Source organism: Chroicocephalus ridibundus, chromosome 9 (assembly GCF_963924245.1).
Source record: "Chroicocephalus ridibundus chromosome 9, bChrRid1.1, whole genome shotgun sequence".
Lineage (NCBI taxonomy): Eukaryota > Metazoa > Chordata > Aves > Charadriiformes > Laridae > Chroicocephalus > Chroicocephalus ridibundus.
Window position 1 is genome coordinate 32,425,737 of NC_086292.1, and position 254,999 is coordinate 32,680,735.

A 254,999-nucleotide genomic window follows, 5' to 3' on the forward strand; every position below is an offset into this window, starting at 1 on the left:
ACTGACATGCACCATTTGATTTAGCAGTCAGTATCAGTTGGGTTTTCTGTAGGAAAACCTGTGGTATTTTTGGCTATTGCTGTCCATAGCTGTCAGAAGAGTTGGACCGAGCAAAATGAGATGAAAAGGAAGACTATAATATGGAAGGGAAGTTTAAAAAAGCAAAGAATCTGCCTAATTATTTGTGGCCTACTTATATATTCATTAACTGCTATTATGAGTCAATCTTTCTCTCCTTCAGATTTCCATTTTGGAGGTATAAGATAGCAAAGCAACTGTTCTCCAGTCACTTCCTAATACTGTTTTACATTTTGTATCACATTTTTCTGCCTCTGATTTAAATAGTATAATACAATTTTAAGTGCTTAAGAAAAAAAATCTTATGGGAGAAATATGACTGGTATTTATACAAGAAGAGTAAGTGCTATAGTTGAGAATCGTGCAGTCATGATGACATGGACTCTCTGATCATGCTTTTAAATAAGCAACTATCCATTCATTATGAACTCCATTAGAAAATATTAGCACTAGAATTGTGTGTGTGCACGTGTGAGAAATAAGACTTGAAAAAATTCTGCAGACTTTCTTTTTAATTGAGAAATGCCATTTTAATTTTTTTCCCCAAATTTTGAAATAGTTGATTCTAAAAATTCTGCTCACTTTTTGCTGTTAAGGATGACCCTAAAAAAAAAAAAAAAAAAAAAAGAAAAGGTCTATCATTCTATCATGGATTGTGTCAGATGGAGTTAAATTTCAGATAGCATTTTAGCCTGTCCTTGCAAGTTGTACCACAAGCTTTTCACATGAAATAAGAAAAATACTATGTTAGTAACTTCCTTTGGATAAAGATCTCTCTTCTATCTTTTTTTTCTTCAAATGCAGTTGCTCTAGACAGTTTGTTGTGTTCTTACAAAACATGTTTAAGAAGCTAGCGTAGTATCCAGTAAAGGTCTATATTGTAAATTCCTTAAAGCTTTTCTTTTCTTTAGGATAGAATATAATTATTTTATGCTTTAAAAAAAATAATATGATAAAGTATCTGAGTAACAGAGGTCCCCCTCTTTCCAAGGAAGGCAGATCAAGTCTTTACTTTACTTCATGTAGTGCTGTGCACATGAAGCAGAGCAGGCCTATTGAAAGATCCACAAATGTAGAGGCATGAAGAAAACGTTTTGTCTGGGAAGGGCATTTGGGGCCCCAAACGTAGCACGTTTAGCAAATGTCAGGATCTTAAGTCAGTTCATACCAACACTGGCTGTAATCTTTTGGTTCTACAAAATGCAGCAATCGTGATCCTTCATTGTGAAAATAGTCACGAGCCATGTACCTTTTAAAATATTTCTCTTCAACACCAGTGGCTCTCTATTTGCTAGTGATAGGTTCCCTCATAGTGCTTTCAGCTGAACCATCCTTAGAAATGACACAGGACTCTCCCTCACTGTTGAATATGCAGTTGTTGGCTTGTTACAGAACAGCATGTGCCAAACTGGCAGAGCACCTTTCTACTTTTCTTTCTTGTGCTTCGTGGAAGTCCTTGATTCTGGCAGAGAGTTGTATTTCTGATCACTCATTCTCAAAGCTCTAGTGGCTGCCCCTGGTGAGCATGAAATGACCTGGACATTGTTGTCTACTGAGCAAAATCAGCTTCTGCCTATGTGAACTTCCCTCTCAGTTTGTTAAATACCTCTTCTTTCTTTCCTCAGCTGCAGCGTTGTTGGCTACCTAACTACTGTTTTTGACTTAAGAGGTGTTTGCATGTGGTACTGAGAACATATGGGTAGGTACGATATGATGGTCCCCATCCAGTTGTCTGCATAGGAATAACTTTCTTCCTAAACTCTTTCCTGTTGTGTCTTTGTATTATCCTGTGCAAGGTACCAGCAGCTTAAAAAAAAATGGTGGGAAATGTATTTCAAGCTAGAATAATGGATATGCTAAGGGACTGCAGGCACATCACTGAACAGAAATGACTGAATGGAGACTTAAATAGTATTATTTCCTTTGTAGCTTTTGTCTAGACTTACAGAAAAATAAATTTAAAATAAACCAAAGAATGACACACACTCTTTTTTCTTTTTTTTTTTTTCACTGAGGCAAGCTAAACAACATGGCAGGTATCTAGGCTGTGACTGAGAATGGGATTGAGGTGAAAGATTGCCCCTTTTCTCAAACACACAGAAGTCATGAAAATGGCTTTCTTTTTTCTGTATTAAAAAGCAAACTATTTTTAATCAACATCATTGCCTCATGAAATGCATGGTATTTCTAGTAAATCTGCTGGAAGCCTATGAAATACTAGGTTGAGACACTGATAATCTGCAGGTCATATAAGGCTGGGTTGGAGTTGTGGTGGTGGAGGGTCAGGGAAAGAGCTTGACAATACCAAATCCAGGTCTTTCGCAAACACCCAGAAAACAAAGCTCAGGGCTGTGCAGGTCAAGAGACCTGGGTGTCCCCCCCCTCCAAGGGGCAAAAATAAAAACATAAACATCAGAAAATTGTATATCCTAGGAAGAGTAGGGAGATCATGGAATCATAGAATCATAGGGTTGGAAGGGACCTCTGGAGATCATCTAGTCCAACCCCCCTGCCAGAGCAGGGTCACCCAGAGCAGGTTGCACAGGAACGCGTCCAGGCGGGTTTGGAATGTCTCCAGAGAAGGAGACTCCACCCAGGAGACTCTCTGGGCAGACTGTGCCAGGGCTCTGCCACCCTCAAAGGAAAGGAGTTCCTCCTCATGTTTAGGTGGAACTTCCTATGCTCAAGCTTGTGCCCATTACCTCTTGTCCTGTCCCCGGGCACCACTGAAAAGAGCCCGGCCCCATCCTCCTGACACCCACGCTTTAAGTATTTGTAAGCGTTGATAAGATCCCCCCCTCAGTCATCATTTTTCCAGACTGAAGAGACCCAATTCCCTCGGTCTTTCTTCATAAGAGAGGTGTTCCAGTCCCCTAATCATCTTGGTAGCCCTTTGCTGTCCCTTCTCCAGCAGTTCCCTGTCCTTCTTGAACTGGGGAGCCCAGAACTGGACACAGTACTCCAGGTGCGGCCTCACCAAGGCAGAGTAGAGGGGGAGGATGACCTCTCTCGACCTGCTGGCCACACTCTTCTTGATGCACCCCAGGATGCCATTGGCCTTCCTGGCCATGAGGACACATTGCTGGCTTATGGTCATCCTGTTGTCCACCCGGACTCCCAGGTCTCTTTCCACAGAGCTGCTCTCCAGCAGGTCAGCCCCCAACCTGTGCTGGTGCATGGGGTTATTCCTCCCCAGGTACAGCACCCTACACTTGCCCTTATTGAATTTCATAAGGTTCCTTTTTGCCCAACTCTCCAGCCTGTCCAGGTCTCTCTGTATGGCAGCACAGCCTTCTCGTATGTCAGCCACTCCCCCCAGCTTTGTGTCATCAGCAAACTTGCTGAGGGTGCACTCTATCCCCTCTATCTGAAGATTTGCCATTTGTTTGTATTAATAACCTAGTAAAGAGGCTGAAGAAATAGGAAAATAATTTAGAAAAAAAAAGGGTGCGTGGAAGTCTGATCCTTTTAAAATGAGTTCCAGGCAGTTCAATTTATCAGGCTTCATCTGAGCCCATATTACTTCTAGAATGTTTCCAAGGGTTGTCATGCTATTGTATATCTTTCTTCTTGGTGATATTTATAACAAGGTTTACCCTGAAGTTGTTGCTTTGAAATGTGATCTGAATTGCCTGGTATTGGCAGAGTTCTGTCTTTCTAATGATCATATATACGGTCTAATTACCTGCTTTAAAACTCAAACCTTACTTTGGTGAAGTAGCTTTATGTTTTGTTCTATGCCTCTCTAGTTTAAACACCAAGAGGTGACCAACCTTGCTGATAATGTGGAATAGGCTAAGTATGTTCTGAGTTGGTGTTTCTTACCTATATTAAAATTTTAAGATCACTGAGTCACATGGATATATATACAAATCATATATTCTGTACAATTCTAGCAAAATTATTACCTTTGGTTTAACAGTGGGTTTATTGCATACCAGATATACATATGTAGATTAATGAGGTTTCTTTTCTATTTGAATCTTCACAACAGTAAAAAAGAAAGACATTGCAGCATGTGAAGGCCTAATTCTTACCTTGATATAATCTGTAGTTTTTAGCAGTTCACACGGTGCAAAGGTAGGCCTGTTGCAGTACCACAATTTGAATATCTCACTAGGAATTTGTGTCTAAAAATATAAAAATACCGTAAATTGCTGCAATAAATTCATTATCAGGACCTATTTCAGATTGGAATAGTGGTGAAAAGAGCTATTATCAAAATTTTACTCCTTAACAATTAACTGCAGCAAACAAACTCCCCGTAGGGATATTGCGCCACTTCTGGTTTAAGGGCATGAGATACACAGAGAATGGAAGCTTCTTATAGGAAGCTCACAGGGGATGTGCTGGAGATAATTAGTACATCTGTTTTCTCTTCCCAAGTACATCTGTGGTACAAAACTAGTTGACAGTTCCATCTTGCTTGATAATTGTAAGTGAAGTAGGTTATTTGACTAATGAAAAAGTTCAATCTTTCTCATTCAGAAAGGTAAATTCATGTTACATAGAGAAATGTAATGTGGACAGTAGGAAACAGATTGCTATAAAATATTATTGCTTCCTAATGCTTTGCTTTGAATGAAGTCTTATAAAATGTGTGAGATGGAGTTATCAGTGATGATCCCTGTGGGCGCAGAGGGAGGTTCTTGAGAAACAGTGCAGCTGCCATTCCCAGGATGTTGCAATTTTTTTGAAATGATGAGCTGTAATCGGTGAACACTGTTTCATTGACTCGTAAAAAGCTTCATTTAATGAGTCAGAATAAATTCTGTGCAAGTCTGATTTCTCTCTTGCTCTTTTAGTAACTGTCAGAATGAGGAGGCAGAACACATTTTATAATATTTTGCTTTGAGAGTAGAATTTCAGATAAGTTACATAATATCCATCAAAACTGAGAGTGAAATGTACTGTTTTGACCTTTACAGTCATCTGGTAAGTGTTTTGCATCCGTTCCAATTTTCTGTTCTTCTCAGTATCATTAAATTGCAGAGAACTAAGTCTGCCCACTAAATTAATTTTAAATGTAGTTTTGGAAAAACTTTGGATGTTTTAATACTGCATTTATTGTCCCATTTATTATCAGGGTAGGGAAGATTTGTAGCTCTATTTCCCCTCCCAAAGGATATACTCTTTAAGACTCTCTTCCTTGAGAGGGCATTCCCTTGGATGCCTATCATAAACTACTCTACCTTTTGTAAATAATACTTGGTTTTGATTTTATCTTGATCATGGCATTCCTGAAAGTGAGTATCATTTCATTTGTAAGGTTCTCATTGCTAACTGGTTTCAAAGAAACAACTTGAAGACCTTTTAGCAATTTGCTAGTCTATTAATTTACTTCTTTGCAATATTTTGGCAGGAGGCAAATGGTAAAATCAAGCATTTAGGGCTCTCTCTCACCTAGACTAGTTTCTAGCATTTTCAGCTAAGAAAACCAAGGTGTATCATCTGACATAACTAAGGCTAAAATACCCAAAATCAGTGGTGCATCCGTGAACGTAATTTCAACTCTTAGTATTGACCAGAGACAGATTTCTTCAATTCAGAACCCACAGCTATCAGCAGGGAATGTCTTGGATCGGGAAGGAAGGGGGAAGTATATAAGCGCTTTCCCGATCCCTGAAGTTAACTTATAAACTTCCATAGGAATTGCTAACAGTGAAACATCTCACTTCATGGTTTTGCGCAAGAAATGAAAAGCATGGGTGTAAGCACATGCTTTAGTTGCCTTAAGGTCTCTGGTAACTTTATTATAAAATAAAGCTATGTTATGCTAACTTGAAAATTAGACCTGCTTTGATCAGCAAACTGGACTAGCGACCTTCCTTCCAATCTACATTTTTCTGTGATTTCCAAAACACTGTCTGTGAGTTGGCATGTGTAAAATGGACTAAGGATAATAGAAGCAGTTATCTGTATTTATGTTCAGTTAGGCTTTCATTTTAGTGTCACAGAGGAATATAGTTTTTCGCAAAGATGGTTGTTGTGAAACTGCTATTAGAAGGGCCAATGCTTATCTGAAGCTGTGGGCCACTTCTTCTGTTAAGATATGCCTTCTCTCCTTAAGGAAATTCAAATCAAGAACTCGAGTAAAAGTATTGAAGGGAGATTTTACTCTACCATCAGTTTTTCTATTATTGAATAGCTATTACTCCACAGTGGAGGCCTGAGAGGTGCCTGGAAGCATCATATTTAACTTACCACAGGCTAAAAGTAGTATGGTCAAATACAGATTTTTTTTGGCTATTTACCAGCAGAGTTTTAAACCCATTAAAAAAACTAATAGAAGGACAGTGCACATTCATCTTTGAGTTTACAAATGTAGAGGCAATTTTTATTTTTTTAATGCTTTTTTAGAGGCAGAAGGAGGATGGAGAATCAATATGAGTCAACTCTAAGGAGTGTTGAGTTGGAAGGGTTAAGGGCTGTCATTTTAACCGAGATGGTTCACCCAAGCCAAATAACTTTCTCCTATTTAGTAAAATAGCTATTCTAAACTTGTTAAATTTTTTATTTTTTTTTATTTTCCTTTGTTTAAAAGTAAGATGAGAATGCCTCTGACCTGTCTACTAGAACAATGTGTAAGGTGTGTTTGGTTATTTCTCTTATGCTGTGTGTGTATTGCTCATCAGACTATGAGCAATGTGCTAGTAATTCTCGGAGGAGTATGGTAGCAATCCTAGAACCAGAAAAACCAAATTCAGGAAAGGCAAGCTATAAAGCAAGTTGATTTCATTCTATTCTTTTGTATGCTAACTGTAGCAGACTAATGATCTCGGAAAATAATTGTGTCCATGTGGATAGCTATTACCTAAATCTCAAGATCGGTGTTCGTGACAGTGGTATGTTTGGAACAGTTCTGCAACGTTGTGGCTGAGTACGTTGTGACATTTTGTTAGTATTCTGCTCTATGTTCTGGGATTTGTGTGATAGTCTCTGTAAGGCAATAGAATTTTAGGGTGTTTTAAACACCTGTGATTTATCTTGCATGGAGTCACTCTAGAAACCCGGATGTGCGTATGTGGAAGCCTGACTGGAGATGGAGCCTGCGTTGTGCCATGTTTAGCAGTATCGTACCTATCAAGTGTACATGTGCAAGTAAGGCCCACAGCTTTCAGAGCAGCGGCTCCAAGAAGCATCTAGCCTACTAAATATGTGCTTGGCAAAGTCCTGTACATTTCAAACTCTTAAGCTGCTGCATGGGAGCTTTTCCTCCTGTCGTTAAATCCTGGACTGATGTGTGGCATCTACCATCTGCCCAGGGAGTGCTGGTTCGCTCAGCACTGCCAGTGTAGCACAATTACTATGATGAGTCATAGCTAAGTGTCCTGGGGAAAATTCAAGCCCTACAGTGTACCCTGTGCTCCCTTCAAATTAAAAAAAAACAAAACAAAAAACAAAAAACAAAACAAAAAAAAAAAAAAAACAAAAAAAAAACAAAAAAAAACAAAAAAAAAAACCAAAAAAACAAAAAACAAACCACCGACCCAAAATCACTGCATAAATGGGTAACTGTTGAAAAGTCATTTCTTCAGAGGCTTTAGAGGATAAAATCTTATCTCAGATTCACAGACCCTCTAGTGCTCTTAGTTAAGAATGTCTGCATTATGGATATAAGCAAACTAGATGAATTCTATGGTGTTATCATTAAACATTCTTTCTATCAGCAAACCTCTGATGGGACCTAACTCAGCTCTTTGCCTGGAGAGAGAGGAAAAAAATAAATCAACTATTTAATTAGGTCTTCTGTAATGTCAGCCAAAGCTGGATTTTTTTTTCTAGCATTTTTGTCTAGGTAACACTTCCAGTAAATTCTGTTGGCAAAAGCTGCCCTCTTTTCATAGTCTGTACATGGGGGCCGAGTTCTGCTGGATATGGTTGTACAGGACAGCGTGGGAAACCAGCCTGACATAGGGGATATGGCCAATGCTGTAGAATCTTTAGATGAAATGTACTCTGAGGTTGCTTTTAGTCAGCATATAGACTGTTCCTGCTTGAGGAGAAGATGTAAGAAAAGCAATAAAGACTAAGGATTTTCCCACTTATTGCCCAGTTTCTGAATTCAGGCAGAGAACTGAGTATGAGGAGTAGTTAAATTTTCAGCCTTGAGTAAACCCTATAGTGAAGACTAGCATTAGAAAGCATCCTGCCCTTTTGTGTTTTGAGATGCCTGTCAGCATTTTTTTTTTTTGAAAAAGTTTTGCCTCCTTTGATATAAAGAACTTCCTGCGTGCTGTTTCTGTCCTTAAATTCTTCCTTTCCTCTCCAGGAGTGAGCAATAGCCCTGTGCTGAGTTGAAGGGGAAGGTGGTGTTTGGTAAAGCATGGAATCATAATCAAGGAGCTGTCAGGAACTGAATACTGGTGTATTAGCTGCCTGTTAGTACTGAGTAACTTGTTTGTAATTTTTTTTTAAAAAGGTCTGGGAGCAGCAGGGGAGTGATAATTTTTTTCTGTTCTATATTGGGGAGGGAATTGAGCAGGAATTTGGGTTGGGACAGTAACCCTTCCAATAGCCTGTAACTGGACACAAAGACAAACTAAAGCACCCACGACATCAGGTTATGCATTGCCAAATGGTAGTTCTCATGCCACTGCCTCTCTGGGCAGCAGGCAGGTAATAAACTTCTCCAGGTTTTTTTAGTGATAATTTTTGGTTGTCAGGGTATTTCAGCTCAATGTGATAATACAAAGGGAACAAAGAAGCAAAACAAGTGACCAGAGAGACACTTTATTCCTAATTCAGGAAATAAACTAAGATGATCCATTATTTTCTGTCAAACTGTGAAGAGGAAAAAGATGGAGGGAACCAGAAAGAACAGCCCCCTGGTTCTTTAGTCCCATATCCTGCTGAAGGCACAAGTATTGCTGGTCTAGATAGCAGCTGGATGTGGCACAGGACAGCAGCTCAGACGAAGAACAATACAGTGTCCTCGCATTGAAAAGGTTTTCTCATTAGATAGGCACATTTTAACCAAATCCAGCCATATCCAAAGAAAGCTAAACTTGAAAAGAAATACTTTACTATCACTAAGCTCGGAGCGTTAATGCTTGGATAAAAGCAATAGTAGCTGCCTGTTCCTTTTGACTGTTTTGGCAATTGGGATTTCCTTTGTTGTTTTTGTGGTTTGGTTTTTTTTTTTTTTCCCCAAAACCAACTTTGACTTTAATCGTTTCTTACCACAAATTACTGGATGCTTAATCAACCTACTGGACACAATTTAACCTTTCAACAATGCTGCATATTTTGTAACTAGATTTAACAGTAAAGGTCTCTCTGATTATTGGCTTTGTAGCTTGCCCTGAATAAAAAGTGAAGACAGAATTTGCAAAATACCTGTACGTAGTCTGTTGGTTCAACATAGCCAAATTGTGTATCAAGTAATACCTGGTCTCTTCTGTGAGTCACTAATGAGGAGCTTAATACTGAAAATCTGATCTATTTTTATTGCTCTGTTGTTACCACAGTATGGTCTGATCTTGCTTTGACAAACTCATTGGTTTGAATCAGAGTGCTAATGGCCATGATTATGACTTAACTGTTGGCTACAGAGATTCATCAAACTGGCACTGCTGTTGAACAGATAAGATAATGTAGCCCTAGTATCTAGTTTGGGTTGAATGTGTTTTGTTTTTTCAGTCTGGTTAATTGGCAACCTTTGATAATCCACTCATCAATCTGTAAACTGAGATACAGTAAAATCTGAGAACATGAAAAATAATTTGCTTGAAGATCCTCCGATTTTGAATCCCAGGTTTAAGTTTTCTCTTTTACTGTCTAAACCATTGTATATAGGAATCAGATTTTTTGCAGATAGCCTCGTGTGTTAATTAGCCCTTTAATTATTGTAGTGGGATTATAAATTTGGTTAGGTCCTTATTATCCAATTCATTATTATATCAGACTAGATGAACTATTACAACTAAATAATGAAGATAAAGACTGATTTAGGGACTGATTACCCCTGAACAGTGGTTTTACAGCATCTCTTATGTGAATTAGGGAAATATTATTTTTTGTGGTTTTGAGTTGCTACCTTTAATTGCCTTTAATGGGGAAAATTTATGTAAAATATGGGTTTTTTTCTATCCTTGCATTTTTATAGTTACTGTAAAAGTCACTGCTGTTCATGTGACATGGGACTGCGATATTTCATCATTGTTGAATGCACACAAGTTGGAAATTCTCAGTCACTACAGTTGTCACAAATCTGCATAGGACAGGTTTTCTATGCTGTTCCTTAGAAGGCTCTTTCAGAAATGCCATCCTCTTCCGTGCTCCACTGACACACTTGTATCACACACAGTGTACTGTACTTCTTGGGTTCTTCTGCCCTGCAATGCCGTGCTTCTAGAGGGTCACATTCTGCCTCTTAAAGGTGCCCATGGATGTTGATGAGATGTGTGGCAGATGCTCCAGGAAGGGAGAGTGCATATGTATGTCTTCTGGCATTCAGTCCTTCAGACTTCTCAATCTTATGACCTTACTTTAACTCTTTGCTACAAATTCTGGTGATGAGATATCCCTGCAGGTAATAATTTTTCTCATTTTCAGTTTTATTGACTAGGAAGGGTGACCCTGGGTAGCCTTGACATCTGTATGTACGGTGCTGTTGTGGCATTACGCAAATGAGAGGCATTCTGTGCTTTTTCATTTGATACTTCCTCAGTCCTTTTTCCTCCTGTAGTCTTGAAAAAATAGTCTGTATTTTACTGTTAGTGGAAATGTAACCATTTATATTTAAGCATCTGCAGCAGCAGTCTGGGCTTCTTTAACATTCAACAGAGAGCGGTAAAGTTAGGCTTACGGGTTCCTCTGAAGGCTCTATTGACTATACGAGGAGTGCAGGCTTTAATTTGGACACCTATATTAGGCGGCTCCTGTATTAGATGGCTGTAATCTTCCCTGAAGGGATTAAGTTGTGTGTGTGTGGTTAATCATACATGCATCCATGGCAGAAACCTGGATGAAGTCCATGTAGTCTCATTCCCAGACCTGTAGTTTGTCCAGACTCTGAAGGAGAGGATTCCTAGGATCTGGTGTTGATCTTAGTAGCCCCTTGTTTCCAAAGGAAGGCTTTCAGTCCTTTTCTGCGCCATGCATTCATTTAATAGCAGTGTGTGCTCTTATATTCTTCAGTGAATCAGTGTTGAAAACTTCCATTCCATCCATCTAGCATGAGAAATCAGTTAATCTTTTTCAACAATGTTCACATAATGGGGCCAGCTTTCCTCTCAATGTGTTTGGTAACCCCATTAATGTTAGTAGGAGTTACATGTGCACACAGGGAATAATGGTCTCCAACATCCCTATGACAACTGCTAATTCAGTGTGACCGATGTATAATTTCTGCTTCAAGCCTGAAGCAGTCTTTGGACCATTAAGTTAGTCTTACAGCCATGTTCAGGAATTGCTTTGTTGCCGATTCAAATAATGATGTAGGAATTTTAGCAGGATTGTGTTTAGTTGTTTAAGAATTTAAAAAATTAAGATAATAGTAATAAACTCTTCAGATTCATTTTCCATTTGTTACAATTGAATATGTGAGCTGAGTATGTTAATCTTAAATAAAATGACTAAAGACAGATCAAAATTTCAAGCTTTTATGACTAAAGGCTGATGAACACCTTTAAAGAATTCTTAGTGATGAAAACTTAGGTCTTTGTTCAAAACTGTATCATAGAGAAGACATCACCTTTTATTAGATGCTTAACTTTGGTGTGCGGCGAGATGGGAGCAAGAAACTTTTTCTTGGCAGGAATAACCACAACTAGTCTTTTAACAGTTCATAGTGTTTTTCTTTTATGGATTAGTGAAATAACTTCTCTTATGAGCCAATAGATGAAAATATTCCTTAATAATTTTCTTTCTATGTAGGTTTTGGGCACCTAATGTCATTAGGCAATTTTGAGAATTCCAGAGCTGCCTGGCTGCCCAGTCTTTGTTTTAATCTCTTGGTTTCAGATGTGTTGTGCATTTGAGTTCCAGTGGCAGTTAATGCATTGAAAGGAAGGGGAGTATTGTAGTTTCAATCACTGGGCCTCATTTTAATGGCATGTTCCTTTGGATTTCCACTGTGAGGGTAATAATAGAAGCCCACAGCTGTTTTCATACTCACTACATATCTTGTAGTGTCTCCTCACCTAGAAGTCTTTTTGTGTCTTTACATGTTTCTAAGTCTCTTCAGTTCCTGCTCTTCAATAGCATTCTAAGGCTGAATCATCCAGAAGAAAATTTAACTTTCTGTAGCAAAATATTTGACATTACCGTCACATTTGAAAGACAGTGTTTTGTTTGCTATTTCAAAGGCTCCCGCAAACTGAGCAGAATGTATCTCCCACTTTTAATTCCTATGACTTTGTAAAAGATTTTAGTTATTAAAAGTAGTGGTTTATTTCTTTTCAAGCCAGTTGAAAAGGCTCAAGTCTGCTAATTGGCTCTCTGTTTTTTGGAACAATATTGTTGTGCCTTTACATAGATGTGAAAAATATATTAGCAGCTTGCAGTTCAGTGGAAGTCAGGGATGCAGACAGGTATTCTTTCACTGCTGTTTCTTTATCTAGTAAATGAACAAGTCCCATGTCTCTCAGTAATAATGATAATGCAAGGGTAATTCCCCCTTAAAGAAAGCTGAGATGGCCCTTACCACTAGATTATTGCCCATGTCTAGATTTGACTGTTCCAGGTGCTCACTAGCATTGCATGTAGACAGTTATCTTCTTCCACAAATCCTAAATTTTGTACTGAAAGACTTTTCTCTGTTCATTGAGATCCCATAGACTAGGTAGGTTTGCCTTGGCATTTTTTTAAAAAAACCCCAAACATTTACTCTGCTAATCAGACAACTCTTCGAATGTCAGAAAAAAGTATGGTCACTATTGAAAAGCAAAACTTTCCCTCGAGTATTTTTAAATCAGGAACACTTAACTGTGTCCCCTAGGTATAATAGTGCTGACTCTTCAGCCATTCAAGTTGATTTAAAAAAAAAATAAAAAAAAAATAATTGGAAAGTCCTGTCACCTTCACCTGTCACAAACAACTTCTAGACCCTCTGCACATGCCAGGAGGGTTATTTAGATGTGGGATATTTTACTCCTCTTCACAACTCTGTAAATAGAGGTCTATGAAGTATGTGCAACTGTATTGGTAACACTATGTGCTTAATTACAGGTGTAGGCGTTTCATTAGCAGCATATACCTTTGCAGTATTCTGTAATGCCTAACCTTGTTAATACTAAGAGCATTTTGGTAGTGAAGTACAGCTGTAGGCATGTACTTGTGAAGTGTCCCAAGTCAGATATCCTGAGGGATATTTGAAGTGATCCTGTTTCTCACCAGGAAGCAGCAAAGGCATTGCAGACTTACTGTAGAGAAGTGTCATGCCTTAGTGCATTAGTGATTCTGTTCTGTGCCAGATTTTGCTGCAGAATTAACTCCAAAACATCTGTAGAACAAATCTTGTTGCTTGCTGTGTATTAAAGAAAAAAAAAAAAAAAGTGTTGCTAATTGTGTGGGTGGCATTTCTCAGTCTGCTTCAGAGTGCCAGGAACCATATTGTATTATTTTTAAAGCCTCTGAAGGCTGATAACAATCTGTCTGTAACTGTAAAATAATAATCTGATGTAATGACAGAACAAATAAACTTCCCAGCTGACTTGATAGAAAAATGTGTTCTTGTTGAGCAGATATCTCCAGAGCTAATAAGTAATAAAAGCAATTGGCTGGCAAGAAATGCTGCTAATTTCAGTGGCATTTAGTAATAAGAACAACTTTAAAATTCAAATTACTTAAGAAAGAGCTAACCTCTTCTGGGTCCGAGTCTCACAGGTCAGAAGGAGGAGGAGGTAGCCAGCCCGATTTCAGTTGCCCTGCTGTTCTGTCTTGGCCGGCAGCGTGTGTATTTCAAACAGCCTAGGGGTCAGCACTGAAAATGCTTATGTAGATCCGTACAAACACAAGGGGGAGAAGCAACAACTCACAGGAACACTAACTTTAAGTACTATTAGCTATGATTACTCAAAACACTTTAAAAATAGAAGCTATTTCCCCTCATTTCTAATTCAAGTTAAATCTTCTGAGGTATTCATAACTGAAGTATGTCCTCCTTGCTTTTTCAGCTGGCCTCTGTGTGTGTGGTTTTATTTCTTTCTTTTAAGCTTTCACTTATATCTAAAGTTAAAGAAGATTTTCCTAGGTCTTTGAGGAAATCGTTTTCTGTGGATCCTGTAGGTTAAGTTACTTTGTCCAGATACAATAACAAAAAGAGGTTTTTCATTGGAAACCCTTCCAGGTGCTACAGAGCTAGCATCAAGTATCGTTAAGGGCTATTGCTCATGTAGCAATCTTAAAAGACAACTAGAGCAGTTCTTCTTAGAGATAATTGACTGTGCCTTTACTTATTTTCCTAGACAGAGTTTCTGAAAAACTTTGATCTATAAGCATAAGTGTCTCATTACATTTGTATGCAAGATGTAACTCAGTATTGTCTGTCCCTTCATATCTAGTCTCTAGTGATCTTGCAGACTGATATTCGTAGTAATAAGAACACTGGAAGTTCTGCTTACCATTTATATTCAAGATCAGTCATAATTCATTTTATTCTAAATGACGTTTATTAGAAGGAACCCAGTTTGTGTTTCTGTTGTATATGGTTTAAGTTGTGGTATATGACTTGTTTTTACCAGCTTTGCCGCAGTTTCCATGTTTTCTGAAGTGGGAGTTTAAGGTGGATGCTTCATTGTATTAAAGATGAAAGACATGGAATAGAAATAAAGTTGTTTTATAAAGGTGATATATCTAACATAGACCAATGAAGGCTGATTAGATGTCTGTGGTCCACTAAGGAACTTCCTGCAATCAGTGAGGTGCAGAAATGTGGATAGGCTGAGGGGAAAAAGCATGACAGATGAAGAAAACATCAAATTAATCCAAGGAGAAGTACATACAGTAAATGTTGCACAGGAAACTATTCATTTCCAAAGTTAAGGTTTCAGCAGATTTTCATTTAGGCTCATTTTGTCCACTAAATTTTATGAATTATGTGTTTTGTTCATTCTCTATGCAATAGCTCTTTTCCACCAAAATTTGGAAGCGTGTTGTTTGGGATGGACTTACATGACCAGACATGAGACAGAACTGTGCATTATTCTGCACGTTGCACCCATAAAGAGATACTAGAGAAAACATCAGAAGAAATTGATTGCATGTGTGGTGGGGCTTCATTAGGAAGTTTAACCTAGAGCCTTCTTTTATTCAGCAATCACCAGCTCTTCAGACAACTAGAATGAAAATGCTTGGGAGTTTGTTGGACTTTGGTACATCATTCCTTTAATGGCTAATTAACTGCACCAGGTCCTTGCACCCTTCATGAGCTTCCGAAGGATGAGTTGGACTGCAAATTGTCTTGCAGAATTTATTTGCTGTTTAAATATGGTTGTCTTCTACAAGCTTTTCCTTATAGAGCTTTGAGGACCAAACTGAAGTTTGGAAACTTCAGATATCTCCACAAATTCATAGATGTAACATTTTATTTCTATGAATTTTTTCACCAAAGTGTTAAAAAAAAAAACCAAAAAAAAACAAAACCAAAAAACCCAAACCCAACCAACCCCCAAAACCAAAACAAAATGCCAACCAAACAAAAAACCCACCCCTACTATAGTCTGATGCTCTTCTATGGAGTTTCACAGAAGAGAATTTTCTGCATACTTACTGTATGGGAGAGAGAAATTATTAGAGTTTCATCTGCCAAAGTTGTTTATCTAGCCCTCTTAAAAAAGGTCCAGAAGGATAAAATCTAGTGTTCTTATCTTTTGGGGAATATAACTGCAAGCTCACCTTCACTTTCCCTAAGCTTTCCATCCAGAACTCACTACATATCCCCTGTGGAATCTCTGTAACTCATTGCAGGCTCAGGATGGATGGGAGTGGTAGAACTGCAATTGGAGAGGATAATATGCATTGTAGATGGCTACAGTATAGCATAAATAGCTTTGTGCCATAGGAAGCATGAGAGGATAGAAGCATGAGAGCTGGTGGAAGAGAAGGAAAGAAGGACTCGAGGTGGGCTGTGAGGCTGATGAGAAACACCCAAAGAGACTGGGTATCTGGGCAAGGAGACTTGGATTCATGCAGCTAATGTCTATAATGGCTGTAAGTGACTGAAGCAGGTGTTCGTAACTTCATCACTGACTTGTGTGGGTTTTTTTTGTTTGTTTGTTTTTTTTAAAAAACTCTAGGCAGATCACACTAACTGTGACAGATACTTTTTTGCCTGTCGGAACCAACAGAAGAATATCTTAGAGGTCACAAAATGCTTATGGTAGATAATGATACTTACTCGTTTGGATAAGATTTTTTTGAAAAACTTCTTAAGAATTGTGAGCAGGCCTGCACTTAGATTCCATCTCTCCTTCACACAGCCTGGTAATGAATCTCCTCTTGTGCAAATTATTTAACCTCTGTGTAATTGCTGCATTTGTAAAATGGGAATTATAGGGCTCTGCGGGATACAGTCTGCATACATATGGTTGCTGTTACTGTTGCAGTGCTGTGGGAAAGCAAAATGCTGCATTCTATAGAAGCCCTGCTGAGAAAAAGCAACCTGGAGGCTTGTTCAGTGGCATCCTACAAGGGGAAACAAACATCTTTCCCTCTTTATGGAACTCTGAATTTTGAGAGCCAAGGATACGTAGCCAAGGTGAAACAACTGTGCCTTGAACAAGGGAATAAAGCAAGGCAAGAGAATCTGGAACTAAACTAGTAAAATGAACTTTCTTTACAGCTGAACACTGGTGACTTTAGCCCTATTTCTAGTTCAAATGTCCCCTAGACTCTTTTTTTAAGTATATGCATAGTTCCTGAGTAATTATTAATTTTTTTTGTCCACAAACTTTTGTTTTCTTGGGTGGTGGAGGTAAAACCAGTGCTGTTACCATGCATATATAATACTTAAGTTCAAAGTATATACATAAAAGTACATATAGTATAAAAAGAAAAAAGGCAAACTTAGAAAAAGTGAAAAATATAGGGTTCATAAATTGTGTTGACTATTTATTTTATGACTGCTATATACTTCATAATAAATCCAAGTTTATGAATTGGAATATATAAAATGTTGTCAAATGGTTTGTAATGATTCATGTCAGCACATTTGTGTAGTAAATATTTGCTATTATATAGAGGCTGCTCGTTTTAAACTATTTCTCCTTCAGTTACTGTGATTATTTCAGTGTGTGTGTGTGCCTATTGGAAATACAATTTGTCATATCACTTTAATGATTAACAAAAATCTCTTTAGCAGTAATTTTGATCAATGTTAAATACATGTCATTATTGAACTGTATACTCGCTTTATTATTCCATAATGCCAGGGACAATGAAACTGAAAAGTAAATTAAATGCGCAACCCAAATATTGTTTCCATGGAAGAAAATGGAGTTTTCCTGCCTTAACATTAATGGAAACTGCATGTGTGGTTTCTGTGCTTTTTAGAGGATATTATGACAAAATGCCGTATCTGTGTAAACTCCATGCAACTCCTGGGAAAAACTGTCATTCTAGATACCAGCTTTTCAAAGTCCAGGGTCCTCAGAAGTATAGCGCAGCACTTCATTAAGAGTGTATGGATATTGAGGTTCCGCTCTGGCTATCCCTGTTAGGCAGATTAAAGCCAACTTGGGTATGTCTGCAAATGCTGCGATAGCCACAATTACTATAAACTTCCCATGAGAGAGTGAAAACAGCAGGAGAAAATATATTTTTGTTGCTTTGGATGTTTGTATCTGTGCAAGGTTGACATTTTAGTAGTATTTTGTTACCATCTTGAAAAGTTGTAATGATGCCAATCCTACCTCACCATTTATTTTTGAATTACAAAGACTACCCACAGGATTTGTTTTCTGCTTAGATTCAGCTAACCAAATCACAGCTCTCTTGCTCTTAGCTCTCCCTCTGTTTAGCCGAGTGTTCAATTTAGTATATACCTGGAAAGTTCAGCGTTCTTTCTAAGGTCTTGTGGACTCAAATCAGCTCTCACTATATTTTAGTAGCACGCATTTTGTGGAGCTGTATCTGGGTTTTCTCCCCTGCCCCCACCACTAACAGCTCCAACTGTTGGAATTCAAACCATGCTGTAGAATGCTCACTGCATTACTACTGCAGTCTGTTTTCTTCTGACAGAATTTCAATCAAAATCTATATTATTAGGAACACTTGTCTCTTCCTGCTACATGGAAGAGGAAAGGGAAGAGCCAGCCTTCCTTCTTGCTTTCCTCCTTTTTTATTTATTAACTACAAAAAGCTCCTTGTTGCTTCATTTCTGCCTCTCTACCCTGAGAGGCTTTTTGTTATAAATTCTTATTTAACTTGCAGTAGCTTTCAGTGCAGCTTTTAATGTCTGTGCAAGGTGAGAGTGTGGAATCTAGTTTCCGTAAATTTACGTTAGGTCCATGGGGGTGCTTTGAGCCTTCCAACCCCCAGTACAAGTATCTCCAAAGTGCACAGGACATGCCTGGAATGCTTACTAAGGTTATGACATGTCCAGTATGGATTTTTTCATTACAATTGTCAGTTGCAACAATTGGTGAAAAGCCTTCACCATCTGCCTTCTGATTACAGCAAAGTTCTCAAGGAATCAAGCTGACACAACAAGCTTATTTAGGGTTCTGTTCTTTATCAGATTATGAACAACAGCTCTTATTCCCTCCTTATACGTTCATTTAACTGGGGCTCAGTATAATTAAACAAGCATCCTTTTTCACGCCATCCCCAAAGACAGGGGTTTTGAAGACGTTTCCAAAGTGTACAAAACCATACTTGGGCACATCACATGAGATTATAAGTAATGTAAAGGGGTAGATCAACACAGCACTCCCTTGCATAGCCAGCAGGCAGCCGAAGGCCAAAGTACATCTTTTTCCAAACAAATGTCTAAAAGTGTTCACAGGGGAACATCACCAATGCGACATTTTGCCAGCGTTAAATGAGCAGAAGAAGAATCGCCACCACACTGGCAGAGATGTTCTGCTTCTGTCTTTGCCTGCCTATAAAGACAAGAGGATACCCGCTTTCATCCTTGGATGCTGAGAATACGGATGGTGAGTGCGGTGTTTTGGTTTGGTGGTAGTCAAGTAATGAGTTTGGTCTCTTACCAGGGTATTTTTGAGGTCAAAGCAATATGCTGCCTCTGACCCAGAGCGATGCAAGACAGGTGATGAGAGACACCACAGTGGCAATGCTTTATGCGAACAGACAGGGAGAAACTGGATCGTTTTCACCATGACAGGAACTTGTCTACTTATGGACTCGTGTTATGCTGACATCCACTCAACTGCCAGGATTAATGAACGATGTAGAACATCAGTTGTGAAGATACTTCTTTTCTTTCTTCCTGCTGCGGTCTTGTATGGTCACAGAAAAGATACGATAGATTCTGCAGGGAATGCCAGTCACATCCATGTTTCCCTTCTCTAAAAGCCTGGAGATTTCAGATTTCTGAATGGCTTTGTGATCTCTGGGTTCCTGATCTTTGTGGACTTGGCGTAGCTGCTTTCTAATTTGAAGAGGGGGAAGATGTTCAGATGGGAGATTGCAGTATTCATTGCATATCTTTGGACTAAAGAACTTTCATTTTTGAGTCTGTTAAGACTGATGTTAGTTGAGATACTACCACTTCCATGAAGGCGGGGGGGGGGTTGGGCTAGGTGACCTTTAAAGGTCCCTTACAACCCAACACATTCTATGATAGCATCCCCAAAGTATACAAACACTTCACCTAGATCCGGCCTCTCTGCATTTTCACAATTCACCTGGGACTTTGACTGTTTGAAACATATTTGCTTTCCTATAATGGTGGCATAAAAGAAAGTTTTGCTAGTGGCAAGAAAAGATGAAGAATGAGGAAACTTCAAACCTCAGTAGGAGAGCCTTTCCCTGCATGGCTCTAGGCACCCTTTCCTTTGCTAAGCCCTTCAGACTTCTGCGAAGATTCTGTATGAATCTTTTCTGCCACTTCTTTTGCAGCAGTGATCTAAATGAATCTCTGACTCTGTATCACCAGTTGGCCAATTAGAGCCTTCTCATCAACCTGGGCTTTGATGCTGGGGCCTATATAGCTTCTGTGAGGACTTCTAGATCATCTTCAGTGCTGAGAGCTCTGGAGTAGCCACCTGAGGGTCTTGTATTTTGCAAGGCAAATAAGCTAGAGCTCTTTTGGCAAAACTCTGCCAAACTGTTCCATCATTTCTAGAACTCTGACTATCTGGGAATCACCTGCAGGACAATCTGTACAGACGGTTGCCTCAAGGAGAAAAAGAAGTATCTCTTTCTGTAATTATGGTTCTTTTTGAGTGTGTACATTTCACAATTTATTTTTCTTTGCCACACTTAAAGAATGCTGGACTTTGCATTGGTGAAGAAACCAAGAAACTGTTTGGCTCATTACTTTTTTGCTTTTGGGAGGAACTTGAGACCACAGCAGAGCGCTCTGCTTGCTCAAGGAATCTTCAATCATGAGCGTAAAGAATTTCTCTAAGGAGAGCAGGGGATGGGAGAGGCAAACGACGAGAGTTCATTTTATGCAGGCCTAAAACAGTGTAGGACAAAGCTGTTGTGTTTTTTGCCTGTCGTGATTTGCCTGCCAGAAGCTAGTAGCTCATTGCATTTGCAGCAAAAGGTTATATATGGAACAGCTGGGAACTTTTTCAAATGTTTTCACTTCTGTCATTAGCTGCAAAAGGTAACATTTTTCAAAGGTAAAGTGAGATTCTTTTGGGGGTTTCGACAATATTCTAAATTCATGTTGGGGTTCTAGCAGAGAACTAGAATGTAAGTAACTGATCTGGTTTTATTCCCTCACTTGCTTGTGGTATGAAAATGCATATCTGCAAAACTGTCTTCACACATCACCAGATGTTCTTCAGATGTGCTCTGGTGGTGCAAAACATTATGACATTTTGTTTACATGGGGTGTTGGTGTATCTGTCACTAGCCGCGTGTCCATCTGTAGTAGGCTGATTTCAGGTGAGAATTCTCAGTGTTTCTAGATGAAGAAGCTTTTCTTGTACAGGTACTCCTGTACCTGTGATTATTTTATTTTTTCCTTCTCTCCCTCATCTATTTTTGCCTAGTTCTTGGTCTTGCGCGTTTCTATTTTTGTCATAGTCAGCGGAAAAAGGGAATGTTCAATTCTAGAGGTGTATTCCTCAATTCTTTCCCGGGCTGGCATGGACCCGGCGGCGGGGCCCGGCGGGGGCGGGCCGGGGGCGGGGCTGCCGGGGCGCTGCGGGCAGCCGGGGGGCGGGCCCTGCGGCCGGTGACTTCACGGGCGGGCGGCGGCGGGCGGCGGGTCTGTCTGTCCGTCTGCCGGTGCCGGCTGCGGGGCGGAGGGGCCGCGGTGACGGAAGGCGGCAGCTGCGGCGGGCGGGCGGACAGACGGACGGGCAGGCGGCGGCGGGGCTGGCTCCCCCTTCCCCGGCCAGAGGAAGATGGAGCTCGGTTAGCGAGGGCTGCGGGAGGAGCAGCGGGGGCAGGTAAGGGCTGCTTCTCCCTCCTCTTTCTCCTCTCCCTTCCCCTGACCGGGAGCACGGCGGGGCCGCGCCGGCCCGTGCGGCGGGTGGCCGGTGCCGTCCAGCGACCGGTGGCCCGGGGAGCCCGGCCCGCAGCGCTATCCTTGCCCGCTCCGCCCGGCGGCGGGGGCTGCGGGCAGTCGCGGGGCAGAGCCCGCAGGCGGTGCGGGCGAGGCCGGGCGGCGGGACCCCCCCCCGCTTTGCGGCGGGGATGCGGGCAGGGCCTCCGGCGCTGCCCCCGCCCGGCCCCGCGCCGGGCTCCGGGAAGGGCTCTGCATTGCGGGCGCTCGCCCCGCTCCGCGCCCGCGGCGCTCCCGGCTCGGAGGAGCCGGGCCCGGGGGAGCTGCTCGGGTGAGGGGGCCGCTTTGGGCAGGGGGACACCCCCCCACATCGGCGGCTCCCCCGGCGGGGGGCCGGGGGGACTGACCTCATTCCGAGAAATGTTAGATGTACCCGTGGTATTTGTTCTCGCTCTGAAAGAGGGATCTGTCAGGATCTGTGTGAATAACGATCATCTGGAGTTCACAGGGTGCTGTACAGTGCAGTGAGGTAAAACGTGCATATAAAACATAATGCAGTGAGGCACGCGACCTTACATAATCTAAATTTAAAAAGCTCCCTACCCTTACCCCGGAGATTGTAGGAATGTGTCTGTTGTAAGCTCTTTCTGGAGGCTCATTAAATACCTCGTTGGCATGAAGATGCAGAGCCCTTCGTGAGCCAGTACTGAAAATAAAAGAATAAATCGTTGACTACTTTTGCTGTAGTTCTGTCACAGTAAGTTCCTCATCCCTGGTCAGCCTCATGCACACACAGTGATACTCGTGGCTACCTGGGCATACGTCGCTCTGCACTGCAAGTCTTCTGCCGGCCCTTAGATGTGCCTTTAAATTGACAAGCTATAACACTGTCATATGTTAACAAACTCTGAGGTTTCTCTCCCTAGGCCTGAGTAGTGCTGCAGTTTCTAGCATACAGATATAAATTTAGTGTAAACAGGAAGAAACCTTTCACACTTTTCATTTGACCTTCAGCATCTCAAATACTTGAAACTGATGATCAGGGCAAGTATTTTGTAATGGACTGGTTTAAAATATGTTGCTGGATGCAACATATAAAACTCAAATCACATCTAGGATGACACATAGTGTTCTGAGCTCTGTATCCAAACGAAACTAACATCTGATAAATTTGGCCCACATTTTATTTTAACTCAGTCCTTACAGATGACATTGACTTTAAAAAAGGTTGCTATGGCACAGATTTAAAGCAAAGTATATTAAGATTCTGGAATTGAACGTGCTGTTAGTGGGAAAAGTGTTGTTTTGTTACTTATTAAAATATGAGTGTGATGGCTGTTGAGGCTGGATCTGGCTCTGTTTTCCGCTGTTGATGCGAATTGACTAAATGGTCTCCCTTCTATGGATGAAGGCCAGATTTTGCCCAGGTGTGTCTGTGCTGCTCGCACAGGGACAAGCTAGAGTTTCCCCACTTGAATCCGGAATATACCTGAATATCAATGCCTACCTTCATCTGTGATACTTTCTGTTACAAGCCTGTATGCTTTTGATAAAGCTGTAAGATTGATTGTGGTGTGGATTATAGAACCAACGTGGGCTGTGTATGCCCACACAGCAGAAATGATGGTATGACGTGGAATAGAAATGACGTTTTTGTGAACCTTGCTCTTTTGTGGTATTACATTTTTATGTTTGCACCTTACAAGAAGCTCAGTCATCTTCAGGACAGCTTAATTCATGTATAATATAAGAACTGTTAGGAGTATGAGGCTGGGTAGGAATCAGGTCTAATAGACGACTAATGTGCTATATTTATAGTGCAAAAATAACCAATTGTTTGCTTAATCATAACGTATCTATTTTTGAAAAGGGTAGGTTTTTGCAAATGGGTTCTAGAAGATTTTGGTCTTGGTTTACCATTACAAATTCAAATAAAGGTGATAATGGCTGGATGTCATAGACTCCAATTAAGTGTGGAATGAATCGATGGAAAGGTACTTATTCCTTCTGTAGTAAGCCTGCCTCTGCACCTTTCCTTGTCCCTGGCATATCTCCCTTATTGTCACGTTGGCAGGCTTGGCAAAAAGGCCACGGACTGAAGAGACTTTTGGTGAATGGGACTCCAGGTCAGGAATTCTGTAGAGCTGTACACGTGCAGGCCTATGAACGTTGACCAATGCAACCACTGTGCTAATCGTTGCCATAGCTGCCCTTCATGTTACTCATTAAAAACTTAGGGAATCTGTGTTTTAATCAGCTAAGCTACTATATGTAGAACATCTAATTTTAATTTAAAGCTATATGTTTTAAATCTAATCAATATGATGTTTTCATGTCATTTAGAGTCTTGTATGAGTTCATTGGTATCGTATCTGTGTTATTTGGGGGAAAATATGTTATTTTATTAAATTTTTTATTTACTGCATAGACACATAAGAACTTTAAAAACGTGTATGTCATCCTGTTGTCACATATTGCTATTTAGCTCATTATTGCCTTTAGATGCAGTAACTTCTGTAGTCTTAACAGGAGGAGAACAGCACTGGCAAGGCCTTCCCACATAGTTACATATTGCTGGAGAGCACGTTGGAGTTGAAAGAGGGAAAGGACTAAGGGAACCAGCAGAATAGTTGTCACAAGATAGTCTTGACCTCAGATCTTACAGTGTTTAATGCAGTCTCCTTCTGCTTAATATATTCTGCATTGCCCAAAACATTGTGAAATCTGAATTTCCTTTTGACTTGATTTTAATAAAAATCTTGGGACTCATATTAAGCAAAAATTAAACATAAACTTTTAACTAAGAAAATGGGAAGCCCTCTAAATATCAAGTGCAACTGTTATTAAATTGGGGACTGAAAGAAATAGAAAAGGCTTTGTTGTTATTGTCATTTGCTGAAGACTTTGTAGTCTACCGGTTCGTTTACAGTTGATAGGCCCTGTGCAACCATGCAAATGCATTTATAGATATTTAGACTGAAGCATGGAGCTAAATGGTATTTGGACCTTCTGAACAAATTAATTGGTGGGAGATTAACCTGACTGCTTAGATGGTCTGAAAATTCAGCAGTGTAAGTACTACTTAGCAAGAGTAGAACTTTACCAGGGCAAGTGCGATATAAATGTTGCATAGATGTTACACTGCATCTTCCTGTGTTTCTTTATTGTTGGCTTCCTAAGACAAAGTATGACACAAAACTGAGGAAGTTGAGTGTCCCCAGATAAGATGACAGAACTGCCCTCAAATCCTTGATGGTAATTAATTGGTTTTATTTTAAAGGCAGACTGATTAGTGTATGCATGTAAACGTAACAACATAACTATTTCACCATCAAATATTTTCCAGTCTTTTTGTTTAGCTGCCCTTTCCCAATTTCTGACCAAAGGAGGAAAAATTGGAGATTAAAAGCAGTGAGATACTGGACATAAGAAGGACTTGACTTACAGTCCTGTCTTTACATTGTTCTAGCATAACTGCTGCTTCTGTGATGGGTTTTTCTGATTTTAAGTAGTTTGAAGAGACAAAGCTAATTGTGATGCATTTCAAGTCTCATTCTCGGTTTGCTTCAGATTTTTGTTCTTCTCCTGTTTGAGGTCAATGCTGTCTATTTTAGGATACAGTTATACCAGTGATTTTTAGTCATAGTGCTTTGCTGTAGTGTTTTACTGCAGAATGTTATTGACATTATCTGTACTTATCTTATTTAATATCTCTTGGATGGACCCTTGGCAAAGCTTTGGACTTGAAATAAATTGTTGGATTTGCTTATTAGCTTTTATTAAGAGGGTTTATAAATCCATTTAGTATTTTAGAGTCCCTCAGCTTTATGAAATACACTTTAATTTGAAAAAAAAATAAATTAATCAGAAATCCCAGAACAAGATCATGAATTTGCTCTAAATAGTTTGAAAATGTAATTTCTCATGTAATTTATAGAAGAAATGGAGGAGTGCTATTGCTGAAAGTATTTTCGAATACTTCCAGTTTTTTTCAGAATTAGCATATCTGCAAATACTTCATGATATATTTAGTAAAATAGTATGTTTCACATTGTATGTTGAAAATTTCATTAGTCAGAACACCGAGTTATGCTCTCTGATCATGATTACAACCTTGTATGTGATGCTTCAATACCATTTAACCTGTAGAGAGAACAAAGTATGCTTTTTATTAATACAAGGGTAAAGTAGCCATTTTTATCTGTCAGTGTTTTGCAGATACTCAGTGCTCTACAGGGATTTTTTTTTTTTTCACTTGCACATTCTCTTAGGATCTGCTGAGTAATCGTATGCATTGACGAGTTAATCAAAGAAGGGGCAAAACCCCTGTAGAAACTGAGAGCTGTGAAAGAATTTTGATTCTCATTTTTGTCACAATGGTTATATTTCCACTATTGTTTTCAGAATTAGAGTAAGGAACACTGAGAACTTGTTCTTTAATTATAGGCTTGAAATATCACGTTTCTAATCCTGATGTCTGCTGCTGCCATTAGTGACCTCTGTCATATGGAAATTTACAAAGTTGTTACTGCTGCATATGGCCAGGAGATGTAATATATTTCTAAGCTATTGCTATGATGTTATCAGAAACGTGTTCTGATGCCTGTGATTAAAATGGCTAGCTGCCATGGTGATAGTTCCATAGAAACTGGTAAAATAATCATTATCTATTAGGAAATCTGAATGAAAAAAAAATCTCTATTTTTCTGTCACTTATGTTTCAGCACCTCAGCAGGTATGAAACTCTGCTGATGTTATATTCCCGATGGAAAAAATTATTGAACAAATTCCTTTGCTCAGAGTTACGCAGCAGAGCAGGCTAAGGTTCTTGTATTGATGCTGCTGAAACATTAAATGTGTGAGCGTCTGATAGCTCAGTCATTCCACGGACTGCTTCTAGTCTCAAGAACCAAGGGCATTGGAGTAGAGGCCTTTCCTACAGTACAGCATTGATCCTTTGTTATTAAGTCACTTTACTCTCTTCTACTGTTATTACTTTCTAAATAGTGCAGTCAGTATAATTTTCTTCAAAAGCACTCCTCCAGCACAGAAGGGCTATGGCTGTGTCCCACAGGCAGTGTCTGCATAGACACTCCAAGCACAGTAAAGACAGAACTTTAATCTGGGAGCCTGACTTTGTGCAGGGTTTTGTCTATCTCAAACTATGCAAATTGTGAACACAAGAATGCCAAAGAAGATCATATAGCAGGTAATCTACTTGATTAGCTTTTCCCATCTCTTTTGAGATCTATTACAAGAAACAAAGTGTGAGAAACAGTCCTCAACTTGGATTGCTGTGTCTCTTGGTTGGGATGAGTCATTTCTCTATTACTGGTAAGTGACTCTATCAGGTACTTATATCCAATTGGAAATGGTTAAGCAAGAACATGGAGGGAGTGATCCCACATGTATCTGTCTAGGTATATACTCATTAAATTTCTGGCCAAACACTTATGTTGCCTTCAAAGTTCCTGAGATACTGCAAAGGAGCTTTTATCCTATGTTAAATAGTTTTCCCTGTTAGCACTGAGATCAGTGTAAAGGACAGGTTCTTGGTGGTAAACTTGAGTTTATTAGTTAGATTCAGTCTATACTAAGCAGCAATCAGTAGAAATAAATGCAGGCTATCAAACTCTATGCTTAAATACAGATATGACAGCACACTTGCTCTAATCAGAATAACATACTTATCTGAGAACAGAAGCCCGACCAAGGTGTTGCAGGTGGGTATGTCAGGGACACTTGGTCTCAGATCCTTACCAGAATACCTCACCATCCCTTACCAGAAGCCTGCCCATATCTTACCTCAGAATATTTAATATCCTGTTAGATTCTATTTTAAGTCTTAGAGCTGTTACATTGTCAATTCCAGAGAAAAGGAGGACATACAGGTGCATTAAATAACATTGTGGTAATGGGAAAAGATTATTTTAGTGTAAAGAAAGCATTGATTTAGCAAACTATAATTAAGCGTGAAACAATGAAATCACCTCCCATGTCTGTCTAAATAACTCTTTATATCCTTGTCTTGGGAAGATACAGGTGAATCAAAGGAGAGTACAAAGGGAAGGCAGATTTATGTAATTCCAACAGAAATAATGACAGAATATACAACCTGTAGATAAAGTTCACATGTGGGAGAGAGTCAGGGAGTATCATGTGTTCATCAGTTCTACAAGTACAGCTGAGCAAGGGCTGGAGAGAAACTTCCTTTCAGCACAAATTACCAGTAACGTAGTAGTCTCCAAGAGAAGGCCACCAGGATAATATTAAATAAAGTCAGGTTGATACAGTGTCTGCTGTTTGATAAGTTGAGGCTGTTTGCTGTTAAGAAATTGCCATTGAAAAGCAGTAACCTTTTCATTAACCGTGAGTACTGGGATGCCCAAGCATTTACAAGCTGAGAATTAAATTCCGAGATTGTGATGTTAACCTGAAAATTTGGAATTTAAAACAAAAATCACAACAGCTGAACAGCTGAGATGCTTTATATCAATTTCAATTTTTCTCAGGAAGTGTTTCATGTTTGGTTTATAATAATAATAATAATCGTGAAAGCAAGGCTTGAAACAAAACCATGTGAGGACACATCAATGCCAAGTCATTTAGGGGAAGCTCCAGGTCTGAGTGAGAGTTTGCCACAAGGATCTGAGGTCCTATGAGTTATTCTCACAGCTCTTATCATGTATAGTTTTGATATCCTGGGAGGCAGGAAAGAAATCAGATATTCTAATATTGGGCTTTATACCATGTCTCTTCTGTGTTGAAAGACCTGCACGAAACAATGAATTTTTGAGCCATGTAGTTGGGGATGACTTTTAGTGGATGAGGCACACTTGGAATGACAGGTTCTGTAGAAGCTAACTGTTTCTTAGCAATAGAGAGTTTGTTCCTTCAGGCTTCTTTATATGAATGCAATATTTTAGAACCTCAGATATACAGAACTCGCATCTATCTGTTTATAATTGAAGTTTTCTTGCATGTCTGTTATGGTGGAGGTCCTGTGTTCTGTTCATTGCTAAATGCTTGGAGGCAGAGTTTCAAATAAGCTAAGAAAAGTTGTTTGCACTCATATAAATAAGCGTCTTCTTGGAGGCACCCAGGAGTGCATTAGTGATTTTGGTTCGTTTCTCATATTCTTCTCTGTCTATAGTCATATTTGTATCTCTCTCCTCTAACATTACCAACTGAGGATGCTTAATGGATAATTGGCCCATGTGAACCTCATGAAGTTGAACCAGGCCAAGTGCAAGGTCCTGCACCTGGGCCACAGCAATTCCAGGCACGAATACAGGAACTCCTGGTATCAATACAGGCTGGGGGATGAAGGGATGGAGAGCAGCCCTGAGGAGAAGGACTTGGGGGTGCTGGTGGATGAGAAGCTCAACATGAGCTGGCAATGAGTGCTTGCAGGCCAGAAAGCCAACCACATCCTGGGCTGCATCAAAAGAGTTACGGCATCAAAAAAGTTATGGCCAGCAGATTGAGGGAGGTAATTCTATCCTTCTACTCCGCTCTGGTGAGACCCCACCTGGAGTACTGCGTGCAGCTCTGGAGTCCTTAGCACAAGAAAGACATGGACCTGTTGGAATGGGTGCAGTGGAGGGCTGCAAAGATGATCATAGGGCTGGAGCACCTCTGCTATGAGGACAAGCTGAGAAAGTTGGGGTGGTTCAACCTGGAGAAGAGAAGGCTCTGGGAAGACCTTATAGCGGCTTTCCAGTACCTAAAGGGGGCCTACAGGATAGATGGGGAGGGACTCTTTATCAGGGCCTGTTCTGATAGGACGAGGGGTAATGGCTTTAAACTGAAAGAGGGTAGATTTAGATTAGATATTGGGAAGAAATTCTTTACTGCGAGGGTGGTTAGGCACTGGAACAGGTTGCCCAGGGAAGTTGTGGAAGCCCCATCCCTGGAAGTGTTAAAGACCAGGCTGGATGGGGCTTTGAGCAGCCTGGTCTAGTGGGAGGTGTCTCTGCCCAGGGCAGGGGGTTGGACTAGATGATCTTTAAGGTCCCTTCCAACCTGAACCACTCTATGATTCTATAAGGACTGTATAACAGTTTTTGGTCAGGAAATAAAAAGATAGATATTCATTAGTGTATAGGCAGACTGTAAATGCTAAAAGCAGAATTTAGAATCTTCCTTATATCTAGTCTAAATCCTCCCTCTTTTAGCTTAAAGCCACTACCCCTTGTCATATTGCAACAGGCCCTGCTAAAAAGTTTCTCCCTGCTTTTCCTGTAGGCCCCCCTTAGGTACTGGAAGGGGCTATAAGGTCTCCCTGGAGCCTCCTCTTCTGCAGGCTGAACAACCCCAACTCTATCAGCGTGTCCTCTCAGCAGAGGTGCTCCCGCCCTCTGATCAGCTTTGTGGCCCTCCTCAGCACTCGCTCCAACAGGTCCATGTCTTTCCTGTGCTGAGGACCCCAGAGCTGGATGCAGCACTGCAAGGGGGTCTGACCAGAATGGAGCAGAGGGGCACAATCACCTCCCTCGACCTGCTGGCCAGGCTGCTGGGGATGCAGCTCAGGATGCAGTTGGCTTTCTGGGCTGCCAGTGCACATTGCTGGCTCACATCCAGCTTTTCATCTACCAGAACTGTATGTCAGAAGATGACAGAAGTCCAGATAGATGATATCTATAGCTCTTCCCTTGTCCACTGATGTTGTCACTCCATCATAGAAGGCCACTAGGTTTAACAGGCAGGACTTGCCCTGTCCTCCATGTGCCTTAGCATATCTTCTAGGATGGTCTGTTCCACGATCTTCCCAGGCACAGAGGTGAGGCTGACAGGTCAATAGTTCCCAGGGTCCTCCAAAATACTGTTTTTAAAAATGGGTGCAATGTTTCCCTTTTTCCAGTCATTGGGAACTTCACCTGACTGCCATGACTTCTCAAATATCATAGAGAGTGGCTTGGCAACTACATCAGCCAATTCCCTCCACACTCTGGGATGCATCTCTCAGGTCCCATAGACTTCTATATGTTCAGGTTCCTCAGGTGCTCCTGATCTTCTCTTATGTGGGGAGGGACTTTGCTTCCCCAGTCCCTGCCTTATGGTCCATCCACTCAAGAGGTGTGGGAAATGAGGCTGCCAATGAAGACTGAGGCAAAAAATTGTTGAGTACCTCAGCCTTCTCCTTGTCCATTGTTACCAGTTTGCAAGTCTTGCTGATGTGGGGTGGGGTGGAGGGTGATACACTTTCTTTGACCTTCCTTTTCTGGCTGACGTACCTGTAGAAGCCCTTTTTACTACTCTTTGCATCCCTTGCCAAGATCAGCTCCAGCTGTACCTTGCCCTTCCTGACCCCATCCCTACACAACCGGGCAGTGTCCCTGTACTCTTCCCAGGACACCTGTCCCTGCTTCCAATGCCTATTCATCTCTTTCTTGCCCTTTAGTTTGACCAGCAGGTCTTGACTCAGCAGCGCTGGTCTCTTTCCCTCCTTTCCTAATTTCTTACACCTGGGGATCAAGAGCTCTTGCACTTTATGGAAAGTGTCCTTAAAGATCTGCCACCTCTGTTCTGTTCCCTTGTCCCTGAGGGCAGTTTCCCAGGGGGTCCTATTGGCCAACTGCTTGAAGAACTGGAAGTTTCCTTTCTTAAAATTCAGGGTCCTGACTTCACTCTTGCTTAACCATATCCCTCAGGAAATATTTAATCAGGATTAATAAAAGGATACCTATTCTTGGCGAGAATAGAAGGAAACTAAAGGCTGTGAAAATGCATGTTCTATGAAGGTTACATCTTTTTTTTTCGTCCTCCTTCAATAGAGAAGATTCTCTTGAAGAAGCTCCATGTAGAGGTCTGTAATGTCTTCTGGGCAACACAGTTTACATTTATCATTCTGCATCGTTCAAAATTTTGCCTGATACTGACAGATAAAAGCATGTGCAGAAGAAAGAGTAGCACCATAAAGTCCAGAGCGGTGTTGTTTGTAATAATAATCGCTATCATGTGGTCTCTCTCTGGTCTATGTCATCTTTGTAACAGGAAATACCCGTTTTCCATTGCTCAATCCATCCCAAATACTTTTCTCAGTTCCTTTACCCTTCAAAGGGAGAACCCCTGCAATTGGCAGAGGAGGATGGGTCAAACAGAGGCTAGTAGGTTGGAAATTGAATCTCAGGACTTGTGACTGGGAGAATTAACAACTTCACAATGAGGTCCAAGTCTGTTTGAACTGCCTTTGTTTGTGATTATAAACACATGCTACAAACTATTCATTACTTAAAGTAAGCCTGAAGGCGCTGATTTACTGGCAGACGCCTTACTGATATGATGTATTGCCTACCTGCAGGCCTGGTAGTCCTCTGACCGCACAGAGATGATACGCTTGTTTCAGCAGACGAGCAATACGCAGTCGTACTGGAAAACCTGATGAATGTGCAGCCAGCTGAGGTATTGCCAGCCTGGCTGCTCTCCCTCAGTGCTAATGCAGATCAGGTGCTTGAGAGAAGCTCCTAGGAGCACCAAATGTTGCACTAGTGAGGTGTAGACCTCAATTAACATGGAAATATAAATCATTGCCTTTTGCTACCACAGGAGATGAATATTCATGCCTGAGCAGCTCAGTTGTGAGTATCTGGAGTTGATGAGATGGTTGCATCTAGCTGATAATCTCTTGACTTTCTTTGATATGGAATTTGAGAAACAGAGCCATTATCATTTTCCTTCCTCCAATTTTGTCTCCTAAAATATGCTTTTCATGAAAACAGGAGAAATGGTTCATTCAGGAGCTATTCAGTTGTTAGCTTTCATTCACATGCCTCTCATACTTAATATAAAATATTTTCCTATCCAGTATAGAGGGATATGTACTCTTGAGAGAAGATATCTCTGAAGCCAGTTGGTTGTCATTAAATGTATGTTTACAGCTATCAAAGAAAAATATGAAATACCCTTATTTGGATTTCATAATAAAGTTTACCTCCATAAAAAGATGCTTTATTTTTGTGCGGAAAAGGTTGGAAGAGCACATAATTTTACTCTGAGTGTTCTGTGTCAGTGTGGGTAGAAATAACCCTATGACTGGTTTTACCCCAATTATTATCTTATAGAAATTATAGTAACATATGCATACATATGTTTTCTGTGAACCATTTTTCTTCTACAAATCTGAGACTTATAAATGGAGGAGAAATTTAATCTGTCACTAACAAATTCCTTGAGAGCCACGCTGCCATGGTCCTTGGGAACTGGAGAAAAAGAGGTCCAGAGCTTTAAAAATGCAAAACCAAACAATCCACCTCCCCCAAACCACAGAAATAAATCTTCTTTCCTAGTAAAATAATGCTAGAAAATAGCCTTTGACTTGTGGAGTTCTGAGTCTCTTTGGCGGAAGATGACCTTAGAGGGGATAGTCATGGCAGTAAAATACACTTTAAGCTGAAATGCTGCAACAGTAAATAGCCAACAGTTGGGTTTAGCTCACTACTATTACTGTTACTCTGTTCACACCTGGAAAACAGAGTCTTCTGCTGTTGGAGAGCTTCAGATTAAGTCCCAGATGTTTAGAATGCTTCTCATGACTGGTATCTATGGAAAAAAAATCTATTTTGTGCTGCTTGAAGTGATGCCATGTCAGCATATTCACTTTTAAAGTGGGGCAAAATGTAACTGTATAAAATAGTTTGCCAGATAGATGTGACTTCTTGGTGATGTTTTATCCACAAGCTGTAGCTTTCTTGGATATGGAAAAAAAAAAAGAGAAGAATAGATTTCCAGGAAACCTGTACCCTCCCAGTATTGTAGAGTATATTTCATGGTCTTAAGAGGAGGTAATTTTATAACCAATTCAATGCTGTGCAGTAAAATCCTGGGATCTAGATGAAAAAAGTCCCTAGTAAGTGAAACTCTAATTATAGTAGCTTGTGCTTATCTTATTTGTTTTTATCACCATACCATGAGAAATTTAATGTAGTGTTAATTATAATTGTGTAATTTGAGATAATGAGCACTACACACAATCCAATTCATTTTTTCTTCTTTAAATGCAACAGTGAGAAGGGGGTTTGCTAGTGTTATGAAGGTAAAAACGCCAAAGCAGAACTTAACTTTCTGTACAGATCTTTATGCAAAATGTGATCTTTACTTGATCTTGCATTTGCTTGCAAAGCAAATGAAATGCGGTACCTGTATATCTAAAACTATATATATGTATATAGTTATAAGGGGCTACCAGTTGTTTTTGAAACAAAAGAAAAAGGTTGTTGAAAACGTGGCAAAAGACTTAGAGGCACGTGTTTTAGAAGAATGTTATTGACAAATAGCAAAATTATTTATTAAAAAATCTGTAGAAATCTTTAAACCTCGTAGAGTTATTTTGAAGTAGGGAAGTAGCTAATCCTACAGTATTCTGCCAGAAAAGTTGGCTTTTTTTTTTTAAATTTTTGTAGGTTCCTGAGCAGCAAGGTAAGATAAAAGCTTATTGCCCATTTAATAAAATATCTGGATGGAGAGAGCTGCTAATAATATGCAGTGTTCCTTCTGTGTTGCTTCTGGATGTTCCCACTGTTTATTTGCCTGGAATGTAGAGATGTTATATATTTGTAGATCTAACAGCTCGTCTTTTCTTCAAGCCTGGCACTGTTAAATTGGGTCACTGCATATAATGCATGTTAAATAAGACAAGAGGGTTTTTGGTATTTACAGAACAAGTTAGTAGCAGGATTTCATAGTATTACGGGAAACATATATTACAGTTAAGAATTAAGCACATTTCCTTTGAATACATTACTATCAGTTCCCAAACAAAGTAATGTGTTCTTCAGTAGTGCATCTGCTTATGTATGTAAATTTGATAAACTTGACCAAACGTAACAGAAGGCAGACTGTGGCTCTGAGGTTCAATGGCTTGGTAGATCTTTGATTAGTGTTTTGCAACAGGACACTTAATTTTTGTGTTTTAATATTTGAGATAATTGTACCTTTTTTTGAGAGACAGAGAGAGAGGCTGAAGTGAATTATTTTATAGTATCAGTAGCCTCTGCAGAGAGAATTGTTTTAAAATTTTCCAAAGCTCCTTGACTCACTTGAAAAGCTGACTACAGGTCCTTAAGAGATCACAGAACTTCTGATAATGGGATTTAGGCTTCTAGGTCATATGAAGTATTTTTTAAAAGTTTATTCTTGTCCCGATGATTAAACTGACAGATAAAGTTGTAACTTCATTAATAGTCAATCTGTAAAACCCCAATTCAAAATATTGATTTTACACCTGAAAAAGTGGAGCTGTGTATCAGCCCAAACCCTTGTGCTTTCTCTGTTCTTCTGTAATTTGTAAAAATAAACAGTTTCCTAGTCCTTAGACAAGTCTCTTTAAAACCAAACCTGCAGTTATATAGTCTTTCCTAAACTATGGCAAATATGTTTCATACTGTCATGTCTCTGCTAGGCATTCCTTCTACTGCTTTTTTGCTGTAACAATAGGAATTGAGTATGTGAGAAAATACTTGTTGATTTTTAGGGCATTCAAGCAAACATTGCTGTTCATAAACACAATATTTTTGGAGAGAATTCATCAGTTGGAAGATAGTATTTCATGTCAGCTCAGATGGTAGCCTAAAAAGCATGGTTTTTTTTTAACTGAGAGCTCACACACTCTTTCTGCTTTTTTTTTTTCTGGGTATGTTTCTGTATGTCTTTACTAGCTTTGAAAACACAATTGGGGTTCTGCGGAAATCCACAAATGTCCTGAATCTGGCATTAGTTAATATTTTCATTACTGACTGGGATGAGAACACCTGCATTTTTTATCTGTGAAAACAAGATAAGGAGATATTGCAAGAACTTTAGAGGGTAGGAACAGAATGAAACATGGCCTTGACAATTTTTTCTGTGGGGAAAAAAAGTCTTTCTTAGCATCCTAAGCTAAGACAGTTGTTAAATGTCATGCTCAGCTTCAGAGCTTATATGCGATCACTGAAGATGAGCATCTGCCTTAAATAAAGGAGTAGGTCATTAATCTTTTGAGAGCTGTTCGTGCCATCTTTGCAAATAGAGAGGCCTTGAGGATAACATATTTCAACAGCAGAGCCTGCTAGGTGTTGTGTGTCAGTGTGTTGTTAATTGGAAGAGAATGATAGTATATTAATAAACATGTATGCTTGTGAGCTGAGTTGTCACCAATCTGTTTAAAATATTTTAGTTGCATTTCTCAAATCTTTACTGTTAATGAAATTACCTTGTAAGATCTTGTGTATCCGAAAAGATGCAGTAACAGTGCCAGAAACTAAATTAATATGCCATGGGAGCTTTCCTAATGAAATTAATATGGCATTTATAACCTTTTTAGAGAGGCTTTTCACCAATTACAGCATAAAATGAACTCCCAAGGGACTAAGATGCTCTTTTTTTGCCCAAGCTTTTATACTTCTGCCTGCTTCCTTTCACGGTATGTGAAATGGAAATTGTGAAACAAAATGTATTTCTTTGATACTGTTCCGTGGATTCATAACTTTTTAATTATTATTGTGAACTTCAATTTTAGATGAGCATTTAATTTTTTTAAACTTGGTAGGCTGTGTTTTTTCATGAGGTAGCAGCAACTAGCAGTATGACATTCATTTTTCTTTTGAAAGAATGTGTTTTCCACTTTCTACCAAAATGCTTCTATGATGGCAACGCAAAACTTCAACTTGAGGCCTGCAGTTATAAAGTTGAATTGTGTAAATATTTTTCCAGTTTGGGGGAGCTTGATTTTGTCTTTTCTTCATATGGCTTTTGTTTTATAAATGGTGAATAAAATGTGCTTAAACTTTTGTAAATGGATTGTTTTCTTCCTAAGGTAGGCCAGAGCGTGCTGAGGAGAACTAGCAGGAAACTGAGTATTACAGCTGTCCAAGGTGAGACAGGGCTAAAACCAGCCTGTAGTGGAGCTACGTACTGGGGTTTATTTAAGAACCAACAAGTTTTAAGCTTTTGCCACACTTGATTCCCTTTGCATACTCACCCGTTCTGCTGCCAGTGCTGCCTTCACTCAGTCTGGACGTCCCATCCCAGCCGGGCGATCATGGCTTGCTTGGGAAGGCTGGCTAGAAAGTTATGTTGGTTTATGCTGTGCATCTCCTTGTAGTTACTGATCCTGGACATGGCTGGCCAGAGTCCCTGGGCATCCCCAGCATTCGCTTGTCTTCATGCAACTCTGATTTCCGGGATTTTCCCTCGCTTCCAGAGTCTCCTGTCCAGTCACAATGTGTTGCCTTCTTTCCTCGCCCCTTCTTTCTGAGACTGCTGCTTGTTTCTGGGAACCCTTATTTTTGGCACCCAAACTCCTATTTTCCCCCAGTCTAAATAGTCAGTGTGCAGAACCGTGATGTGTGAGCAGCCTTTGAATTGCCCGTTCTGCCACTGTGTTAATTGGAGGATTCAGAATGTGACCTTTCGGTTTAGTCCAGGTGTTACCAAATTTACAAGCAGCCCGCACAGATGGCAAGTACCAGTCTTCTGCTTGAGAGTTCAAAATTCAGTTTCAGACATTCGCCCACAGATGCACATGTATGCCCAATTATCTGCTGCCTGTTAGCATTTGCAATCAAAGCTATTCTTTTCACTATGACAGCAGCTAATGTACTTGCACCAAAAGCTATGTTCGGTGCCACCAGCAAAACCTTCATTCACCTTGTCATAGTCTCTGATCTTGACTAACACGAATATCTAGCTTTTGCATCTTTCTTATAGGAACTGAGTTTCTGAGATCACTTGGTAGGGAAAGAATCCAAATGTGGACTGGTGCTGAAACAGGAGGGACAGCGTGTGACTGTCAGTTTACAATCTTGTATGACCATTTCAGGGTTTACTCTATTTGGAGGTCTTGTATAATACAAGAACTTTCACGTGCTGCAGTACTTCACGTGACAAATTCCAGGTAGCTTTACAGTCCTTCAATCATGCAAAAGACTCCCCTATTGACTACGTGTGTAGAAACATACAGGTAAAACATAAAAAAAGGAAAGTGGCCTAATAATAGCAAGAAAATGTTTTTGTTCTTAGTGTGAATTTTGTTTATTTCTTTTCAAATTTACATCTAACTTTTTGTTGATGACCTTTTCTTTGGTGCTTCCTGCCTAGTTAATGTGAGGGCGTTCCTTGCTGGGCTGGGGAAGGGTCAAGTTCCCCCTTGCTTCTCTGAGTCACCAGTCTAGCTGGCTGTCACGTCTGGAGGGAGCTGGCCTCAGAAAGCATTTTGGGGCGTTCAAGGTCCAGAAGTATTTCCAGTCCGATGTGCATCTCACTGTTAGCATTCCCAAAACTTTTTTCTATGATTAAAACACTGGTATATTTGAAATAAATGGACTAATGGACTTTCTTACATTGCCTTATAGAAGCAATACAGTTATTTCTGCATTTCAGGATATGTAGAGGAGAAAACATTTGGCATATGAAGAACAACTTCAGAGATGAGGAAACGTCTTCATTTTTCTCATGCCGTCCTCCATTTGAGGAGCAGATATTCATCTCTTGCTCTTCCCTTGCATTCTTTCTGCAGCTTTTGGTTCTGCTGATTTATTTGAGTCAGTGGTTTATCTACACCTTCAGTGTTCCCAAGACAAAACAATACGGAGTCTGGTTGTTTCTTCTGTTGGTTTAGCATCCTTTCTGCTGCTGAGTATCAAATTTTATTGAGAATGTTTTGGCCAGCTCCAAGACTTGTGCTACTGACTGAAACCAAAGGAATAGTTGCAGAATGTGTGCTGGTCAAAAGCACCTCTGCCATTCCATCTGGAAGGAAATCACAAAGTACTTCTCAGGCAGTATGCACTCCGTAAGAGAGATGTCTTCGTATTTTTTTACTTTTAATTTAATCAATTAGAGGAAAGGGGTCAGGAACCCTTGGAGAAGGAAAATACCACCCTTTGTGCAAAGATCAAACAAACATTCTAGACAATAAGCCTTCTCTGTATCTGTGTGTATATAGATATATATACACACACACATGTCTGTATATGCGTGTATTTATATGGACATGTGCACACCTCTGTGTGTGCATGTACATCTAGAACAGGGTAGCGTGCCATTCCTGGTGTTCAGTGTAAGCTTTGTCCACAGGCCCTTCCTTCCTCTCCCAGATGGTTTTTGTGTGTTTTTTTCCCCACAAAAGCATAATATACTCGTAGAACCACTGCAGTGTTTCTAGTATGAGTGCCATAATCCTCTTCCAGTTTCTCCCGAAAATCTCGAGCCATTTTTCATGTGAGATATTTTCAGTTTGGATTATCAGACAACCAAGGAATGTACGGGCTATTTATTGTTCCAAATGAACAGTATCATGACTGTTAGCAAAATGCAGCTTTAGCAGTTATTGTACATTGTTTGTCTTGGTTGTGGTGAAGCATCTAAAAGCCAGGGTTTTTAAAATTTTTTGGTGCCAGTGACTTTTTGCTTAGGATTCATGTACAATCTTAGAAATAAAGAAATAGCCAGCATCTGTCAAAAGTTACAGCTGTACCAAAATGTTTTATTGATTTGTTGTTCAGTCGCAGGAAATCTGAAAGCTGTGAGATACAGTAGTAGCTTGTCTGGACTACTTCCTCAGTTAAAATGAGAGAATGTGTTTACAGTAGCTACTTACTAATGGTGAGTTGAATGATTTCTAGATGTTTGTCATAATTTGTGCATTAAACAAAATGCTTGATGAAAATCAAGCCCCGTAATTTTACACTTTCAATAAAAGCTTCATTCTGTCATCCTGGAAAGACAAAGAAATTAGCCTACATGTAACTATATCCACTGTAAAACTACTTGCTTTTTCCTCAGGTGATGGGGAAGGGCCTTTGCATAATACAAGCATAGTGCTCTCGAGTTGCCTTTTTTTTTCTTTTCCTCTTTGAGGTTTTTTCCTCCCTGTGGGGGAAAGAAATTCCTTGAGAAGCAAGAAAGCTGTATTCTTACAAAGGTGAATTTTGCATTCTTTTGAATAGGGAAATATGCTGTTTGAGATAAAGATCATTAGCACCAAGGACTGGCAATTTAATTGACCAACCCCCCCCTCCCCCCTCATTATTTTGTTCATATGTATGACCTGGGCTGAAAACAACCTCACAGTTGCAAGATGCGATTGAATTGTAAGAGACAGTCTCTCTTTATACAGACGGTGAATGTCATATACAAAACTACATGACGTTTCTTGTAGCAAACCTGGCACTGGAAGGGGAATTAGGTTCCTGCTGAGTGGCTATGTGGTTATTGGCTTATCATCTAAGATCTCTTATTATTAAAATGTTTCCTGCCTCATAAAGAATATTTGTAAAATGATATTATGATAATCACCATCTTGACTGATACATGAGTGCTGAAGCGCAGACATGGAATACCAACAGCACGTCTCTCCTCCGCTTGAGCTACAGAGTCAGGTGCCATAGCCAGAATATGTAATAGCTCAGCATCTTCTAACAGCAGGTAAAACACACGGTGAGCCAGTGGATCATGTTTTGATGTGCGTAGCAGAGACGGGATAGAAATGAAGTCCCCAGTAGATTTCTCACCTAATCATGGATGTCATCTTTCTAATCTGTCTCTGAGGCTGTTTCTTGCTTGGGAAAGGCAAGAAAATGCTTTCTATTTTGTGGTTCTATTAAAAATTTCTCAAAAGACTGAGCAGAAAGAAGCGTTTGGTTTGTTTTATTTTGTTTTGTTTTTTTTTTAAAAAAAGATTCTTTAACATTTTCTTTAAAAACCCTTTGGAACTGGATGCTTTGTAAATGTCCACATCCTATTAACCTGTCTATGCACCTTCCAGCAGCGGCTGTTGCAACTTCCAGTCATTCTTAACTGTAGTTTACTGAATATTTGGAGGATTAACACTCGGATTCGGAATTGTACCTTATTCTTCCCTTGATAGATCACTTCACTGGGGAGTAAGGGAGCGCATAGGGGGTAATTGCCAAACTTACAAAAACTGGAAGGGAACAGCTACTTAATACGTGTGTTAATCAGCTGTACTACTGTCCATGATAAATGAAGAATCTAACTTGACTAGCCTGAACAAGCATGCCCTGTTATTTCTGGAAGAACATTTTTGATATTAAGAATACCATGAGCCAGGAGACCCCTGTGACCGAGGCAAAATTTTTAACTTTGGGAAAATGGATGCATGGAGTTCAGAAAATGATTATATGTTACATCTGTGCCCTTAAACTTAGGACACGAGTTCTGTACGTAAACAGTGATTTGTTTTTTCACACAACTGAGTAACTATACTGTCTGTTAAATTAACTGGGAGCTACAGATGGTTGACCCCTTAGATAGTCCACTTTAATTTTAGACACCTAAATTTAGACTTTGGACTCTCATTTATGGTATTGGGTTTGAAAGATTTGGCCTGGAACCCAAGAGCTTCACCCTGTCCCTACTTACATTATGGTCATCTCGCTGAGCCTCTCCCTCCCACTGACATTAATAGCACTTCTCTCTGTCTTGATATGTTCTTGAATTGCTTTATTCATTTTTCACTCACTTTGCTTCAGAAAGTACATATGTTGCAGTTCCTGTTATTAAAAGCAGAATCTGGATCAAATACGGAATGCAGAGAGTTTCCTCTTTTATAATCAGAAATTTACAACTGGCTGCCGTAGGTGAAGCTTACTGTGGGTCTCTTTATTTAGCTGTGCCAACATTTCTAATCCTAAAATGGATTAATAGATAAAGCTCATGGGGGAAATGGGAAAGGGAAAACAGGAATGGGACATTTTGAGTAAAAATGGAACTCTTAGTTCAGGTAAACTAAAGCAGCTTACTTTATTTGATTGTTTTAACTTAAAGAGTTACTCTTCCAAGTGAAGTGTTCTTTTTTTCGGAACTTGTTTATGAAATCTAATTCATGACTAACAGGTTTACTGTGTGATGACCATTGCCCAGTCTTGGAAGGAAATTGGTCAAAGTGCTGCAACTAGGTCTGAGGGGACACTGCATAAAAGCCATTAAAATCTTCAAAAATCAACCAAGCTGTAAAATTGAATGGATAAATCTCTTTAGATGGGGCAGTTTATTAGGTATATATCAAGCTGGATGTTACAGAAGGGATTTTGAGGTAAAAGTCTGAACAATGTATGATGCAGCAAGATGTGAAGATTTTTGTATCAAAAAGAACATGGTTAATAAAAATTAAAAATATATTGTTACATTCTCTATTGTTGATATTCTCCAAAATTTTGAAATTATGCAAAGAAAGGTTGCTTATTAGGTCTGTTTTGGAGTCAACTTGTGTGTTCCTATCATTGCCTGGATTGCAAGGTAAAAGTTACAGTATGTCGTGAATCTTTTCGATTTCATAATCAAGAAAACATCCTCAAATAAAAGAGGGAGTTTACTACATGTATCCAGAGTAGAGACTGACAGAGAGGGATACTTGTGTTGGAAGGAAAAATACTCTTTGATAGATTCATTTTTACCTGATTGCCTAGCACAATTGCATATTCAACCTGTTAACTGCAATTCCACACTGGACATCAGATGCAGCACGTTCTGTGCTGGACGGTGTTTAAATCGGACCAATGCAGCTTTATATGAAAGCAGTAGTCTTCAACTAGATAGACAAATGTAGACAACAGTCTGCCAGCCCGTTTCTGGGGTAGGGTATACTGCAGCCACATACTGGAATTCCAAAATACATCAGGGATGCTAATCTGTGACATTGTTCCTAGTATACCACAAAAATAGTGTTTGAAGTGGCACTGTATTCCTTTAATCACTGTCCTTTATTCTCAGCAGCTCAGTGGAATTAAGCTTTGGACCAGACAGTGACGGCTAGAAACCATTTGTATGAGCTTTGTGGAAAGCAGCTATCGTGACGCGTCCTTTTATTTTTATGTGTAATTTGGGAAGAGTTATTTTCCAGTGCTGTGGAGAAAGTAATATACGTTTCACGAACCATTGCTGTTTCATGTTTCAATGCTATCCAAGAGCAAATGTCAGCAAAACCTGTCATCCCTCGCCTCCCCGAAGCCATAAACAAGCTCAGGAGTCCTAGTCCTCTCAGAAATTCCTGTTACTAATACGGTCTTTTTTTTTATTGTACGTATCAAAGGCTGTACAGCAACTCTGCATAGTCATTAAGACCCAAAATACAAAGATCAAAGTATGTGACGTTTCACGAGCCTTCTCTTGGGCAAGGCCCCCAAATGGAGCAGCCGTCTTGTACCAGGAAAATGAAAGCATAAGCAAGCGTATCGCTGTGGGCCTGTAGGCATATTCTGATGAACACAGTCGCTATGCATTTCTCAAATCCGTAGAGAAGGTAGGCAGTAAAAAACATGCTAGCAGCTCATGAGGAATAAAAACTTTCTTTTTTGTTTTTTTTTTAATCACTGGTATAATTTTCATTTTTTCCAGAGTATGAGAAGGAGTAGAGTTGTTAAAAGTTCCAGCTGCTGCTTTTTTTTAATTTTTATTTTATCATAGTTCTGATGAATATTTTCTTTTTGGCAAGAATATTTCACTTTTCGACCTCTTGGAAAGTCCAAAGGAGCTGGACTTGCATGACTGGGTATAAGTGTTTATCTAAGGAATATGTACTTCTGTCTAATCAGAAATACCGGGAATGGCTACAGCTATTAGATGGCAGATGGAATATCCAATTTGGGGTTGTAGTTCAGATAACAGAATAAATAGATTATGTAGAAACTTGTTTAGGACAAGATAAACAAAGGTTCACGGTGTACGTTTCTTATGTACTTCACATTTTCTTATATACTTCACATTTTCAAAACCCGCCTGGACACGTTCTTGTGCAACCTGCTCTAGGTGACCCTGCTCTGGCAGGGGAGTTGGACTAGATGATCTCCAGAGGTCCCTTCTAACCCTACGATTCTGTGATTTTTTTTTTTGTGGGTACATTAAGACTCCGTTTGAATTGTTTATCTCTTTCAGTATTTCAGATTGTATATAAGGAATTCTTATATAAGGTAACCTTATATAAGAATATAAGGTTTTTTAATTGGTTGGTGTGGTTTTACTTTAGGAAGAGCTGTTGAGTTTGATGAGATGTCTTTCTGAAAAACAATCAACTTCAATATAGGGGATTCCATGTAATAGAGAACAAAATCTGATAGTTAAGGCTCAGATTTTGAAATGCTGTGGGCTAAAATAAGAGTCTAATTCAACAGATATCCAAGTGAAAAATCTCTAAAACAAAGCAACTACAAAATGTGAATCCAACTACGATATTTTGTACTGTAGCTTTCTGAAAGGATGCCATACAAAAGTAAAATGTATTCGTGACAAGGGGAAACAGATACTTCAAATCTAGAAGAGTCAATGTATGATTGAATACTTTACCATCTTTTTTTCTATAGGTTTCAAAAACTGTCATAGCTTTTGAAAATGAGTTCTTCCTTGGTATGTCATCCAGTTCGTTTTAAAATTAATTTTATTATTCAAACAAACATCATATTGTAATGTGACAGTCTAGGCTGGGAATTTGAGACTGAGTCTCCACTAAATTATATTTGGTGTCTATACAGCAATCTGTGCAACTGGGTAGTTAAAGATGGTGTACAAAACTGATAATTAAATGATAACAGACCTATTTTGCTAAAAAGATTGTTGTTCATCTGTCAGAAATTATTGTTTTATTATTCTCTTGGTACACACACATGCAATTTGCCCACAGTGTTTGGGGGTGGTTTTGCTGTGGGTGTCTAAGAATGTTTTCTTTTTTTTTATTGATGAGCTAAGCTGTTTCTTCAGGTACTGAAGCAAATAGCTGTTGATGCAATACTCTAGAAATTGCCGTTCCTGGAGAGGCAGGCAGGGAGAGATGGTGCTCCTGCTCTTTGACGGTGGGGTTTGCTTTTCCTTGGGAGCTGGTGTTGAAAAAAACATGTACGTCTTTTGGCTGCTGGGTCTGAACTTGGAATTGTCTCTCTACAAAAGCTGAGCTACAGCTGTGGTCAGTCAAAGATGTACCTAATGCAAAAGTAAAAGTATTGAGCTTTGGAGACTTTAAAATGGGATCTTTTAGCAGGGAAAGGAATTTAGCAACTTGCTACCTGGTGAAATATTTATATTACTGCAGTAGTTATTAATTTATTTTATTAAATTGATTTAAGTAGCTGCTGTGTTGCAGGAATTTTTTCTATTTGTTTTGAATGGAAGATTTCCCATAAATAATAGAGTTATTTCTGATAACTTTTCATGTAACTTGACATTTTCTTCTCTTCCCTGCTCTTTTGCTTCCTGTATCTCAGAAGGATTATCTGTCTTCTCAATAATTTGATTGATTGAAGAAAGGCCAAGAGGCTTTTGGGACTGTATGTTGTTAACTTGGTTTGCCAGCTGTCTTACAGTAATCTTTGCACCTCTGGCAATATATTCTCTGGCTGATTCTGTATGAATTACTGGTTCAGCAGGGCAGCAACTTTATTTCTTTCTCTAGCTGTTTTAGTGTTAATTTTAGAAGGTGTTTTCTTATCTTCAAGCTTGAAACATATTTTGGCAGCTAATACCTCTCTAAATGAAAAAGCAGGAACAATTAGAACATGGCAAAGAACACTGCTGTAGCCTGGTGTGTTATTTTGTGGAATATCGAAGTCCAAACAGCTTTTGACATGTTTGCTTCCTGAAGGGGAGGAAAAAAAGGCTTCTGTGGAGGGGTTAAATAACTAATGCTGTATGTTTCTAGGGTTTTGAACAAAGAATCAAATTAGGTATTTGAGTAGCTAGAAGAGTCCCTGTTAATTCCTTTCCCATCGTGCCATGTGTACCTGTACACAGCCTTCTTGGGCTACAGTCCACTTATTCTTTACTGGGCACTTCACTATTTATGCAAGTTTTATCAGAGCTAGTTTTCCTTGCAATCATTAACATGTTCATATTTGTGGAATATTTATCACTTGGTCCAATTATAATTTAAAGGAAAATAATTTAAATAATCCCTTTTATGAGCTACAATCATGGAATACTAAACCACAGGTTTCCCTCCAGGCTTAGTTAACTTTGCTGCTTTCCCAGCCGGCCTTGTCCACTGTTAGAGAAACAATTGATTCTGTCAGATACTGTGTGATATGCTAAATATTTTGTTATTGTTTAGACACTGGAAAAATCCTGTTGAACTGAAGTGCTTGGTTCACTAAGAGGTTGCTTACCTCTTAGTGCAAGAGTGCTTACCTCTAGAGCAAAAACTCTCATTGCTTCTACAGTGTCTGTGGCGTCACTCAGAATAGCAGTTATTTGCCCCATCAAAACCTTGCAGTAAGACAGACCTCTGCAAAAGAGGCGTAAGCTGCTATGCCTTTCATATTGTTGATGTCTAGAGCACTGTGGTTTTCTTTCCTCTTTAGCCTGTATCTCTGTTCTTGTCCTTTTTTTTGTCTTGTTTTGTTTGCTAGCAGTCTTGAGCTTCTCATTCTTTTCAGCCAGATACATCTTGAAAATCCGTGGGATAGATGATCAAAGTGTTTCTAGCTGAAGTTGAGATAATTGCTTTCACTAGTTACTTTAAAAAAAAAAAAAAAAAAAAAGGGTGCCGCAGTAAAGGGTAGCCAAGAATAGCTCATGGCTGCAGCCTGGTTTTCTGGAGTGAAGTCGGACCAGCTGTGATAGGGACTCCCTGTTAGGCATATACACAGTGTCAGTGTCTTCAGTGAGTGAAATTCTCCTTCTGTTCTTGTCATTCGTCAATATTTGAAAGCCAAGTAACTTGCAGAGCCATGATATCTTACTTACGCCTTCTGGGTGCCAAAGCCTTTCTTTGCAAGATCAGTGTTACAGCAACAGTGCAGTTGTCCAAAGACCTTTGCCTCTGACATTGAAGTATCTTCTAATGAGCTCTCAAATTCTTCCGAGAAGTGGCCAGGAGATATTACATTCTGTAGAGGGAATTAGTCATTATCTTCTTCTTTGCAGAAGGTGGTGGACAAAATACCTAGGCTGATTTTGTGAGATGGGAGGATGCGTGTCTGCTAGGATGCATCTGTGATGACAGCTAGCATAGAGCAGGTTTTGTTGTTGCTGCTTTGACTTCAGAGAGAGAAAACCACACTAGGATCCATTTAATTATTTGCTGGATGCCATGCCAATGAAGATACTAATCCTTTTGGGATTTAAAACCCATTAACTGTACCCCACTATTGGGTTACCTGCTATTATCAATAGTTCCTAAATACACCATTTGAAATAAGACAAACTTCTTAGGGGCTTGGTAGAATCCTTTGAGAGACCTAAATGTCAAGATATGGATTTTTTTCATGCAGTTTTCTTGGTGTTTATTCTAATAACACAATGAAAACTAGTTTATGTAGTTTCAGAACATGCTCAATAATGAAAATTCATCTTAGGTTTTGCAGCAGTTTGACTGAAAAAGGTGTTCCCTGTTACCCACACAAGACAGTAAAAACTGTTCTGTTCTGTAATGTATAGATGAAAGGCTGAAGTTTATATATTCTTACAATAAACAAACAGTACAAAAATCCATACTTTGATCTGTGTTAGCGGAAGATTATGGTTGGAAATCCAAGAACTGAGATGTTAGGGAGTCATAAAAGAAAATTTATAAGTAGTTTCATAGCTCAGTGCCTTGTGTGTACTTATTACCATGCAGTCTTTTGTAATAAAGTCACTTATTAGGTCCCAGTTTCAAGGTTCTAACTTGAGCATTTCTGACATCTCTGGAAAGAGCATCTGCAGAAGATTTTTCTATATCTAAAGTGTTTTTGAAGATTAATTGACTTTCTGTTTATCAGTTCCTCTTCCATTTCAGTAGACGTGTTTGTTTCTGTTTTGCAGATACTATTTGAAAGTTTTCCCTGTTGTACTGGGTTCAATAGGAAGCCCCTTCACAAAACTGTGGAGGGGTTTGTTTTGGAAAGGTATGTGTGAGATCTGAGACCTGGGAAGGCTCACACCTAAGAGCCATGCGAGCGTGAGGGACAATATTCTGCCGTTTGGACAAGTCCGTATTTCAAACTGAAATGCTTTCCCATCAGCCTCCGGCTGCCCTTTATGAATGAAAGAGAAATTGTGCCTTCTTATGAGATGTACTAACTACTTCGCAACAAAGAGAATGTCTTAAAATAAAAATCTCTTACTATGCCTGACAGTCCACAAGTTAAAACAGGCCAGGCGAACATGTAACTCTGTTTAATGACATCCCCAGCTGCCACTGCAAACTGCCATTGAGCACATTGGAAGGAGAAAGACCTTGTGGTGACTGTCAGATGTGACCACCAGGGTCCATGTGCCGGATGTCCAAATGCCCTGCACTGTCACGCATAATCCTGCTGGCTGCTTGCAGCATCAAGGTATGACTCTTATCAGGCTGTAAAAGTGTGTTTTTAAAACCTAAGGGCAAATCTTTTATTATTTATTTTTTGAGAGCAGTTTTTCAGTGCTGTAGGAGCATTGATCTGCATATATGTGAGATAAGAGCTGAAACAATGAGTTTCTATAATCCCTTCTTACAAGACAAGCTCTCCAAAACTCAAAATAAACTATTTACTTTATGTAAAAGAAGGAAAAGAGGAGATTTAATTATTGTCTAAAATTACCAGAACAGAGAGAAAGACTTCTGATAGAAGTATATTTTTAAGTCTAGCACAGGGATGGTATAATGAGATCCAGCACTTGGAAGCTGGAGCTAGATAAAACAGACTGGAAGCAAGGTCCCCAAATTTTCAGTGGCAGGTCTAATTAACCATCTGGAATCTGATGGGTTTTCCATCAGCTGAAGTCTTTAAATCAGTGCTGATTGTCTTCCTAAAATTAATTATGTAGCTCAAATGAAAGTCATGGACTTGATACAGAAATTTCAGAATGAACTTCTTTGGCTTGTTTTATACAGGATCTAGATGATCAGAGGGCCTGAATTACAATACTGTCCTCTGAATCACTTCTTGTGAATGACTCGAGTATTATTCTGAAATTTATAAGGGGATAAAATAGCAATTTTTATGATGATGATACAGGTTGGGAAAATGTAATTGGTTGAAACTCTGGCTCTAAAAATGCCGTGTTTAATTTTTCCCCTTAATTTGTTACAAAACTATGATAAATCTTTTATTAGTAATTTTCCCACAATTTTGACTTTTATGAAGGAATTTCAATAGAATTAAAAAAAAATATACTTTTGCTTGCCCACAGAATAACAGAAACTCCTCAGTTGTTGCAAGAGCAATGCCGTGACAGTAAACACCTGTTACATTTTTTTAACAGTCCAGGGAGCTGAAGAAACAGTAAATATTTGAGTGTATTTTTGATATGAGTTCAGCTGTAACTTTAATTTTTCTGGTTCATGTTCAGCGAAATTTCAAAATAAGAATTCATTGTCGGTTCAGGTTAAAAAAAACAATTATTTGACCAAGTTTTCAGTATGGATTCAGTGCTAAAATTCATAAGTAGGGAGCTGCATTACAGACCTTGAGAACTGAAAAAACAGTTTTGCCGGTTCATGGTAACTCAGTATTCCTGTGGTCTATGCATTTAATGAAAAAACAAGACTGACTAAGAACAAAAGCTTTCTCAGTATTCACATCATTCAGTGTGACTAATTGGGTGAATAAGGAAATTTGTGGACCTTTTTTTCAGAGGAAATATTTTATAGTGTGAGTCTGTACCTGATGTAAATCATAAGGGACTGTCCTTCAAGTCCGTCTTAATAAAAACCTGTGATCAGTGTAAGCCTGTCACAGGACATATTACAGGCTTTTGTTGTGTGCATCCCTGGTAATTGTTGACTCCCTTTCTTTCTTTTTTTTTTTCTTCATTTTTGTGTAGCATGGTATAAATACGTTTCACTGCTTACATGTTTCACCTTCCTTTATCAATATAGCAAATTATGGCTGTAATTGAAGTAGACAAAAGAAGAAAAATCTCTTCCCACATCATGCCTTAAAAAAATATATTATAAAAGCATGGGAATATACTAATACATGTTTGCTTTATACATACATGATTGTAAACATACTTGCTTTTCCTAGGATCTCATGGTTCTAGGATAATGTGAGCGGCTATTCCTAATTTCTTGATATAAATCTGGATACAATGGAAAAATATCCAAGTTCCTTATCATGCAGCTCATCCATGTCCATTACGTGTTTTGCACCTTGCTGCCATCTGTCCGCTGGCACACTGCATAGATATAATAATAGGGGAAAATTTCCAGTAAACTAGGAACAGCATACAGTAGATGATGGTGGTTTTCTGATGCACAGAACAGCATCAGGTGCTCCTAGACTTGCTAAAGATCTTTTGACCCCCCCTTTTTTCATTTGATAATGTATTAGTTCTTTAAATCTGTTGCAATAACTAAGCATTGTTTTAAACTGAGTTTAAGGAATCTAGAGGTTCTGGAGCATGTAGAAAGAAAACTTGAGAAATTAATATAAAAATACAGAGCATGTATTAGGTTACATATAGCTATATATAAAGTACCTGTATTATGCTAATTATCTGGTTTTGAAAAATAGTTCAAGGGTTCAGCTGAGATCATCGCTGAAAACCTTACTCCAGCAGGACTCTTCCATAGGAAATCTTACATGCTCGCAAGCAGCTGGCTCAACTTCACATTATGTGACTGAGGAACTTCACTATCCATTTAGATAAAAACTCCATCCTTTTTTGTTATGTTTTCATGGGGTGTGCGAAGCCAACAGAAGGAAGGAAATGCAGGGTTGAGGGAAATTCCATTCCAATGTTTTGTTTCTATGCTTTTCTACTTAGTTGTTCAAGACTTGTTTTCCTTGTTGCAGCATATGCATTTCTTTAATAATGGCTTTAGCTTAACCACCTAGTGATGGATCAGCGGTTGCCAGCAGGTCGCTCCGGGTGACCTGTCCCAGTCAGGCAGCCCTGCCTGTTTCTGGGTACCAGAGCTCGCAGCCTCCGCCGGGTCTGACCAGTGCCTGCACACTCAGGAGAAGCACCGCTCGGGTGGACCCTGGGTCTGCAAGCTGTTCTGCTTGGCTCCAGTTGTCTGCCCATTTGGAAGAGTCCATGGGGGACAGGATTACCAAGGGAGTAAATCCTGTCCGTCTCTGAGCACAAATATCTATGTAATTTATATTAATTCAGGGGAAGATGTCTTCATTGTGCTGCCAGACAATTCTTTGCCATTTTGTGTTTGGAAATAATTTTAAAACCTTTACTTGTTAGGAAAGCAAACAGTACATAAATGCACATAAATATACTGATTGTATGTAAAATGATGGAGGTGCACATGCTAGGGTGGCTCGTAAAAGCCTTGCTTAGACAGCTGCCCTGGTGGAAATCTGTAAGAATCACACAAATTCAGCAAAAATCTTGTTTCAGGTTAGGTTTTTAAAGTTTCTTTCTGGTCATCTGGAGACACTCATATATTCTAGGGAAGAACTGATTACAATTTCTTTAACTTTCTCCCCAGACATCTCTTCAATGTTTGTTTCCAAGATCAGACCTTTGTTTGAGTGACAACAGCATGAGTCGATGACTTGGTGTCTTTGCTTGGCTAGTATGATCCGTAATGTTTGTTTTGCCCCTATAAACAGGTCTTAGAATTGGATTTTTGTTTTCTTTTTGATGTCTTAGATGTAACACACTATTGTGGAAGCAGGATTTTCTTTTTACTGTGCCACTGCCAGTAATTATAAAGTCTGTGGTACACAGATATACACAAACACCTAAAGCTAATCTATGCAAGAAATTCCTTGGAAAAGATGGTAGAGATTAGTTGTTTTTTTTTTTCCCTCCTTCTCCAGCAACAAGTGCCTTCCTGTGGTTACGAAATGTTCTTATAAGGGAGATGGAGATAATCTGAACAGGGAGCTCACTCTTTCTTTGTTAGAATATATTGGTTAATATCTTCTTCAGCAATAAAAATATTTGTCTAGAGTGAGAATTTCCAAAGGATCCAGAGAATATTGGCTGCATGGCATCATCTATTTTTGAGGATGAAGCTATGCAAGAAGAGCTATTTTTATTTTCTGCTCATAGGTAGACACAGACAAAGGCTTTAAAGTTCCAGGTAAATTAAACGCCAATAAAAGCGGCATTATAATGTATCAAATTTTTCCACCTGTGTTCTGAAGACTTTGAAGTTCCTACAGAGACCATTCTTCCCTCCTGAAGCCAATGTCAGAATGATGAATTCTCATAAAGCTCAGCTTCTACCTAAAAAGGGCGTTCTGTCCCATTCCAGTGATTTGTCGTCTGGGATATTGTGTGTCGGACGGCTGGTGAGATTGGTTCTTGTCTGGGTGCTTTTGAGGCCTTTGGATGATTGCCTGGGAATTCCTGCAGTGGCTCCAGTCAGGCCATGGGACATTCAGTTGGAGTCATAGTTCTTCTGGAGCTACAGAGGCAAAGAAACCCTAGATGTTTTGACAGCACACGTTCAGATCAGATGTACCGTGTGTGTGTGATAGAGTAATTTGCACATGGCTGGTAAATCCAGTTTGCGTGAGACAGAGAACTTTGTGTCCCATCTGACCTAAATACCGGGTTTGATTTTATGCTGGGGAAAATCCAAAATGGCAATGTAAGACATAATTAAAGGTTTCTTCCCATCCTCAATTTCCAATGCAGCAGCTTCTAGACAACGTAACTAGAAATAATGGGTGTGGGAAGGGACAGTGTTGCAGTAGGCAGCATATGGACTAAGTGAGTCCAATGCTTGGTTCTGGCTGGAGCAGGACAGCAAACGTTAAAGAGATGATCAGGTAGCTGTGTGGATGTGCAAGGCAGCAGTGTGCCTGGATCTGCTTGCAGAGCCGTGTGATTATTGGTGGCCATCCCTACGTGCCACCCTGGACCAATGTCTGTTTTCAGCAAGACACTCCATTCTTCTAGTCTGTGAGGTTGTTTGAGTGGTGGCTTTTCAGGCTTTGAATTCTCATTTGGCTCATGCTAAACATCGTTGTTCTTATTTGCTTCCTTGAGCTTTTATAATGATTATTCTCCTTTTTTTAACTGTTTTGTAAACACAGGGTTTTGTACATTTGTCTAGTTGGGATTTTTAAAGCTTTAGGTGTGACAGTGTTCTGTGAAAACAATAGTGACTAGGAACTGATGAGGCAATGGGCATAAACTGAAACGCAGGAGATGCGCTCTGAACATGAGGAAACACTTTCTCACTGTGAGGGTGGCCGAGCACTGGCACAGGTTGCCCAGGGAGGTCGTGGAGTCTCTGTCCTTGGAGATACTCAAAAGCTGGATGTGGGCCTGGGCAACTGACTCTAGGTGGCCCTGCCTGAGCAGGGGCTTGGACAGGGCGACCTCCAGAGCTCCCTGCCAACCTTGACCATTTTGTGCTGCTGATTCTGTGAAATCATTTGAGTATGAGCCTTCTCCCTTTGCCCCTCCCCCCACCCCTCCAAACACTTCACCCTGTTAAGTGAGTAATTGCAGAGATTGCATTTCAGAGATGGAAAAATTACATATTAATCTAGAAACCTGTTTTCTCTGGAAAAACTTCCACAGATTCTTGAGAAGCACAGTGCAAATTGTGTGCCCAATTTGGGATTCCTGTTCTTGGGTTTTATTCTGAAATACTTTGTGCTGAGCAGCACCAGCCATGTGGAAAATCTGACTGTCCTACATGAAGTACGTCTCTCCTAGGGCTCTGCTGAAGCTACTTATGACTTTTGTATCCCAGTGATGATCTACGATGTGTCCTGAAGTCTGCTTGAGTGTTAAGTGGTTTATTGTTTGTGTAGTATATTAAAAGCTTTTCTGTCCAAAGTTTGGACTGTAATTCAATCCATGGGATGCCCCACATGTGAAGCGGGGTTACAAAGCAGGAGGTTGGGATGCAGTAGCCCTTTTCTGCTGTGTTGTTGCCCTGGCATGTTACCTGTTTCATTCCTTTGATAGATGGACATGTGAAAAAAGGGAGTGAAAGACAAGCAATTCTTCCGTATTAGGTATCTCATCCTCTTCTTATGCTGTATTTTTCTGTTTCAGTTTGTGTGTCAGCAGGAAATATTACCATTAACTTATGTCACAGATGTACCTAGCTGAAGATCAGGGCTCACTCTGCCAGGCATTGCTATTTTGTTATACAGGAAGTATTTTTAAAACAGCATTGCGGGCTCTTTTGTGCTATTCGGTATGATCGTACTGTAACTCTGTAATACTTGAAACTCTCTCTGTGGTCAATTAGACTGTTCTCCCTCCAGCCTATAGCTTAATTCACTTCCAGTTGCAAGCCCCATTATGTTTTGTGACTGCTAAAATTGGATCTGTGTTTTCCTGTGCTGCCCAGTGTCCTCTTCAGTACCACAGTTGCTCAGCTGGGGATTTTAGGCAGAGACTCTGGTCTATTCTTGAACAGCTTTTTACTTCTGCAGGATGACAGTCTCTGTTGAACATTTGGCTGTGTGCGCTCTGGATGCGTTTTCATTTTATTCACGTGTAAAGGTGCTCTGCCAGTATCATTATGGAACACCTTTGTCTTTTCTGGAAGGATGATAACATTTTGCTGAAGTGTATGAATGATAAGTTGCTGTACATGTGATTCTTCATTAGTCAACAGACGATGTAAAAGGTTAGTCTTCTAACTAATGTGCAAGATTAGCTTTCTTTCAATAAAAAAGTAGAGTTGATGAAGCTTTGCTAGGTAAACTTGGGGAATATTTTGTCCTTGAATAGAATTCAGTCACTTTTAGCCAGAGTAAAGATATTTTATTTTGCTCTAGATGATGATAATATCTATCTTATCAGGCAATAGTGGGTTTATATCATGCTTTCTATTATTTCTAAGCAGCCCATAACTCGTCATTCTCCAACTGTCTTGCTTACACCATGCATTTCAGACAGAAAGGATAAACAAAATGAAATCTTTAGCAAACTGAAATGCAATAAAAGCTTAAATACTTATATTTAAAACTAATACATGCCATCATACTCAATTTAGTTTCTGATAGATTTCTGCTATTGGCCAAGTTATGTTGAAAAGTGGAGCTTACTTAAATTGCATGTTTATTATATCTTCTCAATGTTTTTTAATCATTTTCATCTGCACTTCTACCAGTTTTCAGAGGTCTTTTGTTCTCTAATTTGGCCTTTGTACAGCAGTTTGTAGCTCACTGCTTTGTCTATCAATACAGCAGGTGACTCTGTTTTGAAATGTTGCATTTGGTTTTTCAGAAGACTTCATTGCTACAGCCTTGGGCACTTCAGAAGTCGTTCTGTCAATGTCTGGTTCACCTGATGGTAATAACACACATTTTGGGTGCAGCTGGCAAGGAGCAAACCTGAGTGGGATCAAGTTCAAGACACCTGGCAGAGTGGGATCTTTCTCCACGCTGCCAACGGGACATGTGATGGATTCCTCTGAACTCTGTGAAGAGCTGGGGAAAGTGTGACTTTGTTAGAAACTCTTGCCTTTTGCTGTCTCCACCTCTGTTGCAGGTTAAGTAAAGGCATGACATCAGTGGTGCTGGAAGGCTTTCGAAATGAAACAGAATTACCTTACAATATATTTTATGGATTATTGTAATTTTTTCAAGCTGCATTTTATTATATACTGCTTAATGCATGTGACATAAAACTAGAGATACATGTCTTCCTTTGTAATTTGACTTCTTTCTGCCAGAGAAAGAAGAGAAGAATTGGTAAGTTGGTCAGTGGGAAGAAGGCTTGATGACTAATGTGAAATGTCCTCTAGAAAATTTCTTACTGGTTTCTGCAACACATGGTACCTTAACATACACATTAAAAAAAAAAACTAAAAAGGCAAGGAAGATAATGAATCAAGAATGGTTTACGACTTAAGAAGATAATTTTTTTGTTTGTTTTAAATTAATGCCTCATAATTTTTTGGTAAAAATTAATAAAGCAAGGGCCATTTGTTATAAACAGGTTTCCCATCCCCCACGCTAAAACTGTGGAACTTCTTTTCTCTATCTTGTGCTAAAATGTCTGGGGCTCAGTGGAATAAGCCTATGGATAAGTTAAATGAGATGTTGCGTTTCTGCGTTGTCAGATGTCTGTCAGCTGCTAGTAAGAAGAATCTTAAATAAATCCTTTAGGCTCTAACTGCATGGCTTACAGTAGGGTTAATGACTAATGTATATCAAGTTCTGTATTTTGAATTGACAGCTTATCCCAAATTAAAAAAAAAAGTTATGTTAGTTAAGATATCTATATTACCTATACATAAAAGTATGTATATTTATATCTATATACCAATAATATACAGACATATAGATAACAGGTGCAGTATAGATATAATGTATCTATATATTACATATATTATATAAACATATGCCTATATACATTTCAACACGTACATAACGTTCTCTGTCCATAAAAATGCGTACTTGTATTTTTTATATTTATAATACCTCTTTTCTAATGCATTTGACTTCTAGTTATTAAAATGTTTGTTTGGTTCTTTGCATGTTATTTGGTAAGCTGCTCAACAGTAATGGCAGATATAGGGGGATTGTGCCCTTTTTATATTAATGTGAAGGACAACTGGCAAATCGAAATAATCAGTTTTAGGGATTGAAGCAGGCAATTCAGCTCTAGAGAATCATATTTTTCTTATTGTCTATATTATAAAAAATTGTATCTATGGAAAATATTTATCTGACTTCAGCTGAAGAATATATGAGATGGAAAATAGAAGAAATATGTGATAATCTTATGTACATAATTATCTAGCATGACATTTTTTTCAGTCTGTGGCAAGGTTACTTTTATTGTAGTTCAGGTGCTTCATAATTTTCCCTTCCTTAAGCGTTGCAAAAGATCTAATTCAGTGAAGAAGACAAAAAAAAAATCTAGAAAATGGAATATCTAACATACTGCTATTTTCTCTTTATTAATTTCTCCAAATAGTTTGAGACATGGAGGAAGAGGTGGGGATGGGGGGGTTGTTTGGTTAATAGGTTGCTTGGTTTGATGGTGGTTTTTTTTGTTCTTTTGTTTTTTTTTTTTTTTTAGGATGAGTTGTGATACCAGCTACTGTGCAGAGATATGTTTGTGTGCTATACAGCAGGGAACATTCAAGAAATCTCTTAGTGGGAGAACTTAAAAAATATACTGTGTGTATACTGATAGGTTTCAGTAACAGATTACATTTGTCATTAGGTTTTACAGTATTTTCCATGTGGAAATATATTTTCTTTAATATATTTGGCTGAAGTTTCTTTCTAGATGATAAGGCTGTGTAAGAACTCACTTAGTGGAGAAAATGTTTTTCCCCTAGTGGCAGAATATGAAAGTTGCTCACAAATGCTCTGCAGTACAAATGAGAACTGCAAAATATACTTTTTAGAGGTGTTGCAGTACCTTTGTGTGTTTTGGATTCTATGATAGCTATAGCTTATTTCAGAGCAGAATATAGATGTGTCTGGCCTAGAGATTGTGTCTGAGATGAGAGGATTAATTAGATGAGGAATTCCAGGGCTGGATTATGTGAACAGAAAGTGAATCAGCTTCTCTTCAGTTGATGTATTAAGTTCTTTTTAAGATTAGTATAATTATTCCCATTTTACAGGTGTAGAAACTGATACAGAAAAGTGAAGTTTCTTATCTAAATTTGTAGGAGCCTTTTGAAACACGCACAGGGGCCCATGCAAACCAGAAAGCGAAGGGCACCAAGCCTATTAACGTAAGTGCCGGTTGGGTGTCTGTGGGGCTGGAGAACCAGTTCAGCATCTCCCTGTTCTGCTAGGCAGACAAACAGCTTCATAGTCTTTCCAGGTCAGCTCTGTGCATGGATAAATATCTGATACACTTAAAATACAATCATTATTTGAACAGTGTGTGTTCCATTATGTAAATCCATGACCTGCTTTATAGTGTTAAGATGTGATTTGTTAAATCCCCGAGATTTCTCCTTCCCCCTTTCCACTTTCTAAAGTTTTGACTTTGCCTGCAGTAGCTGGAAACACTGAGAGAAAGGAGGAGGGGAGATAGAGGCAGAGATTTGAGGTGAATGTTGTTTCGTGTCCCACGGAATTGTGAGCTGACTCCTAATCTGTCAGGATGTGCTAGCAGGAGGAAAAGAATCGAGAAGAGTGTGAGCAGAGGTGGAGAATTGTTGTTGTCCTCCCCTGCTAAATAGGCAGAGTAATCTGATGTCATTGTGACCATAGGAACATAAAAACCCCACAGAGATGCTGGGCTTGATTACATCAGTTCATAAAATTGGCTTTGCTTTCCTCTCTGCACTAACAGCTTTGATGCAAAAGCTGATGTAATGCAAACACACTTAGTAAAAGTGCAAAACAACCATGTTGTATTTTTTTTTTTTTAGCCTCAGAAAGGATTCTTTATTATTGAAGGCAATGGTGATTTTGCTGCTGATTTCAGTAAGTACCTTTAGTAACAGTTAACTAGATGACATTCAGCTGGACTGGCAGAGACACATTTCCATCTTTTGATGCTGCTTCTAGCACAACCCGTAGCTGAAATGGAAAATTTTACTTCTTCATCCTCTTTTACATATAGACGGGAACTCAAATAGAGAAGAATGGAAGTCCTGCATTATTTTAATGCATTGAAATGTGCAAATACATTTCCTTTTTTCTTGTTGTTGAACTTCCTGCTTATTCTGCCAGCGTATATGAGAATTTGAATAGGTTGCATTAAGAATGCTCATTGAAGCAGGATACCCAGCTTGCTTCAGTCAGGGGCTTTGGCTCAGTTAGGGCACCTAGACTGGCCGATACTGAAACACCTGCTATTTATCTTTGCAATGTGTTTCAGGAACATAGGTAAAAGAAGGTGCATTCCTGCAGAGCTACTTGCAAAATGAGAGCTTGAATCTGTTTTGGTGTAGGTTAGTCATACATGAAAATATATATATATTTGTATATGTATAAAAAGTTATCTTGGGATTTACTAAACATTTGTGTTGCAAAATTTTTAGACTGTCTCTGTCAAATAGTAGCTATCAACGTAGGTTTGGTTATCCTGTACATTAAAGCTGAATTTCATACTTTACCAGCATAGTTTGGGAAATGTTGAGGAGAATGTGGGTTTGGAGAGTACTGAGGTGGTGTACACTGAGTAATGTTCGTAATAAACATGAACCATTAAGGATGTTGTGAAGAGAGTATACATTTAGCACATGAGAAATGGCAGTAACTATTCTCCATTATTGTAAGCTATTTGTTTAGTATAATGACAAATGTGGAGGAGGAGGGTCAGTCATGGAGAGGAATTAGCATTGTGAAGAAGTGAGTGCATGCTGGGTCATTTTGCCACCAAAAAGCTATAACCATAAAACATCAGATTGCAACACTTAACCTGAATTGTTGGGCATTTCTCCTTTAAAACTCTGTCTCACCTGCTTTTGAAAAAGTAGAGTTAAATGGTTTAAAATTTTGCTTCTTACGCTATAGAAACAGTTAAGAACCTTCTGTTAATACCATACTAAAATCATCAGACAGTTCTGTCATTTACAACAGGAAATAATTGTGTTGTAGTTCATTCTCAAATCAGGAAAAAAAAAAAAACACCAACAAAAACCCCAGCTGCCCACAAAAGGTGGTGGGGGATAGAAATTTACAGGTTTTTAAAGTATATAGGAAATTTATATTAAAAAAAAAAAAAGGGGGGGGGAGGAGGGGAGGAAGAAGCAAGCATTCAAATTCCCGTGGAAGCTGTGTTTGTGTCAGGCAGAGCAGCTGCGCTGCAGCCTCCCCTCTCTGGATGACCTCAGTCCCGAGCGAGACAGAGCGTTCCGGGTGCAGGTGTGACTGCTGAATTATTTGTTCTGTTTTAGTGTCAGTCAGTTACAGTGAGGTATTCTGGGTAAAATTTGTATCCACTGAATAAAGTGAATTGGTATATTTGGTATTCCACAGTTCACGATGTGCCTTCCTGCTGTTGCGGCAGTAGTTTATTTTATTCTGTTGAATTACATCAGTTAAATAGGACGGGCGAGGGGAAGTGACTCCAGCAACAACCTCTGAATGCATCAGGCAGGCGGACAGAAAGGCAGGATTGGACTGAAGATGGTGCAGGACATAAAAGATAGTTTTGACAGCTGACTTGTGATCTTTTTGACGAGGTTTGCATATGCTGTTTGAGTTGGGAATTTTAAGTTTCTTCTCCGTGTTCCATGAGAAATAGAGCTGTGAAAAATGCTCACTTCTAATGCATACATATCCAGTCAGCCTTGTTTGAATTTGTCTATTCCTGTGATGCTGTCAGTGTTAGTTAACCTGCCCTAGATCGCATCAGTCTTTGCCAGGTGTCAATACCTAGTTATGTTCTGTGTGTCTTCTATCTCTTACCAGTTTATGAAGCTTTATAGAAAGATCCTGTTCCTTCATTTGTGTTTGGTGTAGACTGCCAGTGAGTACAACTACATGTCCTGATACATGGCTACTTTTCTGATGCTTGTTTCCAACCAAACAAGTCTAGTCAGACTATGGGAAAGCCAGGCTCTCGATTATCTGATTATATTTTTTTTCCCCATGTTTGTAAGATGTAGGCTTTTCGGTGTCTTGGAAGAATCAGCACAGATCTAGAACCCACAAAAGCAAGTCCTTCTAGGAAGATGGGTGTAGTTTTCTCCAAATAATTAATAAGAAATTCAATGCCTGCTTTGGCAATCATTAAAGAGAGAGCTCCTTATTCACCACCAGATGTATGACTTCAGCAGCTAAGTCCACATAATGCTTTTAGGAGATTCTCCCTTTTATCACTTGAAGTGCAGTAGAGGGATATAGTGTTCCAGATGAGTTGTAATCCTATATGGGTTACAGAGAATGGTGGCAATAGTATTACTCTGCATTTGAGATCTCAGTCTTCTGTAGATCCATTATCCTGTTACTTCTCTGTACAAACATAGGAGTGGCATGACTGTTGGCTTCCTGTGAGGCACAAGAGTATTGGCATACAAATGTGTTTGAGAATTTGATAAAATTTATTTTAAAAGGAAAATGGATTAACATTAGGATTCCTATACAAATAGCAATGTACTCATAAACATTTTTTCGTTATGTTAAATGAGCCTGCTATTGCACTGTGTGCTTTATTAAGTAAGAAGTGGATGAAAAATGGAAGGGAGTTTGCTGAGACTGGCTGATTTTAAATACTGGTTCTTGTTTTTGATCCGGGGCAGTTTCTTTAAGTGATCTGACTCTAACTGAAGATATATAGCGAATAGATCAGATATCTCTGAGGATTTAAGACAGGTTTTCGGTGACTTATGAATGATAAGCTAGCTTCATTAGCTGGTACAAGTCACATGAACGTGTAATCCAGTGTATTCATAGCATAGTATGGTTCTCTTGAGCATAAGAATTGTCTGCTAGCTATTTTTCTTTTAAACCATCTGAAGCAGACAGATCTTCCGCATGAAATCAGTAACACATTCATGGTCGGACTTGGAAACTCATCAGTGTTTCTAATGGTGGGAAGTAGTTGAAGAGGGATTTGGTAGGGTCAAGAACAGCTCAACCACCACCCACTGCTGCTGGTGTTGGGAGTAGTGAGACACCGTGGTAAACAGCTGGTATTTCTGAGTCATTCCTTCTGCTGTTCCCACCTCATCCCTCTGTCTAGGGTGTGGGGGCGGCCAGGTACGTTTCTAGGCAGGGAAGTCATTAAAATTGATGTCACAAATCACAGTCATGTTATGGGGAGGAGGGGACATACGGTTACATGGTACCCCGTACCCCTTTTAAAGCCTTTATGCACTTATCTACCTATGATGTATGTAAAAAGGTTGAGGGAGCAACATGTAGAGGGCCAGTTATTGTGCCTCACAAGGATATGACAGCTTGTATCCTTAGTCTCACCTGTCTGTTGGTATGTCAAGCGCTAGACTACAGACCCATATTAAGGTGTAGGAAGGATCTTTCCCAGAAACATAACTATTAATGTATTTGTGTATTTATTTGCCTGTCTGCTTTCTGGGGGGTAGATGCTGGTTTTAGGTTAATGGAGGTTGATAGGATGCATTGAGAGCATAAAGGTTAGGTGTGATACATTAGGGGCATGGTGAATATAGCTCGTGATATAGCTTGTATATAGCAGGTAATATAGCCTGTGAATATAGCAGGTATTATAGCTTGTTCTGGAATCACTTCTGCCTCCCATTGAGAAAACCGGGGTGCAATAATATGGTATCTAGGTGGTATCTCTTGGAGCTTGATGAAGATCACAAGTTAGCTTAGAGTTCATGGTGTGCTATTCTGCACTAGTAGATTGCGTGTATGTTCTTAACACCAGCATTGGGCATTCTGCTTCAGAAAAGGCATCTCCATGTAGAAGCTTAGGGCAAGGTTGCTACCTTAGCATGAACTTAGAGTAACCTGGAATAGTGTTCTGAATACGTGTTCTTTTGTTAGATTGTGTAAGGTAGAGCAGAGAGTCATCCTGCTTATCTTAATAACAAAATCTGACACATCTGAGTCCATGGTGGCCCACTGAAAAAAGACATTGAAATACCCCAGTGAGTGGGGTAGTGCTGTTCAGACAAGTTGTGTATAACTTGAGACAAATAAGAATTGTTTCTTTATGAACTTTGAATTTGTTTGCGTGCCTGTCTTAATTATGTTCTTTCAGGTAAGACAGGGAAGTCTCTAACTGCTCCAGAAGGAAAGGGCCTGGAAAGAAAATCAACTCTGTCTTTGGCAAATAGGTATCAGGTAACAGTGGCAATCGGGGAGCTGCTTCTTTTTCATGATATTTATCTGAACCAGTCTTGATGAACTGAGTTACACCTGAATTGGGAGCTACAGTTTCAGAGGAAGGAAATTCTTTTCATGTCTTAAGCTCTTAGTCACTGAAACCAGAAAAGTGGCTGCTTTTCATTTTTGTGTAAAGTGCTGTTGCTTTTGATATGCAAATGATGCACTGTACCATATAACCTCAGTCTTCTAGAGAGCAAAAGGAAGGGCAGAGGAAAGTGTGTGTGGTGCAAGAATTCAAATGATATGGAAGCAGAGTTCCTGCTCTCTTTCACAATTCAGTCCTAAATTCCAAAAAACCAAAAAGAGATCAAATCAGTCTGGACTCTGAGGGCAAGGATTGCCCTGTGTGATAAGGGACACTTGGGAATTTCTGCATGTAATGAATATACACGGTAACTGAGCTGACTGAATGTTAAAGCAGCTGTAGTGAGCAGTAATAGAACTGAGTGGGCTGTAGCTGAGCGACAGCTCATCATATAATCATCATGTTTTCCACTTACAGCATTTCTGAAAAACAAGAAAGATGGTTTAATTCTTTTTTGTCTTCCTCTAACAAGAGATTTTGAGTAATTATTTTTTAGAAAACCTTCATTGACATCTGGGCCATAGATACATATTTTGAGTGATAGAAGAGTTATCGTGTGTGATTCAAAATACATTCTCCCTCCTCCATCTCATTAAATCAGACGGAGAATTTTCTGTAGTCGCTTTTCTTTTTCCTTAATCGTCTTCCCCTGTGCAGAGGTCAGATTTGCTCTGCTGGCATTTCATGATGCAGAAGCAACCACTTGGCAAAGCACAGACCTTTACTTGTTTCGGTGTCTCTGATGCTCTCTGTCGTTTCCCCACTGACCGCTGACCCTTGAAGCTGCCCATGAGACACGCAGTGGCGAACCGAGCAGCTCTGAACGCAGCCCGCTGCAATTAGCACAGCTTAGCCGTGCCACACCGATGGGGCAGGTCATTGTCTGCCTGTCTTCTCTCAGTCCTTGGTTCTAAGCGGCTGATTGTGCAGAAACAACACTCCTGTGATTAGACAGAGTAGGAGCAGGTTCCCTGTTTTTACAGGGAGGTCTCACTAACTGCCAAGTCAATCTTTTTTTTTTTTTTTTTTTTTTTTTTTTTTTTTTTTTTTTTTTTTTTTTTTTTTTTGCATTATGGGGAGAGTAGCAACTGGAGAATGGCTTTATTTGGTAAAGTAGGACTTAAAGGAAAATAGGTCTTATGAGATGAAGCTAAAACTAGTAGGAGACCATGCTTTATGCTATGAGTCTTTAGGCATCAGTGCGTACTGTGTGCTCTAGTTTTGCATCATATTTTCTCATCCAGTATTGACCGTAAAAGTCCTATCACACCTGGTCAGATACTTTCAGATATGGTATAGTGCTAATCTTCATTAGTGGGCTTTGGAGCTTGTCAGGTTTTGTATCTAGAGGTGTGTTTTATAGTTAATAAAGTATAATTATTTTAAAAGAAGTGAAATTTTCATTTATTATTTGTAAATTTGAAGCTGTCCCTATGAAGTTGATGAAGTGTTGTAAAGAAGACTTGGTGTCTATGGCTGCATTTTTCCTGCAAAGTTAGCAAACTGGGTGGTTGGAGTAGAGGGCAAGAAAGTAACTTCAATTGTTTGCATTTTATATTCTTTTAGAAGAAGGTAGCTTAGTTTGCAATTGTGATGCACTCCATTTATTTACTAAAGTTTGTACAGCTCTCTAGCAACAGGTTTTCCTAATGTAGGTCACCACTGAAGTGTCTGTATGTGTGTAAGTTGCTTTGCTGATAGCTTTCAGAGAAAGTTCATAATGTACCTTTTTTCAGTTACTGTTTTATGCATGTGTATAAAATTTAGAAATAGCTTTTTCTCAGAAATTTATTGCAGATAAGAATGAGAAATCATCAGAAATTAAGAAGATACATTTCAAGTAAAAGTCATTCATCATCTATCACCTAGGAATGAATAAGGACATACTTTTAGATTAGTAAAAGGTATAACTTTGTATATGCCCGTAATGGAGTATGACAGAAAAAAGTTATGATTAGAAACTTTGATTAGTGACTTTGATCAGTGAAAATAACTAGCGATTAGGCACTAGTTCAAGATCTGTCGTCTTGTACAAAGTATGAGGGGCTCATGGGAAATTATAATGAACAAGGAAGGCAGATTTTATATATGTATATATGTGCACATATATACACGTATATAAAAATCTATTTTATATATGTATTTTAAACTGAAACATACTCTAATATGAAAGGTATCAAACCACAAAAAATGAGAATACACAGTTAGTTAGAATCCGCAGTTACTGTTAGCATTGGTTAAAGATGAGACATATCGATTGATCTTCCCCTGAGATTTTTGTTTGTTTGCTTAGAGGTCACAGTATTTAAAGGATGTTTATGGGTGAAGTTCATGGAAAACTTTCTCTGGCTTTACTAAGTTAGGATTTCTTCCCATGTATTCCAAGAGATCTCAGATCACATTTGTGATTTAGGGTACAGTACAATTCTTGAGAGACTGTAAGAAAAAAGGGAATTCATGTGCTGCTAAAAAGCCAGGACACACCATACTAAATATTCTTTACAAGATTCGTATTTTAGTTTACAGACAATCTTTATTTGATCGCTTTATGTGGTTTTTGTTTCAATTTTCTGACTGTAAAAGGAGAAAAAAGTTATTTGGAAATCCGATGACTGGTTTACATAGGGAAAAATACTTAAGATTTTATTAACATGCCTCAGGGTTTTTGTATATGTGTATGTGTATATGTGGAAATGAGACATCATTTTTATTCCCCGAAACTTAGTCCTTCAATGAAAACAAGGCTGCAGGATGAGCTTTTATTGAGCTAAGAAGTGAAACCAGACAACTTTGTGTTTTAAAACCAGAACTACTTTCTTCATATAAAGTTAAACAGAAGTAGTATGAGTTTATTGGGCCAAGCATTTTAAGTATAAAATGTAATCCTTTTTTCAAAGGTATTTTCCTTATATTGGAGTTCCTCTGGTTCTTATTTCTTAAGATGTTTTAATGCAAGTATATAGATAGTTATGTAGTCAAGATCTACTTCTGGAGTTCAATTTAGATCCACGCTATTTTTAACTTACAAAAAAACCCTTAGAACTCGTTTAATTGAGAATTTTGAGCTTGCAATGGCCAGGAAAAAAAGAGCTGCTACTTTGATGGCATTTATTAAAAAAAAAAATAAAAAAAAAATGTACAATACAGTCTAGGTCTTCACAGTATTGGGGAGATTAAAATAAATTTTGTGATCTTGTATTTCTCAGTCCTGTTTATAGAGACGTGGTAAGAGTAGCTGGCTGCACTGCTGACAGCACAGAAGAGTCATATTAATTTGACCAGTCAAACAATGACTGTTTTCCATGACCTCATGCTGTTACTACAGGTGCTAAAAGTCAGCAGTAATAAACACAACCGAGAGGTTTATCATGTCTTAAATTAGAGCTTTGGGCAGAAAGACTGCTGCCTCAGTGACACATGCTAGTGAGAGCTAAAGGGAACATACAGAAAACTTTCCAAGATCATGGTGGTACTGTTTCTGTAAGTGTTCAAATAGAGTAACTTTTGCAAAATCTCCTTTAGAAGCCTAATCATGGCAAAACCTGAGGTCGGCTGTAAAGCTCGAACACGGGCACTGCAATACACCTGTGCTGTCCCGTTACAGCCTTTCCTGGTGGAACTGATGAGAATAAAATTGTTTACAAAGGTCCTTGTTTGCAGTTTGAAGTTGAAAATCTTCAGTACGTATGTTTCTTTGGGCTAATGAAAAAACACATGTAACTATCATCTGCGTGACTGGAAGTGCCTGTATTTTATTTTCAGAGATAGAATTATAAATCTGAGCTCAAGCAGTAATATAATCAATATATTGATACTAAGTATGACATAATCAAATGTGAGAACATGCAGTAGTTATCAGTAATCATATCAAGGTGTTACTACACCAAAACCTTCGTGAATCATTAGTGAGAGATTGTCACATTTCGGTTATGCCATAAACAAGACACAGTTTGAATTTTGAAAGCATTAATTATCTTTATAGGAACTTACTGGAAATGTTTGATGTTCTTTCCATAAAAACTTTCTTCTGATTGTTTCTGTTTTAATCTGCTGTCATTTGTTTTTCTTTCATTATGTATGAATCATTTTGATAGTCTCATCAAATTACTGAGTATAGAATTTAATACTGAGGTCAAATTAATTGCTTGTATTGGCAATTACAATTCCATTTTAATCCGTAGCTCACAATCATAGATAACCATGGTTTTGATACGGCCTCTGCATTGAAAGACAAGTTTTGTGTCTCCTTGTCTGTTGCCTGTGCTGTTGCATGAATTTCACCCAATTAAGATGAAACCAGTATACTTCCTCTCATCCTCCTAACCTCTGTTTTATTATCCAATGGATGCATGCAAGTGTCCAGGGATGGTGTTAGCAGGAGGCAAAGTAAGCAGGAGAGACTGTTCATGAGTAGAAAGGGACTAAATATACTGGATCAGCTGATAAATTTACTCAGTTCTGCCATTGACATGGAATGTACAGTGAAACTGGTGGAAAACCAACCCTCCAAACTGGATTTGAGGTGTATAGCCTTTGTTTCTCTGAACCAAACAATAAGGGGGGCTGCATTCCTAAGAAGACGTCTCATCTAAGCAAACTCAGTCTTAAGGCATACCAATTGGGTTTATTGAGTTACCTTTTAGAATCCTTATGTCTAGGTTAATGTGTGCCAGCGGTGAGACAGCATTTCCCTCCAGAAAGTTTCCTTTCTGTTTCTCTACTTGATAATGAATGTTTCTTTTGTTTAATCTGTATTGAATTGGGCTCTGTCTGAAGTTCTTGATGGAAAAGCTATTGTGATATCAACAGTGAGATACTCAAGTGCTTGTAGCAATCTTGGGAATGGTCAAAGGTGGAAGAAAGGAAGAAATTCTTTCTCCATAATAGTGCTGCAGATTCAGATTACAGGGCCAGGGTGTGTACTGGGAATGATAAATGTACTTTACAGAGTCGCTTTTGGAGTAAAACATGTTCTGGTCTCTCCATTCTCACAGGCACATGATACTACAGAGCTTCAAAAAATCAGAAGTAAAATCAGCTGGACAGTTGCCTCCTGCCTTCCTAAATAGGTAAACACATTACAAACACAACCAGGGTCCTTACCTACCTCATTCCTGTAAGTAGCTATAAACATCCCCTCCACCCCCCAAATTAGCATCTGTCACTTGGTTGTTTTGAAATGCTGAGCATAAGGGCCTTGCAAAGAAAACAAGAATTTAATTTGTTTTCTGGTTGACAACAATTAAGTGTAGCCAACCAAAGAAACCAACTAAAATTATTAACAAGCTAACAGCATGCCTATTGCCTGTGGCAACACAGAGCTGATGGATGATGCAGTGTTACTCATTAAATGAATCTTTATCTGTGCTTCCTAAAGCTTGGATGCTAAATAAGTTCCTAAAACCATCCATATCATTGCCATGTTAAACTGTTGCAGCAGTTGATCTGTCACTGCAGAAGCTCTGTTTTGGTCTCAGTTCTTTGCTTTTGTATTTATTATCAGTTCATTCTGTAATAACATGGTGCAACCCATTGTGAGACTTATACGTAAGATCACCATAGTAATAAACTTGGTAAGGCCGGTGAACTGAACAACACGTTTGCTCAGTAAGTGGGGTTCAGCTGATTATCAGCTGCTGTAAATTGCCATTTACTTGCTGATGACTTTGTCCTTTTTCTAGGGACAAAGTGGGTTTACTGGTGTGGATGCCTGCCTCATTGCTTCACCAAAATGAGATAGGGCATGCAGGAGAGAAGGGAGATTGTTGCAAGTAGAACCCACCATGGTGAGTTGGATTTTGTCCCTACTTCTGCTACAGAATATCCCAGTGACACTAAATACATTGCTTAAACCAAACTTTTCACACAAGTGTTTTTCCTTCTCTGGAAGTATATTATGCCTAACACTTGCTTGGCAGCAGTGCCGGATTGAGAAGTTCTTCCCTACTGTTTTTTCCTCCCATGCCACATGAGGTCCGCAGAACTGCTTGAGGGGACCTTCAATAAATTAAAGCAGCAAACTAAATGGAGCTGAAAATAATTACTTTCTATCGTGTACATGAGAAAAGTATGAGAAACTGTGGCTTGTATTCTTGATTTGACACCACAGAGTCTGTCTTGAACGTTATGCTGAAAAATAAGTACATAGAAAATAGATTTTTAATTTTGAATTGCTGAATACCCTCTAGAATTGTAATAAAGTGCAGGGATTCAAAATTAATAATACTTTTTAAACTAAACTGCCTTTCTTGGCTCTGTTTTTAAAATAGTATAGTAATTGCACACCTTACAGGCACATTCTTAACTAAGCTCATTAATGTTTTGTGAGACACGTATGTACTGAACAGATGAGCACAGAAGGAAAGAAAAAATCCTGAACCTCCCTTCAAGAGGTTCAAAAGGTTACAGTAAGGAAATTCCTGGGGCCATGCTTGCATGGTCATGTTCAACTGAACATCTGAAAAAATTGCTGATTAAGTAAGCCCTGTTGATTCTGCAAAATGTTTAAAAGTAGGGATCTTTAATGAAAATACCAGATTGAGGATATAATTAAAGACACTATTATAATGCTTACACACAAGAGAACTGAATGAAAATTCTGCATTCTTGCATTTACTGAATTTGACCTGCAGGGAGTTACAGACAGGATATTATTCTAGCACCTTTGGCTGTGCATGCTGTTGGGGAACCAAGGCCTTGAGGCCATGCAGGGTTCAAATTTTAAATCTGTCTACTTTTTGTGCTAGAATGAGCAATGTTTTATAATATCCTTATACAGAGATAGAAGACTTCTGTGCATATTTGTGACTTTGGAAGCCGTAGGGTTTTTTTGTGATTTGTTGTTATTATATTTGACATCCATGCAGTGTTTTATAACGTTTTCATAAAGAGCAGCAGTAATGCTATTGTGAGATTTACACACACACACACATACACACACACCCATGTTGGAGTCTGGGTCTTGTTTATTTCACTGCTATGAATCCTAATAATTTTTTGATCATAAAATGAAAGTTCAGTACTTAAGGATGTCAGGATAACAAAATACCTGGTAGAGATCAATTTTCCATTACTGCAAATGTGTGTTTCCTGTCATTGTTCCCTGTGGTGGTAAAGGAGTCCTAACAGAACTTCTGTCAGTCCACAGCACTGCAGCATGGAAAATGTATCTGCCTTGGTGTCTTCATTTAATGGATTTAATTTGTTTCTAATTTTGAAGCTTAACCTTGGGTTTGAAATTCACTGTGAACAACTCTTTCAACTGCAATGGGGACTAATGAAACCCATAGTTTGCTGTAGGTGTATCGCCTTTGTCCTCACTCCTCATGACCATAATCCCGTCTCCCTCATGGCTTCCCTTCTTTGTTGCCTTCACTTCTTCAGGTTTTCCTAGACTCCCGCTTGTATGTTATCCCAGTTCTGACACGTGTCTTCTCAGTGCCTTGTAAGGATGCACCAGGTCAAGCTGCTGAGCAGAGGCTTCCCACATATTGTGCACAGAGATAGGCCTGAGCACTTGTGCATCTACAAATACGACAGTTTTGAGTTAATTCAGAACTAATTTAAACAAAAGCAAATACGATATCTTCTTTTATTATTGTTGTAAATTCTAGGAGTGATTCTTGGAATTGTAAGGGAAATGCTTCTTAACCTGTATCAGTGTGAAATTTGATGACTTTACCAAGACGAAATTCCATGAAACATGTCAGCTTTTTCTATAGCAGTCTATAGCACCTTGTGAGATGATTTGGTCCTTATGACCTACTAATGTTATCCGTTGCAAACCCAAACCTATCCAGCATTTGCGAGCTTCTCAAAAGGTGTTCGTATAAACAAAGATTTGACTATATTTTTACCCATGTATTCCTTTAGCTGGAGCAATGAGGAAAGCCTTATTTAATATTAAGTGGACTCAGGCATGCTTCCTGCTCTAGTGTAAGCACCTAAATCAGCTGAAAGTTATGAAATACATGAGGTGGTTTAGAGCCAGCTAGAATCGGGCCTGGAGTGGAAGAAGGAGGAACAATTTTTAAAAATATCTAAATGTTTTTATTCATAAACTGGTTAGTTGTGATGAGGATCTAGGAAGCTGCGGGGAATATTATTGGAATGTGATGCTGTTCTGGAAACAAGGAAACACGTTGAGCAGAAGAGAGGGAGTGCCAAATCTATGAAAAGGTATGCAGTTCGATTTTTGTTAAAATCTACAGCATGGTAGGAGGCACGTGTTCTGAAGACACTCAGAGGAATAATGCTTGTTCCCCCAGTGTCTCTAATGACCAGCTGGTCATAGGGCCGGTCTGCAGAGCATCCTTCAAGAGTTACATGGATTTGTGATGGTCTGATGGTGGTCAAGGTGTGGCTGGGTGTTAATGCCCTTCAGAATGGCTTTAATAAGTGCTATGCAGATTTTTGCATAAATACTTTGTGATGTTAGATATAGATTATTAAAAGAAAGTGCAAGTGTGAGGAGAGGAGGTTTTTAGCTCACTCCAGTGTCAGGAATAGGGTTTGGAAGATGAGACAGGACTTCCTAATTAGGACTCTTCGCTTTAAAGTAGATGTACTTCAGTGTTTTTTTAGGTGTCTTCGTTAACATGATGCCTTATTGAGAGTTTCTCATAGCTATTTTTTCTACATCAGCCAGTATTGAAACTTCAGCCCTATAGATGTCAGGGAATTCAGCAGTGTTTCTCATGGTTAAATTCATAGCATCTGTTTTCTGGTTTGCTTTACAGAAGGACCTTTTCATTACTGGATAATAAAGAGATATGAACCTAGCCGCTTGCAGTGATATGAGAAAATAAATCTTTCCATTGGATTATTTCTATGTTTGTTTTTTTATTATTCATGATTATGTGAGCGTGAATCATGAGATAAGTTGACCATGAGGAATGGATGAATGAGGGAGGCAGAGCACAAAAGCTCTTCTAGCAAAACTTGGGGAACATAATGGTATTCGTGGTATTTTGAGTAGAAAGGAATCAGGAAAAAAAAAGTGAAATTCAAACAGAAGAACCCTCTAAGCTAGCTAACTCTAATTTAACCTTCTCTTGCTTGAAAAGAATTATTTTTAATACTTTTGATATTTCCCAATCTGTTCTAAATGTAAGAAATTTGTGTAGCAAAAACAGTGAATAGTCATCACTGATCATAGGGTTTAGGGCAGACTATTGGGTGGCAAATTGTACTGTCGTCTTGGAGGTGCCGGTTTTACCTGCCTCTGAAATACGGTGTATTTTTCTACTAGACTTTTCTGTTTAAATTGGAGATTGTGCTTTTGAAGTCCAAGGCATAACCTTGTAGTGACAAACCTTAAAACAGATTTTGAAAATAAGCTGGGTGGAAAAATGTCATTAACTTGCAGGTCGTGTGAAGCTTGGAAAAAAACATGAAAAAATAATAGTATACATGGATTTTATTTGGGTTAAAAATAAATAAATCAGTCTCTCAATTCCAGGCATTATAAAGTAAAGCCTGCACTGTTCTTTGCTGATGTATTTATTAAGTTATGCTATTGCAATTTCAAGGGAAACTCCTACAGAACTTAGTAAACCATGAGTGAAGTTATGTATTTCTTGATTTGCGTTTGGTCATCTTAACTGTCATCAAGCTTCAGGGAGGAATTTAAATCAACATTTTAATTGAATTAAGTATTTTTGAACAAAGGATGGGGATTCCTCAGTATTTCATTATTTTGAAGTATTTATAGTATCTCAATTATGAAGTTAGTTCAGCAATAGGTCTGGGGTAAAGGAAAAATACTTAAGTAATCAAATAACAAATTATACCAGTGCAGGTGTGCTTCTCTTTTGTAGAACAGAGTGCTGGAAAGACATGTGTTTTCTTTTTGTCTCCTTATAAGTCTTTTTGTAGCTCATTTGAAATGAGAGAAACATTGATTTGTTCAAGTTCATTGCAAAGCAATGATAAACATATTTGTGTTTAAAAAGGGTTGGAAGGTCTCTGGCAGAAGATGTCAGAAGAGCCATGGCACAAAAGAATATTGTCTTATAATATGGAGTTCTGAAATGAGAGAGAGCTAGCTGCTAGCAAGAAAATGCACGTTACCAAAAAAAAGGAGCACTTGTGAGCTAACCTGTTTATCCAACAATAGCCAATGCAAATGTTTGAAGTGATGTCAACTGTGAAATTTCTCTCAAAGAGATGAAAAAGGTATCCTTGACCAATACTGCTTTCCTTTTTCTGTCCTAAGTATAACAACTGAACAGTCTGAAGTACATTCTGCTGTTAGTGTCATGCTCTCCTGTTTTTTGGCATAGGCGGTCCTGTTCTGCTAAGCTGTTCTATGGAGTCAATACACAGTCATTCAGAAACAGCTGGATTTCTACATCTGATAGCTGTGAAGTTTGTTGAACATACTGTATTGATCTGGGGCCTGAAATTATTTTTGTCCGTTCTTCTGTTTTCTTTACTTGTTGACCTGTAATTATCCAAATATTATCTGATACAGTTTGAAGAGAAAATAATTTATTTCAGTACTTTCAGGGGATGGAGTAAGTACGTAAATGTAGACCTGGGTCATACCAAATACAAAATATAGACCTTGGTTCCATACCAAAGAGTGTTCTTTCTGTCCACACAGTCTAGAAAAAGGGAGATGACAAAAATGTTTCCTTACAAGCAAACCTTCATGCCAAATATATGTAAACAGACTGAATTGTGTGTGGATGAAGTCAAACAAAGAAGCAAAGTTAGAATTCACAAATCTTTCTTTCCTACTTTCAAGTCTGAATTGTGTCCAGATCCTGGTGGGGTTTTTTTTGTCTTTGACTACTAAAGGTCTCTTCTTGAATATAGATTCTTTGTCTCTCTTCCTTTCAGAAGTGGGACTTGATGTACCAAACTGTCTTAAGGCTCCTGGACTATTGCTGAGCTCATCAGTTCTCTCTATAGCTGATGCACAAATCTTTTCGGAACTCCACCCTCCCCTGTGGGAACTATTTTTTTATTTAAACTGTTGGGGATTAAGAATTATATCAGCGAAACCTCGGGGATTCTGGCTCAAAATTTTTTAAGTATGCAGTTTGATCACGGAGAAGAAGCTGTATACCCAAGTGTTGCATATCGAATGTTTCCTCTGGAACCATTGTCGCTTCAAAAGCCCTTGTGAGTCTGGATGCTGCACTCAGCATCCACAAGTCCCTGTCTTTCTACTCGGGTGTCAGACTAATTTTATTTGTCCTTGCCAGATCACCAGCGCTGAACAGATTGCATTGCTCTGTTCTGCTGGGGCAAAGTCAATCCCCGTTAATGGCTTCTTTAATCTTTTAAAAGTGATTATTTTATTTGGGGCAGTGCCTCCAGCCAATTCCAGTCTCTTGCTAGTGACAGTGGTCAAATAGAGATAAGCAGTGCCTGCATAAGACAGGTTAGACTCTAATCTTTCCACATTTTGGGCCTGATTTAACTGAAAAAAATTTCTAAACTTGGTTCTCAGGAGTCATAACATCGCATGGCTCACGTGGTTTACCTTCTCCAACCTTGATTTCAGGTAATACCAGTTATCACTCTATGTGCTATTAGCTGTTATGTATCTAATCTAAACCAAGTCTATCTGATGTGTCTCATCTATGCATCTGAAGTATCTAATTGTACAGTATACTTTTGTTAGATTTTGCCTTTCAAGGACTAGAAGAGCAGGAAATTAGAGTAGACCAGGGAACCTGCAGATCTGAGGAAAAAAGAGGAAAATAAATGTTCTATTATTCCGCCTTACATTGCCAATCTAAACATCTTGTGATGGCAAAATTCACTTCTAAGCATTTAGTAGTTTCTTGCAAAAATTGATCTGTCTTGAATATTAATTTTGCCGACTTTACAGAATTTATTTCTCTGTGTGTCCCCTGATGCATGACTTGGAAAAGAAAACCGTGGCTTAGATGGCTAAAGGTTAAAGTCACAGATGCTGTGGTGTTGCTGGCTTGAAGCCAGCACCTTGTGCTGTGTAAGCCCTTCAGTTCCTGGAAGAGCTACAGATGTCTTCTATCTGGAATTCTGTAAGGCTTTTGACATGGTCCCCCACAACATCCTTCTCTCTAAACCGAAGAGAGGTGGATTTGATGGGTGGACTGTTCGTTTGATGTGGAATTGGTTAGATAGTTGCATCCAGAGGGGTAGTGGTCAGTGGCTCAATGTCCAGATGGAGACTGGTGATGAGTGGTGTCCCTCAGGGGCCCGTACTGGGACCACTACTGTTCAATATCTTCATCAATGACACAGTGGGATTGAGTGCACCCTCAGCAAGTTTGTGGATGACACCAAGCTGAGTGGTGCGGTTGACACATCTGAGGGATGGGATGCCAACCAGAGGGACCTGGACAGGCTTGAGAAGTGGGCCTATATGAACCTCCTGAGGTTCAACAAAGCCAAGTACAGTGTCCTGCACCTAGGTTGGGGTAACCCCTGGTATCAGTACAGGCTGGGGGATGAAGGGATGGAGAGCAGCCCTGCCGAGAAGGACTTGGGGATATTGGTGGATGAAAATCTGGAAATGAGCTGGCATTCTGCCCTGGCAACCCAGAAAGCCAACTATATCCTGGGCTACATCCCCAGCAGCATGGCCAGCAGGTTGAGGGAGGTGATTCTGCCCCTCTACTCCACTCTGAGACTCCCCTGCAGTGCTGCATCCGGCTCTGAGGCCCCCAACATAAGAAGGACATGGACCTGTTGGAGCGAGTGCTGAGGAGGGCCACGAAGCTGATCAGAGGGTGGGAGCACCTCTGCTATGAGGACACGCTGATAGAGTTGGGGTTGTTCAGCCTGGAGAAGAGGAGGCTCGGGGGAGACCTTATTGTGACCTTTCAGTACCTAAAGGGGGCACACAGCAAAGATGGGGACAAAGTTTTTAGCAGGGCCTGTTGCAATATGACAAGGGGTAATGGCTTTAAACTAAAAGAGAGAAGATTTAGTCTAGATAAAAGGAAGAATTTTTTTACGCTGAGGGTGGTGAGACACTGGCCCAGGTTGCCTAGAGAGATGGTAGATGCCCCATCCCTGGAAACATTCCGGGTCACATTGGACGGGGCTCTGAGCAACCTGATTTAGTTGAAGGTGTCCCTGCTTATGGCTGGGGAGGTTGGACTAGATGGCCTTTAAAGGCCCTTCCAACCCAAACGATTCTATGTTTCCTACTAAGCTCAATGTCTGCTTTGGAAAGGGTGTTTTCCTGTTTGTAAATAAGTCCAAGTGTCTCTCACCCTCCCCCCAGTGCCTGCTCTGGGCTCGTCCTCTGCACAGAATTCTGATAACTTCTAGTTTGTTTTACACATCTTCATCAGACGTCTGTTGTCTCTCGCAGGGCTGGTGATGGCAACACCCCAAGTGTAGCAAACTACCGCTTACAGGTTTTTTAGGAAACTGCTTAGATCCCAGAACTTTCCTGTAATGAGAAGGTGGTTATCAACAGAAAACAGATCTCACTTTTAGTTTTCTGATGCAGTTAATATAACTTGTAGTCAGAGTGATAAGACAGAAATGTTATTCCGTTTTATTTAGGTGTCATCTTGGCTATTGCTGTGGCAGTATTTTTACAGAAGTATGTTGGCTTATTATAGAGCAGTGGCATTTGGTTTTGCAAAGAACTAGGGCACATTACCTGTCACTACAGGCAGCTTACTCTTGAATTCATCATTTGGCAGTTACTGCTAATTTTCAGCTAATTTAAGACTATGTACCGTTTGATTGTAGTCTGTTTGAATTTCAATATTGAATTTGTCTTAGGAATCCTCATTAAGATACAATTAATAAAGACTAACTGCTGTATTAGGATACTCAGGCTGCTTGGCCTAACGTGGGTTGATGTACAAGTGTGTTTTAATTACAGGCAATGCTCTGTCATTTTGAGATTTAATTGCTAGGTTGATTTGTTGTTTTAATAACTGTCTATTATGAGACAATTTTGTTACATTGTAACAACAATATTGTTGTATGAGGTACGTATTGTCAGTGAGTGCAAACATGTAGCTTTGCTTTTTCAAATATAGAAAACAAACGTTTTAGTTCGTGCTCTTTACCTCTGCTATATGCCTTTACAGGTTTCATTAATTATTTAACAGTGTGAACTAGACTAATTTTTTACTCAGTCCTCATGAAATGAAAATATTTTTGCTAACTGCCAGGAGTAAAATACTTCTAGGCCCTATTCCACAGTGAGAAATGAGGTTCATCCTCTTTTTTACAAACTTTATAAATCATGTTTTTCTCCACTGAAAGAAGTCATGTCTGTGAGGCACAGACTTCACACAGCTTTTCAGGCCAGTGTATCCAAAAAAAAAATTCATGTCTTGGTCAATTCTGTCCAAGGTAGGTTCTCATGGAATTCCAGGAAATTTTTGTTTGTCTTGAAGATTCCTTTTTGACAGTAAAGCTGTGTGTTTTCCAAGGTAGGTAGTTCTAGGCCTGGATGAAAAGAATTAAATGTATGCTTGTAAAAAAAAAAATAGTGTTCTCACTGGACAGTCCAACAATCAGGATGTATTTTTAAGGAAAAAATACCGACTGCTTCAGTTTAGAGCAAGAGTCTGTCACTCTAAAAAGAAATCCAAGAAGGCCTTAACGTATTGTAACATGAAAATAATCAATATAGAGCAGTAGAAGGATACAGTTTAAACCTTTCATGCAGTATAAATACTTCTATAGTACTTAAATGCTCCTTTTATAATTATTTAGCATGAAGTCCATGAGAATTTCTGTTCCATTGTTTTTACTGTTAATAATATGATGTGCACATTGGCATAGTGTCTACAGGCTAAGTTGGTAGACGGTGGCTACTTGATGAAAATATGATCTTTGTCTCTCTTGAAGTATTACCATTTTAGATAAGGTGATTAGAAACTCCAAATTTCCAATGTATAAACCTAAATATGTCATCTTTTCCAGGTGCTGCATGGGCTCTGTAATAAATTTTTAGCATTGCAAAACCAAACTATAGCCCAACCTAAGTTCATTCAGATTCACATACTTATAAGTAAATTAATGTAGTTTTGAATTGCCTCTCTTGTGAAGACAAAAAGAACGTCAGTAAAATTACCCAAAAACTATCGTTACCTGATCTCTCAGTTTTATTAATGTATATAAGGGCAGAGAGCATATGGGTGGAGAAGTTGGTACTGTTTGCATAGCTAAAGGAAGAAGCCAGTTGATACGCAGAGAAGACAGAAGTAACTCCTTTCCAAGTAAATCATCTCTCATATTTCTTCTTGAACTACCTCCATAAATTTCAAGCATGAAAAGCTGACACTGGTTTCACATGGGTGTTAAAAATCTGTGGAAACTTCATCTAGAGAGATTAAAATGCTTTTGAGTAACTAAAGTAAGTTTCAGTGTAAATTAGACCAGTAAGATTCTTAAAAAAATCTCTTTGTGGAGCTGTTCATTCTTTACAGAGGACTAGAGGATCTTTAATACACTTTTAAGCTGAAATGACATTTGGCAAACAGTAGATTTCTAGACTGAAAAGGGTCAAAAACACACTGCGTTTCAGTTCCAGACATTTATTTCCTGGTCATGTTTTGCTAAATTTGGGACTGAGTCAACATCCTTTGCAGAATGTGTACCACATGTAATTATGTTCCATATATTGTTTCACTGGAGGCTATGAGGTTTGGCTGTTTCATTTGTGTTCTTAAGTTATTTATTGTTGCTGTATCATAGAAATGAATTGTGCACTGGTGGTGTAATAAACTAAGAAATGTCTTATATGTCTTATTAAACAGGCAGGGATTAAAAGGATGTCTTATTAAAACATTTTGGTTGAAAGGTTGCCTAAGTAATTAGATAAATTCTTATGGTGACGTAGTTTATTTTGTGAGGGAATGATCTTTATGCAGAAATTAAGAAAGATTTGCACTCTTTTGAGTGGTGGTTGTTAACAGATATTTTAATACATACAAAGAAATCGTTTCAATAATTTTTTTTCACTGATTGTGAAAGCATCTGCTGAATTGCTCGATACTATGATGGAGCGAGACAGTTTGTTAAATAAACTGCTGATTCTTGTGATGATGAAAAGGGGAGATGCCACCCAAGAGGAAGCCAGTTGTCTCTTCTCTGTATCTCTTACAGGGTTAAGCCATGCTAGTCACTACCCCTGGTTCTCAAGAACAGATTTTGTCGTAGGAAATGGCAGGACCTTAACACTACTAAGGGATGCTTGTGTGTTCTTGAATGCCATCTGACTTATCTACTATACTTCTTGTGAAACAGGGATGCTCTGTAAGTTGCTGAGGTTGGGACCACTCATGAGAGCCATAAAAATAACGAAGTCGATGACTGTCTACTTACTTTATTTGTTGTATGAAATCTTTTGCAGTATAGGAAGGACAGGCACGGGGGGAATTCCCAGTGTGCCGTGTATTTTTCTGTTATTTTAAGTCTTATTCATTAGAAAGAAATAAGGGCATAACACATTCTAGTATTTATGCAGATGACGTTTATTTGAAAGCTGGAGCTAAGCAGAGCTGTATGCAAAATAGCTTTCTTCTCCCAAAAAAATCAGCTTCTAAAAGCCCAGCAATTAAAAAAAGGGATTATAAGTGATTAAATTGGTTTGATAAACAGTGTTATAGTGAAAATTGAAATGCACTGTGCCTCTTAATTTCCAGGCCATGTTCTTGGACCAGTGAGACAAAATCTTCCATTTCTCTTGCAGTTACTGATAAATAGGTATAATGGTCAGCTTCTTCAAAGAAAGGTATGTGATAAAATTACTTCTGCTGCACAGGAATAAAACCCTAAATATCTCCCTGTCCTGAAGTATAAGGAAACATGAATATATGTATATTTAGTATTTAATTGTTGGTACAGATACTTAAATATTACACTGCTATTTCTTGTAATGTCTGGATTCATCCAACGTTGAAAAACTGATTGCAATTTTTAAGTAATATATATAACAGAGTATTTATATGATGTGACTTTAACCATCTTCCTGGAATTAAGAACCTAGACTCCCAAAATAGTTAATGGGGACTCCAAAGCACAGCTAGAACACTTTAGTAGAGCCTGTCTACATCTATTAACTGTCCAGGGAGAACTTCACATCTCCATTTGTGGATTGACTTGTTGGCTACAGACTAGGGGTTCTGAAATTCTTGCACTGTGTTTTCCCCATCTCTTGGTAAGAAGAAAGGCCGATTAAATGGGTAAACCTTCAACTCTGCCATTAGGATCTACTAATTGGCGTTATGCTGAGCTGGAAATGAAGTTCTGAGCTCAGACATCACTGGATAATGTCATGCTAGCAAACTCACAGGCACGCGGTCCTGAACCGATATCAAGTGTCATGGAAAGGGGAATTCTTTTCTAACAGCCTCTCTAATGAGACTTATGCCCATCCATCTGTGTATCGTTCTTCCCAGTTCCCCTGAAACCATTGTACAATTTGAAAAATAGTTAGAATTGTCAAAGTTCATAAAATTCTTAAAAAAATTGTGAAAGTCTGTGGCTGGTGGAGAAGAAAGACAAACTAGATGCATACTGTTTTCTGCGCTGTTGGACAGCAGTTGTCTGGGCAGTCTAGCGCACACATGGTTCTGGACTGACTCTGGGGTGTGCTGATGGCTGCAGAAGTTTAGGCATTAAAGGACAGAAATCCAAAGAAAATGAGGCTTCATTCTTTCTGCTGCTCACAGAACAGTTTCCTGCAAAGCTGACAGGATTTTTCAAATAAGATTTTTACATGTGGAATTAATTTATTGATTCTGTGAATTCAGAGATGTCAACTGTGCCTCCAAGCATGCTGGTATTTGTGTGCTGTTATTAACTAAAGGTAGATGGATGGGTCCAGACAAAACTGAAGGGATTGGCATCTGCAGAGTTGAGAGGTGCCTCCTGTTTCTGAAAATGTTGGAGCTATTTGTAAATCCAGGAGGTCACAGGACTGTATGTTGCTTATCACGCTTATGCTTGTTAGTGCTGGTTGGTTTTATAGTCAGCTTAGTCACGTCCAGGAGAAAGTTGCCAAGCTTAGAAGTGAGAGCAAAAGTGCTGTAAAAACTAAACACCAAATTTCATCTTTACGCCTCTACATAAAGTAAGCAGGGTCGCTGAAAAAGATCTCAGTATTTTTTCAGACTGCTTGGAGTATAGATGCAGGAGAAGAGAAATGGCTGCCTTTCCTCCCTGCTTTTCCTCACCCCACTTAGCACTCTCTAGAGCAATACATACTCTGCATTTTTCCTGCGCTCAGCCAAGGTAAGGTGAGCCTGTTGACCTACCTGCAGTCGTTTCATTACGAACATTACTTAGTTACTGCTTTTCCATGTCAGGAAGCCAAAATGATATAATTCTAGCAGTTCAGGTTCTTTACTCAGCCAGGTTCTCCAGTAAGAAACTTAACGCACTTCAGCTATACTAATCCTTAATTTTTTGTCTCCCTATGGAAAAAAAGGCCCTTGCTGAAGTCTTGGCTTCCACAGATGCATGCGTCTTCATCTGAGTATTGTTTAATGGACAGATTAGTTCATGGAAAGAATAGAGAACAATGTAAGGAAATCTGTCACTGAGTAAATTCTTCTTGTGCTTTGGACAAGGACTGATAGGACAGGAAGACTTCCAAGGTCAGCTTTCGATGGTGACACCAACTGGGGTGATGTTCCATAAAGTGTCTGACTTTCAAGAGGTAAAGCATTATGGGAGAGTTTACTGCTTCTCTGTAAGTAGCAATGGCAATTGTAATGTAAGTTCTCTGAATGTCTTTCTGGTTGAGGGCATGCTACTCAGAGCTTTTAATTCTATCATTTGAGTTAGAGAGAAAATACAGAGCCACGTTTTCAACCTTCTGCTGGAGGCTGTTTACATAATTTTGGGCCTTTTGGCTATGGCTTTACTTGAGGAGACTGACAGTCTAATTTAATCAAGCAGATATGGATTTGTATATGAGGAGTACATAGTCAGTCACATGAAGCTGTGTTTAAAAAAAAAAAAAAAAAAATCACAGGTCAGGTTCAGGACTGTTTGAAGTTGCCTGAGATGTTCTTTGCAGCTAAATCTCTTTTGGATTAAATCTATTTGTGAAAGTGGTGTTTTTTCTTCCTTTAGTTAAAACCCCTAGTTTTAGAGATCATTGTCATAGAAAATATTGATGTTATACGTAAGAAACTAGTAGCTGCTGTGTAGTTTAAGTTGCATACATTATGTTGCATATAACCAGTTCCACTTCTATATTAATTAAAACACAAATACTGGTGGCATGAGCTTAGTTCAGATCCAAGTTTAAATATTTGACTAGTTGACGGGAGTGACCACCTTTTTTTCCTGACACCACCACTTTTACTTTGATACTAGTGCTTGAAAAAACAAATTATTATCAACTGGATAAAGTTCAGCTTCTACCTTCATACATTTTAAAGTATTATGAACTCCCCATAGATGGTTTGTTTTTTAATGTCTACCGACTGCAGCTCCAAGAAATTACCTCATTCTCTCTGTCATGAAATGGAGAGTACGGCTGGTTAATTGACTGGTTCAGCAAACTGTAAAGCAAGAGGTTTTTCAAAACACATGTAAATAAGAGAAAAGCTGACTCAAATGAGTAAATATTGCACGTATTCACTGTCTGGCAAACTGACTGATTTAGTGGAAAGTAACTGACATAAGCAATAAAAACATACTTTTTCAAATAGGTTTCTGCAAAACTGAACTGGGAGATCTGTTGTTGTGGGACCAGCTCCCTGCATCAAATAATTCTCTCTCATTCCCTCCCCTAGCCGTTTGTGTTTCATATAACACCTAACTGAAATTATAGATCACTGTTGAAATCATTCCTGCTTCACCTCCGGATCTTTTTATTTTGAACCAACAGCAGGATTCTTTCTTTCATCCTTGCTTTTCTGGCTAATAAGCAGATCTGCTAGTCAGGAGGAGCAATTTTCTGCCATGCTGCTTTGAAAAATTTCTAATAAATTGACAGTGTGCATTGTCCAAAGTGATGATACATATTTTCTAAAAATAATCAGCAACGACTCCCAGTCAGCTTTACTATGCATTTAGCTTCAGATCAGCAGCAAAGCAGCTGATCATTGCGTCTTTAAAATAAAGACAAAAAAATTAATTGTGTGAAAGAGCATGTCACTTTGGATATGTTCAAGGAATTTTTGTTTTATGGATCTGTCTCCTTCCAGTGCTTTTATTTTCATAAAAATCAGAGAAAAATACAGGTATTTCTGAAATCCATGTTTGAGATGTTTAAAAAAATACATAATTCCTTCTGTAGTAGATTGAACTGAAAGATATTTATGTGCTGAAGCTTGCAGTAAGCTCTGCAAAACATGTTCTAATTCCTTAGAGTGATGTTGTCATCGCGTTTGTCAACTAAGACTCAAGGAGAATACAAAACCTTTTGTATTTTCCCCTCTTTTTCCTGTCTAGTAGTCTATGATGAGCATCTTGTTTCAGAAGAGATGGTTCTTCATCTAGTTTACAGAGGCTGTCTTCATAGGTGAATTTGGTGTGTCATTTAAAAAAACCCAGGCACCGTTATTATTCTTTAGTTGTTGCCTGCAGACATTAATATTCAGTGTGGTGAAGGATTTTATTCCCCCACCCCCAGGCTTATTTTGCAATCAGTAGCAATTTCCATTTTTTTTCTGGCTTTCTAGATTTCCTGTTTTGCACACTGATATTTAACTCCAACTGTGTCCTGCTTTTCATAGAACGTAATAATAGATGATGACGACAGTGGCAATTAGAACTAATGGTCTATTTCTTGGAGAAGTTGAATATCCATTAATCCTGTTGAAGTTGGTCAGAACTGATCAAAAGCTCTCAAAAAATCAGACTGCACTATTTTAACATCAAACTTCAAATATCTGTTTGTTGCTAATGCTTTTTTGTGTGTGTACAATTCTTCTGTGTGTTTCCTTATAACACTTTCCTTGATTTGTCAGCTTCCAGTTCTCTTCCTTGAGCCTAGTGCCTGCTAATTATTATTACTGCCTGAATTATAGGAAAAACTATAAGTTTATAATTATAGATAAAAATTATAGATTATATATAACTTTATAATTATAAATGATAAAATCATATAGATTATAAATTTTTACAACTGTAGGGGTAGCTATAGCTTATTTGTGATGAGAGAAAATGTACAGATTGTTACCAAATTGATTTGACTAAATGAAGAAGGGATTTTCTTGCTGCTTAGGGCACCTTATATTTTCTTTAAGTTTTGATGAACTTAATACCAAATAATTTCACACTAGACATTTTGTTTGAAAAAGTTAAAGTTTGCTAATATGCATAAACATAAATCTGAAGAGGAGTTGACACACAAAACAGAAAAGATTCCAAGAAAACTGCAAAGAAATAGTACAGTACTACTTTTGCCTTTATTTTTAAAAATGATCTGCATGTTTTGTGTTGTTATTTGACAAAAAAAAAAAATAAACAAAAAACCCCCCAAAAAAAACCAAACCAAAAAACCCCAACTCTTTGATAAGCCAGGACAAAGGCACAAATGACCAAACTCGTTGTTTTGTTATTTCACTGAAGAAAATAGTTTTCACCTCTTCGTCCCCCCAGGATACCTCTAATTGGACTGTGAGAGGTCTCTCTCTGACAAGTTTTGAAAAATATAATTAGCATATGTCTTGTCTTCTCTAATCACTTCTATACTGGTAATTCACAGCAGCATATAAATTAATGTATGCTCCTCATCTGAACTGGACTAATACTGCCAACATCCTCAGGGGCTGCCACACCCCAATGGGGTGAGTTTCAGTCAGTTTTAGAACAGATCATAGTCAAATCAGCGACGTGGAAGTAACCCCAGATGTATGGCGTGAGATGGCCTGGCAGGGGGGGCTCCAGTCCCTCCTTCTGGCAAGACTGGTTCCACAACAGCACTTATAGCTGAAAAAAAACGGCCAGAATCAGTCAATCTGAAGCTTTGCCTCTGCTTGGAGTTTGCTGTCAGAGGTAGCTTCGCAAACCCACCTTCTGTAGGTCAACCCTGATTTGATTCTTTCAATTAGAGCACTCCTCCAAACAAATTAATTTATACCATCAGGCACACTTTTTATCCAGTGCAACTGTAGCTGCATGTGGTTGTTAGTCACGGAGAAATCCCCCCTCCTCTTTAAGAAACACATTGTGTATCAATAGAAGTCTCTCATGCAGACCAACCTGAGGTGTTCGGCCTATTGCAAAATGTTCTCAGATGTCGCTCCTCACTCTGTACAGATATCTATTATTTCTTTCCCTAGGACTCAAAAGAGAGACCTTGTCAACTGCAGTAGGATGTCTCTCAGCAATTTCTTCAGGACTTAATTCAGAGTTGGTACTTTTCTGCTTAGACAGTTGAAAAAAAACTTGCCACGTTTTCCGCCTTCCACCATGAAAAGTGATCTGTTGAGTTGGCATTGAAAATAATGTGCTTACACCTTCCTGTCCTCCCCTACAGAAAGTTTTAGAAATAACTCATAATTGAAAAAAACATGGTGTTTTTCCCTAACCCTGATACTAACTTGCAGATTTTTAACATAGGCAAAGATTCCAACAATTGAATGTGATTTAGAATTGTGCTTTAATCTTGCTGTGGTGACTGTAGAAATGAGTGTCTTCAGAGTACTTAAAGAGGTTAGTGGCCATTATAAGTGATTATAGTCATATTTCAGTTCTCTCTCAGTATGAAATGTGACGCATGACCTTCACTGCATGATCCCACAGCTTGGCACCCCAAGCTGAGGAGTTGTTCAAGTCTGAGGTTCTGACCCAGCTACATGACAAAGCTGTGGCTGCTCAGTTGCCAGCATCGCTATGGAGTTGTTCAATGGCCTTTAATGCTGCATCTGTGATATGTTGCTCCGTACTACTCGAATGGGAGGAGGAGTGCTTTCTCTCTAGATCTGTCTGATGCATGGGTTTCAGTTTTTCTAATGGGTTCTTCACAGACTATCAATTACTTACGTAGTTTAAATGAAACACATGGTTGCAATACTTAAATTATTCATCTTCAGAATGTTGTGAAATGAATCATTCCAGATTCCATGTCTCATACCTTTATTTTCTCCTTTGCTTCTCTAGTTCTAAAAATCTTGGAGGTGATGTTAAAGCATAGTTTTCAGTAAGAAAAAGAAATAAGCCTTCTATTCTTTTTGGTTAGTTTTCGAAACTAAATGCAATAACTGAGGAACTTCATGTTTCACAGAAATGAGGATGGCAGTCACAGGGTTGGGGGAAATTACCAGTTCTGCTTTGCTGAATAGCATGTGAGCTCTTTCCTCCTGCAGCTTATCTAGCTGCTGTCTACACTGAGCTGATGTGCTTACTGTGGAATTCCAGCATGTTATATGAATGCCTGGCAAGCTAGTGACTTGCTATCCTTTCTACATTATATACATCTAAGCACTTGCTTTTTGTACATAATCTGAATCTCAGAAGTTCAATTCTGCCATTATTTTTAGAGTACTTGCAAGAGAGGGAGCTTTCCGATCAGTCTGTCACTGCAGCTGTTGGATGAACCACTGCAGAGGGAGCTGGTGGGATCAGTATTTTTAAGGAGAATGTGGAAAAAATCACCATTTTGTGTTTTCCCTTGATGTGAGGAGCAATGCAAAGTGAAGAGTAACAGATAGTCAAGCCTTATTTTTTAAAATAGCAGCTGAATTGCCTACCTCAAGGCATGAATATGCTGAAGAGTCCTTTTTAAAAGACTATACTGAACTCTTAATGTGTTGATCGTGCACTTGACATACAAGTAAGCATTCAAACCTTTCTTTCATCTTTGTGTACAAGAAGATGAAGGATGCTTGGAGAATTGTATCTGTAAAACTATTTATAAAAAGCTCATAATGCTAACACTTTTGATGTCCTTTAAGCTTCTGCCTTCATGTCCCTGTCAGCTAAATCCACTGCACCTGTTTTCTGAGTCAAACTAGCATAAGCCAAGGAGGGGAAAAATGTGCTCACGTGGCAGAACCGCTGGTCAGGGTAAATAAGAATTCCTCTAGCTAGAGGACAAGTCTTTTCCTTCATCAGTAACTTGTGACAAGCTGTAGAGATTTAGGAAATAGATAAAGCGATAGATGTTTCTCGTACAGTGGTTACAAAGAGGTTTCACGTGATGAAGGTTCAGTACAAAGAGAAAGTCTGTTTGTGCTAGCACTTCAGACCGTGCTCCAAGAATGGGTCATTAAAAAGTTAGATCATCAAAGTGTTGCTTTACTCTGGGGAATAATGTAACTGTGAAAGGTGCCTGCAAGAATACGGAACATCAGCCAGTCCTAGACCTTCTGTAGGTGAGCTCTGGACCGATGCTGTGTGTCAAACGTCACAGCCTCCCCCAACAGCGTTCAACACGGACATCTGTAGGACACAGCAGAGCCACTAGCCATAGCTAATAATTTCTTCGATGCTTTTCACTTCTCTTTAAGAGGACCTACATACTGATAGTGGCCATCTTTAACATAAAAACCTCTTCCTTCAGGTGATCCTGTTATTACTTCTTAAATGTTACTGCTTGCTTATTATTAGAGACAGTTCTTCCTTCATATGTTGCTTGAGCTAAATGAATTCTTTGCAAAGAACCGCGGCGCAATGTAACCGTAGGTAAGGGCTTGTTCTGAATGTAGAATGCACTGAAGAAGCCTGGTTTTAACAGAAACTAAGCACAAAGCTGATGTTATACAAGATAATGCTTTTGTCTTGTCCTAGAACTACTTCAGGCTGCACGCATGAAACAAAAACCATGGAAGTGAGCACACACTTGAGATGTTGTGGGGAGATGCTGGTCCAGGTTCCACAGAACATCATCAGAGAAGGCTCTCAGTGCTGTGCGGCTGGTCCCAAGCTGCTGGAGAGATTGTAGGAGCTATTTCAGTCCTGTGTCAGAAGTGGAGGTGGAAAATGGGATCCCTTTGGAGTTCAGGATGAGGATTGCATGACAGTCTCGGGAGAGAATTGAGGTACTTCTAAAAACTGAGTAGAGGAAGCTTCTTCAGCTCCTTATCAGCGTTTACTTTGAAAGGTCAGACAAAAATAGGGAAAAACTGAGAAAGTTACTGTGAATATTCATTCTTAATGAAGAACTACTCTGGCATCTGGCCTCAGCTGACTTTCCTAAGACTCCTTCTTACTCTCAAGAGACCTGTTTGCTCTCAAGTTCTTTGTTTTTGAAATATATATGTAGCATCTTTAATCTGTGTTTCCTCATTTTCTTTGCTAACTTCACATCGAAGGTATTGCAGGGACCATGCAAATGTAAAAAGATAAATGCAAGATTTGTCCCCAGAATTATAAAGGAATTGCAGCTGACATTACTCTGCACGTTAATCTTTTGATACCTAATGTTAATTTTATGCTATATATTTACATCTCTGTATAATTTGTCATGCACCAAGTTGTGGTCGTATGGGGAGCATTCTTCAGTTCATTGTCCCACTGTTTAGGGGAACACAAGATTCCCAAGGTTGATCTTGAACTGGGTATTTGCAGCAGCTAACCTTAGCCTGAGCTTACACTGTGTTCAGGGGGTGAAGAGAAGGGACAAGGCTCCTTCAGAAGGACTATTCATAATAACAAAATCAAGTTCTTAAGATCTGAATTTAGCCTTAGTGTATCTCCCATACACTAGTCAGGTGTACAGCCGTTTGTGTGGAAGAACTTGCATTTCACGGTGACTGAAGAAATTATTGGCAGGGATAGCAGTAACTGCTGTAAACCTCTCTGCAAGTTATGTACAAGCTTGAGGTTTTGCATACTGTACTATCAAGTTAGTCTTCAGTAAACCAGATAAAAACTATAAAAAAGCTCCCAAACACCCAGAACACTAAATAAGTTCTTGAAGCTGCTGTGTGTGTGAGAGAGATGCCAAAAAGGGCTGAGCTACATGCATTTGCTGGTGCCCTAAAAATATAGTATCCATGGTAATCTTTCAGATCACTTGTTTACGACAGCAAACTAAATGGAATAATTTTTAGCATAGTTTACGTGGTACATTGTGATTTACTAAAAAAAAAAAAAGAATGTACTGGAAGCACATACATTAAGTCCTCTTTCGACTGAAGATGCAGGTTGAGTTTTGGATGGAAAGGGTTTATTTTTCTCTGCAGCTGATGCATTGAACAAAACTATAAAAATATTTCAATCGTTGTTTGTTAATACGTAGCTGAGAAAAGGGATATACATTTAATGCTTGTTTATTTCCTGCGCAGTGCTAAAAGATATGTCTCCTTAGCAGAAATACCGTCATTTGATTTTGAAGGCTGCATAACAGTCTTTAGTTATTTCCCCACAGCTAACAGGAGTTCCGTAGTGTAGCTATTTCAGTTTGTTAACATGGTATTCATGGACATGTTGAGGCTTATTCACGCTTGATGTTATTTCTATCCCTTGCAGTTGAAGTATCTTTGAAAGTGTTAGAGCTATTAAAAGTTACTTCTGTAAGTTGATGAGGGTTTTACAGTTTGGTTTTTTTTTTTTTTTTAAAGTTCTGTGAGAGTGATAATGATGAGGGTCATAGGCAGATGTGGTTTGACTGCTGCTTGTATTTCCTTGGCAGTGTATGAAATTATTCTTTTTATGTTATTCTGAACTTTAAAATAATCTACTCCTGTACAAGGATTTTTGTGATGTGGTTCATTCAAAAGTAAGTTCCAACAAAGGATTGAAGATAATTCTTTGGTCAGATGTACGATTCTTGCATGAAAATATATCATGGTGAAGAAAAAAAAAAAGCTAGGAATCTTATAAAATACTATATATTAGCTCACAAACCCTTCATGTCACAGTTGAGTTGTTATACAGACAACTGGCATGTTTTGCATGAGGGCTGTTATTAACTGAGATTTGGTTATTTCCATATGTATTCTAGGAATTAATGAGAAATAATATAATGTTCTGTTTTCCTATCAGAGTTCTCACAAATCCATAAAAATGGGGACCTTGTTATGTTTCTGCCTGGTTTAAAACTATTACTGGAAGGAATGTTTTCCATGATGAAGGGGGTTTGGGCAGGTATCTGTTAAATCCTGGGTCTGATAAAGCTGGGCTCAGTTACAAGTGTTTTCAGTTTTTTGAATGGATTAAAAAAACAGAAACAGTAAAACTGATTCTAACTGCCTTTTAAAATAATAATGTGAAGCTTATAGTAATTGGATTATGTGTTTGCAAGCAGCAGGACTTAGACTTAAGAGATAGGAGTAGATTATATATGAAGAGAAATGCTGTTTCTTTTAAAAATAAATAAAACCCATGAAATAAAGCAGCGTTCCTTCTTTCTTCATGTGTTTGTCCCTTTTTTCCATGAAAGAAAAGGGCTATCCTAATTGAGTCTTCTCCTGGTTAACTCTTCGTTAGTTCATTGCCTTAGATTTCGATAGCTTCTGAGAAGAAAAACTTCCAAAGGTGTATTTGATGAATCTTAAGAGAGAGAACTGTTAGAAGAATTTTTAAGCCTGAATTACCATTTTCATGTAGGATAGCCATAAGGATATTTTTGTACATTCATAATTCATATTTTCTTTCTTAATTGTCTGGGTTGTGCCTAAGTAATCTTAATGCAAATTGTTGTATATGGTAACTTAGCTGCACTGAGAGTAGCATCCATTAGTCTCCTAAGGTCAAAGGTAAAGTTGATTTTTGCCCCTTATTATTATTATTCAAATAGCATAGAGTAAGTACAATGATTAAAATACTACTTCTTCTTTTTCCAGATTTCTCAGGGGACAAAATTTTGCTTATTCATACCTTCTACTGTGGCAAAAATGGATTCTTTTCCTCAGCAAAAGCCAGCAGCATAACACCCATCTGACACATGCTCAAGGAACTCTTCTTTAAAGTCTGTTGTAAGTAAGTCGAATTAAAAACTTGCTTAGAGGCAGCTTTAATCAGCTGAGTATCTACTTACAGCTCAAGAATAAGCAGCCTTAGCAGGAGAACTAACCTTAGCAGTCTGGCTCTCCAGCAGTGGCTGTTTGTTCTGAAAGGAAAGCATAGGAGGACGGGGCAGAGCGGGGGCCATGGCACCTCCCACCGCTGGACACCAGGGCGTCCCACCCGCTGGCTCCAGCCAAAGCTGACCCCCATAGGGGGCAAACCAGAAGCTATGGGGCTGCGCAGGAATAGTGCGATCAGCAAGATTATCTGCATTGTAAATGAAGACGTAGGCTCCTGTTGCTATGACAATGAAATTTAGAATCCGCAGTGTCGAAATAGGGGGCTAAATAACTGGAAACGTAAGAAACGGCAAGTGGTTAAGCTGGTCTTTGCTGTGTTGGTGGCTGAGCTGCGTGCGTGTCATGGGGCCTGCAGGCTCAGGTGTTTCATTTTTAACACAACGCAAACTTGAAAAAATGAATGAAACTCCACGTTATATTTATCCAATAACGGTTACTCAGACATCTTGCTTTTAATGTACTGAAGTAAATTTTATGCACGGGGAGTATATGATATATATTTTTGTGAGAGAAAACTGTGTTAAGAGTAGAGTTTTGGCCAGCATACCTTCTTTATTTGAAAGAAGGATGGTGTTTGGAGGAATTTGTGCAACATTTGGAAACTATCTTCTTGCAGCATCAGAAAAAATCTATAAACGAGGAAAATGAGGGGAAAAAATAAGGAAAAAATTCTGAATGAGGAAAAACGATCTAGCTTGTTTATGTTTCTTCCATAGCAATATATTCTAGTGGAAGAGATGCACGTTACTTAATGAAACTCTGCATTTAATAAGAGGCCTCAGAGAAACATTTGAAACTCTAATTGTTATATTTCCAGTACAGTATAATACTACCTATGTCTTTATCACTCTCCCAGATAAGAGAATAATTGATACTTAAATTTGATTTAAAACAAAGATCTTTGTTTTAGAGAAAATGAATTTTATCGGTAGCATTACATTTATCTCTTGCAGTGCTGCTTTCTGCCAGAACACAATTAACACGCTCTGAGGGCCCTTGTGAATAAAAGGAGGGAAACACTTTAATTGCCTTACGTTCATTCTTTTTAACTGTTGTCCTGTATGAAAGCAAAAAGAGTATAGCAATGGTGGGGTTTTATCTGGAAAAAATACTGATGAAGGGATGTAGAGGATCCTTACCTGGAAAGGCTCTGTCTCCTGCTTGGCACTGTGTCTCAGTTCTGGACCCCTATTTCTGTGGGCTTCTACTTTATCTATGACATTTTCCCCTCTGAGAATGTAATAATTCTTGAGTAAGAACAATAGTGTTACAAAAACACTCTGAAGCTCCATGAAAATGCAGTTGTAAAAATGCTCTAGCAGAACATCTGGGCAGACGAACGAACCCCCCTGCGCACGTGTTCGAGGCACGGCTGGTGCCATGCTTTTCGCTGGGCTGCCGTCAGCGGTGGGGTGCGAGTGGGGGACACCTCGATTGTTATTGGTGACTGTGGGTGTTTCAGAACGTTTTATGGGGGCTTGGGTGTTTTCAAGTGTCTCTAGCTTTCCATAATGTTTCTCCAGTGGGAGTGTGCCATAGCTCTTAAACGCAGTGTGATCTTTTCAGTTTTTCTCTTCTACTTTCTTTTGTCTTAGCCTCTAATAATAGGTTATAACCTCTAATTCTTAATTAAATCGCCTCAAAAGATGATTTAGTAGTGTTCTCTATCGATAGTTCTAGCTTAAAATAATTCAAATAAAAAATCAAATAGTAGATGTTTTAAATAAATAGCACCTCTGCAGCATATCTGCATTTTTAAAATGCTTCTCAGTTGGTCTCTGAACTTTGGTGGTATTCTTCCTAGAACTGAACTTAAAATAGTTAAACAATTCTCTTCTCTTGGATAATAGCTCTTCTTCAGTGGTTCCCCCAGGGGTTTAGTGTGTTGACTGAGGATTCTCCAGCGTAGCTTCCCTCATTCTCTATTTTTTCAATTCTGTGTCTGATGTATCAGTTCAGGGCTTGTCTACACAGGCTACTGAGGAAAATTGATGCAAGTCAACTAAATGTAGTAATATAAAGAGGGCAGCTTAAATCCCCCCAAGTCTCTGTGCGTGCTCTCCCATTCATAATTGAAGTGCCTTCAGTGAATTTAGTTTAATTCACTTCGAAGCTAGACCAAATTAAGGCCACATTTTATTCCCAGATAGAAGTGTTTGCAGAGGAATTTAATGGACACGGACAAATCCAGTTAAATTAATTTGGGTTAATTTTCCTGAGTTCCATTGTGTAGACAAAACCTTAGTAATTACGCCTGATTGGGAGCTTTTATTTTTCTTCTTTCTTCTTCTTCTTCACCTTTTGTTCTTGTAACTCTGATGTTTTATACTTGGGAAGGTAGATGGCCCACAACTGTGCTGGTCACTAAATGTTGTCGTGCTATCTTACGTGTGTTTGAGAGTCCATGTTTTATAAATAACATATAAATACCCCACTTTGCCATCTGGTCTAGTGTGTGTTACCTTTTGTTAGGTAGTTATCGTCCTATCCATCCAGCAACTTCCTCAAGTTTCTAAACCCTGTACTGTCGGTGAGAGAGGACCGTTGTGATGATGTAGCAGAATCATTAGTCTTGATGAAACATGCTAGATTAAAGTGCATCAGACAACTTTGAAGTGTTAAGACAGTGTTATCTTCCATACTTCTGCATCTCTTTCGCTAGTGCGTGAGCCTAAGTGGTATTTTCTGGCTGAAGGGGGTCAGCAGTTACAAGTGAAACATGGAAGGCCAGGATTTGCAAGGTTCTCAAGCCTAAATATGTTCTAATGCTTCAAAAGAAGATAAGGTGACAGGACAGCTCTGGTCATCCATACCAAAAAATTTAACTCTGATAGATGGTACCAGCAAGATGTCATCCTAGTGCAAAATAAAGATAAATTACAAGCCAGATAGTAGTGTGTTGGAACATGCCTGTGCAGTTTATTGAGGTGTTAATTTAAGACCGTGGAATGGGGTTTTTTTGTTGTTGGGGTTTTTTTGCTTGTGTTTTTTTTATATTTGCATTTATGTATGGGGCATTGATATTACTAGTAGACCTGTCTTCTGCACCTTACTAACTAATAGAAATAAAATGTTCTTCTTATCTTCAACTGTCATTCTCTGAGCACAGCCTAAGAGGAAAAAGAATTGATTTATGCTATTCCATGTGAATCTGAGAGGAAAAAGTACATTTCAGATCAGTAAGCAAATCTTACAGTTAGCAAAAAATACCCTGTCTCCACTTTCTTAAATGACCATGCTGTGGTCTGTCAGCAGAACACTTCTACCCCCAGCTGTCCCCCTGTTGTGTAAGAGAAGTTTTGGTTTTTGAAAGTTTTGGGGGTTTTTTTTTGTAAGTCAAAATTGCAGAAAAGGCTCTAAAGACCAAGGATAATGCTAAGTACTATGGCAAACAAAGGAAAAATGATCATGTCACAAGCTGTATTGCTTCTACAAGTGAATGGCTACAATTGTCTTCCAGCAGTTGGCGATACTGCCCGAGTTGCAGAGAGCAGTTCTGCTGGGCCCCAGCTGTGGAATCCAGGTAGAAACTGGGACTGAATGGTAGTGATGCAGGCTGGGGCAGAACAGGGCTAGTTTAATTACTAGGGGGCAATAAAAACAAAAGAAAGAAACTCTTCAATCCTCTCCTAGGATACTTGGGACTTTTAAAATTCTTGGAGAAGTGCTAAGGCCAAAGTGGTTCGGGTCAGTCACAATTAGTCCGTGGTGCTGCCTGGCGCGCTGAAGCAGCATGGGCTTCTTATCTCTGATTTGGGTGGGATTTCTTCATGTGCTTAAAACTAAGTGCATGGTTCTGTGGGTTTTTGAACTGCTGCTACAATGATTTGTATAGAAGTGCTTTAAATGAATGTGACTCAACGTACACTTACAGTTTACACCATACTGTTACAATTTTATAAAACGTCAATGAAATTTTCTCATTGCACATACTTTGCTTAGCTCTTTGGGAATTCTTCCATTTTTCTTCAGTGTTTGGTATCTTGAACTGGTATTTCTGTTAGAATTTGGAGTCTAATATTTTAATGGTTATTCTTATCCCTGTAAAAACTATTACTTTTTCCTTTCCTGCCAAAAAATAATAGCAGTCTAGTTGACAGGGAACAAAACAAGACTGTTTTGTTCTGGAAAATAATATTGACTTGCCATTAAGATCTGTAGATGGAGACAATAATGTTACCTTTATGTGAGTTAACACTTTAACAGGTATGCAGTTGCAATACTTGCTCCACACCAAAAAACCTAAATGTGGTTACATTTTCAGCGACACAGTCATGTACTAGTGGTTGTTTTGGTTGTGTTTTGTTGTTTGGTTTTTTTTGTGTGTTTTTTTTTTTTTTTTAATTAAACCACCTATCAGCTGTATAGTTACCATCAGCTTAGTAAAGATGCATGACTTCCTATAGCTAGTGCTTACGTGTAAGTTTAAAAAAACAAAACGGGTCAAATTGTACAGAGGAAAAAACCTGTCAACTAAGGTTAGTATGTTGTTTAGGCAGTCGTGTATCTTTTTACCGATACAATGTATTTTATATATATAAATATTTACAACATAATCCATATTGTAATTTACGCTACATGTTTGTTTATTGGAATACCAGAAACTACAGAGAAGACTTTTTCCCAAAGCAACAATTTGTTCTTATGCCAATTCTTCATGTATAATCACTATGACCTTTGAAAAGGGGTTATAAAATACTGCTGTGAATTTAAAGTGTTGTTTTTTATCAATGCAAATTACTGTATGAACTCATTTTCTGGAAGAATCTCACTTTTAACCTGCTGATATTTTCTTTGCATTTGTATGTAAACGCCATCCATATGTGTACATCCTATTACAGAAGTAATCAAATTGTGTGTAGATTGCTTATATAGTTTTCCAGGTGGAAATTACAGAGAGAAAGGGAAAAGGTTGAATACAGATTGTTGTCATATAGAAACTGTTTTAATGTCGCAATGGGGACCATCTTATTCCATTGCCCGACAAGAATAATCCCTGAAAAAGTTTCCTAGAGAAACTCAGCTTATTCAGTAGTGTTAAAAAACAGGTCACAGTATTGCAAGAAAAGCACCTGTTTTTTTAAGTCTGGTTTCCTATCACTGCGGGATGTTGTATTGTACTTTACATGTACTTATGTAGCTCTGTTTTTTTAAAATAATTCAGTGTTTTCTCCCCGGCTTCTAAGGAAAGATTGTTCCCAGTACTTGTGTCACTGGGAGCCTTGTATTTTATTTCCAGACTATATTTACTGGTGACTTGGTGCATTTATGAAGAGCAGTCTCAGTCCAGTTCTCAGCCTTGTTTCATTGGCTCTGCAATCCAGGCTCTTATAGTGATTTGTCCAAAGATAAAATGCTGAACTTCTGATTATCTGTAGCCTTTCATTTCACCTGTTTCAGTCTGAGGTGATTTCTCTGAAACGTTGGTTATTGAACTGGCTCTCAGTATTCCAGAAAAGGCTTTGTCAACGTCTTTCTTCTGTTTTAACCTTCTAGATCCACTTTGAATACGGGAAAACAGAAACATGTTTGTAGAGCGATGTTTCTGTTTTTTCCAACTGTATCTTGGATGCAGACCTGACTATTTCTGTACAGAAATAAAAATACATGTATCTAATTGTAGAGACAAAAGTCCTCAGCTATTCAGGGGAACGCTGAAACAAAGCACGATTGAAGTGTTACTCCAAATACAAAGAGTTTACTGATTGAAGTTGTAGTGTGGTAAATAATATTGAAGTTAACCCAAATAAAGGGTAGGGAAAAGTTTCATGTTGGAAATGAGGTAGCCTTCCTGTAGGTGAACCACAGCATTCACAAGATTGTGTCTTCATTGGTGCAAAACCATTAGAAATTTTATGTCATTCCTTTCAGCTACTCTTGGCAGAGCGTTATCTTTCTAAATTGCAGATTGGTCCTGAATCTTAATATTTAATCACCTTTTAACCCAGGCAACAAATGCTCTGAACAATTAACTGCTCTCACATATACATGGTATTCCTACTAGGCAATCTGAAAAGCAGGGTGCCTACATTAACTACCATTTCCCTTAAAGCTGATGTTCCTCTCCGAAACAAATCTTCTCTAATGGACTTGACTGTCTAATTACAGTTTTTCCTTAATAGTTTTAATCTTGTATATGAACATTTGGCAAAGTGTTGTCTAATGAAGAGTGGAGCGGCTTTAGAAATGTAATAACTAAATAAAAACTCTTCGGCTTACTAAAAAATTAAAGTCTCTGTGAAACTGTAAGTAGATACATTTTACATGCAGAAAAGAATGAGAAATTGCAAAGCCTGAGCTCAAAAAATTTAAATGTTTCACTAGGATGAAATGGTCTTATTTGGTGCATTGGTTCAATTTCATTATATTGTCAAGACTGTAGAGTTATGATGCTCACCATCAAATATGGCATCTCAGAAAGAATGACTTTCAGAGTCTGGAGCTGTGCACAAACAGGGTCTTTCTGCCTTCCCCGCCAAAAATGCAAGCAGCATGAACGTTCCACACAGCAGTGGACTGCGCTTAGCCTCTGTATTGCCAAGGCAGCTGAGAGGAATCAGTGATGTTACCGGGCGTTTACGCTGCAGGGAAATCAAATAAAGTCTGGAGGGAACTGGTGTAATGCAGTTGGTGAGTGTCTGTCCACTGGCTTCCTAGAGCACTGAGACTGGGCATTCTGCCGATAGTGCTTATTTCATCCTTTCTTTGAAAATTATGAAAGATCAAAGTTGTGGTTTCATCACTGTGTCTTCCTGAGGGTTTGTCCTCCGTGCGCTGTTTGTGTGTGGTTTTCTTTCTGTTCTTCACTTCTGTTTTGTCAGCTGTTTGTATTCTGGAGGCATGGGATTTGTTATAACACACTTGCTTTTGCTTCATTAGTTAGCCCTATGCATCTCTTTCCGCCTATTTGGAAAAAAGTATCTTCATATTGTTTAACTGGATGAAGCCATTTGATTTTGAAGAAGTCAAATTTACATTCAGATGAAGAATGTTTACTTCTAAGTATGGCTCAGTTTTAAGAGACAGGTACTTAAAGGAGTAGAAAAGATCAAATATAACTGAGATTGTATTAAATTGATTTCAAGTCCTGTTAACCCATCTTAACATTTAGAAGCAATCAGTATCTCTTCTTTAAATACTTTAAACGTGCTTTTTCTTACAGTATACAACAAATAATCCCCTTTCACTGCCTCTTTTTGCATTGTATAAATGACAAATTATTTAGGGAAGAAATTTGGCTAGAAAGTGAGTGGAAACCAAGATCTTCATCGTGTTTTGAGGGTCAAGATGTTTCCACTTACATTCAGTTAAAAGTGCCATTTGTGTATCACGCGTGACGCATTTGAAAGGAAAACTGCAAGTATGCATGTGTGCCTATACTGTTAACCACAAGAGGAGCAATGCTTCTGGGCAGGTGGGTATAACGTGGATGATGGTGTTACATCTCCTCCAAGTCTGTATATTTAAAGTGTAAGTTGTGTTAATGCTTTGACTAGCCGTCAGAGCAGAGGTGGTGGTTTTGTAGTGAGGAGAGACTATGCTTATCTGGTGAGAACAGTAAGTCTGGTAGCCATATGGCTTCTGAGTCACTGCCTCCTCCTTTATAATTTATTTTCTTTTCTTGCTTAGTAGTTTTTACTATTTCATCCGGGTGAGTTTTCACAGTTAATAGTAGTTTTCTTGCAAATACATTGCTTTTTTAAAAAACATTTTTCTTTTTGTATTATTGTTGTTGGGTTTTGGTTTGTTTGGTTCTTTCCCCCCTCTAAATTCTAGAGAGCTGAGAAAACAACTCCCTCTGGGGAAAAAAATAGTGCTAGTTCAAATGTGTATACAGGGCGGTATACACGGTATCCTGGGGTGCGTTAAAAAGAGTGCGGCCAGCAAGGTGAGGGAGGTCATCCTCCCCCTCTACTCTGCCCCGGTGAGGCCACATCTGGAGTACTGTGTCCAGTTCTGGGCTTCCCAGTTCGAGACAGACAAGGAACTACTGGAGAGAGTCCAGCAGAGGGGACTGGAGCATCTCTTATGAGGAAAAGCTGAGAGACCTGGGGCTGTTTAGCCTGGAGAAGACTGAGAGGGGATCTTATCAATGCTTATCAATATTTAAAGGGCGGGTGGCAAGAGAATGGGAGAAGACTCTTTCCAGTGGTGCCTGGCAAGAGGCACAAACGAACACAGTACATTCCACCTGAACATGAGGAGGAACTTCTTTACTTTGAGGGTGGCAGAGCCCTGGCACAGGCTGCCCAGAGAGGTGGTGGAGTCTCCGTCTCTGGAGACATTCCAAACCTGCCTGGACGCATTCCTGTGCAGCCTGCTCTGGGTGACCCTGCTCTGGCAGGGGGTTGGACTAGATGATCTCCAGAGGTCCCTTCCAACCCCTGCCATTCTGTGATTGTGAGGATCCTACCAACTCTGCTCCTTGCTTTCAGAGTGCAGAGCGTGCATAGTTCAGGCTTTTTATAAAGGATTTTCTTCAGGGTGAGGTAATAGAAGTAACAGCCAGACCACCTGTGAGAATTAGGGTTATAAATTGGGGTAGAAAGGTGATGTTTGCTGTGTGAGTAAAAGAAAAATAGTTAGTACACGATTAGTAGTTAGTAAACAGTTAGTAAAATACTGTTATAGTAGGAAACCTAGTATTTGAGGTTTTGAGGGGGTTGGGGGGCGGTTCTTTGAGACGTTTTTGTGTTTTCTTGTTTGATTTGCTTTTTTACAAGAGCTGTTAATATTTGTGGGTTCGGTAGCACCACGTTCAGTTTATAAAGTTTTAGGGACTTCGTGAGGCCTTACCAATATATATGGAATGAGTTTCCACAGCAGCTCGCTCCTCAGCTGCGTGTGTAGCAGAGATTAGTTGCCTCTTACAGCACTGGATGAGCTTAATTCAGCACTGCTAAAATTTGGAGTTTGTGTGGAAACTGTGCAGGAGTCCTGCTCCAGTCAGCACAGTCCTGTAGATCTTGTTTCACTTTTAAGTAATCCAACACAGTGAACCAGTGTTACTCAGGTAATCACTGGTGGTTTTGTTCTGTTTGCTTTAATTTTTAACGTTCGTTAACATAGAATCATAGAAAGGTTCGGGTTGGAAGGGACCTTAAAGATCATCCAGTTTCAACCCCCTGCCCTGGGCAGGGACACCTCCCACTGGACCAGGCTGCTCAAAGCCTCATCCAGCCTGGCCTTGAACACCTCCAGGGATGGGGCAGCCACAACTTCCCTGTGCAGCATGTTTCATCATTGATTCTTCCATCTTTTCAGACACATCTGTCTGAATAAACGCTATTAATATATGTTGTCCTGTTAATTTAGGTCTGATGAGTACCAGGAAGAATGAAATGATGAGAGGCTCTGAGCAACCTGATCTAATTGAATAAGTCCCTGCTTACTGCAGGGGGGTTGGACTTGATGACCTTTAACAGTTCCTTCCAACCCAACATAGAATCATAGAATCATAGAATTGTTGAGGTTGGAAGGGACCTTTAAGATCATCGAGTCCAACCTTTAGCCTACCCTGACAAGAGCCACTTCTAAACCATGTCCCTCAGTGCCCCATCTACCCTTTTTTTTAAACACCTCCAGAGATGGTGAATCCACCACCTCCCTGGGCAGCCTATTCCAATGTTTAATAACCCTTTCAGTGAAAAAATGTCTCCTAATATTTAATCTAAACCTCCCCTGACATAACTTGAACCCGTTTCCCCTCGTCCTATCACTTGTCACCAGGGAGAAGAGGTCACTTGTCACCAGGGAGAAGAGGTCACTTGTCACCAGGGAGAAGAGGTCAGCCCCCATCTCTCTACACCCTCCTTTCAGGTAGTTGTAGAGGGTGATAAGGTCTCCCCTCAGCCTCCTCTTTTCCAGGCTAAACAACCCCAGCTCCCTCAGTCGTTCTTCATAAGGTTTGTCCTCCAGGCCCCTCACCAGCTTTGTAGCCCTTCTCTGGACACGCTCCAACACCTCAATGTCCCTCCTGTAGCGAGGGGCCCAAAACTGAACGCAGTACTCGAGGTGGGGCCTCACCAGTGCCGAGTACAGGGGGATGATCACTTCCCTAGTCCGGCTCACCACACTATTCCTGATACAAGCTAGGATGCTGTTGGCCTTCTTGGCCACCTGGGCACACTGCTGGCTCATATTCAGCCAGCTGTCAACCAACACTCCCAAGTCCTTTTCTGTCGGGCTGCTTTCAAGCCATTCTGCCCCAATCCTGTAGCACTGCATGGGGTTGTTGTGACCCAAGTGCAGGACCCGGCACTTGGCCTTGTTGAACCTCATACCGTTGGTCTCAGCCCATCGGTCCAGCCTGTCCAGATCCCTCTGCAGAGCTAACCTACCCTCAAGCAGATCAACACGCCCGCCCAGTTTAGTGTCATCTGCGAACTTACTGAGGGTGCATTCAATCCCTTCATCCAGATCATTGATAAAGATATTAAAGAGAACCGGCCCCAGCACCTGGGGGACACCACTTGTGACTGGACACCAACTGGATTTAACTCCATTTACCACCACTCTCTGGGCACGGCCATCCAGCCAGTTTTTTACCCAGCGAAGAGTACACCTGTCCAGGCCATGAGCAGCCAGTTTCTCCAGGAGAATGCTGTGGGAAACAGTGTCAAAAGCTTTGCAAAAATCCAAGTAGATAACATCCACAGCTTTTCCCTCATCCACTAAGTGGGTCACCTTATCATAGAAGGATATTAGGTTTGAAAGGCATGACCTGCCCTTCAAAAACCCATGCTGACTGGGCCTGATCACCCTGTTCTCCTGCATGTGCCGTGTAATGGCACTGAGGAGGATCTGTTCCATGACCTTCCCAGGCACCGAGGTCAGACTGACTGGCCTGTAGTTCCCCGGATCCTCCTTCCGGCCCTTCTTGTGGATGGGTGTCACATTTGCTAACCTCCAGTCAGCTGGGACCTCCCCGGTTGTCCAGGACTGCTCATAAATGATACCAAGTGGCCCGGCGAGCACCTCTGCCAGCTCTTTCAATACCCTTGGGTGGATCCCATCCGGCCCCATAGATTTGTTCACCTCCAGGTGCTGAAGCAGGTCCCTCACCATTTCCCTTTAGATTACGGGGGCTTCATTCTGCTCCCCATCCCTGTCTTCCAGTTCAGGGGTCTGGGTGCTCAGGGAACAACTGGTCCTACTGCTGAAGACTGAGGCAAAGACTTCATTAAGTACCTCAGCCTTTTCCTCATCCTTGGTCACTATGTTGCCGGCCCCATCTACTAGAGGACAGAGATAATCCTTAGTCCTCTTCCTATTGCTAATATATTTATAGAAGCTTTTTTTGTTGTCCTTGACAACAGAAGCCAGGTTTAGCTCCAGCTGGGCTTTGGCCCTCCTGATTTTTTCCCTACATAGCTTAACTACCTCTTTGTAGTCGTCTTGAGTGGCCTGCCCTTCCTTCCAGAGGCCATAGATCCTCTTTTTTTCCCGAAGTTGTAACACTAGCTCCCTGTTTAGCCAGGCCGGCCTTTTTCCCCGACGGCTTGTCTTCTGGCACATGGGGACAGCCTGCTCCTGCGCCTTTAAGACTTCCTTCTTGAAAATCATCCAGGCTTCCTGGGCTCCTTTGCCCTGGAGGACTGCCTCCCAGGGGACTTTGTCAACCAGGCTCCTGAAAAGCCCAAAGTCCGCCCTCCGGAAGTCCAAGGTAGCAGTTCTGCTGACCCCTCTCCTTGCTTCTCGCAGAATTGAAAACTCTATCATTTCATGGTCACTGTTCCCAAGACAGCCTCCAACCTTCACATCCCCCACAAGACCTTCCCTATTTACAAACAACAGATCCAGCAGGGCACCTTCCCTAGTTGGCTCTCTCACTAGCTGTGTCAGGAAGTTATCCCCAGCACATTCCAGGAACCTTCTAGACTGTTCCCTCCCTGCTGTATTGTATTCCCAGCAGATGTCCGGCAAATTGAAGTCCCCCACGAGGACAAGAGCTCGCGATCTTGAGACTTCTCCCAGCCGTTTATAGAATATTTCATCTGCCTCCTCATCCTGATTGGGCGGTCTATAACAGACTCCTACTACGATATCCGCCTTGTTAGCCCTGCCCCTGATTCTTACCCATAAACACTCAACCCCATTATCACCATCATTAAGTTCAAAGCATTCGTAACACTCCTTAACATACAGGGCCACACCCCCGCCTCTCCTTGCTTGCCTATCCTTCCTGAAGAGCCTATAGGCATCCATGGCAGCACTATAGCTATGTGAGTCATCCCACCATGTTTCTGTGATGGCGACTACATCATAGTTTCCCTGCTGCACGATGGCCTCCAGCTCGTCCTGCTTATTCCCCATGCTGCGTGCATTAGTGTAGATGCACTTCAGTTGGGTTAATTGTCCTGCCACTTTCTTGGGGGGACAGGCCCTGATTTGCACCTGGTCATTCTCGGACACTACCGTAGTTACCAAATTATCACTACTCCTTGCGTCTATGCTGCCACACAATTCACTATCCCCCACCATCGCTGAGGCAGGCTGCAAGACCTTGCTATCACTTATTCCCATGAGCACTGCTATGTTGCTCCCAGGCACCACTTTTGTGATCCTGGTTTCGTCCCCATCCCCCATCAAACCTAGTTTAAAGCCTTATGGATAAGCCCTGCTAATTCTTGTCCCAGTCTCTTTCTTCCCCTTCGGGTTAGGCTTCCCCCGCCTGATGCCAGCATGCCTGGTTTCCTGTAGATCAGCCCATGTTCAAAAAAGCCAAAGTCCTGCCGGACGCACCAGTCGCGGAGCCAGGAGTTAATTTGCTGGCTCCTCCTATTTATCCCCTCGTCTACCCCTGCAAATGATGGGATAGAGGAGAACACTATTTGTGCTCCCGATCCCTTAACCAGCAGTCCCAGGGCCCTAAAGTCATTCTTCATTGCCCTCAGACTTCTGGTACCTACTTCGTCACTGCCTACCTGAAATATCAGTAGCGGATAGTAATCTGATGACTGGACCAGGGAAGGGAGTTTCCTCCGTATGTCCTTAATTCTGGCCCCAGGGAGGCAGCTGACTTCCCTGTGGGATGGGTCCGGTCTACAGATAGGACCCTCTGTTCCTCTCAGAAGGGAGTCACCTACTACAATAACCCTTCTTTCTTTCTTTGTTGAGGACGTCCTGAGGCGTGGGGGTGAGTGACGAGCACTGTGCATTTCACTGGATGGATCAGCTCCTCCATCCTCAATCGCCTGGTCCTCAATTTCCAGAGCCTCATACCTATTACGTAAGGGCAGTTGGGATGGTGACGGGGGCCGTGAGAGGTTTCGCTTACCTCTCCGAGGAGGGATCTGACACCACTCCCCCTTATCCCTTGAGTCCTCTCCTTCTGCCTGGTGACAGGAGGGAAGTGGGTCATCCACTTCTGATAGAGCCTCTTCCTGCTGCCTTTGCCTCAGGGTATGGCTCCACCAATCTATTTCGTTTTCATAGTTCCTAATACTTCTTAACCTTTCTACCTCTTCCTTCAGTTCAACCACCTTCTTGAGCAGATCATTTACTTGATCGCACCGTATGCACACAGTGTCCCTGGAACCCTGTGGGAGCAGTGCCAGACTCAGGCATTCATTACAGCCCGAGACCTGCACAGCCACATGCTTGCAGAGGAGCTCAGTCTGAGTTCCCATGTTTTTCCTCGCAGAAGCTTTTGACTGTTCATATAATCATATTCTATGATTCTATGAAATAGCATGGATATTTTGTGCAGGTGTTCTAAGCACAACTGCAGGACCCAGAGCCTAGAGAATAATATAGGTGCAGAGATGCAGAGGGAGCATTGGACTAGAAAATGTTTCCCTCACACTACCCTGGATTTGGAGGGTCTGGATTGGTTGTTCTTCCTTGGCACGCAGCACAAGGTGGTGCTTTCTACCTGTAGAGCCATTTATCATTATATAATGGAACCTGGGTAATATTTCATTTTAAGTTACTGTTTTTCAGTAAAACAATGGCTAGCCTTATCTCTGGCTCTGTTGCACATGAGCTGTGTTTTCATCAGCTGTCAATGCACAGATACTACCAGTTTTATATATACAGACAGAAAACTTTCTGCATTACCAGAAGGAACCTCTTGTAGAAAAGATCTTCATTGGCAGCTTACGCAACCTTTGCTGGGATGAGTTAAGAATGAAATGTGTCTGTTGACATTGTTACTGTATGGTTCTGATGATCATGTAATCCAGAGGCAATTCTGAGGTGATGGTGGTCTTGTCTTCTGCTGTTAAAAGGGTATCTTTTCAATACCACTGTTAAAAATACTGAAGTAATGCTGATACTGAGACAACTCATGAATTGACTTCTTCAGACTGATATGCACTTCAGTTTTCTGAATTTATGAGCAGTCTAGCCCCCGCACATACTGACTGTACTTGAGTGCCCAGCTGGTGCATTTTAAATTAGCAGTCATTATACTACTGAGTCACTTCTGATTGTTATCTGAGATTCACTAATGCTTTGTATCATTCACCTGTGGCAGGTTCTTGTAGCTTGATCCATATGCTTCCATCCTGCTGGTTAAGATATATTTCATTATTTCTCCAACTCACTAAAGAAATGAATTGTATTCAGTTTCTTGTGATCTTTTTGTATGGATGTTAGTGCTGTTTAGTACAGTGTATGAGTGTTATTATCAAAAAAAAAAAAAACCCCAAGAATTTTTGTTCTGCATTTGCATTGAAACAGATTTAGTTGCTACAAAGCTTAGATGCCAAATTGGGCCATAATCCACTAAGGTAGCTCTCTTCCAGAAGTGTCTGCATTGCTTTTTTAACTAGCCTCCTCACTATTTCCAGCTTTCCTTCTGTTACTACATCTTTATTATGTTACATTTTAGAAGTGTTTCCCTTGTCTGACGGTGATGCAGATGGGCAGTTTGTGGTCCTTCAATGACTTGCCCCAGTGTGCCCATGTCTGTCCTGTGCTGGGGAGCCAGAAATGGACGTAACGCTCCAGATGAGCTTCACCAGGGCCGACCAGGGGGGAAAGGATCACCTCCCCTGCTATCCTAATGTGGCCTCAACATAATGATACAGTTGTATAAATAGTATAAAAGCATAAATGTAGAAGGGGTATAAAAGAGAAAGCAGTACAGCATAGGGGCCAGAAGGCTGTGAAGTGGGTAGGTTTAGCGTAATGTGCTTTGGCACTGAAAACCATGTAATTGTGTAACCATACCCCCCACACTTCCAATTTGTTGGAGTAAGTTGGGTTTTGCAGGCAGTGCTGGTGGATGAGGCTGGGAAGGAGCCCACCCTCCTGGGGCAGGAAGTAAGTGATGTTTGTGTGCGCGGAAAGAAGCAATTTCTAAGAAAGCAAAGGCATTCAATTTTTAAGGTTAAATATAACCAGGAGTAGGAAAGGACTGTGTACTGTCTTTCATTGGGGAACAGTGAAATCAACCGCTTTCCAATTTCTTTCACAGTTTATTTCTCTGTAGCTGTGGTACAAGCAAGAGCCAACGAATATCATCTGCAACCAGTAGGAGATCTCCATGCTAGTCCTTACCCTTGGCACATGCTGAAGTTGCAACTCAGCCTGTGAGGAGGAATTAACAGGAAAAATCTAATTCATGTTCAAAGGTAAACTTTGTTTGATACATGTTGTGTATCATTTAACTTCATCCTGTTTTCTTTGCTTTGCACTATTTCTGCAGCAGTGCAGGCAGGGTAGAAGTTTGGAGATACCTTAGCATAACTGTGTCTTGAATGCCACCCGTTTTATAGCTTGTCTAGCACCAACTACTCTTGAAATGCCTGCTTTAATTTTTATTTGATATTTGTAGAGAACATTGCCTAGAAGGATGGGTTACACTTTTTCAGGAATAAAAAAGTAAGTACAAAACGTAGTAATGCAGATGTATTTTTATTAGCCATGGATTTGGCAAGAAAAACTCCCATGCTGGACATTGTGTCATATTTCACTTGAGGCAAGAAAAATGTTGGTGCTTTTCTCTTATGGTTAGCTGGTATTACTTAATAACTACTTTGGAAAGCTCTGGAAAGATGGTTGGGTTGGGTGGGGTTTTGGGGGGACATGGGGAATTAGATATCAAAACAGAGACCTTTGCGTGCCCTGATTGTATTAGCCAGTGCTCTTATTGCATCTCTTGGAAGAACAATAGGGATGAAATCCTGCCCAACCCTTCCTTTCTGCCCCTCCAAGGTGGGCCTTGGTCGGTCCAAGTGTTTATACTGTATACTGGTGGCAGGTGCTCCTGATACTGTTTCTGGAGGTGGCTTCTTCACTGAACTATAGAAATACTGCAATAGAGGAAGCTACAAACATACCCAATACCCTGGATCCTCTGTACCTTTGGCTCCAAAACCTTAGAGCCTGAACTTGAGTCCGTCTGAGTGCTTTCTACCATAGGCTTTAGTTGAGGCCAAGGGCTCGACTGGCCCAAGGGCTACCACACATACTGTCTCCTGTTTGATCTGTTCAAAGGCTTATCAGTACTCAGGATCCCAGTTGAGATAGTTCTTCTTTCATGTCACTTGATACAGAGGACTTGCAATCTGACTGTAACCCGGAATATGTGTTCTCCAGAAAACCACAATTCCTAGGAAAGCTTGTCTTTCTCATTTGTTAACTGGTGGGAATATGGCTGTTCTATTACTGATCACATCCACTGGGATATGATGTCCATCTTACCATTCTATTCCCCCAAACTGGATCTCTTGTGCAGATCCTTTGACCTTGCTTTAACCTCAAAGTCCCATCCAACCTGGCCTTGAACACCTCCAGGAATGGGGCAGCCACAGCTTCCCCGTGCATCCTGTTCCAGTGCCTCACCACCCTCATAGTGAAAAATTTCTTCCTGATATCTGATCTAAATCTACCCTCTTCCAGTTTGAAGCTATTACTGTTTGTCCTATCACTACGTGCCCTTGTAAAAAGTCCCTCCCCAGCTTTCTTGTAGGCCCCCTTCAGATACTGGAAGGCTGCTATAAGGTCTCCCCGGAGCCTTCTCTTCTCCAGGCTGAACAACCCCAACTCTCTCAGCCTGCCCTCATAGCAGAGGTGCTCTGACCTCCTCTGGACCCGCTCCAACAGGTCCATATCCTTCTTGCGCTGAGGACTCCAAAGCTGAACTACTGCAGGTGATGTCTCACCAGCACAGAGTTGAAATGGTAGTGTTGTGTTTCCATACCTGGGGCAGTCAATTCCAGGTGTACTGGACACCCCTCCATGTGAAAGGGAGCTGTGGCTTGAAGTCTGCTGCCAAAGGAATCAAAACACACAGGTAGCATCATTTGTAGCGTGACATTTGATGACTGCCTTTGACTCCAGTTCATATCGGAGTTCTAGCATGGCCGGTACACCAGCACATAATGATGGCATGAGTGTTCAGACTGTGGTAGTCCACTGTTAGCCTCTACTCACCATCAGACTTTTGTGCTGGCCATGGGACGATTACAGGGTGAGTGAGTCTTGCTGATCACTTCTTGTCTCTCTCGTCAATTAATTAGCTCATGTGTGAGAACCAGGAGTTCTCAGCTGATGTGATACTGTTGACCATGCACCTTCATGGTAGCAATCAACGCCTGCTGTTCTTCAGCACACACTCCACAACAAAGGATCCTCTGAGAGGCAGGACAAGGTAGACAGCACAAGGTAGACACAGTCCCAAGGATCTGGGGAGGAAGAGAGATTCTCTTCAAACTGCAGGAGCTGACAGGCCAGTCTATCTATAGTTGGTACCTTGACCTGTTATCACCAGGGTGCTTCATGTAGTATTGGTCTGTTCCATACAAACTTCCGCCACATGGACCACATGCACTGGATTTTGGCCAGATCTTTGGAGGACTGGTTGTTGTCCAGGTTGCTGTAAATCACCCCCACCACCAATAATTCACTCAGATACAGGATACCTTCCTCAATGGTGGTCTCACTCGCCTGAGTAGCTTGCACATCTTCCTTGAGGGGATACCTTGCCTTCACACTCAACAGGAACTGCCTCTGGAGGCTGTGTATTGTTGCCCCTTTTCCAGTCCTTTTGCTGATTTCCTGGTCTCTTGTTAAGGATCCCAGCTTCCTTACCCTCTAATTTCTGACTATGGGCCTCAGTATCCCAGTGGCAGAGCAACCATGTGATAGTCTGCTTTCCTGGTTGACAGCTGTTATCTTTCCACATAGTGGGAGCATTCTGATTACGCAGGGAAGTTTGAGAAACTGAAGGGCCATTGCAACAAGGCAGGAAACATCTACCCTGGAGGAGGAGCTACCATTCTTAATTTCTCTACTGGAGGACAAGAGGAGAAAGGTGAAGTTGTTAATTGACTCCATGAGATGATTCCCAGAGTATTGGGATAGCAGCAATCCATGGGCCAGACACCAGATTAGGCTCAAGGCTAGTGCATTTTTCACAGCTCCCACAGGCAAAGAAGAAACAAGTGATAAACAAGACAGCAAACAGCAAAGGCTGAAAGTGGCCATTAACAAACCCTGGAGCTGGATGTACAAAGCCCTGGAGTTTGCTGACCCCAGCCAGCAACGAAGCACCTACCATCTGCTCACTCACTGTCCTCACCCCTCAGTGGGATGGGAGAAAGAATCGGAACAGCAAAGGCAAGAAAAAACCCTCGTGGATCAAGACAAAGACAGTTTCACTAAAGTGAAGGAAAAAGGGCGAAAAAAGCAAGTGACACGAAGACAATCACTCACCACCTCTCACAACTAGACTGATGCTCAGCCTGTCTCTGAGCGACAGCTACTTTGGAAAGATGCTATTCCAGTGTTACTGTTGAGCATGATGTTGGACAGTGTGGAAGATCCCTTCGGTCTGCTGGGTCAGCTGTCCTGGCTCTGTCCCCCCCAGCCTCCTGCCCTCCCCAGCCTGCTCGCTGCGGGGACAAACAGAGAAAGAAAGCCTTGATGCTGTGGAAGTGCTGCTTAGCAACAACTAAAATATTGATGCGTTAGCAACACTGGTTTAGCCACAATTCTAGAAAAATGAATGAAGAATCATAGAAAATTAACTTCATCCCAGCCAGACCCAGTACAGTGAAGAAACTATAAATTACAGAAGTGGTATTGACAAGGCAAATATAAGAACCAAATGCTAAGCTCTGTTGTATGTATGTTACTATTAGTAAGCAAGACAAAAGAGCTCCTGGCTAGTCAAACATTTAAATACTTGCTGAACTTCAGTGTATGGGCAGTGACACTGATATGATTACGCTTTGAATGAGCAGTGCCTGTGTTTGGCTGGATCGGAGTCTTCAAGTTGCAGAATTATTTACAAGATGCACATAAGAAAAATCAATAAAAAGATGAAATGTTAAGAAAGAGAAAACCTTCCAGTGTGAGTGATCAACAGCTTCTAGGCTAAGGCAGAGTTGGATGACAAATGCTGTTTATTTTAATATGTAACTTGGATGTTTTAGCATTTTTAATAGCCTTGTTTGGGGAAGAGAGGAAAAATGTGGTTTACATCACTTTGGAGTATATTCTAAAATCCTGTTTCTTTTTCTCCTTGGCAGATGGATGCCTTCTAGCCAAGCTGCGAGTCCTGCTGCTGCTGCATGTCTGGCAGCATCTCTGAATGATCTCATGACTCTTGATATGGATGCAGTCCTGTCAGACTTTGTTCGGTCCACGGGGGCAGAACCGGGTCTGGCAAGAGACTTACTGGAAGGTAAGCTTTCAAGATACCAATATTTCCTGTGTTCACTGCTTGCTTAAAGCAAGACCCAGTCATAAAAAGAGAATTCAGGTCTTTGGAAACAGACGTTTCTTAGTATTTTGACTAGTAAGTCAACTCTTGTAATAAGCTGACCACAGATTGTACTTAAGGTAGGCGTTGTCAGCAAAAGCCTTAAAAAGTAGATTGCTGTATTTTAGGTTATTAACAGTCATGCCTTAAAAGTATATATGCCAGGGGGAGAGTGGAGGGGGCTTTAGCTGAATTTTGTCATTTTCAGCTGCCTGAAAGTAGTTGTAAGTGTTTCGGCTCACTGTGCAAAGCAGCTAAGTTTAATCTGAAATGTCAGTCACTAAAAGCGATAGAGAAACTAGAGATATTTTTGGGGCCCAGCGACTAATTTGCATACCTGAACTTCATGGTATGGGAGTCAAATGGCTGGGCTGAAAAACATCTAAGAAGCAGTATCAGAAAAATAACCGGGTCTTTTTGCTTATTTTGTTGTAGTTGTTTTAAGTTTATAAGCTTAAAAGTGGAAAGACACCTTTGATATTCAAAGGCATTTTGTAAAAGTTGGGTTTGTTCACGTCTTCTGATGCGGGCTGGCAACAACCGTGAAGATGGGAAGTTAGAAATGAGTAGGTGAGATCTATGTAAATTGCAGGTGGTTCTGTGGGCTTGATACATGCACACTGGACTTTTTCCCTGAAAGTTTTTTTTAATCTTAATATTCTTTAAGAAATCGTGCGTTTTAATCGAAGTAACTACTGAACAGCCACAGCAGACTTAAAAGTATACATCAGGGTATATATCTCCCTTTTGCAAGAGCAATGTCACTTTATTGTATTTATGCTGGAAGTTTTAAATTTTGCTGTAAGTTCTTTTCTTATCCGTTTTTTTCAGTAATAAGGAATGATATATTATTAACACAGAGATGCACACAATTTTGCAGCATTTCCCAAGTCATCTGTGTTACACGTAATAAAACTTTAGAATACCTGCCTATGAATGTCATCATTGGCTTGCTATATTTGAGACTTCTGTTTTGTCTGACTGATGTGCACAACCTGTCATTCTAGCCTAGAATCTGTCTTGGTTTGTTGGTCTTTTTGAAAAAGAATACGAGAAGGTTTTTCTCAGCAATATCAGGACAGATTGTCACTTATTGTGGTGATAGAGCACTGCCAAAATTTGAAAAAGTGTTCTTACATATCATAGGTGATTCAGAAGAGTTACTTATCTTGTTTTCCTTGCCGTATGTTTCCCTTGCTATAAAGGATAATGCTTCCAAATAAATATAGAATAGTATTCTTTTGTGTTATACTTCTCATTTCTGTAGATAATAAATTCAAACCATACATATTAACAACGAAATAAGCAATAAACAATTTAATTATTTTGAACAGGCTAATAGACATATGCATTTAGCCCAAATTATTTCCTCCCGCACGGGAATTTTTCAAAGTAAAATGAACTGTTGCTACTCTGGACAAGATGTGCTCACAGGAACATTTCAGCACTTGTGGGTGCGTTTGGTCTAACGGTTTCTAGTGCTGTCCATATCTGGTGCTGGGGGACACTAATTGATCCAGTGGTTTCTCATTTGTTTAAAAAAAACCCTAGAAGGGATGCCACCCTTACACCATTATGACTGTCTTTCGTGGTTGCCACAGTGTGTAGATGCTCTGGGCTCTGTGAGCAGCACCGAAACCCGGGGAGTAACTTCTTACAGATAAGCAATATTCAGAAGAGCAGCCCCCCACACTGTGGTGCACAAGGCTATAGCAAATGTATGGCACCTGGTCTTGCAGTGATGATGTATGTATAATATTTTCAATTGAAAATTTGAAAACAGGTGTGCACAAGTATTTTTGAGAAATGTCAAGATTTGGTTGTAGTTTGTGGCTCCAAAATGACTGTCATGGAGAACTTTGAGGAAAAAAATCTTGCTTGTACAGACTCTCATTTCCATGTAATCACAAGTTTTGGTCAGTTCTTCTAGGGTCCCATTGTCCTTCTCTCTTTCTGATCTGCTCACAGTTTCTGTTGTTATAACTTACTCAGACTGAACATGCTTCTATGGAGTGTACACATCTTTTTCAGACACATTTCTAATACTGTTTCCTTTGTTCATCTTTTGGGGGAAATTTCTTTAATTTCACTATCCTGTAGACAATCAAGGATACCAAGGATGATGCTTGCTTATACAATTATTTTAATATATTAATTGTTTTGCTTTGATTGTACTGTGGATGCATCATGACAGTAGTGTGCACAATACGTGGTGTTCCCCCCAGCAACATATAGGCAAGTTAAATACACACTGACTGTTGTAAAAACAGCAAAAAATTCTATACATTACATATGGATTGCATATAGATTTTCTAAATTGCCAAAAGCCATCCTAAATATTGGCTCTGTTGATGTTTCTATACTCTGCCTGTCCTGCTGGTAAAATCCCTGCAGTTTCTTTCTGTTGAATTTTGTATTGAGCACAGCTACTGGTCTCACTAAAACATTCCACCTGTTGTGCTTGACGGGTGTCTCCCAGAAGGTGTCCATTCTTGATTTGATATGAAGATAGGAAGAGATTTAAAAATGTGTGTGTGTGTATATATGTACACACACACACACACTCACATATTGGTTCTAATTTATTTGTCTCTGGTTCTTTTTGTCAGCCATGAGCATCCTAAATAATACTATTAAACCAATTGCTTTTCCATCTAATTTTGGTAAGCTAAACATGCTGAGCTCCCAGTCTCACTTCCTGTCTCTATATCTTCTCTGTCATTCAAAAGAATGTATACAGAAATGGTTTGGCTATTTTGGTATATATCTTTCTAGTGCAAAGATTGCCTCTTTGCAATTACATCGCATATGCTGCTGTTTGTATCTTTGGCCAAGTTTGCTGTAGTATTGCACAGGGAGCTTGTGGTCAAGTCCATGCTCAGTTTGACATTTCAAAGTTAGCAGTTTTAGAGTTCTCTGCACTTGCTTAACTGTTAAGGAATTCAGATTTCACACACTTAAAATCTTAAAGGCATTATATCAATGGTATGAGAACTTTGTTGTGCACTTATGAAAATGGATGTGAGTGCAGACTTTTAAAGCTGCCTCAAAATTAAAAATGGGTTTGTTTTTCTTAGTTCTGCCTAAGAAATTACTTTTATTTCCATGACATTGTTATGTCTACATTTAGAAAAGCCTTATATCTGTCTAATCAGCCAATCATTGGTAGAAAAATATTGCTTTAGAAATTGCTTAGTTTATGTTTGTCCAATACACAATTTGTGTTTCATTCCTGCTTTTCAAACACTACTTATTGAGTCTGAAAGGCCAGTTGTAGGTTTCTCGCTATTTGCTATTTATGTGATACAGCTATGGGAATTTACATGTACAGACTTGGAGAAAGTAGAAGGAAAGGGATGTGCAGGCAGAAGGGGCTTAGCACATATACCTACACTATAGTAAGGCATCTGCCTCACTGTTTGAGTTTTCTTGAGGCTTTCTTGATTTTTCTTGAGTATTGTAAAGAACCTTTCTTCCATTACAGTTTATTCTGATAATTTGGTAGATTTTTGGTAGATAAACAGCCCATTTCTGCTGTTAAAGAAAACTTTTGAAACCTGAGATTACAATGTGATACATCATAGAGCTATGTGTTATGATTGATTCAGTGATTCTATTTTTTTTTTCATTTAACTGTATATAAATATTTCAAAACTAAGGCCTTTTCTCAACTGTTCATTGTAACAGTGGTGCTATTTCTGGCTGGATGTATACTGTAAATGTACACTATTTGTGTTAAATAATAACTAAGATAGCAAAGAATATTAGATTTATTGTCATGTAGAGTCCCATAACTGGCATATTGTCAAGGACAGATTATGCATTGTCTTCAAGCAGAGGTTTTGATAGCACAAGATTGTTTACCTTATTACTGATATGCATCTATTAAAGATACACAGTCAAATGAGTAATCAAAGTTTGTTCCGCTCTCTGATGTGCTATGGATGCTTAGTAACTCAGTTTGAGAGCTCAGAATGACTTTATAGCTTTAAAGTGTGAATACTCTTCTCTCCCCTTTCTGCTCTCAGGTTTTTAGTTTTTTGTTTCCTTGCTTTTGAGCATCCCAATAACGGCGTGCTCACTTCTGGGGTGAGAACCCAAGGTAGCCGAGATCATGAGAAAAATCCTTTTGTGGGGCTTATGTACAGCTAACCCAAACAGCATCTTCTCTCTCTCAGTTCTGGAGGCTTTCATCTACCCTTCGCTGCACTAGTATAAATTTTGTCGTGTGCCTGCATGCCTGAGCAATAGCTGAGTGGGCTATTTCTGGGCTGAATTCTCCAGATGATCTCTCTCCACATCAGAATCTGCCCTCTATCAGAAGCTGCAGTACTCTTTGTCTGCTCTGTTAGTTGCTGGCAGTGTCTTGTGCATAGAACACTTCATGCTTGGTTTTGGTTGCTTGTTCTTCTTGGTACCTCTCCATATGTTTTATACTGACGAGCTTTTTCTTCCTCTACTCCGCACTCCTTGCTTTCTCGTCTGAATGCTGTCCTGGACCACCCGGACTGCTTCCATCATTCTTTTCAGTTGAAAGAACAGCTCTCTACCAGCTCTGCCAAATTTCCTAGCTACTGTTATGGCTGAATTATTAAAATGGGAAGCACAGTTCTTTCAGCTTGGTTATGATTACAAGATTTTGCAATGTTCATCCTTGTTGCTTAGGACTCCAGGGAGGGCACTCGGTTCATAGCTGTTTACACCTTCGGCTTTAGTCTTGCAGAGACTTCAAAGTAAACGCCCAGCAGTAATTTTGAGCACCTTTTGAGAGCCTGCACATCTACAGATAAGTGTCCTCAAACTCATGGCTTCTCCAAGACATCATAAATCCTGATGGGTTTATGTTAATAATTAAGAGTCAACCAAATAATGATATGTCCCTATACAAATAAAAGGACACTAAAAGCTATTTGCTGACTGTACCAGATAATAAATAAAATCATGGGATGGGGAGAATATATGAGCACCACATATGTCAGCAAATTATAGCGTGGAGAGAGCGACTGTGACAGTTGCTTGGCTCTCTGAGTAGCATTTGACTCAGGAGACGTGGAAACTGGATCTGGTATTACACAGCGTTATGCTTCAGGAATCAGATATGCTTGTAGCAGATCCCTTTGTATCAAAAACATCTGCTGCAGACCTGAGATCTTGTCTCTGTGCACTTTCCTGAGATCTTGTCTCTGTGCACTTTCCTTCAGGACGAAGGAGGACTGTAGAACTTTGTTACAAAAAAACCCACAACAGATTTACTCAATCAGCCTGCCTGAAAACAAGAGCGTTCCCATCACTGTAAATCTTACTCCAACAGCCTTTCACGTAATTCCTTGAGACAAAGGCTTCATTTTGAACTAGCCGTATCCAAGTTTAAAAACATTTTTTAAAATTGCATTCAAATCTCACATTGAATCTTGTGCACCACAACAAGATTATTACTAATTCTTTTCCTCTCCATATTCTTCCAAAATATATTACCCCCTATTTTTAAACTTATGGTTGTTGGTGGTATTATCCTGTCTTTCATGAGGAACTTACTAGCTATAGGAAGCTAGGTGGTTGAAAGGCACTCAGATGCTTTAAAAAAAGGATGCAGTTTGGGGCATAGAAGGACACAGTTCATCCCGTGTTATTGTAAAAGAGTTTTTCCATTAAATGGAAACATTCTGTGTTTTCATTAGATGAGCCTGATTTTTGAAAACAGGAACTCCAGAAAAGCAGAAGACTCTATTAGAATCCACTTGTATGTTTAAGGTTGTAGCAAAACCCCATATCAGAAGGAGTTTGTTCAACTCAGTCTTCGCTACCTGGGAGATCTGCTTCTGACACTGTTTGATTTGTATAGGTCACCCGTACCACTGTTTCAGGTCTCTCTGCTTTTGATACTCATTTTCTTTCCCCTCCATTTTATTTTTCAGTGATTAATTTTCTAGCTCTTATTGCTGAAAATATATACTCAGTCTTTAATCTCATTCATAGATATGTTCTTCATAATAAATATTCATAAATTTCAATTATGTATCATTAGCTCTGCCAATGATATGTTAGTGCATTGTACACATTTGCTAAATCATTTGTTTCTTAGAAATGTTATTTTTCAGCTTCACTTTCATTTTTGGATTATTACTTCCTGAGCTTTTCATCTGTTTCATTTCATATCTCTGAGATATTGTTCACCACTTTCTCAGGTTTTTACCTTGTGTGCTTCCAAGAACCGAAAGCATACTTCTGTATGTGACACTATGTAGAGTAGGTATTACATTTTGTGAAACTCCATTTTAAGATTATTTTTCTTTTGCTAACCAGCTTTTCAGATTCCCTTTTGATCTTTTTCCTGTTCACTAATACATGTTCTTTCAAGTTTATTTACTTTTCCTAATAAGGTGATTATAGATGAAGATACTATTTCCAATATATTTTTTAAACTACTCCTTTACTGAAAAAGTTGGCACCTGTATCTCTCAACCTTCTCTGGTCTTTACTCCTGTTTTTCTTTAAATTTTTTTATTTCTTTGAATTGGTGTCTTATAAATCATCAAATGTCAAAAGAAGCTTAAAAAAACCTCAGTAGTTTTCCATTCCACAACTGAATCGCATCCACATAGTTAAGTCCAAGGGAGGTAGGCGCCTATTGTTTTGGCCGTGATTGCAAATTCTTGCGAGATCACTGGCTGGGACAGTTGTTTATCAGTCCCCTTGTGGAAATAAAGACAGCATGAACCTCTACAATTCTTCTGGAGTACTTGAAACTGTTACTTCATTTGCTCTTTGTGACCTGACCTCTTGAGTGCTGCATATGCCACTTGTATGGTTTTTGTAACTTCACTTTTATGCTATGCGTTCAGTAAATGCTTTTCCTGAAATTAGGTCTGATTGTTCTCGGAAGCATTTGTCATTATTCTCTTATTTGCTGATGTCAGTGCCTCAATTTTCAAAAAGGTGAAGAGATCATAGATTTCCAAATTTAACGCATTGAAAGGAGGTGAGTCTAAAATGAGCCCATTTACAAACTTTTAAAGATAATTTAATTTTTCACTTTAAAACTAACCTATCAATTGCTGTGCCGAAGAACTGAAAGAAGTGTGACGTGAGTACTGTCATTATAAATTATATACCAAACCCCAACCTTTTCCGCCCCCGACCTGTGGTAGAAAAACCGGAGATGTTTCAGACATGAGAACTAGGTGAACGTAGCAGAAGGTGGGGAGAGGTGAGTGGAAAGTTTAGTATTGCTTTTTGCCTTCCTTTTAGTTTGATGGAATGAAAATGTGCTAAGTTAGGGCCATCTAGATGCTACAAGATTTCCATTAATTACCCAGAGATTTGGATTTCAGCCCTCACTTAATTTTGAGGCTAAGAGGGGAAGAAAGAAGCAAACACACAAAAAATCCTAATTTTTTTGAAAACCAGGCTAAAACAAAAGCCCATGCTCAAGTGGTTAAAATTGACAAAGCAATTTCACAATAAATGTGACCCAGGTGAAAGAAACAACGATCTCAGCAAAATAGTTTGAAAAGCAGCCCGTGCCGGTCGGCGTGCGCACCGCTGCTTTGTGCGGGTGTACTAGATTAGCGTCACAGGAAAACATGAAATATGGGAAAATTCTTCAGCATATCTAGACAGTCTGCATGGAAGAGAATTGATTTCTCTTCAGCTGTGTTTGATCTCCAACTTCCTCGCTGTCCAGGAATGAAGAGGGCATGTCCGTTTCCCTCTGGATAGTCTAGGCTGGCACCTTCAGTCTGCCATGCATAGAGTAGCAGTAATGCTTGAGGTGTTGAGTATAACCTACTTAAAATGTGGCCTAAGGCCAAAAGAAAACTAGTAAAGACAATAGTTTAGCCTTTAAAACAAGTTACGCTGTATGTGTTTTACAGTGCCAGAGCTGTAGGTGTGGACGAACTTGGAGATTAGTAATAAATCAGAAAACAGCTTAGTTTTCAGGAAGCAGCAGGTGTGCGGGCAATGACCACTTGAATATAGAGGGAAGGCATAGGATGAAATATTTTAAAATGCCAACAGTATAGACAACCATCAGGAACTGCAGGATTTGTGAAATTCACTGGCAATAATAATAAATATTATAATAATTTAAAAATTAATAAAAAACATTAAAAATAATCCAAACTGCATCAAAAATAAAGGTATTTAACTGAAATCTCGCCCTTTTACTTGTATAAACAGCTTAATTTATTTATATAAATGATGTAGTATTTTGCCATTATATGAAAGTAATTGCTGCCTATTCCTAGCTTTATATAGCACTCAATCGAGGTACATGTAGTTCACCAGTAACTCGGAAATCAGGAGATTGGCTTTCCAGTCATGAAATGTATGCGGTAAAGGAGACGGACCCCGTGGAAAACGGCAGAGATGCCGTAGATAGACGTCTCCTCAAAGAATAGTGTACATAAGCGGAATTCAAAGAAAAGTATGTAATTAATGGAGAGGGAGAGAGAAATTTACAGTACTGTCATGTGACCGAGCGTACAAAGCTGACTCCCCAAAATAGTCTCTTATTCTCCTCTCCCTCAGACAGCTCCTTTTTTAGCTCTCTTGTGGCAAGCTTGGCAAAGGGAAGAGGAAGCTGAGCTGCTACCGATGTCTTGTTACACAGAGATCAAAATTGTCATTTCCAGCTGTCTGTTCAGCTTTGAGTGACTCTGCATTCTAGCAGAAATTGAGGCGAATGTTAACAAAATGTCCTTGCTACGTTACTTTCCTTTGAGAACATGGATGAAAATTAAAGCTTGTTTTAAAAACTGGGGTCTAATTTTATCCTAGTTTTGCATATAAGTTTTTCAGGCAGATAAAAGCCGGTCTTGAGTTCCTCTTCTTAACTTATGCCTGTTAGTATTTGTTAATCTACTTCATGCCAAATAGGAAGAAGTGACTGCATTTAAACTGAACTTGTGGGTTGCTTTATTAGCAATCCATATTAGGTTTGTAAGAAGAGACTTCCTTACATGGGAAAGAAGTTGATAATAGACTCCATACATTAACAGATTGTCAAGTTTGGGGGATTTAAAATCATATATACATATATATATATAAAAATAATAGTAATAATCATTGTGCACTGTCCTAGTGGCACAAAATGAGGATCATTTTATGTTGGTGAAAGCTAACAATCGATAGCCTTGAAAGACAGAAGCTGTTAATCATTTCTCCAAATTCGTGTGCCTGTTTAATTGATTCATTACTGATCCACAGGATAGTCTCACGTAAAATGCTGTTTCCACTAAAGGGGCTAAAAGGGGAGATGATGTGCCTCCCGCCTAACAGCTGATGCTCTGTATTCGTGGGACAGCTGCTGTGCCAAGAACACCTTTCCATACGCTGGCATGGGGTACTGGAGTCTCAGCGGCGTGTTCCCTGCAGTAGGTTTGAAGGCGTTCTAATGACTGGGATGGTATTGAGAACAAAAGTTTTGTCTGCCAGCAAGACTTTTACTGTTCTGTGGGCAGGGAACGCTTTGTTGAATTTTTAATTTTTTTTTTTTTTAATAAGGAAGTTTGGGTTTTTTTCCCTGTGGATGCTTTGCATTAGCCTTAGTAATAGTGAGATAGTAATATTTTTTTCCAATTCACTAGTAAAAAATGCAGACAATGATAGTAAAATATTTAAGAAATGGTGGCGAAAACCTGGAAAGTGACATTGCTGGTACTGGTTCTTTGGTAGTCTCCCTCTTTTTGAAAAAGGTGTTTTCTAAATGGTGTTTCATTACAAGAAAAATGGCATTAAATGTAAAGTAGACAGGCAGATATTGTACCCAATAAGAATGGTTAAGAATTCCAAAAGGTGTGTCTGTTGTAGTTTTACTGCCATCTCAACAAAATACCTTTTTTTACTTTCACGTATTTGTGGCATTGAAAGATGACATGCTCCCTTCCTTTCAGCTTAGTTTCTTGTTCAGTTTCATCATCTTTTTGTGCTTCTGTAGACCTCATTTTTATTTTCTGAAACACATCATTCTGTAATCTTGTCCAAGTTGCTTCTTCTGTGAGCTGCATAGCATTTTGGCTTCTTTTTTTCCTTTATTGTTTTGTGAAAGTTTCACCTTAATTCTTACTGGCTGCTTTTATTTCTTCTGCTTCTTAGATAAGTGCACCAGCAGTTCATGAACTGTCGTAAACACAGGCTGCATCGTAATTTGTTTGATTATGTCTAACATTTACCCTTCTGCATCCTTTTTGTTACATGTCTTTGGTCTTGTTCAGCTTTAGGCAGCATTTTCTGCCCCTTTTAACATTTTCTTTGCTGAAGTCTTGTGTATATGTTGTTGCTGCAAGTTGCCCTTCGTTCTGGTCCTTACTATTTAGATCTTTCCTGGTTCCTCATCTCAAATTGCACCCCTTCTAGCATTTTGTTTATCTTTAAATCAAGTATCGCTGGTGACCTTTCAAATGTTCTTTTTAACATATTGGAGTAGGTGGATATTTGAAAGCTTGGCGGGGGGGAGTGCTTTGTACTTGCATGCTTGTTATTCCTACTAATTAATGATAAATGTCCTCTAGTTTTATTATATCTGTTTTAAGAAGTGAAAGACAATAGATTTATTAACTGTTACAAACAAAAAAATGCAAAAAACTCAAAGACCGAATAATAGCATGTCGCTCGCGCCTTGCTGCCTGAATGTTATCTGCCTGAAATACGTAAAATCTAGTATCGGTACAACGAGCGTAGGCTGCTTCATGGGGGCTTCATTTTTGTTATTAGAGAGTGCGAGTTGTGATCTGACAAAGCACGTGCTTAACATGGAGCAAGCAAGGATTACTCATGTGCTGCAGGGCACGAAGAAGTCACTTTCTCCTCACAGCAAAATCAAGTTGAAGACCTGACTAGAGGGAGACTCGGTTAAAAAAAAGATGGACCCTTCTTCTCCAGAAAAACAAGGGTGAATGCTGCTGTCTAAGCACTGTGAAAACTGCTGTGAACCCTGAGTGGTGCAAACCGTACTGCCTTTATGAAGGCAGAGTGTATTTCTCATCTAAAAATATACAATATGTGATGGTCTTGAAGCAAATGGTTTAAAGCCAAAGTCCAAAGTTTCTAGTGCTCTTCTGCTTACAGATTTCAGGATTTTGTCAGGAGGTCTCTCTGAAACTTTTCCAAGAGAGCTTCTAATAGACAACACTATATAGCTGTATTGGTTTGGGTATTTTCAAACTGTGCGATATATTATTTTATGAATATTTATTTATTAGTTTATAAAACTCAACAAAGTGGTGATATTTTAAAATAATACCTGGGCAAACAAAACTCTTGGCTGTCTGATAGTACAACATTTCTGGTTTTGCTCAGGGAAAAGTAAATTACGTAAATGTTCTACATTTGTAGTGCTGTACCATGTATATGCACAGAGTGCATGGATCCAATGTGGTGGATGGTGCAGCCTTCATGCAGCTTGGGGCAGAACCTGATATGCCAAAAAAAACCAGCTACAGCGGTATTTTGTGTCCTGTGAAATTTACTCTGGTTTATTTGACCTCTTCATTGGCATACACTCAATTTCCTTGCTGCAGAGTCTTGAGGAAAATCACAGTCTTTCAGTCTAAATTTCTGACTAACCTTTTGGCTCAGTAGTTTGTCCATCTAATTCCCAGGGCTGGTTTTCTTGCTAGTGTGCCTCAAGAGGACAACAGTAGTAGTCAAGGGTAAATATAAAAATTTAGGCCTTGGTCTTTGGTTTCTTTTATCAAATGTTTTCTAAGGAGAGGAGGGTGTCCAGAGGTTGAGAGGACAAGAAGGCAGGGTGGAAGGGCTGGGAAAGGTGAAGGAATGAAGTGTCTTCTCTGATCGCATTGTGGTCAGTCCTAATGAGGTCACCTCAACCTTTCCTTCCCTCAAAAACTCGATTTAATAGCAAACAGTTTTCCCCAGCATTCGCTAAAGCTGTGATGCCCGACGAGCGGTGTGCCAGAGTGAGAACGTGCTCTCTGTGGATCCTGCAGTAGTACTCTTGCATGGAGAATGCTCTTGATCGCTGCCTCCTTTTCAGCTTCTTTCTAGCCTGGGATTTGGAGTCCAGTGACCTTACCATAGAAAGTACCACCTGGCACTAGACTCTCGGCTCTCATCCCTTGCCCCTTTCTTCTACTGTTGATGCTTTTGTGTTGTCCCTGGTTGAGGCGCCCTAAGGAAAGCTAGGCTTTTTGGATCCAGGACCAAGGCCTTTATATACCGAGCATGATGCCATATGGTCTGGAACATCCCTTTGGTCAGTTCGGGTCAGCTGTGCCGGCTCAGTCCCCTCCCAACTCTCTGTGCCCCCCCCCCCCAGCCCCTGCTGGTGGTGAGGCTGGGCGGGGGGGGATGTTGCAGAAAAGGTCTTGATTGCCCAGCAACAACCAAACCCGCCAGTGCGCTATCACACTATTCCCATCCCAAACCACAGCACTGTACCAGCTGCTAATAAGAAAGTTAACTCTATCCCAGCTGAATTCACAACATCAGGAAAAAACTGAATCATCTGGAATGCTTCCAAGGTGAGACCTACTCTTGCTGTTCTTTAGCATCTTTTATTAACTCTTTACTAACCCAGTTTAAGGTGGTAAGGCAAGAATGGGTAAGAGGCTGCTTAAATTAGATATAGTTTTGTCTAAGTTATTGTTTTTTCTTCAGTCTGACAATGCCTCCTGTTGTTATTCAAGCAACTATTATTTAGAACAGAAACTTCACAGTGTAACTGAGTTTATTTTTGGCTTTCCCTTTCATGTATGTGCCTGCTGTCTCTGACACTAAAGCATCAGCACCAGCCTTCTGTCAGAGCACATCTTCCATTGCTTGCTCAGCTGCACTTTTTTTGTGTGTTTTGTTGTTTTTCCTGCACACTAGAAACACTCGGTTTCAAAGCAGAGACCTTTCAGTCCTGTTACATTTTACACCTGCTGACTCACACAGCACATGCAGCTGTTATGGAAGTAATTGTTCAGTAAGAGTATTCTTTTTGTTGACTTAGTGAATTAATTTGATTCCAGCATCCTGATCATGATTCACTGTGTGTTTTCTATCCAGCTTTGTGCTGTTCCAGCTTTTTGCTGACTCATGTTCCCTGACTATTGGAAACTCAAAGCCTTTCATGCAAACCCACTGTGTCAGTGCTGCTCTGGAGCAATTCAGTTGCTCCAATATGGTGCTACCAGTGACTTGTCATCTGATGTGAGTGTGTGTACTGAAATAACGTTGTCATGCCTGTGAAATACTTTTTTAAATACAATAGTATGTCATAGAAACAAAGAAGTTAGCACTAAGTGAACAGTAGGGAACATCAGATAAGTAACAGAAAATAAAACAGCAGGCAATCTGAAAAATAGTCTTGTTTTGTTTTTATCCTTCAGATTACAACGAAAGGTTTTACTTGACTTAATTGAGTTTATGAAGCTATGCAAAATAAATGAATTACCTGTTGTTTCTCCTTCAGCCTTGCGATGGAGGGCATGTCAGTGCCTGTGTCAGGTGTAACCGCTGTGGGATAGGAAAGATTGTTCCTTTCTGTTGAGGGCCTGTGCAGGAGATGACAATTAAAGAAAATAAAAGGGCTGTGATAGAGTAGGGACTTGTGTGAGGAGCAGGGTCTAGGAGATTTCGGAGACGAACAGGGAACAGACATGCAAACTGAACTTAGGTAATAGGAAGAGTGAGTCTTTTCCCAGGGAGCCAGGGGGACTGTGTGCCATCTGCTCCAAAGCAGGAGGCTGCTGAAACTTGTTGGACAAGTGGCAAGACTGGAAGGAGGGACCTGCCCTCTGAGGCACTGGAGGAGATATGTTTGATTTCAGTGTTACATGAATTTATTTTTGTTGTTTCTGACCCAGCATACCTCAGGTTTTTTCCTTCTTTCAAAACTTAGTTTGGAATGTAATGAGATACAGGTTTAGAAATTCAGAAGCTTTTGGCATGCAAAGTTTAAAAGAGGAGAGCTAGGCAGAGTTAGCTCTATTCATCTCCACAGTCATAAGCCCCACTACTTTCTTCAGTAATTTCCAGCTGAAACTTTCTCACCTGCTGTGTCACACTGCTGGAAATCCTTGTTCAGATCATCTGCCTGCTCTGGACATCTCTGAATTTAATAACCTTTCTGATTTGTTCCAGCTTGTCCATTGCTTCTGCAGGCTGTTTCTGTGGTCCAAATCACATCACACTTTTTATTGGATATTTACTTTTTTTTTAATTTTACAATGCATTCATTAAGTTTTTGTACTTATTTTTATTTCTTCACACGGTGTCTTTTATAAATGTTTCAGGTTTTTTTTCCTCTCTTCCTTTCTCCTAATTCTCTTTGCTGCCCCCAGTTTCTGTATGATTTTTTTTCTTTAATCCTACCAAACTGATGAATTCTCCTTTCTTTTTTATAGGCAATGGGAAAAACAAAAGGTCTGTCATTATATTTACTTGTGAAAATATAAACCAAAACGAGAGGAGGCCTTGGCAATGGGGCAAGTTTACATGTTTCTGGCACAGAGAGTAGCTGCAAACACTTGTGCTGGTCAGTTAGGGTGCTAATATTCAAAACCACTATTTCACAGAGATGGGAAGGTGCTTAATATATTCTCTAATTTGGTTGAATTTTTTTCTTGCGTTCCTATGCTTGGAGGCTCCAGGAAATTTGGGGGAAGCAAGTCTAGTAATCATTTCCTGTGTTGGGTCTCTGAAGTTTAAGGCTTTGGTGCTGATTGATGCTTTTGTCCAGGAGATGGGAAACAACTCCAGGGGGATGGAGCGATTTGAAAATACAGTATTTCTATCTAAGTGTCCTGGTTTCCGCTACCTGGTTTCAACTTAAACGTGAATATATCTGGAGTGAGTGACCTGTAAGGAATGCCCTGACACTAGAGAAATGCTGTCTGTGTTCCATTAATGTGGATCTGTACTGAATAAACCCAGGTTGCTGCTGGGAGTCACGTAATGCTGGACTTGCAGCTGGACTTGTACCTCAAAACCTGAGATTGTTGAGCTCAACCCTGTAGGTAACAGCTGTTTGTGCTGTTTCTCCCCTGCTTCAGTTAAGTTTTTGTTCTTCACAGAAATGACTGTAACAATAAAAGACTTTCTTTTATCTGTTTAAAACTGCTTTGTACTATTTTTAGCTCATTCTGCTTTGTGTAAGCAAATAAGCTATATTTAACTGCTTCTCAAGTAATGTAGCTTCTCAGAGTACATGAAGTGACAACCTTTTATGGTGTAATAAATCATGTATTAGTCAGAATCAGGTTACTTTTGAATTCCCAGAAAAAGTGCTCATGGAACGCTGTGAAAGTCTCATGTAATTAGTGAGGTCTTTTTCTTGCTATTACATATTTGTAATTTTCAGATTAAAAACAAGTACTTGGAGAATGCTGGGACATCTATGTATTTTAACGTAGCAGGTTTGTTTTGAAAATAACATAGAAACATTTCAAGATTTTTCATTATTATTTTCTGAGAGTGACAAGAGCTTTCCTAAAGTCTTCGCCGATTATGATATAAAGAAAACTAAAATATAAATTTAAAAAAAAAAGGAAATAAAAACATTTCTCTCTTTGTCCTTGTAGTGTCTATCTTGCTGTGTACTAGCTTGCTATCTTGTCTATCTTGCTGGGTACTTTCCTGGTGTTTGTCAACTCTGCATTTTTGTTGAGGGAGGACTGGTTGTAAATGTTTCACCCAAAGAACCTCTGTTTCCTTGCTGATGCTTTAAGAGTGATTTCTCTATTTAAGTTTATATTTTAAGTGCATATGAAGATGTTTTCCAGGTTATCAATCTGGTCACATCCAGATGTGAGTGGAATATCTTTTTGCTCTTTGGCAGGCAAAAATTGGGACTTGACAGCAGCTTTGAGTGACTATGAGCAGCTCCGGCAGGTACACACCGCCAACCTGCCACAGGTCTTCAACGAGGGCAAATACTACAAGCAGCAGGAGCCAGAGCAGCCTCCCCAGGTGACAAAGGCTGAGCGGCCCTGCCTGCAAAGGCAGGATGACATTGCTCAAGGTAAGAGCTCTTCGCCAGGGTTTCCGTGGTCAAGCAGCTTTCTAGCTTGTCGTCTTGCAGGTTGTGCTTGTCTGCAGGGAGTGGGAGGTCATTTGCCGTCAGCCTGTGAACTGTACCATTGTGGTGGGGTTCACAGCTGCTGCTGGACTCTACCTGGCACGTGTTTCGGTAGCTGTGAGCTTTGCCTCAGTTCTGCAAATTATTTTTTCAATGTGTGATTAAAGTACAAAAATATGTTGCCCCCAAGCAGTCCTGTGGTACATCTAAAAGCAATTAATTAGAGGGTGTCACAGACCACTATTGTATGTAGCTTTCTATCCTTATTGAGACCAAAAAAAGATTAAAGAAAATCCATATTTCAGTCTTTGCATTCTTACTCACAGTATGTGATTAGGGAGTATGGAATCTATTAATAACTTTCAGCTTTAAAATATTGTTCTCTTCTGGTTCCACAGAAGAAAGGACAACCTCCTGTCCCCTGTCAAATAGAAATTGAAACCTGAAGAAAAATGAGTCAGCTACCTTTAGCAGTTGGCTTCCAGTACAGGATGATAAGCATTAGAATTGACTTTTTTTTATTTGCAGATCGTATGTTTTATTTCACGTCTCTCTCTGACTGTTGGAATCCTTTTTATATATATAATATGTATTTATCAAGGAACTGTAGCGTGCACCAAAATAAATCTACACGTCTGACAGCTTGTCAGGTGGAGAGGTAATAGCACTAGCGTGGTGATGGCTTTCTGTGCAATCATTAGAAGGAACAGAAGGTCTTCCCTTCTCCTGCTGGCGCTTCCCTCCTATTAAGCAGGAAATGGCATCGGTGCTTCTGAGTGTCAGTAACGCTTTTTGAAAATTGGTAACTTCCATCAGTAGAAAAGGAACTGTAGCGCTTGTTATGACTTCTTTAAAGCACTGACTACAAATAAAGGGAGGAAGAGTAGCACACTGTAGTTGATGAAACTGTGTCCCTTCATCGTCATTAGGATATAGCTCACACTAAAATTCCATGTTATTAAACCACCCAGTTTACACTGGATGTCCATTTGATATTTTAGAGGGTGTAGTAGGCAGTGGGGAGTAAGTCTGGCTTTAAATGCCTGGACTGACGGTAACTTTGCTATCAATTCAATGCATGATTGATTTCTTCATGATCCAAGAGCCATCTCTGACCAAACAGTGAGACTGGAGAGAGGAGGATGTTGAGGGAGGAGCAGAGAGGGGAAAGGAGGATCTCGTCATGGACCACATACTCAGAGCAGAGGATGCTGCCAACAGGACGGGGAGGGCTGTGGTGGGAAGGGGTGATGGAGTGGAGGCAAGAGGATATCAAATGGAGATACTGTCCTATACTTCAGTTCCCCTGTTTAAAGTGATTTAGCTGAGATGTACAGGGAGAAGAAAGAAATGCCGATGTAATCAAGCGTTCTCCCACTCCCACACACCCCCCACCCCTCCCGTTAAGGATTTTTTAGGGAGTGCAGTTTAGCTCTTAAAACTGAAAGATGTTGATCCATTAGAGAAACAAAAGTTCACGGACTCCAGGAAAATTAGTTTTTTAGTAGCCATTAGTCAGTTTGAGGTGTTTTAAAAACGCTATCATCTACGCTGTATTTAAGTGAGCTGCTTTGTTTATTTCTGAAGGTACAGGAACTTGTTTTATTTTGATATAGCATTGTACACGTTTGAGAGTTGATCAATAAAGACTACTTTATGGTAGTATTTATAGAGCTACAGAGGTGAAGTTGCACCAAATAGTTTTTTACAAAGGCTTCCAGTACAATAAGGTATCCCTTTCCAAGGAAAATCAATGAAAATATTATCTAATTAACATTATGTAAATCCCACCAGGAAGCTTTCTGCCTATTAAAAAAAGTTAAGACATTCCATAAACCTAATGTCAGCTCACTAATAAAACTCAGCAAAATGCCCAGGAGGCTTTCTAGTATTAATTTAAGATAATCCCCGTTGGGAAGGCTGGCTAGAGAGAGCGCAGCTCGGTCGAATACGCGAGGTCAGTCCATCTGTCTGAAGCCCAGAGCAGCAGTGGTACCGCGGCTCTGAGGAGGGCCACTGCGCGGGTGCAGAAAGAAACTTTATGCTGAATGTTAAACTTTTGAGGGAGGACTAATAACATTTGACGAGCATAAATTTTAAGCAGCTGCAAAAAACTCAACTCAGTTTTTAACAATATGAACAGTACAGGGCAGAAACTAAACAGGGGGAAAGCACCTCTGTCAGTTTTGACTGAACGATTCATGGTTTAAGCACTTGAAGAGTCTCTCTTACCCATTTGCTGATACCAGAAATGAGGCCAAACAGTGAAGTGAAATGATATGATAGTAATATTTTATCCCTTCCTTAACGTTCTAATGCTTTAATGACCCTTTACTGTTCCTTATACAACATTTGTCCACAGAGACATTCAATAAATTATATTAGCTCATAGTTGTTTTGATAAAACGATGCATTCTTTTGTACCAGGCTTGTTCACTTACATCATTGTTTTCGAACTATGTGTTGTTTCTTCTGTCAGGATTTTAGAAAACGTATGTGCATAAAAACTGAGTTCCTCTTAAATTCAGCATAATGACGTTAAAATTGCTTTCAGGTAGATTGTTCTGAGATTAAAACAGTATGACGTGTTCAATATGAAGTGATTGTAGAATGCTGGATTTTTTGATTCACAATAATCGATTTAAATTAAGAGTTCAAAATGTTAATTGATTATTATCTCTCTGCCAATAAATGTTTCTTCCAGTGCATATTTGGAAACTTAGGATACATTAAAAAATTTTTTATAGAAATACTTTTCTTTCGTATCTTGTTACTTGTACTGGTTGTCTATTTTGCTAGAAGTGAAGTGAAGTTCCTATGACTTGCAGTAGGGATCCATAGTAAGAAGTACGCAATCTTTTATGGCAGGGAAATAACCCAAGAAAGATAACAAACAAGAAGTGGCATAAATTCCTAAGTGAGATGAAGGGGCATTCGCCAGACATGGTGTTGATTCGCCTTTTATGTAGTGTTATAGGCTGCAATATGTCTTTGGTTTCTCCGCAGAAAAGCGTCTTTCCAGAGGTATTTCTCACGCCAGCTCTGCCATAGTCTCCCTTGCTCGATCACATGTAGCAAACGAGTGCAGCAATGAGCAGTTCCCTTTGGAGATGCCCATTTACACATTCCAGCTACCAGACCTCAGCGTGTACAGCGAAGATTTCCGAAGCTTCATTGAACGTGACTTAATTGAGCAGGCAACAATGGTTGCTTTGGAGCAAGCAGGTGGGTCAGTACTTTGGATGTCAGCAGCTGGGCAATCTGACATTTGGGTTGGCATCTCTCATCACGCTTCATTTCTGGAGCTTGCGCATCCTGCATGGGAGATAAATGCCAGAGAGTAAAAGCAAATACTGCGCTCTTTGCAAAATGACACATACCCCAATCCTCTTATTTGTTTTAAAACGTTATAGAGAAAACTGTCAAATTTACTTAATAAAACAAAGACATTGAAGGGAGGAAAGGAGGACTGATGGGGAGGTCAGGCAATAGAGAAGGACGTGAGTGTGGATAGTCAGAGGGAATTGGTACTTCCAGTTCTCATGAGGAAATTACATTGCAATGACTAACAAAGGAAACATCTTCAAGTTCAGTTGCAGCTTGAGAAAATAGTTTTTAAATATGTATTTTATGTATTGATTATTATTTTTTAATAAGAAACTAAATAATTTTAAAGTAATGCTTCTTTATTGCCATGGGGAAAAAAGTAAAGAAATTAAAAATTAGTTTCAATTAAGATTTATTAGTAGTTTGAAGTTTTAAGTCAGTTCTGAAAGATATGGAGAACTGTATCTGTGCCTTATGAAATAGTGTATTAATGAACTATGAAACAAACACATCTATATAGTGAAATGCCCAACTCTGATGGTATAAAGGAGTTATAAAATCAGATTTCATGCCTGCCTGTGGAATATCAAATAGCCAGTTGCTTTTTTCTGTTGATTGCTCTACTGGCTTGTGTAACGCTATGTATTCACCTGAGAGTTCAGCCTCAAAACTTGGTGTGTAGTCGTACCGTCTGTGTTCAAACTGCTTGTTATTGCTCAAAGAACTGCAGCATAGTATTTGGGCAGGACATCTGCTAATCTGGTGTTACAATTGAGTATTTTCATACGCGCATTTCTTGGCTTTGGTATTTGGAAATCAAGACATACTTAGACAATAGCATCAAACAGTAAATACTGAAGAAGAGGAAAAAAAACAACAAACCAGCCAAAAAACCCCTGCCCCCAAACCCAAACAGTATTCAGAAGGCCACCTTCTGGAAAAAAACAGCAGTATAAAATAACATGAAAACGCTACCAGGCAACTATGAATTATGAAAACTGTCAGTCACCCATCAGGAAAATATATCTAGTACCACGTAACACAAGAAGGATGGGGGGGAAAAAAGAGGATGGCCCTTCCTCTTCTCTTCCTCTGACAGCTCTGCCAAACACCTGAACTGCGTAGGGCTATCAGAAAATCCCTGCTGTAGTATCACTGTTGACCTGCCTACTGCAGTGGAATTGCAACCTTTAGAGCCAGTTAATGGAAGAGTACAAAATAGAGGATCACAGTGGTTTTCCAGCCTTAAAATCAGGGGATATGTGAATTTAGAGCTGAAATCTAATTCATACAGAGCTGGCTGGCTTTGAGCTTGAAACAGGGCTGCAAAAACTACTGGATTTTCTGCCTCAGCATTCCTCTCTCAAATCTCTCTGAAAATTAAAATAAATCATTTAGTCTTTTCTTCGTGTTCCTTTAATTAGGGCAATAACTTGACTCACACTGGAGAAGTCCCTTCCTCCCCAGAGCCCCTTGCCTGCTGGAAAGGAGGGCGTTTTGAGCATTTGAAGTGCTTGTGGTTGTGATGGCAGGTGTTCTTGTAGCCTCTGTAGACTTAGTTTACTTCTGTGAGCATTTCATTTAGATAAACTGGGACTTCCTGGGAAACAGTTCTTCAGTTCACCTTAAACAGTGAATGTTTAAGAAAACCTTGTAAGGCTTTGTGTAAACTGACCTTTTTGTCTCTATTTAAGACACAAAGATACTCAGTTTCCTTTTATTTCCTGCCTGTTTTATTTATTGTTGTCTGAAATGAAGAGTGAATCAATAGGGAAGTCCCTTAGCATTAGGCATTTTATTGTCTCCTACCAACAGAGGGCCCAGTTTGACTATGGTTTGGTCAATGACATGAAAAAAATTAACAGCTAAGGCACGTTCCCTGCAAAGGGCCAGAAATCTAGTTCAAAATAAAACCTACCCCACAAAGGACGGTAGCGTCTGTCCCTGAGGCTGGGGATATCATTTCAGGAGAGAGGGAGGTGTGTGCTGCCGTTTAAGGGTATGAATTTCAAGAGAAAGGAATGAAAAAAAAAAAAAAGCAGCTGGTTAGGCAAAGGAGGAGGAACTTTGTTAGGAGCACAGAGTAGCTTACTACTCTCAAAGCATAGATCGGGAGAGCAAAATCACTGTTAAGACTGTTGCAGGTGTTGTCTGAAGGGCCGTATGAGCTGGATGTCTATAACAGCCTGTAAGGTGTACTTATATTCTCTTTTTATACACTGAGGCAGTTGCTGCCGTTATATCTATATGTGAAAGGATGTTGGGGTTACATCCCACCCGTACAGGGACTCAGCACTGTCCGATTTGCTCGCAGTGCTGTGTGAGGGTAGGCAGGAAAGGCACGGACAACGGCAGTGTGACTCACTCACTCGCTGCCGCTGCGATCTGTCCTCTACTCTCTGTGTCCTTGCTGTCTGAATATTTCTCTTGGAGGATAGAATTCACCACATTGATAACAGCATTTTGTGGTTATTAACTCAGCTGTTCGTTATGGCCTAAATCGGAATGAGGTCGGCTTGTAAGTCATGTGCAGCCTGATCTCCCTGCTCCTGCGGCAATCAGTGTGGCTCTTCAGTGGGGGATGGCTCAGGTAGTGTAACATTAAATGAGGTCTATGTGAAAGGAATACTCTAATTTTAAATATTTTGCTGCAACAAGTTGGTTTTCATTATATACACGTGTTCCCTCGCGTGTTGTTATGTGTAGGCTGCTACAAAGAGAGAGAACATGAAAGCTGCTTCTGCAGTATCGATGAGTTCAAAAAACTCATATACATATATATATATATATATATATGTAGGGAGAAGAATGGTTGGTCTAACATTGTGTTTTTAATGAAAAGAAAAAAGTTTCCATTGCAGTGCTGAAATGTATTTCAATACAAAAAAAAAAAGTAAACTGTATGAACCTTCAAGAATATTGCTTTCCTACACTTTTCTTTCTGTGCTCAGGTCTTTGTTTTCTATGAAGCATTTCATACAGCTACAGGCAAAATAAACAGTAATATGTTGTTAAGCCTGAGTTTCACATCCCCCAAAACAAATCCACCAACATTCTGGAAGTGTTTGATTTCAGACTTTTAAAAATTAAGTTTTGTTAAAGAAAAATTGGTGCCTTTTCAGGTTGTAGAAACATTTTCTTATCCCAGAATTTTTAACAGATTTTTCACACAGTATATGCAGGGTGCTGGGATAGCAACCATCATAATCAAAAGAGAACTGTATTAATTTCCTGATTTCCAAGCTTTGAAATGCATGCTTGTGTAATTCAATTCTAATACGAATGACAAATACTGTATCACAGAGTAGGATGAAATGCAATAATGTCATAGAAAAATGTCTGTCTCGGGTTATGAAAGAAACAAATGAAGAAAACAGGTAATAGTGGCTCTGCAGTTCCCTGCAGATAACAGCTCGCTATCAGGTAGCAGCAGCCAGTTAGGCCTAGCCGTATATCTCTGTGCCATCTCATTTTAGGATCTTTGATTTGCATTCTGCTCTGTAGCGTCTGTGACAGCCTGTGTTGCTTAAGCATGAGGCTAAAAGAGAAGCATTTACTTGATTGCTCAGTTTTACTTACTTCTACATGCACAGCTCAACATGCATTTCAAGGACATCAGTAAATAAGAACAGCCTTGCAGATGCTACTGCGAAGCTGATTGCATCATCTAGACTAAAAGAGAGAGCTCCTACATGAAGGTCCTTTGTTTGAAGTACAGACAGCGTATTGGTAAATGCTTTATTTTTTCACTTGTTCAAAAACTAAGCAGTCACTGAATGAGTAATATAAACCCATGTAGAAAATCTGTTCTTGTAATTTTCTCCACACCAGTACTTTCACATATTCATTTACTGTATGGAAGGACTAAAACTAAAAAGAAACAAACAAATCCTCTTAGCTGGTCATGTAAGAAACACACAAAGCGTAGTAGCAGCTCTGCTGAAATCTGGATTTGAGGTTCCGCACCCATTGCGAACGGAGTGTTCTGGGCCGGCTGAGCAATCCTTTGCTGACTCGGCCCGCCGGTCCCGCGTGCCCCGGAGCGCGTATTGCTGGGGGGTTCCAGAGGGGAGCCGGGAGGGGCGTAGGGTGAGCCCTTACTTTTGAGAATACATGGGGTGTCAGAATTAGACTTGCTTTGGAAGTTGAAAATGCTATTTTGTGACTTGCTCGTCTTGGGGGATGGATTTCTGGAAAAACGATGTGCTGGAGAAATGAAAGAAAGGCCGGGTTTGGCCTAGTTTCTGAAGGGAGCTGAGCTTGTGTCAGCAAGCTGTCTCTTAAGATTGTACCACTGGTTATTTTTTAAATTTAACTCTGCCAATTTCAAACATGTTTGTGAGTAAGCTTTTACAAGTTTTATGAAAATAAGCTGCTAGCTTATTTTTAGTATTTCCATAGAAGAAAAACTTGCAACAAGAATATTTTTTATTAAATGCTACAGAATCCACATGGGAAAGACTCCCAGAATGCCCAACCCCAAACAAAAGAAAAGCATCAGAAGTTCACCTTTAGCCACACGTAGGACAAGGGCAGGAAACCAGAGATTGGGTCCCAGCGTGCACAGACCAGCTCACTTCACTCAGTGAGCCGTCTGCTCTGTCAGTGGATGGAGGAGCTGGCCCAACTGCTTTGCTAAGCTGTGGGGCAGGGAACTGCTCACAGCACAGTGAAGTGCGTTAAAAGACAATCGCACCCGATCTGAGGTATAATTGTACAAGCTGTGACATGACGCTTCACACTCGCTCCCATCTGTAACCATGCCTGTTCTTCTCTCAACGTGTATTCTATGTTTTCTGTAAGAATTCTGTCTTATTTTTGATACAATAAATGCACAGTGGCACTGCAGGCAAGAAAGTGACTGTTTGCCTTGGAGGCAGCGATACCCAACCTGGCTTTGCAGAGAAACTTCAGCCACGCTCAGAGCTCGTCCTGTGTGGCCTCTCCTTTTACTCTGTCGAGAGAGAGTTATTTTAAGTTGCTGTTTACTAAGTCCTTGGAACTTTTTGGTGCTTAATTCTACCAGAAAAATCCCAAGTCGGTAAAGCCATTTAATTTTTAGTAGCTTAAACCAGAAAAAAAAAGAAAAAAGAAAATACAGACGGGAGAAACTGCAGAGGAGCAAAGGATTTATGCAGAGTTTCTACAAAGGTTCTTTACTATTATATAAGCTCATGTTTGATTTGAATTTGGTTGGTTTGTATGTGTACCACCAGCCTTGTGCATGTCTGGGCAATGAACACTTTTTAATGGACCTTAGTAAACTGGAGGGCAGCTCTGTGTGAGCATCTTTATGGGATTGTCATAAACTACAATAATTTCTGTGGCATATTTTTATCTTCTTGTTTATACTGTTAATGGAGTTTTGCGTAGAGGACATCATGATGAATGCTTTCTTACCTTCTGTAGTAGCAGTACATAAGGCAGCAGGGGCTGATAGCGAAAGCCAAGCCTGGCCCCTGTCAAAATGCATTCTCTCTGTTCTGCTGCTTTCTTTTTGAGCCACTCGGGTCATGTAACCATCTAGAATCCTCTTTGGCAGTTTTCTCTTATAAATCCTGCAGCAAGAAACAATACACCTGTGGCTTCTAATACAATATAGAGGCTTATGAAAATAACACTTAACCCTTTCTAGTGTCTATTGATAATAATTCAACATTATGAATATTGTTGGGTAAAACCCATGTTTTAAAATATTTCTTATTTCCTTTTCCTCAAATACTGACTTTTTCAACAAAACAGTCACGTAAGATCAGCTTATATTCATGCCTACAGTTGTAGGGGGTTTACAGTAGGGTAGCTTTTGAAGTTTGCGTCTTGTCCTGGGAATCATCAGCTAGTAGATTTGAAGGTAGGAATATTGTCTGTTTTCTGAAGTTTACAAAACTTTCTCTGAGATTCAGCTTACCTTCTTTGCATGGAATACAAGATACATCTGGTTCTGTATTGGAATGATTGATTCTTGTTGGGGCCTGCAAATAAGGGAGCAGGAGGAGACAATATGTGCTTTGTGTGGTGTGCAGTGTGATACGCACTATGTAGTGCAGGACCAGGATAATATCAGAATACAGGAGTAGTTGGCAACCCTTGGGCAGGGGGGCATACTGGGTTCTGTTAACGTTTCTATTGAGTTTGCACCTGATGTCTTAAGTGTCATGCAAAGAATGAGCAGTATTGTCTGCTTGTGTCTGCCTCCCTGATGGTAAGTTGCTAGATCATAGACCTGGACAGGACTTTTAATCTTGATCTAAAATTAAAATCAAATTTTAATTTACTAGAATATGGCTATATTAATTCTCAGTATTTTTGCTGTAAAACAGATCGGTTTCTTGAAATTGTGTTTTTTAAGATTAAATTAATTTTGTGAGAAAGTAAGAAGCAAGATCAAGTAGGAGAACAACAGAGTGAGAAACGGGTCTAGTTTGTCCATAAATATTATCTTATCAAAGCAGACTGAAATATGCCTGAGGCAGGGCCGTTTCCAGTTTTTCTTTAAGCTCCACTTTCCTGTTGTTTCCCTAAGGAATCCACCAGAGCCACTAGATTTGAAAAATGAAAATGCACCACTTTTTTTTTTTTGTTATAATTCACTGCATTTCTGCTGATTTTTTTAGCCAGCCATAAGCTTTGTGATGTTAACCAAGCCCACAAATGTTTTTTGCATAATCTGCTTGAAAGCAGATCACTTTTATAGAAACCTCCTGTTATTTAAAAGATTCGTAAACACCAGACTTTGACATTTATTACCAATAGCTGCCAGTTAATTTGCAAAGCAATACCACTCGTGATTCCTTTACGTCCTAAGGTCTGCCTGTTTCAGGTCTTGTAACTGTGGTTTAAGCAGCACCTTGGTAGAACTCAGTTACTGAATATGATCCCACCAAAACAGTCTGCAAAAAACAGGTGGCAAGTTGTTATTTCACAGCCCACAGACACAGGAGTTGCTAAAAATTATAACTTGTTATTTCAGATTTGACTTTCCGAAAGGCTGTCCAATAGTGCTTTAAATTAAGCTTCTTTAATGCGTATTTAATTTAGAACTCAATAAGCCTAGTATGAGATGTTGGGCATTTACAAATTAGCTGCTAAAATCATACACACATTACCAAATATTCTCAGTTATTGGTCTGCTGTGCATCTTTACAGTATAGGAACTCTCAACCTATACTAACTGAAATTTAATTGCATAGTTCTTAGTACCCGGAACAAGTCATCAGGGGCACATGTTAAAACATTGTTATACTATTTTTTTGCACAATATGTATTACCTGCCATTACAAATAATCTTCGTACAATTTTGTAATGAAAACATATTAATGGAGAAAAGTTGGGTTTTTATTGCTTGAACTTATTTCTGTTTTGTGGATTTGACCTTAAATGCAAGGCTGACTGTACAAATATATAGACGCTATTTCCTCTCAGCTTGCAAGTAAAGGAATTGGAGGAGCAAGTGTCTGCAGAAGAGGACAAAGAAAGAAATGGGAGTCACCACAGGCTGCCTATTGTGTTATTCATTCAATTATTCAATATTGTGCATTACCCACAGACTTTCCAAAAGTCTTGGGAAATATAGCAGTGCTACTTATCGTTGTTAATCATCTGCTCTTCCTTATACCCAAAGATGTTATTCAATTAGTCACGTTCTCTTTATATTAGAAATGCTCACACGACCATTTAACCATTGACACTCCAGTGAGCTACTGTACGGCAGCCTGTGTGCCAGGAATGATGTTCTTCCAGTGTTGGCTTTGGCACTGATACTCTTCGTGGCTGTATTTGCTTCATCTAGATATATCAAATATCTGTCTTCTTGTTAGTCTTTTTCATCATCCATCTCTAGTTTATAATCTGTAAAACATGCTTTGTGTAGCAATGGTGGGTAAGTGGTTCTCCAAATGTCATCAGAGAGAAAAGCCATGTGCTGTCCTAGACCTTGGGCTATGCATTTGGTCTCATTGCAGTTCTCTGGTAGCGTAGCTGTTGATTTCAGTAGGTCTAATCATGATTTACACTATGGTAATTGAGAGGAGAATCAGCTGTTGAAACAATCCCCCTGATTGAAACAGTAGTACTTAATAAACTTAACAGTAACATATCTTGATTAGCACACATGTATTGCTTTTGTCTTTTGAGACTGTATTACTGTAACATAATCTGTCTTCTGTGATGGGAAGCCAATGTCGATTATGTTTGGGAACTGATACCAAGACTGATAATGGCATTTAGGCAATGAACTCATTGGAGATCCATCCCTGAATGCAGCGTATGAGAATGGAAGATGCAAATTAATTAAAGGTGCTCTGTTCTTATTCCAAATATATTTAGAGAATAGTTAAAGTTTATCTGCCTCTTATTTCTAATATTTCCAGTTTTCACATCTGACATTACGTTTGAGTTTATTTGGCAGAAAGGATGTTCATGATCAACCCTCAACATTACACATCGTCGTTGTACACAGTACGCATGCTCTTTTAGTATCCACTCCGCCGTTTTAACAGATGCTTTCTTTCCAGGACGACTAAATTGGTGGTCCACAGTCTGCACAAGCTGCAAACGTCTTCTTCCATTGGCTACAACAGGTGATGGAAACTGCCTCTTGCATGCTGCATCTTTAGGTAAGGGAGAGTCTGTACATGAAACCTTCTGCCAAAAATATTTACCATTTTTCTCTATCCCTAGCAAAAGTGCAGAAAGGCACAGGATGCAAAGACTTTAATTAAAAGCTTGGTTCTGGAGCAATATATTCTTCACATTTCACTTCGGCATTGTTTGCTTTAGGCATGCTTGAGGGATGAGGGTAAAAGTTTTATGAGGTTATAGAAGTAGTATAATTAGAAAAGTATCAAAACCCATATATCATAAACACCATTGATTTGCATTTTCCTTACAGAGCCCAAACTAACAGCTCTGGAACAGGCAAATTCCAGGTGCTTCTGCAGGATCATGGGCAAGGAATTGCATTAATTCGCTGTCTTTTGTTAAACAGTTCTCTTCCTGTATTCAAGAATCCAATATCTAGCTATTATCTCTGTTGGTTCCTTGTAGAGTTTAAGTATGTGGAAAAAAAGAGTTTGGGGTGAATTAAAATAATGCCCAATTGATTAATTAATCGTTAATACAAGATCTTTGAAGCCTTTCTTCAAATCAAATAAATAGAAACCTGTGAAGCTGAAAGTCTTTGATACACTTTCTATATCCTAACCTATTATGAGGAAACTTATATTTCCGTTGCAGTTGCTAAAATCTTCCACCTCCAAAAGGTGACTTTTTAAAACCGCTAGGATTTTCAATATTTTGAAGAGACTCTTCTTTTTGAAAGTATTAAGAAAAGAGCTTATGCTGTTTCCGAGGATCCTTTTATCTTCATCCATTTTTAATTAGGAGGAATTGTATATTATTTACAGCAAATGTTTGGAGTATTTTGACTTGCAAAGTCTTAAATAAACATATTTGATGCCAGCAGCTGACAATATGGTAATTGAAATGTGGCTGTCTATGGGCACATGTCTTGGTGAGAGCTCTGCTCTCTTTTGTTGTAGGTTATTATTCTCAACTACATGAAGACGTTTTATTATCTTTAAATGAGCTTGAAAGCCTGTGGCTGGCTGTATTTTTAGACTTCCAATCATCTTGAATGCTTGTCTCTTTATTTGGATGTTGAAGCCAAAGGAAATTTACCGTCATGCTGTGTAAAAGAGTTGGAGGCCTTTGGGTGTCTGTATCATCTGTCGAGTTACTCACAGAAGTACCTGCAGTTGTCATTAGCATTCCTGTGACTGCAGGCTCCGTTGGCAACTACAGCTAAAACCAACCTGAGCAGTGAATAGTCCGTCGCTTACAGCAAAGTTGAAGTTGCCTGCAAGCAAACACCGAAACAACTCAAATCCTTAGTCATTCCTTAATCAAAGTTTAAACTCTTAGAATTCCCTCTTGTTGTTCATTAGCTTATCTATATTGACTGTTTCTTTAGGAAACCTAAAAAATGATGAGTGAATTATTTGCCAAGGAGAACTTAAATAATGTAAAAGCTATGCTTTTGCTAATAGAGCAATATTAATTGTATTAATACTTACTATTTCTATTTCACTCTAACTTCTTTAAAAGTGAATGTTGTCTCGTGCTAGGGATGTGGGGATTCCATGACCGGGACCTTGTTTTACGTAAAGCACTCTATACCATGATGAGAAGCGGAGCTGAAAGGGAAGCACTGAAACGCAGATGGAGATGGCAACAGACCCAGCAGAATAAGGAGGTCTGTATGGCCTGAAGACAGCCTTGTTAATATAATTTAGGGTCAAAAGCACTCTTCTGAAGTTTGGTGTGAAAGTTTTAGCTGCTGTCAAATTCCTTGTGCTTCCATTTTTGCATGGGGAAAGGAATACTTGTATTTAGAATTTTTCTGTCAGAATGCCAATGTGTTTGTAGCTTTTTGTGCCTACAGAAGTCTGAGTTTGGAACCTGGAAAATTTTGGGCTGCAAAATTAAATGTATAATTTAGCTATCTCTAGCATTATAAAATGAGTGGATGAAATGCAGAAAAGAAAGAAAACTCCATTTAGGAAAGATTCACAAGAACGGCGAATTAGGATTCTTAGAGCTGTGACCAAATATTGAGAGATTGTTTCTTAACTAAAATCATCAGTTTGGTTTGACCGTTAATTAAAAGCTGTACTTCTGCATGTATTATTTTCTGAAGATGTGCCTAAACAGTGGCTAGAAAAGCCAATTTCAGGAGTAATCCTGAATGCAGTCAAGTAGATGTGCCTGAACGTTTCTGTCTGACTTGTAATCTGCTTTTTGCTGGCAGCAGTCAGTGAGAGTAGAGCTGAGCTGTGACTGACTCAGCTACTTCAGGCTACCTGAAAACACAGTGGGGCAGAAGCACTTGTATACCCTGCCTGCTTTTGAACGGAGGGAGAGCATCACCTGTCTGCCAAGGAGCGCGTTCCTAGTAGTTCCATGTACTGGGGAAGACAGCAAACCTCCAGAAATGGGCAGTAAAGCGTGCTAACCATGCTTGCAAGGAATTCACCTGGGTATGAATAACTGGATCTCCAGCGGTGGAGCACTGCATTAGCAGCAGTAGACACACATCTAGAAATGCAATCCAGTATACAGCTAGCAGTTTAGATAGCTTTTTAATAAGTTAATATTCTTTCACCTGAATAGAAATATTGAACCGATAATGGTCCAAGATATTAAACTGTATCATGTATGAAGCTCAAAATAAGTTAGTCGTAAATACTGCTACAGACTCTGCGTACGTTTTGTACCAGCCTAATGGTAAAGGTATTTCATTCTCTCCCATAGTCAGGTTTAGTGTATACAGAAGAGGAATGGGAACGGGAGTGGAATGAACTGCTTAAACTGGCGTCGAGTGAGCCGCGTACACATTTCAGCAAAAATGGAGGCACTGGTGGTGGGTAAGTCTAGAGCATGACAAAATCTTTTTGGTTTTGTTGTCATGAGGAAAACAATACAGTACAAATGAATGAAGATGTTTATAGGACCATCAGACTGCCTTTTCAACTGGTTGTGATTTTTTTTTACAAATTAGATACAATTATCTAAACGTCTTACTATAGTTAGCATTTTGATTAAGTTTCCTTGCACAGTTACCACACTAACCTGAGGTTACTTTGCATCCGAAAGAGTCTGGATTTTATAAATCCTAATTTCTTGGTTTCTGGAACAAGCATGTTGTCAGTAGCGTTTAGTTTCAAGGAGATAAGTGCCTCGTCTCACTGAAGATACATATCTTTTTGTTTAAGGAAGATGTAGCAGCAAGATAGCCGCTGCTCAGATATTTTCACTAAAACATGGAATGACAAAATAACATCACATCTTCTAATAGCATTCTAGTAGAAAGTAGTTTTTGCCCTGATATCACCTTTTCTGTGCTTTAGCAGAGCTTTAATGCCATCTTCTCACATTCATATATTTATTTCAGTCCTTTTTTGCTTTGTGGTTCAAACACAAAATCTTCAGAGATCTTTTCTGAGGGCAAGTCACCAAGTAACTCTTCACATTTTCTTCTTTTAAAATTCTGTTAACCCTAAACATATAGGAGAAAAAAAAAAAGTAATATTATTGGTATTAAGTATTTGGATACAGTGCCTTTTTAAACAGAAAGTGGAATATCAAGTCATACTTTGTACTCTCATTAAATCCTTCTGAAAAATTAATACGCTACTTCAATCTTTGAACAGTTATAAAAAACTTAAACTAAAAAATATGGTAATTAATATTGCACTAATAGGAACAGTTGCCCTTTCTTTGACTATTCAAGCTTTTATTAAGCCCATGTAACAAAAATAGTGCTCTCAAATGCAAGAATTATTTAAAGATTGTAGAGGTCTTTATTTCAAATTAAACTGAGTCACTGTCATCCTAGTAAAGTTTGATGTTGCTGGAAGGTTCTGCATAGGGTATGTCTATATTTCTAAGAACCACATCAAATTTTTTTCTTACCTAATTTCATATCTGCTTATTTAGATTGATTCCATAAGAGTATGGCTGATTGCAGCTACTTTGATTACACTCTGCAAAGTTGCAGTGTTTGCCAGTTCCTACCCAGTGCTAACAGGCAAACAAGAAAAGAGTGTCTTTTCTTGAAGACTGGCTTAGCATGTGTGTTTGATTTTTGTATAATACTCAATTAGTAGGATTTTAGTCAATTAGCTTATTATAAGCAGTACCAGAAAATTTGATGGTCGCAGGGAAAAACCCAGTACTGTCTACCTTGCTGCCAGCATGCATTTAGTTTAGATGTTTAGAAGCTATTGGAAAAAAAGGATGGAAAGATATTTGTGAAAGTTTGGGATGAAATAGCATCTTCAACATTTAAATACCCCCGATGAACATAAATAGCTGGTATGATAAACCATCCCTTGCTTTCAGCGTGGTTCTTCTCAAAGTATAGGATTATTGACCAGCCTTAAGAATGCAGAAGCTTTAGGGTTTGTGTCTAGTGTTTATCACTAAAAATACTTTGTGTTTGTTTGTTCGGTGCATGTTTTTCTCCAGCTACTGTTTTCCCTGGAGACAACTGCATGTGGTGATAAGTAAATTGACAAATTAGGGCATACAACACAATGAGAGTAATAAAATCTTGAGAAAATATTCTCTGAGCTTTGAAAGTATATTTTCCTTTTAACCCCGTGATGTCAAGGATAGATAATTCTACTAATACAGGAGGATATTGTTTAGAAAATTGTCAGCCATAATGTGTCTCGTTTCCTTCAATTTTGAGGCTAAAAAAAATAGATTTGTTTTCATTTTACTCTCTAGTTTGTTTCCTATGTTTGCAGATATTTTGCTGTTGACATGCTTTAGTCTTCTAATGCAGTTCAATTCACGTTTCTATTAAATTTGGCCATTCACCACTAATTTTCTCTGGCCTTATTCTGTCTGTTTCATGTACTGTGTAGTTTCAGTAGCTACCAGTCAGAGATGACCTCAAATGTTGCGTTTGCCAGTCGATCAACCATCTTTACCTTTAGTTCCCAGACACTTAAACACAGAGTATTACTATTATGTAAATAATTAATTTCAATTGGGTTTAGTGTTCTTATTGTGGTTTGCATTTATCTTTTTGCAAATCAAAATAAAGTAAGGATAAATAGACAACTGTTAATGTTTCCTTTAAAACAGTGAAAGAGGAATCAGGCAAGAAACTTAGCCTATTAAATATGTGAATATGTATTTCTCTTTATAATCATTCCAAAGGCAGAATGTGACAGAATGAATTATTTCCTCAGTTTAATGTACCCATGTTCAAAATAGAGCCCTCGAGAAGTAAAAGGAATATCAAAATAGTATTTTTGAGATGGGGTATATTACGTTCTCTAGTTAGGTGCTGTATTAAAAAAGCCTGCAAATTAGCCTTTGAATTGTAGATGAGACATTCTCCTTTGGTGTCAGAATTAGCTAAAGCATCAGAAGTTGTATCTGCTTCAAAAGAATTCAGTGACCAGCCTAAGTCGGGAATTGTGCTGCCTCATTCACCTGCAAGTTCCTTCTAGTTATTTTTCAGAGTGAGCTACGTGCAATGGAGATCAGCAATTGTCGCTAAATCTTCAAAGATTTCTTCTTTGAGAGCACTCTCATTCTGAGGCTTGGAAGTTGGAAAAAAAGAGAAAGATAAATGGAACACAGAAAAACCTTTTTCTTAAGTTCTTGTTTCCAGCACATAAAATCCTTCAAGCACTCAAGCAGGGCAAACTTATTAACTATGAAGCAGATTCTTGTTTTGAAACAGATTTGCACATCTTTCTGTAAATGTAAAAAATGAATTTCAGATTAACATAATTGTTTCATTTATCTTCATTTACAAGCCAAACCAGGGGTGCTGAATTGAAGCAACTGCTTTGAAAATGTCGTGTACCCTCTGTTTTTGTTAAGAACCGGACTATCACAATCCTGATAAACAGAAAATTCCAGCTCATTCCTTCATTTTGCAGACTGTTGTCAGTGAGAGATTTCCGATCCTGTTCTAGCGCTAGATTGACTATCACTGTTGTTATTCATGGCTTGAAAACCTAGTAGAGCTGAAAGCTAGACTTTGTGATGTGAGCTGATACAGGTTTTGAAAGGGGATGCTATTCTTATTTAGTATTAACTGTCACCTTATTAATAAAGTCAAGTGATTTTAAATGGGGAAGAAGGGAGGGAATATTGCTGTAGTCTTCCTCTGTGTCATTAGGGTTTTATTTAAGGCAGAAAACCAGACCATTTAGCTAGGAAGCGCCTCTCAAATGCGTGCGAGGTTTCGGGCTCGGTTAGGTATTCAGAGTATTTCAACATACAGTTCTTCATACAAAACTACTTCGTCCATCATACACCCTCATCTTGTAGAGAATTTAGTTTAGATCATTTAACAAAGACATTGCTTTAAAACTATTTTTATTTGATCAGTTCCTTTTTAACCGTTCAGTATATGCAGCAATTATAGGGTGCAGATAGAAAAAGGTTCATTATAGTAGTATATCTTTTGCTGATTAGCTGAAGTTTCCGATGGCTAATAAATCTTTTCATCTGGCCTGTTTTCAGTTGATGTAAATTGTACTTAAGCCAAACACAGGCTGGAATAATCAAATTGATGTGGTGATTCAAATATGCTAGTTCAGGCAGCCCTTCAGATGTGAAAACAGTGGCTATCCCACAGGCTCTAGGAAAGAGATAACACTCAAGGCAAAGGAAGGATCAGAATTATGGTATATTAAAATTAAGTACTAGCACCGATGTAGTGATTGGGTTTTCCCTTATTTAACAAGCTTTTGTTGAATTCAGGGTGTCCTATTTGACAGATGGTTGCATCTCACCCGGCACAAAGATGCTTTACACAAAAGCATGCGTTCCCACACAATTAAATACAAAATAACATTCAAACCAAAATAACCTAGGGAAAGGTGATGCAGGTTTTCTCTTTTATTATGTGCCTTGAAAACAGCTTACTATGTATTGGTTTTGCCTGAGAAAAAAAGTACTGATGTTTTTAAAGACTAAGAAATAAAAATTGGAATTTAAAACATTTACATTGTGTATCTCCTTTAGTCAAAGCAGTATATCATTTTATTTTTTTTCCCCTGAAGAAAAGAAGGGAAATGTCCCACTAATGTCCAATTTTTTATGTTTGAGTTGAAGCTCGTTGCTGAAATAGTGTGTGGGGAAATCAATGGATAGGTTCCTTCAGCTGCCTAACGGAGAAATTTGTACTTGCTAGTAAGCTGTGGCTGCATTGTATGTTCGTTTAAATTTTGGGATTCTTATGCAGGGAAAGAAGAGGTTTCAGGAATGGGATGGTGGCAGATCAAGATATGAACTCAGATTTCATTCTGGTCTCGTGCTTGTACCTAAGCACCAGGTTGAAGAACTTGATGCTTGTCATGTTGTTCCAGCACATCTCAGCTGTCCGCAGGCATTGGTCTCTTGCTCTGCGGGAATCCTGAAACGTTATCTAAACTCGGAATATCTGTTAGGAGTCTGTTAGACAAACTGGGAATCTGGAGCGTATGCATGAGAAAAACAGCTCCCTGTGGTAACCTTGCTTGTCTAGAAGGAAATCCAAGGACATGAAAACAGATCTTGCTCAGAGCTTACAGGCAGAAGAGAGGAGCAGACTGCAGAGGCCAGGTGGGACAGCAGGGTAGGTCGCTTTCCTGATTCAGCTTTTTGAGGTTTTTCTCATTACTGGCTGCAGTACAAATTAGTTTTTCCATAGGAAAGAAAATCTCTTTGGAGTAGATGTCCACTCTGTTTGGATTTGAGATATCAGTGGTCTTGTAGGACAGACTGAGATTCTTTAATTTTTTTTTCTTTCTTTGTTAATTTGTTCTTACAATCAAGACAAATCGATTAGTCAAAGTGCCCTGCTTGAGCAGGATTCTGCAATGCAGATTTATATGCTCCTATATATGTGGATTTCATTATTTAAAAATTAACTTTACATAAACAGAGGAATTAATTGCAGTTTCTTAAATTTCCTTTGCTTACATGTTATATTGACAAAATTATTTTGTCCACAGTTTTCATGGCCATGTAATGTAGTTAGCATAAAAAAGGTCCATGAAAAAAAGTGGAATGATAAGTGGATCAAAGGACATGCCAGGTTGCTATGGATACTGGTTAATGATGATTTTTCGTTCTCATTAATCTTTAGGAAAATTCGTACTGAATCCTCAGCAGTGGCACTGAAATCATACAAGGTGGCCCACGTGAATTACTAGCAATGATGAAATAAAATTGAACACTGAAAAGGTTTCCCAGAGAGGCTTTGAAGTCTTCCTGCCTGGAGATACTCAATAGCTGTCTGGACAGCCTCCTGGGGAACTGGCTGGAGGTGGTCCTGCTTGAATGGGGCGTTGGGCAAGGTGACCTCCTGAGGTCCCTGCCACCCTCAACCACTCCGTGATTCTGTGAAAATGAGCAATGGAAAACAGATGTGTAATATAGAAGAAGGATTTGAGATGTGTGAATATGATCATAAATATTTAATCATAAATAATTAAGCAACTTGGTGATGTCATATTGAAGAGTAAAAAAGCCCAGTGGAGTTTTCGACTTGGTGTGCAGTCAGGCTTGACATCAGCTGACCAAAGGGATAAAGGTCCTTTGGGTACAGCTGCATCTGGAATATGCCTTTTACTTCTAGGAGATGAGGAATAATTAGAGGATGTGAAGAAAAATTTTGGGACTGATAGTCTGGAAATGCTAATGTGAGAAAATAGCTGGAAATCTTTGTAGCGTATTGTCTTGCCAATAACATGGTTCTTCTAACTTCCTTTTGGCTAAAAAATTACTCTGAGGGTGACATAATGAACTGCAAATGCTGAAAAGTTGTCGCAGCCAACAACAGGGAAGAATTTAGTAAGGAATATGAGAGGAAATTGCAAGATGGGGAATTTAGTTTGAACATCAGGAAAAATTTCCTGATGAGTTTGAGTAACGGGAGGAGGGCTACAGGGAAGGAGAGGTGTCTCCCTGCTTGATCAGAGAATTGTACCCTGCATCAGCCTACTGCTAATAACTTCCATCGTGCTGTCATGGGCCGGATGCCATCAGACCTGTGCAAAGGTCATTTGTATTTGTCCCACGTGTTCTACAGCAGTGCCCATACGGTTGTGTTCAGTTACCATTTTCCCCATATAATGAAAATTAATGACAGTTAATTATGGAAGTTCTCTGCACACCCAACAATAAGAGGACAATCGCTGCCTTCATTTAAGAGTGTGTGTAGGCTCTGTTGCCCACCTTCATTTGTCGCGTCTCACAGAAGCAGTGCTCTGACTGTATTATATTTTTAAGTAGCACTCAGATGTAAAATATCTTTACTTTTGCCTGCTTCCCACAACGCTACCATTTTTCAGTTGTCTTCCATCTAGTGCGTTTCTTTCTGTCTTCTAGGCAGAGGCAAAGCTTTAAAATGTGATAGTGACATTAATGACATTAAACTAGGAAAAAAGGAAGGAAGATAACCAAAACCAAAAATTCTAAAAAACATGCTTACGAAGTCATAGAAAGGCTTGGAAGTGTTCAGCTGGACAAGTGGGGAATTTAACAAATTTATTCTTGCAGTCCAGATAAAAGCATGATCTGTTTCATAATTGATTGACTTTATAGGTTAGCTTTCCAAAGGTGTCGGGCATTTCCGTTTCCTGGAGGATTGTGGGGCTGATCCAAAGCATACTGATGCTAGTTGGAAAACCATTTTTATTAATTTTGTCACTCAATTTTGTCAGGTTTTCAGTCTTCCTTTTTTTGTGGAAAAGTACCCCATTGCATTTAGTGATCAGCTGCATATCCCTAGAAGTTAGTAGCACATGTTCTGTAACATAAAGTTTCTCTCTTCTTGCTGTCAAAAGTTTTGAGCCATGAAGCATGTAACTGCGCATTTTGTAAGCTTTTCAAAAAAAGAGAACATTTAAAACAAATTTAGCAATTGAATTTGTCCTTTCATATGTGAAGAAAATTTTTTTGAAAATTTTATAGGTTGAGCAAATAAGATTAATATCTTCAGATGAACAGAATAGCAGAGGTGTATTTTAAGCTGTGTTTTCTGAAGCACAGAACTCCACTGGCAAAGATACTTGCCTTGTCTCACCTGCCTGCATCTTGTTCTAGATTCCTTCCACATTCTGTAAAGAGAAATGAGAATTTTCATCTCACCTTTGGGCAAATGCTTAAGAGGCAAGGGATGATCCTACTTCCAGATGTGCTTATCTTTTTTTTGTTATCTGTAGAGGCGGTCAAGGTGAAATGCTTAGACTTCTGATTTTAGATGTCTGAAAGTAGTTGAAATTAATCTCTTTAGAAAACGTAACAGGAAAATGCATCTCCGGTTGCTTACACAGGTACCCCTCCCCATCTTAAAAAAGTACGTTTTGGTAATAACCAAAGAAAAAAAGCTGACAACTTTGTAAGTTAAATTCCTCCTGCTCAAGCTGATACCAACGTTTCTTATATCTCACCTGCATTTTGTTTAGAAGAACTAGAAAATCACCTTTCATTGTAGAGTCTATGTGCATGGGTGTCACATGAAATCATGATTTTTGTGACAAACACAGATTTACACCAGGAGTTTGGCTAAGAGTTACCTTTTTTTATTCCCATTAGGCTACGAAATAATATCAGAAAGTAATGAATTTTGCTGACTAAACTAGTGTGGAGTCTGCAAGTGAAAACATTTTCTCTGTTGCTATTATTTTATTTTTCCAAAAATATATTTTCCTTTCCAATTTCTTACACTACCTGTTTCAATAATTGGAATATGTGTTTCAGAAGAGCGTGAATATGAGCAACAAGGAAAAAGAAATAGCTACTGCAATGTGTTGGTTCACTAAAATGTCAATGGTTGGTTCAAGTTGTTTCAAAAAGTTTCCATGCCGTGTCTTACAGAGTCGATAATTCAGAAGATCCAGTGTATGAAAGCTTAGAAGAGTTCCATGTTTTTGTCTTAGCCCATATTTTGAGAAGACCAATTGTTGTAGTAGCAGACACCATGTTACGAGACTCAGGGGGAGAAGGTAAGAGTTTTTCATTAGAAATTTATGCACCTATGTAAATTGAATCAATCGTAAACTATCACAAACAAAAGTCCCAGCTGTAACATATCTGAGTCTTTATGGGATAAATGCTGCCTTTTTCTGAGAGGAAAAAAAAAAGAGCAAAATGATACTTAACCATTTCTATTAGATAAAAGTAAAAAATGCAGGATAATTATGTAAGTCTCGATGAAAATCTGTTTATCCTAGATATTTAGTATTAACTTAATAGCCACCAAATTACAGAACACATTACATTTCTTACTGGTTGTCCTGGTTTCAGCTGGGAAAGTTCATTTTCTTTCTAGTCATTGCTGTGAAAGGGATGTCACTAATGCATATTGGTTTTAGGTGTTGCTAAGTTATATTTATACTATTCAAGGCCTTTTTTCAGCTTCCCATAGAAGAATAGACAGATCAAGAGAATGGCATATTCCATACCACAGATGTCATGCTCTGTATAAATGGGAGTTGGCTGGGGGGGTGGGAATCCGCGATCACTGCTCGGGATGGTGCCAATTCCTGGGGCAGTGAGAGTGACCCATCTCATGGTTATTATTGTTATTTTTCCTTTTCTGTTATTGTTTCTATTAAACTGTCTTTATATCAAGCCATGAGGGTGGTTTTTTTTCTCCCTTTACCCTCCTTCCCCTCCCTCCCACCCTTTCCACCCCCACCCTTCTTGCCGGCGGGAAAGGGGAGAGGTGAGCGAGCGGCTGCCCGGTTCTAGTTGCCGGCCAGGGTAGCCACAACACTGCTCTAGGTTAACAAGGTTCTAATTTTGCTGTGTTATTTCTGTGACCCTTAAAACTCTGCATAAATCAATCTAATCTGACTTTGGAAAAACTGAATTTTGAATGTGCATACCTTGGCTTTTTGTTGTCGTGAGCTCCTTTGCAGCCTCTCACTCAAAAGTTTCCAGAATGTTTTATTCAGTTTGTATGTGTGAGCGCACAAATGTTAGACCCGTATGTGTAGCCAGCTGGACAGCTGTCTGAGCAGGACTTGAATGGTTAAATTAATCTCTCTCCCTTTTTACCGTGAACTGATAGAATACTAACTAATTGTAGTATGTTGCTTAACTAAAGGGGAATGCTTGGTTGATTAAAGGGGGATGTTAAACACATGATGCAATCTACAGAAATTTACTTCCACAGGAAAATGTTTCCATTCAAATTGTGAGCTACAAGTAACGGTTGTGTGAGAGCTATCTGCTCTGACAGACTCCATCATTATTGCTTCATTTCCTCATAACTTTTCCTATCCCAAATTGCTCTCCCCCCACATTATCTTCTCCTTGACCCGATCTGATTCTGTGACGATATCAGTGTTTTTCTCACTGCTGGCCTTATGGACCAGCATGATCAATTTACCCCAGTTTAAATGTTGCATGTAGAAACTAGAGGTTTTCAAAAAGACTAATAACTCATAAAATTTGGGTAGACTCACCAAAATGCAGATTTATGCCTCAAAACCAATCCTGTTCTCCGTCCCAAAGTCTGGATGCAGCATTCCTCTTCAAAGAAACAGCCTCTAGTAAAAACAGTGCATTCTTTGGATCTACTTTTTCCTTGTGCTCATTTTGGAAATATTTTAGCAATAAGGATTCATATTTTCACAGCAAAAGGAAAAATAATTGGTTGGAAACAAACATATTGAGAGAATTTTCCTGCCCAAACGTGCTGCTTCCCATAATTGTATATAAACAAGTGTAAAATCTTTCACGGAATCACGGAATCTTCAGAGTTGGAAGGGACCTCTAGAGATCATCTAGTCCAACTCCCCTGCTAGAGCAGGATTGCCCAGAGCACATTACCCAGGACTGCATCCAGGCGGGTCTTGAAAATCTCCAGAGAAGGGGACTCCACAACCTCCCTGGGCAGCCTGTTCCAGTGCTCTGTCACCCTCACTGTAAAGAAGTTTTTCCGTGTATTTGAACGGAACTTCCTATGTTCTGACTTGTGCCCATTGCCCCTTGTCCTGTCGCTGGGAACCATTGAAAAGAGCCTGGCTCCATCCTCCTTAAACCCACCCTTTAGGTACTTGTAAACATTAATCAGGTCCCCCCTCAACCTTCTCTTCTCCAGGCTAAAGAGTCCCAGCTCTTTCAGCCTTTCCTCATAAGGGAGATGCTCCAGTCCCATAATCATCTTGGTTGCCCTTCGCTGGACTCGCTCCAGTAGTTCCCTGTCCCTCTTGAACTGGGGAGCCCAAAACTGGACGCAGTATTCCAGTTGTGGCCTCACCAGTGCAGAGTAGAGGGGGAGAATGACCTCCCTCGACCTACTGGCCACAGTCTTCCCTATGCAGCCCAGGATGCCATTGGCCTTCTTGGCCACAAGGGCACATTGTTGGTTCATGGATAATTTGCTGTCTACCAGGACCCCCAGGTCCTTCTCCTCAGAGCTGCTTCCCAGCATGTCCGCCCCTAACATATACTGGTGTTTGGCATTCTTCCTTCCCAGGTGCAGGACCCTACACTTGCTTTTGTTGAACCTCATTAGGTTCTTCTCTGCCCAGCTCTCCAGCCTGTCCAGGTCACGCTGGATGGCAGCACGGCCCTCTGGAGTGTCGGCCACCCCTCCCAGCTTGGTATCATCAGCAAACTTGCTGAGGATACACTCTGTCCCCTCATCTAGGTCATTAATGAATATATTGAACAAAATCGGTCCAAGTATTGACCCCTGAGGGACACCACTCGTTACAGGCCTCCAACTGGACTCTATGCCGCTGATCACAACCCTCTGAGTTCTGTCACTCAGCCAGCTCTCGATCCACCTCACTGTCACCTCGTCTAGCCCATACTTCCTCAGCTTCCTAATGAGGATGTTATGGGCGACAGTGTCAAAAGCCTTGCTAAGGTCAAGGTAGATGACATCTACGGCTCTCCCCTCATCCAGCCAACCCGTTATAACATCATAGAAAGCTATCAGATTGGTCAGGCATGATTTGCCCTTGGTAAATCCATGCTGACCACTTCCAATAACTTCCTGTTCCTCTATGTGTTTGGAGACGACATCCAGAATGAGTCGCTCCATTACCTTCCCAGGGACAGAGGTGAGACTAACCGGCCTGTAGTTCCCTGGGTCCTCCTTCTTGCCTTTTTTGAAGATTGGAGTGATGTCAGCCTTCCTCCAGTCCTCAGGCACCTCTCCTGTTCCCCATGACCTTGCAAAGACAATGGAGAGTGGTCTAGCGATAACATCTGCCAGCTCTCTCAGCACTCGCGGGTGCATCCCGTCAGGGCCCATGGATTTATGAATGTCCAGCTTGGCCAAGTGGTCTCTGACCCGGTCCTCCTCAACTAAGGGAAAATCTTCCTCTCTCCAGACTTTCCCCCTTGCCTCCAGGGTATGGGATGCGTGAGGGACGGCTTTATCAGTGAAGACCGAAGAAAAGAAGGCATTCAGTAACTCTGCCTTCTCTGTGTCTTCCACCACTAGGGCACCCGTCTCATTCATCAGTGGACCTATATTTTCCCTAGTTTTCCTTTTTCTGTTGATATACTGGAAAAATCTCTTCTTGTTGTCTTTAACTGCAGTGGCCAAGCTGAGTTCTGATTGAGCTTTGGACCTTCTAATCTTCCCCCTGCATAGCTTTGTTATATCTTGATAATCCTCATAAGTTGCTAAGCCCCTTTTCCAGAGAAAGAATCTTTCCTTATCACTATTATATCTACATACATATACACATTCAGACATATATGATGTGTTTGGTGACGTGTGTGTGGACTATAAACATGTTTGTAATGTTTCTTATAGAAATCTGTTAATGCAAAGTGTGAGCGGAGTACGTTACCAAGAGAACTGATAGTGTATTTACTGCTGATTGTTAGAAAATATCCTTCTACCTAGAAGTATTACAGGAAGGCACAAATCCGCATACACGTGCGAGGGTCATCAAGATTTTGTTATAAGACCTTAATATCTTTACAAGTAAACAATTAGATCAAGTAAAATATATGTAAGAGCAGAACGTTTTCCTTATTGTATACAGTATATTTCCTGAGGTTTTTATAATGAAATTTTACCTGTTGTTATGACTGTTTCCTGCATTGATTACTCCAGGCTGCTCTCCTGGAGTGCTGAAAATGTTGTAGCACAATTGTTACATACAATAGAACCAACATTATTGTCTGTTCTTTGACATAGTTAAAAAAAAAAATCTCATTTTTCTTACAGCGTTTGCACCTATACCCTTTGGAGGAATTTATTTGCCACTTGAAGTTCTACCTAACAGATGCCATTGCTCACCTCTTGTGCTTGCCTATGATCAGGCCCATTTCTCTGCTCTTGTTTCCATGGAACAAAAAGATCAACAGAGAGAACAAGGTATGCTATAAACACAGCAACCCACGGGTATTTAGTGAATACAATGCACAAAGTACTTTCTTCTACCTGTAGGAGTGTTTATCTATCGGAAAGGAAACAATATCCGCTAAATTTTATTGCTGCGTTCTTAGGAGTCTGAGTGGTCTGATCACAAGACCAGGAGCCAAGAACTAATCCTTGGGCTGTCACTCTCTGTTTTGGGCACTTCAACCTTTTCTATCAGTTCCATATATGTAAATAGGTATAATCATAATTACCCACTGTGCTTCTGGGTTCCTGAAGGCCATTGTTAACTTGGGTTAGCAAAGTGTTCAGAAGATTAAGTATAAGTCAGATTGAAAACACTATTGAGAACAGATGTAATGTAAAAAATCTCTCTACTAGTGTGCTAAATGCACTTTTCTCGTTTAAAAACGTTTAGTTGAAATGTTTTTATGTTATCATTGTGCTGTTTTCTGTTGTACTTCACAACAGCGACAGCAAAGTCTGACCAGCTATTTCTGTGTCAAGTTTGAGCCCCTGGATATGGGGTTGGGGGAGACAAGAGCTTCAGGGCTGGGTTTGTTCCTGCACCAGTAACCGAGGAGCTAGCTATAACCACCTTTATTTGGAAGACCTATTTGCTTAATAATGGAAGGCTGAGAGATGAACTCCTATCTGTCTTTGCTTCTCTTGTGGGGAAGGGAAAATGTTTTGCCAAAAACATGGTGAGGCTTTAGAAAAATTCAGTGGAGTTTTGCTGTTAGGTATGAGTCCTCCTTTTTTTTTTTTTTCTCTTTTTTTTTTTTTCCTGCTGGCACTGCAGAGGTGTTTTAAACCCTTTATGAATGCACATTACCTGTAAAGTAAACATGGCTTGCGTGCTGGTTGTTGAGATCTCTTGAGTGAAGTTCATTCAGTCCTCCTTCCTAAAGATTAGTTTAGAGACAACTGAATATCCTCCATTTAATTCCCTAACCCCATGTGCATTTCATCTCATTTTGGATGTATTAGGCATTTTCCACGCTTATGAGACCATCAGCATGCTGCAGCTGTGCAAAGTAGAAAGACAGACATTCATTAAAATGATGCAAAGGAGGAAAAAACCTCTTGAATGACAGATTTTGTTGTAGACATCTTCATGCAAGAATTTGGTATCAAGTCATCCTTCTTGGAAGGAGCGGAGAGTTTTTTACATGAGGCTATTTGAGATGGGAAGGACTCTACAAAGGGTTGCCTGTGCTATTGGCAAACACTGTGTTGGTGAAGAGGAGACTGACTCGTAAGATAGTAATAGGAAAAAAGGTTGATCTAGATGTCAGATATTCAATGGGAAAATTAATTCAGTCCAACTGTTCATCCCGGGGTGGCACATGGCTATTTCAGGTACCTGTAGGTAGGTGCTTGGCCCTAGGTCTGGCCTTTGCACTGTACCCTGGGACACTGCAGCTGCCTTCCAGCCCTCGGTCTGTAGAGGAGCGGCCCTTAGGAAAGTGCTTTTCACACAGGAACTGTTTCCAAAGCAGTACACCGAGGTATGATGTGAAACACCTTGTGAAAAATGAAAGCCTGCAAAGCAAGTTCGTACCATTTGAATGCAGTAATGTGATATGAATGGGAAGGTAAGAGTTCTGGAAAGCCTTTTTAAGGATACTGTTTCGCTGCTGGTAGTTGCTGATGAAACACTGCAGCCAGGACTGTAACGTCAACATGCTATTAAGTTAGCAGCTCCTGCGCATATGTCTATGTTACAAATTGTAGAGCTGTCTTGTTGTACAACATGCCTCCATGTCTTTGGTCTTGATCCTTTTCAGGTCCGAGTTCCGTTGGTGGTGGAACAAGACAATTTCTGGAGTAGGCAGAGTGATTTCTTCCTTTCTAACCTTTGGGATCAGAATAATATCAGTAGACTGACAGTAACCTCACTTATTTCAGGCACATCTATCTGCCTTCATAGAGTACTTCATTATCAGGGGTCTTAGAAGAGCCTATGTGTATAAATATTAAATACAGAGAACTTAACTGTATCTACAATAACTCCGCAGATAGAGTAGCTGCCACCCACCAAACCTTTTGCTGTTGTGGCATCCTCCAAGTGACAGGGCTGACAAAAGGCAGTGAGGGACACTCAGCTTCAGCTCCTCTGACCCTGCTGCTCAGTATGTGTTAAAGCATTCAGTGATACACCTTGATGCCACCTACTGAAATACTCCTAATATTACAAGCCATATATTACTGCTAAGTACACACTGCGAGATCTTGGGTTTGATGACAAGGTCGCATATTTGATTTCTCCCACAAGTGCTAGCAACAATGTTAAATATACTTCTTGTGGTCAGAAACTGTCTTTCTGGAAGATTTTCCTACACCTGGAGTCACACAGGAAAGATGTTGGGAGAGAAAAAACTACCAAGTATCCAACATAGCATCGGTAACATTTAGTATTGGCTTTGTTCATGTATAAGTTCATCCAGGCTAATTATCAGCGCTGTTGAATTAGAATAGTATTTGTTTTGTATGATCCGATTTTACATGTTTTACTGTAGGCCCTTGAATACATGGGCTTCAGTTCCGTGGAGCAGCACAGAGCACTTGGCATTAAGTCTGGGATGAAGTGAATGCTTCAGCCTCCAGCTGCCAAGCTGGCTGCCGTTAGAGGCTGCAGCAGCCCAACAGCTCACACAGCACTGCTATTGTCCTTCAAATGCTGTGGCAGGAAGTAGATTGGCACAAGGATGCTCTAATAATGCTTATTTTTTGTACCTTGTCAGCATAGAGATGCTGGCAGCTTTGGCAGAGAGGAAGGGAGAGCCACAGTTGTACGAGTCGGAAGACAACGGCACAGGTGCCACAGTACGTGGCCAGATTTTGAACTATCGGAATGCAGCTGGGAGCTCAGAGCTACAGCTCCTTAAAAGGAGCATCTCTGATAGCCAGGCCATTCATAACTTGTAGTCATAGTATTTGTAGCCACGTAACTGGGTGTTGGGAGCAGCACCTGAAGCTGTCTGAAGTTCTGCGTGTACATACGCACGGGTTTAAGCTGCCAAGAAGCTGTTTTGTGGAGGAGACAGTACGTCTTATATTTGTGAAATATGTGTGGTCAAATAAATGCTGATGAGAACGCTTGAAGTTCTGCTTTGGCATATAGTTGTTTATCAGATCATTTCGAGCATTAATATAAAATGTATACAAAGAGAGAAAACATGCTAATACCCTCTTGTCTGGAGAGGATTTAAAATACATTTTGACCTGTCTTCTCTTTACCAGCACACAGCTGGCATTCCGATGGACACTGAAGGCCCTCTTGTTTTGAAATTCACAACATCTGATTGCAAACCTATAAATGCTTTTGCATTCATGCAGGCTATACTTATGCAGGTGTTTTGTATCTTTGTTTATGGAAAATAAAGACCAGTTCTCAACCTCCCCTGAGACCGCTTCATTGAACTCGGAGCTTCCCACGCTCCCGTGCTTTGTCAGGCGGCCAGCGGCGATACAGCTGCCCACCATCAGTTTGAACAAGTGTGAGAGGTGTGACAGTGGGTTTTAACAGCAGTATGTCAGTCTCCGTGTCAGCACTTTCTTTTACTAGTATTTTCAGAAATAGTTAAAGTGGTGTTCTTCATAGAATATTAATAATGACACTTGAGCGCTGGGAAGCACTATGACTTTGCCACACAGAAGGCAATACACCCAACTGAGGAACGGCATGAACGTCCTCGCTGTGTGTCTTAAAACTGCCACGGATGAAATAGCTGCTGTCACTTTTGACGTATCCCATGTATGGCATTAGGACCTGTAGGGTGTTTCAAATAGTGCGGTTTCAGCTAGTGAGCATCCAAACCCCAGTGCACCCAAAGTACCGCACCGAAGTTGCCAGTTCTCTGATGTGGCTGGGCACCAGGAAGATGCTGCATTGGGTTTGCTTTAGAAATGAATGGGATGGATCCTGCTTGCAGTCCTAACGTTAAAATACTTTTCTGTCAGGAATGTGGGGAAATTCCACAAGAAAGCCCAGCTACCAAACAGAATTCCCTGAGAGAGAGGAAACTCCACTACTTTAGCAGATACGTTTTGCGTGAAGCTGGTATTGCTTCATACCAACCTCAGACTACCCCTTAGAATGTGTGTACATTTGACTCAGAGTTTGAAAAATAATAATTAACAAATTTCTGTTTGAAGATGGAGATGGTATGTTTTACGGTGTGTATATTGGTTAAGACAAGAGTGACATGCTATAGACGATCAGCTCTAAGCTTTGTTTCGTACTTAGATATTAAGATTTTAAAATCTTTTTTAATCAGTTTTAAAATTGAGTATCACTGAACATTTTAATAGATGGATTTTCAGTATCACTAGAAACGGCAAGCTTTAAAAAGGATTCCTTTAAAATTTGTTTCTAAAAATGATTATTTATTGGACTATGTGAAAACCAGTTAGTTCCAAGCTGTCCATAGAAAAGAAACTCAAATTTATTTTTTGAGGTTTACCTCCCAAAGAGAGCGATTCACCTCTGACAGTTCGTTAGTCCAGGCTTCCCAATATCAGGATCACATTCCCGTTCTCTACCAGGCTGTACCTGTGTGTCAGGTGCTACCAGAAGTGGAAGTGCTGTGTTGTGAACTGCACTCTTCTAAGTTGCCGTCTTCCTTTAAAAGGCTGAGATACTGCATTGTAAGGTCAGTTGCAAATCCAGTCAGTACCTGCTAGTACTTCAGTTAATTGGCAGAACATGTCTTCTCCTTGGGAAAAACAATCAGTTAATGGTGTTATCAGTTATGCCACCCCCTTTGTTGCAATAATTCCATTGAATGGAGCAGAGTATTACACCACTGAGTGTTAAAAAGTTTATTCAGTTGTCACCTCTCCTGTATGTTTCTTATGTTCTTGTCCTTTGGGAGCTCTGACTTTACCGTGTATTTTGACCTGTGGAGTTAGACTCCCTGCTATTTATTCACCTTGATGGTTTTTTTTAAGGAGCTAAACCCTCTTACAATATTCATTTCTGTGCTTGCATCTTACAGTGGTATCTGCAACTAAAGTTGATTAGACTCCAGCTGTGCTATATTATATTTGCAGTTAATATGGGGAAAATATTTCAAGAATTACCTATTATAAGCAGCAGGGGGCAACGTTTCCATGAAATTTTTAGAGGTTTGACCTTTTTATTTCCAGTCTGCAAAGATGAAAAAATATATATACATTCTGCAGTTGCTGTCAAATTGTCGGAACCAAATAATGACTTCACCGTGTTACTCTAAAACGTTGATTAAATTTCCTGCGTCCTGCTTGGTGAGGAACAATATTTAACCAAAAAATGCTGTACCTCTGTTGTGACAACATATGTTTTCTGAACTGCAGAAAAGATTATAAACAGCATATAACCAATAAGCGCAATCAGTTTTCAATAATTCAGTGCTGTGATGTTTGGGTGATTTCTCCAGGTTTCTTTGCCCCCTGGCTTTGCTGGAATGAATACCTACACAAAGCCCTTAAGGTTTCTGGTATAGAAAATTAAATTCCTTGATTGGTTGTCAGAGAAGCAGTCCTGACCTACACCATGCTGAGGATCCCACCCAGTGCCTCAACAGCTTTTACTTTTTTTTTTTTTCCTCCCCCCTAATGAAATGGAACCAAATTGCTGGCTTTAATTAAAGCTGGCAGTGTTTTTCTCTTAGTTTCTTGCGGGCGATGAATGATAGGCACTCTGTAAAAGCAGAGAGCAGTCCCTGCATGCGGAGCATAGAGCAGAGTCACCAGGACGTGTGTCAGAAGGCAGAGCCCCATCAGCAAGGGGAAGGGGCAGAAGGGCCGGAGCAGGTAGACAGTAGTGCTGGGATGTAACAGCAGTAGTGGCCTTTCCACTACAGGCAAGCCAGGCCTCAACTGGTATCTATGTTGATCTGTGCTCCTCAATTATGTTAGTTCACAGTTTGAGTCCCAAATCCCTGTAACTGCGTTTTGCTTTGTTTCTTAATGCTATTCTCAAGATATTTTTGTTTCTTTGACAGTGGAAAACAAAAAGGTACTAAACTGAAAAGACAAAATAATTAATTATGTGCATCTGTGTGAGAGATAGAGGCAGGAGTATTTCAACTTTTTACTGCTTTCTGCTATTCTAATGGTCTGTCTCCAGGAAATGTTAATTGCGCATTACAAAATGGCAGTGTTGTTCTCCCAGAGGTCTCCCCTCCTCCACAGGTGGCAATCTTTCACTCAAGGAGCAATCAGTGTATTAACCTGTCCTCTCCTGTTGCACAAACATCAAAATAGGGAAATGGAGCCTGGTACAAATCATTTGTGGTGCGCTGGATGAGACAATTCTGCAGCACACTGAAATTCTGCCCTTCTTCAACCAGTTATGCTGCTTTTCCCAGCTAATTCATTTTTTTGTCGTTTTTGTTCTCCCCCACCCCAATCCTTGTTTCTTCTCTGCTTCAGCGGTGATCCCCCTGACTGACTCTGAACACAAGTTACTGCCTTTGCACTTTGCGGTCGATCCCGGGAAAGACTGGGAGTGGGGAAAAGATGACAATGATAACACCAGGCTGGCCAAGTAAGACCTTTTTGTAACCTTAGTGTTAAGCAGTAAAATGTCTTGAGCCATACCTGATTGAAGCATTGGGAGAACTGTGGACAGAGAGGGCTTTGTTCATGCTCTCTGGTGACATGGGAGAAGACCTGGGTGGGTATCCATCTGGCGGTCACAATTCGGGCTGCTGTTGCATCTCTCCCTGTTAAGAAATACTGCTTTTTCTTTCAGGCTGTTTTTGACTCTTTGTTCCCTTCTTTTTTTCATCCTTAGTTTGATTCTGTCTCTTGAGGCAAAACTTAATCTTCTACACAGCTATATGAATGTAACATGGATACGAATACCATCCGAGACACGGGTAAGGTAACTTCCCCTTTGGTCTAACCAAGACGAAAGATGCCGGGCACGGCAGGGTGCCGTGTGGGGCCGTACCTGGACTGGCCGGCTGCCTGGAAACACCAGAGTGTCCTGGCAGCACGGACAAGGCACTCATGGCTCACTGTCATTGCAATCAGGCTTATACATTTTTCTAGTTGGTTTTTTTTGTTATTTTTGGGGGTTTTTTGTGTTTTTTTTTTTAAATAACAGAGTTGCTTGCATATTTTGGCAACTCGAACTCTGTTCTGAAATGTATTTTCTAGCTTAATCTTTCTGTCAGTTATTTTGGTAGGCCGTGTAGTTCAGAAAAACCTTAAAATAGACCTTTTCTCACCATAGTTTTCTGAGAACTTTGGCTTGCTGTCCTAATGCCACTGTGAGGTCACCAGTCCCGAGTCCTTTCGCTTTCTGGGAATACATTCGCCCCCCTGCACAGCTCCCAGTTTAGAGTGGCTGACAAAAGGGCACAGACGGGCGCTGAACGGGAGCCTGGCTCTTTCAGAAAGCTATTTTAGAACTGTGCTCAGCTGCCCCCTAGTCAGCTGCAAATTTCTCTGCAAATTACATGGAATAGATTGAGGGGTTAGTCTTGAAGGCAGAGGGTTGCTAGGAGAGGTTGGAGGTGATTTAGACAGCCTACACAGATGGGGTTTGAAAGGAGGAACAGAACACAAAAGGAGAAAGCATTTAACAAGCTGCAAGAGGGGAAAAATGCATTTTTCTACAGTTTCTACAGTGGTAGCTACCGTATCAGGAAAAAAAAGAGGTAAAATGGTCTCCTGTAGTTGTAAACTGTGAGCCTGAAGCTTGTGGGACCTGAGTTACCTCTCCCTGCTTTGCACTTGCCAGGCGAGTGTGGTCAGGTCACTTCTGCGCTCATCTCCTCCTTTGCCAAGTGGGGTAACAGCTCTGCTCCCAATGGGGTGATGGGGGATCAGAGATTCCAGAGAGAGAGAGGACACTGGAGGACCCAGGGACAAGAAGCAGGCATGCATTTCTACACTGGAAGTATATACATCTCCAGAGCTTTTTTTTTTTTTCTCTGAATCATTATGGTTAGTTAAATGTTTCATATTTATCTCTAGCAGCAGATATTAGCTTCATGATGCCTGAAAGCAAGACTAAGTTTTGCAGGAGTAAATGAACACAGCCACATTTTAAAGTATCCTAGGATCCTCATTATTGCATTTTCAAGAAAGATGTTTTATCACCTTACCTAAAATATAAGTTGGAACTTGGACTTCTGGCAGCAGTTTTATCTGTATTTTATTTCCAATAAGAATGAATACACCTCATTGTATTCTTCATTCTGCTTGCTGAAGTTTAATGTTTAATATTTCAGGCAAGATGTTTAGCTCTGGTGCATCGTACCTTTGGTTTTATGCACCAGAGACCTGAACAATGAAGAAACGAATGTAAATAAGTTGGGGTTCAAACATGATGACTTTTGAAATATTGCTACCTACAGGTTTGTGTGGTGCATCCCCCTCACAGCTTTCAACAGAACCTCATTTCCCTTCCATCACAGTATTAGTTTCTCTGTCTGCCCCTGGCTGAGAGGCAGAATTGCGTTGAGGGGCCGGTCTCTGTACGCCGGCCAGCCGCTGCGCAGCAGGGAGGTTGTGCTGCAGCCCTGCCCTCAACAGCAGCACTAACTTCCATCTCCCCATTATTCTGACACTGATTTTCACAGAAACTCTGAGTGAATGACCTCCGTTCTGCAAATGTGGTTGAAATGAGCCAAAAGCTACCATAGAAACAAGCAAGATACATAGTCAGCACAACCAAATAAGCTTTATTTGGTGTAGAAACCAGTTGAAAGTGTCAGGGCATAAATAAAGAAGTATCTTTAAAATCAGTGTCAAAACCTGTATTGGATTTGGGGTCTTTTTGCACCAAGTCCCTGTATGAAAGTGATTTTGCTGTATCTAATTATAATTACTTTTCCATAGCAGGCCCCTTTGGCTCAACCAGAATCCCCTACAGCTTCAGCCGGGGAAGACGTTCAGTCTCTGGCTGACTCAATGGACTCGGACCGAGATTCCATCTGCAGTAATTCCAACGGCAATAATGGCAAAAACAGTAAAGAAAAAGAAAAGGACAAACAGAGGAAAGATAAAGACAAAAACAGGACGGATTCGGTTGCCAATAAAATAGGAAGCCTCAGTAAAACCCTGGGGATTAAACTGAAAAAGAATATGGGTGGCCTCGGAGGCCTGGTGCATGGCAAAATGAGCAGAGCCAATTCAGGGAATGGAAAAAATGGTGATGCGGTAGAGAAAGTCAAAGAGAAGAAGTCTAAGTCTCGAAAAGGCAGCAAAGAGGAATCTGGACAGTCTGCGAGCACTTCTCCATCTGAGAAGACCACTCCATCCCCGACTGACAGAGCTAGCAACTCACCCGTTGAAAAGATGAACACTAAGTCCTTCTCTGACAAGCAGTCTGACCCATGGAAGTACAGCACTGACGTGAAACTCAGCCTAAATATTTTGAGAGCTGCCATGCAGGGTGAACGAAAGTTTATTTTTGCTGGCCTTCTTTTGACCAGTCACAGGCATCAGTTCCATGAGGAGATGATAGGCTATTACCTGACCAGCGCGCAGGAGCGCTTCAACGCAGAGCAGGAACAGAAAAGAAAGGATGCCGAGAAAAAGGCTGCACAGAATGGGTCATCTAATAGGAAACTGGAGCCAGAAGCATATTCAAAAGAAAAATTAGAAACATCTCCTCAGGATAGGGCATCACCCGTCTTGCCTCAAAGCCATACAACTCAACTGGTTTTAAAATTTAAGGATCGCACTAGTCCCACTCCTGGGTCATTTTCTTCACCTACTAATGGTGCTAAGAAAAGCGGACCCATTCCGGTATCTGCCCACTATAGCCATACGCCACCCGTTCAAAGGCAAAGTGTCATCCATTTGCATGATGTCAACTCCAAGCCATCGAGCTTCCAAGATGATACCTACAAGCCAGTGGTTGGCACCTTAAAAACCTGTGCCACCTATCCCCAACAAAACAGATCACTGTCTTCTCAAAGCTATAGCCCAGCCCGGATATCCGGCATCCGTACCGTGAACACAGTGGAATCGCTCAGCTATGCCATGCCTACAGAACACAAGTCTCAGACATACACAAATGGATTCAATACTGGTGATATCAGAGACTGCTTAGAATATGCTGATGAGGATGCTCCTCAGACCTGGTTGAACAATGATAAAAATCAAGGCAGAAGCACAGTTTGCCCAATATATTCCATCCAGCAGAACCGCTGTAAGAAGGAGAACTGTTCCTTTTATGGTCGTCCTGAGACTGAAAATTACTGTTCATACTGCTACAAAGAAGAGTTAAAGCGCAGGGAGAGAGAAAGCAAGGGACACAGGCATTGAGGATTCTTCCGTGACTACTTAGTTTTACCATTTTCTTACTTACAAAGTAAACAGTGTTGGGTTGCAGTAAAAAAAATTCTTAAAAAAAGAATAAAGGATTGATGAGTAAATAGTGTCTAGCTTTTCGCTTTACCGGGGCAATGAGGAAATAATAGAATTAATTTATCATAAAAAAAAATAATATTATTTTCCATTTTGTCAGTGTCTTTTTTACATATACTGGTAAGCTGAAGGCTTGTTTACTCCTTTGTCAGTGCTGTGTATATGTTTGGTCAAAAATTTACTAATGGTGCCTGAATTTACACTGACATCACTCAGGTAGTAGAATGATAGGGGAAAGTCATAATACCGGAGATGTGGTGTTGTAGTAGGGTAGTATCTGCCTTGTAGACATTTGAAATTCTATAGCTATTATGAGAGTATTTTTTCCTCAGTAAAACCTAAATTTTTCATAGCCTTTTTTTTCAGGAGGGTAGTGATTTTGCATACTGCACATTTTTAACATGGCAGCATATTGCATTATTACTGATGTTTATACTCATTTTAGTCTGAAGTTGAATGATTCTGGGAAAATGAGAGTGAAAGGTCTGAATTCATGAGGTCCGCAGCTCTTCCTAATTTTAAGTTCTTACCAGTTATTTCTACATTTCCATAAAATAGTAGATGAGCCACTTTTATTTGTTCTGAATTTTTAAACAGGTTTTATAAAAAATACATTATGACTGGAAAGACTTCACATCACAAAAAAACCACCACATAGTACAGTTTTGAGCACCTGAATTTCACTATTATTTTCATTGCTGTTAAATTTGAGAGAAACGTTAAAATAAAATACAAAAATTTTATTAGATTTGGAAAATCTTATGAGCAGCTGGGAAATTCAGGATCATTTTAGAGCTGAATGAACTGCTTGTCAAAACAAATGCATTGCATCAATTGATTCCCTTAGCCATTGCATGAATTTAATCATTATTTATTTATTCCTTTCTCAACATTATCAAGTGACAGTTGTTGCAGACATAACTACTTCTGAGCCTTTCTTGAAGGCTGCTGATTCCACTTACTTTTGAGTCTTCTGGAGTGAGTGATGTACCCACCAGGAGGTTCCAAGGTGGCTATAAAATACCTCCAGTATGAACGGCAACTCCTAGCACAGATTGGCGCAAGCCTGATATCCAAATATTTATGTAACTATTTGCAATAGTTTTGGAAATAAAACTTGGCTCGTAGAAACATTTCTGAAAGCAGACATAGCAAATACTGTTCAAGGAGATGTATGACATTAGGAAGTCTTCTTTAATATAGTGCTTGCTGTTTTTGCACCCCTCTGCCATCAGCTGGCATAACGTAGTAAGAATAGATCTTTAGTGTTGTTACACTTGTCAGCTATGGCTCGTTTACTGTCTACCTGTCTTTTTTTTTTTTTTTTTTTTTTAAAAGAGCTCTTTTTCCACAAATAGGTGAAGAATAGCTTCCAAGACTGCTTATCCTGCCACCTAAAGGTGCAGAAAATGAGTTCTGCCTTACTCATTATGGAATAGCACTTTTATGGCTTGCACAGGGAAGATTCTTTGCCAAAGAGTCTTTGCTTCCAATTCTTTTTTGCTGTACCCCAATTTTTACTCTTGACATGGGTGGCACCATTTCACTTGGGTACAGTTCATCCTTCTTAGCCTTGAAACCAAGCGTAAAGTAGTCTGTGAAACAAGATACACAAACTTACGCTGACGTGTACTGGCTTTCAGGAAAAGCACCTAAGTTTTTGCCAATGCCCCACTGAAATTTGTGGAACTGAGCCCATACTCAAAATCGACCGTATGTTTGGATTTTCTGCTGAATGGGAGGTTTAAAGAATAGTTTCAAAATAAGCCTGTTGGCCACTCCTAAAAAGTCCTGGCCTTTGCCACGTTAGCTGTTCCATGAATCCAGACCTGTACTTCTTATTTCTTGCCTTATACTGAGCATCCACTGAATGTTACTGAATTTGCATTCCTTCATTAAAGGGAAATGCTGAGATGTTAATGAGAGGTTAAAACTCCGTGTGACCTCTGTCCCGAAGGTAAGCGCATTCTAAACCCCACGTCTCCGGTCGTGTACGCTGGTCAGCAGTGTCCTTTTCTGGTTAGCTGTTGTGATTACATTTAAGTTCTTATTGCCAAAGAAATCTGTGATTGCAGATTACGCTAAACCAAGCCAGATCAGCTTAAAACAAATGAAGTATCATACTTGACTGTATTTGTTGCTGAGACTGAGAAAATGGACAGGATAAAACTTCATGAAAGAAAGAAATATTTAAGAATTCTTAGAGCATTAGAGTAGCAGTAGCATTTGATACTCTGACAGTTGCTCTGATGTAAAATTGTGCTTAAGAAATATTACATTAGCAGCAAACTATGCCAGACCATGTATTTAAGTCAGTTGTATCCTTTCTGAATGAGGGGAAAAAAATAACAGCACATACGTAAAAGTAAGCAATTACCATGAGAATTTGCTGTTTCCCATTTTGCAAAGGAGTTGTTTCTATAGTATGTTTTTAAGATCTACTACTCACTAAAGAAAGAGTTTTACAGCTGGTCCATATTTAGACAAATGGCTCTGTTCTAAATTGTTGAATAGATTGTGCCTGTATGTGAGATTATTTTAAAAAATTAATTGGTCTTCTGAATAATAATAGGCTTGACCATATGGGATAACAAACTTCAGTGTTCACTGTCAACCTCAAGTCGCTCAGATTTGCCCCTACTGGATTGCTCATTTTAAAGTATCTGTTACATGAAATACTGACAGAACACTTTTTAGTTGTGCCTGTTGCATGCCTACAAGGCAATTTGCCGGTTGAAATCTACCCATCTTGTCCCAGTAGTTATCTTTTTATCTCTATAAGTAATGCTGCGTGGAGTTGGTTTTTTCTATTTCTGAGCAGTTTGTGGCAGTTGTCTAAAGGAGATACGGTAATTGGTATTTAACAGTCCAGACATACAGACACGGTGCCTCCTCCTAAAGAAGTGATTGTTCCATTAAAAGCAGGGTCTAGCTGTAAGAGCAAATTTTCTACTTGTTTTTTTCAGAGAAAATTCCCAACTGCTTATGAGTTGCATTCACCAGCGCTGAAAGAAGTGTCATTCCTTAGCTAGGCATGAGAGGGAATAGTCTTCAAATGTGTGTTTCTGTTGCACTAAATGGCTAACCTTTGACGGCTCTTTTGGTTTATTTTTCCTTCAATTGAAAGCTTATGTAGCCCACAGGCAAGCAAGTCCTTTTCTGTGCCTGCGCTGCCCTCCCTGTACCTTCCAGAGCTCGTTAGAAGTACCACTCAGTCCCAGCTGTGCAGAAATCAGTTTGGGGTTTGGAGGACCTGACTCATTTCTTCTGTTAGCTCAAGTGGCTGCAACAAACATCTATATTTTTGCATTTGTATGTGCTTTTTTCCCCTCTCTCCTTGATAATGATTCAACACTTACCACTGTTGTCCAGATTTCAAAAGTACAGACTAAATCCTGGGTAGGCTACGCCTTCCTCGAATAGATCCAAAATTACCAGGAGATATTTAGGTTGGAGGAAGCTGGAATTTTTTTAATGTGTGAATGTGCAATTTTTCTAATTTAAAAAAGGCTTAAACCTATTATGCAATTGTTTTTACTTTGTTCATAAACTCTGATACAAAGGTCTGTTCGTAACAGAGGAGGCCTGTAATACATAATGGGTTTCAGTCACACTTTATATTAAAGTTCCATTTTAAATGCTTTATAAAGAGTTAATAAACTATTGCTAGACTTTACAAGTATTTTTTCAGATGTGGGTATCAGTTGTAGCATATGGCTAACAAGCAGCTCATTCAGAAGAAGGTGGTGTAGATTATCAAAAGTAACTTCAGATACTTTGGGTTTTAAACCAATTGATTAACCTTTTGTTATTACGGTTCATTAAGTTTTATAAATGCAATGGAAATACAGCGTGTGACCCAGCTTTCTTTAGCCATTAGTTCCTTCTTCCTAAGTCAAAGGTAACGTCAAAGGGATCGGTGAAAGGAAGATGCTGTACTTGGAGAGTTTTGTGTTGCTTATTTCTTAAGAAGTCAAATAGGCCAAGTGAAGTCTTCAGAGTCGTCCTTTCTAAATTGCAAAACTGGTGATGTGAGCAGTATGACTTGATACAGAAAGCATTGAGGAGAGACGCTTAATGTGGATTTGCGCACGTTGGACTGCAGATGAAAGCAGTCTGCTGAGGCAGTGCCGGTCCCTGTACACGTGGGCGTATTCCGGGTAACCTACTCCTCGTGTGATGAATGTGTAGATATCGAAAAATGCACAGCACAGATCTGACAAATACTGCCCTCTAACTCTCTCACTCTGCAAACAGCTACACTGGTGCTCAACTTCACCAATATGAATAGTCTCCTTTGAATTCAAGGAGACCGCTTGTTTTCAGAAACTTAACACAGCTGTCAAGAAAAAATATAAATGTTTGTGGGATCGAGGCCTGAGCCTTTAGCCAGTGTTTGTTCCCCTCAGGCTGCCTGACCTCACTCTTCCCATGAGAGAACTGGTGAGAATTTTTGCCTGAGGAGTAGAGGGAGGGAAGCCTGTGGCTTCTTCGGGCTGAATCTGCTGTCCTCTGAAATCTGGGGATGGAATCCCGTTAGTAACGGGGCCTTAAACCAGGTGCTTTGCAGACACACAAAACGCTTGCAGGCTGGACGGGAAGGTACGAGCTAGTAAGGGAGTACGGTCTTCATAACACTGGGAATGTTTTGCACAGGTAAAAGCCCGTATTTTAATAGAAACCACAATAATCTCAAATAAACATAGGTCCAGAGAAGCAAAATAACTGATGCTGATTGTAGATGGCTTTTCGGCTCAGTGTATTTTAAGTCTCTGTCGGTGTATTTGAAGAGTATTTGTTTTAGGGGATGGCAGCTTACGCAGAGGATCACCAAACAGTATATAGCGTAGAATTTAAATTATTTCAGTAACAGACACTAGTATCTATTTTAATTTGCACATTAATTTCCAGTGTATATGACTAAAATACTATATTGTTAAAAACCAGAGGAAAACAACACAAAGGTGTTTGTAAGTATGTTCTGTTTGTAGATTTAAGGCTGTATTATGTTGGAATTTTACAAGCCAAGTTTAAATTGTAATATAGAAATTATTTTTATATTATTTTGAAATATGCTACAGAGCAATATTTTGCGCCTTTATTATAAACAGGGTCATAATTTTAGTAGGTTACCTTCAGAAATGCTGGTAGATATTAACCATGAAAAGAAAGCTTTGTAAATGTACTTGTTGTTTCTAACTGCTCTGTCTGTTGTGCACATCTGTACCTAATGCCAGTTGAATATACAAATTTTTTTTAATTGAAAAGCTTTAAATTTTTCTTTATATATTTTGGTACAACACTATCCCTCCCTATTTAATTCTACTCTTCCTTCCAGTCCCTACCAATAGCTACTTTTATAAGCAGCTTCTGAATAAAAATTCATCTGGAGAGTTTTCTTACCAAACGAAACATTTCCACACAGATATTGATTGACTCGCACCATTCATAAGACACCCTGTATCCGTCAGAGTACTTTACTTTAAAAAAAAAAAAAAACCCAGAGATTTATTATTCCTTCAAAATGAAAATCAAGAATTAATAACCAATGCAATCATTTAGCATCTGTGGGAAGAAAATCGCTCTAGATCATAGAAATGTCATCCTTTAATTGGCTGATACATTGTGTCTTAATGTATATCAAATATGCATTAGCTTCTTGCAGATTAAAGTGTTCAGATTTAATTTCTTCATAGTTCTGTGTACTGTACATATCAATTACTGATGAACCATGCAAAAAAGACCTTGCAAACTAATGCATATGTTAAGTTAGGAGTCTGTGTAGTTTTTAAAATTTCGTTAACTTCTGTGATTTAGTTTGTTGGGGTGTGTTTGTTTGTTTGTTCCAGGATTACTATTAAGGTCTGTACTGCAACCAAAATTTTCAAATCTGGATGCCTAATGTTAAGATTCTGCATCTAGGTTTCTCCTAATAAATAGACTGGTTCTAAGATGTACTGAGCATCAAGTTCTGTGGGAGCAAAAGCTCTTTCTTTGTTTCAGAAAATCCAGCGAGCGTTACTCCAACGCATATTCAGGTCTTTTCTTTAGTAGTCTACACTTCTCTTCAGTCAATGGAATTCACATTTTCTCCTTAGTGATCTTCCACATGTGAACAAATAATTTGGCTTATTCATAAAGTGATTGCTTGAATATGGAGAGACTTGCCTTGTACCAAAACACCGTATTCACTCTGTGTTTGTTACATTCTTAATGGGGACTGGTGTATGCCACTGATTTTGGGGGGATGAGAGACTTTTTTTCTTTCTTGGATATCATGATCACTCTGTTTTGTTTGGTTTTGTTTGTTTTTCCTCTCAAGTGAATATGCTGTTCCGATTGCTGTTTTATCTCCCATTACCTGAATGCACGTACTGTACCAAGAGAATTGAAACGGCTGATGCACATTTGCACTGGGGAACATGCGATATGGGTAAAAGCCACCATGTTCCAAACAGCCTTAAAATTATGACTCTTTGGGGACTGAGAGTCACTTAACTGGATGCAGCCTCTGTCCCACTTCCTCATTTAACCATGACTGTGACCCACTCTAGCCTGCTGTGAGGCTACCCCACTGCACGTGTAGTCATCTGAATAGCCTGGAATCTTAAAGAAATCTTTCTTTAAAAAATTGTAATTGTTTGATCAGTGTCAGTGTGTCAGGAAACTTTTGTCAAAAGAGGAGGCAGGGTAAAACTAGAGAGACGGTGGTAGCTGCTGGAGTAACCACGGCACCAAAATACTAAAGAGAGGTAAAACAGTTAAGATGTATCAGAAACTATTTCCTGTCAAGAGTGGAAGTTTTGTAGATCTTCCTGTATTCTGGGGAAATGGGGAAATGTTGGTTTGCCGTTCATCTCTGCATCTAATGTAGTCTCGTACTTTGCTGTAGAGTTTGCTATTGAGGAAGAAGGGAGAGAAAAAGTTTTCTTCCCTTCTTAAACAAAGGAAATTCTACTCGAGTGGCAGAATCATCTGAGATTGCAAAAGTACGATCCAGTGTTAGAACTACAGTGCCTAACTCCTGTGTGCCAGTTGTGCATTTCATTGTCATTTTGCCCCTTCCCAATGCTGTTTGTTGGGGTTTTGTTTTTTTTTTTAAAAAAAAAAAAGGAAGGGGGGAAGTGTAAAGCATAAGCTTGTATGACAGTGACCCAGTTCTTCCTTTGCTCACATGCAAAATCAATATAAACATGAAAATGGAGTTACACTGGAGTTGCACTTTCCCTCTCATGCAAACTGAGAGGTAAACCCCACCTTTTAAGGTAAATCCCGTGTAACTGCTTTGCCACAGAATAAAATTAGAACCCTTTGGCACAGAAGCTTTGCCCGGTGAAGCCTGACAGTACGTCGGGAGGCTGAGCGCCGTGGCCAACCTAGCCAAAACAGCCTTTAAAACAGATTCGGTTCACTCTGGGCCGTGGGGTCTAAACAGTATCTTTGCAGTAAAGATGAAGTGGAACACAGCCTTGTTGTCATTGCCTCCAGGTTTAAGTAACACAAAGACTCTTCCCCATGCTTTTGGTTAAAATGTGCAGGAGATGTAGCAGCAAAACGTGGCATCTCGGGCTGAGAGTGCCCTGCGTCTCCTTTGAATGGGCTTGCAATCAGGTATGAATTGAAACACAGCCATGTGGGCGTGACAGAAGCGCTCTTGTCTCTAAACTTTGCAAATTGTGTGCACTTATGTTTTAATACTAACGGAAATTAAGCAATGATTTTATTTTTTATTTGCTCAAGATTGAGTACTGTAAATACTGTCTTTGTATAATGCACAAGGTGCGTGTACAGTACAAATGCTTTTCCCTTGGAGCCGCTCCAGGAGCTTTGCATGCACATATCAATCTCTGTTCATTCACCGTAAACCAAGGAGAACAAACAGGATGTAAGCCTCGGTTAAATAATGAACGGAATTAGCCACATAGACCTAAGCAGCTAGGAGTTCCCAACACTAGTATTCCAGGCCCGCTTTGACGGTTTTGTGCAAAACTCTCTCCCAGTGATCTGGATTAGGTGCGTGCTCTTTCCTGGGGAGGAGCAACTACTTCTGTGTCTTTTCCAAGCCCGTTGCTCTGCTAGCTCCTGGTTGCGTTTGTAACGTGCCAGTCTTACCATGATTCGGCTATGAAGCAGTTTCTCAAATGTAAAATTCTGTTATAAACTTTCGTAATGCCTTGAAGTTGGCTGTTGTGTGGCAGAGAGACTTTGTTCTCCTTGGAATTCCTCGTTCTTTCTCATTGATTCTTGTGACTAACATTTTTGTATGGCAAAAATTGAATGAAACATTGAAAATATCAGTGCTGTTTACATGTATTTCTGCCATTCAGTATATTTTACCTTTTTTTATTACAGAATCCTGTGTTGTTAAAACCCAATGCCTCTCAGATAAGGGCAAATCTTGAAGGACAGTCTGAATTATTATACACAAAAGGTGTATCTAGCTAATTCATCATAACTTTACTATTACTATTGTATAAGAGTACAATAGTACGCCTCCCCAAATTGTACATCTTTTTTGCTATTGCTAACATTTTCCCTTTCACGTTCTACTTCCTTAGACAAATTCTAAAGCTCTTTGTCCTTAAAGCCTGTGATAGATTTTCCAGTAAAGAAGATTTGGGTTTCTCAGTTCAGTTTGCATACAGAGCGGCTTGTCTCCCCAAACAAGAATTAAAATAACAGAGACGTCACACCCTTAGTTTATAGAAGTTCATTTACTCGTTAACCGAGGGTCTCTGTTCAAGTATAACCAAAGCTAATTATATAAAGTTTAAAAAAATCAGGACAGGTAATGTGACTCTTTCTAATAACCTAGCAAACTCAGCATTTTTAAAACCGTAGAAATGTACAATAAATGTATTTGTACTTGAAGTCCGTATTTCAAAGAAATACAGTAGTTGGCTCTCACCGGGGCTCAAGTAAATGTTAATAAGGAATAAAGCAAGTCTCACTGATTTTTGTTGGCTAAGAATTCAACTTCTTGGTAGTCATACCATCCTCCTCATTTTTCAGAGTCTGAGTTTGAGTTTCTTGTTGTGTTCTATAAATTTATACTATTTTAGCAAAAATTAATTTAGGAATTAAACAATATAATAGATATATCAGAAATTTATTTAAAACTGGAGTGACTTTTCAAGTTTCTCTGTATTTGACCATTTTCATGGAAAACTTTTATCCCGTATGAAAGGAGTGAATTTATCTTTTCCCATTCCCTTCCCTGTTCATTATTTAAGGACGCGATTGGTTGTAGTCACTTTTGTCTGCAAACAAAACAGTCGATCATATTTAAGCTTACTGCCATATCACGTTTAAATCCATCATTCAAAAGAAACAGGAGCATTAATTACCGTTAAAGGATAATGAGTATTTTTTGTTGTGAAAAGTGTGAGTTCTTGAGAACCTTTTCTACATGCAGTTTCCATTCAAATTCAATTTAAATGTCATTTTTAATCTGATCCATACTTTGACAAAGATGATGTGTAAGAGCTGTTTTTAGCAGTGGGATTGTTACTTTGTAAAGTATTAAAGCACTAAACCAATTTTTGCAATAGGTAGTAAAACTTGCTTTTGTTTTGAAAAACTTCCAGTTATAACTGTCGCACTTTTTATAGCAGAACTGTATTTAATTTCTTTCTTTTATGAAAGATTATTCAAAGTAACTGATAGCTCTGTAATCTGTGTGAATTGGCTTCTCCATTATTTGAAACGGAGAGAAGCTATAATGCCTATTCAATAAAATTAACTTATTTCTAAAGTATCTGTTTGCTTGAATTCTTGTTTGTGCTTTTTGGGCGCTCTCCTCAGCGTTATGCCGGGGAAACGCCAAAGCCTAGGGAAGAGGCAAGGGGCATGCCGCAGAGACGGGGGGGGTTAATTGGCTCATCACAAGCTTTCACCTGCCGCCATAAAGTTCACGCGGTTTGATAGCAAAATTACTTTGCATAAATTGGGTAACTCCGATGGCCTGAGGCCAAAGCCAGAAACGAGGCGCTGCCAGGCCTGTTTGTCGCTCGTTTTTACGGAGCCTTCCTAGTTCCTGGGCTGGAAGCGAGGAGGGGCAGTGCTGCCCTGCCGGGGCGCTGCTGTGGGCACTGTCACTGCCGCCGTCCTCGGGAGATCCGTGCCTGCGTGATCAGGCGGCTGGCAGGACATTTGTCAAACAACTGGTTTGGAACTACAGCGTTTCTTTAGAGAAATCCCAAGTGCCGAAGAAGTCACGATAACAGGTGGGAAGTTGTGCCAACAGTTAATTAGCCATTTTAAAAAAAACACTTTTGTTTGTAAGCTGAATTTGCCTCACTCCCATTTCTGCCTTTGGATGTCATTTCACTCTTGTCTGACTGAGTTGTCTCTTGCCCTGGAATTGCTCGTACCCTCGAGGGGGGCATCCCTTAGCCCTCTGCGTCAGGCTAAGCAGATCCTGCTCTCCGAGGCTGTTGCAAAGACGTGTTTCCCGTTCCTGCAGTGCTGTGTTTCTCATGCCTGTGCTTCAGGTATCCTCCAGCCTTTGAACGTCCCCCTTGATCTGCAGATACCTGAGAGAGACTGAAAGCTTTTTGTGATGTATGCCCCAGCAAGAATGAATTGAATTCGGGCAGGCTCTGCCGCAGGCTCAGCCAGCCTCTTCTGAATTAGTCTCTGATTCTATGTAAGAATTGATAGCATCTGCGTTTCAGTACAAATTGATTTCCCAACTAAAATTATTGTATAATTTATTCACAAAGATGTCTCTACTCTTTCTGGCCATACAAGGAGCTCACATTCAGCTGCTCTTTGACCTACTATTTTTCAGGGTCCTTGCTTTCCTGAGCTACATACAGCCCTCCATCTGGTGAGTCTAACAAAGTTCTTGGGTTTTTTTCCTAAATGCCTGAGTTAATTTTGATTATATCAAAACCACTTGGTTGGTTTGTGCCCAGTTTACTGAGCAATCCAGATTATTCTGTATTAGCATCCAACCATTTAATCTCCTAATATTATTAATAATTCTTTTAAGCACTTTCCCTGGGAGACTGATAAAATATTAACATGGGGCTGGCACTTTCTTGAGACAGTGTATTGGTGATTAATTATACATCAGTTAAACCTCTGATATTTTCAAGTCATCTAAAAAGGTTTGAAAGGGCCTATTTTTTATAATATAACTTTTAAAAACATTTTTTATAATAGTTTTTTATAATATAGTACTGACTTTATTGTTATCCTTCTTTCATTCTTGCTTCAAGTTCCATGTTAACCATTTTATTATTGTGCCTGTGTTCACAGCGCGCGCTTACCGTCGATAGTTGCAGTTTGACGTTATCTTGAATTTGAATTAGGGATAAATCAGATAGTAAAATAGTTTGGGGGTGGAGACAAAAAAAATCTTTGAACACGTCTGTCTGTTCAGCAGCTCTCAAAGGTTTCCATCTACTAACATGCCAACCTGCTGTTAGGATTTCCTGTCTTCCTTTTCAAACGTCCTTTACCTAAAGACAGAAGACAAGCCAAGGGTCAGCACGCCTAACTCTGTCGAGGTTATGGGCTTGCTCAAGTCTGTGCATTTGCTGAAGAGTTTTCTTAACTGGCATGATTAGTTACTAGGAATATGGTTTTTATATTTAAGGGCACTTTAATATTAAACTTGTCTGCCTGGCTGATTGATACTGGAATTATTTTACCTTTATTGCAGTGCTACATGAAATAATTATTGTGTACACTTTTTGTACTGATTTAAAGGCCGTGTAATTTGTTTAATATGATCAGATTCCCGAATCCCTCTAGAGCTTTACCAACTCCAAGAGTGCTTCAGGAAAACACAGGGCAGACTTGCTTGCAGGACTGGAATTTACACTCAAGAAACACTTTGAGACTTGCTGGGGAAAGGACATTAAAGCAACAGAAGGCTTTACTTGTTGAAATCTAGTACTGGTTGGCCTCCCTGATTGGCATCCTGGCCAAAAAACCCTGAACGTTCAGATTCCCTTAGCTTGTTTTGGAGATTTTTTTCCTTTTCACTGTCTGCTCGGAACTATCATGGATAAGTGTTCAGGCAATCCAGAAATTTGGAAAATAGGATTTTAATTTGCGCTGCTTGTTGCTAATCTCTCTTATGAAAAGATTTTAAGAGGAAAACCAGTGTTAGTAAATGAAAGCAGTTCAAGCAACCCAACATAGCTATAAAACTCAGACCGAGAGCAAGTACCAGTCATGTGGGAAAAGCTTAGTTTCTCCTCCCTGTTGTAGCGGCTCGTTCTCCCTTGTCTGAGTGTACATTGGAAATGGTGGCAATGGAATTGCACCATTGAAAAGCATCTGTATCAGTTACTGCATGGGAAGAACGAGTCGCAGATCAGGGACATACTGTGAATGGAGAGCACGTTGCAGATGCTGCCCCTCGGGGTCTAAAACCATCTAAAAACAACAAAAAAAGGCCAGAGGCAGGTAGAGTGGAGAGGGCCACAAGGATCCTAAAACAGAAGTAGAAACTGGGGCTGACATGCCACAGTGTCTCCTAGGAGGGACGATGAAGACTTTAAGGAGAAAGCAAGCTTTCCAGGGCTACAGTGGGAGCTGACGATAATGGTCTACAAGACTGCTAAACAGCTCATCTAAACTCAGAAAGTGCCATGAATCTCAGACAAAAAATGAACAAAAACATGGTTATTATTACTGTGATCATAGCATTTGCTCAAATATCTAGCTACGTGGAGCATAAGAACCAAGAGAAATCTGATGGAGGAAGCAAAGGCCAAGGCAGTTACCTGAGCTCCTGGGGCTGGAGAGATTACTAAAGGATTCTTGGCCACCCTCTGTTCTGCCCCGTTTTACACTTGCAAGATGAAAATACTGTCTTTCTGCACAGAAAAATGTTAAGTCACTCTGTTCACTCAAGAAGTGAAACCATCTGAATAGAAAAGCCATGTGTCTCAGCGCTGTGCATAATAATACTGAATTTGTTTTCTTCATTCCACAGTAAATCATCTTCAGGATGCCTACAAAGGTTGAAAACGGTTGGAGTGACTGGAATGAAAGCAAGGCGGACCCAAGCATCCACATGCAAGATTCAGCAGCATGTAAGTCCTGGTATATTCAAGTTTTTTTGAAATGTAAAATACCACACATTAGACTTCATCTGACAGTTATAATAAAACCCCCTGATCATTGAATTGAAGCGAGTAGCGAGGAAGTGGAGCAAATGGCAGCGGGTAGTGTGGGACCCGGTTATGAGTACATTTTAATTACTAAGTATTGAGTACATTTACCATAGGTAGAGGAGAGAAAGCTGCCCACATAAGGCCCTGCCTTTGTGAGATGGGTAGGAGCAGCAAGCTCGCTCTTCGGCACAGAGCGAGCAAAGCATCCAGTCTGTCCCCAGGAAACCTGTTGTTAAACCTCCCAGATGATCCTTGCTTCCACACGTCCGTGCCCGTGCCATCGGAGACTGCCATAGATCAAGCCTCGTCCTCCCGAGGCAGACGCTGCCCTCAGCTCGGATGTGTCCTGCTGGCCCTTCGGACGTCAGCTGTCCCCAAGGGTCACCAGGCGGCCCTGCCCACGGCGAATGCCCACAGCACGGCAACATCCATCTCACAACTGCCATTTCATATGCACTTTCTGCTGCTTGAGGGTGTCCCCAGCACAGCCGTTTGTGCATACCGATAAACTTAATACAAAAGAGCCATGTTAGGTTTGAAGTCCGGTTTCCTGCCTAAGCAATCGGGAGGAGTTTCACCTTCTCTGCTCTAGAACTGAACTTGATTTGAAGGTAAGTACGAAAGGTTGGAATTGGTAAGCAATGGGACTGTGACTGCAGGGGAAAATGCCTCTGTCTCTTCTTGCAGTGCTTAGGGGTAACGTTCTCCAAATGACATGATTTATGTGAACAGAGAAGAGTCATGAGTTTAATTTGGTATCGGAGTTGGTCGTAAAATCTGTTACTGACTTCTTGTCTTCTGCACAGTATTCCAGGAAAACATAAAACTGGCAAATGTACCACCTAGGGGATTGACAGAAGGTTCGTGTAAAAAATGTTGCTTTTCTTCTTTAAAGAAAGTATTTTAACTTCAGAAATTAGAAAGAAAAAAGGAAGTTGTTTACGAACTTTAACTCAAATTATGGATGCGTGACTACATAAAACAACCAACTACTCCCTGACTCTTTCAACAAAGTTTAAACAGCTCCGTAGCCCTGTCTTTTTGAAAAGCTGACACGTAACTTGATGTTAATGATTTTCCAGAATTTCCAGGTCCTAGCTGGGATTTAATATGCTAAGCAGCACTTTGCAGAAGGCTGGTTAATAAGCTACTGAGCATGTTCTAAATTTGCCATCAGAACTAAAGGATTTGTAGGGCTGAGGGAGTGGGACGCATCCACGAAGGAAGGCAGGCAGCGCTAATTCTGCTCCAGCACCAGGTCTGTTACTGGGAGCGGAATCCAGGGAAGGAGGAAGGTGCCCGTCCCATGTCCGTCGCCTCCACGCATGTGTCTCAGAGGCACCCACGGATGGCGACGGCAGCACTACTGTTGGGTACTTCTCACCTGAGAGCTGGATGAACTCACTCACCTCATTTCCCATGTGGTAATTAAATCTTTTGCTGTCTGATGGCCTTTGAGGTATTTGCTGTACCTCTGGCTTAGTTCTGGACAGTCAAGAGGGTGCTATGTATCTTGATCACCGATGAAACCTGTACCACAGCCAGTCCGCTTGGCCTTTGGCTTCTGCATGTTCATTTGAGGAAATGATCAGAGAAGCCAGGAGCTCATTAGCTGCAGCATAAATATCTCATGAATCTGGGCTTCTAAGATTTGTGGACAATACTGCTGTAACATTTTATTATCAAAAGTAATTGAAAGGAAATACAAAATATAAATACTTCAGCATCACTTTTGCTCTATACTGCTTCATATCACAATGTGGCTAGCACCAAGTAGCTCATTACCCTGTCACATTTGCAAACCTTTTTAAAATTAGAAATAATATTCATTAGAAAAGACACTCTGTAGCATGTCCTTGTTCTTCCAATTGTTTTATCATTCATGGGAGATGACATTTACTTCCCTGAGCTTAGAAATAAACAGATCCTCATCCAGCAGGTTCTGTGTAATTAGAGACATGGGAGCAAGTGTTTATCAGGCAGGAAAGGTATGATTAGGAAATTCTACTGAATAATCATAGAATCACAGAATGTGTTGGGTTGTAAAAGACCTGTAAAGGCCATCTAGGCCAACCTCCCTGCAGTGAGCAGGGACACCTTCAACTAGATCAGGTTGCTCAAAGCCTCATCCAGCCTGGCCTTGAATGTCTCCAGGGATGGGGCCTCCACCACCTCCCTGGGCAACCTGGGCCAGTGTCTCACCACCCTCAGTGTAAAGAACTTCTTCCTAACGTCTAATCTAAACCCACCCTGCTCTAGTTTAAAACCACTGCCCCTCGTCCTGTCGCTACATGCCCTTGCAAACAGCCCCTCCCCAGCTTTCCTGTGGGCCCCCCTCAGGTACTGGGAACCCGCTATAAGGTCTCCCTGGAGAATTCACAGGGATTTTTCCTAGGGACAACCCTTCCCAGGCCACAGTCATGCTTACAGGAAATGGCAGTTCCAAGTTAAAAAGATAGTTTTTGTGTCATACTCCCCAAAGCAAAGGGGCAAATCTTTTAGAGGCGCCTAAAGGGAGGTACTGCTGTGGATACTGACTGCTGCCCCCCGACACGTTCACACAAATGTTCCCTGTGGTGTTGGGAATTTACAAGCTGGGCTTGATCTAAGATGAGATGATCCTACAGTATAAAAATGTGTGGGACTATAAAGGTGAATGTGGATTGTGGTTGGGTAGTAGGGAGCCAGAGTGTTTTTCCTTGGAGGAGGGCGAAGATGCCGTTCACGCCTGTGTTGGCTGCAGGGCGCCGTGCTGAAGATGCTGAGCAGCCAAGCAAGGAGGCCCTGCTCTGAAGCAGTTGCTGCTCGAAGTGGGATGGGATGTGAACGCACGACCAGAAGGTGAATAAGGAAAGGCTTTTTTCTTCCACAGGCAATGGTAACATTAACACTGATAGAAGGCTCTGTCATAAGGCTGAGGGATGTGAATCTAAACCATTGCTATCAGTAAAATAACAGCTGAATTTTGAAAGCATTGCCCACGTTATTCCATCATGTTTTGTCTCCCATCTCCAAGAGGGCGGGTTGTTTTTTTTCCTGAGGACTTCCCATCTGAGTTCATGTAACAGATTTTCTAGCCTTATAATAGCCCTGCACTTCAGGCAGATTCTTTTAGGGACCTGGCGAGGGTGCTACACAACTTGGCTGTGATTTTCCTCTTGCCGCGTAACTTCATGCACAGCGCCGAGCAGAGCCTGTGCCCGTCCTTCTCCGGGTGCCAGCCAGCCCCTCCCAACGGCAGACCCCGGCAGGCAGGCGGAGGGGCTGGGAGCCTCCGCACAGCTCAGCGCTGCACGGACACGCAGCCGCAGGACAGCTGCGTCTTAGAGCCGGGCATTCAGCTGTGCCTTCGCTCCTATTTAATAACTGTGAAGTGGTGAAGCGCTGTCTTCTTGAAATGCTTCCCCTCTCTTCGCAAGCACCACGTAACATACAATTTTTACAGTGACTGGTAACATATTTTTACTGCTGAAACGTTACTCTTCCTTTTTAGTCCTTCTTAATCATAGTGATTTTGTGTAGAATACCAAATTTTCCATTCTTGGACTTAAAGTTTGATTATTTTTTTTTCCTTATTTCCTTCGGCATTCATTATCCCTCCTAAAAATAGACAGGTGGAGTCCAAAAATACCCAGCGGAGCCTTAATGGAAGGTTTCTTAGAGGGAAGCCAAGAGCCAGGCCTGATGTATTCACCCAGCCTTGCTGTTTGTGCAGTCCCACCCTCCACAGTTCCCGCTTCCCGGGCTCGCCTCTTGCTGGCTCACCCGCGTTATTTGGTGCAGCTGCTCGTGAGGGCACGTTGAGGGGAAACCATCCCCGATCCACCTTCGGGGAAAGCTGGAAGCGCTGTGGAGGACTCTGGCTGCTTCCACACCCGCAGCCCTGGGAGCGTCTCCTCTCCCGCAGGGAGGACGGTGGATGTAGGTCATGTCTCCTGCAGGATCTGCCTCCTGCAGCCAGCCCACGCCGCAGGGGAGGCACTGCCACCCCCGAGCACAACTTGCTGCTTCCTTCTGCCTCTCCATTCACCCTCTTCCTCCCAGCGGGCTGCGAACGGCAGTCCGTACGGCAGCCCCAGAGTGGGAAACCTTGGGATTTGTTTTATGACTTCCAAAAAGGTTGCAACTTCATGGGACCTTGTCATCCGTGATATCAAAGGGTTTGAGATTGTTGTCAGCACAGTAATAGAGGCTAAAGGGAGAAAATGGACTCGTCTTGCGTCTGACGCGTGGTGATTCTGCGTTTTCATGTAGGAAGTCTTGATATAGGCTGGGTTCGGGGCCAGCCATTTGTGGGGGTGCCCATCTCATCACTGCCCTCTGGGAAGGTCATCGTTGTGATGTTGATTTTTAGATGTACGTGAGCTTCCGAACGGGGCATTTTGAGAGAGAGCCCCAAACTGACATCTTTTTTGCAGAGGGTGGGGCATGAGGCTTGGGAGAAAGAGTTGCAGGGTCTTTGAAGTGCAAAGCTTTGAAGTTTAAAAAAGCTATCAAATTCCTGTTGCAACGCACTGTCTGTGGAAAATCTGGAAGGTAAGACTTTTTAACCAAAGAGACTGGATAAGATATTTAAAAGTAACAGACTGGGGAAGCGTGCCTTTCATGTTTTAACTGTTTATGCAGTGGCGGAGAAGGCGAACTTGATTCACAGAGTGTGTTCCAAACAACACTGTCGGGCTGCGCCTTGTTTCTCTTCCACTCGGTGGCTTTGAGTGCGTTCAGATGGCTGACGTAAATTGCGTGTGCGGTGGGAGGGGGGCAGGGTGGAGGAATTTCTCTCTTCCCGTTGCTATTGTGTTTTGTTATGTTTTGTGTCTGTTCAGTTTGTCTCCAGGATCAGAGAAATGACTCAGAAAGTTATTTCCACAATAGGAGAGCATGGGAAAGCACAAACATTGGTCTCTTAAAGACACACAGTCCCGTTTATTACGCGCTGACATGCCTTACCTTCTAGTCTGTTGGAAATGCTGCCACATGGGCTATCTTACTCCTTCCTCTACAACCCCTTTAGATTTTGCACCTTACGCCTTTTTCTCTCCAGAAAATGACATAAAATTGCCCTACTCTGTACTCCTTTCTCATTTTTCTATACTGTACTTGGGAAGAACACTCGGGCCAGCTCTGTCCAAGCCGGCCTGGGCAGTGCCAGCCTTTGCGACCCTCGGGGGTGTACCCTGCACGCACTGCAGGCTCCGACCTGCGCGCTGTGCCCAGGAGGCACCTTTATCTGGAGAGGCAGAGAGGAACGGCAGCTCAGCAGTGACCTGCCAGCAAGAGCCTCTGGGAGCCTCCTTAGCCCAGCCCCTGACGCCAACCCCGCTTCTCCTGTTCAACAGTTGTGCCAGCCAGTGGGAGACAAGGATTGAATCTAACTCCTGCCAGCGCCAGCCAGGTAGGACAGGTTGAGCCTTTATTTACAATTATGATGAGGCATCAATTAGAGTTGTTTTCTCTTGGTGAGGTAGAGTTATTACTAAGCTCAGCGTTTAGTTTTCGTTAGCAGACTTTTGGGGCCTGTTCTTGGCTAAAACCCCACTCGTGCTTTCTCAGATCGCTTTTCTTCCCTTTTTTTTTCCCCTCCAAGCTTGTTTAATGGAATCTTGTTCTCTGAGTTGCCCAAAGCACAAATCTAGCTCCCAAAGCTAGTGTTCATTCACGCTTCCCTCTTCCCCTCTTGCTGCTCAGATGTCTGGGCATCCAGACTCCCCTCCCTTGTCTGGATTGAGAAATCTATTAAAATAATCCCTCCCTCTCTTTATAGTCTTAGCTGTGCCAGCAACCCACTGTAGCTAGACAGACACGTGCGCTTGTCTTGAATTACTGTTTGACTTAGCTCCCTCCTCTACTGCTCTTAGAAAAGTTGATGTGGTCTCTGGTCATCTGTGGAGATGCTGCCTAGCTTGCTTGCTCCAAAATTCTTTAGGAAGCCCCACGCCGATTCTGGTGCCATATAAGACTTTCTGGTCAGCTGCTAGAAACACTTGTCTCGTCTCACTGCCCTCACCTCTTTTTTGTTTCAATCTCACTTTTCTCTCTGTTTCTATTGACTGTGTATTTATATTTATGTCACTTTAATCTCTTGCGGTCAACTAGCAAAGCATGCCATGGCTGTGGTTCTTTGAAAAGCTGCGGCAATGAACCTTCAGGTGGACTACTTTGAAGCCAGAAATGATACACAGGTAAATGTAAATAGGAAAATCCCATTCTAATTCTAGCAGTGTTATTGCCTCTCTTCTGAACTGATGGACTACTGCCAAGTCTATGAGCATTTCATGGCAAATGCTGAGTCACAGGCAAGACAGAAGCCTGTGCATTTAGCAAGCTGAGAGAAGTTTCTCTTGCAGATGAGAATGTGTTAACATACACGTTTCAGAGTGTGGGTGTCTGGGTGGGGAGGCACACAACATTACAGTATCAAGGCAACACCTCCATACTTAAATTGAAAAGGCATATCCTTTTAGAAGGATTTGTTTCTCTTTTCGTTCTTCTAGAAAGTTTAGACAACAATCTTTGACTGCTCTTCTACTGTCAAACACGAGGCGGATCCTTCATGTAGGATGTGCCTAGAAGTGTTGTGTAACCTGTATCTTCAAGAAACTTAAGACTCATTCCTTCACAGAAAAGGAGCAAGAGTCTGTATCAACTTTCTCCAGCATCAAAGGAAAGAGACCCCTCGACACCTTCCCTCCAGTACAAACAGTGAATTCAGAGAGAACAAGTGGCCGAAAAACTGGGTAGCGGTGGAGATTAGACGTCACACCCTTTCCATAGGAACAAACTAGCACAAAGCAACGGGACTTCTAAAGCAGCTGCCTAGCCTGTCTGTTCAAGGGTGAAAATTGAACTAAGAACTGTGCATGGGATGAGAGGACATCTGGGGAAGCATTCAGAGAAAAACTGCCAGGAGATGGGTGATGTTAGTTACTTGAGTGGATCGGAAATGGAAGAAGTTCAACAGACAGATACAGAAGGTCCGCAAGGGATCTTCAACTCATTCAGGTATTTTTAGGTGGTTTACCAGGATTTTTGCCTGAGGATTCTCACAACCTGAATACTTCAGAGTCCTCTGCCTGGGATTTCGCAGTTATTACACAGACGTTGAGAATAAGCACAGAGAGGCCACATCATGCTAACGTTAGCAGGAGAGAATGAAACAAACCTGTGGTTTTCTGCTGGACAGAAGCATTTTGTCTTCTGTTCCAGTGAGGGTTTGCTAATAAAGGGACAGGGCTATCCACTGCATGTGAAACGAGTATGTTATTCTCAGATAACGAGCCCTTAAATACTGCATTAACATGGTTCAGCATTTTTGTGATTTACTAGTTCCTCTGTGTAAGTTACGAAATAGCAGACACACAGAGATGTACAAGCTAACAGGCGCGTGGTCAGAGATAATGAGTAGCGCTGACAGTTCAACGCTGTCGTGAATACATGGGGAAACCTGCTGTTAAAGATAATGGCTCTCACAAGTTATTTGCTCTGAGCGGTTTCCAGGACCACTGCACAAGAAAGTGTACTAATTTTAAAGTAATTCCCACAGTTGCCCCTAGCTTAGTAAAGATATTTTAGCTTTCATCTTTCAACAGTAGTCCGCTGTTTAAATTATTTTTGCAATCGGTGATAATGTTCTATAGACAGATATTCATTATAGGGTGCAAAATTGTTTTCCTGGGGGGCGTGGTGTTACTTTCAAAGCAGGATAAAGGCATAAATCTGCCATTGCCTCACGTCTTCAAGAAAGTCGTTTAAATCTCTTGTGTTTCAATTTTTTTTAAATTAGGAAAGAACATTTCAGGGTGCTGTGAGATTAAATTACTACTGTTTTGATAGGACACCAACACTTGCAGAGAAGATATCAGAAATTTGCGAAGAACTGGCCTTTGAAAGGATGGCTTACTCTCTGACCTTTAAGTCATGCATATTAATCCTATAACCATCTTGTAAAGAAAAACACAGCATACACCAACTTTGAGAAAGGAATTTCACTACGCAACTATAAAATGCCAGTTAAAGCAGAGCAGAGTACAAAACAAACATCACAGAAACTGTCTCTCGATTAAAAAAAAGTCCCATTTTAAACATCAGCACTGGGTGAAATTTAAACAAAGATATCAAACAAGATATCAAGCCTCAAACAAACACCAGAAATATTAACAACTGATGCTTATTAACTGATACGTAGAGAATAAAATTAAGAGAAAATCAATATTTCATAGTTATAAGTTTTATTTTGGAAAATGTAAACGTCACTAACCATGCATACAAGTTAAGATGATATTTTACAGTTGTTACTTTTCTTCCTTTTTCCTTTTTTTTCCTTTTTTATTGTTGTTGCATAGGACATCATTATCACAATATATAATCTATGCAGTACAAAATACATAAAAAGTTACAGCAGAGCAAGAATAGATGAACATATAACTGTACAACTGTAGTACTTCAATGTAGTGATTTAAAGAGTTGAAAAGTGACTCACAGAAGCATTCGTGTGCTGCTGATAAAACTGTACAAGTGAAGATGACACCGCTAACACTATAGTTCACCAAAGCTGGGAGTATATATGTAAACAGGCGCACACTTACTGCCACACACATTCTCTTGTCACCCACACAGGCATGCGCTTGTGAAAAAGCACATGCGCGCGCACACGCATGTCCCCCAGAATGCATTTATACACGAGTAACTGCAGCTGTAACCAGAGATGAAACTCAACCACAAATCTCAACAAACAGGTGCAAACTTTCCAAATGCAGTGGCGTTTGGATCTAGGATTTTGGTTCAGACCCATCACTAGTTATAATGAAACGGATACCTATTTTTGCTCTGTAGACATCCCTTCATTATTCAGTGTGTGGTGTACACACACTGCGGTGTATTTATATATATACACCAGTACTATACAATAGACACATATATACGTACTTTTATATATGTGCATATGATTATATAAATCCATATATATAAATATTTTTTTTATATATATATATATAAAACCTATACCAGTGGATGGGCTTTTGCATTCCATATTCTGGCTTATGGGGTAAACAAGTATAATTCGGTTATTTTCTTCTGCCTAAGGCTATAGCTTTATCCCCAAAAGAGTTACAAATACAGACGTTCATCATAGCATTCACTGATATAGACTGTATATTAGCACCCAATGCACAAACAGATGGCGTGATGGAGTAAAAGAGCACCTGAAAGTCAGTTTGTAGGCGTCACCTGATGAAATTAGTACACCAAATGGCAATGAAGAGGCAAGCTTTAAGTAGGCAGAGTTCATTTTCCTTATTCTTTCTTCAGGAACCATGCTTCCCCAAATAGCAATGCACTTCACATAGTACGAATTCTAGAACTCATGGCAAAGAACCGGAGAAAAGCAGCTGTGAACACTGAATAGCCAGAAACAGGAAAGCTCCTCACGCAGCCTTTTACTGCCTGGCTGCATGAAACACGGAAAGCGCTGAATGTCTGGATAGAAGGTAATGAGGTTTTAAAGGTGCACAGAGGCTCTTGTAGCTAAAAGTTATTGCAAGCGTTAATGCAGTAAAGAGGGTAGATAAATACAGGAATTCAGTGTTACCATCAAACAGAGGCTTCTAATGACTTGTTATAAATATATACCTTTGCAGTTACGTAATGTAAACAGATACTATGCAAATATTATAAAAGCAAGGAACAACTAATTTGCAGATATAAACAATTTTCACAATAAAACCTAGCTGCCAGGAGTTTACCGGCACTGCTTTCTAAGCAGCAGGATGAAAATGGAATTCATGTGGCCATTAATGCACCTTAGGCCTTTGCCCGGGATGAGGTTAATGAAAGGGATGAAGGAGTTTCCAAGAGCGTCTTTAGTCTCAGTAGGGTGGTGGTAGTTGAAGTGATGATTTTAACTTGCACCCGTTTCCTATAGCAAGCCAGTTAAGCTCAGCTCTTAGAGAGGAAGCTAGAATCATGGCTGGAGAAAAACAAACAAACTTTCAGGGCTTTCTTAATAATAAACCTGTTGTTGTATTCTGAAATTAAAAGAAAAAAAAATAAATTAGGGCAATTTTGTAGTTTGTGGGGTTCACCTCAACAGATTGCATGGGGAAAGGAGGAGGCAGGAGGAGAGATGCACGCGTCTCCAAACGGAGGACTGTGGAGAAATCTGCACCTTGCCAGAGCAGTATTTCCCGAGTGTGCGATGTTTGTTGCTATGCCAGGAGCCTGTTTTAGGTTACACAGCTGGGTGAAACAACAATAAGTAAAAATCTGAGATCAGTTTGGGTAAGCACCTATATTTCTGAACATAATTAGAGCTGTTCAGACGTCTCGGATCTGCAAAACTCAGGAGGAACCATCATGAGAATGGAGTCTTATGTCCTTGCTGGTGCTTCTGCTTCTTTTCTAGCATCTAGCAGATGCTAGAAAACCCCATTCACTCTCTTCCCATAGGAAAATATTAAGAGAAGTTTTGCTCACATTCAATTTCGGAAACTAATAGTGGTTTGGAATTCTATCATAAAGCTATCATGTATTAAACGTTTAATGGAAATATTTGAAACTCTAGCTAGGATTTTTAAAACACAGTAATTTAACTGTCAGCCTAACACACTCTGAGGTATTTACAGCTAAGATGTAAAAAGAAAAAAAAGTTTTAACAACAAATCTCAGAGAATTTCCTGAAAGTGTAGCTATGCTGGCTGTATATAGTCTCATAGCCTTCTCATGAGATGAACTGGCTGAACTTGAAATTCAACTTTGAACCGATTTTTTTTTTCTGCTTAAACTTGGAGAATTATTAGTGATATCTATGAGGAATATGCGTAAAATTCTGAGTTTACTGTTTGCGATAAAGATTACATACTACTTGTTTCACTCAGAATAGGTGTCCCGTAGTCTTTATATCCCATAATCTCAGTACTAATAGAACCTGATGCTAATGTTCTTTCTCCAGGCTATTAAAACAACTTGTGTGTAATGCACCTGATGATTCATGCTGAATTATTATGCCCTAAATAAATGGACTGGAGCAGTTCCTCCTTTGCTAAAGATTAAATGATACTCTTGTAGGAAAAGATGATTTTGCAACAAACTCAACTTAGAACGTGAAGCCTATGATTTTTGCTGATACTTAGTTCTCTTGATTCCCCCCCCCCATATCTCTCTATTAAAGTATAATGAGAAATGTGTTCATGACTTGTTTTGAAGTATGTGCACAAGACACAGCTGACTTGTAGAATTCCTTTAGCTAGGTATCTTAAATGCCTCTTTACTAACTACAGCACAAGAGCACTTTTAGCAGTCACAGAAATGATTGAAATGTGAATTCCTGTTAAATGTGAATACCTGAATTGTATCGAGTTGTTAAAATTGTATATCTTAGCAAATGAGATTTTAAAAGAAAAAGAAAAAAAGGAAAGCGGAAATCTATGGAGGCAAACAGATCTGGCTTTCCCCTAACTCATGTTCCCCTAACTTACAGTGGTTAGGCAACTCATCACACAAATTCAACAATATTTGTTGTCTTCCTAAAAAACCTTATGATGTTCTTTCATTTTCTCTGAAATGAAACAGTAGAATTGTGCCTCGCATGACTTACAATTCAAAAGGGGAAAACTGTGATTTAACGCACATGAAATCTGAAGCAAATGAACATGAAAAAAATAGTGAAATATCTGCACTTTGAACTACCTTTAAGTATTTATCCATACAACTAATAGAATGCGTAGTATTAGGAATAATGTATATATTATGGAAGTACCTATGAAACTACTTGGAAATCTATATTAGCCTCTCACGGTTAATATACAGTACAATAAAAACTTGCAAAATTGGATCAATGCAAAGCAGCAAGTAAGATACAGGTTCATTTGGAATGTGGAGGCATTCACTCAGTATCAAATGGCAGGTTCGGCATAGAGAGTTTCTTCTCACCATGCTACACTTAACTGTGTTTATACCCTACAGTAAAAACAAGAAAAACCGCAAAATTCCAGAATCAAAAGGACCTGAATTTATAATATGCACCATCAGAACCAGCCAAACCAAGGAAATGGTATTTGCTGCCAATGAGGTCTCCAGTACATCACAATGTGTCTGGTCTTTTGCTGTATTTTCTACCATATAAAACATAAAAATCTACTTCCTAATGCTCTATCTAGTGTCAAATATTTGAAAGTTATTGAAAACTAGTCAAGATTCCCTTTTCGTTGCTAAGCACGTATTCAGAAATGAAAGCACCTTACTTTAGGCTGGTTTGTGTATCTTTGATAAGCTTGCAGTAGTTCTGAGCTAAAATGTCATTTTATTTTAAAACTTAAAAATGCATATTTTATTTTTCCAGTCAGAAGATACCTTATGATTTTTCCTTACACTTATCAGCCACCACGATTGTGATGCAACAGGATACAGAAACTACGTCTTAGCCAATTGTTCTTGCTAAGACACAGCTGTACAGTAGGTAAGTACCTTGATAAAAGTTTTGGTGGGCATTGGTTCAGCTACGCTATCTCCATAGTTCATCAAAAAGAAAAAAAAAAAAAGAAAAAAGTATTAAAGAAAATTGTAAAATTGTTCAAGTCAGTGTGGTCTGATTTGAATATTCTGTTGGTCCCATACTGAACAGGCAGTGCAGAGAGCTTAAGAACTTGGAGAGAGTGATGACAGAATGCCTCCGAGATTCCATGCCACCTTGCCATAAAATGTTAACCAGTGTAAATATGTTTCCTCGTGATTTAGGTTATTTACTTAAGGCATCTTGTTTAGAATTTTTTTTCTCAGAATTTTATCTAGCATGAAACAAACAAACAAACAAGTTTATCAACCTCACAGAGATTTTTGCAATAGGAAGTTGGTTTTGGAGCATCTTCAGCATGAAGTGAAAAGATGGTTTGCTACCAAAAGCAGAGGGCAGCTTGAAGATAGACAAGACTCCTGTTTGGACACTCCCCACTGTAGGTGTATAATCGGGAAAACAAACAATGGAAGAGTCTGGTACTCCATTCCAGTACTGGTTTGGTTTTTGTATTGTTTGTTTGTTTTATATTTTTCCCCAGTGTGTGAAAGAACCTAACAAAAAGCTTCTGAGTGCAAATATATTTACAGAGTAAGGCTGCGGTTAGGGCGTGTCTTCATTGTAATTATTGTGTAACATAAATATCCATCCCTGAGAAAGGAGAAGGGGGACACAATCCAACACAGTTGATTTGTAAGTGTACGTATGCTCATGTTGTGCAATCCGGTCTTACAAAACTAGTTTGACACCTGAGGTGAATTAGGTGGGTGGGTTTTTTTTCCTTTTTTTTTTTTTTTTTAGATTTTCTCATTTTCTTATGAAGAATAATCAAAAGGGTCCGTAAATTGTTGCAAAATGCATGAAATATTGAGACAGCAGGAGTCACTAAGTGGAACAAGTAAGTCTGTCCATGAGGTTAGAATAGCCACTTGTATGGCTGGGTAAAGAAAATTTGACTGGAAGTTGCAGTGGGAGGCAGCTATTTTACTGGTTTTATTTTTATTTTTTTTAAAAAAGGGGGTGGGGAACTGAGGAGGGGAAGCGACAGAGTTTTTTAAATGTGTGCAACACAAACAAAACTCCACGTTAGGTATTCGAAGCAAAGTGCTGACATCCAGTGCAGGTAGGTCTATGGAGAACTGGCAGGGCTAATCGTTGGACTTGAGGCATCTGAGCGGCTGTAGTCACTGACAGACCCTGTTCTTGAGCTGCTTCCACTCCGCCTCTTGAGCATGCTTGGGTGGAAATTGGCATGGCGGCGGGCATGCTTTGTCAGATGGTCACTGCGCATGAAGCGTTTCTCACAGAGAGGACAGCTGAACTTCTTTTCTCCAGTGTGAGTGCGGTAATGGCGGGCCAGCTCATCGGAGCGAGCAAACTTCTTGTTGCATCCTTGCCAGTTGCATTCAAAAGGCCGTTCACCTGCAGGAAGCAAACGTGGCATGATTAGAAGGGATAGCAATGTATTCCATGGTTTTCTGTATGCAAAGGCTAGAATGAAAAGGTTGGGAGTAAGGTAGATGCCACTTGGCACGAACTGGATGGAGAAGGTGTTACACTCTAGCAGAGAGGAGGCCACTGTGGTATTCCAACCCATTAAAAAGTACTGTCAATCAAACTAGTGATACCTTATTTGATAACTGGATCTTCAGGGTTGCTGAGCTCCTGATCCTTTCACGGATGTCACCTTTCATCTCTCTTGTAGTCCATTGGACTTTACTTCTGGACTTTGACAATATCGGTACTGAGCTCTATAGAATATTGAGTTATTCCTCCAAGCTGTCCCTATGTCTGTCTGACTTAATGTTGAAGTTCAGAACGTGTGATGAAAGTCTCTCTCTTCAGCTATTTAAAAGCAATTATGGTGAAAATGCAAACTGGCAATTTTGAGGCGCTGTATGTGAGGCGCTCACCTTGTATTCTCCAAAGCCATGCCTGTGTTTTCTGCGTTTGCTACAACGCACAACAGTTTCTCTTGTTCACTGCCTTAGGTCTCATTTAGAAGGGAGGCAGGGAGCACCACATTTCAACTAGGTAAATGTAAATGTGCCATGTTGAAAGTAGCAGCCTTCTGTCATTAACTAACTTAAAACCATGACCTCTTACGCTTAAGGTAGGACCAGTGAGCTCAAAGAAACAGCAGCCTGGTGACCCGATGCACTTCTCCACAGATCTCAGGCACGGGAGACATCTGGGACGGGGCCAGATGCCCATGCCATTGCGTGGCTATGCTGGAGGTCTGCGCTTGGGCGCTGTGGCAGATGTGCAGCCTGAGAACCTTGAGCACTGGTCGCAGAGATAAACAGCACTGTTGGGTAGATTCCCAGCTTCATCGCTGATGTGCTGCATAGCCTTGGGCGACTTGGACTATTTGTCTCCATCCCTAGTTTCTCCATTTGTTAAAAATGAAAGCATCAAATCATGAAATGTGCTGACTACTGTTTCTGTACAGTGGTTCGGTTCTCACTGAGTCTGAACATCACATATTTCTTTATTTGTTATTAATCTAGAACGTCTTATTATTTTGTGAATACCCGGAGTTAGCATTTTTTGTAGTTGTAATTTTTATAACTTCCTACTTGCACTAATCTTAATCTTTCTAATGCTGAATAGCCAGTTCAAGAGGCCCAGGGAGCTCTAAACATTCTGTGCCAAAATAAGAAACAAAATTTCTCCACACTCTACACCAAATAGAAAATAAATAAATAAATTAGCCTCCTGGAGAAATTCAATACACCTTAATTAAAATTGTCTGATAGCAAAACTGACCCCAGCCAGCCTTCAATCTAAGAAGCCAATAATCTGTTTTAAATTCACAATTTTCGCCATAACATTTTCTCGAGGATCTACTTAGGAGGCTCCTGCTCAGGAAAAGAAACTTGTAGGTTCTTTTTCCCCTGTTTTTGAAGCTTCCAAGACACTTCAGTCTAATCTCCAATAGCGTCTCAATGAACAGACAGGCAATTCTTTTTTTAAATAGGATTCTGTTGAAGAACATGGAGAAAGCAAGTGTCCCTGATGTTTCCTTGATTATTTAGGAGAAAGATCAAGCTCATCAGACCAATTGTTCCCAAGCACATTTTGTGGATTTCCTCAGTTACACCTACAGCTGCCATGCATAATGCAATGGCTCTATCTGTACAGTATGCAAGGGAGATTTTCTTATGGAGAACCATGAACACCACCGCCAGAGTGATCTGAAAATGTAGCTAAGATGAACAGGACTGCTTTCAGTTAGCTTCCCCTGAACTAAAGCCTAAAAAAACTTGGGGCCCCACAAACTTTTTTAAGAATAAAACCACCAACAACTGGTTTAATGGATATAGTTTTGTCACTTAAAAAAACCCATGTTAATACATTCAATGTCCTCCTCAGCCTCTCCTGCAAACTACCAGGGACTCATCTCTCAGTCTACTGATAGAAACGTGAAACAAATGGAAAGCAAATATATTTGGGCTGTGTTTGTCATGTATCCAGTCACCTGTTGTTAGATACACTCTGGCCTGTGGTGGGACATGCCAGTCATCCCTGTTGTGTGACAAGATTCACTAGTCTTCTCCCTGTGTTTTCGGTCGTACAATAGATATATTTCTATGAGGACCCTTGGGAAGAAGGGCAATGAGATAGGGTCTGACAGCTGATCTGGCCTGCAGAATCAAAGTTCCTCATCCCTGAGCTGTGGTATCATTTTTTGGTAAGGCACTGGCCTTTGGATATTTCTGTTGCCTGGGTTAATGTTTCTCTGTGTCTGTTTTCATTACAAATGGTGTCAGCAAATGTTCTTCACTAGAAGGACTGCCCCATGAAATGACTGCTTTCAGATACAGAAGGCAAGCGCTAATATGCAATGTTTTGCTTCTGCTCTTGACAACGCCATGAAGCACAAAGAAAATGGCACCTTTTCTGCTGATTAGCATGATGTCAGCTGTTAGCATGGCATCAGCTGCTCTTTTCCATGTCTCGCATTTTGATAGCCTGCAGTAGGCACAACAATCCAGTTCCTCATGAGAGAAGAGGTTCTGGAGCGGGGCTGTGTAAGATCAGTGTCATCCAGCACTAACAGTCAGGTGATGGAGGTATTGCACAACTTCTCTCCCCCTCTCCTCACTGCACATCAGATCCGGATGAGAACATTCAGATTCCTACTCACCTGCCTGATTTGATGATGTTGATGATGGTGGTGGTGACTTAGGTGCTGAGCCAAAGAAAATGTGGCCTTTCTTCCACTATTTCTCTACTGTCCCCTGTTCTCCTCCTTCCTAGGAGCTATTTTTTCCCCTCAGTCCTCTCTAGTCTTGATTTGATATCTTCTTGGTAGTTGCCTTTAAGTTTCTTGGCCAAGTGGTTTTTCCCCTCCATGCACTCCCTGACAGCTCCTATCACTCTAGTAGTGGTAGTAAGTTCTCTAGAGTGCTTCTCAGCTTCGTTGAGGTTTAGCAACACCTCCTCAAAGAAAAGCTGTATTGTGAGGAAATGCTCGATACCTTGTGTGAAGATACCAGAGTCATTATTGTTCATAAAAAATTAGTACACAGTCTGGAACAAAGTTGCTGCAGGGCATTAATTAAGACAAGACTTAGCTGCTGCTCCAAAACCACACATGGAAATTCACAGTCTGTCATCAGTCTCATCTCTCAAACAGAAGGGATGTGGTTTTCTGTGCAGGTAAGTTATATAAATGTCGTTTTACCGGCAGTAAAGCAATTGACAGAATGAAAGATGATAGGAATTGATTGCTTAATCTCATTAGGGAACATGCAGCCACAGTACAACTTTCTTGCATAAGCAGTAACCCATGGACATGTTGTACTCAACAAAGAGCTTTCACCATTAAAGTGGCCGTACACAACACAATAAAGATTTTGAGCTCCATCTTAGGCAATGCCAAAGTCAGAATTTTACCTTTATACAATGACTGCAGAATTTGATCCTATAAATTATTGTGGACATGTTATCAAATATCTTAAATATGGCAGGAAACACGTCAAGTGTGTGAATCTGTATATTGAGTCTTAAAGCTGTGCCTTGGCAGTGGCAGTATTTTTGTGCATTATGAGCATTACTGGTAAGTCTCCAAAAGATAAAGATGCTTGAAAAATATAAGAATCAAAAAGCTCAGGCTTCTTTACTCTTCAGAGAGGCAGGCAAGAGATGCCTTTAAAAGATAAGGAATATTGTAAACTTTTTTTTTTTTTACAATTTTAAATAGGTTTGGAATTCCATGTTCCAAATCCCACTGAACTGTAACCTTTCTAGCTCCTCTGCCAGAGCACGTGACAGCACATAACTTGTGTTTAGAGTTACACAAGCTGATGGAAAAACATCACGTTCAAGAATTAAACTCAACTGATCTTAACTGAAAATTACACAAGCAAGAACATTTTTGGCTTCTTCCTGAACTCCACCCAGTCCAAAGAAAAAAATGTGTGAAAGCTGCGTTAAGATGTTTGTAGTGCTCACCGAGTAAAAGTACGTGAGATCTGCAGGTGCGCTGACTTTGAATTAATTCCACTGGCACAGACCTAACTACTCATGCTGCTTATACTGTCCGCCAAAGGAACCAGAGAATTGCCTGGGCTACAGAAACAGCATCAAAAATATGCATCTCTCCCCTCTCCTGCTGGAAGCGATTCAGGAGCAAGTAGAGCCAGCCTGTTCTTATGATACTATATAATAGTCCTTTGTATTATTCTGTATTTGTCAACCATTATATATATTGAAGCAACTTTATATAGTTATGGGAAACAAAAACTAGAGAGATGGTGGAACCCGATCTGATGTCTACTGAGCTTGATTTGTACCGTATTTAATGCACTCTTGACTTTACTGCAATCCTCATACAGTTTTAAGGACTCCTTTCCTACATGGTGACACTCCTTTACAGACCCTGGAGTAATGTGCTTCCTGTTTCACCAATTCGTCTGTATGGTGTCAAGGATTTGAATAGCAATTAAAAATGATACTACTGTGTAGGCCTGAGCATGCTTAAAAAATAACCTACTAATGCCTGAAATACCAAAACAGGTCGAGACACCTGTGATACCAACCATTTTCAGAATTACAATGTAAAGGTTAGGCAATCGTCTCTGAACAATTTGAAATGTGATAGCCACAGCCATACAGATTAGAGTATTATTAAATCAAACCAATATTGGGGGCTATTTCTTCAATTTAACTCATGTAGTAGCTGTGCACATTATGTTAGCATTTTCAAGCATACGCCAAGGCCTTGCAGTAACAAAGAAATTTGTATCCTGGGAATTCCACGAGTGCCTGCAAAACCAGAAACAGTAAGCCAGAAACAATTTTCTGTGATCTTTAATCTGTTCTGTTGCTTTGCAGAACAGTATTATATGTTGTTATGAAAACAGACTAGAAACCCGAACATGCCACTGTGTGCTATTCTTACATTCCTACATTTTCATATCCATAATTAAGGGTATATTTGGAAACACAGATCAGCAGGCTGGGTGGGGAGGATGAGGGGCAGACAGTTAAATAGAGATGTGACTGAAGCAGCCTTCCTCCAAGAGAGGAAATGCAATCCTGGGAAAAAAATATTCAGCCAAGCAGACGATGTTTCTTGAGACTGGCTGTTATTTAAAAAAAAAAAAAAAAAAAGAGAGAGAGAGAAAAGGTCATCCTGCAATAGCACTGAAATGTATTTACGAATATTTTCATTTCTGTTATTCTCTTGTTTATAAACAAGGCCTTTTCTATAGCCAAAAAACAAGCCCTTAACCTTCTGAGTGCAAGAGAGTGAATAATGCATAGCTTTGATGCTAGACAAATGGTAGTTTCTTTATCAATTATTTTAAAAGGGATCAAAAAAATTCCAAACCCTCAAAATTCCGAATGTCTATAAGTTGAAACCAGTTAGTTTTAAATTAATGATTTTGGGGGTGATATTTCATAACCAAACAAGCCAAATGCAATCATGTTTTTTGCATCTGCTTTTGTGTGTCTGTCCAACAGCTTTTGAATGTCTCAGCTACCTTCAACCACATCTAACAGAAGTAGCAAATTCAGCAATATTAAGCTTGACTAGTTCCAGGAAAATGAGTAAGTTTTACTAATGTTCTCGGTGAAAAGTTATAGGGTGAATTTGACTGTCACTAGACACCAGAAACCCAATACAGGAGTGTGGTATGAATGCCCAAATCCAAGAAAAGCTTCAGTCAGAGTTCACACGGTATTAGACACTGGGACATAACACTCCCCCAAGGCCCCAGGACGCACAGCAACAAGGAGCTAGGCTGCATTAGTACCTGCTGACAGAAGCATGCGTGTCCCTTCTGTTTCCTTTATCTGTAATGTGGCCTTTTTTTAGGAACTGGAGTGCTCAGATTTCCAGTAGGCACAGGCCCAGGCATCAAGGACAACCCCACTTTAAAGTCTGGCCATCTTTATCTTAATCTTAATAAATCCAGTCATTAAATTGATAAATTATTGAATCTTATGTTTTCTGCATGCATGGGAAACTACTACTGAGCAGGAGCTGCAACAGCTACCATAATATCCATTATTTAAATCCATGGCTTATTTTCTGTACCTTAACATTTTCATTGAGTTATTTAGACATATATGAATATTTCTTGAAAGGGGAATTTCCAAGTGGCGAGTTTACATTTTAAGTGAATGCGTGTTACTGTTTGCTCTGGAAGTGCTTGTATTGCTCCATCTGGGAGCACAGATTACACTGTGGGACTTATCTGTATAACCACAGCTAACTCGAACTACTCAAACAGCAAATGACGAACACAGGTTCAGATACTATAAGGATAATGGCTACCATGTCAGAGAAATGTAAGTAGTGCAAAATTCCTCCCCTAGACTTAACCAAAGTCAGGTTGGCCCAAGAACCAAAATAACCGATTGGGTATGTTTCATGCAGCTATCTGGTTCTTCTTAAAAATATTACTGCTTTCACCATAATGGAAACAATCTTTTTTCCTTTTTTTTTTTTTTAAACAGATTACACTCAGTTATATTCTAGGCCTTCATTTCAAACTTGTTCAATAATGTCAGCCAGATCTTAAATCTCCTTTTATAATAATTTTAGCGGCTTTACTGGATTTTTATGAGCCACATTTGCTTCTCTTTTGTCAAGGCAGAATCATTCTGGCCTTTTTAGGCTTTTTTGTTGTCCAGTTTTCCAGGACACTCCATCACATAGTCTTTCTGTTGTCTTAAATATGCGTTTCATGGCTTTACTGAATCCCTTTTCAGGATGAGATGCCCAAGCTGAACTGATCTGTCTGTGTGAGTTTCTATAGCTGAGCACTTTTAAAATACCCTTGTTTTTTATCCTGCATTTTTGCACAGTGAATTAAGAATCTGAAATTTGAACCTGTTATCTTTACCAAGTCGTTTTCTGCCTACCATGTTAACTCCTGTTTAGTTCTCACTTTATCTCTGCTGAAGTGCATCACTGTGTGTTCAGTACATTAAGCTCTGTGTTCCAGTCCCAGGTGAAGCCTAGTTCTAGACCACTTCACACAGCCAACCAGTAAGTAGTTGAAAGTTATGTTCCAGCATCTGGAAAACAAAACTTACAGCAAATTGGCTTTAAAATGAAATGCCCTAGGCCAGGGTCTTGTGAAGCTCTGAAGATAATTATACAGACTACATCAAAACTGGGACTGTGTAAACATAGTTACATTTGTGTGTCTTAAATACATTAAGGAGTTTTTCTCTTGAAACACAATCAGATACAAAATCGCTAAGGTGAATTTAACCTTCAAGACTCCTTCCTTTTATCATGGGGTCTAGATATATAGATACAAATCTTTGAAATACATCCTCTCTATTAGAAGTAACAGAAGTACTTAAAGCTACTTTAGCAAAGAGGATGAATAAATCATCGAACCAAAGGCACTTTTATAACTTTCTGAATAATTGCCCTAGTCATATGCTCACCACTTAGGTAAGAATGTGTGCATCTGATGACTCAATTTGATGCAGCAGTAGAATCCAGTGGAATAGAAAAGCCAGCAGAAAGACAACTCTGAAACTAAAGGCTGAGAACGTGAGGGAACAGAGATATGTGCAATCCTAGGTCTTAGAGATTCCTCATCATTCTTCTAACCAAGGCTCACAGACTATATGTAACTACTAGCAAAATTAAGGGAGTCCATTTAGTGAAGGGAGGTGAGGGCATCCTTATCTTTGCTGTCCTCCCCAGCTTCCCATCATAAAACTGCTAGTAGCTGTGACAAGAAGGTAAAGAAACAATATTCTTGTTGGTATCTAGCAATTTAGCAAAACAGCTCCCAATAATATAAAGAAGTATACTGCTGAGATTCCATCAAAATATTTAATGCATCATACCCTATTCTCTCCTTTCTCTTCTTTGTAAGTTATTTCTAACAGTAAGACACAGGTGATGCCTTTGAATATGCTGATCATCTGTCAAACAGCAAGGCTGTATGTCAGCATTGTTTACCTATTTGAAAAATACATACTACATGCACTATTCAGCACATCCACCACAGCACGATGGGGTTTCACAGCAAGGCTATCCCTGCTCCATGCCAGTCATCTTCCCTAAAACCCCAAACTGTTTCTTACACATATGGTGAGGTGACTGTATAATCCACGTTCATCTTCAAGCCTAAGCTTGTAGGGAATGCTGTCATTTAAAAAATTGTTATTAATGTATTGCTTTCTCTAGTCAGAGCTGTGTTGTGCTCGAGGTTATAGATAAGGTTCGTTGCAAATTAGAGAGGAAGTAGATGGCAGTAAAGTATGGTGTCAGACAAATGTCCCTATTTCAGTTGTCTTTTTGCTAACTAGTCTGAAATGTGGCATAGCTAAAAGGAACGGGAGAGTAACAGAGAAGAGTGACAGAGACAATAGGAAAGGGCTTGAGGGTGAAATTCTGTGGCCTTCCCGTGAAGTCAACCCATGTGGTTGCAAAGTGTGCCCCTGGCCGCTTCTAGAACTATAGATGTTAGCAGTTTCAATGAAAACCCTCCTGGAGCAAATACTGGAAGTTTTAACTAGGCACTTGTACCATTTATACCGCATCTTTAGCATGCGTTGATTAGCTGCTGTAAATGTCACTTGGCTTCACAGCTCTTACTGGAGAGACGAAAGGAAGGAGGAATCCTCTCTAGCCTAGGTCAGCGAGCAAAGCCTGCTTCCATCTCTTCCTTTTCCTGACCCTACACCATGCTGTGCAGTGTATGCTTGAAGGCACTGGGTGGTATTGGAGGTGATATTGAAGGCGCTATTGAAGGCACTGGTGGTATTGGTACTGGACACTGGGTGTGGTATTTTCCTTTCCACTTTTTGGGATGTTCCTAGCAAAGTGTTTCTGGGGGAATTGCTGATCATATACAAATGCAGTAAGTGCAATTCTTTTTGGATGTAAATTTGCTCATTAATACCTTGGGGATTTAGGTTAGCCATGTCAGGTAAGAAAGAGATGCATATGTATGTTTTCTCCTTACAGAAGTATAATGAGCATGAAAGCTGTTCCCCACATCTCAGAGGGCAGGTAAAGTTTTCTTTTGATGACTAGAAAAAACAACGCATGACTTTGTGGTAGCAAATGCATTACTGCTATATACCTTCTGTGACAATCTTGTCAAAATCTTGACTCGCTTCAGTTGCATTTGCTGTAGTCTTGCTATGTGACTGCACTGATAGCATGTACACTTTAAACACACTATCAGTAGAGCAGTACTTCCTAGTCTGTAAAACTGTGAGCAATCAAAAGCTTCCTTTTACAAAGGCAGGAATCCATCAGCCAGAAAAACGGTAATGTTACACGATTATATGAGATGGCATTTACAATGCATGCAATTTCAAAGGTAAGGTAGAAATCTCCTTACAGGTCTATGTGGATTTATCATTGTTATCTAATGCTGCTCGTTTGTTGACTCTGTCTTAACTCTAAAGCTTAATGTTCACCATTGCACTCTCCCAAAAGTTCTAACACACAGCTAAAATGGAGACCATCCCATCTCTGAGCCATTAGGAGAGGTCAGAAACTTACCTTACCCAGCCGGGACAACGTCCACGTCCAGGTGAGCGTGCAGACTAGAACGGACCCCACAGGAATAACTTCTATCGATTGTGCGTCCATTAAGTGCAGTGCCTTTGTTTACATGGACTTTGGCCACATCCTATTATAAAAGCAGCATTTTTCCCCTCTGCTGCTGGAATCTGTGAGTAAGCAATGCTCTTTTACTGAGTACCAATGACAGGCCTAACTCTTGAAAAATGAAAGGCAACAGCCTCAGCGTCAAAGAGCTTACGTTTTAAAATAATGCAAACTAAATGTCGGGCTTTCTGTCAAAGTTAAGCACCTGCTGTATGTAATTTCTGTTCAGTAAGCCTAGACCCTAACTGGGTCTCCTTATCTCTGAGGCATTAAATCCTAGACTAGTGCTCAGTAAAACAGACAAAATGCCACTAATTTAAAAGAGCAGCAACTTCCACTTGATTTTGTCTCTCCTGTGGCTTGTTCCAAGAATGGAGATCAATAGCTGACCCTTTGACTTTGCACTTAAATGCAAGATAATTAAATTGTGTTATGCTGAAATGATGAAGTGATGAGTTCTGGGGAGAGGAAGATGTGTCTTAGCTATGTGTCAATTCCAAACCACGTGGAAGTATCAGACTCTTGCAAAGAGGGGAGACTCTGGGGCTTAGTATAGTAGCCCATTAATTACTATATTTCTCTAATTTGTTCTACTCAGATCTATGAACATAAGAATGTAGGATGATTATTAAAACCTCTACAGTGAATAGAAAATAAATGAAAAAAAACACTGCAAATAGATCCTCTAAACACATCTGGGTATTACTGAATGACACAACTACAAGATGAGGGATTTTTTTTCCTTTTCCATTGGTCAATTATACTTTTTAATAAATATTCTTCAAAAGAATACTGGGGTTGCAAAACCAAAAAATTTAAGTGCTAATCAGCAAACCTGACCTATTTCATCACCCCAGCAAAGGAATTTCAGCCTAGAATTCTTGCCCTGAGCCTAAAACTTGTTGTTTAAGGGGCTTTCTTCATTCCTTATGTACAAAGCTTGTGACAAGCATAGGTCAGAGAAGCATGGCCTCTTAAAACATAACAGAGACTAACATCCATGAAGGTATGTGAGATTTTGTTCCTTTTCTGTCATGCTGATGAGCCAATTCAAACCTTTTAAAAGTGACAAGGGACTAGAGGAGGGCTCTCCAAATGTATGTAATAATAAACACACAGTTTTTATCAAATGAGTCCAGTTAAAACTCGAAAAGGAAAGTAATAACACAGACCGCGATGAGTATGTATGGTGGATTGAGATCTTGTTTAGTCATTTTCAGTCCCCTGTTACTTCTGTTCCAGCATGCTAGCATGTTGATTTGTTGTCTGTTACAAGCTAATGATTTCGATTGCACCACTCACCCTCTGTTAGAGCAAATAAGGTGATTAATGAAAATGTTATGCAGACAGCAACTGAAGCCAAAAAAGAAAACTCCCTAGACGTGATTCTCCCTCCTCCAGGAGGGAAAAGAAGTCTTACCCACAGCTGACACAACTGAATCAAATGCATATACAGGGAATGTGTAGTTAAGGTACCAAAAGAAACACAAGGTTCCCATTACAAAGTGCCATCTGGATCTTTCCTGTGCTACCTCAAAATTGCTCACTCTGTTACCCAGCCCACTCTGCAAACTCAAACCAGCTCCAGATCAGACATCTGACTATTAGCAGCTCCATGGGAGCTCTAAAGACCATTACACTCCTTGGCATCCTGTCTTTCTCCAGCCCACTCTTGCAGTGGAAAAAAAGATTACATGCTCACTATAGGACACTTCCCCCTCTTCTTCCCATCTGTGCTACCTCTTCTTGAAACCTAGGATTACGTCCCAATAGAGTGGGGACGTAGCCAACAGGCTCACTGTAAAGCCACTCATTCTCAACGGTGTGGTCTTACAGAGAAATTATACTCACAGACAAATTAACAACTAGATACTCATCGGTCAAACGGCAGGAACCAAAAATGCAATGTAGTGACTTCTAAATGTCGTAACTGCTTCTCTGGAGATTCTCTTGTGAACATACTGCCACAGATAACTAGGCGCCTTTTTGATCAACGTGATGACCTATCTTTCCTCAGCCTTCAGTGTGGGACACGGGTTATTCCTTGCTCTTCTAACAACCCAAGAGTCTTCTCCCTCTACCTGAAACTGCTGTTATTAGTCCTTGTTGGGAAATTCTAGTTAGCTTACTTATGTGGTCTTAATTTTAATTTCTCTGAGTTCTGATCACTGTGGGAGGTAGGAACTTAAAAGTTAGATCAAACCTAAACATTTTATATTGCAAGAATGTCTGAAATCAAACTGTAATATCACAAACCATCCCTGTCTGTACAATGAACACAGAAACGACCTCTGTAGTGGTTTAGACTGCTTTCCATTTAAATCTACCTCACAAATAATTTTTCTGGTGGCTTTCATAAGAAATTTGCATGGTAATGTTCCTGATCTCTGGTATGAGAATTGAAATGTTTTAAGTGGGAGAGCAATTAAATAGGTAATGACAAACTACAGTCATCTGGTGTGAACTGTGGGTGAATTCATGCTGAAATTTTGAAGCTTTGGCTCCATGAGCTTTACCAGCACTTGCGTGAACAACTGCAAAGAAGGAATCACAGGACCCCATAAATCAGTCTTTTCTCTGTTGACATATCAATGATTTTTTTATTATTCTATTCTACTAAAAACAGAAAAGTGCTTGTAAAAGCAAAGCTTATCAAATTAATGAAAGGTTGTCCTGCTATGCAAAATAACAGACTGAAGGATTATTCATCTAAACGGAAACCTGTACTTTATTTATCTGAATTCTGGAAAGTGTTGAATGTCATCAGCCTCCAACTGGAGTCCACATACTTTGGCGGGTAAGTTATGACATTTTATGCACACAGCATCTCCCAGGATTTGGGGACGGGATGAGATTTCATTTTGCTAGAAGCCAAGCAAACAGAAGTTAGTAAAGTTGCCTTTGGCTGTAACTGTGAAATGTCTCTTTGTGAACTTTTGAACTGTTTAATCAACAACCTCACAGCAACACAGCATGCATGAAACATGGGACTTCAGCATTTACAAGTACAGCTAAAGCTGTAAAGCTGAGTGAAACATCTGATACTGAGAGTTTATTGAAACTGTATGAAGGAGACAGAGAGTGGGAATTTCCTTTTATTTTTATTCTCATTCTGGATGGATTGCTGTGCCAGAGAGCAAGGTGGTGCTGAAGTAGCTCATGAGCAGCATCAGCGGATGACCATATGGAGCATCCAGCTCAGGGAACAGGCAGCTCTGGAAAGTAATTTTATGGGCTTATAATCAAACGGTAAGTCTGTTGCTTGACACCGGGCAGCTACCATTCAAGGTATGCATAAACCCATTGCATGTACGTCAAAAAACCTTCTGCCCAGATTGTAAAGCCACACTTCCTGTTTAAACCAGGATTCAGGTTTTTGTTTTTAATACAGGACTCAGATTCTATGAAAACAGTTGTACTCATATTCTAATGGACTCACTTTTAAAGCAGGTCAGTTTTTTAGAAAAGACAATATTTGCAGTTCGATATTCAACTTTTGTAAGTCTCATTTATATGTTCTATTCTGACAATACCTTCCCTGTTTATTTTGCATCTCCCCATCTAGCAGTCTCCTTCAACTACAGCTGTATGAAAACAAAAAAAAGAGCATCAGTTACCTGCTCCATTCTAGTTTCAGCTTGTTTTTCAGTCTTTTCTATGCATTAATTCTTTAAAAGTACAAATGTGTGTAAGGACACACAAATCTAGGCCTCATTCTCACATATGAGCAGAAAATAAATAAGAGAACATTTTAAAATTAGATTTAAACCTAATCACTGATTAGGTTGTCTTTAAATTTTGGCTGTCTTAATGTTTTAATCACTGGAGTGAGCCTGTGATTGTAGGGCATGCGTTCATAAGGTTCATAAACAAGGGATGTACAAGCAGTTCTCTGAAAAATCTGGCTCCTATCCAAAGTCTCAAGTTGTTTCGGAAAGCACGCGTTACCACCTTGGCCATATTCTATACGAAATAGAAATAAATGGTTATCAATGAGTTGTTGCAATGAGATTCCCTTAGATAGACTTGCCAAGCAACTTCACCCTAAGCTTGCAAGACTTCAGGGATCAACAAGTCGCACAGAGGGAGGTACATCATGCGACAGAAGAGAGGCTGTTTTCTTAGACTGCGACAGAAGAGCATCGCTGCTAGAGCATTAACACCCCCAGTATCACACACCCTAGATGCAGCTCAGCTCCTGCCATCTCTCCATGTTTTACGATCATTTTGCAGGACAGCTGGTTGCAGGGTCACTAGGGAGAGCAGCCTCCCCAGCTGTGTCTGACCTGTGGGGTCACGGCGTAGGAGAGAGGCCGTGGTGAGTGCTGGAAATGAATGAATGAAGTATGTGGTTGCGGAGGAGTACAAGTCAGGAGCCAATTATTTGAGTATGACTCTGGATGTGAAACATAACTGGAAAGCTAAGACCTTAAGTAGAACATGGACATATTTCAGGGAGAGCTTTGTCAAGGGCATCTTGGCATATATAACTTTGAAAAACCTCTCTCTACTTTTGAAGTGACTATCTCATCATGTACTCACATACAGGAATCAACTGGATTCCTTTTTTCAAAAGGAAGTACCTCTTTCAATACTTTCCTTTTTTGAAGCAGTATTGCAAGGAACACCTTCACTATTTTGAAATTTACCAAATTATACATATATAAAAGCGTGGTTTCCTTATCAACCGTAACTGTTTTCCCTTGCGTGCTGGGCCCAGGTCTTCATTGCCTGCCTTTACAGAACATTCTAGCATTAAAACCAGTTATGCCTCACTACAGAACGTGGTTTATACATATGAATCATGCTAGAAGGGCTGCCCAGCAGCCACCATTTTCTCTGTAAGTACTTTAATAACCTCTTGACATGCAAACCATTTTACTGTGTGAGTGATTCCTTAGCTGAGACTCAGAATTCTACGGGTCATACATATCATGTAAAAATGCAGTTGCTGTAAAGGTAGACAAGTTGTGGTAGAAAGATCCCTATTACTTGCCAAAACATAAATTACTAGTGCCTCAGGCACATTTATTCATGCTCTGCTACACTTCTTCGTTTAAGAGCATGCTCTTTTGGGTGAGGAAAGGAAACCAACTAGCCTTTTGGCTTTTTGAGATTGTGCACCTGTTCCTTGCTATGCAGGAAATTATTTGACGACACTTTGCATGCCCAAAGCAGAGGGGCTAATGAAGTACTCTGCAAAATACAGCATTTTACTGTGGCTAAAGATTTTTCAGGAGAAGCTTCCTGTGATGGAAACATTCTGTGAAACATAATAGGAAATGCACACTATTATAAATTACCGTGAAATTCTAGAAGATATCCCTGCCATGTAAATCTGCAGGCTAGCTCCCGAACCCTATGCAGAGGACATAATTTTTAATTTGAAAAAGATAATAGAAGTTCCCAGCTGTCCTCATTTCCATTTGGACTCTTGGTCAATCTAGTGCTAAATCTGGGAACTACAAAATTATTTGAACCTGACTTCCTGCCCATATTCCTAGCTCCTGCTGAGCACAACTCTGGCAGCCTTGAGGGGTCTCGGGCTGGGATTCAGGAATTGCAGTATGCAGAGCAGCAAGGTTCATAAACTCGAGTAATCAGGAGGTTCTGTTACAACAGACTAGCTGTAAACAAAACCAAAGAAAACAGGAATTGCAACTTCATGAGTCGTGTCGTATCCTGACTTGGCTTCATGGGACTGAGATGATCCGACTATTGCAATTGCAGCTTGACAGTGCCAAACAGGACAGTTTATTATTATTATTATTATTCCTACAAAAGACATGATGCACAAAGTACTTTGACCTTGAATTTCAGCCAATTCTTTGAAACTTGTTTCTACTTTCTTTTGAAAATAGAGTTTTTACAGCTCAAGTTTAGGATTGTTACTCTCTATGAATAATGGCCAAATAAGAGAAAATCTTAGTCTTAGGAAAAATGATACATCATTACAGGTGTTTACCATTTTTTCTGCAGAAGATACATAACCTCAGCACTGTAAAGTTGTATACACAATGCTGTCTGCATGCTCCTAGATGCATATTTGTAAATCACCTTTTCAGTGTAACTCTTTGTTCTATTACTCAAGGCTGTAAATGCTGTTAAGAGAATAAATTCACCACTCTGGGTGAGGCAGCTAGGGCCTGTTCCCATGCCTTAATATATGGGAGGAGGAACCGGACACAAGGAATGTCCACACAGAAAGTAACACAGAAGCTGGAAGGATTAGAGTTGATTATTCACTACCTGCTCCTTTGTCAGTCGAGTTCTGTACAGGTGGTAAGGAGCCGCAGCTGTGTTGTATAATCAGAAGAGTAAAACACAAGCTTGACAGGAACTTAGGACCGTTTATGTATTTTTTTAAAAAAATAGATATTAAAAAATCCAAAGGTGGTCTGATTTCCAAGTGAAAAACAGTTGTGCAGTGGAAATTACTGTTGTTCTTACTGTGTTTGTCCTTGAAACTGAAACGAATGTACTCAAATGAAAAGTGTGCTAGCACAATCTCTTCTTCATAAAGGGGATACCAAAGAACTTGCAGGGCACCCATAAGAATGTTACAGCCTCTTTACAACTACTTAGTTGAGAAAACAATTATGTGGTAACTTGGATTTCTTTGCAAATGAGAGTAGAGCTCACATCCTCCAAAGCATTCAAAGAAGAAAAACTATCATCAAGTGTATCAATCACACCAGTTCCTTGCCCTTCTGCAAGAAATTCATCTAAACGTCTAAGAAAGCAATTTGCACACTAACACCAGAAAAATGTAGCTTATACCAAACGAGTTTGAGTCTCTTGCAAACAACAGTGGTCACATCCAGTTTACAGTGTGTATGTATAATACAGAAATGTAAAGTGTAACTTGGATGTGTCCAAGGGTACACTATACACAAGGCAAGAGCTGGCTCATGGAAAGAGGCTTTAAGCAAACATATGCACAGAAGTTCAGCACATGTGTCGTATGCTTTTCCAAAATAATTAGTCTGTAACTCACCCACAAGTGCTAACCTTAGCAGCACAATGCAAGGTATTAATGATATATCCTCAGAAAGTACAGCTACTTTTCCAAGCATTCGTTATAAAAGCAAAGCACCAGCCTGATAGCATTCTCTCAGATGTTTTTTGTAACCTATTAGATTCTTAATGACAAAAAATAAATTTTAGTAATTTTTGCCTTAGTGACAAAAAATGTGTACATTCAAAAGGGAATCGTCTGTTGCATACAAAAATTGAATTACGTTCCTGTAAACAGTCTATAAGAACATTAGTCAAGATAAGGCCAAAGAAGAGAAGGATCCTTTCACTGAGAAGTTTGGCGTTAGACTGAGAGGGGAGAAGTATTCAAATCATTATTATTATCCTATCAAGCGTAATGTAAGAGCTGAACTATGACTTTTTAATGTTATAGAGCCCTTAAACTTCAAGGAATTAACAGCAACCTATTAAACACTCTCATTTTCAACGATGGAGAAGAGAAAACAAAGTATCAAGTCAAAGATGTAGGCTTAATATAGTGTACTATTACAGAGATTTGATTTGATAAGGTCAGTGATATTGTTTTCCCCAGAGGCAAAACTGCTCAAAAAAAAAAAATCACATGCAGAAATGCAGAGAAAACGGGTAAGTTCTACATGGCTTTTCACCAGTAAGCAACATTAGCAAAAAAAGTCTCTAAAAATGAATAGCCCTTCACCATCTACGATCTTGTGGTATAAGTTGGGTGAGAGTTTGTACTTGGAGAGAAAAGATATGTTTGCTTAGTCCACAATGCTTACTAGAAACATTGGTCAATTCTGTATACTGAATCTAGAAAGACAAAATGTTCTGTTCTTTTTTATTTAAAAAAAAAAAAGACCCCTTTGGGGACTGCCTGAAACTTTGCTTAGAAGATTCTGGGGCTGAACATCTGTACTTTGACAAGCAGTGTTTAAAAGCTGTTTCTCATTACAGCTTTGTCTCTACATTAAATAATGAGAGCTTCATAATTTATAGCTTTACACAGTATAAGGTATGTGACAATCATACTCCTAAACACATTTCATCTCTACGTTTCCCACTTGCAGAAGTCTGGGATAGGGTCCATGGTAAAGCATTTCTACCAGTTGTACGGTATTTGCTTACTTCAGTGAGCACAGCAAAGATGATGTTGTAACCTGCCCAACCATCTCGTCCTCTGAAAGCTACCAATGAGGCTTGTTAATTGAAATAGTTCCCCAGAAGTTAGGCTTCTACATTTAAACTCCAAGCTCCAGCAAACGCTGGCTGATTCGGTCAATGCGATGGTGCCATTAATGATATTGTCCCACAGAGCGGAAAGAGATTTCGACACAACAAAACTCACTCAAGATGGAAGGAAAACATAGAAAAATGGTGAGAGAGTCTTTCAGCCTGGATAATTACCCTGATCTTGTGTGATATCCGAACTCACTTACAGATAAAATGTTAAGAAAGCTGTGGAATATAACCATAGTAGAATGAATTGTGACTAGCATTGTGTTCCCACAACATTCAGCTATGCTCTCACTTGTGTATCTGTGCTTCTACAGGTCTTTCCTAAGTTGTATCAGGATTACAGAGGAGCTGCGATACATGTTTACAGTTTCCTTTAAGGGTTTTAAACAGATTTTTATGGTGTAAATACCTTGATTTCCTTCAGTTGTTCTCTGGAGTTTGCAGATTATGTGGGATCTATACCACAGATGAAGCTGACTGGGAAGTAATAGGTCTGAATACCACAGATAGATGCCAAACCTCTAAAATACCTTCAGTAGCATCTGTTAAAACTCACTGTTATGAGTTGAGACATTTCTCCTCTTAAAGTTACAGTTTCGGGTCCTCTACAAACTCTGGCAGCTATCATACCTGGCTGTCATTTGAAAACTTATCTTTTCAACAGTATCAGCTCTTCTACAGAGCAGGTAAGAGCCAGAGATAGTGGGGAGAGAGAGAACCCTCCCTCCAGGCAGCACGTCCCACTATTTGAGCAATGCCGACTTAACCTGCCTAGCCACAGCAGCTCTATGCCCCCTTCAAAGCCTCACCAGTGCACAAAAGGAGGGACAGAAACAGAGTTAGGGTTCACTATAAGTGATCTTTAACTGTGTGCAAAAACATTTTTATGTATATTATCAATGCAATGCTTACTATGCGTGCAGGTGGTGGGGGGAGGAAGTGGTTTCTTTCCAAATGAAACACAAAATTCTGTGCTTAAAAAAAAAAAAATGTTTCCCTACTGGGGACAATGGCAAATTTTTTTTTAAGACAAGGGGTACATGATTAGCTAGAGGTAACCTTACCTCTTGTATCATATAGCTTGAAGTAAACCTGATTCTATTAAATCCACACTATAGCATCTATTAAACCCATGGTATAGAAGTACTTTGTCCCATGACCAAATTCTACATCTTTTCAGCTGTTTATTGAAAAAAATTAGCTTTTTAATCCATTTCTTATAGGTGAATTTATTCTAATACTACTATGCAGGGGCATCTATAAATTCCAAAGCATTTGCTTTTCTGTTTGCTCATAATTTTGCTCATATGTTTCTATTTAAACACGTTGACAATCTGAGAAAGACTATTTCTAAAACATCAGTGAGAAGAATTCAGTTGTTTCCAAGAATGATGAAAGTTGGGGGAAATGGAAGGTGCAAATACTGTACATCTCTGCACAAAGACGAAAAAAATGTATCAATGAGAATCCTGGCAGAGATGTATTCCTTTGGGGTATCTAAGAAATTCAGTTTTGTTTTGGCTGTGTTCTGAGAATTTTAAAAAAATACTTTGCAAATACACCCTGGATTTATTATACGATAAGACTAGACTTCTGCCAACATTCTATTGGTACTGCTTGTATGGACATACATACACCAAATGGAAACTTCCATTGACTTAAGAGAGGTTTTCAGTGCTCTATTAGAGTTTCACATGCATAAGAAAGCTGCATACAATTCATGTTGGTCTTGGAAAATGTATCAATCACCAGAACAATCAAAAATTGCCAAGGCAATCCTGTATTAATGCTACTCTGCAGTCCTTCTGCTGGCATTTAAAAGAAATTGCAAATGTAAATTCAGTAAGTCCCTACAATATATAACAAGAAATAGTCTGTTGCCAGTGTGATTTTAGCAGCATCCCTTTGTTATAGCAGGATCCTAAACTACCACATTAAGAATGCTGGAAAAACCCATATGCACTGTGACGTTTTGCAAGAATCTGTAAAACCTCGGTCTGGTATATAAATTTGTACCACTGTAATTTCTTTATTTACTCCCAAATTGCAAAACAAATATTTCTCTGATCTATTAACAAGAAGCTCAACATTACAGCAAAATTTTGCAGGAAACATCGGAAGACGGACTGGGCTGTCATGTTCTAACTCTTCTCAGCTGGCTCCACTGTAAGTTCCTCTAGTGGAAATACTGACAGCTGTTTAGTTAAAAGCTCAATACATCCTTTTTGGCTAGTCTACCTCAGCGGGTCTTACTCTGGAACCAAGCGGTTAGCATTTCTGCCTCTCTCCTTGACCAGTTTTAAAAGCTACTGTTGAAGGCAGTAAAGGCTACATAACCAGCATACCCATTCTGCCTGTGCATTTGCTGTCTGGGGGTACTCTAGCCAGCTGCAGGAGCAAAGCAGATGGAAAGCTGCAAAGCACGTAGCAGCAACACAGTGCCCTCTCATGTGAATTCTTCAGGTGCCCTTTTATTCCAAAAACTCATATAACTTGTAACCGAGTAATAGAGAGCAGTCTGATAGAAATGTAGCATGCAATAAATCTAATGTTAGCTTATTGATCTGCGATGTTGACATTGACTGCAATGTCAACAGCTACCCAGTCACAAATATTTTGCCTGTAATTCCTGAGAGCCATGCAGAAGTGCTGTAACTGATTACAGAAACCTTTTCCTTGTAGTGGAGGTCATTTCAGGATATGCTTGCTTTAATACCATTTGACTCGTGCCAAGTTCCTGGTTAGTAAATGCTTTTTATGTTAGGGCTGCAAAAAAGCTTCTGAGATAATTTTTCTACCAGTAACTACAACAGTGGCACTCTGAACTTCTAAAAACTTTTAAGTGGAAGCCCTGTAAGATCTGCTGAATCTGCAAGACCTCAAAAATACAGGATATGTGTGTCTGACTTCAGTGCCTGCACTTAAATAACCCACATTGTCCAGCTATTGTTAAACTGAACACAGCAAGATAGTGATCTCACTGCCCATGCGAATCTACCTCATAAAAGCCAAGTGGGTAACAAAGGAAAAAAAGTGTACCTATAGAAATTCTACAGAAAGGACCCTTCAAAAGTTGTCCTGCATTTGAACAGCAAAGTATATTTTCCATCAGCACTGACTTCCAAACAGCTGATCAAGATTGGAAGGGGGCAGGGGGGAAGCTGGAACATGCTTAACTTATAAAACAGAACTAGAAACCACATGTCCAATATAAACAAGTTCCAGGTTTTTGCTCTTGGATGTGCCATGTTCAGCCAGACAATAACACAATGCAACAGTTTTATTTTAAATGGTTAAAGGTGCCTTCTTCTCAGATGAAAACCAATTGCAAGTTTATTTCATAAAGAACGCCAGTTTAGCAAAAAGGTTTGCTTATGCACAACTCATGTCACATACAAACACTTTCCAGTGTCCGGCAGGGAAGTATGTGCTACTGCAGAAAAATGTACAGATCAGTCAGAACACTTTTTCCATAAGGCTCTGATTAATTTCTAATACAAACACAGCTATCGATTGCAATCACCCATTCATTAAAAAGACTGTTTGATGGCTTACTCCAGACTATCCATAAGACTTGGGTCTTGCTACTGAGAAGGAAAGTGCTGCTACTGGTGCCTGGGATGAGGAAAACAGCTGGAAGGCGAGATATCCTTACCACTTCCAATATTAATAGGTCTCATGACACTGGACCCAAGTACTACCTCCATGCTAAAAGGAAGATAGTTTGTGGAAAGAGAACTCTGTGAAGTTTCTGATTTTCCACTAGATACCCAACATTTTCACCCTGTAGAAAAGGCAGTCCCTCAGCACTGTATTCTGTGAATGATGTTGACTGGAACAGCCATACTGCAGTTGGGATATTTTTTTTTAATTACCCTCTGCGCAACTACAGTAAGATCACAGGTTGGCAACTCACTGCCCGGGCTAGACTGGTGTCAGTAACTGTCTTGGCCTCAGCAAAATGTGATTTCTAAAGAATTGTGGAAGCCACAAATTGATTCATTTCCTTTCTGTACACTTCTTTCCCCTGGTTTATTGAGCATGTTTCAGTGCAACACAACACAACACACGTCCCGTCAGATTCAAAGCAACACTCATTTGTCTTTTAAACAGATTGTCATTTTACTCTTCCCTCCTTGCTCAGCAAAAGCGGGGAAAAATTATGGAGAGAATAGTTAGCTATGCTGAATAAACCTGTTTCAAAGGTAATGGTAACGAGGAAAAAAGAAGACAGAGTATTTTTTGTAGAGACCCTCTCTCCATCACAGTTACGACAATGGTAATTACAAATTTGCTTTAAAGGTGCTTTAGCAACAATACCTAAACTTGTTAATTGTTCTCAGAAGACTTTATTTCTGTGACTTCTGCATGATTAATATCTCTGTAAAGTCTGGGGAGGAAAAGGAAGGGAATTTTCACAGAAAAGCCTGTATAACAATCAGGAGATTTAGTTCTCTTGAGTAGCTAATACTACTCAAGTGTGTGGTAAACACCATTTTCAGCCAATTGGATTCTCCATGCAACCAATTTAACCCTAACTCTTTTGCAGCTGAACTAACTGAATCATATTATTCAATCTTGAACCGGTCACATAAAAGGAGTGAGTAGGAACACTTCCATCTTGCTTCCTGACTTCAGTCACTTTTGAAAAATGTAAGTTTTAAAACTTGTCTTAGTTTTTTAAGAAATGTATGTCCTGTGCTAATTTCAAAGATTTTAACATTAAGAGACTTGTAGCATATATACAGCTTATTTGTTATCTTAAATGAACACTAACTGTTTGATCCAGGCATAGGATTGATACTTTTAACTAATAACTTTATTCTTTGGAATTGCATGTTAGGGTGAGGGCTTAGGCAGAGCTGTAAATTAAGTTGGTTTATGTTTACAATGGACTTTTTTTTTCTTTTTAATGTGTTGAAACTTTCTTAGAGGAAGTAAGAAATGAGCTGCAGAGCTCTTTCAGAGCAAACAAAAACAATGCCTTGCAGTTTTGTGTCGCTTTTAAAAGCGCAGGCTTATTAAAAGACACTTAAGACTATCGGTTTTCAGAAAAAAGCTGGAGCAGGCTGCAGAACTGTTCAACACTGAGGAAGAATTCTTGTGGCTCAGGCTGGAAAGACAACTGTTTTATGAGGCTGGCATTTGAAGTTGTCCCAAAGCTACCATTTGAGCCTGTCTTAGAAAAAAAAACCTTAGAGAGAAGATTTTGATCCACCCAGCGAAGACAGGAGGTGGAAGGCAGTAGAAGAGCACTATGGGATCAACAGCCTAGAGGCACCCTAGAGCTTTTGGATAATCTGGGTGATTATTGAATGATAGTGTGTTAGGCATGCAGAGCCAGCTAGCTGTTTCTAACTTTTAACACAAGAAGTAAAAAACAGGAGACCCAACCACTAAAACTGAAATTGCTGAGCAACACGCAGAGGGCTGAATTCACTCAGTTTGTACTCTCGCCTGTGGGAAATCAGCACTGGGGAAAGGCCTTTCCAATTTCCTCTGGCATCCCATTCAGAGGGAGTGCCGCTTCCCATTCAGTCCTGGCATCCAGAGCAGCCCAACTGGCGGCTCAGAGGATGGACTGCACCAGTGGTGCCCACCCATTTCATGCTGCTCTACGTAAGAGCAATCTGCAGCCTTGCTTTCCTCTGCTCTCTTAAGTGGCACAGGAGGCATTAGGTTAAGTTTCTCCCCTTGAAACCTTCTCCTGCAAAGGCTTGGGTCTTCACAAACACTGCCCACTTGCCACACACATGCATGTATACTTCTAGAGTCACTGCGTGCCTACAGGCAAGCTAAAGGAAACCTGAGTCAAGTCTAGTCCTCGTTTTTTAGCTAACCAGCTAAGCTTCTGGTAATTGCCAGGTGCTAAAATGGAAGATAAACTTTATTTAGCTGGTATGTGAACTTGCTTCTCCTTACATTGGTTAATCAGTTTCTTTGCATGCACACAGGTAGCATCTTGATTCAGATGAATTCCAAAGTTGTGCTTTATTGCTGCATTTTGAATAATGTAGTTGTAGCAAATCAGATATACTAGAACTGAAAGTGAAAACCAACTTCCTGTTTAAAACATATTATCTGTACTCTATATAAAGGCCTCTTTGCCAACCTTAACACAGGCTGAGTACTACTCCAGTTTGTCCAGCCTAATTGTTATGCTGTTGTCACACTTGTCACAGTAAGGTCTGATTGTTTTATTTCTCAGATTGCTTTCAAATACATTATGTATTTCTCCATCTTCATGTACACCAGTTACAGATTTTCTGGAAATTCTTTGTGTTTATGAATTTTCTCAGGAGTGAAGAGGATTTTTAAAACTGGCGTGTCGGTGAAATTTTTGTATCAATGGGATCAATATAGCTTGGGACAAACAGGGTGCTGCATCTGTGGATCACAACGCAGCTTCTGAGGTCCACAGGAACCTCAGTGGAAAAGAATTTGGACTTGACATCTACCCACTGACTAAATATAACCTTCTGGTAAACATTAAAACTTCAAGGGCTTTGTGGCTGGTGATCATGTTGAACTCCAGGACATCCAGTGGAGAGTAGGGTGGAAAACATAAACATGAAAAGAAAAGTAGGGGGAGGGGAAGGGTTTGAAAGCTTGTGGAGGGAATGGCAAAGATTGTGGTGACTAATGTTTTCTGCCTGGTTCAAGGGTTTGACTAATAAAGATGAAGCATTCATAAGGCTGAGATAGCTTAACTGCTAGTGTACTAACACAAGAAAACATGGAGTGCTCTAGCACATTATATTCTGATAGAGAACATCATTCTAAAACGCTGTACTCAGAGAAAGGGCCTATGGACAAAAGGCAGATGCTGCTTCCTTGGCTGTTACATCTTGTTTCTTCTGCTTTAAATAGGATAATTAGCATCTCTGCACTATGTTTTTTGCTTTAGACATTTGAGCCCTGAAATCTACCTGTAACTATCAGAAGGATTTCATGTGGGGCACCAAACAGCTCGAAAACAATACCAGCTTTCAGTCCTTACCAATGCACGCTGGATTTGAAGCAATAGTACTTCAGAGGCTCTGTATCTTTTTGCCATGCCATAAGCTGAACAATCTATTCTATCCTACCTCCAAGCATGAAAAACAAAGCCTTTAGTTTCTGAGTGCAGTAGCAGACAAGGGCAAGCAAGTTTCTAAAGCAGGTCACAAACTGCATTATTCAAATATCTCTAGAACTATCTTCAGTATCTTCTAGCCTGCAGTACTGTTCTTAGCCTTCAGTTCACCCCTGAATACCTGCTCATCTAGTCATACGGCACATGGGAGAAGTTCCACTCTATAGCAGATTTTTTTTGACTGTTTCTTAGTAAACAGGTTTGGGAGTCGCAAAGTGCTTTAAATAGGTACCCCCGTACGTGTACTGGCAGTACGTTCACCACTGCCTGGTGAGGTGGATAGCTATCACCTTATCCATTTGACAGATGGGCAGACTGATGTGTACGTGTTAACTTGGCTAGTTCAGGACCACTGGAAAGCAGAGGAGACCCAAAATCCTTGTTCTAAATCAATAAACCCCATTATGTGTTTTGTAAAAACAAACAAACATTTGCCAGTCTTGGAAGTCACAGCTTGTTCTATTAGCTTAACTCCTAGTATCATGTAAACTATTTTCAAGCCTGTCACAATTTCTTTAAAAGAAAGAAAAAAAAAAATCCAAGCACCTTAGAAAACCTTCTGCAAGAGGAGTAAGAGGCATTTTAAGCTTGTTTAAAACTCAATCCAAACAGAGACAGACCTGTTGCCAGTGAGGAGGGAAACTTGGCAGCTTTGTTTAAGGCTTCCCACACAGACACTGGAGACGCAAGAAAACAAAGAAGCTGTAGTCCCCGAGGGTCCTGCCACTCCCAGGGCACAACCAGTCCCTTCCCCGCTTTTCCTCTAGCTCTCACAGACACGCACACGCTCTCTTCTCTCAGTGCCACTAGCTACAGCAATAACCAATTAAGCCCTACAGAACTGGAAAAAATACAGGAAATGAAGAGTTAAAAAAAAAAAAAAAGCAAAGGGAAAAGAAAAAAAGCAGAGAACTTGGAGGCAAGCCAGTGTCCCTGAATGACTCCGCTCAGCCCGCAGAACGGAGCGACACTCCCCACTGGCCCAGCCCTCTCTTCAGCAGGGACAGGAGTTCCCCTTCTTGGTCTCTAGTTGGTTTGGGAGCCCAGAAGTGTTGCTAAATTTATCTTTTGCTTTTAGGACAATGGCAAATGCCAGAAATAAGAAAGCAAAAGAACTGAAAATTAATGGAGGCGATTCCCTGCAAGCCAAATGGAAGCACCTTTTCTGCGTAACTCCCAAGGAGGCAAAAAGCAGTTACACAGTGCAAAGCAGGGCAGGCTGCCTGGGGTGCCAGGAACACGCTGTTCCCTCGGCTGTGCGGCGGCACAGGGAATTGTCCATCTGTGTGCTCAAGCTTGATGGGGCTTTCTTCTCTCCTATGGAGAGCAAACCATACCCTCAATTTAGAAGGGCTCTTGCTTTATCACAGGAAGGCAGCAGGAAAAGCTGAAGGCACACTGGAGAGGTATGGCCTGTGTGGGTGAGGCTGCCACCTCTGAGCTAAAAAAGTTCAATAGTCACTAAGTCATGTTTAGTTCTGAGGATCTTTTTCTTAACGCTCTTTACAAGTGAACTGACTGGAGATCTTAGTAAACTGATTTGTTGCCTGAAATTACTCAGTGGAACAGCTTGCACAAGCCTCCTCCAGTCAATGTGTGCCCTGACATATGTGCTATGATCATTGCCTTCAGCAGAGATCAGTCTCCTCAATTTTTTGTGCTCCCTGTCTGACTCGAAGCCATCCTGTTCCCCAGCAGCAGGCGGAGGCACGAGGTCTGGCAAGTCATGGGGCCTGTTTCAAGATGGCCCTCCTAGTACTTTCAGTGCATAACTTTCACAGCGCTTGCAAGACTTCCACTTTTTCTATGTGGGTGTCTCATAAATTACAATAGCAACAAAGTGGTCAGATAAGTCTTCACCAAGAATTAATACTGAACACTGATCAGAACAAGCTAGTGCTTGCATTCAAATGGTTTTTTTTGTTTTGAAATTGGTTTTACCCAGCTACCAAAAGCTTTTTTAAGACGAACAGTGTCCCACTCTATGCTTATGATAAATGTCTCCTTGTGACTCATGTTCAGCCTCTCAACTGCCTTCCTGCCTACTCTAGCTTTCACACAAGTGTCTGCTAAAGAAAGAAACAGACATACAGTCATTTAGGTGCCTCTAGAACATTTAATTTTAAAACATCCAGAGTACTGATGCTTGCATGGGAAGCAGTAAGCCGGTATAAAGGTAGTGACAGCAGCATGGGGTAGGAAAACGTAGATGGGGGAGGGTAAGAAGCATTGGAAAGGGAAGTAGAAGACACACCGAACAAGGCTAGCAGCTAAAAATTACAACTTGGTATAATCCACACAGATGACCCGCACGCCATTCCCCGTGACATTAAGTAATGAAAAAGGGCAATATTAGCTTTGAATCTATGCCCAGTAAGGGTTTATTCCCAGAGGGTTGGGGTTTTTTGTTGTTGTTTGGTTTTCCCGAGCTTGAGTTATGAGAGGTGAAACCATAATGGTGGCCAAATACAAGTTTGGTTTTGTTTTTTCAACATTCATTTTAATTACCAAGCTGTAACAAATAAATCTCTGGCTGGATTGTAACTAACCTGTGTGGGTCCTTAGATGAGCTTTAAGATGGGAAGATTTGCCATAAACTTTTTCGCACCCCATATAGTGGCATTTGTGCTTTTTCTGGGGTGATCCAGGGTCAGTCCAGCTTCTCGTGCGTTTGTTCTTTTGTCTGGGGCTTGGCTCAGTTACTGCAGCCAGGCTAGTAGGTGTGGCTGCTCTTCCTCCTCCACGCTTACCAGCCGAAGGCACACTTTCTTCCCCAAACTCCTCAGGAGCAATAGAAATGCGTATCTGTTCTGTGACACCAAAGGTCTCTGTTTTTTCCATCCTTAGAGCAGGTGAGTTTGGGACGTGCTGGTTCAGATCTGCTAAAATGCTAGCTACCACAAGTAATGATGATCCATTGTCTTTCCCGGTTTCTCTGGCTTCCCGCTTATCTTCTCCGTTTGATGCGAGAGGTATAGCTGCATCGGGTTGGGGATCAGGCTCCCCTTTGGGGCTATGGATAATAGCACGACTGGACATAGAAACAAGGCACTCTGCTGCAAAATGATCCACATATGCTGCTGTTGCCATTTTTCGCAAGTTTCAAAAGAAATCCAAACAGAAAGGGGTGGGGGAAAAAAAAAACCCAACAAAACACAACACTGCTCTTTCCCTTTTTAAAAAGATTACGCGAGCAGACTTTTCCCTCTCATTTCTTAGGATCTCTCTGTAGAAGTAAAGGTCGATTTACCAGCCATCCAAACCACGCTCTGTTCGTGACGATCACACCCAGCTTGTCCCTACACCAGAAACGCGCTGGAAGTCCGCTGGAAGAGAAGGCAGCGCAGGCAGATCCTGGCACTGGCAGCTTGTTGCTCCGGGCCCGAGTCACGGCTGTCTTTCGGCGGCGGAAGGGAGAGGCGGTGTCCGCGGCCCGTCCATGGCGGGGTGACAGCGGAGTCGCCTCTCCCCGTTACCGCTCCCCGGGGCCGCCGGACCCGCCGGGGGCGGGGCCTGGGGGAACATCTGGGCCTGACGTCACCGCCAGCCCACATCCTGCCGCCCCTCAGGTTGGCGGCGCGCGAGCGGCGCCGTGCCCGTGCGCCGCGAATGAAAGGGAGCGGCCCATTGGATAGCGGGGGTGGGGGGGGGTCGCGCGCCAGCGGCACCCTCCGCGTCTCGCAGCCGCCCCGGGACGCGGCGCGCAGCAGGGCCACAGCGCGCAGGGGCAGCGGAGCCCTCCGCACGGGTCCCGCACCCGCCCGCGGGTAACGACGCGGGGCGCGCCGTGTTAGAGAGCGCGTCCCGCCGGGGAGAACCCGACAGGCGCTGAGTTGCTGAAAGGAAGAGATGAGAAAAACGTCGTGGAGTCGGAACGGGTGGAAGTGGGAGGAAAGAGCTGGAGGGGGAGTTTTTACAAGGGCGCGGTGCAATAGGACGAGGGGTAATGGCTTCAGACTGAAATAGGGGAGATTGGATATTAGGAAGAAATTCTTGACTGTGAGGGTGGTGAGCCCCTGGCCCGGGTTGCCCAGAGAAGCTGTGGGTGTCCCATCCCTGGAGGTGTTCAAGGCCAGGCTGGACGGGGCTGTGAGCGGCCTGGTCCGGTGGGAGGTGTCCCTGCCCAGGGCAGGGGGGTGGAACTGGGTGATCTTTAAGGTCCATTCCAACCTGAACCATGCTGTGATTCTGTGACTGCCCCTTTGGTCTACAGCTACAGATAGAGCTCGTGCGTGGGTTTTAATTGCTCGTGACAGGTTTTAAGTAACTTGAAATCGCCTTCCTTTCTGTCAAAACTACGCCCCTGACTATAGTGCTCTGCTGCCTCTAAATTATTTAAAAGCACAAATGAAAATAACTTGTTTTTCATTATTATTCTCATCTTCCAAAAGATACAGGTCAGCCAGTTTTTACACAGATTAACGCCTGAATGAGCAAAAGAGCTGCATGTGTGACTAAAGGAATGAAATGCATTTGAATTCAGATCTGAAAGCAGTCAGTCTGTGGTGCTCCTCACCTTCTGCTGGCATGCGTTTCTCCAGACTGATTCCTCTTTGCTACATGGGGACTTTTTCTCTGAGACAGCAATGGTCAGAAAGCAGGAGGGCTTCTTTGGAAGCCCTTCTTTCTGGATGGAAAGTTTTAGGAGTATGAGGGGGTGTGTGAGGAAGTGAACATCTGTTGCAGAAACTCAAATACTTTTGGTGTTGAGTAAAAAGTGGGTTTCATACATATGAGAATGTCTGTCTTATTCAGGAGCAAAGTCTGATTATGCTACCGCTGCACTGTATGAAAAAACATGGCTTAGGTTCTTGTGCAACAGCCCCCCTCTGGGTCAGGCTCATGGGTAACCCGTGTGGGCCACCATGTTCCATGTCTGCTCTCCTCACGGTGCAGCCTGTGGTGCTGGCGGGGGCTTCAGTGGCTGCAGCAAAGGCAGGAACAGGGCACACAAACCCAGGCGGGAGGATGTGGTTTAATGCTGAATCAAGAAACGTCACTTTGATACAGGCATATCGTACCATTTGTTCTGCTGAGCGTATCTACAGGAAACGTTTACCCATTTCCAAATAGAAAGTATGAGTTTGTAACTTACCTATTTGTTCCTAGATAAAAAAAGAATTGTGGGGGAAGACATTTTTTAGAAGCAATTTCAGTTGATTGCGAGCTCAACCTCCTCCTTGAGGGAGGAGGATTGCTTAAATAGACCCACCTGGCAGTACTTTAGAATTAGTAGCAGACTCTGAGCAGAAACCCTGCAGCTCTCCCAGTTTGAGGAGACACATGGGCCGTTTTCAGTGGAGTGAGGAAAAGGGCAGGGGTTAGGCACAAGTTCTCAGTCCTTACCCCAGTGTCAAGGCCCATTACCAGTAAATGGACTGGAAAAGGGAGATCTGGACTATCCTGGTTGCCAACCACCAGCAGGCTTTGCCCCAGCACCAACAGGGGGGTTCCACAGGCACCCTGATTACCCCCGTGCCCCCACCCCATACAGCCACCTTAGCACTGCTGTGCCCATTGCCTACTGCTGCTCCTTGCGCCGTTATCGGAGTGATAACATGATGCAGTTTATGTTTTGCCTTCCTTGCGTGAACAGGCAGGATGCAGCTCACCATGTTTCCAGAGTCTTTGGCCAGAGAAGAGAGGTACTGTGTCTTGTGTGCAGGCAGGCCCTCAGGTCTTCACTGTGAGGAGGTAATGTTTGGCTATAGCTGGTGGTAGGGAGAAGTCCTAACTTTCTTTTTCAACAGATCTGTTAGGTTAAAGCCTTGACCTGATAGCAGCTCCTGTTATATAGGAGTGCCTTTCGTGTAAAATAAACGGCCATAACCGAGTCCCCAGTGAACTTCATGAACTCTAGTACTTCTGCAGCTTTGTGTTTGAGAGCTTGTTTCAATGTCAGCCTGGAAAAGTGATGCTGGCTGTACTCTGTGTGGGTAAGGGCAGGCTGCTGAGGCTGGGGGCAGGGGGCTCAGAGGAGGAGTTTGTTTTGATGAGAACTTACTCCTTTGGTTGGATGAACCTTTTGGGCATTAATTTGTGAAAGAGCAATGTTGTGAAGGTTACTTGTAACAGGCTTTTACTGCAGAAGAAGAGTTAGTTATATTCAGTAGATGTGTATGTAGCCCAGTTAGGCTTCACGTATTTACTCCTTTAAGTCACAACTATGAATGAAAACATGCCTCTCACTTTCTAATAGATGAGTAGAAGTAAAAAATTGTCCTGTCTTACACGCTATCAGTATGAAAGAGTCACTCTTTGCCTGCACAAGAGTAGGGTGTAGTAAGTGTGTTTGTCATCTGGACATAAAAATTCCAGCTGCCCGGTGGAACTGGCTTTGGCTTTTAGTGCATGATTGCGAATATTAAATGCTTCTGTGTGAATTAACAGTAGCAGATAGCTTCCCTGCAAGCAGCAGGGATGAAGAGTCTCCATTGATAGAAATTTCTGTCATTACATTAAATCAGTAGTACAAAAAGATTCTATGTAAAATCATTAGCCAAACTACTGTGCCCATTTATCAACTCTTTCTTCTGATGATAATATATTTATCTGCCTATTTGTTTGTTGTTATTTTTTATTGTATATTCATTTTCTCTGAGCAAGTGGAAAAATGAATTTCTGTAAGTACACAGTAAATCATAAATTCACCTCCGTTGAATGTCCTGCAGCTGTTGACTTGTTCTTACCAAAGGAGCTGAATTTTGAAACTGAGATTACCAAAAACATTTAATAAAAATAGATCCTACCTCCCCCTTTAATTTAGTTTATTTGATTATGTTGTTATGTGTTCTCACCTGCAGGCATTTGTCCCACAGACTGAGGTGAGAATTTTTCCCTCTGTTATGGCACTATTTTTGCATCCACTCAAGTAATGCAGCCTGGGTTTTGGCAGGGGTTTTTAATATTTAGTGTTTTCTTAATACATAATTTAGAGTCTTGTTTAGTTACAAGTGCATAGCAGCGGAATAATTTAAAATTGAATCCACCCTGTTCTGCCACTCCCAAAATAGCTTATTGTTTTAAATTACAGGAATAAGAACCTCTAAAATGCTTTGTGAAATGAAAATAGTTTTATGAACTCTAACAACAAAACTTTAAACAGAATAGAACAAAGTCCTTATACAAATGCCAGATGTGCTTCAGAATCAGCTGATATTTTGTTTTGCATGGCCAAAATAAATAAAAAAAATTGAGCTATAACAACATTTTTCATAACTGATGTAAAAAATGCTATTCCAGTTAAAAAGATGCTGTAGTGTCACATTCTTATAAACCAAATGATAGCAAGTCTGCAACATGCAAAATCGGGCAGTCTGAAGCGGGATTTTTTTGAGTGGGAGATATGAGGAATTTTATCTGAGAAAAATTAGGTTACTATTCCCAAGAACACGATAAGATCTAAACAGGCAGTTTTATAGTAGCAGACCTATCATCAGCACTTTTCTTGCATGAGTTTGCTCAATAATTTCTTTCATTTTCATACACTTCCGCTTTAGGTCCAATGGGTCGACACACAAACAGTGTAAACTACAGGAGTTCTATGGACTTCAGTGAAGTTACATTATTTTGCATCACAAGATGCTCTTTATGTGAAAGGAAAAATAAAAGGTCACGTAGTCCCTCTGCCTGTTTCAGTTCCTACACAGTAGCTGTAAGATGAAAAAAACTAGTTTCATTTTATTTTGGCTACATAAATAGTTCCCTGTTCAATAAAACTGAAGAAACAAGTTAAAAAAGGAAACGGAGAAAACGGCAGACATCCCTGCCTGCATTCTTGCGGTACATGTATTCACAATCCTGTATTTTGGTGGAATATTAGTCTTTATTGATGCTTTCCTGTGGTTGCTCCTTAGTGGTTCCATGGTTTGAGAGGGGCTCTGGAAAGAGCTGTGTAAGAGTGGTTGTTTGATTTCTTAACCATGGGAATAAAAGGGGACAGAATTGTAAACCCTATGGCCAGTAGCTGTCTCAAAGATAAACATGCCTAATGATGTCTCTTTTGTTGATATCAGGTTAATAATAATGCAGAACTGGTAGAAGATAGGAAGAGAGGGAAGAAATGAACAGGTTTCTGCCAGAGATGAGCCACACTGCATTGAATGTTTGCACAGTGCTGTTTTATCCATACTCCCAGTGACTTAAAAGAGTGAGTATCAGATGTTCACCCTCATCTTCTGATTCTTTAGCTCACTTTACTTCGGGCAAATCACTGTGTTGTAGCAAGTAATTGCTTGAATTCATATCAACATCACCAGTAAGTCTCTAGTTGTTAAAGACTTGGACTAGGTTTTTTTTTTTTAAAAAAAAAAAAGACTCTAGTGGCTTCAATTTGACAGTGCTTTTGCAAAAGGTGGAGGTAAGGCTTGAGTATTAAAACAAGAGGCCATTTATACGCGGTGTCTGGGAGTCAGCAGTCAGCAACTTTGACATTTCAGAAACACTGCAAGGTGCTTTGGAGGGCTGAGAAAGCACTGTAAGCTATAGTGACAGCAACGTGCTGTCACTGAGCTTCCTGGACTGGCTGTGACAGGAATCAAAAATGCCAGAACAGTGCCTAAAACAATGGTCTTGCCATCTTCGTAGCTGAGCTGAATCCAGTCAGGTTGGAAATGTCATGAAATTTTTGCACACTACCTAATTTGATTTTCAGTGGGATTTTATGGCTTCTGTTGATGAACAGAGACTTCTGAATTCTTGAGTATTGTTCTTCCTCCATGCTAAAATTAGAGAAGTGCTGTTGTGATTATTGCACAGAAGTTGGCAGAAGGCATTATTGGCATGGCAAAGATAAATGAATAATTAGGAAAATAAACTCTGAAGGAAAAAACCCGTCACACTTAAGAAGTGTTTTGATACTTTTGGAAGATGGGACACAAAAAAGACTGTTCTCTATACTGTACTATATCAGTTTGTGCTATCGTGTGCTGTGGCAAAGAGAGTGTAGTATAGATGTCAAAATGTTCTTGCATTAAACGTTGGTTTAAATGCTTATTTTATTTTCATATGCTTATTTCTGCAGTAGGAGGCTGATGTGACCAGTATGGCAATGCAAGGAATATGGAAATGGAGGGTCTTAACTGGACTCCCTCCCACTGGTCTGAGAGATGGGAGGTTATTTATTATATAAGACGTTGTATCTTTCTGGAAAACGGTAAAAGCTGAGAAACAAAAGGGAACATAGCTGTTATTCAATACTTAGTCCTTTTCTGTAACAGAGCATGAAATAATAGTTTACATGTTAAAAATGAGCATCAATTATACTGTATACAAACAGTATCTGTTTTAATGGATTTCTTGGGAGGACTCTTAGTGAGGCTGTCCACATAATCATCACAGACACTGTGTTTGCAAATAATGCCTGTGCATTTCTAAGCAGCAAGACTGGGGGGTGGCTGTGGTGTGGGGAGAAGGGCTTGATTTCTTTTATTTTTTACTTTATTTATTTATATATTTTTACCCCCTCTTTAGAGGAGAAAGATGGGGAGGAAGGCTCAGGGAAATATTTTATTCCAGTGCTTTTCTTTTGGAATCTAGCCCTGGTTCTTCTTTTCCTCAATAATTTTTTCAATTGCTATTTCTCAGATACCACTAACCACAATGTTTAGCAGACAGGTGTGTTTTGAAATACGAGATTTTTTTTTTTTTATACCACTTTTTTTTTTTTTTCCTTTTTCCCTTTATTAGCCTTTCTTGATGCTCCATACAGGACTGGCTGTATAGCAAAGGTAGACTTGCCTCTGACTTTTTTGGACAGACCTATAAAGTGGTGCACGTGGACTCCTCCAGCTTCCTCTCCATAGCACAGCTCACCTCACCTCTGCACATGGGGACTGGCATTACTGCCGGCATCCAGGTGCCTCTCAGTTGCACAGGGCTTGCGTGCTTGTAAGGTTCAGTTGTTTCTGGGCACTGCCCTTTCCATACTGGAAAGCCCAGAGGCAGAAGTAAAGCACTTCTTTGTGAGCAGCAAACTGAATCATGAAATTCAGTTTCTGCTTCAGCTGTCAGGTATCAGGTACTGGGCAGATCACAGAAGACATCTGCAGTTGCTGTGCTTGTGGCATTGTTTTAAATGCAGTCTCTGAGAAAGCTATGACCAAAGCGATGTCATACCTGAGGCTGTACAGGGCTATTTCTCTGGTTTCTTTAAGCCATGAAGGAGGCAAAGAGGCCTTTCAGAGGGTAGTGCTGTTGCAATAATGATCAGGAGAGTGTCCTAAAAGGCTTCACAGTGATCAACATTGCTGAATACACCAAGCAGGCCTGTTTCATAGCGTGTGTGACCTCTGCAGTTGAGGCGTGAGAGTGTCTTGGTTCATTTCCAGGTACAGGCATGCCTTTCTGCTGTGGTCAGACCTCTGAACTGGTGACCCACAAGTAAACATTTGGGCTTTTTTGCTTTTAGTTTCCTTTTTCATCTTCCTTTTATCTTTCTGTCTAATTTTCCTAAGGTTGCTGTTCATCATACATTACAGGAAAGCAGTTCAGTGAGAGCAAAGCTGTAGGTCAGTGGTCTCTAACACGCTATGAAAAAACTTCCAAGTGAAGGAGTAATATCTGCCGGCCAGTGGTTCTGAGACATCCAATCATAACAAGCCAGCCGCCACACCAGCAAAGGGTCTTTTAACTGTTGATGTAAAAACTTAAGAATATTGGGAAATGTAACTTTCCTGCCATAAAAAAATCATAGAACTTAAAACGATGAAATCCAGTTCTCCATCTGGTGCATATTTTTGAGGAATCACGTCAAAAAAATAAGTTCTTTTAAATGCAACAGCAATTTAAGTAATGCTTACCAGAGAACAGGAGGGTGTTCAGGTTAAGGTACAGCAAACATGGGAAAGTAAAACATAAAATAGTGAATTTCTTTATTTTCAGTCACTGTAACAGGAGCCTGAGACTTCTGTCAGAATTTGCCAGCTATAAAGCAGACAGTGATGAAGTTAGAAGCCATATGCATTGAGAATAATCACATCCAGTGGATTTGAGTCACAGAATCATTATTTTGAGCTGTTTAACTCATTTCAGTGTTGGTTTTGGTCTTTTATTATTTACCCATTTATAATTTCTAATTCTTCACTTATGTATGCTTTTTACAACGTGTGAATATTGCGTGTTGCTGCTTTTGCTAAGCTTCTTTTGATTCAAAAAGCACAGAAACTACCAACACATCACCAGGAAGCTCTCAGATGAATGAACTGATGTAGCAGCTTATTCAACAAACATTGTATAACATTTATTCACGTTCATGCTTGCAAGCCAGCAATGAACTGCAGGTGCAAATACCGCTGCAAAATAGGCACCTGAATATTTTTGTGATATACTATCCGAAGCAGATATTATAATGTCAGATCCATAATATGTTGGGCCTACTGAACTAGTCAGTGCTCAAAAATTGGCATTTTATATTTATAACGTCATTATGAAAAGAGTTTGGTGTTTGTGTACAGTTGATATATAATGCTTACTGTTCGGCAGTTGGTATGTATGTTTATGTTAGACTGCAAACTAAATTTGGAGTAGGGGGTTTTATCGGTTTTCTTTCTGAATCGAGCCACTGCAAGGAACAAAAGAAATTCTTTCAGATAGCGTAATGAGGTGGTAAAATGCTGGTAGCTGTGCATCCCTGTGGAACGTGCATGGGTAGGAAAGTGGCTACTTTCCATGGCAAACCATTATTTATATTCTGAACCTGGACATAATGGTGAGGGTGTAATGGAGATTTAAGAGAGGTGATCACATGATGAGGATGATGAAAGAATTGCTTAGCAAAGTAACTGCAAGTTATAATACATAAAAGTATCTCTGAATAGCCTTTTTCTTTCCTCTTAAGGGGAGTATAAGTGTACTACCAGTAGAGAAAAGGTAAAGGTAGGACGGGGGAAGAGCAAGAAATCCATTTTGTTGCTGCTTGATTCAAAGGTTGACTAAAGAGAGAGATTGAGAGATCCTGAATGATGCTGAACTAGATTACTGAGAGACCTCTGATGTTAGACAGCTGTTGTGAGGTTGCTGAAAAAGTGACCAAATGCATGTGGGTGGTTGTTATCACGTAACACGCCTGTAACTTGTGATATCTAAAGTAGAACTAACTGGTTTGCAGCAGTCTCATGTGGCCTATGTATTTGTTTGCTTTCCCTAAAGGCTGCCATTGAAGAAATAAACTTAACCCAAGGTGTCCACTTATCTGGGAAACTTTGACCCATTTCAAGAGTCTGAAAGTAATGGAGCTGTGAGATCCCACCTCTGCAAAGTTTGTTCCCAAGGGTAGGAGAGCCCTTGGCCGCCTGTTCCCATCAGGAGTATGTGGCACCAGTGTGGCAAAATCCAAACCCAGCAGAGTTTGCTAAGTATCCAACTGAGGGAGCACTACCCAGGGCTGTGGCAGAAACACTGCGTGGTTAAGTGGGTGCTCTATGTTAAAAATTCCATCAGCACAGATTTTAGCTTTACTGGCCTTTGTGAAGTGAGTTTTCCTTTTATTCCTATCTTTAGGCTGCATTCATATTAAGGTCACTATACCAGCCACATAGGCTTCTGTGTAAGTCAGCTCCCTGAGTTTTGTATAAAATAAGTTAGTTGGCTATGAATTTGTGAACAAAACAGTGCTGATACCACAGGGATGTTTTAGCTGTTGCGGAACAGTGCTTACACAGCGTCAAGGCTTTTTCCATTTCTCACTCTGCCCCCACAATGAGTAGGGCTGGGGGGTGGGCAAGAGGCTGGGAAGGGACACAGCCAGGACAGTTGACCCCAGCTGACTTGAAGGGATATTCCATACTGTACAACATCATGCTCAGCAATAAGACTGGGGTGAGTTTTGCAGGGGTTGCTGTTGCTTGGGCACTGGCCGAGTATTGGTTTAGCTGGTAGCGGGCAATTGCTTTTGTATCACTTGTTTTTCTTTGTTTCGTTTTGTTTTCCCCCCTCCTTTTTAGACTGTCTTTATTTCAACCCACAAGTTTTCTCACTTTTGCCCTTCCAGTTCTCTCCCCCATCCCACTGGGGTAGGGGGGTGGTGAAGTAGCGTATGTATGGGACTTAGTGGTCTACGGGTGTTAACCAAAACCAGTCCCTTTTCCTCATCCTGTCTTCCCTCACCAGCTCTGTTTTGGCTGGTCCAGCCCAGGGCTCTGTCATGGATTTCTTGGCAGCAATGGGAGATTTGCCTGACTTTATGAGATTTTTTTTTTTTATTTTTTTTTCCTTTTGGCACCACTACCAGTTCTTCTGCAGCCAAGAACTTTTATTGCCGCTTCTGCAACGGAGATTTATCTAGCAGATAATCCTGCTCCCTGAAACAGGGCTTGAGAAGCTAAGCCAACCTTTCTTTCTCATTTGTGAATGTATGCTGCTTCACTGCCTTATATTACTGTAAACTCTGTGATTCGTTGTCTCCTATGTATTTAACACATGTATGGTACGGTCTTAAATGCAGTGTTTGCATGATTCCTGATGAAGACAAACCATTTATGAAGCTGTGTTCTGCTTTTCTTTCATTTTTTTCTTTTTTATTGCCCATGTTTGTGCTATATCCAGACTATCAGTATAAGACCTGCATCTGGTCCATGTCTCCTGCTCCTCAGCCACTGTGCTGGCATCTCTCACTTTCATGACAGTGTTATGACTTCTCTTCATGTTTACAATAACTGTGATACCTACATACTGAAGCCTGAGTACCAGCCCTACAGATGCCTAAAACCCTAATTATTTTGATTGAGATAGGATGAGTTAACCCACAGCAATTCATGGATGCCCAAACTAAACGTAATCCATGTGGGAAGCTAATATAAACTAGAGAAAGGTACTCTGAAGCCCAGCCAAGCAATGTTACTGTTCTAGGATGAAAACTGTGACACCTTTGCGTATTGGTTGAGAATCTGATCCTTGCCTTTTCAGATTAAGTGCTAGAGATGTGATTTAGATGTTGCGTGTCATAAGCAGACAGACTTCAGAGACTTATCTTGGTTTTTTTCAGGGACACTAGGTGACAATGACATAATTTAACATGACAATATTTTCTTCTCTCCGGAGTCAGTTCCTGTTGCAGAAGATAGATCATATCTCTAAAACAGAGAAGGCCAGTTACAGAAATGTGTCATCAAACTACCAAATGACTCAATTTGCAGTGTGAAGTACAGAAATGATCACTTAACCTGACTATGCACTGGGCAGAATCTTAGAGATATTTCCAGGAAACCTAAGCAGTGAGGGAAAAATGTGCATTTCATATGACACAGGAACATGAGTTATACCAGCTGGCACTAAGGGGAGTGGCCCCAAAATTACCCCATCCTCCCGTATGTCCCTGCGTAGGCATAACAATGCTATCCATTTCCGAGAGCACTGGGCACACAGTTTGAAAACTGGGTTCCTTATTTTGGGTACTTTCAATGTAGTTTTCGAGACCTTGGATGTCCTTTTTGTAAATTCCTTGCTGTGATTTCTTCCTTTTAAACTAACACTTGTTTAACTTGTTCTGAAGCAGGTATATGCGCTACACTGAGCTATATGAGAGTGATTCCCTTTTGGGAACACTGGAACTGTTCCTTTCCTTGGAATGAATGTACTGGGAGAAGACTTGTGCAGTGCCCTGTACTCGGCACTGGTGAGGCTACACCTCAAATACTGTGTTCAGTTTTGGGCCCCTAACTACAAGAAAGACATTGAGGTGCTGGAGGGAGTCCAGAGAAGGGCAACAGAGCAGGTGAGGGGTCTGGAGCACAAGTCTTATGAGGAGCAGCTGGGGTTGTTCAGGCTGGAGAAAAGGAGGCTGAGGGGAGACCTTATCGCTCTCTACAACTACCTGAAAGGAGGTTGTAGTGAGGGTCGGGTTGGTCTCTTCTCCCAAGTAACAAGAGATAGGTCAAGAGGAAACAGCCTCAAGTTGCCTGGAGGTATTAAAAAGACAGGTAGATGTGGTGCTGAGGGACATGATTTAGTGGACTTGGCAGCGCTGGATTAACGGTTGGACTCAATGATCTTAAAGGTATTTTCCAACCTAAATGATTCTATGACTTTCTTGCATGCTTACTGGTTTATATGCTGTGAACATCTGAAATCACATAATATCCTTCAGGAAGGGCTTACCCTATCCACTGATTATTTCACTGGCTAAGACTTACATAGGCTTTGCCAGGATCAGGGAGTGACTTTTTATAGAAATGGTTTTCCCTAGGAGTTATCCTAAATTTCCAGCATTTGTTGTTCAAGCTGATCATCCCACCTTTGAGGAAGAACATGTGCATTTCTCTGTAAAGTAGATTTACCAAATAGCTTCTTGGTGCAAATAGAAATGTACAGTAGAGGTGAACCCTAAAACTTCTTTGTATCTTTATTTAAATAATTAGTGAGATTGTTGCTATAGTTCTCATAAACCTTTAGTGTCCTTAATGCACCATTCTGTTTCTTTTACAGCTGAAGTCAAAGGCACATGGCCTGTAAGACTTGAGATGTTGCGTCAAGTGTTCGAGGACATGTTCTTGAATAAAAGTAAAGAAAATCTGCACTTCATTAGAACACAGAGGAAACAGTGCAGTGCAAATTTTGCTCAAGGAAAAATGTATAAACATCCAGAGCCAAATTCCTGGAGTCTCCTTTTTATGATCCTCCTTTCTTTTAGTTGTTGTTGTTTGGGGTTTTTTTTGTTATGGAAGCCGGGCTTACTCAATTCCATGTCTGTTGCCTACTTAATACCTTTTCAGCATGTTCTGTGAGTTCAAGCAATAAAACCAAGTAATTTCATAGATGTCCTTTGAAAATGGGTAATTGGCTAGAGGACAGGTCCCCGTCCACGCTGATGGGAAGCTGCAGCAGAATTTTTCCCCTTTTTGGGCATTGGTGACCCCATGCTGATGTCCCTAGGAAATAATTTTTCTTTAATTCAGCTGCCTATGGAACTATTTGCTTATTGTTGAGCTGCCAGTGGATATATCACAAAACATAGTTTGCTGTTTAACACTATTCACATGTACTAGGGAATTCTTGGTGTGCAGATGGTTTACAGACAGGTGACTGAAAATTTGCAGTTTGTTTTATTGGTTAGTTTCCCAATTCATGCAGTAGTTCCATTTCTTAAATGTAACCACCACAGGAAAGCACTGGCAACATGGATTTCCAGTACACAATTTGCACTGTTGCAGTTGCGTAATCCAGAATTTACTTTGAGCAAATGTTAAAAAAAATAAACATGGACTTAAAGTCAGCTCTTCAGAGGATTTATCATTCATCAGGATCAAATGCATTCACTCAGATTCAAGGAAACCAAACATAAAAGGGCTCAAATAGCACTAACTGGAATGAGTTTAGAATACAGATACTGATAGTTTTGTAAATGCATTAGTTGATTTACTCTTAGCCCAGATTACTTACTCGGGTAATGAAACTGACCTTTGTTTTGTGCATTCATCTGTTTTCAAGAATAAAAATGTAGTGGGAAATGTGGTCTGGCTAGATCTGCTAGGCGATCGGCTTGTGTTCTCTGCAGTTAAGTGGTTGAATATGTTCTGCACTGGGAATATTCATTGCCTGCCTGAGAAGCTTGTTTCCTTTTTGCTGGTTTGTGTATTGAAAAAAGGAAAAACCTTAGTCGGTAGGAAGACGAGTTCAGTGACATTCAGCAGAGTATATAACGTGCTGATAGTCATTTGGATTTAGGAGAAAGCTTTACCTGTAAACTCCAAGTAGACAACGAACTTAGGATCCCTGCTGGAGGCGGAAGGGGTGAACGGTTTAATGGTGGATATAATAGCAACCACTTCAGCCTTTGGGTGCAATTAGTGAGGAGCTCTTCTCCAAACCCTCTCTTGTCTTCCCCTGCCAAACGCCTGCAGTGGAACCCTACAGTGTCTCTGCAGTTAGTTCTGTCTGTACCTGTGAGCACAGATAGATTTTTCCCTTAGCAACACGTACATTTATTTTCTGGGGTTTAGTGTGCTTGACTAATAATACCTAGACACTGCAACAGTTGTTTGTCTAATGTATAACGTTCTCTCCAGTGTGGTTATTCGGTCTTTAGTAGCCTTCTTATTTATCAGAGGATAGCTTACTGTTATGAATGAGGGTTGCGAGTGCTCTGCACGACAGGTGCTGGATAATTGCATGTGTTCGTCTCACAGCTGCCAGTGTTCTTCTGTCCAGCTGAGCACATCGGGGTTCATCTGAACCATGACTGTGGTCAACAACAGCCCGGAACAAGGGACTGCTTGTTCCCCTGTGGTGACAGCAAAACGCTGTGGGGCAGTGCTGGCTGTTTTAACAGTTTTTGATGATTTTGCGTAGCACAAGTGCTAAACAATGCATAGTGAATGAGTGATGTGATGTAATGCATTTTCCAAGAAACCTAGATGAAAGAAAATCATAATAAATCTCTTCAGTGAATGGGATGGTTTGGGGTATCGAAGTGGGCTGTACTCTGCAGCCTCCAGCAGCAAGGGTGCTGCCTTTCTGATAACAATGTAGTTATTCCATAGTGCAGAAATGCTGTGCTGTGTGTTGGAGTAAGAGAAATAACATCATTGTATAATCCTGTTTGGTCACTTACGATGTGTTTCTGTCCTCCTCTCATAACTGCCTAGTTTTTCAGTTGCGCTACGAAGGCTGATGCTTGCAACAGAAATCTGGTACAGGCAAAGTACAGATGCAGGCTTAATTACTTGTTGCACTAATTAGTACACTGCCATGACAGCATTTGTTTGTATATTATAAACCTGCATTTAATAACTAAGTTAGAGTTTATTTTCATTCTGTGTGTTTGAATGCTGTAACTTGCAATACCTTTCAGAAATAATCCCATACAAGGAGTTCCGATTAGAACATGCTGATACTTAATAACACATGGAAATGCTTTAGTGATTATATGATGAAAATAGTAAATAAGACAATGCCATTTTTTGGGTGAAAAGTGTTAATGTGTATATTATGAGGCAGAACACACACCCTCTGGCTGGAGCTCACACCACCTACAGAGGTGGAGAAGATGCCTTTGTATTTGAAAGGAGCTGCATAAAGAGAGGGTTGACTCCCTAGCTCATTTTTGACCAACAGATTTTCTTTGGGCTAGGGCACCTCTCAGGTGAGAAACCCTACAGGTCAGGAAGCAACAAGTGTGATGACGAAGAGGCAGTTAACAGCAGCTGACCCTTAGTGAAAGGACTGGTGAGCTGTGGGCTAGTGGAGGAAGGAGTTGAGGTTCAGCATTTGGCAGCTTCTGATCAAACAATAGAACATGGATGTCTTCAGAGGAAGGAAAAAGCTGAGCTGCATCCCTGATTTCTCTTTCAGTGGGAAACTAATTTTGCCAGCTGACAGAGACAACCTGCATCTGTTTTTGACAAGGAAGTAAAACAGAAAAAAACAACCCACCCTGGGTTTCTCCTCTTCATTCTGGTCTGTCCTTTTTCACTAGGTGCTTGTCTTAAATAGGGCCTGGCTTTCCAACTCTTCTGCCTGCCACCAGTGAGGGTTTGTTCCTTGAAGCTGTCCTCTTAGCAGTGTCGCTGGTTTGAAAAGACAGATGAATTCAGTAAGGGCTCCCTATTTGTGTCCTTAAGTTCCACTAAAATCAACAGTGTTTTTCTGAAATAGACCTTGGAGTTTCTTACCCAAGCAGGGAGTAGAGCCAGTGAGATGACACTGCACTGGTGTAGCTCAAATAGCGAGCATCACATATGCACAGAGAGCATCCAGAGAACAAAAACGTTTAATAAGAAAAACTACAGCAAGTAAGTTCAAATAGGGCGAAAATACAAGGAAACAAAGAGGGAGGAAAAGGCTAAATATATGTAAAAAACAAAAAAACCCCAACAACAAACAAACCAATCCCCAAAAAAAACCCAGCATCAGCAAAGAGTCACTTTGAGATACTCAATCCAAGCACTGTCTTGAGTTTGGAAAACCCTCTTCTATCCCAGATCTCCAAATTTCCCAAAGCTGTCTTCAGGGGATGCATCATATATATTATGGACTTTGCACCATCTTTAATGAAGATAACTAGAGGGACTTTTTGCAAGTAGCAAATGACGCCATTAAAACCACAAAAAGCATTTTTAATGTCTGTGAACTGTGGGGCAAGTATACAGGGTTCTAAGGGGGCCTTTTCCCAACCCTCGAGCTCACTGCTCATAACCCAAAGGATTAGCGCCAGTGTACAAAGTGCCTGCTGAATTCTGCACGTGTACTATTCATGTATATTTCAAGAGATGTAATGCACTGTAGTAGGTAAATGGCACAACTACAGACAAAGCCTGTGGAATATGTCTCGGAGAGGATTTGAGCAATAAAACATCACACTGTTAACTAGCATGTTCCATATTGTAAATAAAAATGCTTTGACACTTAAGAGAGGGAGGGCTGTGAAAGCTTGATGGTAAATTTTGCTTAAGCAAATACTGCAGTTTACCTTGGGGGAATATTTCCTGTGCATAGTTTATGCCGTATTGAGAATAGGGAAGTCATAGAGTTTTGCATTCAGTGGGAAAACTGTTACAAGAGTCTCCTGTCTACCATTTACTGCTATTTAGAATAGGCTTATTGTGTCACCTTTCCTTAATTCTTCAATTAATTTTTTAACACTTCTCTTGCCCTTCTGCCATAACTCTGTTTAATTTAGGCTGGATAAATACATGCAGAAGTGCACCTTTCTGGCAAGCTAGTGCAAAACCCAGGGCTGTGGGTCAGAGACAGAAGAGGAACGCTTAGCACAGTGGAGTTTTATCATTCTGTTGCATCTGTTATATAGGATATCCACAAATAGCCCATCAACTGACTGCCTATTTAATTCTCGGATAAAGATGTAGAGAAAACATTTCAATAATGTCCATCAAGGACCCACTTAACAATTCTGAGTGTCTCCTACCTCTGCTGTGCAATGTGATTTGGTGTCTCTAGGTCTTTGCAACTACCATGAGTTAACGCTTCCCCTGCATTTAGGTCTTTGTGAGCTCATTGAAGTTATGCTGTTATACAGTAGTGTAGTCTCTTTCAAGAGATCTAGTCATTTTTCTTCTGCTGCGTTTAACATATTTGTGCCTAATGGAAGTAACCAATTCACTACTATCCCTTTACAGTATTGGTCGACTTCTGTATTTTATATCAGGATTAAAATCTAAAAACCGTGTCTATTCTGACAGATTTCAGGGCCCTGGAGGAAGCTGAGGAGCAACTCTGACTGTACCTGCGGCTGAACGCATGGGTCTCTGTAACTTCAGTACAAATATATAAAAAGGTTAACCCCTTTTTGGAGGGGGGAAGGGAGCCTGTCACCTTACGACAGGATTTGTGCTGAGACATCCCTCTTGTGGCCCCTCCTTAAAACCTGGTGACTCCGTTTCTGACCAGATGTGTGGGTAGTGCCTAGGCAGTCTGTAGGCAGGGGATGCTTGCAGCTAGCCATTTGTCTAATCAAAGGAAAATGTTCTTTCTAGGATTCATAGACTTCAGAGAAACAGTAAAACCAAGAACAGTTATGTCTGAGTAACTTCCTACCTACAGGTTGTGATGCATTTGGTTTCCCTTACGACAAGTGAAAACAAGTCATCTTTATCAGTATCTGACAAGTGGCATACACAGTGAGAAGAGGAAGGAGGATGAGACATTCTGAGAGGGGCTGGTGGTCAGACTAGTACAGCAGCTTTGTGCAGTGCATTTCAGGCCACCTGATCATGAAAAGCTGTGCTGTGGTCATCTGTGACATGCTTCACTAAGAGTAAGTTTGGCTCTTGTAGTCACTATAATTGTATACAGGCCAGTTTGAGTGCAGGTTGCCAGGTTACTGTTCAGTGGAGGGCCTTCTGGGTGGAGAATGTTAAGGAATAAAATAAAAGGTGAATGAAGAACTGTGAGTACATGTAGCAGAGCAAAGGCAAGAGATAAGGAGCAGGAAATGGCATTCAAAGTGAAGGATTTTGGAGATTATTGCTTGAGTTTTGTAGTATTCACAGAACATATTGTCCTTTCTTTCTCCTACCCCCCAAGTGGATAGCAGTAGGTGGCAGATATCTCTAGTGGTGAATATCTCATGGGGGTGTAAAATAAGCAAAATGGGTTTCACATCCTTGGTTTGAAGTTTGTAATTGAGTTAGATGTTCTGACTCCGTGTCACGCTGAATTAATTCTATCAAGTATTTGCATTCTTTTCCTCCCCATCTCCTTCTTCCGCTCCCAGCACAGTCTAATTTAGGAAATTGTGAAATCTTGTGTGAAATTCTCTTGTGTAACGCTGCTCAGCAAGACTATAGCAACAGCATCTCAAGTAAGCTCTGGGTTATACATGAATATTTGTACCTAGTTTTAAGGACACTTAGCCAGTGTAAAGAAATAGTAGGCTGACCTTAGTAACTGGAAGGTGGATTAGATCATGCAGTGGATATCCATTATTGCCAGCTGGCTGATGTTAGAAAGGAGCTTTGAACCAGAACTTGTTCTTCCAGGGACTGCTGACATTAGGAGGTGGATGGTACCTACACAAGCTGTTTCACTTTACATGCATTGGGGCGCAGCTAGAAAGTGGAGAATGAAAACATAACCCCCAGGTGCTGCAAACCCCAGCTTTGAGGAGTGTAATCTTATATAGCATGTGCTGTCGGGGGTGTGAGACCTGGAGAAATTTTGGCCAAAGTCCTGATATTTTGATAAAACAAGAGTGCTCAGCTGGCAGTGCTGTGACAGGCAGGGCAGCAAGCCCATTCATGGCCAAGGCAGTCTGCTGTTGCCCAGGATGGCTGCTGGAGGCACACGAGGGGCATTGCAGGAAAGCACAGTCCGATTGAAAAGCACCAGCAGTACCTGGAGGAAGGCCAGTGTCTACAGAAATAGGTGAATAAAGTAGCCAGTCATGATTGCAGTCAGGCCTGGCTGAAGATCGCACTTGCCAAGGTCTTAAAGTATGGAAATCTTCGTCCCACCCCCGAGGCCCATCAAAGGGCTTTGTAATGTGTTTTCCCCGTGTTTACTACACTGTGCAGTGTGGTCTAGTGCTGGCACTGGAGGACTGTAGCAGGCATTCTGGAGGGTTTGAGTGCTTTGGAAGTAAGTGGTATGTGTGGCGTGAGGAGGGGTTGCTTTTCAATCTCTTCCAGGTTTCTTTGTTTCTCCTGGATCAGAAGTGATGGTGCTGCAGCTCATCCTCATGCAGGCATTGGTTCTCCAAGAGTACTAGTCTATACATCCCCGCCACTTCTGACTCAGTGCAATGGAATTGAACACCAAACCCATTGTCTAATTGTTTATCCACTCCCTGTTTCTAAAGCTGAGACACTGAATAGAGGCAATTCTTTTAGCTCTGGCTTCATGCCTCATAGCAAGCATATAATTCCTGCCATTTGCTTCAGTTTTACTCTTGGCTGAAATTTGAACATACAGGACAGGGTTTTTTCACATTTCTTTTTCTCCCATGGGCCAGTCTCATTATGTAGGATCATATTCATTGGATTGGCATCAGGTGATTTTTTTTTTGTTGTTGTTGTTGTGCTGAATTTTGGAAGTATGCTGATCGGTTGCACTGACGATGCTTACATCTCGTGTATGTATGAGCTATACATGATGAAAATCATTACCTGTTAATAATGGCTAAATTGCCAGCTTGGAGCTGCTGCTGTTGTATGAGGCTTTGCATGAGTAGAGGGGCATATGGAATGTCGTACTTCACAAACTTTATTTACCACTAACCACTTTACTTGGTTATTCTGTGCCAGCCACTACAATACAATGGTGGTTTTAGTGAATCTGAACCCTTAAAACCTGGCGGGCAGGGGGGGAATGTTCATGGACTTTTGCTTGGCCAGAAGGTGCTTGGGATTTAAATTGTGGGTGGTATTTGGGAAGTGATTCTACTCCCCAATCTGCGATATAGAGCCACAAATAAAAGGAGAGCTGCTCAACCAACCCATGACATGTTTTCACTCACTTTTTTATTGCCAAAAGCTAGATCTGATGGTGAATCTCACCATCTCATTCTATGGCTTGAGGAAAAGAAAATCTTAACCTCTGAAGCATTTGTGTACTAGTCAGGTGAAAGTGACTTCCTGGGAGGCTCTTTTGTTACATTTGCTGTTCATTTCCAGTTGGGAGTTTCAAACAGAAATGTTCTGAGACACTGTCACACATTTGCTGTAAATCCAATGTTTCTACAAATTATGACATGTAGCTTATGGATCATTTATCTGTATATGGCAGATTGGATCCTTTCAGGATGCCTTACACCTATGTGTTATCTTTCCAAGGAAGGGGATTCTTTCAAGATTATTCACCAAATTCAAAGTGAAAAGGCAACCTGAGCCCAACCCTTGAAAAAGAATCAGGGTGAAGAGAGATTCTGTTTCTTTTGGGCCCTCTCCACTCCCCTCAAGCGAACACCATGTATCCGCCAGCATAACATCCTAATGGTAAAGGATGCTAACTAATAGAAGAGTTGGTGGTTTTCTCTGAGAAAACACTTCAAAATTCCATGATCTTCATCAGAGTTTTCCAAATTGCTTCCAGGTGCTGTACATATTGGGCCCCATGCTTGTGTCTGTCAGGCTCATGAACCCAAATATTAGAGTAAGCAGTTACTTCTGCTTGGCTCTGATGAGATCATACCTGTATCTTGAGACTCATTGGGTTAGTCTAACTTTCTAATCCAACTGACTAAATATGAGAGTGTAAAATGGGCAGTGATCACTATGTGACTGTAAATATAGTCTGCACAAGAAGCTCTTTAGTTAGTGTGGCAGTAGCAACTGTAATGGAGAGTAGGCAAAACTAACGTGCTTCTTGAAAGAGTAAACTAGCCCGCAAGATTGGGTCCAGCTTCCTTCATGAAGGGGGCTAACGCACCAGCAGCTTAGTGATTCAGCCTCTTGCATGTGTATGGCGTAGTACTTGATGCAAACAGGGGCATGAGGGAGACCACCACCTCTTTCAATAGATTTACTCCTCTCCTTCCTTGCCCGAAATGTCCAAAAAGTTACTCCTTTGCCTGGGGACAAGTTAGTTGTGCTGTCCCTAATGTCCCCATCAGCCAGGATCATGGCTAAACTTGCAGAGCCAAACTTGTAAATACACCTAGTAGAAAGCTTTTGAGAGAGAGCATACTTTGTTTTGCCAGTAGCCAAACTTTTTGGAGGGGTGGAGGGTAATGGGGCGGAAGTGGTTGCTGGTCTTTTGAACTGCAAGCTTTATATAACTATAAGAAAGTTACTTAAGTACCAGCTAGAGCCTCGGGTGACTTTTAATCTTTTTATTTCAGTAGTCAGAGACTAGTGCTGTGGGAGGAAGGCACCAGCTGCAGTAACACTTGTTTTTCTGTTCTTGTGGTTACTCTTCAGGGTTAGGCAATGTTTATTTCCCAGCATAACTGCTCAACAGCCTTCCTTTCAGAAGTGTCAACACATGCAAATATGTGTTTGAGGAATTGCTGCTACAGTACCTAATAGTTACGCTTTTTTTTTTAAGTTCAGTCATTTGTATATTGTAGGTTAAAGAGGCTGAAGAATTTCACTGCAAGATGTATGCAAACTCAGCTGTGTAGTTAGTCTTGTTGGTCTTTGTGTCTAAGCATGCATTGTACTACTGTGGCCTTTGAGAAGTCTGCTGCAGTGTTGCATTAACACTTAAGAGTTGTAAATGAATAACTTTCGTAGTTACGAACCCAGCGAAGCTTCTTCCAGCCTTGCTTTTCCTTAAAAACATAAAAGGGAGGGAGCAGGGTGGGGGGGGGAAGGTTCATATCCCTGCAGAACAAAAGCATTTCTTGTTCTAATACTTCCATTTAAAAGCTATCAGACTTGCTTGTGTAAAGGCAGACTTGAAGCCAATCTGTGTTTTTCAAGGGCCACCGCACTCTGCACTTCACATAAACAGTGAAATGTTTGTGACTGTCACTGTCTCCCACTACGCTGGCTTTTCATTCACTTGATCAAATTGAAGTTTGATCTCCCTGGATGAAGTACTGCCTCAGTAAAAGGGCATTGGCAAAACCCACACTGACTTAAATGAGGCAAAGGATTTCAAGTTTTGTTTTTTTCAAAGCCCTCAGCGGGCTTGCTGCAGCCTGTCTCAGAGACTTCTTCTTGTATCTTTGCCTCCTGGATTCCTCATCTATTTTTAAGTCTCATGCTCTTTCCTGCGCCTGTTCTAACTCTATTACTGTACTGTTTAACCCCTGTGGGATATGGAGATGGTGGGAAAGAAGTGGCATATTACAAAAAGAACACACTGGTTAATCTACGTACTCCTCCGAGGGTTTCATAGCACAGGACATGCAGAAACCCTAATTAGGATCACATCTCAGTATTATGCATTTGTTTGTCAGCAGCTATAATATGATCTGATGAAGAAATATTCAGCAAGGGTGTCACATCGTGTCTGTCTGATCTCTCTACCTGTACTAACGCCTAGGCAAAATACATAACTTGAATTAATGCCTATGATTCAGGGTTTGCCCACAACTCTGAAGCGTTTTCCTCACAGGACATGCACTGGTTTGGGCTTGTTTTGGGAATTCTTTTCCCTCAGTAGTATCAGTGTGTGCAATGTCCCTGTGCAGTGCAAAAGTAAAAAATTTTCAGGCCTTGGATCTCATATTCTGCTACAGATCCCCCAGGGATTCCTATGAACTAAACTGCTTGAACTCGTCGTGTTACCTTGTGTTTCACCTTGATTCACTTTGTCCCAAATCTCAGGTAAGGCTGGAGAGGTATTTAATCAGACTTCAGAGGTAAGAGGTACGAGACTGGAAACAAAAAGTTGCAAGTAAAACAATCCAGTTCTATTTTAAATTTAGCAACTAGATAACTCTCTAGTGGCGTAACCTCTGCTATGCAGAATCCTAACGACATATCTCATCTGTGGGAGCTGGGAATTAGTGTTCATGGCAAAAATGTCTTCCAAGTGTTTTCAATAGCTCCAAGTGACATTTTACTTTTCTTTAGGATTAAGTTTTGGGGCACAAGTAAGAACTATGTTTATGTGTGGATTCCTGTGTTGCAAACAGTGATTTCTTCCTAGCCCATACCTATTTAGCCAGGCAGTGTGTTAATACAGAGAGAGGTTTGTTTGTAAGTTGTTCTGCCCAGGTATTTCCATGAGGATAACTGTTCTGATTCCAGGTGGTAGTTGCTGGAAGTCTGATTGTGCACATCCTCACTGCAGACCCTGTCAGCAGCCTGTCTGCAGTAGTGCTTGCTTGCTGCTTTGGTGTAGTTCAGGAAGAAGTTGCCAACCCTCCTGCCTGAGGTAGAAAGCTGTGACAGTACTGTCAGAACAGTAATGAAATTGCTATTTTGGTTTTGGATGTTCAATTTCCATTTTAAATGACCTTAACATTGAAAGACTAACAGACTGCTTTGGTCCAAAATTCTGCAGCATAGAATCACAGAATTGTCAGGGTTGGAAGGGACCTTAAAGATCATCTAGTTCCAACCACCCTTCCACGGGCAGGGACACCTCCCACTAGATCAGGTTGCTCAGAGCCCCATCCAGCCTGGCCTTAAAAACTTCCGGGGATGGGGCTTCCACCACCTCTCTGGGCAACCTGTTCCAGTGTCTCACCACCCTCATGGTGAAGAACTTCTTCCTAACGTCCAGTCTGAATCGACCCATCTCTAGTTTTAATCCATTCCCTCTAGTCCTACCATTACCCGACATCCTAAAAAGTCCTTCACCAGCTTTCTTGTAGGCCCCCTAGTTGCCCTGAGGATCTTAAATTCTATCGCTTCGTGGTCACTGCAGCCAAGGTTATCCCATGTCCTTATGGTGCCTCATGGATAATGTTTTCAGAATGGTTACAACTATTTCTTTCTTAAGAAACATTTCTAAAAGGATGTGAGTTTAAAATGCTTTTTACGTTCATCTGTTTGCTTGTAGACATATCTTGTCCATTATGTTACTTGAATTTAGGAAATGCACCATTGAAACAAAGTCTTACTGAAAATTATACTTGCCACATGCGCTTTTCTGAGTAAGGTGGTAGTAAAGCCAGTAGATGCCAGATCTCCTGTGTGTCCTTCGATAGGTCATTAATCTCAACTATTGCAAAACTTTCCATTCATTTTGGACTTTTTATTTTGGGTGCCCAGTTGGAGGCTGCTAAATCAAGTACAAAACTTTCATGGCTTCCAGCTGGACCTGAGGTGGTCCAGTTTTCCATATATCCAATGTTTAGTATTCCCCAAACTGCAAAATCTAAAACTAAAGAGCATTGTGGTAAATATTGTGTTTTTCATACCTACCTCCACAGCCACACCTACAACTGGATGGTGACATCACCGTATGTAAACATGCTGCCACGTAATGCCATGCCATATCAAGTACTGATCTTTGTTAGGCAAAGAGACATTTTAATTTGGTGTTAGCACAGTACAAACTACTATTTATAGGCATCAAAAACCTGGAGAACAAAGGAATTACATTCTCTTGCTGGACTGTAGTTCAATGTCAGCCATTTCTTATCAATTTGACAGGCTCCAAACAGCTCACCTGGCTCATGTTATTTATTTTTTTATATATATAACCGCACAGATGCACATATCTTGTCTTTTTTCTCGCTAAACTAACTGCCTTGGCTTTTTTAGTTCTTTTTTTTTTTTCTTTCTGTTGACCTCCCATTCAAAGTTGTCTTCCACTGTTCTTATTACCTTTGTCGTTGTCTCTTTGTTCAGAAAGATTCTTGCAGAAATGCCAAATGCTTCTTGCCAATCATAACACCCACTCTCCTATCCTGTCATTTGGTGGAGTTCATCTTGAAGAATACTGTCTTTCTCTTAGCTACATTTTTGCCCATGTTTTCCCCGTCTTACAGGCATGGAACTTGCTGTGTTCAGCCTGCTTCATCTTTGAGAATATACTTTTCTTCATAGCATAACTAGCATAACTTGGGTGTTCCTTTTTATACTCTCACTAAATCTGTGGTAAGTTCTCTATTGAGGAACACTCAAAGCCCCACCATAAATCATGCTGGATAAGAGCCTTTTTTCTTTTTTGTGTGACTGCTCTTATTTAACCCCTTGTTTACCATTAATTGCTGAGTATGTTACTGGGTGTTTTACTGAAATTGTCTGAACAGCCACACAGAAGACAAATTTTGATTTTTCAGTAAGTGCAGCTGAACTAAGATTCCTTCTTTAGCACCGAAGCTATGGTTTTGTATCTCATTTGTCAATGTGTGAGATTTGCTTTTGGCATGTTTTGGAAAATGTCACACAGTTAAATAGATTGCAGACAGTTACCTTGGACACCTGTTGATGGTCTTGGAATGGACCCACCATGGACAAGGAAAGCATGGTATGTTGACTTTCTCCATATGCAAATCCATGAATTTAAGAAGTGAAAATAACTCTTGTAATAAAGAAGAGTAATGCATGTCTTCTGCGCGTCTCTAGGCTCACAAGAACAAAATGGTGTGAGACTTGGCTAGATCCACAGAGTACGTTCCTGCCTTCCTTAAATACGTGAAATTCATAGAGATTTGGATGTATGTATCATAGGGAATCAAAATGTCACCAGTAAAAGCAACTGTAGTTGAGCTAGAGGAAAGATGATGGAAGATCCTAAAAGGGCAGTGCTTTCTGTCTTGCAAAACTATAGTAAGGGAGGTTCAGTGCTCTGAAGCTCCCCTTCTGTCTCTCCAACATGTGCATTGATGTCAAGGTGAAGAGAAGGAGGACTGCTCATTTTTGTTAAGCATATGTTCTGGCTTTTGTCTTTTCAGTCCCGTAATTTTTCACTGTTTAGTTGTGGTCAGTGAGTAGATGTGCTTGGAATAATCTGGCACTGCCACAGTTGGATTGCAGGGTTGTACAGATAATCAGGTGAACAAATGCATGGTCTGTGTATGCAGTTTCCCATATGAGACCCCAAGGCTTCTTTCTTTAACAGTCTTGCCACGAATGCCATCTGTATACGTCGGAGAGGAGGGTGTTTAAGGCTTAGTTACCCGGAGGGTGGTATGGGCCCAGGTGCACCCTTGCTCTGTGTAGGCTAACTGCTGTTGTTGACAGGAGGAGCAGCTGTTTCCAAAAGTAGGTGGGTTTGCCAGAATTGTCTGGATCCTAAAGCAAAATGCATGTATGTTACCTCCCAGAGTATCCTAGACCACAGCTGAGGTCTGGTCTGGAGCGTATCCAGAGATGAAGACAGTTCCTCTGCCTTCCTGAGGCTTGGCTATGCAGCGACGCCAGGCACAGCCACCTATTTCTGAATGGGACAACAATGAGTGAAGTATGTATAAACCTCCATGTAAAGAATGAATCCTCCCACTGTTCAGCACAAAGACTGACCCAGCTTCCTTGTACACAGCCTGGTCATGGTCCAGGTAGCACTGTAATCCCAACAGCTCACGTCAGTCCCAGACATCGGGGAAGTCTATCTGGGTGTGGTGGCAACTGGTGATGAGCATGTTAAAGGACATGCCCTGGTATCACCTGTCTTGATACTGTCACAGTCCTCCCTTAGTCCCACTCGATCTCATGATCTATGGAATTTAGCCCTTTTCTCTTTTGTTTTCCTTCCCTTTTAAGGACTCTTCCCCTCTTTTCCTGCTAGCATTACCCATTTATACACACATGACTAAATAAGTTTACCAATCAAAATACCATGTTACCTCAAAGCAGGGAGGTTTGTTTATCTCTGAATTTGTTTGGGCTAAGTAACCTATTTTGGTTTTTGACTTGCTTTAGACTTCATGTGTCAGTAGTCTGTCTATTCACTGTTGTGTTCACTGTGAATACGTAATTCGTCTGCATGTGACTTTTCACCCTGTGAACTTTGGTGCATTATCTTCGGCGTGTATGCTGGAGATTAAACTTTGGTGATGTATCTGAAAAGTATGTACATAATTTCAAAAATGAAAGAATCCTATTAATTGAATTAGATGTTCCTCCTGAAACATCTTTATGAAAACAAGGGTGATCCATGGCTGGAAAGAATAACATCATAACCTTTATGGCATATGTTTACATGTTTTGCACAATACTGTTTTTTGATGAAGCATTGTTCATAACTTGGCAAAGACCTCTTAAAGAACCTTGGTCAGAACAAGCTGCTTTTTTACAAGAAAGACAACAGTTTTGGGTACTTTCAAATTAAATGTGTATGGCTCCAGACAGACCCCACTAACTCTCTTTTTGTTTGTAGAGGCCTATATAGACTAGTTCCTGTATTTCCACTGTCCTGGTCCCTTGGGGTTTTACTCCGTGTTGGTGCAAAAGTACACGTTCATTCAAAAACTGGAAGTAGAGCATTCCAGCTCAGGTATATATGGCTATATGGCTTAGAAAACTGGAAAATTAAGGGTATTGGTTCTGTAGGTGTTCCATAACTTGTCAGAAAATGACACGCATTGAATAGGTTTACCAAAATGTATTCTCTGCCATCAGGGTGTTCTGGCAAGTGTAGTGGCAAGGTGGGTGGAACATCGTGTTTGCTTCTGTAACTTCAAAGTGTGCTTTAATTCTTGTTGAGTAAAGAGTTTGATCTGTAGAAAGGGAGATTTGGTATGTAAAGCCCACTAGGACAGGGAAGACGGCATCCATGGACGTAGTGGAAACAGGTTACATTATATTTAAATGCTGTGAAGGGCAATATCCAGTGAGGAATCTGCTAGAACAATGACTTTAGTGCCACTATAGTAAAAAAATAAAATAAATAAATAAAAAATATATCTAAAACCAAAAAGTCATGGTATTGGTAAATCTCGTGTGATTGTGCCACCACCATGCAGTATAGCTAGTCAGCTAGACACTCGAAAGCCTGTGGAGATGGCAGTAACAGTTGTAGACTTGTGTGAATACACTTACTGTAAGTGTGTGGTGAGCTCATACAATAAAACATAGAAACACAAAGGCTAGCATTACTTAAACATGTACATAAATGTTTCTTTTCTTCCTGCATAATTTCAATGTGTGAAATAATTCCAAACCCATAAAGAATGAGGACATATACCTCTGGGTAGCCAAAGAGGTGCAGATACAGAAAAAGAGCTATTGATACAGAAACAGATTTCAATCTGAGAAGCATGGTGATACTAACAGCAAGAAAATGGAGCGAAAGGTAGCATAATGAATACAGACAAATTAGGGTATTTGATGTGAGAGGGCAGGAGGTCTTATTGCTGTTGTGATTAAGTTAATTTTTCCAAAAATTAATGTTAGTCCTGGTAGATATAACATAGCGAAGCACTGCTGATGCAAGAGCAAGATTTCCATCCCGTCGGCGCCCTGAGTTGGTTCTGTTCTCCTTCGGGCTGCTGCCTGCTGTGGGGCCAGGGCAAGCAGGAAGGCGGCAGCCGCTCGTGCCAAAACGCCGTGTCCAGGCCACCGAGTGAGGACTTAACGGAAACACAAATGTTGCTGAAGGCATTATAAATTCAGTCCTCTGGCAAAGGCCGGGGTTGGTCCGGTGGGAGGTGCCCCTGCCCCTGAGCGGGGGTTGGAACGAGATGGTCTTTAAGGTACCTTCCAACTCTTAACGTTTCTGTGATTCTGTGAGTTAATTCAGTTAGGCTGAGGGCAAAGCCAGTGATTTCTGCTTACGCCCTGAAGAGGGAACGTCGTGTGCCGAGTGTGCGTGGCGTGTGGAGCGCAGGGTGGAAATGCGCAACGAACGGCGGTTCCCTGTGAGGCCGGTGCGTAGCTGAGTGTAACTGTGATCCGTTCACGGAATACGGATTCCTCCTTCTGGTGACGTACTGATACAGAAAAGACCAAACCACAGAAACTTTTGCTTCTCGGTCGTCAGGTCCCTTTTTACGTGTCTCGCTGCTGGAAACGCGAGTGCTTTGGGTCGCCGTTTCCAGCGTGTCTGCGCGCTCGAGGCTCGGTCTCGGCAGACTGCCTGGAATGCCGTTCCTGTTAAAGCAGGTCAGCGCCGAAGGAGCCCGGCAGAGACAGCCAGGGCGGCCCGGCGGAGAGCGCGGCGGGCCCCACCGCCGCAGCCGGAGGGGGCGGCAGCCGGTGTGCGCCGGGGCGGGCGCCGTTGCCGCTTTAAGCGGTCGCCGCTGCTGTCCTCGTTTGCCCCGCGCGCGCCTCGCCCGCCGCCGCGCTATTAATAGCGGGAAGGGGGCGGGGCGCCCTCTGACACGCGACGGGCCGCGCGCGGCCGTGGGCGGTGTGAGCGCCGCGCGCGGCTCCCCGCAGCGCCGCTCGCTGAGGAGCCGGGGCAGAGGGAAGGGCCCGGCTGACGGGCCGCGGCGTGAGCCCTTCCCCGGGCGCTTCTGCGGCTCCCGGGAGCGAGCGAGGGAGGGGGAGAGGGAACAGTACTGTTCTGCCCGGCAGGCAAGTGAGGTTTCTGTCCCGTCCTTTCTCTCCTGAGGGGAGAACAGCGTCTTCCTCTCTTCCCCCCGTGTTTCTCCTCCCACGGGCTGAGGGATAGGCACTGGAATCTCCACCTGCTCTAGCTGCAAAGGCCAAGATTTCCCCCTTCGTTCTGGTAAATTGGAAACGTGCAAGAAAAACGCCGACGTGTGTTCCCTCGGCAGTCCACCCACGCCCTGATCTGGGGAGAAAGGAATGGAACGCTTTCCTTCCACAGAGGGGTATCATTTACTACACACAAACCGTACTTTGTAAAAGCAGTGAAGAGCCTTTGTCTCGCTGTAAAGGCTGTACAACAGTGTAACGTATTTGTATATCCCTTGTAATCAAAGAGAAAAAGGCAGTGCTGCATGAGAAATAGGAATTGCCATACTGGATTAGAGCCATCTGCTTCAGTATCCTGTGTGAACATAGCCAGAAAAAGACACTGCGGGGGAAGGGAATGTGGATCTCCTCTTTCCCTTTACTTCCTTCAAAAACACTGCAGTATGCTACTGCATATTACAAATATTACTTCATTAGTTTGCCGGCACATTGCAGCTTTAATTTCTGTATGCTTTTATTTCAATACAGTGAGAAATACTCCTGTTAGTCATAAAAAAATGGCATTCCTTATTTCAGTCCAAGTTAATTGGGTTGTGGCAACAATTCCCCCTCCCCCAAGTTATTTACATATTGTCAGTCTTTTTTAACAAAGGATGACTCAAGTAAGCGATGACTATCTCTCATTAGTAGAGAAGATGAAGAGAGCGGATGTCCACATCTGATGCTTTCAATTTTGCATTTCTCCTACAGTCTTCATCTGAAAAGCAGCAGGTTGTTTCCACCGTGTAGAACAGCTTCGCTCCTCCTGTACCCTGGAGCACAGTTGCATGCGCTGTTCTGCCCCACCACTTTTGGCACTAGTGATATCTCTCTGATCAGCAACTGCCCGAGTGTGAGAGTGTGACATACATTGAAAATAAGGCCAGTTGCTTTAATAGCTTTGCCAGCAAAGCTGTGCTACAGCAAATGAGCATGAGTCACTGAGATGGAGTGAGTTGGGAGTGTCTTTGAGGCATTCATTTTATGTCTTTCCTGGGTATTAGGAGATTTGCTTGCTTTTCAGGCCAAATGCTGTGCTCATCCCCATGCCCTTTGCTACCAGCTCCTTTAGTACATAACAGATCAGCCCGTGGCAGAGAGTTTACCTTGGGGGTGTCTGGGGTGAAGAGAGCAAAAGTAATCTCTTAAGTGCAGGAACGCCCTCAGCACTTTAAATCACGGCATTGGAACAGGAGTCTCAAGTGTGCATTAGTAATGCTTTTGCCCTTTGCTCTTTGGAGGGGTGATTTGCTCTACAAATACTTTACGAACCTCTTGAGACTGTGGCACCATGTTTTCCTTCAAAAGCGTCCACTGGTAAATTCCCACTGCATTACCACATGGACTTCTGTCACAACGTGTTAAATAATCATAGAGAAATGGTATCTTGTGACAGGATTTGTTCTGATAAATACAGGTTTCTAGAACCATACACACAAAAAAAATTGCATAGTTCTGAGCCGAGATAAAAAGATCAACGTTGTTTGAAAATGATGAGAGGTTTGAGTGCCCCATACGTTCTCAAATGAACAGACAAAATGAAGAAGTCATTCAAGGGCAGCTTGCTTTGTATATGCATGTTCTAGAGTGTCATGTTTTCTTTGAATAGTTGACAAATTGAACACAGCTGAGCCAAATAAATTGAGGGCTACATATCTACAGACGTTTATTTTGCTATGCAGTATCGGCCACTGTATGAAGACTGGTCATCTCAGTGTGTTGCCAGAGGGGATTTATCTGCTGAAGTTTGGTTTGACACAGGAGGAATTTTGGTCTGGAGTTTATGGTCCGTCGGTTGTAAGGCTGAAATACAAAACTATATTTCTGAGTGTAAAAAGAGCTTAACTTCTTAGTTCAGCTTCATCTGATAATAAGAATACCTGCGCTGCAGGCTTGAATGATCTGTCGGACTTCAGCTCTGCATACCCGCATTCAGCAGAATAACTGACTTTGTCTTTCAGGTAACCTCCCTAAAAATCATACCATTGCAGACTACTAAAGATGACAAATCTCCTGGTTTTGCTTGGCTTTTGCTTACTGTTTGCAGCATATTCTTTTGGGTTTACCCTAGCTGTTGGTGCCACACCGTAAAGGAGTTCGGTAGTGCTTTTTGCTTGGTCAGAACATTTGGGTTGATAGAAAGGCAATTTGTCCTTTGCTAAACATGACTGCTGACTCTTTGTGCTGTCAGAACTTCTTGTGGAGACTGGCCTGTTGTGTGAGCAGCTCTGCCTGCTTCATCGCTCAGATACAGACTTGATGTCATCCTGACATCACGCCAAAACACTGAATAGAAGTGCTCGGTGAACTAACAGAGGAAACCCAGTAAACCAGACCGCAAGTCTTCGAAGGACAGCAATTTTTTGGTACTTTCAGAAGGTTACACTCTCACTTTTTGCTCTTGGACTCATTTTGTATTCTTTGCTTTTGGACTGTTTGATTGATCGTTACTTTGCATGCTATGAAAAATACTTTACATGTCTCTTAGATAAGTTCCACACCTCATATAACGGACAATCTAAAGACATCATCGCTCAAACGTTTCTGTGTCATAGTGGTCCTTCCTTAATCAAGTAGTCCCACTGAATTTGATGGGTGTACACATAGAAGTTCATTTGTGTTCATCAAAATTTAAGTTCACATTTCACAGCAAATATTTACTCTTTGTCATGTGTTGCATTTTAAGTTTACAGTCTAGAAGCTTTAGGGACCACAGAAGTTCTTGAGAGCCGCGTCTGAAAATATCTAATGAAAAAACAACATAAAAAGGAGATTATAGTTGTGAGAAAACAATAAAAGGTCAGAATTTTACAGCTGATGGTAAAATGGGCCATGTGTCCTTTCAGTTTTAATCCTCCTCTGGAGATGACTAAAGGTCTGTTTTAGACTCCTTTTCAGGCATGTTTAGTACCACAGAAGGAAAGGATACATTTTAACAGTATCTGTCAGAAGTTAACCTGTTTTACATAGACAAGAGAGATATGGTAAAGAATAAATTTTTCTCATAAGGTTGGTGGGGTTTTTGCCTTTTTTTTTTTTTTTTTTTTTTTTTTTTTAAGCTAGTTGCAGAAGTTTGGAAAGGTTGGCTTCATGCTGTGGGTTGTGGGTTTTGGGTTTTGGTTTGTTTTTTTTTTTTGCTATATCTGAGGCAGTAATTAGATTTGGATGTTTTTGTGAACAAGTCGTTTTGCACCCATATAATCTTACCTTGACTAGAAGTGTGCTATTTCATTTGTGGCTTCTCTGTGCTGCTGTAATTAAGTAAAGTGGATGTTGCATTCATTTAAATATTAGTGAGAAAGTAATAGAATGTGTGAGGTTATCAGTTATGCTGGCTTTAACAGAAACCAAAACAGAAGTGCCTGGCATTCATCAATGTATTGAACAATGCAGCTGCAAGACATGATGATAATGTATGAGGTATATAAAGCTCCTTTTTGTGTTTGGCAAAATTTCCCTCCTTAATTTAGGTCTGATTGCCATCTGTAACTCTTCCTTCAAATTTGTTAATGTAAATCAGGACTAATTTTGGGTTTTTGTTTTGTTTTTGGTTTTTGTTTTTGTTTTTTTTAACTGAGGTCTTATATTGTCGCAAGGGTCTGATCTAAAGTAACTGACAAGACTTCTACTGTTTTCAGTGGGTAATACGCAAGTAGTCATGTAATGAGAAAGTGAAGAATCAAGCTTGCAAGTTGTGACAAAAAAGATTTTCCAAGTATGAGCTTTAATAGCTTCAGGTTTCCATGAAGTCTTTAAATAAATGTTTTCTTAAATATCAGATTTGTTCAAGAAAAATGTAAGCAGTTTTGTTGAGACCCTTAAGAAAAGTAAGTGACGTGATGAAAGTGAATATATGGTCTAGAAAATATCTGCCCACGTGCACTTCTGATTACCTGTCAAATATGCTTAGTTTTCTGCTTTTGAAGATGTAATAATGTGTAGTTCACTCTGGCCGCTTGCATGTTCAAAATTCTATGGATAATAAATAATCTTTGAAAAATACATTGCAGGAAATGATGGTATATACTATTGCCTCATTTAACAAGGAAATTATGATGGAGAGGTAAAATTATTTTACTCAGGTCTAAAATAATTTAGTAGCAGTACTGGCTTTGTAAGTGGGCATGTCTTGGACAACTGACTATATGTTCTTTTTGACACTTAAAGCTTATCCTTTTCCTCACTTTTTTTTAAGGTCTGGATGGAAACACAGCCGAACAGAACCTGGGTGAATTTTGTGAATGCAAAAGGCTTGTCCCTCCACTGTGTCTTTCAATGAAGCAAGTTGCTTTTCTCTGTGCTGTGTTGAGGAAGCACAGGCTGCCCCAGTAACTGAGGTCAGAACTGTTAAATATTAACTTTCTGTATCACTGAGTAGGCCTGTTTTTATTTGGGAATGTAGGCTTGGGGACTGTTCTCTGGAAGTGACTCAGGCAATGTTCTGTTGGCAGTAGGCAGTATTAGAGCTGGGGAATTTTATATTTTCCTCAGCTGACTGGAATTTGGCCTGCAGAAAAGAATTTACTCTGAAATCTGTATTCAGAGAGTAAGAGCAGACATGCTCAGAATTTTAAGAATTTTCTCTTTCTGATCTTTCCAAACAGTACAGCAGTTTAACAATAGCTGTGCAGAGTATAGATTATTTTTAGCCTAGATTCCTAAATCAGGGAGACCTAATGCAACCTCAATGTTTGTCTGTCTACAGCGGATTCCCCTGGCTAATTTTGGCTAGCTTTAACGGCAAAGCAGTGTCTGAAACTAGGCTAAATAGGCTAATAGGATGGAAGAGACCAAATAATTGTACGAGAAGGAGTCTGTATCATGAGCTGCTGCATGCTCAGTGCGGCCATAAGATACAAATCCGTAGAAAACTGACTTTGTTAGCGTCCGTGCTCATGGAATTTTTTGATGGATTTAGATGTTATTTGGTGGCAGTCATCTGGAGCACAGTGCTTTCTTGAATACGCTCAGTGCTGCAAGAACTAGGAAGCTCTTCTGCCATGGAAAATAGAGATTTTTCTTGTGGAATTTGAAGTGTACTTGAACTGCTCTTAGAAAAGCAATGTTTTGTATCTACGAGTTTAAATTTTAACTCGACTGTTGGCCTAATTGCCCTCAGTGAGTCCAACAGAAACTGCAGTTAGTGACTAACGACTCGTTCCAATTAGTGATAAGACACATGAGCAGGACTCCATGTCGCCAGCACTTGCAACCTGGACAGTATTTGGAGTCTCTGGAAAGTTCCCCTATGAGGGGAATCTCCTTTGGCGCTGTGGGGCTTCCAAGAACACAAGTTTTGACAGAGTCTGTGACGAGTTGCTGTTTGTTATGTACAGCCTGGCTCTATATTGTGATCTATTATATTTCTCCCGCATATGGGAGTTACATTCTAGCATCTGAGTTTTAACACTAATTTATAACAAGGCATGTGCAACCTTAAAGATTGTGATCAAGATGAGATTCCCTGCTCATTACGTTACAAGGCCTCAGTATACCTTAGCTCCCAATAGAGCTGGTAAAATCCTCTTCTGGCCCCAATACAGGGTAAATTTCATGCACGAATGCATTTCTTCAAAGCTATTTAAGCTCGCGGAAATTCAGATAATATTTAGTGGGATTTTCAGAGTTGCAAATCTCACTCATCTTCAGCAAAGCAAACGGGATTAAGATATACAGTGATGTTTTTTAAAATATTGTCTGCATTGTAAGGCATCTATTGAAAAAATACTTGAACAAATCCGGCTCCAAGTCTCCGTTTACACTTGTCTTGGAAGTTTGCCTTTGACTTCAGAGGGAATGGGTGGTAAAAAGCATCAGTAATTGGCACCTGACTTCATTATTGCACAGTGTTATTTTGTGATTTATTGAGTAGTTGCCTACAATAATGGGCTTGTATAATTTATTTGATATTAGGAAAAACGTTTACATAATTCTGTTATGAATTGTGGAACAGTCCTTTTATGAAGGGATGTGTTTATCCCCTCTACAGGCCTTCCTTGTCTGTGGTGTTCAGACTACATTTTCTGGGAAACTACCATGGGAAGAAAAGTTGCATCTCCCCTGTCCTCCTCCTCTCCTGTCCCTGGAAAGAATACTCTATTGTTTGTGAAAGGTAAGTGCTCTGGGTAACTACCGCAATCAACAGTGTGATACATAATGAATATTAACAGTGGTGTTTTAGAGCATAAGCCAAATTCTAGACATTTGAAAGTGAAATTAGACCTCTGTTGGGCCTCACACTATCCCAGTGCTGACCACTGAAGATTTGCTAAGCCAACTTTGGTAGCATGTTTGAGAAGCTTTTGGTGGAGGCAGCAGACTAAACCTCACCATGATGCCATGCAGCAGTTTCCTCCTAATCCCAGCATGGACCTTCAGATGTGTCTCACTCCTGAGTGAAACGGCTTCAATTTCAGCCAAGGCACCAGAGCTGAGGAGTGCAGCTTTGGGTGTCACTGTGTTTATGTACCAAGATTACTGAGAAACCAAGTAAGAATGCAGCTGTAAGCCTTTAAGCAGCATGCCATGGAAAAATAAAACACGAAGTGTGTATGTGCACGACGGGAATGTACCCAGTGTTTTGCACATTCCAGCAGAGGCCTCAGTAAAGACTGGAATTTTAATTCTCATCTGACAACATTCCACACAGACAACTTACATTCCCTTCCTGCTTCTCCCTCCCAAGAGATTATTTTTTTAAAAAAATAAATAATTTTGGCTTATTATTTATTCTGCCTTGGCTATCAAATAACTGTTGGAGTGCCAGCACTCAGAAGAGATTAGCTGGGGTACTTTTGTTTAGTTCCTAATTTGGATTCTCTAGGATTCATTAGTATTATCTATTTTCATTCTTTTTGTTGTTATTAGTAATGCAACTTCTTATGTATTGTCATCCTAAATCAAGATTAGAAACATTACCAGCTGCATTGGTATCTTC

General features: G+C 40.3%; 2 protein-coding genes across 9 annotated transcripts; one reads left to right on the plus strand and one right to left on the minus strand.

The window, feature by feature from the left end:
• The first annotated feature begins 21,416 nt into the window (after window positions 1–21,416).
• Window positions 21,417–173,320, plus strand: OTUD7A (OTU deubiquitinase 7A). Of its 8 annotated transcripts, none has more exons than XM_063345785.1 (17): window positions 21,417–21,611; window positions 57,846–57,900; window positions 67,321–67,395; window positions 68,008–68,112; window positions 90,001–90,132; window positions 105,668–105,824; window positions 109,728–109,882; window positions 125,748–125,930; window positions 128,994–129,212; window positions 137,828–137,929; window positions 139,439–139,566; window positions 140,625–140,737; window positions 148,710–148,837; window positions 153,037–153,186; window positions 159,610–159,724; window positions 159,974–160,058; window positions 162,031–173,320. In XM_063345785.1, the coding sequence occupies exons 7-17, from the start codon at window positions 109,732–109,734 to the stop codon at window positions 163,462–163,464; spliced, it is 2,808 nt and encodes a 935-aa protein (XP_063201855.1). In that variant the 5' UTR covers window positions 21,417–21,611; window positions 57,846–57,900; window positions 67,321–67,395; window positions 68,008–68,112; window positions 90,001–90,132; window positions 105,668–105,824; window positions 109,728–109,731; the 3' UTR covers window positions 163,465–173,320. The 8 variants fall into 8 exon arrangements, with proteins under 8 accessions (XP_063201855.1, XP_063201854.1, XP_063201853.1 ...); XM_063345784.1 differs by lacking the exon at window positions 57,846–57,900 and adding an exon at window positions 87,002–87,252; XM_063345783.1 differs by lacking the exon at window positions 57,846–57,900 and having other exon boundaries at window positions 90,001–90,136.
• Window positions 173,321–184,827: 11,507 nt separating this feature from the next.
• Window positions 184,828–219,271, minus strand: KLF13 (KLF transcription factor 13). Its single transcript, XM_063346050.1, has 2 exons — window positions 218,237–219,271; window positions 184,828–190,629 (listed from the first exon to the last, which is right to left on the minus strand). Exons 1-2 carry the CDS (start codon window positions 218,775–218,777, stop codon window positions 190,337–190,339), a joined length of 834 nt encoding a protein of 277 aa, XP_063202120.1. The 5' UTR covers window positions 218,778–219,271; the 3' UTR covers window positions 184,828–190,336.
• Window positions 219,272–254,999: the final 35,728 nt, after the last annotated feature.

Coding starts and splice junctions, on each gene's coding strand:
- OTUD7A (XM_063345785.1), top strand. CDS start 109,732: ATGCCTTCTAGCCAAGCTGCGAGTCCTGCTGCTGCTGCATGTCTGGCA. Junction 159,725..159,973: donor GATAACACCAGGCTGGCCAA/GTAAGACCTTTT, acceptor TTTCATCCTTAG/TTTGATTCTGTCTCTTGAGG. Junction 160,059..162,030: donor GAATACCATCCGAGACACGG/GTAAGGTAACTT, acceptor ACTTTTCCATAG/CAGGCCCCTTTGGCTCAACC.
- KLF13 (XM_063346050.1), bottom strand. CDS start 218,777: ATGGCAACAGCAGCATATGTGGATCATTTTGCAGCAGAGTGCCTTGTT. Junction 190,630..218,236: donor TCATCTAAGGACCCACACAG/GTTAGTTACAAT, acceptor TGCTTCCTGCAG/GTGAACGGCCTTTTGAATGC.